The 234091-nt window shown below is 34.1% G+C and overlaps 4 protein-coding genes across 11 annotated transcripts; 2 read left to right on the top strand and 2 right to left on the bottom strand.

Annotated features, from left to right (window-relative positions):
* Positions 1 to 5263: 5263 nt before the first annotated feature.
* LOC149411486 (uncharacterized) lies at positions 5264 to 43318 on the top strand. Of its 2 annotated transcripts, XM_089646768.1 has the most exons (19): positions 5264 to 5374; positions 5501 to 5627; positions 6797 to 6972; positions 8121 to 8199; positions 8294 to 8527; positions 9449 to 9579; positions 9698 to 9824; positions 10109 to 10214; positions 10918 to 11144; positions 21760 to 21876; positions 22758 to 22883; positions 23656 to 23763; positions 26977 to 27162; positions 27838 to 27933; positions 28264 to 28370; positions 30653 to 30800; positions 40346 to 40456; positions 41372 to 41503; positions 41855 to 43318. In XM_089646768.1, coding segments are annotated over exons 1-19 (2499 nt in total). In that variant the 5' UTR covers positions 5264 to 5372; the 3' UTR covers positions 42014 to 43318. The 2 variants fall into 2 exon arrangements, with proteins under 2 accessions (XP_089502894.1, XP_089502895.1); XM_089646769.1 differs by lacking the exon at positions 23656 to 23763.
* Positions 43319 to 46402: 3084 nt separating this feature from the next.
* mino (glycerol-3-phosphate acyltransferase mino) lies at positions 46403 to 173700 on the bottom strand. 7 transcript variants are annotated; one of them, XM_089646618.1, is made up of 16 exons: positions 152508 to 152593; positions 140190 to 140506; positions 77773 to 77965; positions 74052 to 74165; positions 63485 to 63637; positions 60257 to 60498; positions 58090 to 58323; positions 56863 to 57050; positions 56123 to 56358; positions 54434 to 54671; positions 53922 to 54106; positions 53221 to 53368; positions 52043 to 52245; positions 51350 to 51492; positions 50498 to 50676; positions 46403 to 50081 (listed from the first exon to the last, which is right to left on the bottom strand). In XM_089646618.1, exons 2-16 carry the CDS (start codon positions 140249 to 140251, stop codon positions 49864 to 49866), a joined length of 2736 nt encoding a protein of 911 aa, XP_089502744.1. In that variant the 5' UTR covers positions 140252 to 140506; positions 152508 to 152593; the 3' UTR covers positions 46403 to 49863. The 7 variants fall into 7 exon arrangements, with proteins under 7 accessions (XP_089502744.1, XP_089502743.1, XP_089502745.1 ...); XM_089646617.1 differs by having other exon boundaries at positions 152408 to 152545; XM_089646619.1 differs by having other exon boundaries at positions 140190 to 140555; positions 152508 to 152537.
* Positions 173701 to 174718: 1018 nt separating this feature from the next.
* On the top strand, positions 174719 to 190376 carry Vps24 (vacuolar protein sorting 24). Its single transcript, XM_089646995.1, has 6 exons — positions 174719 to 174922; positions 175686 to 175746; positions 176422 to 176601; positions 180849 to 180889; positions 181591 to 181764; positions 184816 to 190376. The coding sequence occupies exons 1-6, from the start codon at positions 174878 to 174880 to the stop codon at positions 184981 to 184983; spliced, it is 669 nt and encodes a 222-aa protein (XP_089503121.1). The 5' UTR covers positions 174719 to 174877; the 3' UTR covers positions 184984 to 190376.
* Positions 190377 to 193801: 3425 nt separating this feature from the next.
* LOC149411483 (uncharacterized) lies at positions 193802 to 226734 on the bottom strand. Its single transcript, XM_089646685.1, has 9 exons — positions 226675 to 226734; positions 208798 to 208859; positions 205585 to 205722; positions 203726 to 204100; positions 202859 to 203219; positions 201858 to 201984; positions 201007 to 201164; positions 199389 to 199657; positions 193802 to 198557 (listed from the first exon to the last, which is right to left on the bottom strand). Exons 2-9 carry the CDS (start codon positions 208849 to 208851, stop codon positions 198411 to 198413), a joined length of 1629 nt encoding a protein of 542 aa, XP_089502811.1. The 5' UTR covers positions 208852 to 208859; positions 226675 to 226734; the 3' UTR covers positions 193802 to 198410.
* Positions 226735 to 234091: the final 7357 nt, after the last annotated feature.

Genomic DNA, 234091 nt, shown 5'->3' with positions numbered 1-234091 from the left:
TTCACTTTATCGTGTTATTATATTATGCAGTGCTGCGCTTTCTCCTTCTTTATCGAACGTCTCAGACGGCGTAAATATTTGGATGATTTGTATAGATTATTATTTTTTTTGGTAAACTAATGTTTAAGACAAGATTTTTTATGCATAGCACAAAGGGTAACAATTATTTTACAAGCAATAATTATTCGCCTGAAACACTCATCCACAGCCGTTATCTGTGCCACGGGGTGAGGGGGGAGATATGAAAAATGCTAAAACCTACTTTTTTTATTCCATTCCCTGTCTCATCAAATACCCAAAAAAATCGTATGTCGTTATAATCGCAATAAAAACGCATAAATAAAAATGAAAATAGTTCATTATATACCACTCATACAAATATGTATAATTATAGCATACGAATCATTTAAAAAATTTGTCCATCAAGATGGCTGCCAGGCAATTTCCCCTCACACTATATTAGGCTTCAATGCCTCTCATACAAAATTGCACTAATAATGCTGGCCAGGGCTTTTTATGTTCAATTGTACATCTATTTGATATTTTTAATACAGGTAATTACTTAATAATCATAAACAATATGCCAGTTGTATGACTACTAGAAAAAAACTGAAAAAGAAAAGTACCTACCTACCTAATTATCGTAAAGACGAAATATTTCAAATGCTTTATTAATAACATGTTTAAAGGATCCTAAAGTGCAAGACAAAATGACAGCATCGATTCATTTTTTTATACAGGGTGTCCGGGGGTAAAGTTAAAAGGAGTAAAAAATAAAAAAAACTTTTACGAAATTAAATTAAGTAAATTCATGGGTGTCAGCAGGGGGGCAGGGGGAATTCAATAATAATCTTGTGCGGCCCAAGTAATTCATTATTACGTGCGTTATTAAGATTGTGTTATGCCACATTGCTTATATAATTTCTATATTTATGTAATTTGATTATGTATGGGACTGGTATTTATTATGCTCGCACAAATACCTACCTACTTATTAATTATGCATAACGACTGGTGCAATGCAAAAAAAATACAGCCCCCACACTAGTGAGTACCAATCAACTTCATGTATTTAGTACAAAATTATTAAGTTACCAGAGATTCAATAGAAGATCTAAGTTATAAATCGTCAGAAAAATTCAGATCTAACACTATCCTTACAATAAAAACCTTTTTTCTGAGGGTTTTAAATTTTCGTTAAATTCCGAATAACGTCCAACCTAACTGATGGTTTCATTAGTCTTCCTCGAGAGCCGAATGAAATAAGAAAAGTATTTTTTTTTACGTCAACTCAACCCAAGAGGCACGGATAATAAAATAATTTCCCTTGTTTCCCTTACGGCCTGTCATCTTTAAATGTTTTTCATTTTCGCTAAATTCTTAATAATTGTAATAATCCAAAATCTAACAGATGGAGTTACTTTAGGCTACCTTTTAGAGCCGAATAAAATAAGACAAGCGTTTTTTTTACGTTAGCTCCACCCAGGAGGCGATGAGGAAAATATATTTCTTTATTTCCCTAGGCTCATCTCATATTTGGGGATGCTGTGTGGAGGGTCTTTTGAGAAAATTAAGGAGAGGAGGTTCTGGGAAGGAAAATAATTCTCAGTTCAGCCCTTCAACTCTCAACATACATTGAGGATGCCATAGTCCCAATGGCTCTCTCTGGATGGAACTTGTGTGCGGTATTCACACAAAAAAGAGTAAAAAATATCTCCCGTGGTATGTTTAATTTCAATGACTATATTTTTTTATTATTTTATTTTACCCTGTTTCTAACTATACACGGTGACCTAAAACTCGTGTACAAGCAGGAAATTGCAGAATCTGCATTACGTAGAGAACCCAAAAAAAATCGATGTGAGCAATATTTTTTTTTTTACTTTTCACTATTTTTCACTACCGGACACCGTGTATAATATTATAATATAACCACCTTAATTAGAACAAAAAGATCAGTAAGTAGTAAACATAATTATTACGAGTATATATACCTACCTACCGTTTAAATTTTAAATAATGTTGAAGGTGATCGTAACTCCTCAATTATTATCCTTGACTGAAATAATTATTAATATTATGTGCTAAAAACGGCCTAGTTCAGATCTAACTAAAATTTTACCGCGCCGCGACTCTCCTAGCCAATAAAAACATGTTGACTTGCAGTCCCTCCCAACAATCCCTTGAGAAAGCAAAAATATACTAAATAATTAAAATTGTTAAAAAATAATGTGTTTTTATACATTTTTTTACATTAGCTCCACACAGGAGGCTCTGAGTAAAATGATTTCCCTGAGGGCCTATATCATCTTTGGGGATGTTGTGGGGAGGGTTTTTTATGGAATGGAAGGAGAGGAATATCTAGGAAAAAGGTTTGAGTGATGGGTAGGAATCTGGAGGTCAGTAAACCCTCACACGCTAAAGATGTAAAAAGATTTTCCTCAACCAGTCTCTCCAAATCCGGCCCGCCACACAGAGGCGGGCCGACGCATCCCCCACCAAGATTTAGACAATAGTCACCCGGGTACCCCTGCTAAATTACCAAACGTAGCGAACCACTTGGTGTGACTTATGGCAGAGGTGTTGGTCATCCACTGAATGGTTCCCAGGGCGGCGGTATCCATACCCGCCTCTTAAATTCATTTACAGTAAGAAAGAATTATAATACATTGCCAGCTAGTAGCTACCTACCTACTCTAGGTACATCAAACACACAGGACGCTTTTAGCAAGAGGCAAGAAGTGGTGAATTCACGCGACATAAAAGTCTTGACGGCGACGCTCAATATTTTACCCCCTTGCGAACGAGGCTTAACAACTAATGTTAATTAGTTTTTAAAATATGACATACTTACCGCTACATTCATCCATATATTATTATTATTATTATTATCGTTGAGTAATGTGCAATTGATTCAATGAATGCATAAAAAAATCTTTTTTTTCCTGAGAAAATGAATAGTAACAGTCATAGGCATATGCTAATATTCATATGTCTATGGTAACAGTAAATTTAAAAAAAACGAAAATGAACCAATTTAAGAGGTTCCCTTTTGTATATTCGTTTTATATAGTTTAGGTAGTGTAATAAAAAAATAAAGCAACGCAATTGAAAATGACAGTCAAGTAACAAAAAAACATGGCGTCTTTATTTCCTCTCTAGGCCGCCTTCACAGATCATAATTATCATTGTCCGGCTTTATATATCGTGAGTCGGACACAGGAGAATGGCTTTATGTAAAATCACGGTTTGGTGCCGGCAGTTCAATTTATTTATTGACACTTTTTAGGTGCAAAAAATACTCAACTAAAAAACGCAGAGTGCCGAGAGCGGGTAAACTCAACGATGCGCAAAACACGTAGCAAAGAAAAAAGTTTCCGCGTGTAGCAGAATAGTGCACAATTGCACAACACCCCAACTAGTGCTTTAAATTCCGGGATCTCGAGAACCAGGATCCCGGGAATCCCGGACCTTTGCCGGCACCGTAATACTGGTGCTGCGCTTGTCTTAATCCCGGGATTATGAATTTTTTGTTGGTTTCACAATCTTGTTTTAACCGTGGGCATACATTTTTTTATTGGCCGCATGTCGTTTATTGCACAAAATTCCCAATTTTCGACGAATATTTACTCGATTATCTGGTATTGAGAAAGCAGGTAATATTACACCCTCTAAACATTTCTTTAACGGTGGTTTTAACAATTATAATAATTTTTAAAATGTTGATAAGAAAATGGCGTTACGCCGTTTTCTTGAAAAATACCAAAACGATCATTGTTGTAAATACCACCACTTTTGCTGAAAAATAATACCGCTTTCCCCAAAAAAGTAAAACTAATTTAGTCAAAATAAAATAACTCAAACATCGTCGAAAAATTACCCGAAAGTCCTTACCTATCGGTGCCAAATTTAAGTAAACAAGAGAGACGTGAAGGTAGTAGAAATATATTGTTGTAATGTTATGCTTTTGAGCATTAATACTTACTATAGTTTGACGATAAACTTTTGAAAATTAAAAGTCATATTTTTTCATCCCTATTGCAAGATCAAGTAACGCCGATTTTGGAACGAATTATGGTACCGAAATTAACAATTTGATATTTGAGAGGAAAAGCTTTTATGACGCTTTTATTTTTCAGTTCATACATACCTACAACTTGCTTACAAAGGATAAAAAATTATATTGTGTTAGAACAAACGTATTTTAAATTATCTTAAAATGTGTATCAGCTTCTTTCGGGAAGTAACACTTATTTCTGAACACCGTGTATACATAATTGGGAAGAATAATAATGCACTCGGATGAATAATATGCAATACTGCACTATGAATATGTTTATTTTACGTTACAACCTTTTCCCTACCTATGTTTTAGCAGTTTCAACTATTGCGACGCCCCCCATTTTTTTTCAGAATGTTCGTACCTTCGTTTTGTTTTTCAGATAAACTTTGCGTTCACTCAATGAAAGGTAAGTAATTATTATTGCAGAATGTAAAAAAAGTAAGTACGTACGACATTTTTTTCTGACAGATTCGCGTCGATGATAATTCAACCAAGAGCAAAAACTACGGAAAGAATAAAAACAACTTGTTGACTAAATTATTGCGGTTCGCATACAATAAATTTAGCAGTTTTTATGTGAAGGTGCCCTCTGCACTAATATTATTAAGTTTGTCAGTAAAAGGAACTTGATATGTTGAATGGAATTTTTTACAAATATAAATAACTTAAAACGGTGTGATGGTTTCCATTTTAGGTAAGACAATGCGAAGTATTGCGAAGCCAGAAGCAATATTTTGAAGATCAAATTTCGAAGAATCCCCAAATATAATTTTGCAATTATTTTATAAATCTTACAAACAGCAAAACATCTGTGTGCCATAATCAAAACCTTCGAACGATGAGTTCTGGTGTTATCTATATTATATTAATATTTGCGCAACTTTTTATTTTTGGAGTTTTTAGGTTCACTAGGTATTTTCAGTTCGTAGCGTAATTTTCATTGAGAGCTCTGGAGCTTTTTTAACCCAGTTAAATGTCAACTTAAGACACAACGTCAATAAATTATTCATCGAAACATATCTTTTAACTTTCAACATTTCAATAACGAAAATGGTTCAGAAAAATACTTTTAAAAGTTGGGCGAAACTCTAAAAAAACACAAAGAATTATTTTATTTTATTTTTTCGTTGATGGCAATATAAGTGGTACTAATATCTGTGGAAAGTGGAAATATTCTTTAATGGCTTTTTCTATGGATATAAATTTGAAAGGCAACGAATTTTTGTGAAAAGGAAAACAAAAGAATATTGTTTCAAAGTTTTGCTGGTTTATTTGGCGTTATTAAAACTCCTGTGGTTTATTACCTAAAATGTAAGCCAATCTACTTTAACAATTGCGTGAACTCTAGTTAAACGGTTAATGATACCTGTTTTTCGTTCTGATAATATTTTGCTAGAAAACTGACACTCCGAGCATTTTTTTGATTTCATGTTTTAGGATGAACATAGATAGTAACATGGAGAGTGGAAAGCTGCAAACTATGAGACAGTTTGTCTCACAAGCCAGGGAATATATTGCATTCCACAGTGACAAAATATTAAGTACCATGAGCAAAACTTTAGCGGTTAGTATAAACTTTTGTTTACCTTATATTTAATATTTTTTCTCATCTGAAAAAAAAAATTCTTTATCTATCGTATACACATTACTTTAAATCATAGTATTTTATATTATTATGTAATCTACTATATTTTAGTGACCTTAGAAAACCCATTTTTGCTCTAATTTTGTGAATCTTATTACAATATTTACATTCAAGGCTAACCTTCTATCTTTAACTCTCAAATCTGTTCTTTATTTTCCTCTAATTTGCGTTGTTTTTTTGTTTCTTGGGTAAACTTGTCGAATTCTGCTGCATGCAAAGGCTCTTTGTGCATATTTCCTAACCTTCAAATATAACTTTGATTGAGAAAAAATGGAACTTCAATGCATCTTTTTACCATCTCGGACGACATAAATAGTTATTTCTTTTAGTAATTGAGTTGAAACCAAGTGCTGTTCATATTTTTTTTGCGTGTTAAGCGTGCAGCGGAATTCGACAAAATTCATATTTCTTAATTAACTGTAACATTAGGATATAGTAAGCAATAGATTTTATGATTCACATGGCTAAATATTGTTTGACTTTTGTGGTTACCGCAATGCGCTTCCTCCTTCCTGAGCTAAAATTTCAGACAACCTTCCAGTGCCTATCATCACATCTGCCCTGACGATAGACACTCCAAAGCTGCCCGAAACCTCGTCTCAATAATGAGGAGGAAGTGCAGCACCCTAAAAGTCAAACATAATGGATAAATAAAATAAATAAACGCCCGGGCTGTCGGCAATGACATTGTACTATTATTATAAATTACTTTGTTAGTAGTTTGTTGAACCATACAAATGTGGAACTTTGTCTACAACCTGCGCAGTATGAATTTCATTTTTTTTTTTTAAATACTACACGAGTACCAACTGCTCCCAAAAGTCCAAATGAAGATTTGAAAGTATCTCTGGCTCTGCCATCTAGCATTATTTTGACATGTCTAGCCCATTGTAGTCTTTAGAACTCACAGAATGATGGTCAATATGGTCATGAATCACAGACATCTTACGATGGTCTCATGCTCAATTATATTTTTTAAGTTAATGGTTAATTCTACCTCTGTATGATCCATTTTGTAGCTTAGGGCCAAAGATTTTGGAACTAGCTTTATCAAGATATGAATTCAACAACACGTTTTGCATTTTCAGTCAATAGCCTCGTCCGACACCTCCTTCTGTCCGAGCCGGCTGGAGGTGAGCGCCTTCCTGGCGAGTCTGTGGGAGGTGATGTCGCAGGAGGTGGCCCCACTCTGGCCAGGTATCGCCGTGCTGGCCAAGGCCGCGCAAGATCCGTCCTGCAGACTGGCCCTGGTGCACAAGTACAGGTAAAAACGTTGCCCATTCATTTTTTATATTTTATCCGGCCAAATGGAATTATGAACACTAAGCTGGATGTGTTTCGAATCACGTTTGATGACCATCAAATTTTTAATTTGTAAATGTAACCAAACATAAATTAATCGGTTCCATGATAACTCGACACCTTTAAAAGTGATGAAAAAATACTAACTTATAAACTTTACCTGCTTAACCTACTTTTTATTTTAATATACTTTTTATTTTATCACTTTTTAAAGACCTAATCAAACATACTGATTTTGGTTGTTGGTGCATGAGTGCGTGATTTGTAATTGTAGTCATGAGTAATTCAAGTTCAATGAACTTTTAATTTTCGAAATTGGAACTGATAAAAATACAAATCAAAAGTGATAAATTGGTTACCTAGTTAGCTGCGCCAGTTTACACCCATCGGGCTTTTACATTAAACAAGTATAAATTAATTACATTACACAGTGCATTCAAATTAACATAATAATAATGTTTGTGTCTTATTTTTGTCATAGCAGTAGTTTTTTAATTATCCTGTTTTCGTTTTATATTATTTTATTTCTTTTTATATAACCTAATCCTTGATAATTACATATGTTAACTTCTAATAATGTTAATCTCTTTTTTGTATTAAAAAAATTAAGAATTATATTTCAATAAAAGAAAAAATCATATAAAATAATAATTATGACCGGTCAGTGGCTGAGTTGACATCGCGTTTGGGTCCCACCCAGGCGTAGTGTTCAATTCCTTGGCTGGCTAAGCCCTCCATCACAACACAATCAACATTTTCCACTTACTGTGGTGGTAGTAGATTATCAAATATTGTCAGGTTATTCGTAACCCGGTAATATTTGTCTTTCTAAAAAAAAATTATAATATTTTTATAGCATTAAAAAAATATTAAAAAATAAGATTAGAACAAAATGAATTAACGTAATACAACAATACAAAAAAAGAGAGAAGAGAGAAAAAAGGTATTAATAAGTTCCTGGGGTAAATAATAAAAATCAACATAAAAGAAAAAGTAATTTATAAGTTAAATATTTGCATTAAACAGTAAGTTACGTATTATATAATATAATAATGTTACTGAAACAAAATGTTAGAAAAGTTATATTGTATCAACTATTTTATGTTTCAGATTCCTGCCGATTCTAACCAATCTCCTGTCAGATAAATTGAGCTACGACAAAAAGATGATACTCTTAAATTTGATGGAGGTAAACCATATGCATATGTAAATAAATGTACGTACTCGCCTCAAACTATCTCCTCTAAGTTATCCTTGTCAAACTGCAATATGTAATCTTCCAGGTGCTTTCGTACGGAGTAAAGATCGATTGGGAAGAGTCCTACCTGGAGCAGCTGCTGAGAGTGCTATGCGAGTGGGTGATGCTACAGACGTCCCTGGACCCGCAGGCCAAGGCAGTGGGCGCTGTGGCCCTCGCGGTGCTGGTCAACCTCTGCTATGGCAACCCGCGGGCCGTGCACGTGCTCATGAGGAATGTGGATACCAGGGAACTCATCAAGGGACTCGTCAGTATGAAGGTGAGACTTATTAATCATTCATTCTTTGGATTTATTGTGATTAAGTTAATTTAGGCGAAGCTAGCAGTTCACAATGGAGTACTGATATGGCAGTGAAGCATTAAACTAGCTGTAAAAATGAATAACCCAGAATCCTCGACTTCTACCATTCACTTTCTTTTCCTTTCTTCGTTCATCCACTCTACATGACTAAACCATCTAAGCCTCATCACTTACGTGAGAACAATCCAGTTATAAATACTCAGTTGTCATACAAATAGGTACATAATATGTGTGTATATGAAATTACAAAATTATACAAGATGTCAGTGGTAAAGTGCACTTATTTCGGGAGATGATTGTACATGATATTAAAAGTAAAAAATAATATATGATATTAAAAGTGAAGAAGAATTCCAACATTTTATGATAAAAAAAATCATTTGTTTGTATGGCAAAATGAATATTCTTTTATTGAAAAATATTTTTATATGGGTAAAAAACATTGGAATTTAGAAAAAAGTCATTTATCTTTTTACTTCTACCATCACTTTACCCCCGGACACCTTGTATTATAAACTCATTCAAACGATAAATAGTCCAAAGCAAGAGACACGAGTGATATATAATATAATTAGCTCAACAATAATTGTTACATGAGCAATAGCAGGAAATTTTTTCTGAATCTGTATAAATTATCGACGAAAATGTCTACTTCAGCACTCTCTATCTTATTATATATCGACACAATTGAGTCATATCTACCTCAATATTGATAAATCACAGGCGTCCTGTATATCTGTATCGGAAAGTCTCCATCCAGTGCAGGACCATGAGGAGTGGAGGATCATCAAGGCTATTGGAGTGGGCGTCACAGTCTTCAGTGATGATGCAACGACTAAATAAGAAGATTAGTGATAGTTAATTGTGTTAATATTTCAGGAGGGTGACTCAGCAGGCATACAGGTGGGCCGTCTTTTGATGTCCCTCCAGGGTATTAGGGGCGCTCCCACCGCACCTAACACCCGCAACTTTCTTGCCATCGCCCTGCAGGCCTTCGTCCAGGGTATCAAGTCGGTGAAGCTATACTTTCTTATTTATTTTATAGTATAGAAAATAAAAATATAATTATGATTTTACAATGTTAAATGTGCTCTTTTTTAAATTAAATTTTGATGTTAATTGTTACAGAGATTGTAATGCCACGCAGTTAAAGCACAGTTGCGCCTTCTTCAATGACCTCGCTTCCGACATTCAAACTAAAACACATGTATTAAACTATGATCGATATGAACCACCTCTACAAGAAGCTATCAAAGTAAGAAAAATAATCAAATGTAAAGATTCTAAACAAAATTTCAGTGTGTAAAACCAACGATATGTTCATAGTAAAGGCAAAATTATGATTAAATATGATTTTTAAGAGATTGTTTTTAAAACATTAAACATACGCTTTACATACATTATTACATCTGAAACTACAAAGCGTAGCTTAAAAATCAGTGTTTAGCTCCTCCTGAACATTTATGTTTTTGACACATGGGAGGTATTCTCGCGTTGACCACGTTATGTCAATAAACAATTTTTTGATTTTGTTTTCAGTTATTCCCAATATTATTATCTAAGACAAGCAGCCAACAGAGCGAAAGCGAAGGAAACAAATGTTTGGAGAGCACCCTGAAATTTCTACTTGCCCTTGTGAAAACAGGTTAGAAACATTACAATCACTTTTTTACAAAGCTTAACACTTGGCTAATATACCGAGAGCAGTTGTTTTCTGCCGCAATTTACATTTAAAAAAAAATTTACTTTGAACAAATTTGGTACAAAAGTACAGTTTGACACCGTTGACACTGTTAAAGATTTTATGGATAATATTTTTTTATGGATTTAAGAAAAAGTTTGTTAGTATGTTAATCCCTCTTTTAGCAATTGCAAAAAACATTGTCAAATTGTAAATAAAAATTTTTTAAAAGGTGAATACTGCACATGAGTGCAACCAATTCTGGCTGTTGCAATTGGGATCTGTAATGAGACTAAAAGGAGTAGAAAAGGGAAAGAGGGATATGCGTAAGAGGCAGATTGAGAAGGACCTGGATATTCAGATCTGGTCACCAAACTCGGCTAAAGCCATTTCAAGCAACATTACGATTCTGAATGGTGGTCTTTCACCAGGGCAATACCAAGATATAAAAACTTGTTCATTTTTATGCTCGATCACCAAAAAACTGAAAGTGAATAATATTGTTATGTTATGTATTTATGTGTAATGTAATTAAATAATGTATCTATTTTAGTTGTGTCTAGTTAAATAAGTAAAAATGTAATTTTCTTTTATCTGGTATAAAAACTTTAAAATAAAAAGAGTATCTAGCACTCTAATTATTATGCATTATTTATTTATTTTCTAGAACTCTATTCCCTCCGCCCCTTCTACTGCATCATGGCAGAACTTTGCGTGAAGTCCTCCCACGTCACGTCATGCGCCGCCCCTCTCTACGCCCTGTTGGCCGCCATCATCACCCAACATCATGAGGACGGCATGATGCCAGATGATCTGATGGCTGTGCTGTCCACTAGGATGAACCAACTCCTGGCACCAAACAGTTTGGACGCAAAGACCACGGGATTGGAATGGGTAAGATGCTAGCTAGATCATTACACAAGCAAAATCTTCTACTTATATGTAATGGTAATAATTTCAGTTATTCAAAAATTGTCAGGTTAGGCGCTTCTTCCTCAGGAATACACAAGTATCCAATAATGATGGTGTGTGTACACATAGCAAACGACTTGTGGCGCACAGTCCGTACACGTCACCACTATCTCTTGAAGCACCAAAACTAGCTCTAATAACCTCACTCACAAATGCAGTAGGCGTCATTTTAGCATTGGTCAAGCATACGCTGACACAAGTGACCAATATTTGTTAGACTAACATATTTATTGATTGTTTAAAGTTTCGATGTTGTGAGCGGTAACGACTTTGACCGGCTGAAACCATGTACGAACCTCTGCACAGATGTATGGCGGTAGTCACCAACATACTTGAATCATCGAGTATCGGGTACTTGTGTATATCTGTGGAAGAAGGGCCTTTTTCGTAATAGCGATGAGTCGTTCATGAACGAGCCGCACAATTGATAAGATTTCTGGTAATCCGTACCACGCACACAGGAGTATTTTCATTAAAACTCCGGTCAAAAGTCGATTTTACGAAGTTAAATAAAAACCTATTAAAGTCGCTCTTTTTTGTAGCTTAATAACCGGGTCAATGAATGAGTGATACATTTGTTACTCAGTTAGCCGTCCTTTCTCGCGCAGGCAGTCGGAACCCAGTCGTTGTGCAGACCGCGCGTCTTTGTTCTCGGCATTCGTTATTTTCATTATTTTGTAGTCGCAGTTGTGATTTGGTGTGCTAAATTGCGGAAAAAAATTATTACGAAAATGGAAGTAGAAGGTACGTAGAATATTTTATCATGCCAATTTTCTACTTTATGTAGAATTAAAGTGTTTTAAAAAATTAACCGAAAACATTAAAAGAATTGTATAAAAATATTAAGATAATCACGTTTTTGATTATGTGTCGAGGCTTGTCAAACTTTTCTTTTATGATTAATATGTTTACTAGGATATTCTCTAATGAATACAAAAAAAAAATTCTGCTTATATTTGCACCATTTTTGTTTTCGATCATTTGAAAGTGGTAAAGTAGAATTTGGGTAAATTTTGCTTTAATGAATTTTATTTTTTATTTTCAGATAATATTGGATCAACCATTAATTTTAGTAGAAGAGCTCTACATGACATCATGTGTGCCTGCAAAGCAAATAAAATTAAAGAAATGTTAGTGTTTTTGGAAACAAAGTTAGTTGAAATAACCCAGTGCCCTGAGGATTAAAGATTTATTTTGAGTCGCAGCCTGAGATATTTGAAGACTGAATTTAAGCAAAGATGGGAAGCAGCAGGTCGGAATAAAGAGCGCTTTTTACGTAAAAATGATACATGGCTCACATCTTCTATTCAATTGGAAAAGTTCAACGAGGAAAGTAGCCCTAAAACGGTCGGCCAACAAAATCTTTTGAAAACTTAAGTGAGCGTAGTAAGCGACGAAAAACCAGTGAGATACGGAAGCAAATACCTCCTGAAGAACTTGTTTATGCAGCTGGAGTCAGTCAACGCATTATTGGAAATACTGATGCCTCAGTATTGATAAAAGAGATTGTAGCAACGCCAACAAGAGCATCAAAAATTCGCAAATCTTATTCTCTATCCCAAAATCAAATAAATGTGAAAAAGCACACACCACAAGAGGCATTGGCAATATTTGTTGAAGGCGACTTTACGAGGAGGCAATGGGAAATAATTTATAATGCTAATAAGAGTATCTACCCATGTTACTCATTAATCCAAAAAGCTAAAAAGGACAGTTACCCCAAGGAAGAAACAATACGTGTGACTGAAACCTGTATGGAAATTCAGGTTCAAGGTTTACTGGATCATACGGCATCTCGCCTATATAAGTACCTTGCGGAGGTAATAGAGTTATTAAGAAACGATGAAAAAAAAAACTTGGAACTTATATCAAAATGGGGATGTGATGGATCACAGCAGTCGCAGTTTAAGCAGAGATTTCAAAATAGCTCAGATAGTGACGCTAATATATTTCAAAGTTCCCTTGTACCTCTGCGACTGAATGTAAATGTAAATGGCGAAACGAAATTAATTTGGCAAAATCCGACGCCATCTTCAGTTCGATTCTGTAGACCGATTCGGATAAGATTTATAAGTGAATCCAAAGATATCACTAAGGAGGAGATAGCTTATGTTAATCACCAATTGTCACAAACAGAAATATATATACCTTCCAGTGGATTGGTGAAAATAAATCATAAGCTACTATTTACAATGGTTGATGGCAAGGTATGCAATGCTGCTACTGACACATCTTCAATTATGCGCTGCTATATTTGTGGACAGACTTCAAAATATTTTAATAAGCTGAAGGAAGTACAAGAAGTAAATGTCGAAGCCTTGCAGTTTGGACTATCTGTTCTCCACGCCAGAATACGATTTTTTGAGTCCCTTCTCCACCTCGCCTATAAAATCTCCCTAAAGAAATGGCAGGCGCGTACACCAGAACAAAAAAAACTGTCAAAGAGACGAAAGAAAGAGTGCAAAAAGATTTCAGAGAACGAATGGGACTGCTCGTAGACGTGCCTAAAGCAGGATTTGGAAATACTAATGATGGCAATACAGCACGAAGGTTTTTTGCTGACCCTGATACATCTTCTCAAATAACCAGTATCAATTTAGAACTCATCAAGCGATTCAGAACAATCCTTGAAGTGATTTCTAGTGGAATTAGCATAGATACCAAAAAGTTTGCTACCTATGCCAACAAAACTGCGAAATTGTATGTAGAATTATATGGATGGCACCCTATGTCACCTACAATTCACAAAGTTTTAGTTCATGGGTCCCAAGTTATAAGCCATGCAATTTTACCAATTGGTCAATTATCAGAAGAGTTTGCTGAGGCCCGAAATAAACATTTTATACAATATAGGCTTAATTTTGCAAGAAAGTTTTCTAGAGAAGCCTGTAATAGAGACATTATTAATAGATTGTTGCTAAGCTCCGATCCTTATTTAAGCTCCATTAGACCCAAGAGTCAAACCAAGAAAAAAGCATTTTCGAGTGAAGCGCTTAAACTGATGGTCGCGATTGCACCGTCATCTTTGCCTTCTACATTAAATGATGAAGAAGATGACGTTAGCCTAGAAAATATGGAGGAAGAGGATGAAGATGTAGAAGATGATGTTAGCCTAGAAAATATGGAGGAAGAGGATGAAGATGACGAGTATGATTAAATATTTTTTAATTTGAGTTTTTGAAACTGAAGAAAATAATCAAAAATTGCTTTATAGTAAATATTTGTACTTTTTTATTTAATTAAAGACTGTATTATATAATAATACGTTGTTTTATTATAAAAACGACCATAAAATAGTTTTGACCGGATTTCACATCGAAATACTCCTATGTGCCACGGTGCAATTGGACGGTAACGAATGGAAGGAACTTGTAAATGATAACACATCAGAAACTTTAAAAGGACTCTTGACTTTTATTTGCTCTATCCCCAATCACATTGTGAATATCAGGAGATCCAAAACTACCCAAGACAGACCAAGGAGTGGTGTCTTTACTATTAAAAGCGTTAGCGGAAAAAGAGGAGGTACAATGAAAATCAAATCTTTTTATAATCTGCTTGGGAGTTTGCACCTACCGACATCTATGTATGATTTCTACAACTAATTATCTTGGCTACATACAATTCAATTTTATCTACTTGGAGAGGTGTGAGTCCTAGATAAAAACTGCATTATTCAATTTTAAACATACAGATTCTAAGTCCATTTCAGCTTTTGAACAAAGTTTTATCAGCAGAAAGGGACAACTATGATGTTGTTAAGCTTGTCAGATTATTACAATTTGAAAGAAAGCTGAAACGCACCTAGAATCGGCGTTTATACTAATGGGGAACTTTCAAATGTCGCTTTCAAATGGCGCTGAGTGACCCTTTGATGACTTTCTCAAACGTAAATTTTTACGAAACAACTAAAACATTATTATGGAATTTCACCACAATTTGTTAGTATCAACTATAGAACTACCTATTAACACATTGTTTGCGGGAGACGCTTAAAAGCGTCTTTTGCGTACTGTTGGTAGAGAGCGGGAGACGCTTAAAAGCGTTTTTCGTATTTGTACACTATTGGTAAAGCGCGGGAGACGCCATGCGTTGTAGGTACACTTAGAGTAACAATATATTACGAGTAACGTATGATGTTGGTTACTCTGTGAAGTAAAAATTATGCGTCAGCTCTCGTGACACGTGTACTAGGTACCTGGCAATTTGTAAAATTGGTTCGGGTGGCCGGCCGACTGTGGTCATAAAACATGCACTTGAAATAAAATAACTGTAAGATAAATGTTTCGTTTTTTTTAAATCTTTATATTTCTTCAGTGTTAAAGCGATATTGTTTCGTTCAAGACGTTCTCTATTTTCTTTTCTGTCTACATTCCGCTTTAAAAATTTCGTACAAAGTATTTGTGTGCTCTGCTCGAAAATTTATTTGTTACATATTTGTTACAAAATAAAGGGATATTTTTTCATAAAAAATACCCTATAAAATGGACTACGGTAATGATAATCGATTACAATAAATATATGAAAGGCATTGACCTAGCACACCAATATCTTTCGTATTATTCTATTTTACGAAAAACCACCAAATGGACAAGAAGGCTAGCGATGTATATAATAAATTGTGCATTATTCAACTCATTTGTTGTGTACAACTCCGTAAAAGAAAGGAAAATAAAATATAAACAATTTTTTAAGGAAATCGCAGAGCACTGGGTGGCTGATCAGATTTCGTCAGATAATAGTCAAGACCCGGAACCAACACCATCAACATCTGGTATCCGAAGAAAATCTTCAAAATCTGATCCTCCAGGAAGACTATCTATGGATATGCGAAAACATATATTGGAAAAGATTGAAGGCCCTGGTAAAAATAAAAATCTGCGAAAGCGATGTCGTGTGTGCGCGGTACACAAAATACTTAGCGAAACCCGGTACATGTGTAAATTCTATGATATACCTTTACATGAAGGGAATTGTTTCCAACGATTTCATACTTTCAAACAATATTAGTGTTTAGTGGTGTGTATTTAAAAAAATATATATACTATGTTGAATGTGCATAAAATGACTAAATAGACAATACGACAAAAGTGCAGTTTTTTCAATTTTTTTTAAATTTAAACTTATATATCGTAATTGTTTCTTCAAAAATATAAAAATTTGTGAAAAGATCATAATAAAAAAATTCGAATAAGGTAAAATACTGAAAATTTTATTTAAATTTGATCAATAGTTCAGAAGTTATAGCTATTTTACATGAAACGGAATTTTGCGCGCGAACGAGATAAAAATTGCCCGCTTTACGGCGTAGATTGATTAACTCTTTGCACGCGGCCGTATCAACTGTTGTTACGGCAAAAAGTCTATACTCACACGCGGCTGTATCAACAGTTGATATGGCAACTTTGACGGCCGATATTCCCGCTCTCTTTCGTCATAAATGTATTTCTTGCTCACTTGGACATTTGTAGAACTATCACGATGCTGACATCTACAAGAATTTCTCAAAAATAAAATTTTATTTCATAAAAAAAGATCGATAACCAAGTGCGCCTCTTCGCGCCTTTTAGTCCTTTAGTTTACATTTTTGTCAACGGATGGCGTTAGTACTAGTTTGTCATTCACAATTTTTCATAACTAAGAATGATAAGTGATCATGGTGTCCCACTTGTGTCTATAAACACAGTGGCCTAAGTACACACACACCGAGAGTGGTTTATTTATGACGCCGAGTGAATGGCGGGACCACATTCAAAAGATACGGTACGTCTTTGTATGAAATTTTATGTTTTTGTTTTTATAAACATCTAAGAGTGTTGACACACGAGGATTTGTTTTCATATTGTGGAGAATAATCTGTTCTGTCTATATAGTCCAATAAATCATGCCAGAATGCTATAATTTGACATTTAATTGCATGCATAGGTATTTGAAAATATGTACCGCGTACGGGTATAGATAAAACGGAGCATATTAACGCGTTCAAAAGGTTAAAAAACCCCCCGCAAACATTGTGTTAAGTATCTATATTATGTTCATAATATTAAATATTTATCGGTGATTTATACTAACGAAATTTCAAGAAGCAGCTATTAGATTTGCACCTCAGATTGAGGGAATTTATCTCAATTGGAGATAAGATAAGAATGGTATTTTACTAGTATTTACTCTGATGGAATTGGAATTTGCTTTGTTCTATAAATCTGCCTCAAAATTTGGTGTTTATACAGTAGAACCCCGTTAATTCGAAAAAACGCTTAATTCGAAATTTTCGCCAAAAAAATATCCACAGAAATTTTTTTTAAATTCGAAATTCGTTAATTCGTAATTCGAAATTTATTTTTGTCCGCACACGAAAATTTGTTTGTGTAATTCGAAAAAATTCGATTTTTGCGAAAATAAATCTTAAAATTTCGTAAATCTGAATCTAAAAGACCGCCATGACGGTAAAATGCCGAAAAGTGTATTTTTACGTGTTTACACATCGCCCTAATTAGTATTATGATTTTGTAAATTGGAATCGATTTACACTGGAATGTCGTATTTTTTAAAATTTATTTCGAATATCCGAGTTTTACGAATATACTTCAAATATCTGAATTTAAAAGACCGGCCGCGACGAAAATCGGCTGCGAAAATTCGATTTACGCATAAATATATCGTATTTTTCGAATATCCGAGGACCGGCCGCAACGTTAATCGACCCCGAAAATTTGATTTACGCGGAAATGTGTGGTATTTTTATGAATTTGCTTAGAATAACTGAACTTGAAGGGCCGATCGCGACGGAAATCGGCTGCAAAAATTCTATAAACGGGGATACTTGGTATTAATACGAGTTTACTCCAAAGATACCACCCGAATTTGAAGGGGCGGCCGAGGAACTCAATTTTCGCCGTTTTTTTTTTGTTCATTAAATTTCGAATTACGTGGGAATTCTTTAATTCGATATATCGTCGACGGCAATCCATCACCGCGTAAATCATATTTGGCCACTTTTCAGGAGAGACATAAAACCACTTTTCTTAATATATTTACATCGAAATCGCGGCAAATCATTTTATTTTTCATGTTCAATTGTCTTTACAATTATGTATTTAAACACATATACGTTTTTAACCGAAAATAAAATAATAAATGACTTAAGCGGTGATGTGCAGTAAAATACGGCAAAAGTTTAGACTTACGCGGAAATTTATTCTTTTTGGGAGTTAGGTTCATAATATCATTATAGTTTTAAAAGACGGGAACGTGGAAACAAATGTTATTTTTTTTTATTTTTTTATAATAATAATATTTTACAACAAAGTAATATTATGTTACATGACATTATTTAGACAAATAAAATAGTAGATAGGTACCTTATCATAAAAATACACAAAATTATTAGTTACTCAATGACACCGACAATCATCAACGTAAAAATTTAGCTCATCAAATTTTTTTATTAAAAAAAAGTAAACTTACACTGTAGGTACCTCGTGTAATGTTAAAAATATAAAAAAAATAAAGTTATTGATATAGTAATGAATCATAATAGCTATGACAATCTTGCGGTATTACAGATTTCAGTTCCTGTAAATGTTTCCACTTGGATTCTTTTATTTTAATTCTATCTTTGTAAAGTTTTGGAATCTATATTATCTTTAACTTTTTCTTCATGTGCCTTTTTTTTACGTACGATGTGTCTTTTCCAAACCTCATCGCTAATATTCCCAACGTCGTGACCACAACATGTGTCACACCGATCTTTTTTGGGCATAAAAATACTCATGTTTTCTTTTTTAAACACATTTTCGAAAGTTCTGCAACTCATGGGACTTCCTACATTTTCCTTACAATGATCTCAATAAATATCATACAGTTGAGCCAAGCTTTTGTTAAGTAAGTACAGCTTTTTTGTAGATTTACGACAATAGTGCGATTCGAGTGTTGGAAGATCGTGAAAAAACTTCAGTAATAACATTTTTTTAGAATTTTCTCCTGTTGTTCGTCGCCTGTTCTGATTCGTCATGGATGACATCGGAATCATTGCAGATTCTGATTTTTCTGCCCAATACCTAACGGTCCATTCCTTAATCCCCAGGGTATTCAAAAACGACATTTTTTCAAACTTGGGCTGTAATATTTTCAATGGGCAAAAAATACACCAACGTGCCTTGTCTACGAGAAGAATTTTTCAAGAATTTTACTTAAGATAGGAAGTTGAGAGATAGGTCTATAGTTTGTAACGTCATGTTTATCGCCTTTTTTATAAATGGGAGTTATTACGGCAGATTTCCACTTATGAGGAAACGTTCCATCACTTAATGATTTTTTGAAAATTGCGCTGACCGGAATAGTGATATATTTACTACAGTTACGTATGAAGATACCAGGCAAACTATCTAAACCAGGTCCTTTGTTAATGTCAATGGATGAAAGATATTTGTAGGTGATGTCTTCATTGATTTTAATTGAGTTTATGGCTTTATTATTTAACGGATCAGGTTCCTTGACATCAGGTGCTAAATTTGGGGTATGATCAGTGAAGACGGTAGAGAAATAGTCAGCAAACAGGTCAGTGATCTCCTTACTGTTGTGTGCGATTTTCGAGCCGTATGTTAGGTGTTCCGGCATGTAGGGAGATTTTCTTTGCGTTTTGACAAAGCTCCATATTTTTTTTTGTATTATTTTGTATAGAATGTTCTAAGTGTGAAATATAATTGTGGTATGTGAGAGTAGCAATTTTCTTTTGTCTTTTTCGGAGCAGTGAAAAGGTTTGGTAATCTAGTGGGTTCTTGTGGCGTTTCCAGGCTCGAAAGAATTTCAGCTTTTCTTTTGTAATGTTAATAAGAGCCGATGAGTACCACGTTGGGAAATCGGTTGGTTTCACAACTTTCTTTGGAACAAAGTCATCTATTAAGGCGTCGATGATTAGGTACAAGCTGTTAACCGCCGTGTTAACGTCCTGTGCGTTTAAAACAGAAGACCAGTCAGTTTTTGCCAGAGCGTCATTGACTAGGTCATAGTTGACTTTATTGAATAACTTGATCGTCTGGGGTGAGGAAGTGGTTATGGGGGCGTAAATATTGAGTTCAACTATTAAGGATGTGTGATGTGCGTGAATATCTTGGCATATGTATTCAGGAGATACCATCGAGATCAACTCCACACTGACTAATTGTTGGTGGCTGATTTTGGGAATAATCAAGAAAATTCCAAATTATTTATATCAATGTTTTCTATATTTTCATTTGTAGAACATTCACCAACTTTTTTTCCACTGCCCTGTTTGTCAGATAATGTATTTATTCCGAGTTCTTTGCACATAGCATCAACAAATAACTCATCATCGCTAGAATCGTACATTTTGTTACTGAAATAAAAAAAAATAAAAATAATTAATATATTTGTTTCGCTATATACTATTAGTGAAGTAATAGTAAAGTATAATATATAATTATTAGTAAAGTCACAAAAATTAAAAAGGACAAATCAAAAAAGAATGAATCAGCGCGTATCTCACGTTTTCCGATACAATGAAACGAATCATTGCGAAGTGTATCAACGCGTAAGTTCATAATGATTAATAATAACGTCTACCGTGTGCACAAACCAATGTTTGCAATATATAATTACTTAGTCTCATAATACATACCTTTTGTAAGACATCCGATGAACAGAAAACACATAAATTTAAAAAAAAACTGTTGTAATCAGCGAAATAACGTGTTGCGGCAATGACGGTTGGTCAACGACTGAGATAGGCGATGATTTTACCCAAACGGAAGGCAAATGAGATGCGCGGTGATACTATTTTCGTTGTAGGACTATTTCCTTACATTGAAAAAATCCTATAATAATCCCAACGATGTAGGTTTATGACCGCCGTCGAATGGCATTTCAAGATGACTTACGCGGTGATGTTACATACGCGGTGATGGATTGCCGTTGACGATATGGTTTTTGATGTCCGCTGGATTTCGAATTAACGAGGTTCTACTGTATTGACAAAGGCGGCATTCATTTCAGATACCTTAGTTTTAACACATGTGTTATTCCGATAAATTATTTTATGGGTGAAAAGGGCATATTCAGATATAGGCGACATTCGCTGCCGCTGTGCGTTTGTCACTGTTTATTGAATTACGTGAACTGCGTTTGACAGTCCAATATATGACGTACCTACACCTACTTTACCTAGTATCGTATTTTTCTCGTGGTACTAGATGGCGTACCGGTACCACGAGTTGTATGATCATTCATACGGTTCGGGAGCTGAGAGCCGTATCGGGGGAGCTGTACTGAGAAGCCACATCAGGCGAGTCGTATCGGGCAAGCACAGTATTCTCATTGCTCTTGGCTCCTGATCGATTGAGCTGTCATTCAATTGAGTCGACTCTTTGAGTCGTATGAAAATATTGAGCTGGTACCGTGCCTCCTAATTCGTAGCCTGGGAATGTTTGCCTTTCTTTTTATTTTTTTTTCTTTCTTTGCGTTTTGATGTTTATTGTTTAGCAGCTGAAAATATTTTTGTTTTGCTGTTTGTTTTCAGCTGCAATTAGTTGGGGCGCTGTGTGAATGCAATGCCACCCAAGATGCTGTTGTGCACAATGTTAAAACTGAGCAATTTGAGGGTGTCATCTTTGAAATTGTTCAAACAGCGTTACAAGTAAGTCTGCCTTTTCTCTGTTCTCTGGCTGAGTGGATTCTGAATTTTCTAACCTGCCCAATTTTTTCCCTGGTTTTATGATATTTCTAGGTAACTAATTAACCAATTCTAATTCCACAATAATTGATTTAATGTTGCGAGTGGCCTGCTCTCTGATGACGAGTGGTGTAATTTTTGGGAATAGATTTGAGACGATTGACAATTATTAGACCTTTGAATTTTTTGTGTAGGTACTGGTTTGGGTACCAGGACAGAGGACCAAAAATCAATACTGATAAAATAAGTACAAATAGTCACCTTAATTTTACAGAAATTAAGTAATCCAAAACCATGATATATTTTAAAACACATTGAAAGCAGATTTTTTTACACAATTTAACTCAACATTAACATTTTTTTATTGAACTTGTACTTAAACATAATATTTTTTTAGTTACTGTTTCAGTTGGCAATTTTGGGTTACATTCCTTAGGTTGGGAACCCGTGATATAGATTATAAATATTTATATTTTTAAAAGTTTTTAGGTGCCTACTTGAATCATTGTAGAAACGTTTTATTGTCATTAATAATAATCATAATTGGATGACTTATAATACATTTCTACAGTGATCTATGTTATTACTAACTATTTATGGAGATAATATACAGTACAATACTTACCTGGTAGGTCACTTGTACCTAACCAGCATATTTGAAAGCTAAAATAAAATATATTCTTCATAAAAGAACAAAATTATTATTTTGAGATTAATTTTACTTTCAATAATTTTGCTCCAACTCATTTAAGTTTTAACCTTTTATAAATTGAAAGCTTCAACTTTCCAATACTTCTATTTTGAAACCTTTTCAGTAAATTTTTCTTTGTTGTTGTTCATTCTAGAAAGGCAGTCTGGATTCTGGCCCCACATATGATTCTGTAGTGATAGCCTGCAATCTCTGCCTCGACTTGGCACAAATATGCTCTCCGTGGGAGTCGGTGCTGCACATTTTGTTGAGCAATCGTTCTGTAAGTAATTCTACATTAATGCTTTGGAAATCTAGAAAGTCACAAACGTTACTTATTTCACAAGCACCCCATCTCGATCCCGTTGTGAGGTGCAACAAATACAGGACTACTACCCAATTGGTAACCCAGGGAAAGATGTTGTTTAGTACCGACGATTGATACTTGAAATGGAGTGTATTAACAAGAAGAAAAGTTCAAGCGATCTTGTTTATTTATCATGAGGAATACTAGGAGTGAGGAAAGGAAGCCTTTACCTGTTAATGGTGGTTGTTTCTGGAAGATTCCGTGGACACTTACAGTTCATAGATGTACATCTTATAAGCACCGTTAATGTTAGAGATTTCCACAACACAAACTCTCTTTACAATTCACCAAACGACAATAATGTATTAAACTTAATATGCAACGAGTACTATGACGAAAATTCAAACATATTATATAATTCGTAACAAAATGACACTCGTCGGTCTTTTTTTTTCAAATCTTCTTTCTTCCAATGAATGGAATAAAAAATAAGAGAAAGAATTTGAGAACGAACTGGAATGTGGAATAATCTTAAAACTGTTTCAATATTAAACAGATGTCACTATTCATTCCTTTTTTTAATTGATCGGTACTAAGTTCCTCCGAGTTTTTGTAGGGTGAAGATTACCCTGATAATATCTAAACACCAATAGGAGAGGGCAAAGAATAAGAAAAACTTTTTACTGAACACATTTATTTATTAACAACGCTTTTCTAATGCTACGAATGTGTTTTTGTTTATTTTCAGATACAAAAAATCCTTAGTTCATGTCTCAGTACCATGAAGGGAGAAAGAAGAAAGCAAGCTCTCAGCATTATCAAACATCCCCGTTTCCCCACCGATAGAATTAATCAGGTTGGTTATGTTTAGGGAATGCAATCCCGGTATAGCGGGATCCCGCTGGACTGGCGGGATTACAGAGAAGCGCAGCTCATACGTGTTACCATAAATGAACCACTCACTAGATCAATATCTTCGGGTTTTTCGTACTGAGCCCATGGGTCCTAAAGTTTGCCATAGATAAAAGTCTGTTCCTGAAAAATATACGTCACTACACGACATACTCACCATCGACTAGGATAGAAACTATAAAAAAGGCGTAACCATAGACAATATAATTCTCATTCGGAGCCAATCCCATTCACTAGCCTAAAATCGGCCAATGACAGCGGCCTATAAACATGCATGAAGTGCACACTGGTTTGTGGAAAATATACGTCACACGTCAGCCATAGAGATTACCGTGTCTTTTTTTCTGACCCACTTTTTTCTCGGAGTTATACCCCCCTGCGTGTTACTCTCCAGCGTGGAAGCTGAACAAGCTTTTTCAGCCGCTGGCTACCTTGTGTCCAATATCAGAAGCCGTTTATCAGATGACACAATTAATACTTTAACTTTTTTACGCAGCTATTTCCAAAATAATGTTTAATTAAACTTATGATGCTCATTGTACAAGAATATTATTTATCGTGTGAACGTTATTATTTAAATTTAAGTTTCAGTTCAGTTTCAGTGCCGGCAATCCGGGCTTTTATTTTATTTTCATTTGTGTACATAGATTTCTTTTACCCACCTCACTAGACAATGTCTGTTCCGAGGCGGGTATGTTATGTAAATTTATGTCTTATCTTATTCTTTGCCAATTTATGACTAAAACTTTACCTATGTCTAACTAAAGGTATACCTATTAATAAAGAACTTGTTTTATTATAGGTATAAATTTAAAACTCTAAAAACAAGGTTGGTAGATCGAGGTATTAGGTCTTTATTATACGATTGATTAGATATCTAAGTCCACTCTGCTGGATCCCGCAAATACCTGGATCCAGCGGGACTAAGATTGTTCAGTCCCGCAAATACCTGGATTGACATTTTCTTGCGGGATTGCATTCCCTAGTTATGTTCATTACTTTTATTATGGTTTCAAAACTGCAAGAAATATTATGTAAATTACAAAGTCAATGATAAAAGTTAATAATTTTAGTAAAAGTAGAAATGTCTTTTCTGAGGCAGCAAAAACTTTCAAACCGCCTAGTCTGGTATTGTGAAATTTGCACATATCTGGTAGTTCTAGGTCAAAAAATTTTTTTCAGCTGCTTTGTCACTTTAGACATGACAGAAAAAACTATGTTGTAAATTTCCTTTCTGTTACATGGGTCGTTTATGAGAGTAAGATTTTTTTATGTGGGTTAACTGCCCGGAGCTAGTGGGACTATGGCATGGAAAAGGAGAGTTTGAAAATAACTGACTGCTCAGATCTAGTCACTAAACACGACTAAATCCATTTATTGCAATATTTTGTTTATCAACAGGGGTTTTTCCACTTAGCCAACACCAAGAGTATCTACCACCCTGGATCATAGTACATAGAATATGTATATATATACAGTAGAACCTCGTTAATTCGAAATCCACAGGACATCAAAAATCAAATTTCGAATTATCGAATTCCCACGTAATTCGAAATTTTATGACAAAAAAAAAAAAAAAACACGCCGAAAATCGATTTTCTCGGTCGCCTCTTCAAATCCGGGTGGTATTTTAGTAGTAAATTCGTATTAATACCAATTATTTCTTTATTTTTAATTATTTTATCTTTTAGCGGCCGGCACATTAAATTTAGATTTTTGCAATAAATTCGTAAAAATGCTATATATTTCCACGTAAATCGAGAATTCGCGGCCGTATTCCGTCGCGGCCGGAACTTTAAATTCAGATATTCGAAATAAATTCGCAAAAATACGATATATTTCCGCGTAAATCGAGAATTCGCTGCCGTATTCCGTCGCGGCCGGCTGTTTAAATTCAGATATTCGAAATAAATTCGCAAAAATGCTATATATTTCCACGTAAATCGAGAATTCGCGGCCGTATTCCGTCGCGGCCGGTTCTTTAAATTCAGATATTCGAAATAAATTCGCAAAAATACTATATATTTCCGCGTAAATCGAGAATTCGCTGCCGTATTCTGTCGCGGCCGACCCTTTAAATTCAGATATTTGCAAAAAATGAATTTCTAAAAATATGCTATATTTCCACGTAAATCGAATTTTATCGGCAGTTTTTCGTCGCGGCCGGCCTTTTAAGTTCAGATATTTGAAGTAAATTTGTAAAAATATGTCATATTTCGGAGTGAATCGAAATTTTTTGGCCGATTTTCGTCGCACCGTATTTTTTAACTCGGATATTCGAAGTAAAGTTAGTAAAAATACGATATTATATATTTCCGATAAATTGAAATTTCGCGTCCGATTTCCGTTGCAGTGGGTCCTTTTAAATTCAGATATTCTAAATAAATGCGTAAAAATACAATATATTTACGCGTAAATCGAGATTTTGCGGCACATTTCCGTCGCGGCGGGTCATTTGAAATTCAAATATTCGAAATAAATTCGTAAATAAACGATACATTTACGCGTAAATCGAACATCGCGGCCGATCCTTTAAATTCAGATATTTGGTGTAAACTCATAAAACTACGACATATATCCACGTAAAACGTATTTTCTCGGCCCTTCGAACTCGGATATTCGAAATAAATTTGAAAAAATACGACATTCCAGTGTAAATCGATTCAGATTTACAAAATAATAATACTAATTAGGACGATGTATAACCACGTAAAAATCCATTTTTCGGCGTTTTACCGCCACGGCTGACTTTTAGATTCAGATTTACGAAATATTATGATTTATTTTCGCAAACATCAAATTATTTCGAATTACACAAACAAATTTTCGTGCGCGGGCAAAAATAAATTTCGAATTACGAATTAACGAATTTCAAATTAAAAACCATTTTGTATGAAAGAATTTTTCTGTGGAAATTTTTTGTCGAAAATTTCGAATTACGCGTTTTTTCGAATTATCGGGGTTCGAATTAATGGGGTTCTACTGTACTATTTTTGAAATCTGCGAAATAAACAACATCTACGCTGGGTTTCCAACCCACAACTTTTGGAATATGGAGCCAAAGAGTTTACCGCAGTTTGATGTATGTTGTGAGGTTGAAGTAAGTAAGAAAGGGGAGGAGTATTGTATTAATTATAGTTACACCTTCTTCCACCAGGTATTCTGCGCCTTTGAATCCGGTGACGCTGAGAATGGTTTCCCACCTGCCAACGGCATTTCTCTCGGCCCATCTGACATTGCTTCGGGAGGGACCACGGCATCGTTGGCTACCTTCTCGCATGCACAGGAACACTCACTGGATGATGTTATCAAACGCTTAAACCAAACACTGGAAAATAATCAAGTAACTATTGAAAAATAATATAAGGTCATGAAAGGTGATTGAATAAACTAATGTAACATAATCTTAACTATTATTTTATTATGTTCTGTTTTGTCCTGTTAACAAATAATATATTTATTTATATTATTTAAAAGCCCAAAAGGCTGCCCAAAGGGTAGCACATCTATTTATTTTATTATTTTAAATATAAATAAGTAACATAACAATAGATAATCTGCCAATATCCTTCAAATAAATATATTGTACGCATTTTTAGCTGATTAATATGCCTCTATCGAAATATAAATCTAAGTCGACAATTTTCGAAAAAAGTTCATTCGCTGTTTTTTTTTTTATGTGGCGTATTAACGTCATCGGTTCTTGTATACCGTAATATTGTATATTTTACGGAATATATCCTGAACATCCATTTTATCGCCCGATCTGAATGGGTTAATATCTAGGGAGCGCGTACAACGACATACTGAGTTGGGGGTGGAGTGATATCCCTCAGCCGAGCAGTGCTGAAGGGACCGTAGCGGGAGAGGTGGTATGCGCAATACAAAGCTAATTTCCTACTACAGCAGGTCATTCTAAACTTGGACAGAGAATAGAATTATATGTAGATTATTTCAAATACAAGGTATTTAACTTTATTTTCAAAGTCGTCTTTTATGTATGTATACGTTTTAACAGGTGACAGACTTGACCACATCCAACATTATGGAACTTCACAGCTGTAAAGTGTCTTGTCTAGAACAGAGACTGCATGCTTCAACCATCGCATTGCAGGTAACATAACATATACTAGTTATAATTATCTTTATCTCACAATATGATGTTATCTCATACATAGGAACTAGTGTAGAGAGCTAATACAATGCCATAAAGCTGCTAGCCTAACTAGTGCTAATAATACCAATGTAAGTTACACCAGATTATGTCAAAATAATATTATAAATTTAAATCATAGCGCAAGTCAGTCAGATTTCACATCAAATAATGCAGTTGTACAAACATAATTTTTAATAAAATTATATACAAAATGTTAGTACGTAGTGCAATTTATTAAATTTTCACCGTAAATGTGGCTATGTAATGTATTATGTGTTTTATTTCCAGGGTGCAAGTCACAATGTGGCTTCATTAAACCACTCCATGGCCCTCCTTCAAAGCATTAATAGAAAGCAACAAGACGTCTTGTACACAACACAATTGCACAATGAAAAGTAAGTCACCCAACATTTTATTTATTTATACTAAAATATAAACATGTTTGATAACAGAGTTATAATAATTCGTATATTGAAATTACATTTTTATAATAATGAACTCCAATGAAAAATATTATGGCATAAAAAAAATATTCATACAGAATAATTAATAACCGGTTGGTGGCTAAGTTGACATCGCGTTTAGTTCCCACCCAGGCGTAGTGTGTTCAATTCCTCGGCTGGCTAAGTCCTCCATCACAACACAAGCAATATTTTCAGCTTACTGTGGTCGTAATAGGAGATTTTCAAATATTGTCAGATTATTCGTAAAACAGGAATGTTTCCATATTTAAAAAAAAAAAAAAAAGGTACACAAACACTGATTCTAAATATACAAGTTCTATTTTATATTATAATACGTAGAATATAAATTCTAAAAAGTAATCCGTTACAAAAGTCGTGTGTTAACGGGTGTCAAATTTCTGTGATTTTCTATGGCTTGTCTATCTATGTCTGTTTGTGAATTAACGTTGAATTATTGGCTCGAAGGGCAGACCTCACGCGAAAATAACCAGCTGCTATTGTTTCTGAATACAAGAACAACGTCTGTAATATAATAATATGTACATTGTGGTTAGGTAAAAGAACACAAACATAAATTTCATTAGGTCGCCTATTCAAAGGTGTAATAAGTATTATTCAATTGAGAATTTACAAGATATTTTGCTGTGTAAAATAACTTATCAGGCGAAATACATAACAGGATTGGCATATTATAACTACTTACATATTTGATAATAAAAGCCTATTGGGTGTTCATAAATTACTATCCTTTTTGTGTATTATTTTTGATGTTTGTTAAACACAGTGACATTCACAAATTAGTCCGCGACTGACAGCTCGTAACACTGGTTGCACAGTAAACCCACCATCATCTCTTGGATTCGCATTACAGACAAACACAAACGCAATAGTTAGCGCGATACGGAAAATTGATATCTGATAATACAGTAGAACCCCTTTAATTCTAACCCCGATAATTCGAAAAAACGCGTAATTCGAAATTTTCGCCAAAAAAATATCCACAGAAATTTTTTTTCATACAAAATGGTTTTTTAATTCGAAATTCGTTAATTCGTAATTCGAAATTTATTTTTGTCCGCACACGAAAATTTGTTTGTGTAATTCGAAAAACTTCGATTTTTGCGAAAATAAAAAATCATAAAATTTCGTAAATCTGAATCTAAAAGACAGCCATAATGGTAAAATGCCGAAAAGTGTATTTTTACGTAGTTATACATCTCCCTAATTAGTATTATTATTTTGTAAATGAATCGATTTATCACACCAAATATCTGAATATCTGAAGGGTCAGCTGCGACGGAATTCGAATGATAAATTTCAATTTACGCGGAAATACGACATATTTTTACGAATATACTTAAAATATCTGAATTTAAAAGGCCGGCCGCGAAGAAAATCTGCTGAGAAAATTCGATTTACGCGGAAATATATCGTATTTTTACGAATATTATAAATATCTGAATTTAAAGGGTCGGCCGCGAAATTTCGATTTACGCGTAAACATATCGCATTTTTACGAGTTTATTTCAAGTATCTGAATTTCAAAGATCCGGCGCGACGGAAATTGGCTCCGAAATTTCAATTTACGCGGAAAATATCGTATTTTTAACTAAATTTACTTTGAATGTCTGAGTTAAAAGATTTGGCGCTACGGAAAACGCCGCAAAATTTCTATTCACGCGGAAATATGACATATTTTTACGAAATTTACTTCAAATATCTAAATTTAAAGGATCGGCCGCTACCGAAATCGGCCGCGAAATTTCGGTTTACGCATAAATATATCGTTTTTTTTTTCGAATATCCGAGTTTTAAGGACTGGCCGCAACGGAAATCGGCTGCAAAAAATTGATTTAAACGAGAATAATTGGTATTAATATGAGTTTACTCCAAAGATACCTACCGAATTTGAAGGGGCGGCCGAGGAACTCGATTTTCGCCATTTTTTTTTTTTTTTTTTTTCATAAAATTTCGAATTACGTGGGAATTCGTTAATTCGAAATTTGATTTTTTATGTCCGCTGGATTTCTAATTAACGAGGTTCTACTGTACTGCATGGAATACCAAAATGGAAAGCCTTAGTTCTATTGTATGGTATCACTTCCAAAACATAAATGTATGTTGTACCTGTATTTCTTTTGCAATCCACTATATAATATGAAATATTGAAACAAGATTTCAGAAACTATTATTATTAATTTCTTATTTGTCAGGTTAAAAGAAAATGTGACAAAGCTGTCGGACCACCTGAGTGATGCTGAGCAGAGCGTAAAAAGGTTTCAGGGGAAGCTGTCTGCGGAGCGACTGGATCGGGAACAACAGCTGGCCAACTCTAACCACAAACACACCCAGAAGATTAAGGTGGGTTCATATCCTTCACGACAGCTGGGAAGTGTATACCGCCAGGAGTCCCAACAGCTCTCAACTGCCCAGAGCCACTGGGACTGGTATGTTGTGAGGCTGAAGGGAATGGGGAATAGGAAGTTTGACAAGTCCCTGGTTATTAGCTTTAATATTAGGTTACGAGCTATTATTATGTGACACATGAGCTAGAAAGGTGCCGACAAGTATCAAGCAATAGTTGCACACTAATGCAAATGTCCAACTGTATTAATAAACATACAGGGCCGGTCCTGTCCAGGCGCAATTGGAGCAGTCTGCTCCGGGCGCCGAATGGCCAAGGCACCAAGGACGCAAGAAGCTGATACTAACCTAACACCAAACCTGTAGATGTATACATAGACACAGATTCCATACACTTTGTCCTTTTAATGACTTCATTATTTATTTGCTGGTTGGTAATGTGCTTTGTGTGACCTGTCTGGATAACCCTATCAGATCTGGTCCCCAAACACGGCTAAAGTCATTTCAACCAACACTTTGATTCTGAACGGTAGTCTTTCATTAGGATAATGTTTTTTTAAATATACAATTTTATCTTACTTCTGATTAAACATTTTCAAACATCAAAATTCTCTCTTAAACCATCAATCAATTTCATTGACCTCTCTGGGGTCTAAGAGAAAGGTATGTAATTTGGCGACATCAGTTTTATTTCAAATCTGTATGGATCACTTCTTAGGATTATTACATTTGTACAATAGCTCCTGCAAAATGAATACAGTGAAACTCTCTTAAGAAGTTTTCCAAGGGACCGGGGAAAAAAAACTTCTTAAGGGGGAAAACTTCTTAAGGCGATTTAACCAGCGGACGAGAATTCAAATTTCGTTAAAAGACGATCTCGCGATCGGACGTTTTTTTAGACCGAGACAGAAATACCGAATTCATTCCGCTGCGAGCCGTACACTCGCGCGGCAGTGAAAACTACAGCATGGTTCCGATGAAATAACAATTATTGTTGTTTAATTCTTGGTTGTAGCTTTCTTCCTTATAAGTAGTTACATAAATATTTGTAAATTATACGTCGGAGTGCGTAAACATAAATAAATACAAATGCAGTTTGTTGACATGGTAGATATAAAATATGTAGGTACAGTAGAACCCCGTTAATTCGAACCCCGATAATTCGAAAAAACGCGTAATTCGAAATTTTCGCAAAAAAAATTTCCGCTGAAAAATTTTTTCATACAAATTTTTTTTTAATTCGAAATTCGTTAATTCGTAATTCGAAATTTATTTTTGTCCGCGCACGAAAATTTGTTCGTGTAATTCGAAAAAATTTGATTTTTGCGAAAATAAATCATAATATTTCGTAAATCTGAATCTAAAAGTCAGCCGTGGCGGTAAAACGCCGAAAAATGTATTTTTACGTGGTTATACATCGTCCTAATTAGTATTATTATTTTGTAAATCTGAATCGATTTACACTGGAATGTCGTATTTTTTCAAATTTATTTCGAATATCCGAGTTTAAAGGGCCGAGAAAATACATTTTACGCGGATATATGTCGTAGTTTTACGAGTTTACGCCAAATATTTGCATGGCCGCGTAATTTCGATTTACGCGTAAATATATCGCATTTTTACTAACTTTACTTCGAATATCCGCGTTGAAAAAATACGGCGCGACGGAAATCGGCCGAAAAATTTCGATCCATGCCGAAATATGACATATTTTTACGAATTTACTTCAAATATCTGAACTTAAAAGGCCGGCCGCGACGAAAAACTGCCGACAAAATTCGATTTACGCGGAAATATATCATATTTTTACGAATTTATTTCGAATATCTGAATTTGAAGAGCCGGCCGCGACGGAATACGGCCGCGAATCCTCGTTTTACGCGGAAATATATTGTATTTTTACGAATTCAAATTCAGATATTTGAAATAAAGGGCCGGCCGCGATGGAAAATTACCGCGAAATCTCGATTTACGCGGAAATATATCGTATTTTTACGAATATCTCAATTTAAAGGGTAGGCCGCGACCGAAATCGGCAGCAAAATCTCGATTTACGCGTAAATATATAGCATTTTTACGAATTTATTGCGAATATCTGAATTTACAGGGCCGGCCGCTACGGTAATCGACCGCGAAAATAAAGAAATAATTGGTATTAATACGAATTTACAACTAAAATATCACCCGGATTTGAAGAGGCGGCCGAGAAAATCGATTTTCGGCGTATTTTTTTTTTTTTTTTTTCATAAAATTTCGAATTATGTGGGAATTCGTTAATTCGAAATTTGATTTTTGATGTCCGCTGGATTTCGAATTAACGAGGTTCTACTGTATACAGGGTGTATCGGCACTAACCCGACAAACTTTAACCAGCTATTCCTTAGCACATTTGGAGTAAAAAATGTTATGTGCACTTTGCTGTCCGGTAACGTTTTTTTTTAATAAAAAATTAATTAAACATATTTTCACCACATGTCACCACTGTTTTATCCTTTGTCAAAATTTGAAAGCAACATCGCAACTCTCGCGTGTTGCTGCGAACGAAGCCCGTATTACATAATCCAGTACCAGAAAAGAAATATTTTATTTAACAATAATGATTATTCACATTTTTCGTATGCGAATCACTGATTGTCTTCTTGTATTGTACACATCAGTTTTATTTTTGTATCTAAATTGTTTCACCTCTGGAATGCTTTGGTTTCACCTCTTACGCGTTTCACGTATTAAATAGTCTAATTTTGAAACTAAGAAACTAATTAGTAGATTTCCTGAATTTATAATCGAAGTCCAATAATTCTGAGCACTTTTAAAAACAATTTTCCTCACTTAGGTACTTATCAATAATAATAATTGGATTATTTGAACAGCGCCGTTGTTTTTTAAATCACCGTAAGTGCTCTGTCAAAATGTTACTTGCTAGGCTATCCTACAACGTATATTTTTTAATAAATTTAGTTATTTACAACTTCGCGGAATGTGATTTATGAATATTATTGCTTATGTTAAAAGCCTTCCAGAATTACCGGAATATAACGAGCAGCTTGACACACTTAAGTTTATTTCCACTAATTTGAAGGTACAAAGAATGTATAGTTTTAAAAACAATCCCGATGAATCAAAAAACGGTTCATATAAAACTGCTGCGCAACACACTGAGACAAAGGAAAGCACTCACACAAACGTCATGACTGCATTGGATTGACCACCTGCAAATGAATGCTGCCAGATTGCTAATTTATTTAAACAATAATTATTAAATTTTATTTAAAATATCGCAATTTTTTTAAAAAATCGACAATAAATTACAACTATAATTTAAAAAAAATATTCTTAACCCCACGCTTTTTCGTAATTGATTAATTAATTCAGAATTTAAACGTTGCTTGAAATGACTAGCCGTATTTGGTGACCAGATCTGAATATCCAGGTTCAGAATTTAAACGTTGCTTGAAATGACTAGCCGTATTTGGTGACCAGATCTGAATATCCAGGTTTAGAATTTAAACGTTGCTTGAAATGACTAGCCGTATTTGGTGACCAGATCTGAATATCCAGGTTCAGAATTTAAACGTTGCTTGAAATGACTAGCCGTATTTGGTGACCAGATCTGAATATCCAGGTTTAGAATTTAAACGTTGCTTGAAATGACTAGCCGTATTTGGTGACCAGATCTGAATATCCAGGTTCAGAATTTAAACGTTGCTTGAAATGACTAGCCGTATTTGGTGACCAGATCTGAATATCCAGGTTTAGAATTTAAACGTTACTTGAAATGACTAGCCGTATTTGGTGACCAGATCTGAATATCCAGGTTCAGAATTTAAACGTTGCTTGAAATGACTAGCCGTATTTGGTGACCAGATCTGAATATCCAGGTTTAGAATTTAAACGTTGCTTGAAATGACTAGCCGTATTTGGTGACCAGATCTGAATATCCAGGTACTTCCTCACCTTCCACTCCTTCCCTTAGCCATAAAACTTACCCCAATTCAACATAAAAATTGTTTAAATTATCGGATGTAATGAAATGCATAATAATTAGACCCCAAAATACTTAATTATTCAGGGAAATAAACCCCTGAGTCATCAGTTGGAAATACCAACGACATTAAGTGAAATTAACAATGCAATAATCCTATTATTGCATTGTTTAAAATTTCACTTAATTATTAGCATTAGCAAATAATATTGGGATTAGCAAATAATAATTTACGACAATTTACTCGGAAATCAATAAAGCCAGAATAATAAAAAAAGAAAGTTATCACTTACGTCGTCTGTAAGTGGCTTTACCAAAGTTTGATAATGCCGTCAGAAGGTGAAACAGCTGTCACGCGTAATAATAATTACAACTAGCAGAACTTGTTTATAAACACACTGTTTTTATAAATTTTTTAATAAGACTGTTAAAATAAAAAAAATCTCTAAATTGAAATGGAGTTCTACAAACTAAACTTAAAATCAAATAAATTTATTGCGAAGGTTCAAAGTACTGTACTGTAATATTATATTAAATAATTTTTACGTGTTTAATTATTGTTTAAAGTCAGATTAAAGCGATTAAAAAACCCACCTGGCAATTCTTATTCGAGTTTCGTTGTTTTTACGTATTGGCGCGCTTACAAGCATCAGTCGTCTCATTTTTAACCATTAATATTTAGTGTGTAGGAAAGAGAGAAGACGCTTTTCGACACACTTGTCGAAAAACTTGTTGAATGCCGACGGGCATACTCTTCTACAGATTTTATTAAATATTGATATGTAGGTAATATTGATGTGTAAATGAATGACATTGTGAGAATTTTACCAATAAATAATAAATGAAAATGCGGACATGTAGTTTATGTTAATTTTTTTATTGGAGCATTTGTTCGAAGTGACTACCATTATTTTCGATGCAAGCGTGTAGTCTTGTTATATTTTGATTATTTAAGTTTGCAGGATTTGCTTTAATTTCTGCAGCGGCTTCCATCACTCGTTCGAGCAGTTGCTCTCTTGAGGCTATTGGCTTAGCATACACTTTTTCCTTGAGAGCCCCCCACAGGTAGTAATCCAGGGGGGTCAGGTCGGGTGATCTTGGTGGCCAAGCAATGGCCGGACTTCCACGGCCTATCCAACGACCAGGAAACTCGACATCCAAGTAGTTCCGCACGGCAATCGAATAGTGTGGTGGGGCTCCATCGTGCTGGAACCACATTCTCCGTAGTAATTCGAGGTTCACATCTTCCAGAATCTCGCCCAGTTGCACTTGTAAGAACTCCAAATACATCGGTCCATTTAGTCTGGGAGGCAACTCGATTGGACCGAGTATTTGATTTCCCAGGATTCCTGCCCACATGTTGATGGAAAATCTGTCCTGGCTCGACGACTCCCGAACAAGCTTGGGGTTTTGTTCAGCCCAATGGTGCAAGTTGTGCACATTTAGCACTCCTGTTTTAGTGAACTGTGCTTCGTCGGTAAACAATATGTTTTTCATGAAGTCTGCATCTCTTATGACATTATGCAGCATTCTTCTGCAGTACACGACTCTGGAAAAGTGGTCATTCTCCATGAGGCCTTGGCAGCGCCTATAGTGAAAAGGTTTGAGCCCGTGCTTCTTCAGAACTCTCCATACCGCCATGTGTTCCCTGTGTCCTATCATCAGAGCGACCCGACGCACGGACAGCGTGGGGTCTTCGGTAATTAAGTTCAGGATTCTCTCCTCAACTGCCACAGGAACGATGTTGTGTCCTCCGCCGGCGCCTTCAATCCGTCCGATGCCACAGTCACGCAATTGTTGATACATCTGAAACAAAACAACAAATAACAACTGCTTTTATTATTCAGCTCAGTAATAATGTCAAATAAACAATCGCGGGCTTTTTCACTCATTTTATTTTTAAAGAACACTTATTTTAGGCACATATCAGAAAACTTACGTTTTCTCTTCATTTATTTCATTTTTTTATAGTAAAATGTATAACAAAGTGTTTTAAATTATAATTTTCTTAACTAGGTACGGTTGATATCTTGGATTCACAGGGGTGAAATTGAATTCAAGTAATTTAAATAATCCCATGGTGAGAAAGGGAGTGAATTCAATTGCAGTGAATGATGCATTTATTAGAGATTAAAATTAATTAACTTTTTAAAACGCCGTTTAGTGACCACTGAACACAAATCACCTAAAGTACAATTTACATTTTTAAAGTTGGTGGCCCCTTGTTATGTTTTTAATGTTCCCAGTTTAAATTTCAAAAGCGCTTTTTGGCATTATCAATGAATGTAAATAGTTTCAATAAACAATTGATAGGGTACAAACCTGGACAAAGGTAGCATGGTGTGGGACGCGTCTTCCAGGAAACCTCATGCGATACTCCCTTACGGCTGCTCGTGAATTTCCATTGCAAAATCCATAAACAAAAACAATATCTGCTTGCTCGGCAGGTGGATAATTGAGGGGCATATTTCAACAGTAAAAACTTAGATAACAAAACAAAAACGAAACTAGAAACTTGATGACATGCGAACTCCCAAAACAGCACTGACCACTGATACGAGACGGGGTGGCGGGAACCACACGGGACTTGAGACAGAATATGTGTGAAAGAGATGACAGTAGCGCGGCGTTGCCAATTATTTTACCCCTATACTGTGGGCAGTAGCGGAGTGTGGAAATTTTATTTATTTTTTGTTTTTAAAAGAAAAAAAATGTTACCGGACAGCAAAGTGTACATAACATTTTTTACTCCAAATGTGCTAAGGAATAGCTGGTTAAAGTTTGTCGGGTTAGTGCCGATACACCCTGTATAAATATACATTTAAAAAAATTTCAAATATTTGTTTAATTTGTTTTTTTTTTAAATATTTTACACGAGTTTTCCAAAGGTGAGTAAAAATCTTTTGTTTTACTTATTTATTCGTTTGTCCGAAAGGTATTACCGGTAAGTTTTATTTCTAATACTTATCTTCAAAGTATTACTTGATTTGATATGTATGACATTGAAAAGAGGGTTTATTCCTTACAACTGAAGTAGTTTATATATTAAAACTAGGTTTTATTTCCAACTATTTTCTACGGTACCTACCTACATATGTAGTTATGCGATTGCATAATATTGTATCGCTTTCATGTATTTGTTTTCATGATTAACGGAGCGACCTGACTCGTCTAATTTTCGAAATGTTATTAAATTCACGAGTAAAAATCATAGGTTTGTATGTCAAAAATAACCTTGTTTTTTTTTCCTAAAACAAGAAGCTCAATTCACAATATGACATTATGAAACTGACAAAAAGTAACACAAAAAACATTAAATATGTTGAATTATACCAATGTAATAGTGAATTGGACAATAAAATAGAAATTATGAACAAAAAAATGATTTGAATCGCACATCACGAATCGAAATTCATTTGGTTCGTGTCACTTTTTGACTACCAATCACAAACAGTTTCACGTACTTTGGCATAAGTTTTAACATTTATACATGAAAAAACGATAACAGACATAAACTCCTGTCCATAGTTGATTCTTTTCCCTGGAAATTAAACAACACAAAATTATCGCCACATGTTATAAAAATATGTGCTTATTCTGACTGATTCTTTCGAACGACCCTGTAGCATATAAGTACGAACAATGTACACGGATAATTAAATATCACTAACCTTTGTTTTTTCTGAAAATATATCTCCCACGTACGTTTTTGATGTCGTAATTTGTGCTATCTAATAAAACTTTTTTTCGAGGGTATTTTCCTCCTCATTTTTAAGCGAGGAATTTCTTTAAAATGTTATCAAGTAGACTGGCGTGGAATAGACGTCTGCTCGCCGCCCTGTCGCAGCGGGGAATGATAAAATTTCGGCTTGCGCCGGGGCAAGACACAAACAACAAACGCGAATCGAAATTAATTACTATTATATACTTTAAGAATATATTTTTTGGTCATAAATTATTTCTAATGTTTCAATTATGTCTTGGTAAATTATTTTTCTAAAAAAATCTGAACTATACCAATTTGTAAGACCATAAATAAATAGTCCAATTGAGGGATTTTCGTCACAAAACGCGTGCTCGGATTTATTTATTAGTAATTTTATTTGAAATAAAAACAAAATTCTTATACATACATATGATAGATAATTTATTGATTGTTTATACATTATTATTCAATGATTTGAAATATTTGCTGTATAATACAACTTCACCTTTGAAAATGCAACAAATCTGCGCATCGTCCAACGGTAACACTTTATTATGATATGAAAATAATATTATTTTTCAAAATTTTACATCTTACTTTACAAGATAAAATAACGATCTTTCGAAATCAATTTGTGTTTTTTTCTAGAAAAGTGTCCATACGTCTAAAAGTGGCCTCAAAAATGCCAAATTTCAGGTCAAGTCTACCTATTTCGCCTTAAGTGGGATTCAATTTTAGCCATTTAATAACTCGAGTCCGGGGCATACGTCATTCCTATGTCTACCTACGTTAAATTGTCGTGAAAACAAGCTCATATGATCCAAGCGGTCAAAAAAAAAATATATATATACATCTTCTAGTTATCATGCGTTTCAATCTACATTTTAAATTTATGCATATGTATTTCCTAACCTTCAAACTTAATTTACGACAAATGTCAGATGAAACATGATGCACGGCAATTTTTGATGTTTGAATGAAAAAAACGTAATTATAATGCATATTTTACCATCTCCCCCGCCATATAATCATGTTATGTATTTAAAGGTGAAATATTCCGTATTAACAGTAACAGTACAGCCCCTACCTTACTCCGCCTCACAACGCCGCCCAACCGGGTGGTGACATAGTTCCCCTGTCTGTGCACTGCACAGGCAGGGACACTCTTGTGAGGTGTCACATAAAAAAAAAAAAAAAAAAAAAAAAAAAACCGTGATCCGATAGATTATCAAAAGTTTTTCGTGTTTTACAAATTCGATGGAATAAAAATTTTATACAATAATATTACGAAACATCTCTATGTTCATTATCAAAGGGAAGATTATTGAAGGAGGCGTCGAATGTATGCAAATGTAGATCTAGCCCACGTTGTCATTAAGGTTGAGTTTAATATAATCTTTCATCTTATTTCGGCCTTAAAGACGCTTGCATATTTGTTACATAATTCCGCATTGTTTATTCGTTCCATTGCTATTTTACCTAGTTAGGGGATTAGGAGACGGGGTATTTGGTTTATTTATTGGTTACGGCAGGTTACGGCTTACGGCCCGGCGGCCGACAAAGGGTTTAATGGTCTCAGGTACTAGGTATGGGTTTCAGTCAACGTCTTTCAATTTATGACTTGGAAAAAGGTTCATTTTAGATATTTTGGACACAATATTTCGTTTGTGTTGATTTTACTGCCGGATTTCTAAAACCTCTTAAGCGGGAAGCAGTTTTAGCTCGAAAACTTCTTATGTGGGAAAAAATCGTGTTTTTTGTATGGAATTTTCAAGGGACCAAAAATCAAAACTTCTTAAGTGGGAACTTCTTAAGCGAGTTTTACTGTAATAATGATTATATTGGGTTTTTCAGGAATTGGAAGGCGAAATCGAAAACAGAGGAGCACAACTTGCAGCATTCAACATAAAAATTGAAGAAATGGAGACTAGCATTAATAAATGGAAAAGTAAATTTTCTGAACAAGTGAGTACTGTACAAATAATGTATTTTGTAGAAATAGAAATTAAAAAGATAAGAGTTGAACTGAAAAAATAGAAATTATGTAATAAGCCAATATGAATAATCAACTTTTTACTGTAATGATTTAGTATGAGTAATCCATAGACATTCAAATTAATTTGGGACTTTTCTGAGCAGGATCTGAATGTTCTTTCTTAAACAAATCGCGTGGCATAGTGACTCTAAAATTGAGTGAGGTGGCTAAATTAGAACACATTTGTAAAAGTGTCTAACTAAATAGTGTAATAAAATATTAAATTTTGGAAACAAGCCCGAACTTTTGTTCACCTGATTTCGGATATGTAGTTAAGATTTGTACACAGCCAGCAATTTGCGCACCAAGTAATTCGTAAGCTATTACAATACGAGTTTCCTGTATACTGTCAGATTCATTTATTGACAAATCACCGAAAGTGAGGCAGTCATGCCGCCTCTCGTGCTCTGCGCAAGTTGGTTTGTTCCCCTTCCCTAATTGACTTGTCTATTAATTTGGGTGTCTTTGGAGTATTCAGTGTTCTACTGTAATGAGTTGATATGAGTATACAGTCTTCTACTGTAATGAGTTAGTATGAGTAATCAGTCTTATACTGTAATACATATATGTAAGTCAGTATGAACAATAATATAATCTGTGTTCTACTATAAAGAGTGATCAGTCTTCTACTGTAATAAGTTAGTATGGATAATCAGTGTTCTATTGCAGTAACATATTTGGTTAATAGTATGTATTCTTCTGCAATAATTTATTGTGAATAATCACAATTCTACTAATAATAAGTTGGTATGGGTAGTCAGTGTTCTACTGTAATAAGTTAGTATGGTTCATTAATTAAGTAGCGTGTTTGTTTTATAATAATAGTAATATGTTTGATATTTCAGAGCACCAAGAACAGCGAACTGGCTGGTGTGTTGGTAAAGTTTGAAGAGAGAGTGAAGCAAAGGGAAAAGAAGTTGGAAGAAACCATTGCCCACAGTGCCAACTTGCAGGCAGACCTCTCACAGGCCCAACAGGTCAGTACAGCAGAACACATTAATTATAATTATTACTCAATTAAACTACATACATAAAGTTAACCTATACTTTAATGTATCTTGTGAATACCACACAAGAGGCTCAACCATCTTGAGCCAGTGAGACTAGGGCATCCCTGATTGGGGTATGTTATGAGGCTGAAGGTGGTGGGGAGGGATGAGGAAGGTGGAGATATTCAGATCTAGTCACCAAAGCCATTTCAAGAAAAGTTATAATTCTGAATGGTGGTCTTAACCAGGGCAATATTCCACTCTGAAATTTATATATTTTTGAGTGTATATTTTGAATGTATATTTATAAGTGTTTATTTTTTAATGTAATTTTTTCAGACAATCAAAACGTTGGAGAAGACCCTGTTGGAGCGTGAGAAGAGACTGACACAGTTAAACTCGCAGCTGGAGGAGATGAACCGCATTCAGGAGATCATTGCCAACCTCATGGGCAATAAGGCTGCCTCTACCAACAGCTCCAATAACTCTATGCACTGAATTATAATCTCCTTCAGATACCCCAATATTCCTACTAACTATGGACTCTTGTGCAGAATTCATGGGTTTGGGTTGTTTTTTTGCTGTATGGTGATTTCATAGGCCTTGAGGGAACAATCCAAAGTCTTGCATAGAAATATCTGGTTTTAATTTCCTATTGAATTAATTTTATATTTCTAATGATAAGTCATGTTGTTAATAATAATAATAAGCATTTCTGTTTTTATTTGTCATTATTTCTATTCAAATATTAAGATTAAGGGCGACTTGCACCAACTATCGCAAATTTTATCTTAAATTGTATTTAACTAAACGTATTTAAGACCCTAAATACATTTAACTTAAATGCGTTTAGTTGCGTCTTGCACCACGCAGTTCGGTGGCAATTTTAGTTAAACGCGTTTAACGCGTCGGTAAAACAGTTACCGCGTGTTTACCGCCATTTACGCGTAAATAAAACAGCTACGATGTTTCATTTTACTTGAAGTGTCAAAATATTTTGTGATTGTGTGTGTGGTTTAATAGTGTGTTCATTTATTTTATGAAGAAAAAGTTAAAGCAAATAGACATAATGATGAAATAATACAAAAAGAGCTTCTGTTGTTGGAATTAAAAATACAATTATCCGAGTAATTTTGTTTTTTTTTTTAATTTCTTTTACATATTTTATTGTTTTAAAGTATTATAAGAATGCTGTAGGTATGATTAGAAGTTTACAACCTTGCAAAGTACTCCTCGATAAGGAGTGTTAGCTCTGGTTAGCTCCAAGTGACGAGCACCTCATTTTGATGTCATTTCTTTACTGAGACGAAATATTCTTTGAAACTTCTTGGCACTGAGTGTTTCAAATAAATTTGTTCTCTTGTTTACTTTTCTGACTATATTATAATTTATTTAAGTTATTTATAATTTCAATAACATAATTTCTTCATGATCGTCAGAATACATATCCCAAATGTTCATTGTGAATACAAATTAAAATGAGATAGATTTTAAACACAATCAGAAATCGAAGAGATAACCTAAATATTTTTGACAGTACTGCTTTACGAGTAGGGCTAAACACGTTTAACTCAGTTAAACAGCCGCTTTTGGGTATTTAACTTTGACAGTTCTTTAAACGCATTTAACGAATGAAATTTTGTGGTGCAAGACGCCAAGTCGACTTAAATCAAATAATGTGTTTAAAATTATATTTAAATCAAATTTAACTTATGGTGCAAGCCGCCCTTATTGTGTTATATTATATAGGCCATTTTTATTTGAAAAATTGACATCTTTTTTTGAAACTGTAAATAATCATAATACAGGTGATATTATTATGTCTTTAACATTAAATTTTTTTAAATTATCAAATTAAAATGAATTCATTATTTATTTTGTTCAAGTCTTGGCACGGGGATGTACCGTATGATGAACCCCTAAGTCCACTTAGGAGGGCAGTTAAACCGTTGGGCCTGTGTGGCAGAACAGGAGGGGTGAGGCACCATTACCAGCAGTGGACAGTCTGCACACCCGCCACCAATAGAATGTGGCAACTCTGATGTCTGGTTGTAAATCTCCGGAATGTTGAAGACTCAATCTGCCCGAAATTCTTTATAAAACCTGTAAAAACATTCTAAATCTGAATCCATAGAAGCGGGAGAAGAAGTCGACGAATTTTGTATAGCTGATATGCATTAACTTCTCTGATCTAGTGTCCGCTGACGCCATGAACACATACCTACTCGGAGATGGAGTACGCCAGGCATATTGCCCCTGGCCGAAGACACCAAGGCGTTGGCGGACCATTTGATAAGTGAAGCTCTAAGAGTTGTTGGCGAAATAAAGGTTGCATGTGACCCCGCTCTGTGAATTGAGCTTTGCAACTCAAAAGCTCCTCTTTAATAAGGAATATATTTGTAAACCTACGAATCTGAGTACCCCCATGAACGAAGATGTGTTCGACATCCTCAGCGGAGCAAAAAAAACATTGTCAGCAATTCTACTCCATTGAGATCAACAAGAGACAGAAAAGGAAGAACTCAAATTTCAAATGGATTTGTTCTGCGAGACGAGATCATCTGAAACGTGTACCTCTTTGTGAAGTCAACGTCATCGAGGAAAGATACGCGCTGCGACAATTTGCCTTGGAATGCAGGGCCAATGGTCCGAAAGCTCACTCGGAAAAGAATCACCAAAACTGAGGATGCAAATGGCGACTAGCTCAGCAGTAGAGTCTGAACATTAATGGGCCATAATGCCAGTACCTACCGTAGATCTTACAGCCTTCTCAAAGGCACCCACTCAGTTGAGTAAAGGAAACTGTTGTTACGAGGAAAATATGGACACGGATGTCATATCCAAGCAAATAGCGGTTTTCTAGATACAAATAAAAGTCAAAATGCGAACAAAGCTGGAGTGAATCGGACTCGAGATGGGTAACAAGTACTAATACAGTACTTAGATACCTTACTTTGATTGAAATCAAAAGCACTGGGAAGGCTGGAAGGTTCAGTGGACTTTTTATTTTATTTTTTATATTTACTCCACACAGGAGGCCCTGAAGAAAATAATTTCCCTCAGGGCTTATGTCATCTTTGGGGATGCTGTGTGGAGGGTCTTACTGGACTGAAGATAAACTGTAGGAAAAAAATACTGCTCTTTCCTCATACGACTTTCTAATAGTCCAGCGAGACAGCGTTTAAAAGTACGCCCCATGATAATAATCGGCATTATATACCTATTCTTCCCTTGCACCGTGGAGTTCACATACAGAGTACTCCCATTTCACAAAAATACTACTTTTGTCCTTTTCCTCACACTACTTTCTAATAGACCAGATTCAGACGGCAGCGGTATTTATGAAGTACGATGCAACTGATCGACATTATAATATTATACCAAATACCTAGGAACCAGATGTTTTGAAGATTCGTTACAAGTACAAAGTACGATGTGAATGTACCCAGTATTTTTACTGGGTACAATAAATACCGCTCTATTCTAATCTCGACCTCAGGTACAAATAAGTAATAAAAAAGAATGGCAAAAAAATTACTTATGAACTCCCTTAATGTGTAGGCTCTAATAAAAGATTATTTAAGAACAACAAAAAACGTAAGAAAATTTATATTACAGATAAAAAAAATTAAAATTCAAAAGAATATAGTATTCAAGCCCTATATATCTTGCCGTAGGAGCAGTCCTCACTTCGGTTAGGAAAAAACTCCCTACTACAACAAGATGGTAGTTTGGTTGGGACCTCACGCCTCACTAAACAACTGTAATGTGAAAATTTCTAAATATTTTGCCTTTTTTAAATACACATTTGAATTTCATTTTCGTTTTCGGATGAATGAATGCAAATCTTGGAAACGGAAATTACTTCCCAACATACAATCGAGGTGAAACTAAGCAGATATACTTGTTGTCGATGTCAATGCATTGTATCAACTTTTGATGGCAATCACATCACATCACATATACACACGCGGACATATATGCATTTCTCTGAAATCGGATGACATTTCAGCAGTTAATATACTAAATAAATGTCAGTCCTACCCGATCGTCATTTGACAAGGTAGGTAGAGTTGTTGACTCTAGTTCTTGGGTAGGAAGGTTCTACCCTGAGACAAACCAAAAAAAAAATAACTTTAACCTCTCAGAAAAGGACTTTTATTTACTTTGTGTACCTTTGCGAACTGTCAAAACGCGAAAATTTTTGTGTTATTCACGAGTTTTGTTAAAAGCTTCATAACTCACGTTTTGGGAAACGTAGCCTCATTCTAAAAAATGTTTTGGAAAGATTATGAAATTCACTATCGTATTGTTTTGTTATACGTAAATATTTGCGTTTCTAAATATACATTTTCTGAAAACGTCAAAAATATGTAAAAATCGCTGACCATTATTTCAAAGCTGTGAAAAATGTACTATTTTCTGAGTATCATAAAGAAATAACACTTTATATATTGAAGAAATATAATTAAAAACTATTTGTCACCTCAAAATATTAACCGTCCAAACTAAAATATTTTTTATAAATTATTTAAAAACGCAATAAATTATGAACGAACAAGATGACAAGTCCAATCGACTTAGATAATGCACCTCGAAATTCCATAGATATTCTCATATGCAGACGCGTAGCGTTATTCATTATCGATACTCTGTTTTTTAAATCATGGCAATCCGTATACTAGTGATGGAAATAAATCGATTTTTGTAAAATCTCGTGCGTTTACGTGAAAAGACGTACTAATGTCTTGACCGCTATTATCATATTTACGTCTTTTGACGTTCTAATGTTCCGAGTGGTTAAAAGACATTTTGATATAGCAAAAAAACTTTGTTTATTACGGGTTGATTTTGTATTTAGATATAAATTAAATATAAAGAGGTGCATCCTTTTCACTCACTTTATTAAATAATTTCTTAAGACTACATCATTTTATCACTAATAAAATATTTATCTCTTACTAAAACAATAATTCGGATACATGTTCGTTATTAAATAATTAATTATATGTACGTACAAGATTGGTACAAAAAGTGGCCGAATATAAAATGTCAACAATGTTTGTACTAACACTATAATTCTTCCATAGCCCGAGAACCAAAAATGACCCAAAATCACTGGGACAGCTCCTCTTATGCTGACCTGCCATTTTTCTTAATGGTTCATGTATTAGCCTTAAAGACTAATATCATAACACAATCACATATGTTTGAGCTAAATGTATAGCCTCTATGGATTGGGCTAGAGCCCAATCCAAATAAACCATCTTTTGCCTTCAACGAAATTTATCATAATGTAGTGTCAACCATTCTGTGAATGTTAGATTATGCTATAAAAATATAAATATATCACTACTTCATTATGTAATGCCGTTCACCGAAGAGATAAACTTAGAGAAATGTGTTTTGGGCGTATCTGTGTGCCTGAGTAAGCTTCATTTTATCTCAGTAACTTGGATACATCAAATTTTTTTTAAATCAGTATATATAACACTTTTGTTGATTTTCTGTCCAGTGCTGTCGCTCAATATAAAAAATGAAGAGGGCAGTCTTCAATTGAAATTCAGATGAATATTTCTAAGAAAACAGTTCCCGTATTAACAAAATGATAAAAAATAAAAATCAACCTTTTTTTGTAATAAATTGTGTATTGTCTTCAGCTGCCGAATACAAAATTGAATTAAATGGCAATGTATTTTTTACAATGGTGAACAAAATTTTATTTTACGTCAAATATTTCATCATACAAAATGCTTTCACCGATTGCATAATCTTTTGAAATGTTCTCATTCTCTCATTTCAAAACTTATACGCGACAGTAAAAGTAAATGTTGAAAAACGTGTACATACTTACAATTAAATTGATTTACTACTGAAATGTGTTTGAATGGATGCCAGTTTTAACAAAATTAAATGAGTCTTAAAAAATATTATTTAAATATCCACATTTAAGGCACATTTTACTTTAAATAAGTGAACTGTTTCACATACAATAAAGATACAACTAACCCAATAAATTTTATGAGTATTCAAATAAAAATTGACAACCTCAAAAATATATTTAGTCTTTTAAATTTTTTTTTATAAAAATTAACAAAAGAAAATAAACCTGTAGGTTCTTGTCTGCAATTATACAGGGTGTCCGGGGTAAAGTGCGCTAAACTTCGGGAAGTGATCCTACATGATGGTAGAAGTAAAAAAAGATAAATAACTTTTAGAAATTCCAATGTTTATTTTCCCATACAAAACTATTTTTCCATGGAAGAATATTTATTATCCCGTACAAAAACTTTTTTTTACTTAAAAACTACCGTAAAACATTGAAATTTCGAAAAAAGTTATTTTTATTTCTTACTTCTAAAATCATGTAGAATCATCCCCCCGAAGTTAGCGCACTTTAACCCCGGACCTTGTATTTTTCCTAAATGTCTGGATAAACAAAAATATTAGACAAGAAAGTGGCTTAGCTATCAATTTATAAAGAGAAGTTACAAAAAATCTAACACATTTTTTTTGGCATCATTGTATTTTTCATTCCCAGAAAAATTCCCTTAATGGGAGGTAAACGTTCGCAGCAACGATACGGCATAATAATTATCCTTTGCGTCTGAACGAAAGGCAATTATTGTTGACGCAGCTGCTTGTCCGAGTCACGGTCGCTGTGAGTATTTTAGATTTGGTTCATATAGAAACAATATGGAAGAAATTTGTTCATCACAACGCTTCAATAATATTTTAAGAGATTTATTACATAATCATCTGTCAAAGAACGTTATCAGATTTTTTCAATATAGTGTGAAGTTTTGCTTAATCTGCAACTATTTTGAGGATAACCAATGAATTAGTATACATTTTGATGGGGAATTTCATTTTATATAATATGTATACACATTCCAAAACATTAAATATTTATCTTTAACCACATTGTTATGTACATGTGTAATATTACAACCAAAATATTTGTAATTTGGATGGATTTATATTAACATTTAACTAGGTATAATGCACATTATTTATTATATATTTAACAGTTTATTAATATATATATATATACATTAACTATTATTGCAACTAAAAAGACTTAGCTGATATTTTACCAGTATTTTCAAATGACGAAACATAAATCAATTATGTAAAATGTTGGTAGGTACATATTTGTTTGATTTTTTATTCCATTCTTTGCAGTTTGCGTCATTAACTAGTGTGCTGCAGTCATTTTGAAAAATAACTAAACAACATTATTTTTTTGAAAAATCAACAACCGGAGATGCCATACAACAAAAACTCATAATTTTTTTATAAATTGTTTTTTTTTACCAAAAATTTTATGGTTTCCTGAACGATCAATCGGAAGAATCATTATCTAATTTTACATTTCAACATTTTATAGTTAACTCGCTCAACTATTTAAAAATAAACTTTGTTTTTGGATATTATATTCAAAAGTGTTTTTGAAGTCACTGTATAAATATGATACGCAAAAGAATATAAGTATTTTCACTTTGAAATGTTTTGACGACGGTGGCATCCAAAAATTTTACATAACACTCCGCTAAACCAAAAACAACCATCATTACCAACAAATCATTCAACTCAATGTCTTTCCTTAGCACCGCAATATTTAAAGCACTCGTTCTTATAAAAACATAATGGAGATATAAAATATCATTATAAAAGCGTTAATAATAATTTACGTTAACTATCTGAGGTTACATTACATCATTGACAGTCCCTCTTGTGTCAAATCCTAAAAACAGGCAATTCCCCCATATCAGACATTGAAAAACAAACGTTTAAAAAAATGAATTAGAAAAGCTAAAATTCCATTAAACATGAAATACGTAATCACAATTTCAAAAGTAAACCTTTAAACATATGCACCTATGCACCGCAAAATTTCGATGTACATAGAAAGTAACAGGCATGCACGCACGGCACTCGTATTCACAGTCATACATTGTATTTTAAAATTAATGAATGCTTAGCACTGGTGTTCTGAAATTATTTGTGCATCGTATCTCAATGTACGTATATAATAGCGGGCATGTACGAGATTTGCCTCTCATTCACAATTATGCATTATATTTAAAAACGTATGCATTCGCTGGAAGTCTGGATCATTTGTGCATCAAGTCCATATAAATTACGGATGATGGTGATTCCTCACATTTATGCATTGAAAACTTGCAAAGTTCATTTTAAAACCAGCGGTGGTTCTTCACTACACATACGTGGTTTCTTTTATTAAATGCCTTTCTTTTGTAAAAAAAAATAGTCGGTATTTATATTCATCTATAAATTGTGTTTATTTTTTCGTGGGCCGTTGGAAGGATTGTGTTATGCGGGAATCACCGCTCGACTTGTGAGTCTGTCTGTTCCTGTTTGGGTGGGGTTTGCGTTCTGAACCTGGCAATGAGGTCGCCGATGTGTTTGAGCTTGGAGTGGCTGTGGTATTGCTTGGCGATGGAGATATGGCGCAGTCTTCCGTTGACATGCAGGTCTATGACGCCCCACATCCTCAGGAGTCGGAGACAGTTCTTTATGGCGTCGGTTGAGAGGGCTTCGCCTGTGGAAAACATTAATATTTGAGTTAAATTATCTATGGCTCCTAATGACATAATACTTAATCAATCAACACCCTAGTATCATTTTTATGGAATGTCACTTTGACAGTTCTTTGCAGACCTAGAAAATAATACCAAACTTGTTCATATTACCTTAAAATAGGCATTTTATTTAGATTTAACGAGGCTTTTATGATATTCGGTAATAATGGCTAATATGAGGTAATAATATTTTCCAACAAAGAAAACTACAATACTTGAATATTTCTTCAAACTACCAATAGAACGCACCACGGGTACTTTTTGCACAAACATACTCTCCACCTTAACGAGTCCGTTCTCTATGGCCAGTAGCTCTCTTGGAGAGGCAGGTGATTTCTTTACTTTGGGGCCCTTCATATCAAGAACATGTAGTTACCGTATTGACATGTGCCGGCATCCAGCATCGTCTTGAGCTCGTCAATGACCTCCTTGACAAAGTCTGCCTCGCTCATGTGCGTGGAGAGCCCATTCTCTGCGGCCAGCAACTTGGGTAGGCACTGCGCCGTCACGCTGTACACGTCTATCAGTGGTTGTAGGACTGTCTGTAGGTATTTCCTAAAAACACACCACAATTATAAAATAATGTTCATAACACAAACACTCCATTTGCTGAAAGCAGATATAGTGGGGTTAACAGATGGACTGGGTCTGACTATCTGTCTATATATATTCCGCAAGCACTCCGCCCATCGTGCTATATACCACATTCCTCTGACAGCGGCCCAGCTGTAAATAAACTTCACCGGGTTGTATGGAGGTCCACAATATGGCTCCCAAGGTATTTTCCAAGACAATGCAACTGTTTTCAGGTCATTTAGTCTGTTCAACAGGTTGTGGTTAAACCCTGGCATCCAAGTAAGAAGAAAAGGAGTGTTGAGACCAATAGCGGCTCGTGACATGAGTGTGCATGTGACAGAAGTTTGAAAAATTCGATATAATATTCGTATTTAATTCGTAGTTGTTTAATTCAAAACTATTTTTTTTAGAAAATTCAATTTTCACAGATCACGGATTTTCTGAATATCTTCATACAAAAATCATTTTCGAAAGAAAAAAAAAAGAAAACATTTTCGGCTACAACATCAATAATGTCATTATTTGTAATGAGCCGCCACTGGTGGGAACCTGGGTGAAGTCGGGTAGCAATCACTATCACGAGGAGTTAATTTGAGATGATCGACAAGGATTGTGCACACCTCCTGGAACAAATGGAATTGATTGAACATACTTTTCTCTCGCACACTCGTCCGTCCGGTTGACCATGTAGTACACCTTGGTCTCCACGGGGTAGTCATCGTCGACAGAGTCCATAGGCATCACCGAGTGCGACATGCGCATGCCCTGCATCTGATCATCTGAGTAATCTTCCCTCTACAGAACGTGACAAACAACAAACATTAGCATTATACAGACTATTTTACTATTTATAACTTAGACTAATCCTCCATCAAGTAGTATGGTTGCTGCAATACAATCATTAGCCTAGTTAAGGTTGTAAATATTGGAATTTGCGATGTTTGAATAAATCAAGAATTTAAGTGAAAATGGGATGTATTGTTTTTGTGGGACAATAAAGTTGTCGATTTGACTTTTGCAGTGTTAGAGTGAGACGGCAATATTTATATATATAGTAATGCGTGCTCACTCGCCCTCTTTTGAATCCATTAACTCAGACGTTATCAGCTCTCGCAATTTCCATTGTTAATTATTGTATCGCGTAAATAATAAATCTTGGACTATTTTTATAATCCTTCACTCTATCCTGTAAATAACAGTTAACTTGTTTGAATAAAAACATTTGGTTAATACTTTAGTTTATTAAAATATGAAATGTACTAAAATCTGAGTTTTGATTTGATAGAAATGAATTTTGATTGCTAATAGTATGGATGATCTACAGTCTCTCGAACATGAATCGTACCTCTAACACTCTAATCCAGTCCTTGCATGACACCTTGTGTATGGACTCCCGGACGTAGTCCTCCAGGTCTTGGCAGGGCTTGCACAGGATGAACTCCTGCGACAGGACCTCGCACAGTTCTAGGGACAGATCCATCAGCTGCTTCCAGGACACCAGGCCACTGGAGGAGGGCTGCTCAGCTATCAACACCTCGAGAGCCGTCACTGGAAACAGAACAACCTCATTTTAATGAAATAATCATTGGTTTTGGTCAGTTAGCCAATGGAAAAGAATGACGACAAGTGGAAACTGATTCTTTTTTTTTCTACATATTGAAATCTTTTTGTAAAATTTCTAACAATTATTTTATTACCTTTCTAAACCATCAAAGGCAGATTTAATAGCCGCTGTAATATTTTTTTTAAATATGAGCAAAAAAAGCTGTTAGGTCGTATGTGGGATATCTAATTTTTTTTTAATTGTTCGACCTATTTAATTTATTAACGTAAAATAAAGAATATAATTTCACATAAAATCCATTAAAATGTATGAGAGAAAAGCAAGGTGCACAATTCATGTCGCTAGGAGGCGCTAGTGTAGCAGTTTGCCATAAGAATGTATGGGAAACATCAGAAGTTGGAGGTATACGGGTAGAGTAATTTAATATTGTTGTGAAGAAGTGAAACATAATGTTTTGTTATTTTATTTAAATTTATTTATTTTTTTAAATACAATAACAAGAAGGTATAAGTTAAGGTAATGCTGTAGTGAAAAATGAAACATGAAGGTTTGCAAAGAATTCATATGAACAGTGTTTCAACATCTAAATCATTCTTAGATAGAGATTTTTACGCGGCAGACCTAACCTACGTGCATCTGTGCATTAGAGATGACAATCAACTTGTTAATAGAAGAACTGCCCTCCTGTACACAGAATCCAGCAGGTTTATCGAGGGAGTAGCTGTGACTATCAGCAGCTGCCAGCTGGTCACTATTGAAGAATCTACTATCCCTGTACAAGATGCCTAATTTCTTGGAAGCCCAGCATTTCCAGCTCCCAATCTTGCAAAAGCATACAGAGATGCAAAGGTATCTAGTATATAACCGCAAATCAAATCACAAAATACTCAATACAGATTAACTATCATTTTAATTTAATATATTAAGTTACAGTAAATTCACCAGTTGGTTGGACTTACCGACAACACTCTGTATGACGTAATGCGGCAGGAGGCAGTTTCCGTAATAGGACAGCTCGATGATATTGGGAAGTATGGAGACGGGCTTCACCATGATGCTGCCAGAGTCGTGCTCCTTTATCACCAGACCGGGGCCTAGGATGTTGATCTGAAACAAAGTCATTGTGAAATTTTCAATTTATTATCTCCCAGGATGGTTGTGTATATTGAATATTGATAGAAACTTACTGACGGAGTTAGTAGGACTGTTGACAGAACACTGTCACCTCAGGACACAACACATGCAAAGAGGATGAAGAAACTTTTAACGTTACTTATTGTATATGTGTACGGACGAATAAAAAGTGCCACGAGTGCTACGCACGTATATTTATGCGTTCGATTTTAGCAGATAAGGGATCTAAAAAATTGTTTGTATCTGACGTCTGGCATTCACCAGTTCAAATATTCTTATTTGTATATATAAAACAATTTGAAGACGACGATGGTGTAACGATATGGTAGTGTGTGTGTGAGCTAATGAACACAAAAATTGGGTCAATGTTGTATTCACCGAAGAGGACTTTTTTTTTGTTGAGGTGATTTTTTGTAACGCCTCACTGTTTATTATAATATTATAGCCTTATCCTACATCTGACTGTGTTTCAAGACAATTCAGGAGAATTAATGAACCTTTTAAGATAAGCAATTGTAAGACTTACAGCGTGATTGACAACATCCACAATGTCCCCGATATAGCCTACGTTGCGTCCGTCCATCAGCAGCTCTTGGGTGAGCCCCTCCACGGCAGCCACCAGCTCCGACAGCGTGCAGCCCGAGCGGAAGCGGGTCAGCAGAGCAAACGCCACTGCGTTCGTGGACATTATGGCCGTGGCATTGGAGCAGTCTGAAAAGTCAAAATAACATATGAATTAAGATTCTCACAGCTAATGTGTTATAAAGGTTATGTTGTTTGGCTTTTGGGATAATGCACCATGTTGAGATGCTGTCCAGATCCAACTGGTACACCAGAGGGAACACACGCTCCGAGGTTGGAGTTTAATCAGCCAATAACTTAGATGAGGCAGCTTGGACACAACAAGACTTCCACAAGTCTAGTAGACCCCCAGACATATGGTTGGGGAAAGTAAATCCAGAGTCTGGGCTTATAATGGACGGAGGCCGCTGATGTATTCTAGGTCAAGGATGCCTGTACAGTGGATAGTGAATTTACCATAGACAACGTGTCTGGCAATAGCCTCCACGAGTCCCTTCTGGTCCTCGGCCACGCAGTCAGTGCCGAAGAGGCTGGCGCAGCTCGAGTTGGTGGTCATGGTGCGCTCGTAGCTCAGCATCTTGATGGTCAGTGGTTGCGGCCCCTGACCGGCCAGCGGAGGGAAGGTGTGCTGCTCAAAGGACAGCGTGCGATACACCGTGCTCTGGTTGGGTTTGCGGAATGACTGGACTAGTTCCTACAACAGACAAAAGACCTATTAACCTTTGGAATGCCAAACTCCTGCGACCTAATACTATCCAAGTGAGGTGGGCCAGGGTAAAATGCCGAGTTGCCCACCATGAGCCGGCTGACACTATTTTCATAATAATTTTTTCATATGTATATTAAATAAAAATCATGTGTTTATGTATTTATAAAAATTGTCTATTTCTATCCTATGCAGTTCCCCAGGGTAGCTACTTATATTCAGAGAAATTGTTTTTCTCTCTAACGTTATAAAAATTATTATTTATTTATTTTATTTATTTAATACATGTTACATTGTTTTGAAATTTACATAAAGTAGATATAATGAATCACCATACTAGGCGGCTGCCTGTTTCATGGTGACCAATTGAGTGTAATTACTTTGTATGAAATATGAAATCTAGTGTAAACATATGAAATTAGTAACTATAGATGAAGCTAACATTTTGGAAAAATTGTAATAAAAAGTAGAAGATAGAAATTAGAAAGGAGAAAGAAGTAAATTAGCATTAGATCGTAAAAATGTACATAATTATATATATAATTTTTAATATGTGTGCATGCAAGCACACATGTGTATATAGCAGCAGACATACGTGACATCCAATGGTGATGCCCTTGGGAAGAATCACTAGGTTAATTAACTGCCTCGCAGGAAATGTGGATATTTTCCACATGTCCTACAACGTATTTAAACGTGAAATATTATTATTCAATACTTAAAATTGTAAATCTAAATTTGAAACTTTTTTCTTTGTCCCACTTGTAAATGTACCTATTTGTTATTCACTTTTTTGTAAATGTTAATTATCGATATTGCAATGTTCTGGTTCATACTGTTTTTGCAAATAAACAATAAATAAAATAAAATAAATAAATACCTATATACATATAACAACACATGTATACATACACCCATATGACGCATCCTCACGCATATAAACAATATATACACCTCTATCTGAGTACTTGGAATAGGCTACTAATTATATATTGAAGAAATACAAAAACTTTCTCTAGTTTTATTATATTTATTTTCCAGCTAAATAAGCATTCTTCACAATAAAAATAAGTCAGTCTAATAGTCTAACAGTCTGTAAATAAATAGGTACAGTTCTATGACTTTTGAAAATCGTTTGACACGGAATTTGCGATGTTTTATTCGCAAATAAAATAAATATGTTTTCAAGTGACGAAACGACAAACTAAAATAATATTATTATAATACTTAATTTCCTTTTAAGCGAATAAACAATATTTTAGCAGAAAATACAATAAAATCAGGGCCAGTGTGTTGAATTACTAGCAAATCCACTAAGGATTCGTCGGCACATGACGAGTACAGAAGTCAGAAATCCGCTACAGATTTCTTGGCACATTAGAGGTTAAATAAATAATCCAAAAAGTGTTGCAGAACATGAGGGAATGAAGCTGGCTTACCCTCATGGAGAAAGGCTGGTTGAAGTCGATCCTGATACTGCCGTAGTGCGAGTTGAGCACCTTGTAGATGGCCTTCATGGCCGCCCCGAAGGTCTCCATCTGCTTGGGCATGCCGAGCTGCTCGCGCACAAAGTTGCCGTCCACCAGCTTCTCGTAGTTCATGGACACCGGCACCAGCAGCGCATCCTCGATGGTGCCGTCCAGGTAGGCGTCCACTATCACCGACAGAATGCCACCTGAAATTGTTATAGATATGCTTTTAAAGAATGCTCATACTCTCTTCACATAATAGTACATATATAAACCAGTATACTAATCAATGACAGCTGTTTCAACCCAATCTATCACATCAAGCGGCACACTTTGACACAACTGTGTGTTTTAGGGAACCTTCATGGATCACATATTATTATATATATTGGAAGACAAGTCGTGGGACCAGGGCCTCGATCCTCAACGAAGCCATTCCACTCGAACAAAGAGAGGTTCAATCCACTCATTTTTCGAGTGAAATGACTTTTGACGTTTGACATATATAAGTATGTACCTTCGACGAGACTCAGGATTAAGAATGTCGACCAATGTATGTACTTTTGATGGCGATTGCAAGCGGCCTGGATTGGAGAATCGATACCCAGGAGACATGGCCAAATACAAGAGAATACCCGATGCACATTGGGCCCATGACCAGTGCTAAAGGGAGCTATGCAGACCTTTACTCATCAATACTAAATGATCACCTTTAGGCAGCTGAGGTTTGCCGGTCCGGCTGCGGCCACCCTCGATGAAGAACTCAATGTTGTGCCTTGCCCGGAGGCAGTGCATCATGTAGGTGTGGAGAGCCGCCTTGTAAATGGTGTCCTTCTCAGAGCCAGTATTCTCCATGCGCCGCTTGATGTAGAAGGCGCCAAGACCCCGAAGAAGCCATCTGGAAATGAAAATATTTATTAGTTATTATTAATTATTTTTTTGCTTTGCTTTATGCATACCCAAATACCTGGTCCAGCTTCGTTGCAACATCAAAATATCTGCCTCAGCTTCACTCCAATTAATGATACATGGTCCAGCTCCCCTCCAACATCAAAATATCTGCTAGAGCTTCACTCTGATTACCAATACATGCTCTAGCTTCACTACAACATCCAATTAACTTCTCCAGCTTCACTCCGATTAAAAATAAATTGCTCAGCTTCAGTCCAACGTTAAAATATACATTATTAACGATTGTTTAATACATATAAGTAGTTTAACTCTTTGCACGCGGCCGTATCAACTGTTGTTACGGCAAAAAGTCTATACTCACACGCGGCTGTATCAACAGTTGATACGGCAACTTTGACGGCCGATATTCCCGCTCTCTTTCGTCATAAATAAATTTCTTGCTCACTTGGACATTTGTAGAACTATCACGATGCTGACATCTACAAGAATTTCTCAAAAATAAAATTGTATTTCATAAAAAAAGATCGATAACCAAGTGCGCCTCTTCGCGCCTTTTAGTCCTTTAGTTTACATTTTTGTCAACGGATGGCGTTAGTACTAGTTTGTCATTCACAACTTTTCATAACTAAGAATGATAAGTGATCATGGTGTCCCACTTGTGTCTATAAACACAGTGGCCTAAGTACACACACACCGAGAGTGGTTTATTTATGACGCCGAGTGAATGGCGGGACCACATTCAAAAGATACGGTACGTCTTTGTATGAAATTTTATGTTTTTGTTTTTATGAACATCTAAGAGTGTTGACACACGAGGATTTGTTTTCATATTGTGGAGAATAATCTGTTCTGTCTATATAGTCCAATAAATCATGCCAGAATGCTATAATTTGACATTTAATTGCATGCATAGGTATTTGAAAATATGTACCGCGTACGGGTATAGATAAAACGGATCAAATTAACGCGTTCAAAAGGTTAAGAAGAAAGAATTTTAATATTGTTAGAATGAAGTATGAACTAACCCAAAGAGTGGTATTTTGAGATTATCCCCGGCGGCCACGAGGGGACTCTGCACGTTGTAGTTAAGCAGGATGAAGGAGACGAGGATGTAGTCCAGGTGACTCCGGTGGAGGGGCACGAAGATCAGAGGCAGCCCTGAGTCTCCGGCCTTGCGCAGTACCTCCAGCTGGTCGGGGGAGGCCACCACCGAGGTCACAAAGTACGGCAGCACTTTGTACAGGGTCCAGGATGTTATTCTGGAAGTTAATAGAATGAGGATTATGTAGTTTCAGAATATCAAGTATAGAGACACTACTAGCTTGGTATGATACAGTATAACAAACTAATCAAATTGATTTATTCTACCAAAACCAAGATTATGCCGGCCATGGAAAATGACACTATACCAGTGTGTGATTTTCAAAGCATTAACCCTTTGCAGTCCTTAATTATTATTGATTAACCTACCACCAACTCCTAATTAATTTAAAAAAACTGTTGTCTCACGTATTGTATTATATAGGATTTGGAAAAAAAATCTGATTTATTAAATTTACAAAATTATATTAATTGCCTTTTTCAAAATTGAAATTATAATATACAGTGAAACCTCTATCTATTGGTTTTAAAGGGACCTATTGAAATAAACGATGAATGCGGGAAAACAATGAATGCGGGATTAAGAGGACAAAACACAAGGAGATACGATCCAGTAAAGATACCATCCTCCCAATCTGCATAACCGTTGGTAGATTAAAATTATAAGAAGAAAATAAGTTTTAAATGTAAATAAATGTATTTATTTAAAAAAATACAAAGCTAAACAGAACCAAATTTTTTTAAAGTTTATTGCATTGTAAATACATAATTTTTCATCGACACGTTTTTTTACAGTTTTATTTCCGCAAGTCAACAGTATATTTTCAGCTTTGCAAATGATATTATTTTCGGCATCAATTATTGAGTGTGGTAGTAGAAAGTTTTCAATCTTTCAAAGAGTGTTCATGCTTCTGAAAATGAAGGTACAGGCAGCGGCTCCTCTTCATCAATATCGACCTCTTTTGTTGTCTCCGTCAATCTTGCGTCACACAAGCTTTCGATAGTTTCTATCCCACAAGTTGGAATAATGTCGTCGAAAGTAACAAAATTGTTAAAATTTGTCAAATTTGGTACCAAGAGATAAGAATTTTCTCCAGTTCGCTAAACTTTGATTCTTTACTGGTTTTTCTAGTTTTCGAAGATTTTCCGCACTTTTGAATTTGCTCCCGAATTTCGTTTTTTTTTTCAAGAAAATAGAATTTAACGTGGATGCCGCGATTCCTAAACGCTTGGCTATATCGACGCGTTTTTCAGCGGGGTTTTTTTCTACCTCTTCGATAATTTTCAATCTTTCTTGATGAGTACGTACTTTTTTCATCGAACGGCTCATTTCGAAGATAGTTTAAAAGCTCAAAAAATGGATAACTGCAAACACTCCACTAAGTTCGGGTATCTAGCGACAACTGACGACAACTGTTATTCTTTCTCTTTCTCTCTCAAAAGTTTCGCGCATCGTAACGAGTGCCGTCTGGCGCCGTTTTAACACAGACAAAATATATCAAATACACGACGTAATTCCTACGATGAATGCGGGAAAATGGTGGACATAGAAACGATCGATGCGATCTATTTTTGTATGAAATGAATTCGGACTAGAAGAAATAAATGATACATCCGGGAAAACGATTATTCGAGGAACGATAGATAGAGGTTTCACTGTACTGTGATTTTTTATGTCGAGCTAGATTGGACAAAGGGAGTTGGCGGAAGAAATACAGTGTCTAGTTATTATAGTAGATTTAGAACAGGAAAGGCTTAAAATATATTTTTGCAAACATTTGAATGTTAAATTCAAAGAGGTAAAATGTGGGGGCGGGCAGTAAATTAAAATAATGTTAATTGGATTTAACACAAAACCCTCAGCATTCTAAAGAAAAGCAGCTAACTTTGTATGCCCTATAGAAAGTTCATTAACAAAAAATATGTTCACAACAGAAATTGTGTTAGGTTATTTATTATGCAATCAGCAAACACTGGGCCCGAGTCAAGGATCTTACAGCTCGGCCACTATCTGCAAAGCAGTTATACATAAGAAAAATCAAATATTCATGAAAAAATAAATTCTTTCCCCTACATCAATTTTCTATTCACCTTAAAAGTAAATCTGATATGGTGGAGCGCATGTCCGTAAGGATGAAGCGCGCCCGCTTCTCCAGCTCCTTGTAGATGTAGGAACTGGTGCGGGGTGCGCTCCTCCTCTTCTTCTTGGAGGGAGTCACGGCCACCGCCACCCCCGCAGCATCTCCCGACTGAGCCTCTTCCGCCTCCTGCTTGTCCACGGACTCCTGCGTCAGCTGCGACAGGGCTTGCTTCAACCGCTCATCACCCATCACCTGGAAATTACGAGCACATCTAATTATTTCACAAAAAAATAGATTACTAACTTATTTTAAAATATATAATACTAGTGCAGACCCCAGTCAAATCACGAGATATTATTTGAAAAAAAAAAACAAATTGGATTTCAAAAGATAATCAGAAATTTACCATTCGAATGAAAAAAATTAAGGACGGGTTGTTTCAGAAAATTTGAACAATTCTTCAAATTTCAAAGTTAATTTTCAGGTTCTGTGATAGATTTTTTCAAGTTCTGTTTTCATTTCAGTTCTGTCAAGCAACTACCCTATGCTGATATAATAACAGAACTTGAATAGGTCTTTCACAGAACCCGGAAATCAACATTGAAATTTGATGAATTGTTCAAATCCTCCGAAACAACCCGTCCTTAGACATTTGTCAAAACATTTTACAAATGATATACACATTTCAAATGCAGAATTATTAATAAATCAAAATAAAATAATTTTGGTAAATACCTACTGGTTACGCCAACACGCATTTTACATTAATTTACACACACACATCTCATGCACACATGTGTATATACATGCGAACACTGTACTGAGATAATATTGTTGTCCCTAGTTTTACCTTTCGCTGCACATTGCAGCCAGTCTGTTACAATAACCCGCATCGCATAGCTCACTATAAATGGCTTCCGCGCGAGATCTTATCTCGCTTATCTTATTACATTTTACATCCGCGCCCGTCTCGTGCCAAACCGCTCGTGTTCAGTGCCATCGCTGTGAGGAGAATAGACAGGAAGAAAACGAGTGCCCCTTTTCCTAATGGGGAGTCCTTCCTTATCCATACAACATAATTATTGTCTTATGTACACTAACATTCAAGGTCCTCCGAATAACAGTTTTTTACATTCCTTAAAAAACATACCATAACACCTTTTACACACCATCTACTTTATGGCTTATAACCTACCATTGACCCACAATCAATTCCAATTTTGAAAAACAAAGGAAATCTTAGTTCCAGAGTTCATTGAACCCGAATTACACATAGACAAAGGACACAAAGACAGTAGTTCACAGAGTTCATTGAACCCGAGTTACACATAGACAAAGGACACATAGACAAAGGACACAAAGACACAGCACTAAAATTGTTATTATTATTTTTAGTACATAACTGACAGCTTGAATCACTTCTAAGATAAAGGTGACATTTGACAACACCATTATTTTCACAACACAACAACCAGATAAATGAAGAATAATTACAACTTCCACATATTTCTAAATAACGGTAGAACAAGGATAGTAAGAATACTGTCCATATGCCTGAGCTCTAAAGATCCGTTTTGCTAAGACAGGGCAATCTATCAAACAGATTGCCTGTTTCCGCACACATGGTATTATATCAAACTCAACATTGGGGCGCACTTATGATTTGTAGAAGGTCCGAAGTTGTATACTACCAAAGTATCCGCAGGCCCTGTACAGTGCGCCCAGCTTCTGAGAGGCTAACTTGACTCCGGCTTCGATAGAGCCCCCGTGCTCGAGCGAGTCATTTAACTGGTTGTGTGCCTTAAGCGCGCATACGCGTCCTAGGCAGAGGCGGCTCGTGACAGAATTTGCCAGCAGTGCATTTCACAAATAATGGTAACATGTAAAATAGGAAAATAAAGTGATTTAAAGGGAACTACATACCCAGTACAAATAATTCATTTGTAGAGAAAATCCATTCGTCGCTCTTTCATTTGAGAAAATTCTTCAATTACAAGATTATTAAAGTCTGGTATAGACGAGATCAAACTTTTTTCGATGCTCATCATTGATAAAGCATTGAGACGATCTTGGGACATAGTATTCCTCAGAAATGTTTTTACACGTTTCAACGTAGAAAAACACCTTTCGCACTCGACAGTTGTCATCGGAATAGTACAAATTATTTTTAACAGTTTCACTATTTCACTAAAACACTCCACCAAGTTACACTTGTAAAATAATTGTAAAATTGATATTGCTCCGTCAGCATTCGCGAAATCATCTCTAGTTTGTTGGGATTAAATGAACTTCGGTTACTTTTGATAAAATCAATGTTAACCGCAATGTTTTCATTAGCACTCATTTTTAAAAAGCTTTTTGCAGAGCAAAACTCGTAGAAACCGTTAAAACGTCGCGTCAATCGCCAATAATGAATACTGTCAAGTTTGCAGATATGTAGATCGCGCCGGTAATGCTAGAATATTATAACATTGTTAATTAGTTCGAAATCTGTCAATCCTAACTAATGCATTCCAAACGTTTTACGCATGTTTAAGGTTTTTGATATATATCAGGATGTTTCGGCGCATGCGCCGATAATGCACAGACCAGCTTCTATCTCCACTGCTCTAACACATCAACAGCCGTTATGGGTCTCTACCTGTCTCGTTCATTTCACGGTTCCGACCTCTAGAGACAGTGCCTATAGAAGGTACATGACATGTCTCGGGCAAAGCCGAAAATGCACGGGTTGATATATTACACTGTTTTTCGCATGCGCGGGAGTCTAGTACAAACTTTGATTGGTAAGAAGATTATAATGATCTGGCGTGAATTCTTGGTGAGTGGATATACGAATTTACATTTCTAACGTATATCGATGTTTGGCAGTGCAGTGCACAAATGCACTAAGGCAGGGACCGCCTCTGGTCCTAGGTAACCGAGCTCATAAGGCCTGCCATACAAAATTAGCGTGTTAACGAGCTGTTCTTTATGCCGATTTGATTTTGCGGCCTGCCGGTACACCCACACCAAATAACTTCCAGCAGAGAAAGGATTAAGCTTACACTTAGCATTTCAAAGGAAGAATTGTTTGGATAGATTGCTATCTCTTTTGGTCGTAAACAGACATAATTAGGCCGTTCAAATGGATTAAATTCGACAGCCTAATGACCTTAAATTTAATTTTAATATTTATTTTTAATCACTAAGCATTGCGCTGTAAATGAAATTGATCTGTAAAAATATATATATTTACCGTCTCTGACACCTGCTTGTAATCGAACTTCTTGGCCCGGTAGGCCTGTGAAAAGTCGCAGAAGGTTCGTCCGAAGAAGCCGCTGTCCTGGTTCAGCTTGTAGCCCAGCTTCAGTATATTGATAACATTCTGGCTTTCTGATTTGTTGGCCACCTGTTGACAAAAAAGATATTATTTTCAAGAAAAAACATATATTTTATTCACTAAATAGATGAACAAGGTACTGATAGAAACATGTTGCGGGCGCATGATTTAAAATCATACAAGGCCAAAACGCACCCGTAAATAAATAAATTCTTTATAAATTACATATATAGGGGATTTGCGCACACTAATCACATATAGTTCCTGCCCTAGATTAGTATGCGCATATTTTGAATGTATACAAGGCCAAAATGCACCCATAGTATACTAGTGCTGTAAGGTTTCAGAAGTACACATAAATAAATTCTTTAGAAATTATACACGATTTGTGCATACTAAACACATACTCCCTACCCTCGATTAGTGAGCGTGTATTTTGAATGCATACACGGCCACAAAGCACCCATAGCACGTCGGAGAGTGTACAATATTACTCTGCAATGGTAAATATATCAATTTCATTGGCCCGTCCGCAGCCTAAGAGTCGAAAGTCTTATGTAAACTGATAACATCCGCTTTCTTTGAAATAATGGTAACTCTCACACTTACTTTTAAAGAATTATTATCACTGAATGACCTATGTTTACAAAAAAACCAAATTCAATTAATTTCGAAGAAAACAGGATTCATCTTGAGAGTAAGCTTTCATTGTGTGCAGAGATTTATTACCGAGTATCCTACAGCGAGAATATATTATTTTATAAAAGAGAAGTTCCAAGAAAAGAATTCTAAAATCACATCCAAGAAAATAATTTTGATCCTGCAACTGAAAGCAGCTTTATACACAACCTATCTTTCTATTACATGCATTGTTTGTGAGAAAGAGAAATGTTACGATGGAGCTATCAATAATCCACCTGATTGTTTATTTTTTTCTTCGAAGTCTCATTTTGTTTAGTTTTTTTAAATAAACATCCCACAAGTTAGCCTGTTTTGCAAATTCTTCACTACTCTCCACATGTGTTTGGTTCAACAACATGTTATTATCAACACTGGAGATAAGGTAACTTACCTACCAGGTTTACATAAGGTTTTTTAAAATGTTTTGTGTTCTTTTTTAAACATTGCATACAGCAAATAAGTAGTCATAAATATTTTCTTTTCAAACAAATGCATAGAAATATCATTATTTGTGTAAAATGTTATGCACTTAGTGACGAATGCGTTAAATTATGCCAACATTAGTTTTATAAAGAGATAAAGTTTTGAGTTTAGACCTAATCTGAGTCAAATAAATCAGAGAAACTTTAAATTTATATTTAAATGTTTGATGATAACTTAAAATATTTTCAAGTTAATCATAACCCAGTATGTAATGTAAGTTTTTCTTTAAAAAAAAAAAAAAAGGAGAAAATCATACAAGATATCTTGTTAGATAAGTCCGTAAATCTGACAAATTATGTAATTCAAATCTCTATCTCTATTATACTAAAATAAATTTGCTATCCGCATCTATCTGTTTGTGCGCGTAGTTCTTCTAAACTAGACAACTGATTTTGATAGGGTTTTCACTATCACTTTTCTTCCAGAAGGTTTATATGTATAATACATGGATATTATATTTATAGACAGTAGATCAAATTCAAGCCACACTTGGTAAACGTCAACTAGTACGTTGGGTCTAAAAGGGAAAACGCTAGAATCTTGCGTTCAAGTATTTCAAGTAAAACAGGTATTTTCCGCACATTAGACTTGTCAACAAAAAATGTGTTAACGATGCAGTAAAAAACTTGACAATGACCCTCCTTCTAGGATGAATAATCATCAGGCTGTAATAATCAGGAATCAAACTCCACACTTTTTATAATTTAAATTGCTACATTGTTTTTAAAAAGTGATTAATATTCTGAAGGTCATGAGAAATATTAATTTATGCTGACATATTGAATATTTAAATGAAATCCACAAGTTTATAAACATAATGAATGATAAATACTAAAGACAAAGCAATTTTTATGGATATTTTTACAGAGTTCAATAAAATGATTTATTATTTGAGTAATTGTTTGTCTTCGGAAAATGACAATCAACACACAAGTAAAATACTGTTGATAGGTTGAGAATAATAATTCTGGTAGATAGAGTTTAACACTTGGACAACTTGACCGTTGCATGCGTTGGCCGCCAACGTTAGCTGGTCAACAGGATTATTGTCGGTTTTCATGCACACCTCAAAAGATCTCGGGGCCAACCCACAAAGTGCGTCCACACGTTGGCCCTGTCTTCAGTTTGCAATACGCATTCGGCATAGACGTTCGTGTTGATTATTGCGTGAATGATTTACAATTACGATTAATAATAGTTCAACGTGCTATATAAATGTATTGCCACGGCTGTGATAATTTCCACATCCTCCGTGCTCGAGGGTAAGACTCTCGACTAGCAATCCGAAGATCCCAGTGTACGTCAGTAAATTTTATTTGAAGAATTGGTGTTATTTCGCAATTTATTCACTTAAAAATAATATATAGTATATGTACTTGCAGTACAGAGTGGAAGATGCTCTCAGTATCGCCCTGATACAAGACCACTATTCAGAATTTAAAAATTGCATGAAACGGCTTTGGCCGTGTTTGGTGACTAGATCTAGCCAGGTACTCTACGACCTTCCTCTTTCACACCTCCTTCCTCTTCCACACCCTCCTCTTCCACATCTTCCCTTCTCCACTACCTTCAGCCACACAACATACCCCAATTGGGAATGCCTAATCTCACTGACTCCAAACGGTTGGAAGCAGTTGGGACTCTTGTGCGACTATTCACATTAAAAAAAGAAGATCAAATGTCCAATGCAGAATAAGGTATTTTCATTAATAAAAAATTATGATAATAAAGGTGTATGCAGTTTGTTATGAATAAATTTTAAAAATTTTATTTACAACGATTTGAAATGTGCCATTTTCGATTTGCCACCGTTTTTAACCAGCCAATGTTGGTGACTGCGTTGACACGTGGGCACCAACGTTGGGCCAATGTGTACACTCGGCATAAGACATGCTTTAAAGGTAGTGAAACAAAGACATTAAAACACAACAGGCATACTATTTTACTAACATACCCACTATCATGCTGTCTCTTTCATACTCGGTTATCTGTTTAATATATTTAATTTTATTTATTTTTTAATGCCCCTTTTAAGTCCTTTATGAATAGTCGAAATTATATAGTATTTATTATACATAACTAAACTGCCTCGGTAACAATCTTTTGTATTTGTTAAGTGATAAATTGAAATGAATGGTGGAAGAAGTCGGAGGCGCCCGAGAGAGACATTGGCAATAGCGAAGCATAGCGGGGGATCCAATACATAGTATTCTATAACTAATATTGTTTATAAATAATTGACAAATGGTTACTTTAAATTAAATTAAAAAAGAAATGTCATCCAAAGGTTTGTGTGACAGTGAATTACACAAAGAAAGGAAACCAAGCTCTTTATCTGAGATCAATGGACCAAGTTTTAAAAATAGGATATGCATCTTATTTATTCACATAAAGAAATGTCACTGAAGAGACAAAAACACAACGGAATACTAATGATAAATAATTCTACTCAAACGATAAATTCGAAAAAAATGTCACAAATTATGTTTACCTTACATGAAAAATTAAATGCATAGTGAAAAAAAGTATTAAAAAACATATTATAAAAAATACATAACAAGAACACAATATTGAATCACTAAATTTTATATTGCACTATCAATTCCAAAATTTCTGTTATTGACTAAATGAAATTAATATTATCTCTTCTTATAAAGGTAATTATTTACCTACGACTACCGTTTGAGAAAATATTCCGTACATGTTAGGTTAGGTTGGATTAGGTAGAATTAAATCACAAACCAGTCTATACAAACCTAGCGTAGCCCACAAACTACTTGAAAACTGGGATATAACTCTAAAGGGGACGCGAGCAGGCGTTATTAAAGGGGCAATTTTTTGTAGTAGTAAAAACGGTAGTCGTAGGTAAATATTTACCAAAAGGGGGTATTACTAATAATTAAATACGCAGTGTATGTAAGATAGAATAATTTACAGCCATGTTTATAGTATATATCATTCAGTCATTTTCACAAAACTTTCTGTATATTAAAATATCGTATCGCTAACAAAGTGCTAAAATTACATCGCATTTAAGACGAACCAGACAAATAAATGCAAATCAAAGACAAGACAGATGTAATATTTCTACAAAATATTAAAAGCCGAGAAAATTTTGTAGGTTAGTTTGGCACAAGTGCGTTTTGCTTCGAAGGTTGAACTTGCAGATTTCATTTTCACAAGAAGTGAAATCTAAATGAAAACGAATTATCTGACAGCTGTTCCCGAGTGGGATTTCGGCACTTGACGGCATGCAACGAATCTATGGAAAATTGCTGAAAACTCAAACCTACGTAACGGTGAAAGTCGTGGAAACCGCGCCAATGCAACATTCTAAATCTTTTAATAATTATTACTGTCTTATTCACTTGATAACGTTGTCCTAATTCACAAACTAGCAATATTGTAACTCGGTACGCGTCGGGCTCAAACGAAACGCAACCGAAAACTCGCGATTTTTCTTTTTTCCGCACCGCAATTCGCAGTACGCGACTAGCTTCGGGTGGATGGTTTAATTATGGCGAAAATGTGAACGTTGTCTCCGCGGCGTGGGATTATCGCATTTAATAATAGACGCCGTACAGGTCAAAATTGCTAGCATTAAAAACATGAACCTCATGCTCATCTTCTAGGGTTGCTACAAATGAATATTTCAAAATATTAATTAATGATATATGTATTCTAATTTGCTTTAGTGATTATTGATTATCAAATCATCACGCCGTTTCCCGAAGGGGTAAGCTGAGAGGATAGACCGCCATACAAATCTGCCTTATTTACATTCATGCATCGTCTTATTGTTTTTAGTTGGGTATTATAATTATTATTAATGAGAGTTGTTGAATTAGCATACTGGTCACTAGGTTACTGACTGCAATTAATATTATTATTATTAATAGAATTCATTCTTGATATGCGTGCAAGTCGGTGGTAATGTAATAGATTCATATTATTTTTACTGAGAAATATGCAAATTAATTACATTTATAAAGTTTACAGATAAATACATAATAATATTCATAAGATTTCTATTAACTATTGCGAGGAGTCACTTTCCGCGTAAAAAAAATAAAAATTGGATATCAGAGTTGGATTTAAATTTGGAACACGTGAAATGCCATCGAAATAATACATTACAGATTATAATTTTCTGTAAAACGTCTTTAATTTAAGTTGAATTCAAATTTGTTGGATTCATATTTGGAATGCGTAATGAAATAATAAAAAGTGGAGTTTAAATTTGTGGATTCGTATTTGGAACGCGTAAGATATCGATGAAATAATTTAATGTGTTATTAAAATGTGTGGATTCAAATTTGAAAGCGTAAGATATCAATGAAATAATAAAATGTGGAATTAAAATGTCTGGATTCAAATTTGGAACGAGTAAGATATCAATGAATTAACACAATATGGAATTAAAATTTGTGGATTCGTATTTGGAACGCGTAAGATCAAATGAAATAATAAAACACTAGGTATAATAATTTCACATTCTGGATTCTTATTTGGAACGCGTTGAATTCCAATGAAATATATATATATATATATATATATATATCGAATTCAAATTTCTGCATTATCTGGGACGCGTATACACTTGCGAAGCGTGTATACGTGATCGAACCGCCGTTTGCGGTTAGTTCGTTCCTTTCCAATGATCCGAGGTTCGGCTCGCAAGTGTTTGAGATCTCAACTGAATAACTCGTGTCAAATTCATTGAAACGCATAAAACACAATTAAAATATTACATTGATTATAGTTAAAATTTTATGAAAAATATGATCGATTCAAATTTTGAGCACGTAAAAGCAATAATTCATTAAGAAATATCAATCAAATGTATAATGTATTTGGAAGAGTGATAAGTCATCAATATGGAAGTTGGGTGTAAATTTGGAATCATTAGGACATATTAATTTGAAAGGTTCATATTTGGAGAGCGTAATAGGCAATTGAATTGCGTATTACATCGACTATAATCAATTACTGATAATAATTATTGGTAGTAATTGCAATTAAGTAGTCTAACTGCGTAAATAAACATAAATACTAAGCAATATCTATTTACAAAGATAAGAAAATATATACAGGGTTTTCCAATAAGAGGTGTTATTTTGAATAGCCCGCTATTTCGGTAGATGTTACTTTGAAGCTGTCGTTTTTTGACATTTGACAAGTAAAAACTACGCCATTAATAAAAATGGAACGGTACACGCTTCAACAACGCATTGAAATTATTAAAATTCACTTGATTGAATCAAATGCAAATCATCTTCAGTGATGAGGCCCATTTCCACCTCGGTGGTTTCGTCAACAAGCGAAATTGTCGCATCTGGGGCTCGGAAACCCAAGAGTTATTGTTGACAAGCCTCTCTATCGTCAACGTGTGACTGTTTGGTGCGGTTTATGGTCCAGCGTCATTGGACCTTACTTTTTCGAAAATGAGGCTGGAGCAACAGTTACGGTGAATGGATTGCGCTATCGAGAGATGATTAATGATTTTTTATGGCCGGAATTGGATGGTATTGATCTGGACAACGTTTACTTTCAACAAGACGGCGCTACGTGCCACACAAGCAACGAAACCATTGATCTTTTACGATTGAATATCAAAATAACACCTCTTATTGGAAAACCCTGTATAATCCGAAAAGTGCGTTAATTATCATTATCTTATATTTCACAACATATCAATAGCAAACAAAAAGTCCAATAGCCGCTGCGCATCTAAAAATCTAAATCAAAAACTATGTTTTTTTTTTATTACTGTGGCTCAGTCTGTCTGTGCAGATAAAAGAACAATAGCGCGTGTTGCTTTTGCGCCCAACAGATGGCGCTGGTTTTTTTTTTAAAACAAATTCGTCCATCATATGGCGTTGTTCAAAAAAGCATGCTTTTACCTCTCACATGTGACATCTACATATGTAATATAGATATATAAAAACATTTACATTTTTTATTTATAAAGATAGATGGATATAAATAGAATATAGACTATTGAAAAAACCTACGAGAATGATACATTAAAGCATTATTCGGAAGAAGATACGTAGATAGAAGAACACTCGGCCATTAACCAATAGTGTCATCGTGTTTTGGCATAAAATTAATTCACGTTCATATTGCCCGGTCAGTGGCTGACTTTGCGTCGCGTCGGGTTCCAGGCGTGCTTTGAGAGAGTTCAATTCCTCGTCTCAAGTCCTCCATCACGACACAAGCAACATTTCCACTAAATTTGATGGTAGCAGAAAATTTTAAAATATCATCAGGTTTTTCATAAGCCCGGGAATATTTATTTATTTAAAAAAATAATTTTAATATGCTTACTATTTTTTGATTCGATGTATGTCCGCTAGGTCACGCAAATCAGAGAAAGGACCATAGTTTAATGAATGCAGTAGAAATGAGGTCTCTGAGGGGTACGTGTGGTAAAACCATTCATTTATCAATATATAAAGAATACTGTGACGGCTTGGCTTTTTTATTCATATCTACAGATTTATTCCAATATTGATGAAATTTTGCACGTTTGACCTTCTTAACAAGAGGAAGCTCACAGTCTACAAGATATTTCGAAAAACCACCTCCCATCCCCTTTTCCCACTCCTTAAAGCAGAATTTTGATACTTCTTGATGAAATTTTGCACACGCGAGAGGAAAATTAATGTCCATCTGATTTCGAAAAACTCTGCGTAAAGCCCAGGCAACTTCAACTAGTATATAATAATTTATTACGAATGATGAGAACCGAAAATAATGTTGGGTGGAAATAAACCATAATTTATTAATAATAAGAAGAGTTTAAGCGCTTAACCCATTTATCCCCAGTGTTAATTCAAATTAACACGAACTTTGTGATTTTTTTTTACCGTAACGGTAGCGATTTATAAAAGCCATGTTTTTGTTTTCTTATAGCTTGTAATCTTTTCTGTGGCGTCTATTTTTTCCGCTCTGTTGAAATCCTTATTCCCGCCACAACAACGATAAATATTTTGACATCTGCTGATTGCGAGTTTCATCGAATTTCTGCCGTCATTGATTATTTAATTTAAGGTGAGATATCAATATTTTCTACTCGAATTACAAATATTTTAACGCATTAAGATGTGTTCTATAATAATAACATCAGTTCAATTCACTGTTCACAGTCATTTGCCAGAAAATTGTAATTGAATTTCAATGTTCATTCAAATTAACACTGGTAGTGACGGACATGTTTTCGACTAGTATGGCGAATTTTTAAAGATTTATTATCCTAGATTATTTCTTTATTTCTGAATGAATTTTAGTTAAAATGTTATACGTTTGTACCTTAGAGATTATCACTACATTGTAAATGTGCATTTTTAACATGAAACAGATATTTGTATTACTTTTGTGTTATGTTTATTTTACTTTACTATTTAAAAAATACCCTCTGCCGTCCAATGTTAATCCAAATTAACATAGAATAATTTCTAAAAAAAAAGAGAAATACCAAAAATTTACAAGCATTACATATTTTATATATTTGGAACTAATAATGCGGATGTGAAAGGGTTACATGTATTGTACACGTACAGCGGATGTGCACGCAGAAAGGGGTTTCTGGAGAATATTAAATAATAGGCGAGTGGATGGAAGGAGTCGGTGATTTTTGTGAAGATATTCATTAAATATTTGAGGTGAATCATTTTTTGAAATATTTATATTAGTGTGATATCCGCACCGTACAAGAGTTACAACAGTCCGGACCAGTGAAAGAAAATGGGGGAGGGAGGGGAAGAGAAAGGTTGAGAAGTGCCTGGCTATTCAGATATGGTCACTAAACGTAGCTGAAATCATTTCAAGTTGTGGTGTCTCACCAGTGCGATTACGATTATTATTGTAGTGTATTGATATTTGACCATGAAACGAGGTGAAAAAAAAAAACCATTACTTATTTTTCTATTATTATATTATACTTTTAATAACTTTAATAATGTAATAAATATTTCGTCAGTCCCTGGATATCGCGCGGAGGCTATTTAAGCCGAGCGCATCACAAAAATAGACCACGACAGATGAAACAAATTAATGTCTGCCGCTCCGAGGACCGACTCACAGCGCGCGTACTTGTACTCGGCGTTCATTGTCGCTCAGTCAGTCAGTTCGGTCGGTCGGTCGGTCGGTCGGTCGGTCGGTCGGTCGGTCGGTCGGTCGGTCGGTCGGTCGGTCAGTTCGGTCGGTCGATCGGGCTGTTGAATCGATCAGTCTGACGGCCGCCGTATTGTGTAAGTGATTACAATTTCCGTTTGCCTTGGAGATTCGCAAGGCTGAAGAAAGCGTAGTGTACGAAATTAAGAAAGAGACGCTTAGATGGTTTGGACATGTTGAGCCGATGAACGGAGAAAGGGATAGACTAATGTCTTATTACATCAACGGTTTAAGGAGAATATATGACGCATATGAAACTGAATGGTGGAAGAAGTTGGGGACGCCCGGGGAGCAACCAAGTGAATCAAGAGTCGAGTCACGTAATTTATTTTGTTATGAATCCCCAAGGCCTCTCTCTGTACAGCGTAAAGACAGGGGCTTTACATCCGGTTAGGAATCGTTGTGAGCCGATTTAAAGTAGGATTTGTAGGAATGGATTTATTAATGCGGGTCTTGAACAGACCCGGATTATACGAAGGAGGAAAAACAGATGCCGGTAGCCGACTTACACAGAACGAGTCGAAGAAACCACCCGTTCTCTTGTCAAAATCAACTCGTTTCGTCTAACGTCAGGTCGAATTCCCCGTACGTGCATCGGTTATCAATCGATGCAGCTAGCTCCTTAGAGCAGGCTCTATTGAAATGCCTATAGAACAAACTCGGCATGTCTACATTGCGATTGTGTATTAGAGATAGAAATTTTTCTGTTAAAAGCGGGTTGTCAATCAGACGGACTGCCCTCCTTTGCACAGAATCAAGCAGGTTAATCATGTATTTTGGGGCTCTAGCCCAGAGGTGGCTTCCAAATCCAATTTCGGGACGTACTTAAGATTCGTACAGGACAAGCAGCTGGTCACTATTGGAGAATCTGCTAACTCTAAACACGACCTATATGTGAAGAGTTTTAATAACACAGAAGATGTATGAATGTAAATGAAGTTAGAAATGTGTGTCAAAACTTTGTAGCCGTCCATCCTCTCTGTCTACCTTGGTGATGGTTAGACAGTTATATGCTGTGAGGCTGAAAGAATTGGGAGGGGATGGAGAAGAGGTAGGTTGGGAAGCACCTGGCTATTCACATCTGGTCACTAAATTCAGCTGTTTTTAAAGATTGGTTAGTTAGTTAATAGTAATCACTCACCGAGCTGCTGGGTGCGCACTTGCTGCAGGAGACCCCCACGAAAGGACGCTTGATCGTGGTCACCGCGAGCGAAGTGGGCGTTTCCAGGATCCTATACAGGCTTTTCTCCTTCAACTGCAAAATTCAACACAGGCTTGTTGAAATAATTACATATTAACACCTACGACAAACCACGAGTTGATCCACCCTTAATAAAAAAAACTCACTATTCATTTTATAAGAAAATGAGTAACAAAATGTGGGCAAGATAATAATACGACCACACGAGAAAGAAATAAAAGTTTTTTAACGCACCCTAATGAAAACTCACTATACTAGGTTTGGGAAAAAAATGTTGAAGTTATAATAACATATAACCTACCACAAAATATTTAAAGGTTTCATTTTTAATCCACCCCAATGAAAACTCACTATTGGTTTGGGAAAAATGTTGATGTTATGTTACTGTTAAAAAACTACAATACATCGACTTTAAATCGACTCCATATCTCATCTCATCCCATCCAAAACCCTCCTGGCACTAATAATAACAAACATTCAAAATTTTCAGCGATATCAGTCGATTACTACGAGCACAAATATACAGGGTGTCCGGGGGTAAAGTGTGCTAACTTCGGGGGGTGATTCTACATGATTTTAGAAGTAAAAAATATAAATGTTGTATGGTAAAATATACATTTGAATTTAGAAAAAAATTATTTATTTTTTTTACTTGTACCATCATGTAGAATCACCTCCCGAAGTTAGCGCACTTTACACGCGGACATCCTGTATATTAAGATTTCTCACGGCATGCACATTTGCAACATGTGACCGCAGTAATAGGAGGTTGACCCCACAATCACTGACCGCAGAAATTATTTCGTAAATCTAATAAATTTTATGATTCATTTCTTAACAACCATATAACATTACTAGACCATAACTTTAAAATTTACGTTACAACTTGCTTAATGTTGTACTTTAGTATTTTATTGTGTTTAAAAAGTTTATTTTTATTCTTATTTTATTAGTAATTTTGTATATTACCCACGCACAGGCAGTGCCTTTGTGGGTTCCCTGAACTTACCCTTTTTTACATTTTATACTTTTTTTAAATGTGTATTTGTATTGTGTACATAACTATGTGCAAAAAAATTTGGGAGCGATATAAAAATTATTACTGAACGAAAATCAAAAACAAAAATTGAGGTGAGGTCTTTTCTTTTTTAATTCTTATTCTCTATGTAGGTGTCTATGAAATGGCTAAGATTCCGTGATAACTCAAAACAATGACAATTCAACACACATTTAAAAAGTCATCAGGGGCGAAGAAAAAAACTAATTAAACCTAGTTTTTGTTTCTTCACTTTTCATGAGTTTACATCACTTTTTAAAGGTGTGTTGAATTGTCATTGTGTTGAATTGTCATTGTGTTGAATTGTCATTGTGTTGAGTTGTCCAGTTACCATCTAATAGAAAGTAGCAAGGCCAATTAAATAATTTCAGTCGGTTTGCGACAATGAAGGGAAACCATCGATAATTACACATCAATGCGGTATCATTGACTACACTAGTAATCAGTCATCAAGTGAGCCATTAGCTTAGTGATTAAAATACAATAGATATAGGTACACCTATTAATTTGGCAATGTCCTTTATGGGCGCTGTGAAGCGATACTAATTATTGCTCTACGATATTGATAGTTAATCATTTGATAGATCTTATAACAAACGTAGAGAATTATTAACAACTAATTATTTTTTGATTCGACAATAGTTTACTATTGAGTATTTAAAAAACAGTTAATGAAAAGAAAAGATTTTCACCGTAGACATCCAAATTGATAAGACTTGCTTTAACACAAAATCTGGTTATCATTTCGACAAGCTTGTCGTATGTTAATCGCCGAAGAGCGCACATTGAAATAATCAGACCCTGCGCAGAAAAGTAAAGTTAGCTAAAGTAAGGCAACGGTTTGTAGCGCAGTCCATTATGGAACTTTTCTGCGCAGGGTCTGAATGTTCGTTTTTAACCGAACCGAATACAAATCACAAAAAAGGGAGAAGGTCACAGTTCAGTCACCTCCCCGGTCCTCGCACTTGGTTTGTTCCCCCTTTCCTTGATGGCTGGTCTATCAATTTGGATATCTATGTTTTTCACTGATCAAACTCACGCTGAAAAGGGAGTAAGTCAGTACCTGCTACGTGTATAGAACTAAATCCGACCATCCGACTGCTAGCCGAGTATCTTACTTACGGGGTTACCGACCGCCTTGCCATTGTACGAGGTGGTTCATAGCCCAGTGTGTAGGACATGCGTTAAGGAGGAGTTCGAATCCCGCAGCGGGTGAAAATGTCTGTTAAACTAAAGTCTTAGAAAAAAATATACACATAATTGTATTTATGTCCATGAAGCTAACTAGTTATAACAATTAAAACTCCTTTAGAAATACGTTAAAATTAAATGAATATTTTATTTATTTACTCTTTTATAAGCCCGTGAGGCTTTTGTATCGTGTACATGAAATGTAAACAATTTTTTACACAAGGGTTAGTAATAAATCATCGAGTTTTTACTAGTAAAGCCGTGATCATATTACAAAATTTCTCATTATAATATAACTAGCGCTAAAGTCGTATAATACAAAACACAAACATAAATAGCATGCACATATTGAAAGGGCTAAATACGATCTAATTTACAGAAAGCAGAAAAAATATTTAATAATAATCCATTCAACAAACGATTAGAAAATAAAATTGTGTAAAACGTAGGTACATACAATTTATACATATCTTTCAAAACAGAAATTGTCACAAGAAATTTAATATTTTGAGATCGATTTTCTTACTCAGCGTGCATGATATTTGAGATATAAACTACTGTAAAAAAATAAATTTTGGAAAAGCTTACATCGAAAACACACAATAATGTGTTATTTTAAACTTCAAATACTTACAATTCTTATTCCCATACGATTTTGTAGTTCGATGGTACGGTCTTTAGACTTGAAACAAGGAAACATACGGTTGTCGAAAAACGAAGAGATTTTGTAATAACTTGTTATAAAAAATATAATACCATACCTTACTAACTAACCACCATGACGTTTCCCCGTAGGGTAGGCACAGAGGACGGCCAAACAGCTCGCTATTACTCCTTGCTTCATTCACATTCATACATCGTTTAATCATCATTCATCAATAACACCCTTGGGTTATTCTGACTAAATTACGGTGACGACTGTAATAGAATAGCTTTTTTATACAATTTTGAATGGCAGAACTGTGTTAGTATTTATTTGTTGACTGTGCGTTTAGATTTAGGTGACTCTTCATCTTATTAACTTAGAGATTACAGAATAATCTTCAGTAATAGCGTCTCTCAATCTGAAGATTGGGTTAGATTAGTTCGTAGTAAGTTATTTTCAATTCAATTTCACCAATCTCAATATGCAGGATAGGTTTGGTCATACTAGGTTAATTTCAATTCTCACCAGTCTCTCCATATGCAGATTAGGTAAGTTTAAATTCGTACCAATCTCTCAATGTGTAGATTGGGTTAGTTTCAATTCTCGCCAATCTCTCAATGTGCAGATTAGGTTAGTTTCAATTCTCGCCAATCTCTAAGTATGAAGATTAGGTTGGTTTCTATTCTCACAAGTATTTAGGTTAGTTTATACTAGGTAAGTTACAATTGTCTCTCTGAAATAAATGTTAGGTTAGTTTAAATCCTCACCAGTCTCTCGATCTGCTTGTCGTCGACGTAGAGCTTGTTTTTGTTGGCGGTGCTAAAACGCTTCAGAGCCGCTTGGCCGGGCCGGATCTCGGTGCCGGGCGGCCGCGTCTCGCCGCCCCCGAACGAGCGCTCGCGCAGCCCGGTGTATGCATTCTGCATGTGCGCGGATATCACGTCTATCATGGTGGAGGCGCTGCAACAACCACAAATCATACATTATTAAAACATATCACTAATACAAACAACAACAATGTCCTTTTCAACAGGTTACCGGTTACCAATCTATTATTGAGTATGGTATCATAGCATGGGGAGGCGGCACTTCATCTGCACTAGACCCAATCATAAAGGCTCAGAAAACAATTTTAAAAATAATTCTAAGGCTACCTATAATTACAGACTCGAATCTAATTTTTAATATTATGAATGTATTCGATGTTCGGCAGCTATATGCAAAAACCATTCTTACTCATCTATACTCAAATATAAATAATTACTACATAAAAAGTTCAAATATACGATGTACTCGAAGCAATAACAAAATCTTATTACAAATTCCGAAAACACATACTACGTTTGGTCAACGAAATTTTAAATACTTTGCGACAAGACTCTACAACATTCTTCCAGACAGCATAAAACAATGTGATTCACAAAAAAATTTCAAAGATAATGTAAAAATTTGGATTAAAAATAAGAATAGGGCCTTTACCGGTGCATTCACCCAAATTTGCAGTTATTGAAGTCACCACATTACCACCACATTATTGAGCGAATACTTCTTAATACAAGTATAGGTATGTTCAATGGTATTAGGAACTAACACAAATAATTCTGCCTCAACACAGGCTAGCCTAGTGAGACGGTATTTGAGAAACCACAACTGTGCTTTTATTTTCTATTTACCTTCAAAATATTATGTTTGTATTAATAGTTCTTCATTTTGTTTAAATTTATAACCTTAAATATAAAAGTTACAAATTAATGTACACCATAATATGTATATATAGTTGTAATGTGTAAACTTTCTTAAATAAAGATATTATTATTATTATAAAGTGACTCCTGATGTTGTCGACTAGTTGAATAACCTCAGCATCCCTTTTTGACCTCCGCGCGCCGAACGAAAAAGTACAAATAAAACATAATTAACAGCTTATGGAAGACTTTAACCAGATTTTTTTTTGAATAAATATTTATTAAATAATTAATCAATTTACAGTATTTGTATTACAGAGTATAAACAATAAGGCTAACAAAAATAATTCATACAATTAGTTTACACTGCTTTTGATTTTTTAATGTTCCTCTTTTATAGAAGCTGGCGCTTGTGTTTAGAAGAGTGGTGAGCATCAAGATTAAGAATATTTAGTGATTGTAATTATGAATATTAAAATTTATAATTAATTAAAAAGATAGTTCCATAATTTTGGTATTTTTACATTGAACTTCTCTTTAATTGCTTTTACTAGGTGTTTATCGTTTTCTATTGTTCTGATATTTTCGGGAAGGCTGTTGAAGTATGTTTTCCCTAGATATATGTAATGATGTTGAGCAAAAGTAGTGTTACATTTTTGTGTTGGAAATATATGTTTTTGACGAGTACGACTTTCAGTTAAAAAGCTGTGATTTTGTTTTTCTTTTATTATTTGAGTTATTATGTTTTTTTGGACAAGATCATTAAATTTTAATACTTTAAATTCTTCAAAAATTAGGTGTGTTTTATAATCCATAGCTTATTTGGATTCAATGTATATGTAATTTATTGACAACTTATTTCTAGCAAAAACAAAAAATATATCGTCGGCTTAGCCCGTAGAATACGTAACTACAATTTGTCAAATTTTACAGAAGACGCAAAAAAATCATAGTAAAAAAAATTTAAATGGACGGGAAAACAAAAATAATTATTTTTATTCGTGTACAGAACATACCATGTTTTTCTGTATGTATTTTCGATGAACATTTTAAGGCGATGCACTACGTCGTATAATATTTTAAATCGAGCCGCTATCAATAACACCCCTTACGTAGATGGCGATAAGGTTTAAATTCCCGCTTAACACCATCCGCCTGTTTTGATTTATGCAAGAAAAAAACATGGACAAAAAGTGCCTTTTATTTTATTTTGTGGATGTTCAAGTACAAATATTTAATTTGTTCCGATCATTTTATAAATAACTTAATTTGCCACATTATACAATCAAATTATAACCGAAAATGGGTTGGTAAGTAGGAGATTTTGAACTTTAAAGCAGTTTTAATAGGCCTTATACATTTTTTTTCTGGGCTTATAAAAAGAATTATCTAAAAAATACTCGATTATTTCAAAGGCCAAGATGTATTCTACTCGCAGTATTTAATTAAAGCATCTGAAACATTTCTAGGCGACCAAATTTTCAAACCAAAAACACATGATTTTGCATTACTACGTATGGCATCGCCTTAAAAACAAAAGTCTCCACTTTCAAAGAGCGGCGAATAGATTATGGCAAGTCATGTTTAAATTGTAAATTGTACGAGATTACGCACCGAAATCAGTTCGAACAGGTGTTATAGTTGCGGCTATAAATATACCAACACTTATTATAAACTATAAGATTGTACAAAAAAAACTATATATCTATAGGCATTTATCTTTTCTTCGGTTTGTCATTATCATTATCACGTGGCGAATTACACAAAGAGGTTCCCGATAAGATTGATATAGTTAAGAGTTCACAGCAGATAACTGACTATAGGTGACCTGAAGTGCAAATATTTATGCCCTTATCATTTGGTTGATAAAGCTTATCTTTTATATTAAACATAGTATTATAAATCGGTAATTTATCGTTCTTTGGCAGCAATTATTAGCGGTATAGAGTTATAAATCGTAGAGCTATATTATACACCAATGTTTTAAATGTCTATAAAACAAAGAGTGAACGCAGTCAAATTAAAACATTTTTAAAATCATCAAATTGCAAAATTAATTAAATGGAGCAACCGAAAATTGAACTCAAAAGTTTTTTTTATTTATTGTCAATTTTTTTGATACATACAGGTGTATATATAATTATACAAAATATAAAGAGTAACAAAAAAATGGGCATTATAAGGTGAAAATCAAAACAGCGGTGGTTATATTATCTATGGTTTAAATGAAAAAAGAGATATGAATAAAGAAAAAAAAAATCATATAGTACATTTGGTTATTTTAATAAAAAAACAGTTTAAAAGAAGTTAAACTTTTTTTTTTAAATTTAGATGGTAACATATTATCATATATAGGTATCATATTCGTATAACTTATAGAAAAAATTCTCTCACTTCCAGATACTTTTTTACCCAGCTTTTGACATTTATTTTATACGAGTTTAGGTTTTGGCACATCTTGATGGAACTCGGCAAGGAATTAAACAATTTTGGGCCAATATAGTTAATGTGTCTTTGGGCTAGCCTAGTTTTGCAGTGAGGCACTGTGTACATGCATATGTTGTGTCTCTGGCTAGAACGATTTGGATTTTTACAGAAATTATAAGGACGAGTGTATACAAATTTAAGACATTGGACACAGTAGATCTGCCTTAGTTCCATAATGTCAGTTTCCTTAAACAATTTATCGGTGGGATATGTCTTGGTCTTCTGGTGCATTATCTTAATGATAGACTTCTGAATAATTTCTAGAGGTTTCACATGGTTATTGAATGTTCCTCCCCAGGCGATTATTCCGTAGGAAATGGATGAAAGTACCAATGCATCATAAACGAGCCTCATAGTTCTTATGTTAACGATATTGCTCATGCGTTTGAATATGTAAATTAGGTGCCTCAGTTTATTGACAGTTTTTTCTATGTGATAAGTCCATTTCAGTTGACAGTCAATAGTTACACCTAGGTATTTGATATAATTTCCTAATTTTACATCTTCGCAGTTTGAGCATGTTTCAGGGTTACAATTAACATTATGGAACTTCAGGTTAGGATTATTTTTAGGGGATGCCTTTTGGGAATTATAGAAGGGAATAAAAACGGTTTTCTCATAATTTAGAGTAAGAAGATTTCTATCTAGCCAATCTTTGACTATTGCAATGCATTTGTTGGCTTTACTTATTGTATCTTCCCATGTTTTACCTTGTACTTTTATTGCAGTATCATCGGCAAAAGAGAGAATTTTACCTGGTATTACTATGTTGCATGGGTCATTGATGTAGATTAGAAAGAGTAGTGGCCCTAAGACAGTTCCTTGTGGAACACCATGTTTTACTAGATCATTGTTTTAATTGAAACCATTGTTTTTCGTGACTGGTAAGTGGCTGAGTTGGCATCTGGCTATCTCGGCTGGCTAAATCCTCCATCACAACACAAGCAACATTTTCCGCTTAATGTGGTGATATTGTAAATAATAAAATAAGATAGAGCCTAGGAACTCATAATAAATTATACAGGGTCCCTTGAGGTGATTTTTCACAAAAATCGCGCGAAACAAATTATCCAATTATTTTCAATATTTAAAACAGACTGCTTCATCCACTTCATGTACTTTTTTTACATTTTAATTTACACTTATAATACATTTCACATACTTATATATTTAATTTTACTTGAAATTGTTTAATCTGGGTACATTTTTAATTTCACTAGGAAATAAGCTATACATTTTTTTACATTAATCCCGGATTTATTTATTCATTTAAATTTACACACAGTACAATATGATACAAGATATAATTAAAATATTTTGTGATTATTGATTATTGTACCTTATCAGGTCGAAATTATTGGTTCCTAACTAGGCAAATTGCCCGTTCTAAGAAACCAAAATATCGAACTTGAGCTGTTGTGTATGTTTCAATTGTGCATGAGCAATAATTAGAATAATGGAAGATATATATAGTGTGTGATTAGTCTGTGTCTATTTATTACGTGACGTTTTTTTAACATTTTTTCAGATTCTCCTCTGCCCAGTCCAATCAACCATTTAGTTATTATTGGGCCTATGTATGAAATATTACAAGTTTTTATGTTTAATTCAGGGGGGATTTTGTTGTACAATTTAGGTCCCAAGTATGTGTGTATCTTTTGGTACTTTGCCGTATTGCTCGTTGGGATCATAAGGTCATTTCTGGTGTGGCTTCTTGTGATGTGTTTATGGTCAATTTTATTAATATTGTCTAGATTTTTATGTACATGGATAATAACCTTTTTTATATAGTTTTGACGAACATCAAGTACATAAAATTGTTTAAAGAGCTCATCAAAGATACATCATTAATACAGGAGAACTCGAGGAAAATAATTTCCTTGTGTCATCTTTGGGGATGCCGTGTGTGGAGGGTCTTTTTAAGGAAAGGAAGGGCGAGGGTGAAGGCAGAGGTGTTGATTATCCAATATATGGTTCCCGCCTCCAAAATATGGATTTTTTTAAACGTTAAAAAAAAAAGAATAAAAAAAATAATAATAATAAATCGAGTCAGAATAATAGAAGAGTATGTATGAGACGATGTATGAATGTAAATGTGGCAAGGAGAGTGTGCCAAGACCGAGTTGTTTGGCGATCCGTCCTCTCTGCCTACTCCTGCGGGGAAACGGCGTAATGGTTAGTTAGTTTTTTTTTAGTTTTTTAGTAAAAAATATGTGTTTTTGTTTTGTTTTCCAAACCTTAAAAAAAAATACAATTTATTTTATCTGATATTTTCTTTCTGTCTTGTATGTGTGTGAACTTCTTTTTTGTAATGTAGTTTGTCTCTTAGGTAAGTTTGTAGGAAAGTGTTAATAAAACTTCGTTCATTTAACTTCTCAAAAAATGCAGACTATACAATTAAAAAAATTGCAAAAAATATCATTTCTTGGTAGAATCAGAAACAAAGTAAATAAAGAAACATGCCAGATAATATACAATACAATTATATCACCACACTTTAATTACTGTTCAAGTATTCTTTTTCTCTGTAATAAAGAGAAAATGAAAAAAATGCAAATACTGCAAAATAAAGCAATGCGAATAATACTTAAGCGCAACATATACACACGGATAAGAGACATGTTAAAGGGGCTGAATATTTTGACGGTGAAGCAAACTGTGTATTTGAATGTACTTATTTTTATACATAAAATTAAATTAGGGATGATGTCTAAGGAACTGAAAAGAAAAATAAATTACAATAACGAGATACACGGACACGGGACGAGAAATTCTAAGCAAATTAGATTGCCAACAAGAAAAAAAACAAGCACCCAAAAATCTCTGATGTACCAGGCCGTTCAACTCTATAACAAAATCCCGAAGGAAATTGCTGTGATAGAAAATATTAATAAGTTCAAAAATGAATTAAGAAAATATGTCTATCTCAATTATTAATGTTTCTTTTTTTTGTGACTTTATTGAAATATTTAAAGAAAGATTATGTTTGCCAAACAATGTACATGTTTATATGTTTATAAAACTATTAGCACACACGAAGATGTGAGCTAACTTAAGATTAATAAATAAATAAAAAAATTAAAAAAATTAAAATTAAAAAGTTATTGAAAATTCAGTGTTTAACACTCATTATATCTACAGGTAACATATAAGGGTGTGTGCTACTTGTCACATTTTGGGTTAATTTTGTGAGACGTGTCTATTTGTTGTGCAATGTCATTGTGTGGCAGCCAGGCAGCCTGGCTCTGTTTTTTATACAAATCTACAGTTATTACTTTTTACACGAGGTTGGAAAAACTACCCCTGCCCTCCCCCTATTCCCTATCCCTCCCCTAGAAGCATAATTTTGATGATAAATAATTAGTTCCCACATTTGAATTCCAGTAATTATTCGCAGGAAAAACAGCTAATAAATAACAAAATAACTTATATTAATTGCTGAATCTAGAATTTCGATATTTATCCATAGGTTGATAACCTCGTGGTGTGATTAACAGTACGTCAAATACCACTAAGTATGTAATAATAATAACTGTTTAATCACGATTTAATCGTACAAATCACGTTTATTGTTGATAAAAAATAATTATTATTTATGACACAATAATAATCTACAAACCCAAATACTGATTAATATGTAGCGTGATAATTATAACAAATCGAAACAGCCGTCATTAGCCGTAAATTTATTAAAAAAAGACCAGATCTGAACAGCCAGGTGCTTCCCAACCTTCCTCTTCCCTTTCTCTTTACCCCTCTTCTAGCCATAACATTCACGCAAATGGGGATACGTTACACACAAAGTAGAGCTAAGGCCCGGTAAATAAGTCGGTCCGTATCCTCGCTATGTGCCACATTCCACACTCAAATTTAAGCAAGCTAAATCTTGGTAAGCCGCAGAATAGTTCTTATTTTAGACGCAAAGGCGCTAGCAGTAAAAAGTGTCAAATATGACATTTACGTGATTAATTACGTACTCCTCACCGAAATACACACAAATTGCCTGATTTTATCAGTGTGGACTATTATATTCATCGAACTATGAGGTATGTTGATATTGTCGATGTTATGAACAATATAAAATAGACAAATAGTCTGGTAAGGTAGATATTACAAGAAGGATTTTTCCACTTCAGAACAGTGTTTTCAGCGGTTTATTCGTCATAATTTCATGAATTTACTTATTGACCTCAGCAAAACAAATACTATTTAAAATTCAATCAGCACCATACTGATTGAAGTGGGGAACTTTATAAAAAAAACCAACTTGTAAATTAACCCGACTAAAACGTTTGACAGTAGAGCGCAGATATACCACTGACTTAGACAGAAATTAGGTTAAAGTAAATACAAATCAAAAACAATACGTGTAATATAACTGATATGTAGGATTCCGGATTATGTTATTATTTTATTTACGGATTATGTTCCAAGCCGCGCTAAGCTCCACATTCCAACCAAGCCGAGCTTTAAATCAACCGATATACCAGGCTTAAGTGCATTAGCAACAGCCTAAACAGATTTATTAAGTAAGTACGCACTAAGTAATTAATTGCAATATAATCACACAGCTCGACAATCTGTCAACGGGAGATATAAATATTGGGAAATGCACAATTGGAGAGACAACGTATGTGGGTTATTGCGCAACCAGTGTTGTGTTGGCGCGAGCAAAATATACCTGTTATAGTACAACACAGAGTGCACTCTGGTGACCGCAAGTCACAACGATAAACCGGTCGTCAAGTTACCGTGCATTGGTGGTGTGACCAAGATACCAAGATATCAATCGGAATAATAATATGGACTTCTATCACTCGTTGAATGCAGTACATACTAACACAATTGAGATATGCAAAGAATTGACATTTGCTATGTAGGTATATTTTGATATATCTATGTGTGGACATGTGAATAAATAAATACACGGAGAAAACTTTCCGATACAAAATATTGCTAATTTATTAAAAATCTGACCAAATAATTTGTATTTCTGTTAAAAACGGGACTGCACGCCTTTAACGAATGAATTGACAGATCTACTAACAAACTATCAGTAAAAAAACAAATCAGGATTGTCGTATTTCGTCATTATATTTATCAGGATATGCGCAGCTGCATGAACACGTGTTCCTATATAATCTTAATGTACTAATATTTTATTAGGAAATGGCGTGCCATCATGTTTTTAGCAGAATTTTAATATCAGCAATCAGCAATACTCATTTTTCTCCGCGCACTAGATAAACTTTCTACAGGCAGGTAGGTAAGTACCATAATACCCGCCCAAAGAGAGTTTGAAAAAAGAATTGCCATTTCGAATTGAATGGAACTTTCACAAAACTTGAAAATTGACGTAGAATTTTGATGAATTGTTCAAATTCTGTGAAACAACACATCCTAAAAGTCATTGTTCTTTTTAAAGTGTGAATATTGAACATAAGATGAAAAATACGTGAAATTAAAAAAAGGGACAACTATCAAAGGATTCTAATTAAAATCTAGGTTCTTCTAGGATGAACTTTACACAGGATCAAGCACACCCTGCTCAGCATCCCCAACGAAGACATTAGGCCCCGACAGAAACCTCAAGGCTCATAAGTGGAAAAATATATAAAAACAACATTTGCTAGTTTTTTCAATTTTCCTGAAAATGGCAGGCACTGGTCACCGGACAATCATACGATCTAAAGGGGTTATCACTTTACTGCAGTCTGCGGTCAGCCGGTGTTATATTCAACATAAATCAATAATAATTAATAATGTTCAGCAAATAGGTCGTAGAAAATTAATTTCAAATACACAACATGTTCATTTTGATTGAAATATAATAATTTTATATTTTTGTTGTTTTTCCACGTTAAGACGTAAAATGAAGTCGGAATTTAACGATGTAAGTGGTAAAGCCGAGCACAAAAATAAGCGAAGCGCGGCCCTAGTGTATTGGACAGACCTTCGGTTAAATTTTCCCAAGCAAATGTCTAAAATAAAGTGGGAATCGAAACGACGTCAGTGTAGTCGTGTAAAACAATATTCGGCGCTCGGCCTACTAGTCCAGTCAAGTTAAACATGAAAAGGGGGTTGTGCTTGCAAAAGGTCCAGTCATTCTGAATTTTTTATATGTTGTTAGGACCTAAACCAGTATTAAAAAAAAATTTTTGCAACTTCGAAAGTGCTGTGCGAGCGGCGGTGGACCTAAAAAAACAGGAAATTTTCGGATTTTTTTCAGTTTTTGCTCAATATCTCAGTAAAGGAAGGGTCTGATCGGTGTAGTCGATATACACACTTTTAAAGTAGACTGAATTTGCTGTTTGTCGGTGGCAAACGGGCGAGGTTTATGTTTGTTGAAGTGACAAACGTCTTATACCTCAGAAAATTCAAAGTATCCCTCGCGATGTCACCCCCATATAGAGCCACGAAGCACTTGATGCCTGCTTCACTCACGGCTTGTGGGGTAGAGTCTGGCCGAAGGAAGACCTCCACTTGCTCAGCAAGTGGTTCACTCTTGCTCAGAAGTGTGCTGATTTTGGTCTTTCCTTGGCCAAACGGTGCTGAGGTGGTATCGAACCCGGCAAACGCGTGGGTAAATAGTAACGTTCCTGGTAATTGTCGGGAGTCCTGGTTGTTGTAGGAGGTCGTAGAGTAGTAACAGCAACCAGCTTCACCCTTCGTGCTCTTCTGAAGATAGACAGTTGTCTCTTCAGCGCCTAAACCATTGAGAAGAACGAGCAGGTCGACATCTTCTCCCACTATGACGACCCGATCGGCATCTGCTCTTTTTGATAACGCCATCATGACGATCTCTCCATCAGCATATTCTTCGGCAACAGCCACTTCTACTCCCTCCTTCTGAAAGGCGTCACAGAGAAGAGTTATAAGGCGTCTCTTATTGTTTTCATTGCCCAAAACATGCTCTTGAGCAATTTGAATTACTGTAGATTCATCGAAAGTCAATTCGTAGCTGGAATGAGCTGCGTAGCGCCGGAGTCGTTCCGCTGTTTTGGTGTTTTTTTTGGTAGTATCTTCGGGGTAGCCGTCAAAAACGATGGAGACGTTCTTCCCAAAGTGGTTTCGGACGTAGGTGGTATAACGCGCCAAAAGTACTCGAACCGTGCTTTTCCGCTGCCACACGACCTTGTGCAAGAGGTAGCCAACATCCAAAGTGACGTGAGTGCTGGCATCTATCGGCGTGTGGCTGGAAAGAGGAGTGAAGGCAGAGTACAGAGTAGATTTTGTGCCCTTGCGCATCCCTTGTTCATTGAACAGAGACATCGGGAACGGGGCCAACTCATATTTGAAGTCATCCTGTAAATCCTGTTCAGATTTCTTTGCAATACACACTCGCTGAAAAATTGTGAGCGGATCCACAGCCACTCTTCTGTTTTTGTCCGGCAGTTTAACGGTTGAGGTGATCGATGCCAGCGTGGTAACTTTATTTTTCCGTTATATTACTACCTTGTCGTACATTTTCCCCACAATTTTCATTACTCCTTCCGATCCAACTCTCTGGGCTGTGTGGCAATTAATTTTAGGACCTGCCAGTAAACCACTACTGATAGAAATCAAACTGTCAGTTTTGGGAAATGGAGGGTGGAGAGCAAACCAGTTTTTTAGTTTTTCCACATCACTATTATCTCGGATGATTCGAGAAGGTCTCATGTCTACATGCTGCTCTCCAGTATGACATGATAAGCTGCAAAAACTTTCCAGTTCTTCACAAATGTTCAACATAAACACCATTCCTGTTGTCCACCTTGCCAGAACACTTTCGGAGATTCCTCTTTCTTGGGTCAACCCACCGTAGGTTTTCATGGATCGCATCAGCTTCTGCTCAATTGTTAGGTCTGACCACAACCCAGACCAAAACTTAACAGACCGGCAAATGGTGAAGGATCCTTTTGTGAACATGTCGTATTCACTTTTATCCATCCGATCTTATAGAGCCATCATATCCTGAAGATAGAGGTGCGCGCTCTTAGCATACAAAAAATGTCAAGCTGCGTGGAAAAAAGGGAGCATCTTGTGGACAGTGTACAAATGAAGGTTCCAATCACCAGCACACTCTGCCTGGATGAATAGTTTTATCAAAGTGGTCATACGAAAGTATTGGACCCACAACTGTGATGTTAGACCATTCGCTTTAATTTTCTCCAAGGCAGTTTTAAATTTTGCCTTTAGTATTTGGTAGGTATCAATTTCTTCTGCTGATATAGTGAGAGACCTTTCAGTGTCTCGCAGCAATTTTTCAGTCTCGTCTCGCTCCTCAGGAGTTATGTCAACCTCATAAAAACAATGCTGGCCAGTGTGAGGTTTGCCAAAATGTGGGCTCGAACAGCTCGTGAATATGCGTGCCCATTCATATGGGTAACCATGGGTATAGGTACTAATGGGTACTTGAAATTTGAAATAGTCGTAATTATATTATAACCCTAGGATAAACTCACGAAGATAAATGGATTTACTTCACATCACAATAAAACCATAAAAAGACGCGAGAACAGTTTATTTGCATTTCACCGAAAACCCACTTATGACTGTTTTTGGTTATCTGCCATTTTTGAGAGAACCGTTTAGTCTACAGATATCAATCTAGTCTCAAATAAAAGCTTATTAAATTTACAACAACTTTATTTCATACAATATTTGACAAGAGATGCGTATTTTAGAAATTATTTTACAAAATAAGTGACCATTTCGAAAAAATTTCACTTTTTGGAAAAAATTGCCTATTTTTGAAGAACTGTATCTTGAAAACCAATGGCTTTATATAGCTTGTTTTGGTCTCAAATTATAGCAAATTCAGTCTACTTTAAAAGTGTGTATATCGACTACACCGATCAGACCCTTTCTTTACTGAGATATTGAGCAAAAACTGAAAAAAATCCGAAAATTTCCTGGTTTTTTAGGTCCACCGCCGCTCGCACAGCACTTTCGAAGTTGCAAATTTTTTTTTTTAATACTGGTTTAAGTCCTAACAACATATAAAAAATTCAGAATGACTGGACCTTTTGCAAGCACGGGTGTACATCTTGACTGGACTATACGTAACGGGCGGATATACGATCGAATTTACCCTAGCAGGCCTAGAAAATTGATCTAACCATGTGGTATTTTAATTGTTACTAATGAACATATTACTAAAATCTCAGATGTTTCTAGAGGAATCCCTCGGGAAGTTACTAATTCATCGTCTAGAAAAATGAAATACGGTGTTTACCACTAATTTTATAGTTGAATAACGTTTTATAGTTTTTCCAAACCGTTTAAGGCGATGCCAAACGTCGTGTAGTATTTTAAATCGAGCTGCTATCAATAACACCCCTTACGTAGATGGCGATAAGGTTTAAATTCCCGCTTAACACCATCCGCCTGTTTTGATTTATGCAAGAAAAAACATGGCCAAAAAGTGCATTTTATTTTATTTTGTAAATGTTCAGGGATAAATATTTCATTTTTTCCGATCATTTTATAAATTACTTAATTTGAAACATTATACAATAAAATCATAACCGAAAATGGGTTCGTAACTAGGAGATTTTGAACTTTAAAGCAGTTTTCATAGGCCTTATAAATATTTTTTTATGGGCTTATAAAAAGATTTATCTAAAAAATACTCGATTATTTCAAAGGCCAAGATGTATTCTACTCGCAGTATTTAATTAAAGCATCTGAAACATTTCCAGGCGACCAAATTTTCAAACTAAAAACACATGATTTTGCATTACTACGTAGTGCATCTCCTTAACATAAATATTATAATAGTAAGGTACTGTGAATATAAATAACTTACATCAGTAAGGATAGCTCTAAAAATATACATAAATATATTAATTATCGTTAAGTTTTCGAGGAATTAATTAAAATGAGAGCCTCTAACAAAATCCCCGTTATTAGAGTCTCGTGTTGCCTTAACTCCACACAGCAGGGCCCGAGGAAAACAATTTGACAAAGACCTGAACAAATCTCACCCCATGAATCCGTCAATTATTACATATTAATTATTTAATTACTCTGAAGTTTCTTTTACATTGGAGCCACCGGATCAAAATCAAGGGTGATCATATCACTACGCGCTTTGTTCAAATATAAATTAACACAGATTTCAATTTGATTTATGAGAAAATATTTATCTTTTATAATAATAGAAAAACATCGTAATACCGTTATTGAATATGTTGTGAAACGAACAGGTGCGCTACATAAATAACAAAAACTGATTTTACAGATTTGTTTTCATAACAATGTACTTCATAATATAATGTTATTGAGGACAGGCGATGATAAAATGTAAGATTGTGTTCCCGTTTATATATATGTGGCCTCCACACTCTTATACACTATACACCCATCTCGCATCACACCGAGATTGTACTTACAAAGTATTAATTGCAAAATAATGCAATTAATTTAATAATAATATACACTGGAAAACCTTTGCTTTACCACGTTACTCGAATATAAAGTTTTCCGTTTAAGATAAAGATTAAAAACATGACAACCGATAAAGATTTAAATAAATACAATTATATTTAAAATTAAAACTAAGCTAAGGCCAAGGTAAGAATTCTACATTGTGAGAATATGGCATCTCTAATTGGGCTATGTTGTGGGGCTGAATGCAGGGGAGGGGAAGGAGATGAGAAAGAGGAATGCGGGAAAGAACCTGACACGGCTAAAGTTTCGATTGTGAATTTCTTTCACCAGGGCGGTACAGAGAGTAACTACAACTTACTTACTGAAGTAAATACAAAGACCGGTCAGTGGTTAAGTGGGCATAGCGCTTGGGTCTCACCCGAGCGTCGCGTGTTCGATTCCTCGGCTGGCTAAGTCCTCCATCACAACATAAGCAACATTTTCGGCTTTCTGTGGTGGTAGTAGAAGATTTTCAAACATTGTTGGGTTATCCGTAACCGGGAATGTTTGTTTTTCTTTTTAAAAATTAAAAAAAAAAATTAAAAATAAAAATGTAGATATTGGCTTGTGTGCAGGGAGATATTATGAAGATATTGGCTTGTATGCAGGGAGATATTATGAATATATTGGCTTGTGTGCAGGGAGATTTTTATTTAGATATTGGCTTGTGTGCACAGAGATATTATGTAGATATTGGCTTGTGTGCATGGAGATATTATGAAGATATTGGCTTGTATGCAGGGAGATATTATGATTATATTGACTTGTGTGCAGGGAGATTTTTATTTAGATATTGGCTTGTGTGCACAGAGATATTATGTAGATATTGGCTTGTGTGCATGGAGATATTATGAAGATATTGGCTTGTATGCAGGGAGATATTATGATTATATTGACTTGTGTGCAGGGAGATTTTTATTTAGATATTGGCTTGTGTGCACAGAGATATTATGTAGATATTGGCTTGTGTGCATGGAGATATTATGAAGATATTGGCTTGTATGCAGGGAGATATTATGAATATATTGGCTTGTGTGCAGGGAGATTTTTATTTAGATATTGGCTTGTGTGCATGGAGATATTATGAAGATATTGGCTTGTATGCAGGGAGATATTATGAATATATTGGCTTGTGTGCAGGGAGATTTTTATTTAGATATTCGCTTGTGTGCACAGAGATATCATGTAGATATTGGCTTGTGTGCATGGAGATTTTATTTAGATATTGGCTTGTGTGCAAGGAGATATCAATGTAGATATTGGCTTGTGTGCAGGGAGATTTTATGAAATAGTTAATTATTTTAGCGTTCGAATCGCCCTGTGAATACAAAACAACATCAAGCAAAAAAAACGACATTTTGGGTTATGACAAATTTTGGTTAGGTAGCAAAAAGAGTATTCTTGAATTCTGTAAAACAATGATACCTTAAAATTGGAAAACATCCATTTGATCATTTGAAAGAGTATTCTTGAAGCTTGTAAAACAATAATACTTTAAAATTGGGAAACATCCATTTGATCATTTGAAAGAGTATTCTTGAAGCTTGTAAAACAATAATACCTTAAAAGTTTATAAAATTGGAAAACCTCAATTAAACCATTTGAAAGAGTGCAAGACGAAGTTTATTACCTCCTCTTAGAAATAAAGAACAACCCTTTTTTATTAAAACATTTAAACTTGTATACCTACTGAAGCCACATACTCACACATTAGTGTGCAAAATTTTGTAAATTTTACTTCTTAATTACTGTTCCACTAAATTATTATCTATTTCGAATGTTTGTAAAAGCCCGTATGGGCGTGGAATATACATACAGGGTGTCCGGGGGTAAAGTGCGCTAACTTCGGGGATGAGTCTACATGATTTTAGAAGTAAAAGTAACTTTATTCTATTGATTTAAAATTCCATAATAATAAATAATTGTCCAATTCCCCTCACCCTAATGCTAACTTGTTTGTCGTTCTTGGTAGAATCTTAATTCCGTGAAAATAGCTAACACGAGGAAATGCACTTTTTCTTGACCTCTATAAATGTATTCACGAGACACATGTAACATTGAACTAAGTGATTAGCACTAACACTAGACAGTGCAAAGTAAACAAACATGATAAATATACAATATTTTTTGTGTATATCTACGGATTATGATATAAGCATATTGAAAAGTTGGTTTCCGTCGGGTCTAGTTAGAGATCCGAATTACCTAGGTGCCAAATTTTCTGATGGATGATTGATCTGCCAATTACATGGAATTACCAGAGCCTTACATTGCAGGAACCCATCGCTTTCGAGATTAATGCAATTTTCTATATACGTTTAGGCAATCTCCATCATAATCTTTGAGGTAGGAAACGCCGAAGGCATATTTACATACTTTTACTTTTTTCTCGGGGTAGAAAGCATCTGTTGGGGCTATTTACATGCTCCAATATAAATATACATAAGAATAAATAACTATAATATATATTTATATTTTGGTAGAAACTTTGTGGTTTGGCATATTGATAAAATAAAACAAAAATTACTTGGTTTGTAATTTAATGATTTTTGTGTTTGATTATCATCAATAAAAATATAAACAAAATTTTCATCAGTAATGTTTGCACTTTGAAGGGGGTAACTTTAACAAAATATTGACACATTAATTAAGTATTATCTATTTACATAAAGAAGAGTGTATGTGGTCTGATGAGGACGGTGTAGATTAGATTTTTATACAAATCTACAGTTTTATTCTGAGATTGATGATATTTTGCACACTTGCCCTTTAAACAAGAGGAAGGGCACTTTCTACGTGAGATTTTAAACCCGTATCCTAGTCCACACCTTAAAGCTGAATGTTTATATTTCTTGATGAAATTTTGCACACTTGACTTTCAAATGAGAACAAAAATTACTGTCTTCATCTGATTATTAAAACTCTGCGCAACACCAGTGACTTCAGCTAATTTACTATAAAAATAGCCATGACGCAATATAATATGTAATATTAAACAAAGTTGAGGAAGATACATCAACATCATCGACAAATAATACTTTTTGAGAGCCGTCCAATTTTTTTATGTAAAAAAAATGTGTCTTGTTTACATTTCCACAAAATTAACATTCCATTCAATGTTTGCTAAAAATAAATTAGTAGTGACGTGTTTTACAATATACCTACATATTTTACACATCAGAAATAATAATGTAGTATTTTGCCGTAGAGAGGAGAAAGTCGAAAGACATTAAATTATTTGATGCATTTTAAAGAATTCACATGCATAATTAACGAAATTCGCATTTAAAAGTTATCTTTCACTTCAATACACACAATTTTTTTATTTCATACAAAACGAAGAATATGACGCAGAAAATATTCAGCTTCACGGAAAACGTACATTTATTTAAAATATATTTGTAAGAAATAATTTAACGTAACCACGTTAGGAAAAAAATGAAAAGATCATTACGTAATGCGCGTGTGATAAAATTAAATCAACGACACGCACACTTTGTATTTAATGGAAAAAATACGTAGTATTAATTTGAAACAGGCAGCCGCCTAGTACACTTCATGAGGGCGAGAAAACGAGGGTCAAATTCTAGAAAATGAATTTTGTTTTAAACAGCTATATCTCTGAAAATAATACATATATTTCAATTAAATATTTTACTGAAATTAAAGCCTAATATTGTAATAAAAATCCATAAAGTCAGCAGTATTGGGCCATTTAGCGTTGTTTTATTTGTAAAAATGTACGTATTTTATTACATTACTAATTATTTTGTTTCATTTTCGCACAAATCAAAACAAAAACAAAAAAATCCGCATCTTCGGTCCGATAAGTTTAAGGGTGTATTACCCGTTACGGGTTTAAATAATATTTTACTTTTGATAATATATTCTTCCACACAAAAGACAATAATTTGAAGATGGAGAAGAGTTGGTTCACATTTTTAAATACATATAATTGGGACCCTTACAAAGAGATTAATATAAAAAATGTATAGAAAATTATCGGACAGCAATTACGATTCCGCCATTCAAATAGGACCAGCGTAAAAGGTAGAAATACTTTTCCCGCCGCACGGAGAAATATGAGTTTGGTTGATTTATTAAAATCCTGTTACAAACGTAGTACATATTAATGCATTCAGAATACGTGTTCATGCAGCTGCTCTTTTCTCTCAAGTATCTGATTCACTTGGTCGTGCCATGTCTTCCTCGGGCGTCCCCAACTTCTGCTACCATTCACATTTGCATCGTATATTCTCCTTACACTCCTTTCTTCGCTCATTCGCTCTACATGCCCAAACCATCTAAGCTTTCCTTTCTTGATCTTACTCATTGTCTTGCACTCTACTCTTACGAAATGAGACAATATTAGAATTTTTATGAACACGTCTTTCGACATCCTAATAACATATTCGTGTTTTACCGACAGTTTTTTAGGAACCTGTCAATTCATTCGACGAAGGCCTGTAATACCGTTTATAACAGGAATACAAATAATTTGACATTTTTATAATAAATTAGCAATATCTAACAGTTTTCATATAATATCTATTCTCCGTAAATGTCCTAATTAAATATCATGTTTTAAAAAAAAAATCGTACAATGAGAAAGTATAGCTAGCTACATAATTGAAAAACCACAAGGTATGAAATATTATGTAACATTATCGCATTCAGCACATAACACAGGTACAATGAAATAAATATAAATGTACAAGTTTTAACTTTAGAAACACAAGTAGGTATGTATCAAAGTCATGCGCGTCAAACAAGGACCACCGCTTGCCTGGAACAAATTTTCCATTTATCGTTAGAGCCTGCGCTAAATACGGGCCAATCAGAAAGTAAGATTTTTCTATAACAGCAATTAGAATTATAGCATTCAGATTCAGACCATTTCGATAGCCTCGTGGATTTTAAGAGAAATTCTAAGAATAATCTCAGAATACTTGGCCAATTCCAGATCACTTGAAAAATACAACTCTATAAAAAACGCATCGGATATTCTAAAAAAGAAATTATATGAAATCGTTGGAAGATACTATATACTCTCAATATCGCTCTGGTGTAAGATCATCGTTCAGAGATGAAACGTTGCTTGAAATTGCTTTAGCCGTGTTTGGTGACCGGATCTGAATAGCCAGGTCTTCCCCACCTTCCTCTTTCCCATCTTCTTGCCCTCCCCGCTACTTTCAGCCTAATAACATACCCCAATCGGGGATGACATAGACTCACTAACTCCAGGCGGTTGGGAGCAATTGGAACTCTTGTGCGGTACAAATCTTTTATCGTTACCATGAAGCAGAGTCTGTTCAGCAAAAGCTCTCGAACAAAGAGTTTTGGCATTATGATATTTCAACAGCTATCTCAGCCAAGGAAGGATTAAAAGTATACCATATTTCTCAACCTGAATCATCCTGAAAAAACATGATAAAAGGTGGTTCTTTTCTTCCGTCGTATAAAAGTATGAAAACGTTGCCCGAAATGGCTTTAGCCGTTTTTGGTTATCAGATATGAAGAGCCACCTTCCCGTCTCCTTCCTAGCATAATATCATATCAAAACATATCCTTAGAAATATAAACACACCCTTTCCGGCCCAGGCAAACCGGCCCAGGGCCGCAGTGAATTTTCCAATTAAAACTGCAAATTACTACTGGCACTCCTTAATTAACATCCTGCGACAAGACACGGTGAACGGACCAAAACGGCGGCTAAACCGGTCATTAGGGATGCCGGAAGTTTAATAGGCAGTGTTTACCCGTCAAATCCTACGCATTACCTACGAAAACTTTAATTGGTAGACTTTTTAAGATTTGACAAATATTCCTAAAATAATACAAAAAAAGAGGGAAACAAAAAACATTCTACAAACGAAATTAAGATATGTATTAGAAAACATAGAAGGAGATTTTACAAAAGAAAAATCGTAAGAATAAAATATATACATAATACCTACACATATTATACACAACCGTACCAATAATGACAAAGATATTGCCTATTTTTTATTACCTTATTTTATTTTATTTAATACATTCCATTTTGTTGACATACATAATTTATCTTATAAAATTGGGAAATGGGGCTTCAGCCAAAACCTCCTAGATCACAAGGCCGGGACACTCATTCAAAGAATATATTTTTTAGAGGTTCCCATACAAGTTAGGAGGCTGATTTGATTCAGTGTCCCGGCCTTGTGATCTTCGGCCTTTTGCTTCAGCCCAGTGAGGCTCACATTACCAAAAAAAAATTAACTACGCGGAATTAAGTGCTTAGTAGGAATAAATCCATATTACACACTAATATTGGCGTTGCTCGGAGACTTTTCTCTACTTCCAACAAATATAATATGCATGTATTATATATGTAATTCTGAAATTCTCAAAATCACAGGGAAAACATTATCAAAATCCGTTGCGTAGTTTAGAAGAATTAAACGCACAAACAGACAGAGGCCGATAGCGTCTTTTTTAAATACTATTTAGAGATGATTGGATAATTTCTATAGCGCCGTTTTCGTGGGAAAACCATCTCAAGGCGCTTAAAATGTGCAAGAAAAGCCAGTATAGAATGTGGAATTATCTAAGAAATCCTACATTATGTTGCATTAAGAAAATGTATAGAAATCCTTGTTTTTATCATTTGCTTTGTGTTCGTGAAATAATGTACGAGGAAATGCAATGTTTACTATTACCAACGAAAACTTTGAGGAAATAAATGAATGGTTTATAGATCTTCCAGAATGCGACTATTACATATTGCTCAATAAAATTTAGCCTTCAGGCCCATTCCCACAGTTCGTATTTTCAAAGTTAGTGTAGTTTCCCACATTTGCACATTCGACCCTACAATAAAACAATTCTTTGGCCTGGTATCTTTATAAAAATATTGCCTTGTTTGTGTATCATTTATGATTTAAGAATTCGTGACATTTTACTTCAAGCAGCGGCAGCTTTCAAATAGAGCTGTTCGCTCTCTATTTTATGATGACCCTAGTTAAACCATTATGCCTAAAAATATTTTCCAATACCTTTCCCACCCCTGTCCCATAGTCATAAAAACCCAAAATAAAGTTTCATCTCCCTTAAAATAATTCCTTTAAAATATTTGTATTGTTTAAGTCACGTTTGTATCATTTAGGATAGTTAAGTGCATTATTTTTTTATGTTTAAGAATGTTGTTTTCCGACGAGCGGGTGGAACATCTTTATTTTTGTAATATGTCCTTCAAGAATTTAGTTTAAATACAGATACCTCCCAGAAAAAGGACAGTAGTCACATAACTGGTAGGTACAGGCGTACCTACGGAGGAGATAGTGTTGATATAACTGGTAGGTACATGCGTACCTACGCAGTCAGTCGTGAGATAATTACTAGGTTTATGTAAACCTAGGGAAAACTGAAGAATAGAGGAAACTAGACCTTTATTTCTTTCAGTTTAAGTTTGAGCAGAGGAAAATAAGATCCTCTGCAATTATATTGTGAATGAATAAATTTATATGTCAAGAAGAAGAAGTGTTTTCCTGCATTCCATCTGACGGCGTGTTCTCGTACCACGATAGCAGAAACAGTTTAGTTTTAAGATTTATTAATGTAGGTACCTATCTACATTGAAAAAATATGTAAAAACTATTAAACAAAAACAAAATAAAATAGAAACCCTTATAACCGACCTTGACCAAATTTGAATGAACCCCAAGTAGGTACTTTCCCAAGTATTTTCTCATCTTTTCCATTTTATTCATTAAAAAACATAACGAAATATTTTTTGCAAACGAAAATATTAACTTCACAATCTTTGAATTTAAATAAATTATGATTGTGAAATGATTCAAGACTATGCTATTTTTAACCGGCTTTGGAAAATACGAAACAAATAAAACATGACGCAGAGGAAATTTATGCGAAACCTTTTTACTGAATTCGCATACATTTTATTATTTTTTGGGAAAATACATCGGAAGATACATTGGTAATACCAACAAAAAGCAATGGACTACGTTACTACAACGTATTCATAACCAGGTAGCTACAATGTTTATATTGCAATCAATGTAGTATGTTACTTATTTTATGGGGTCATTCCAAATGTTGAATATCTAAGATTGCATATAATTATTTTACATAAACATTTCATATAAAATATGCACCTATAAAGGGTCGGTGGCTGAGTTGACATTGCGTTTGGGTGAGTGTGATCAATTCCTCGGCTGGCTAAGTCCTCCATCACAAAACAAGCAACATTTTCCGCTTAGTGTGGTGGTAGTAGGAGATAATTTAATTTCAAATATTATCAGGTTATCCGTAACCCGGGAATGTTTGTCCTTCTTTGTGTTTGGGAAATTTATAAGAAAACTGTACCTTCACTTCACGTCCACATGATACAAAATAAGAAATAATTTAAAATGTTAAACCTATTGATACTATCGTAGCGGCGCTAAATACGAATTATTTATTTTGGCTATTTTTATGATTTTACAAATGGATTCCAGTATAAATATTTGTGGCAAACTGGAAAGAAACGTTATTTCACTTTCTAAAGCCATTTTTTTTACATATTTCCGCATGATAGAAAAAAAAGATTAAATACTTTTATAAAACATGAACGCCCGGTCACCTGTGACCCTAAAACGCTGGAGGGATCAAAAATGGAGGACAATGCTAATTCGAAATAATCGGAGTATCTTATAGCCCGACAGGTAAATTCTACCCGGAGTGATAAAGAAATGAATGAACGGAAGGATAATCATCAATCCATAATACAAAGTTCGTATTTTCATTTCCTTTGTAACATTTTGTGAAAGCGGGATTTTGATAATGCCCATGCTGCTTTGGACATGCAGCATTCCTGCGAAGAGGTTCTGTACTGAACTAAGGCCAATCCACTGCCTTAATCTTGGATCTTGAATCGCCAAGATCATTTGTCAAAGCTTGGAATAATGACTGTCGCATCACTACATGTGATTCAACGGAAGTTTCTAAGGTTTATAAACTAAAAATTGCATATTCCTATACAAAACATTGATTACAATTACCTCCTGGATAAAATGTATCTATTGAAACTTTCAGAAAGAAGAATATGCACATATTTAATACTGTTACAAAGAATACTACATTTTAAAATTGACTGTCCCGAATTACTTCAATTCATCAATATCCATGTTCCCAAAAAATCATGCCAACATTTCTTACCTTTTTACTCCAATAACACCAGGACACTAGATTACCAAAATTCTCCGATTCCCCGACTTATTCTGATCTGGGTGATATATTTCATTTTAAAACTAATCAGTATAAATGTTGTATATTCTATCACTTTTATTCTTCTAGACACAAATAGACCTATGTACCTATTTAAGTTCTTCGCTTCTACTATTTCGTTTTGTTGAATCTTTTAAATTCAACTATACGCGTGAGGATTCTTAGTTCCTGTTCAAATTTTTAACTATGAATTTTGTTATGAGTTTAATTTTTTTTGCAACCTTTTTTGTCATTATTCTGTTGTGTTTTTCATTGTTCATATGTATTTTGTTCTGTGTTTTTTTTGCTACCTTTTTTGTCATTATTTTAACATTTTTCTTTACTGTATTAATTTTAAGTGTTTACTTTGATACAAATAGCTTGTAATTTTTTTAAGAAAAGCCCACTAGGGCGTGTAATAAATAAATATAACATTCGAGAAGTAACCCGAAGTATTTACCCTCATTTGCTGCTTTTTCAAGATAGGTTGTAAGTTTTTTTGACAAGTTTTTAATAACCTTTTCGCAGTATACCTACCTATTAATAAGTTACAGTACAATTACAGCTGAAAAACGGCGGTATATAAATGATCCTATCATGATTAATATTAAATATGAACCCTTCAACCTCAAGTACGCCTTTAGGTCGGGACTATTGTTCTAGCAAATTAAGCATTACCTAGATATGACGTGATTAAATTCATAATCATAACAGCGCATAGGTAATAATATAATATTTGATATCTATCTCCATAATACTCGTATATCAGTGATAATAGAAATCTTATCAAAACGACCTCTAGGAATAATGGCACTGAATAACCTGGTACTTTGACCAAGTTGGACAATTTGAACAACATTGTAATTTATAAATAAATATTACGTATTATCAAATTCAATATTGCTCAGGGGAGTCCAAATCCAAAAGATAATAGAAATGTTATCAAAACGACCTCTAGGAATAATGGCACTGAATAACCAGGTACCTTGACCAAGTGGGATGATTTGATCATGACAGTTTCTGTTTTCTAAATTATAAATAAATATTACGTATTATTAATTAATTATTAAAAAGAACAGTGATATCCTTCATATTCGATTGGCCAGCATAGGTGTAAATACAATGCAAGTCAAGTTTTAAAAACAACCAAAACAGTAATTTCGATAGCGCTACTTTTGTGAAATATGAAATGCATAATATATAAAATGCCAACAGCGAAAAACTAACAAAATATTCGTAATAAAAACAGACAGCAAACTGAGACTATTGAATCTAACAGTAGAACCACTTCTCCTTTTGTATAGAGGGGGGTTCAGAGGGGAATTAGTCTAGGTCTGTGAGCCAGTCTAGGACCACATGCGTCGCCCTGTGGACCTCATCAATCCCGCCCGGGAATAAATAAAGCGGGCATTCGTAGACCACGTGACCGCGTTCAAACCTTATCCTATTGATTGCGGCCCTCAAATACTGTTCATTTATTAAACATCTGGTCATATTATTCGTTTTCCTGTTTATATAACGAATGAATTGAAAGAGTTCGTAACAAAGTATCAGTCAAAAGCAAATGTTTTATGAGGACGGCGGAACACGTGTTCATACGAATAGTGATATTGATACTGACTGATTCATAATTTCATCGGGAACTGTCACTTTTTTAACAGGATTATTTTTGTCCGCGCAGAGTGTTCTAGGCATCCAGAGAATCCAGGCTGACTCTCAGTGGGGCCATGCACGAGATGGGCATTTCCCATGTCGGCCAATTGCCACTCAAGTTTCCACCTTTCTTCTGGAGTGAGAGGTATTCGGAGAAGCCTCTCTCCTTCCATCCAGTTCCAAACCACAATATTTTTAATATGGAAAATATAAATAATATTGATCCCTGTATTTTAATAATATCTATGATTATTTGTAATAATATAATAAACACGTAAAATCAATATGTTCACCCATAATTTTGTAACATTATTCATGTTAGTACAATTTTTAGCCTGAAGAAGAAACTAAACAATACTAACTAAATATAAAATACCTACTGCAAATTGAGACGTTTCATTTTGCAGTCGGTGGCCTCTGTAATTAATGCGCAAAAAATTTCAAATAATTTTTTTATTTGTTTTCAATTGGTTTAGATGTCGAAATAAAATTGCGGTACTCAAAGGGTTAATAAAATCCGCGTTTTCCCCATCGCTTTTGAATTAGGTATTTAATCTTCAATCCAAATGCACAAATCTTTCACCGTCAATGAGCGCTGATGACTTGCAATATTCATCATTAAAAGCATACAACAAAAAAACAGATTATTAATAAAAAAAATCATACAATGAAATCGGGTCAGCAGCGATTTATTAATTGTTTTAAAATCGTTTAATATTATGGATTAAGATATAAAACAATAAACTTTGACCCGGAACAATAATTAGTCACATTATTTTATAAACAAAGGAGTTAATTGATTGCTGATGAAGAAACTTTTATCGTACTGAACATTGCACTGTTTTTTTTTTTTCAATGTAAAATTTAATGACAAAGCGCACGCAATTTCTTTCCGACAACTTAATGTCACCTCAACTTTGATTAATAAAACGGAATGAATCGCAAAAGACTAACTGCTGTGTGAACTTGAAATCTACTACTGTGCTACGTATAAATACGCTAGTCGAACAGCCGAACTGAACCTCAACTTATGGGAAAGGAACGAAGCAACCGCAAATAGCGCGAAACGCCGTTTACAGTTGCTTCGTTTCTTTCCCGTAATTCGTGGCTCGGTTCGCAAATTTATACGTACCATAATATACACAGTTTTCTTCTTTATTCTATGGATACACCGAATACAACACTATTGCAACAAATCATCAAGGAATACCCTTGTCCAGGTGCGGCGTGAGTGCCCGGGATATTTCTTTTCTAATTTCTGTACCACTGTATATTTCCATGCATCTTATTTCCCTATGTACATCGTATCATGATAATGAAAGGGATAGAACTATTAAATTTCGATAAATAATTAAACTGAATTTCCAAAATCAGTTCTTATTTACAAATTAAGTTCTCATACCTCTTCGGGGTTGCTAAGTAGCGAGATATACTTACAATATTTACACAAATTAAATTAATAATAATTGAATAATTAATTATAACAGAATAAAACCCCCCTTCATTTTCAAAACCTATAAAATAATTTGGATGTAAATTTTCAGATTATATTTACTTAATTTTGACTCTACTTATGTCGTCTATTGAATAACACAGTAATATAATAAGTAAGCCATTGATCCTTGGAAATTATTTGGGTAATGTTGACCATCGAATCTCAATCGCAAATACGTGAATAAAATTATATATTATGAATCTGTACATCGCTTGCATATTAAATTATGATATGGTTTGAAGTCAGCGCGAATGTGCTCTATCACAGCAGGTATTAAAAATGTTAACTAGCTTTTAAATCCAGTTAAAATAGTCAACAAGTGTATAAACAATATCCTGTACATATTTTTTTTAAATACAATTTTTCTAAAATTGATTTCACAAAATTGGTTGGTGTGATGCAGTAAAACAATCTAATGCACGATTCCTTTCAAAATTTCCCTGAAATATCTATTAACCGATCATAACGGCGCACGGAAAAAACTTACTGATATAAAATATTGATAATTTATTAAGAATCTTTTCAAATTATTCGTAATCCGGTTAAAAGGGTGATTTCAGGCCTTTAACGAATGAATCGATAGGTTTCCTAATTAACTATCAGTAAAATACGAATGTATTTTGCATTTCGTCATTGTTTATTATCAAAACAAATGCAGGTACATAAACACGTGTTCCGAGTGATGAATATGTTATGAATGTACTAAAATTTTATTAGAAAACGGCCTGCAATCCGTTTACAACGGGATTTTAATAAATAAGCAATACTTATTTTCTCCGTGTGCACTCTCGTGAAATGTGTACAGATTTTCCGACTGGAACTTCTAGCTCAAGGCAACTATTTTCAGCCCATAAATTAATTTCATTTCTGAGCTACGGAGCTTTGAAATATTATTTCTATCAATTCAAAATTTCACAGCAGGGAAAAAGATTAATAAAAAACTGTTGACAATCGGATTACGCCGGGTAGTGATTATTACATGCAAATAATAAAATAAAAACAAATTGATCGTTCTTCACGAGATATCGAACAATCCGATGAAACGAAAAGTAAAAAAGCATTGTCATTATTCATTATTATTAATATTTCAAATCTCGTTGAGCGATGTAAACGCCATACACACGACGACGCTCTGTTTAATTTAATTAATCAATTTTCATTTAATTAATGTAAAACGAATCACGAGATTCCGAACAATCCATTGAAAGGAAAGGTGATTTCAGTACCGCCATTATTAATTAATTAATTAATGCTATTTACTATTTAGAGTACGTCGGATACCGCATCATTACGAAATAACTAAATTCATTATTGTAAAAATAACTATCAACTCGATTGTGTTTCAAAGATACTTCCAGTATCGCTCTGCTTCAACATATGTGTATTTATACCATTCGATACATTGCTCGAAATGGTTTACGAATAGAGATAATATAAGTTTAGTGACCAGGTCTGAACAGTCGGGTACTTCCCAAATATTCCCATCTCTTTCCTCCAGCCTCAGAACATTTTCTAAAACCAACTGCTCCTAACTTTTCGGAGCCAGTGGAAATGGAATTCCCAATTGGTGTATCTTGTGAGGCAGAAACGAGCGGGGAGAGGAACGAGATGAGGAGAGGAAGGTTGGAAAGTATTTGAGAAAATATCGGTTAAGCCATTTCAAGCAACTTTCGATTTTGAGAGATGGTCTATCACCAGGGCGATACCAAGTTTCCTGATAAACTTTTAGGTAGGCATCATGGCTTGGCCTATTTCAGCACATCGCTCGCCATACATTGGAATGTATTGCAAGCGAAATGCTGAAATGGCCAAGCCACCAAAATATAGGGCGCTTATAGGGTGCTCTGTCACTGGCTTTAACAACAATTCCTAATATATCGGAATACGTATTCACCTGCATTTGCCTTGATAATATATAACGATGAAATATTAGGATTTTTATTAACACGTGTTCCGAAATATTGATAACACATTCATATTTTACTAAAAGTTTATAAGGAAACTTATCAATGCAGTTGTTAAGAGCCTGCAATCCCTTTTTAACCGGATTACGAATAATTTGATGAGATTCTTAATAAATTAGCAATATTCAATATTAGTAATTTTTGTCCGTGAACGTTGTGGCATGCTTTTTCTTCTCTTATTCTGACTCTTGTCATGACAAGCACACAATTCACTTGGTCGTGTGTGTTCACCTGGCGTCCCCAAATTACCTTCGCCTTTGACCCTGAATAAAGAATTATTCTCCCATTACTTTTGCAGCATATTAAATTCTCCTTAAATTCTTCTCTTCGCTCCCAAAAAAACAATAATAAACAAAAGTTAACCGTCAAAAAGCAATTCCTAGAAGAAATAATGGTGGATTCCATCATTATTTATTTACAGAATAACAAGTTTTCTTTTATGTGAGAAATTCGATATTCAGAACGATTTCTTTGAGCAATAAAATACTGAAATAGACCGAAAGAACGGTCTGACACACAATATTAAATATTCTTATCCTTTTCCAAGAATTTTAATGTTATCTCATTACAATGTTTATTTGTTTGCGCAAATTCAATTGCAGTACTGCGCTCATAAAAAAATATCTATATACCTACGGTCGGCGGATTTTGTCAATGAAATTATTGCAGGTTTTAAAAATATTATGTGCTGATAATTTGTCGATTGATAGTGACATGTGTATTTAAGCTAAAACACATGGAGAATAATATTTATAATTTATAACCAATGTTTTCAACGTCAGCCAAAATAATAATAATAACGTAACATTTATATAGCGCAGTTTAGGGTCATTTCACTTGAAGCGCACTTTAAGATATAAATATTTAAATACTACTTACATTTTTTATATGTTTAGTAAACAAATATAATATTTCATCATTTACAGAAATATGTTTCAATGTACACAGTAATCATTTCACGTAATGTTAAGATGTACCACCATAGTAAAGATAGGCTTATGTGTATGGGGGATGTGTTGTATGTTCGTTATTTCTAGAAAATCGGTAGGAATTGGATAGCTTGAGTCGATGTGAGGGGTTGAGCGGTTAATCGGCTGAGTGATCAGTGTCGACGAAATCGTTTTTGAAATCACCGGGGAGCAAAATTTCGCTTGCATTTTTTACTCCAAATAATGTCAGGAATCACTGGTTAAAGTAAGGCTTAACACTCTGTATGTATGTAAGTATTCAGTTTATATTTTCAGTGTGTTTAATTTAAAGATAAAATTGAAAATCTTTATTTTCGTTTACATTTCTGATACTTTTTGGAAATTTGTTAAAAAAACTTTACTCCGAGATATATATAGTTCAATTGCCCATTGTTTTTTTGAACATTTTGTAGTTGGGAGAGTTGATGTTTATCTAAGTATTCTATTATATTTAAATGGTGAAGTTTTGTTTGGAATATTATCTTTGTAAATTTGTAATGATGCATGGCAGAAGAATAATGCATTAAGTTCTTACGATAGAATTGTTTCAATATTAATTTTTGTGCTATATAAAGCTGTTTGTGTGTTTTTATAAGTTCCATCCCATCCTATAATGCCATATTGTATTGTTGACATATGTATTAAACAAAGATAAGGTGTTAAGTGTGCGAATGAACAAACATGTATTTGCATTCAATAATATATTATAAGTTAATTGTATATTAATTGTTTTAAAAGAAAGAAACACTCCCGGGTTACATATTTGAAAGAGGGCGTCTCTTTTCTTTGTTGATAAAATGTATTATATTTAAAATGTTATCAACGACGGTAAAATTATTTTTTCGATATCGCCAAAAATGACGTAGTGATGAGCTTTCAAATTAAACATTGGTAAAATGTATGCCGTTGCGCATGTCACGTGACGTGCGTCGCAAGCTTTTCGTCCGGTCGGAAAAATCTACATTTTGACGGTTTATATCTTCAGTACTGTTTGGTATTTTTCAAAAAAGATCTGTCCTCAGTACGCTCTATTCAATATGATAAATTTGTTAAAAAAAACATGAAATTTTAATGTAGGCGCTGATAATATCTAACAGTCCTAACACATCGCCCTTGCGATTTTTTTCATTAAAACGACACAAAAACTACAAAAAAATAAAAATTATCCGAATATTATTGACTTCAATAATCACCTACTGTGTCTATTGGTTTTGACAAGTGGCGCAAAATGACTACCGGCAAGCGCCGTTTGGATCAGAGATAGGATATTTATATAAAGAAGAATTTCTGTAGCGGGGCTAAGATTGCTAAAATTTTGCCGACTTGACCAAAGCAAGACTAAGAATACTGTCTACATTAGATTTAATAAAAATTAAATTAGATTTAATAGATAGAAAAACCACCACATCCCCTTTAACCAGAATTTTGATACTTGATGAAATTTTGCACGCTTGACGTTCAAAATAAGAAGAACATCTGATTACGAAGTCTGCTTAAAGCCAGGACTTTAGCTAGTAATTTATAAAATTCAGTGAATCTTAAAAAAAAGCTTCGAGGGGAGACAAACGGTGAACTTTTTTGAACAGTCCCTAAGCCAGACATGTCCGGGATAGGTCAATGAAATCCGACAATTGACCTTTTATTCCGCTGTCCTATTGGACATGATACTACAATGGATTAGTCCTCCAGTGATATTGCAGAACAGAGCACACCGCACCACCGCGCCGCTAGGCGAGAATAATAATATGGTGTTGGCCCTTTGTGTGTCGATAAACATTTGTATTCTACGCTTGGACCTAATAGGCCACGGCTTTGTAGCCCGATTGATGCCAATTTTGTAATTTGGCGAATGGTCGTGCTGTTACGTGAATGTTTATCGCGTATACCTAATAGTAATAATGACTCTTTTAAAATACATCTATTACATTTCACTTTTGTTTTCAGTAATGAATGAATACAAATCTTAGAAACGGAAATGAAACCACCTCCCGGCATTTGATCGACCTGAAACTAGGCAGACCAGACTCATTCTATCATATTATGTTGGTGGCAATCACGTATGACATTCGGATGACATTACAACAGTTAATATGAGAAACAAATGTCGGTCCTACGCGACCGGTATTTGGTGAGGCTGGTAGAGTTTTCGACCACAGTTCCTGCGTAGAAAAGTCAAACCCTCAGTCAAACCATTTTTGTTTTGATTTTTAACTTTTAAAGACATTAAAAATAGATGAATTATGGTAAAAATAAACCTGGAATTTTTACGGGTTAATGTTTTTTTATGTTTGTGACCATGGGCCCTTGAGGTGATTTTTCAAAAAAATTGCACTATAACATTATTATTTTTATAAAGCGTTATTTACTAACTCCATTTAATAATAATAATGTTTGGATTATTTGTATAGCGCCGTTTTCGTGGGAAAATCACCTCATGGGCGCTTAACAACTTAATTTATGAATTTTATATAATTTAATAATATAATATTCGCTAATAATAAAGATGCACGGTTACTCCTCCTCTACTGAAAGTTTTCAATGATCGTCACCATCATCCTAAAGGATCACAATCGAGTCGAATAGAGTGCAATGAATGTCTTTACTGTCTCTTTCAATCCACCCACAACAGTGCACTGGCCTTCCGTTGATAAGTTCACAAGAGAGGCATTGTGTGCTAGATTGGAGGCACTGTAAAGCTATTGGCTACAATTGGCAAATTGGCACTGCGCGAAATTCGGACAATGGAGAGGATTAACCCCTAGTGTGCCAAGAAATCCACCGTGGATTTCCAAATAGCTCATCGCAATTGCCACGGTTTTATGATATTTTAAAACATAAAAAATACTCCTAGCACACTAAAATATTTTATTCCTTTGCCAAGGAAATAACGTATATTAATAATTATTCTAGTTCGTCATTTCGTGTTTATTTTATCTGTGAAAAAGCGCGTTGCAAAACTTCACATCAAATGTCATAATTCCGAGTTTAAAAAGTTTTTTAGGGAGCGTTACAGCGGATCTATCATTTTTTGTAGGGAGCGTTACAACGGATCTATCATTTTTTTGGGGGGAGCGTTACAACGGATCTATCATTTTTTTGTAGGGAGCGTTACAACGGATCTATCATTTTTTGTAGGGAGCGTTACAACGGACCTATTATTTTTTTTTGTAGGGAGCGTTACAACGGATCTATCATTTTTTGTAGGGAGCGTTACAACGGATCTATCATTTTTTGGAGGGAGCGTTACAACGGATCTATCATTTTTTTGTAGGGAGCGTTACAACGGATCCCCCATTTTTTGGTGGTCCTTCGACATCATCTTCGTATAGTATGTAAAATGGTTAGAAGTGAAATAATAATAGATATTAATAATTACTAAGTGAACAAACGTCAAAAAAAACATTTTAGAAATAGAGCAAAAAGGAAAATGGAGACAATTATAACGAAATGTCTATTGACCATATACGACCCCTTAATAATATGTGCTGAAGTTATAATATTTTATTTTGTCTTGTAACACAAATCGATCCCTTTACAATTTCCGCTTTTCTACACAAAATTTTAAAAAAACATGAAAATATTTCACTTCCTACGAAATCGCAAATTTCGTTAATTTGTTGATTTGCGTCAATTGTTTATTAGGTTTTTTATTAATCTAAAGTAAACAATAATTTCATCAAGAATTGGGTCGATGACCTAAAATAACTGACCGTTAGGCAAAACGGTTTGTTATTTTATTATTCTTGTTTTATAAACGAATGCGAATGAAAATAAAGTCCTTGACGTCATGGAAGCGATACGCAATAGTGTATTTATTTACATTAGGGATATTATTCGTTACAAGTTCAGCGTGAAAACATTTATCTATGTTTAGGTACATTCAAAGTCACGTGATCTAAGGCTCTCTTTCTCATATCATAAACGAGATGTATGTATTATGTGACAGTAAGAGAAGTTACAGGAAAGGTATATGCTGTTACAAACAAATATTTAAAGCATAGAATGCAACAAAGTCAGTAGAGTCGGCACGAACAAAACATATATAGATACAATTCCATCGTCAAAAATACAATAAATAAGTATTATTTTATTTGTAAAGAAATGTAATTTAAAGCTAGTGCGTAGAACATAAATGAAAGCATTTTATTTTTCACATTAATTTTTAATCTGTAAACAACACTGAAGACACACGGGGTGTCCGGGGGTAAAGTGCGCTAACTTTGGGAGGTGATTCTACAAGATGAAGTAAAAAGATAAATAACTTTTTTCGAAATACCAATGTTTATTTTCCCATACAAAAATATTTTACCATGGAAGAATATTTATCTTTTTTACTTCTAAAATCATGAAGAATCACCCCCCGAAGTTAGCGCATTTTAACCCCGGACACCATGTATATTTATTATCCTATGCAAACTATTCAACTTAATCAAAAAAAAACTATCTTAAAACGTTGGAATTTCGAAAGAATTTATTTTTCGTTTTTACTTATACTATCGTGTAGATACACTCCCGGAGTTAGAGCACTTTATCCCCGGACACCCTGTACAAATAATAACACAAGAAGTGCCTTGCGGGCGAGTTTCGGTCGTGTTTCGGGCGGGTTTCGTCATCCAAATGGTAAGAGAAACAGACCGCGTGCTAAATGGTCGAAAAGGTGCTAAGTCAGTGGTCACATTAGTTTCCATTCAAATTTGTATGGCGCTTCTAGTTGTCATCTTTATTCGACGACTGAAGAGAAACAAGAAATACGAAGGAAAATTAATTATTAATACGAATAAGGAAAATTTAACTAGAGTTTAAAGTTATCTCCGTATTTTCAAAAAGCCCTCAGTGATATTAAAAAAATTGGACTGCAAAAAATAGTCGAATAGGTTATTAGAAATACCCAGTTTCGGTGCCGACAAATAGGCGTTTATTGAAATATGATTTTTATAGTTTCATTTTTTTACATTAACCCCACACAGGAGAAATAATTTCCTAAGGAAAATAATTTCCCTCAGGGCATATGTCATCTTTGGGGATGCTGTGTGGAGGCAGTGGCGGCGTAAAGGGGGGCGGGGGGGCGGTCCGCCCCGGGTACCAAGGACCAAGGGGTGACAACGACAACGCATTTGTAAAAGCGCAAGCAGATATCTTTTGAACCGCGAGCGCTTATCTTTTCTACCGTCACACGACGCTATAAAATATTTCTTCCTATGGTAGGGGAAGGAGTCAGACGAATTAGAGAGCTGCCACGAAATTCCATTTCTTTGTACTGAATTGACAGCTGTCTGACGCCCGTTTAGGCAGCTCCGTAATTAAAATGACCCCCTCCCCTGTTCACCGCGGAGTGGGGGGTGCATAACTTTTCATATATCACCTCAGGAGCTGTTACGGCGTAAGATGTGTACTGTCTATGGTTCATCTGCGCATAAAAGCGCTAGGTGTGACAGGTCTCATGGAATTGTATGGAGAGCGATATTTGGCGTGCGATCATCTTTTATATTTTATAGCTGAGTCTGACGCATACATAATGCGCACAAAAAGTGTGTAATAAAGATTAAGGCCCTTAAAATGTTTCTTCAAAGTCAACGCAATCAAATAGTGGAAAAGGCTATTTGCTACGCAACAAAAATATGTGAGGACTTTGACATTCCGATTGAAGGAAAAAGAGAAAGGAGGAGATTTCGTAAACGTATGCCCAAAGAAATGGCTCGAGATGCTGGTCTTACATTACCAGACGAGCTGCAGAGAGCAATGTTAGAATGTCACGATAGATTTTACAAAGAACTAGACCATCGTTACAGGGCAATGGATTTTATTCTGGTTACATTTAGTGTTGTTCAGACAAAAACGTTGGTAACATCACCAGAAGGAGATCTTCGTGGAATGGTTCCAAATTTATTAAAAATTTACGATGAATTTTCAGCAGCGGATATCGTGTTGGAGATATTACGATTGAAGCGCCATTTAGAAGCCGCCAACATTTCTGCACACGAAGCAGTTCAATGGACTACATTGGAGCTCCTCAGATTCATTGTAAAATGGGGTTATTCTGAGTCAGTTCCAAGTTTAGCGCTGTGTCTAAGATTTTTTTTTGACAATCTGTGTTTCGATGGCTTCATGTGAAAGAAGCAAAAGAGTTGGGTAGGAATCTTGGGTTTGTCCAGGACTGACGGACGTATGAATGTGTCTCTTCCACTGCGGCGTGAGGCGATGGGTCGAGAGGCCAGTTGGAGAGGTCAAAGTCTCTCCAGATCTGGCAAGCAATGCAACTAGTGGGCAGGCGCATCCTGAACACGCCTCACCCGATGAACCCGGACACCCTTGCTAAATCACCTAAGTTTGCGAAGCACTTGGAGTGATTTATAGCAGACGTGTTGGTTATCCAATAATTGAACAAAAAATCTACAATATAACTACTTAACATTTTCTATAACGGCCAGAGGACAACCAGCTGAGGATTATGCTCTCAAAATACATGATTGTCAAGGAAAAAACTTAACGCAATCATGTCACTGCCCCACTATAACACACTCCAGAAATATAAAATATCTCGGCGTTGAAATCGATGAAAATCTTCGATGGGACACTCACATAAATAGCATTACAAATCTCATGTACTACTTTAGAAACGTACGCAATATACTAAATAAAAATTATCTATATAAAGTCTACTATGCTCTTTGTCAATCACGCTAAGAATATGGGATTATTGGATGGGGATCTGCCTCAAACTTTCATATGAAGGAGCTCGTTAAAACACAAAAAGTAATAATAAAAATAATCCTGAAAGTACCCATAAGGACTCCATCAAAAGAAATTTTTAAAAAATATAACGGTTCATCATTAAAAAACTGTACTCAAAAAATGCACTATTCAATTTTAAAGAAAAATATGAGTACCTTGCTGAACAACACACCTACACTACAAGAACGAAATCCTCAAATCTACTAAACATTCCAAAATTAAATACATCATTCGGCCAGAAGAACCACTGTTTCCATGCTATAAAATTATATAATGCCCTTCCTATTGAAATTAAAAACACCAAGGATGGAGAAAAGTTTAAAAAAGACATCAAATTATGGCTAACTAAACATGAAGATGCGGAAATCATTAAATTTATGAAGTAACCCCAACGCAACCTACAGACAACAAACATAAATACTTTTTGCTTAGTTTATTTTATATTTTGTGGGTACCAACAAATTAGAAGATGAGGAAATCATGATCAACACAAATACAACATACTACAGTCCGCCTCGGAATAGGAATACCTAGTGAGGAGGACTGAGAACAAACTACATCACTTTATATCTTTTTTTTACTTAATATTGTATCATTTTTACTTTACCTAATATTGCCGCTAAATAATAAAAAAAAACAAACCACCATAGTATATACATGTTATTGACAGGTTAGGTAGTGTTAAATTGAACGTATCGATCTAATAACTCCCAAGCCGATAAAATTGATTGGTTATATTATTTATTATTGGTGAAACAATCTGCTATTGCCCTTGTTGGATATATAGCAAATATCGTACGAGTAGCGTCACAAGTTGCAAAACGTACACGACTGGAAAAACCACGGCATCTTATAAACATTAAACATCATAATAATAATATTGATTTACATCGGCATCGTAACACTCTCATCTTTGTTTTATAACCTTATTTTGCAAATCCCGCACCTTTTATAAAATCACGCGGGATTGCGGTATACATTTGTGCACTACAACCCAGCAGCGGAAAACGCTGTAGCTGCTTCAATAACAGTTAGTGGGACTGTCATCACAGCGTGTTTTTGGTGTAAATTTAGCATGTTTTCAATCCAGCAAATCCCGCGGCATTGCGACGATTCTAATATTTCTTATTATCATAAATCAGAAAACATATAACGTAACGTAAAATCAGTCAAGTAAATACAACCGTCAGATGGTAATAGTAATAAGGCCAAATACGCCGCAGTACTAGTTAGCTAGAAACATGAAAGGGTATTGTTATAAGCCCTAGCTAGTTAGAGGATTACGAAAGAATCCATAAAATTAAATAAAAAAGGTCTTAGTAAAAGATTACCAGCCATTTTGAAATGGGCGAAAAACTGTTGTGCGTGGAATCAATAGTTTTGTTCGAGAGCGAATAAATCTTAGTTGCGTGTTAACATAATAAAAACCGTTTTTAAGTATAAGTGGATTTTGGAAACACGGACTTGGGACATTTGTTCCGTGGGCATAAGCTAAATTTATTGACGTAGAATTATTAATTTTAAGATGTCAGTGCGAACCCGATTATTCGAGTAAACAAACCTAAAGTTTTTTTTAATTTTTATATTAACTCCACACAGGAGGCCCTGAAGAAAATAATTTCCCTCAGGGCCTATGTCATCTTTGGGGATGCTGTGTGGAGGGTCTTTTTGTGGAGAGGAAGGAGTGAAGATGGGTCTTGAAGAGTCCCATGTTGTAGGAGGGAGGAAACACAGAGGCCGGCAGTTCGTTCCACAGCCGAGCTGTTGAACTTAAGAACGAATCGTAGAAGCGACCCGTTCTCATGTGACAAGTGTCAACTGTGTACAAATGTTGGGCGCGCGTTTGGCGTGTATCCCGACTACGCACCGGTGCCGAAGGGATCAATGACGCTAGTTCCTCAGAGCATCTTCCATTTTATAACCGATAGAACAAGGACAGCATACCTACCTGACGCCTGTGCTCTAAAGATTGCAGTCCGTTTGTTAAGATTGGGGAATCTATCAAACGGACCGCCCGTTTTTGCACAGAGTCTAGGGTTTTTTTTCAGGTATTTAGGGGCTCCGGACCAGAGATGGCTGCCAAATTCGACAGTAGGGCGCACTTGCGATTTGTACAGGGTCAGCAGTTGTGTATTACAATATAAAAGTGGAAATCCTGTCTGATGCTAGCTCGGTGGAACAAAATTTGAAAGTAACCTAAATGCGTATTACTTATCCTAGCAGAACTCGATAACTTTTTTGATTTAAATCTGTAAGAATTTTTTTATGTATATGGCTTTCGCACATATAGGTTAATTTAGAACATATTCTTTTTAAGTTATGAGACGAGTGAAGACGAGTTAATATTTACATTTGATTTAAATGTGCAAATTTCAAAATTATACCCAAGATTGGGTTCAGGCTTAGAAAAAATAAATAATGTGTTGAATGAAAGGAGACAACAGCTTTTATTACAAAGATAGCAGTATACCTTAAAAACACAAATAACGCTACGGATAAATACATTGCAATACATTTCGATCATAAACCCATGCACACCACACTCTAACCACTTCACTCATAATACATGTCCCACATTCACTATTTAAGGGTAAACTTAAAAGAATATCATAAAATCATAATCTGCTCTTTCGTAGATGGCGCTAATTTAATAATTTCACTTAAATATACGGTTTGCAAGTTATGCTTTAAAATATCAAGATGAATTATTTGTTTGCGCCCGTACATACGCAAAATGAATGTGAATAAATAAATTCGTCCGTACAAAAACTCTATTCTTTCAAGAAAGGCATTCAATACAATATTTTATCGGCGATTCAATCCAATATTGTATTTGTATACGGACAAAACTATTTATTCATATTCATAGTACGTGGGTAAGGGCGCAAACAAATAATTAGTCTTAATATTTTAAATCATAACTCGCAAAAAGTGTATTTTAATAGCGTACGCCGCGTTTAACTTAATTTAATTTTCGTATAAAAATATTTTTGAACCAAACATAATAAAAATTTTTTCAAGCATATAATGCTACGTATACATCTGCGAGCCAAACTGCCGAACTGAACCTCAACTTATGGGAAAGAAACGAAGCAATCGCAAATGACGCGAAACGCCGCTTGCAATTGATTCGTTCCTTTCCCGTAATCCGTGGTACGGTTCGCGTTTCGGTTCGCAAATGTATACGTACCCTTATGAATAAATTCAATTTCTACACCTGCCATAACCATCTATACCTTAATAGAATTAATTTTATATTAATTACTATCCACTATCATAAACACCTCATACCTCGATTTGTCAGGTCTTATACAAACCTAGTATTCATTCAACTATTACTACACTAGTAGATATTTCTTTTAATTATGTATTGTCTCACTGCACTTCTATTATCAACTGTTTCACTTGCAATCATATTTTTGTGTACACATTACTTGTTCTGTAATCACTCTATGGTAAAAGCCATTTTATGGCGTTTAAATAAATAAATAACATAGGGACATCCCTAGAATGGCGGGTGAAATAATAAACAAAAAATGTATTAACTGCACAATTATTTTTGACAGAAATAAAAAAATATAAACATAGGAGGTTAAGCCAAAAAAATTCTTAAGCTAATAGAGATTTATTTTACAAAATATCAATAATAGCACCTTAAAATGAAGTTTTGCAGAAGACTTAAATTAAAAAAAAAATATTTGTTTTTGAAACTTTCATAAGAGAGAAGGATTTTCATTAATAACCTAATGATAAAAAGACTGCTACAGTCATTTTCCGTGTGAAACATTTAAAACGGGAATAGAGATATTTAATTTTTAAAATATACTGCAACAAAACAATTGTGAAGCAAGAAATATTACGTTGTAAATTGCTGAACACGTTTTTTTGCTTAACAAGAAAAAAGTGCTTGCTTAACAAGAAAAAAAAGCAAAACCGGCGATCTTGACCATACTCGAATCTCGGATGTCGAATATCCAGAAACGGGTTTGCTTTTGCATCACTATGGAAATATGTATTGTGTCATATTATTTGATAAGCTATCCACCGAGGACAACATCTTCACTTCACTTATTAATTATATTACTTACTAGTGAATACAATGATTGTACTAATTATTATATTACTTGTCAATTGTATTACTTATTGATTATATTACTTATTAATCGTATTACTTATCAATTGTATTACTTATTAATTGTATTAGGTACTTATAATTACGTTACTTATTAATTGTATTACTAATCATTTATATTACTTAGTAATTATATTACTTATTAATTTTATTACTTATTAATCGTACTACCTATTAATTGTATTACTTAATAATTGTATTACTTAATAATTGTATTACTTAATAATTGTATTACTTAATAATTGTATTACTTAATAATTGTATTACTTAATAATTGTATTACTTATTAATGAATAAAATTATTGTACTAATTTTTAATTTTATTACATATAAATTGAAGAACTAATTATTAATAATATAACTTATAAATTTTATGACTTTTCAATAATATAACTTATTAATTAGATTACTTAATCACTTATTAATTGCATCCCTTATTAAATGTACCTTTTTAATACCTAGTTAAAAATATTTTCATGAAAGTTAGAAAGTTGTTATTTATAGGATTTGCTTGAGAAATGAAAGTAAAATCACTTGGAAAATGAGGTTAATTTCATAATTGAGCGAAAAAATGAGCCCAAATGTAAAGTAAAAGCCAAAGGCTAGATTCTCTTATCTTTGTAGATTTATGTCAGAATAACATTAGCGCATGTGAAATGTCCTACACGAAATTCCAATAAACAATATGATAAGAATGAAACATAAAAATCAACCAGTAAAAACCAACCTTTTTTACTGTAATGCATCTATGTTAATTATTGAATTATGTTATTTATTGAACAAAAAACTGCTTTACACCTTCAAGGTGAGAAGTATTTGTCATCATTCAGGTGCGCCCTTAACTTGATCGTGTCAATAATGAATAATGAATGATAAAACGATATTGACACGAGTAATAAATGAATATTGACACGGGTGAATGGGCGAACGAGTGTGAATTTGAATGTCAGTACCCACACTACTCACCAGGGTCGTGCCGTACAAATAATACCAACCGAAAACTATTCAAACCAAACTAAAATCCTGGAAAGTAAAAAAAAAAACGATACATGCAGTTACATTCGACCTTGTTATGCAAACATTGAAATTAAAAATTTCGACTACGTCCAGTTATTACTATTTTTTTTACGAATATACATTAATTTTATGTAGACGTAATATATAAAGTACATTTTTTTAAATAAATATTCAACAATATTAAAATTCTATTCATAAACAAGTTCTACTACACAATTACTTGTAGACTGTGTGCATTTCTGCTTCTCAATAAATTCCAAATAAATGGGACATTTCTGAACGTAATTAATTTTGTTTTAAAAATTCTGTAACAATGGCTAAAATAAATGTATATTTTTTTAACTGTTTTTTTATTACATTGTGACCCTTTTGCATCAAATCAAACGCCACGAAAAAATATTTTTGTCTAGCTAGATCGGAATTTGGGACCACTGTGGGCCGGTGCGGCGATGGTAGTCTTCAGGGCATCTTCAGGGGAAACAGGGAGGCCCTCCAGGGCAATTGATCGGGTCATTTTTCATGACCCACTGGCGAAATGATCGGGTCGAGAGTACCCGCTCTTTGATCGGGTACTTTTAAACATGATTATTTTTTTTAACCTTATGGGGATTTTACACGATGCTTTTGTGATTAAGGGGGGAGGGGGTTAAAGTTTTAGCTATTAAAAATATAACTACTTTCATTTTTAAGTTAATTTCGAAATAATTTAATTTAAGAATCGATAATAAAATTATAAAAGCACACCTGGTTCAGTTATTTAACACGTAATAGGTAAGAAAAAAAACACAGTGTTTCTTTAAATAATATTTAACTTAGACGTGAAAAGATTTTTTCTACCTTAAATTAATCGTGATTTATTAAATATTTTCGCTTACCTATTAACTATAAAAGTTTTCAATATTAGCGCATTCACTTTATGGTACGTAGGTACTTACATTGTTAATTAAGTGTTAATCTCAAGTGACCTACCAGGTAAGTATTGTACTGTATATTATCTCCATATATAGTTAGTAATAACATAGATCATTTTGCACAAAAACGGCGCTATAAAAATCATCCAAATATTATTATTATTATTATCCGAAATAAAACTGTTTTTGAAATGTGATGAATTACGATTTCAAATTTCACTATTAGATATAAACATACAAGTTTTTTAAATATTAAAATTTTGAAATCAAACCAAAAAAAGTTTAAACAAATGGCTCACCTCATGTTTTTTCGTCTAAGCAGTGACCTAAAATTACCGATAGCTAAAAAAATAACACAACATTAGCCAAATGCATTGTGAACATTACTGCCACCTCCCTTTGAAGTCATTTCATAAAAAGATAATTTATAAAAATATCACAAAATTTTGTCTCAAATTGCGGTCGGAACCTTTGGTTTCATAGAAGTGTACATTTTAATTACTCTGTGGTTAACTTCTAGATTTGAATATAAAGGTTGGTGTTTTCTTTTTCTAACACACTTTAGTTCTAACTACCGTATGACGGTAAGAGAGACAACGATTTCCATGAGACCATATGAGCTATTCCGAAAAGTGAACAAATGGACTCTGCGGATAATTGAATAACAATTTTATAGAATATATAAAAGAAAAACTTATCAATTTAAATGGAGTTCTACAAAACAAAGTTTATAGTAAAAAAATTAAGACCTAATGCTTTATTTGCAGTTGGCTAAAGTTAGCTGCGGACCAACTGTGTCTTCTTCAACTAAATAAATAGATACCTAATTTATATGATTGTTCTCTGAATATGTCGGTTGCAAAACGCATTATTCCAGTGGAATATTATTGCTACTAGAAAGCGTTTAGTGTAGAATAAAAAATATATAATTTTACGATGTCATAATTTGGCAATTGGCTGATATAGTTTACTATTGGGATTGATTTTTTCGTGCGGAGAAATTAACCTCATTTTTATAAAAGCAAATTATGATTCTTAAGTAGGTCCCACAAATGACGACATTCCTGCCGTAAAAAACTGTAGAAATATCAAGAAAATCTTAAGGAAAATCACGGTACGTACGTCACTGTTAGGTACTCGCAAATAATGTGAAATGTTGAAATTTTTTATTTGGCTTTGTATTCCACGTGAAATGTTATTGCACTAGGCGACGAACCTTTAGAAAACTCGATAGATATAAATTATTAATGATGATACGAGTATATCCTTTCATGGTAACTGACGTTTTAATCGTAAGCAAAAAGATCGAATGCAAAAGAACGTAATTATCATTTGCTCGTATTATTTGCGGCGCACAGGTACCAGAAGACGTACGATCATTCAGAAGCTGGGAGCTGGAAGCCAGATCGGGAGGGCCGTAGCGGGGGAGCTGTATCGAGCGAGTCGTTTCGGGCTAGAACAGTATTCTCATACGTACGATTGAGCCGTCGTTAAATTGAGCCGGCTCTTTGAGCCGTACAAAAATATTGAGCTGATACCGAGGCTCCCGCTCTTACAAAATTAGTCATGTCACATTTCTAAAATAGTATTGAATTAAATTACAGAGCAGCTGTAAGGCAATTATACGAAACAGTACATAAATTACAGGGGAGAGTATTGCAAAGGAGAATTTATTCCATAAATAATAAATCGTAACAAAAATATAATTTTCCTGCATACATACTTCATAAATTACTTTCGCAGTGTTCAGTTTAAGCGGTAGGCATTGTTCGTCATCGATTTGGTCAACCACAACAAATAGACAATATTATACTAACACACAAAAAACCAAACGGCCAAAGAAAGAAGAAGAAAGTAACCTAGATTCTGTATTATTATTGTGAAGCAGTAGGGTAAGAGTAGGTGAGTCACTGTGAGCAAGTTAATTGAGAGTGAAACCTAATTGCGTTTTTTATTCATCAAGCAATATAGAAAAAAGAGTAACTTAAATGTATTAACACGGTAGCATTACTATCACATTCCAACATACAATTTATACTATTTATAGGTTGATGAACCTGTACAGGTTGTTTAGAGACGTACATATCTTACTTTAACGTTTTGGTTTCCAGTGGCATTTTGGTATCCAGTGACATTTTGGTATCCAGTGACATTTTGGTCTCCAGTGACATTTTTGTCGTTTTTTATTTATTTTTTTTCTTAAAAAATTCATCACGTGTCGTCACTGGTCACTCGTCCGACTTACCGCCTAAACCCCCACCCCGATCATAACTGTCAAATACCTACTGATTTATGTTTTTGGTTGAAAAAAGTCATTGGAGACCAAAATGTCATTATATTTTTTATTCAAAATAACGTAAAGAATTGTTGGTTAAATTAAATCAAGTCCTGTCTGCGTAGGTATCGCAGACAGCACTTGACACGAACAAAGTACTCATACAGAAGCTTTGCTTGCGTACAGCGTGTTTCTAACTTATTATTTAGAAAAAAGAATCCCGGTGAAACTTCAATTTTGAACATAATTTCAGGATTCATTTACCATTATGTTGCATATTATCTACGGTTCAATCCTTTATTTGGTCTGTGATTATACCTTATTTATTGTATAACCTAGAAAACTGCTCCTTTTCCGTCCACAGACAAAAATTACACGAAAAAATGTTGCTCGCATATTATTTAAATATAAAAATAAATACGTTTGCGCTAGTATATCATACCGGTGGGCCAATGAAAACCATTAGGCAAAACATTTAAATGAAACACCTGGAGTCTCGCTCACGTGTATTTTATTTAGTGATATTTCGGACTTCCCTCAGTTGAACCGATTAATTTGTCAATTTTATGATATAACTAGCTGTACCCCGCTACGCGTTGCTGTGACTCAGTGTGTTTGTGCAGATAGAGTAACAATAGCGCGTGTTGCTTTTACGTCCAACTGATGGCGCTGTTCTTTAAAAAAGCACGTTTGTCCAACAAATAGTGTTTTTTTTCAAAAAAATATGTTTTTACATGTCACAGTTGACATCTATATAATATAGTTATATAAAAACACACGCGTATTCTAATGCAACGTGGCGTCAAAATTTCAAAGCAATCGATGAAGAACATTCTGAGATTTAAGATTTTGAACAAACGAACATTTCCATTTATATAGATTTAGTGATATTTGAGACTCCCCTCAGTTGACCCGATTAATTAGTCAATTTTCATGATATAATTTAGTGACATTTCAGACTTCCCTCAGTTAAACCGATTAATTAGTCAATTTTCATGATATAATTTAGTGACATTTCAGATTTTAAACCGATTAATTAGTTAATTTTCATGATATAATTTAGTGACATTTCAGACTTCCCTCAGTTAAACCGATTAATTAGTCAATTTTTATGATATAATTTAGTGACATTTCAGACTTTAAACCGATTAATTAGTCAATTATCATGATATAATTTAGTGACATTTCAGAATTCCCTCAGTTAAACCGATTAATTAGTCAATTTTCGTGATATAATTTAGTGACATTTCAGACTTCCTTCAGTTAAACCGATTAATTAGTCAATTTTCATGATATAATTTAGTGACATTTCAGACTTTAAACCGATTAATTAGTTAATTTTCATGATATAATTTAGTGACATTTCAGACTTCCCTCAGTTGAATCGATTAATTAGTCAATTTTCATGATATAATTTAGTGACATTTCAGACTTTAAACCGATTAATTAGTTAATTTTCATGATATAATTTAGTGACATTTCAGACTTCCCTCAGTTAAACCGATTAATTAGTCAATTTTCATGATATAATTTAGTGACATTTCCGACTTTAAACCGATTAATTAGTCAATTTTCATGATATAATTTAGTGACATTTCAGACTTTAAACCGATTAATTAGTTAATTTTCATGATATAATTTAGTGACATTTCAGACTTCCCTCAGTTGAACCGATTAATTAGTCAATTTTCATGATATAATTTAGTGACATTTCAGACTTCCCTCAGTTAAACCGATTAATTAGTCAATTTTCATGATATAATTTAGTGACATTTCAGACTTTAAACCGATTAATTAGTTAATTTTCATGATATAATTTAGTGACATTTCAGACTTCCCTCAGTTAAACCGATTAATTAGTCAATTTTCATGATATAATTTAGTGACGTTTCAGATTTCCTTCAGTTGAACCGATTAATTAGTCAATTTTCAAAATATATTGCGAGTTGTGGAGGAAGAATGGTAAAATTTAAAGAAATTTTTTAAATAATTCAGAAATACCAGAATTTTACAAATTTATTAATTATCTTAAAGAATAGACTGGACGAAACCTTTTGGAAATTTTCTCATATCACGATGCTTATCAACACGTTGCAAACGTTTTTTGTAAATACAAATTTTATCTAAAAAAAAATTACTTTGTCTTTAGGATTCGATTTGAACACACTCCCTCCAGATCTAGGAGCTTAACACTATATGGACGTATATCATAGATAATAGAAACAAGGGATATGGGTCATAAACCAATATTAATAATCGCGTGCACAATAGTGTCTCGAAATACCCTACTTATGAATATACATATTAATAATTTGCCCAACTACGGTAAAATATTGGCAGTATTTACTTGTATTAGATGGCAAATCTGTCCGCTAGAGGCGCTAATGTGGCATGTTGCGTTCCTTCATGGCAATGGCGGCAAATGATTGAATTCACGCAGTACTTACGTAGTTGGCGGCGGTGGTGGGCTTATGACTGTTAATACAAACCTTATAGCAACATTAATATTTTATGTATGAGCAAAAAAGCAGTAAGGTCTTATATAGGTACCTTATAATTATATCTACCCAACATTTATTTAAAAAAAAAATAGTTTTTAGAATATACTAACATAAAATAAAAAATAAAAATTTCATATTGAAATATATTAAAGAAAACCATCCCGCACAAATCCCGCCGATGGAAGGCGCTAGTGTAGCTTGCTGCCAACGGAATGTATGGGAAATGCCAGAAGTTGGAGGTATTTTAACTATTCTAAAGTGTTAGGTGCAGATCGCATCTGCGCACAGCGGCACCCAAGGGCGGATCCAGCTTTGGCGCCAGGGGGGGGTCACGTAGTCGTGGAAAGTTTTTTTTTTTTTTTTAAAGAAAGACAAACATTCCGGGGTTACGAATAACCCAACAATAACTCCTACCACCACCACAGAAAGCCGAAAATGCTTGCTTGTGTTGTGATGGAGGACTTAGGTCCGGTCAGTTACAGTTACAAGAAGTTATAATTTAATTTTGATAATAATATATACAAGTAAAAAGTTGGTATTGTTGGATGTGGTAACACTAGGTATATCATTAAGATTGTCTTTTGCTCCGCAAGCCCGGGCGGCGTAGGCTCGTGTAATGTCAATTGTCAACCAATACAGTACAGATTACAATTATTAATCGTGTTCTTATTTCACCACAATATAACATGGTGTCAGGTGTGTCTTCAACATAGTATTGTGTGTAGGAATCTTGCAACTTTTTGAATTTCCTTTTCCTCGTTGTAGTTATTCGCCATCATATATAAAAGAAATGATTGCTTAAAACGTTTCCACTCGCCAACCATATCCGTAGCATTCTGCATTTGCAGAATTTGACTCGACATTATTATTGTAACACTTTGCTTGTCACGACAAAATAGACAAATAATAACAGCTTGTTGACCGTTATTTCTTTGCTTCCTGGTAAAGAATTTTAATCGTTCCACTGTAATATTCACTGTAGGTATGAAGTGTCTATCCAGTCTATCGAAGAGTAGAATAAAGGTCGAAACACATTATTAAAACCCGACGCGACCCGATGAAACGCGATGCGTGTTGAGTCGAATCAAATGTATTGTTTTCTTATGACCAGAAACACACTATGAACATCCGACGCGACGCCATGTCGGATGTTCATAGTGTGTTTCTGGTCATAAGAAAACAATACATTTGATTCGACTCAACACGCATCGCGTTTCATCGGGTCGCGTCGGGTTTTAATAATGTGTTCCCGCCTTTATGAACATCCGACGCGACGCCATGTCGGATGTTCATAGTGTGTTTCTGGTCATAAGAAAACAATACATTTGATTCGACTCAACACGCATCGCGTTTCATCGGGTCGCGTCGGGTTTTAATAATGTGTTCCCGCCTTAATGCCTTCCAGCGTGCTCTTCTCAATAGTGAGGCCGAATGAATTAAAAAATTTGAACTCCTTTAGGACCAATCGTGTGCAGCAAATGTTATTAATAAATGTAAGTACTGTACTTCCATATTTAAGAGGAATATAAACGCTGGAAATATTTCGATTCTTGTGCTTTATAAATTTTAAAACCGAGCGCCTTGCACCGTCATATTTTGGCCTGATTTGCACGAGGCAAGTAATTTGAAATAAATATTGTTGCCATAACGCGGTACTTGCAATACGGAAGCGCCCAGCGAGATCTCCGTTCGCCGATGCTTCCATACGCTTGTTAATACCTTGTTACCTGGTGGATGAATACCGTCCATTCTATTTTGCCAGCAGCGGCCGAGCCGGCAGCGTAGTCAATATTATCGATAATCCTCAAACTATGGGGAACGCTAATAAAAGTAAATATTTATAAAATTTTATTTATTTACAAACCAAACAAAAATATTCTGAAAGTGAATTATTAATAGGTACATATAAATATTAACAAAAAGAAACTTGATTAAGTTAAATAATATATGTATATATATTAACAAAATGTAACTAATACGTTCTTTTACAAAACTAGGTATATGTACTTTTATCAAATTTACATACACTTTATCAAATTTCCACATCTAAAATTTTTGTAAAATTTATTTACAAATAAATTTTTTGGAAACAAATCAACAAACCAATCTCAATATTAGAAATGATGATGGAACAACTCACAGCTAGGTTTAAATATATTCTACAATAGATGCATCAATTTATGGATTCATACACTTAAAAAAAGGTTAAAATAAATAACTTGCATCTAGCTATTCTGAATTTATCCTAAAAGAGCATAATTAAAACAAATACAATAGATATCGCGGGTTCGAACCCCGGCAAACAAATCTCAGTATTAGACATTTTCAAGGAACAGCTCACAGCTACATATATTTAAAAATTATTCTTATAAAATATTAACTCTGATCTACCAATACTGAATTTAAGCATTATATTCGTCAACCTAAAATTTCTCAAATGAAAATATTCTACATTAGATACATCAATTTATGGATACATAGACTTTAAAAAAAAACGGTGAAAATAAATAACTTGCATCTACCTATGCTGAATTTATTCCAAAAAGAGCATAATTAAAACGAATACAATATATATTATTTTAAAACAAAAAGTAAAATTTCGACGGCCTCCATGGTAGAGGGGAAAGGCTGCCAGCTAGCGATCCGGAGATCGCGGGTTCAAACCCGGCAAACAAATATCAGTATTAGACATTATCAAGGAACTGCTCCCAGCTACATATATTAATAAAAAGAAACTTGATTAAGTGAAATATAATATATATATATATATTTATATATATACAGGGTGTCCGGAAACTCGTAGTACAAGCGGGAAACTGGTGAATCTACATCACATTTGGAGTCGATTTTGTAGTATTTTTTTTTTTTATTTGAGCTTTCGTTATCGAGTAAATCGAGTTTGAAGTTGATTTTTTTTTATTTTTTTATTTTATTTTTTTAATCAAATTCTTATAAATTATTACTGAAGATCAAAGTACCCAACTAATTAAAACTATTTTAAAGTAAAACAAATGAAGAAACTCGGATTTGAAGCATTATTTTGAAATCACCCTTCATTTAACCCGGTGTAATCATAAAATATTTCTGCTCTGCAGGGTTAAAACATCTGTTATTCAACCCTAAACACCAGAAAAAACTTTAACCCTAAAATAGCCGAAAAATATTTTTTTTTGGTTTTTTTTTTTTTTTTTGAAAATGCTCAAATCAAAAAACTTTATGTTTTTTTGGGTTCCCCATGTGGTGTAGATTCTCCAGTTTCCCGCTTGTACTACGAGTTTCCGGACACCGTGTATATTAACAAAATGTAACTAATACATACTTTTTAAAAACTAGGTATATGTATTTTTATCAAATTTACATACACCATACTAAAGGTCCCCATAAGGACGTCAACAACAGAAATTTTTAAGCATTTTGACGTTCCAAGTATACAGAAAATCTATGCCAAAAACATTCAGGTACACCACCTCAAAAATAATTCAGAAGTAAACACCTCACATACTTACATAAAACCAGAGCCAAAGAAACAGAGATACAAAATATACCAAAGTGTAACTCTACCTTTGGACAAAAAAGTTCTAATTTTTTAGCAATAAAGGTATATAACAAACTCCCACTTAGTATCAAACAAATTAAAACCAAAAATCACTACATTAAGGACATTAAATCTTGGCTTAAGGAACTACCGGAAAAAGAACTCACTAGCCTATTAAAAACATCGTCGTAGAAGTTTCTGGAAAACCTTACCCAAAACATGAAGTCGAACCATAGAAGTCGCTGAAAAATTATTCAAAACCTAGTCCCCCTCAGCACAGGATCTCCTAGTGAGGAGGACTATAAAAATCTATATCAATTAATCATATAAATATATATAATTCTTATAAAAATGTTTAAAAAAATGTAATATAGTTACTAAATAAAAAAATAAAAATAAAATAAAAAAAAACGTATAGCTTCATCTTAAATAACAAAATCAATTTTTCGTTTACTTCTTCTCCCGAAACGCGTTATCACCTCATTACTTCAATTGGTACGTTTTTATGAACGTGGAGAAGTGCCAGTCCGGTTAGGCGTTCACAATTTTAATTAGTGGTCCACCTAGGTCCTGGATGGGCCCAGGACCTAGGTAGTCAAGACCCCCCCTGGGCTGGGGCCCAGGGGGGGGTCATGACCACCGTGACCCCCCCCCTGGATCCGCCACTGGCGGCACCGCGCCTTCGTTTCTGCCTACACATGAAACGCATACTTTCATTGCATAGCCACGTTGATAGTCCGTGCAATTTGGTCGTAGCTCGACCACAACCGGCACGCTTCCATGCCATTGTTTCTAGTATCTATAATATATCTAATCAATGTCTCAAATCAAACCAAAATCATCTTCATATAACGTGATAGTGGTGCGAAGTCGGCCTACAGATAGCTAATGTCATTGTCTCGAGTTAATAAAATAAATAATTAATCATTTCGCCAATCTCTCCAGTTCGAGTTTGCGACCAAAGGTTAGTTATGATGTGTATATGTCAAAGCGACAAGGTTATAATATTACCGTAATTAATTTGGTGTCTGCCAGTCTGGACGGAAGGAAGATAAGACAACCCAATTGTGGAAAAGTAATGCACAATTTATATGGTACCACCACCGCCTTAACCGGTCTGTTCATTGGGAAAATGTCACGACTCCCAATCCCGTGTATTGCATCCCATTTCACAACAATTCTGCTTGCGTTCACAAGAGTGGTAGATGGCTTCTGAATTGCCCTGATGAGAGACAACCATTCAGAATCAAAACATTGCTAGCTTTAGACGTGTTTAGTGACCAGATACCAATTTGAAGGGCGGTTTTTGCTACCGCCACCTCCGGAAACATTTATTGGATAACCAACATCCCTGTCATAGGTTACCCCAACGTTTGGTGATTTATCAGGGGTTGTATCGGTTGAGGTGTGTTCAGGATGCGTCTGCCCACCAGCTGCGTGGCGTGCCAGATCGGGAGAGGCTGGTTTGAGGAGACCCTTTGACCTCTCGGGGAGCCCTGAGGGAAAATATTTTCTTCAGGGCCTCCTGGGTGGGGTTAATGTAAAAAAAAATATTCACCTGTCCACTTCGTTTAGCCTCGCACATTTCCGCAAAATTGTGGAAATTGCGTAGATAGTTGCTCCGGGCAGCTGTTCAGAAATTACATTTTTTCCTCACTTTAAATTGCAAAAAAGCTTTAAGTGGTTTTTAAATCCTGAATTTCCTGAAACAACAAAAACTCTCAACCGGTGAGCTCTGGTGTCATGGATTAGCATGGCTTTTCTTGATGGAATTTGTAAGACAATGCAACTATTTCCAGCTTGCAAAGACATTATTTTATCACGAGAGGTTATGATTAACGTTTATTATGATTTGATCAATATTTTACAAAAAACTTTTAATAACAACAAAAATGTTGAATATCCGGCGAAGCCGGATAGGTAGTAAAAGTACCTAGTAGTTAATGGAATAAGAACTGTTTTAGTGACATTTCTAATCAGAATACTTAAGGAACCGTTTAAATTGAGCTTAACGCTAATTAATTATTCCTGATTGAAATTGGGACGAAGTTCAAATGAAAGATTTTTAATCATTATAATATTACGATATCAAAGAATATTTTAAAAAATGTATAATTTTGTTAAATTTATTCTTCTTACGGGACAGAAAAAATGAGTGGATTGACAAAGACCGCAATCTCAATTTTGATATTTTTGGACCTGCTGCCGCCGGGCAAGCGGAAGTGGTGCAATTAAACATGACAGATGCAACACAAATCTCATTGGACTGTGTCGTTGGTTCGGAAAGTTCACAGAGATCGCCCAAAAATGAGATGGAGAAGAACCCTACCTCTAGAGTTATTATGCAGAGGCATTGAAATGTTTTAATAGCGTTTGAAAACCTTTTAATAGCTCTTCATTGTTAGGCTTAGGCTCCTCAGGCTAATGTCCGCTTTTGGGAACAACCATGATTGGTGAGGAATATGATCTAAATTATGTTAGAAAGAGAAACCACCACGCTTTATATTCAAATTTCTAAGTTAACCACAGAAGAATTAAAATGTGCACCTTTATGAAACCAACGGTTTAGAAAAAAATATATGAACCTTCGCGAATTTTTTAAAATCATTTTTACATGAAACAAAATAGGTGAGGTGACTGCAGTGTTTGTAATAAATACATTTGTCTAATAACATGCGTGTTTTTTAGTTTAAAAAAAAACATAAATTAACATAATATTTTTTTTTTTGTTCGCATTCAACATTTTAATATTTTAAAAATTATGTTTATATCTTATATTAAAATTTGAAAGCGTATATCATCACTTTACAAAGGCAGTTTTTAGTTTTCGGATACGTTCAGAAATATTCCATGTATATTCCATTCGTCTGTCAGAATATGTCAGAAGCCTGAGGGTTAAAGAAAAAAATTGCACCAGCCATTTTTTTAATCTTCGATTTATGAGTAAGTATTTTATTAGGAATGGCGCGTGTAGGATTATAGTTTTATTATCATTTAACTTTAAACCGCGGATTAGCAAATTGGCATAAAATAAAAATTTACTATGATCGTTGATTTTTTTTAATTCGCTACGTACCACGCTATTACAAAGAAATATTTTTAATTTCTAGAATATTCATCATAAACCAAATTTCGTGCATTGATATCTACTGAGGCACAAAATATCAGAATTTTTAAATCTAACGGGAAATGAAATTAAAATACAGAATGAAAATGAAGATGGTAAAGTTTATGAAAATCACAAATTACGTAACTTTCGCAATCATATTAGCATAAAAAATAATTAATTCGGTAGCCTTGTGTAAATAATGCCGTTTACTTTCTTCGAGTCCGACATACGAGCCATATTTCACACGCGAGCTGCCGCCAAACTTGTTGAAAAATAGAGACTGACTTTAGATGTTATACACACATATGGCTTATTAGTGAATTAGACCTCGTAGAACTTCATATTTCTACAGCAACTCCTCAATCTGCGCGAGGAGAGGCTGGTCCTGCTATGGACGGAGAACGCTGAAGTAGCCCAGGACAGGGATGCCTGGAGGCGCCTTGTCGAAGCGATGAGTATTTATATATACTTTATTTGGTTTAAAGTAATGTAAAACTGATAAAAACTAAATATGTAACAATATTAATCAGTTGTAATCGCTCTAGAAACATGTGAGATATTAGTAACACGTTCATCAGAAATAATTAAAAAGTGAGCGTCGAGCAAACCCCGTTATTAGAATCTTCTTAGAACAATAAATTAGATACATTTAATTTGTCCCTGAAGGCTGATAATAATGACTTTAAAAATTCTAAATTAAACTATTACAAATATGAGTACCATGTTGATCAGGTTTGATATTAGACTGAAATTGTATTACCACCACAGACATAGGAATTAATAGACGAGAAGATAATGGCGAGGGGTAAAATCAACTGTTGAAGAACGAAGCTGACTGTGATTCGTCAATAAATCAATCTGACAGTAAATAGGCATCTCGCATTATAATATCACCAATTACTTCTTAAAAGTAAAATTTGCTTTTGAATGAATAGACATTTTTACATGGGAGCGCAAATTACTCGAGACATTACAGAGTCGAATATTTCGTTAAAGCATTTAGTTAAGACACTTTTATAAATGTTCATAATTTACTTCCCAGCAACCAACCAGCTTTGTGTTTCGCGTCCAAACGTTTCTCGATGTGATAGTAACAACTGATTCATATTATACGATGTGAATATGCTTAAAATAAAGTAAAATAATGCTTACATATGGAATGTAATACGACAATTGGGTTTATTCTCTTTTTCACATCTATTTTTACAAGTTTTCATAGTACAAGTCAACATTTTGCCGTGTTATTTCGTAAAATGAACCGATGATGCCTCGACCATAGTTCGCACAAGAATGATGACGTCACGTTTTCAAATTTCACTTGAGGCCATACGCGAGCACAGCCGGCTCCAATGGAACCGGTATGGGGAGTGGGGATAATACGCTTTTAATCACTTAGGGCAGGTCTACTAATATTCATATGTCTATGATTACCACGTTGAGTGAGATGGTCGTTGACGTGCGCTACATGTGTGAGAATGTTATTCGTAAACGAATCAAAGAACAATCATAGACTCTAATGATATAATTAATGCATTAATTTTTACTTTGTATTAGATTAAAAAAATATAATAAATTTCAGATATATTTTTTACCGTTCCCTATCCTGTTGTGTCTACCTCTGATAAGGTATATTCAGATAAAAGAGCGATTTTCGGAACCTATCTAACTCGTTCTGAGGTACTACTGCCATTCTTTATTATGGACCGAAGAACTTTGCACCAAAAAACATTAACCAGCAAATCATATAAAAAGATAATGTCATTTACGAGATTCAATTCAACTGTACTTTGAAAACATAAAATCAAACTGGCTGAATCTATCGATTGATGCAAAATTTATAGATTTGCGATTTTACTGTTCTTATTGTTTATTTTTTTATTTTCTATTTGTTTACATCATGGCACATACGTAGACTAAATATCGATGAGAACCTACATAATATAATGTGTTTAACAGAGTGTTAAAGGACACAATGAACTTACTTTAACAAGCAATTCCTGACTTTATTTGGAGTAAAATGTGTAAATTAAATTTTGGTTTCCGGTGACATTTTTGCCGTTTTTTTTCAACTATTGGACGGTGGGTTGATGTGGGGTTTGGGCGGTTGAGTGACCAGTGGCGAAATGTGTAAAAATTAAAAAAAAACTTTTTCAAATAAATTAAAAAAGAAAAATTTACCGGAGACAAAAATTTAATTTGATTTTTTTACTCCAAATAATGTTAGTAACCACTTGTTAGAGTAAGTCAAGTATGTCCATTGACACGCTGTATAATTAATTAATCGGAACATTATTTTTTTTATCATAATATACATATTCATTTTACAGTGTAAATCTAAACATTATTAAATAAACAATAAAAATATTTAAAAAAACATATAATTTATATATAAATATATGTATGTGTATCTATGTACAATGTATGCGCAGTGCTATATATACAACAAGAATAATACACACATAGCTTTGAAAAAAATTTAAAAACATCGTACCTACTTATAAAAACTATAAAACACACACAAGAAAGGGGCTATTAAGGGGAAGCTACAAGTCAAAAATGTGTATATTCTTGGTATACCTTATATTGTAGGTAACAGGCATTAAAATCGCTTGACAAACGGAGTCTAGAAACGTTCGATTTTAAGCACAAAACTGGTTTTTATTTATTTTGTAAATAATTTTATAAGAAAGCAAAAAAATTAATCAAGTGAAACTGTCATAGCTAAAGCTATGATACTGTATTTTGTTAAAGTTGTTTCCTTTACGCGTTCATACATTTCTATTGAAAAAAATAGTAATTTATTTTTAATTTGTATTCTACTCAAGCGAAACGATAGGAAAACCTTCAATTTATCTAAAGCATATTTTTGGTATTCGTAATGTACACCAATTCGTTATAGAGATTAATCAAAATAGTGATTGGGCATTAAGCTTCGCCTTAACGCGAGCTTTATAGTATATGAAGTCGGAGTCTTCGGTCATCCTGGCGTCTTTTCTAACGATTAACCTATCAAAACCAACTTTCTAATGAGATAATGACTAAAAATAGTAATTAGCAATAATAATTCTTAAGCGCAACACAACACGGGTAAGAGATAAGTTAGGGAAGCTGAATTTCAAGACGGTAGTTGGCATCATGACAAAGAAATCAAAAAGAAAAATACTATCACAAAATCTACCTACTTCCTACACAGTCACGCGGCTATATAGGCGAAGATTGCATACAGTGAGAAAATCACGTGTGTGTATACAGGGCCATAAAAACAAAACAAAGGAAAATTCCACTACATCGAGCGTCGTTTTCTTAATCTTACTCATTACACTTACATTAGCTTGCATTCTTTACGGATCTCCTTATTTCTCACATGATCATATATGGTTTTACCACAGATACGCCTCATTTTCCACAGTATTCAAGTCTATTTTCGTCCTTCCTTTGCCAGTTCCATGCCTCACTGCCATACATAAGGGTGGGTACCCGCACTTCATTGTGGACTTCATTGTTAGCGCCAACCAAGTGCAGTACTCCATTAATGGAAATTTCAATAATATTATTTTTTTATAGTGCAATAACTATTTTGGCAAAACCTCAAATTGTAATATTTAATCACTGAAGATAATAAACTTTAAAATACCACCCAGAACGACGAGGCTTAACGACTTAGCCGGACGCGCACAAATGCTGGTGTCAGGGATCCCAATCAGAAGAATGTGCGAATTGTATAATAAAAACCAAAACCTGAAGGATTCCGACATATTTTTTGATACATATGGTACTTTTGGTAGGAAATTGAAGTCTGTTTTCCTATAAAAAAAAATGTGTACTTACTTCATTCATTATACTCTTTAAGTACTTTTTATGATTTATCTCTAAACTTGAATAAAAAATATTTGTGCACTTTTATTTGACACTGAGCATTATCTATATACAAAATATTTTCTTGAACACTTTTTCCTTATTTACGTGTAAAAAAATATTTAAAATTGTTATCTACCAGTCCATCTGCTAGAAATAGTTAGGATGAGGGCGAATTCTCAAGTTATTGTTTTACAAAATTACCTTTTAATTACTGTCTGTATCTGTGTTTTCTCCTTAAATAAATAAATAAATATTAACATTCCAGAAAGGAAAAAAAAATAAGCAGAAAAATATTCGGTCGCATCTAGAAATTGAACACAGAACCAATATACGTTGCAAAAATGAAGATAAAAGTAGAAGTAGTTCTTAGTAGAAGTATAGTATACAGTTGAATAATACCGAAAGGTAGTGTAGGATTAGCTCAGTGATCAGAGCAAAGCCCTGCAAGGTTTCTGGGTTCAATTTCTAGATGCGACCGAATCTTTTTCTAATTTTTTTGACATTTTTCGTTTTAGATTTGTTATTATTATCTTCAATGATTAAATAAAAATAATGTACTTATCAATATAGAAGATTGTATATTATGAGAGTACACAATTATGTGATCATTTAGGATTAATAAATGTGTTCATCCAAAGAATGCGACGATACCCATTGTAAATAATTTAGACATAAGATTAATTTCCTCACCATTTTTAATATCAATATTATCACGATAGAATATTTCTTTCCCAAATCGGCAATGTAAAATCCAAAATATAAACGTCTAACAGCTTGGTATTTCATAATCACAATGTCCTTCTAGAATTAAAAATTATTTCTCTATAAAATGTATGTTTAAAGATCGGTTCGTGTGCATTGATTAATACTTTGAGTACCTACTTTCCGAAGCCCTTGAATAATATTATTTTTTAATGATAAACTAATATTTATAAGACAAGGTTTTATGCATAGCATAAAGGTTAACAAATAATTATAAGCAATAATTAGTCGCCTGAAATATCAATACAAATTGAAAATATCTCCCAAGTATAAATAAATGCCGCCAAAATGTGTCCCGTTGGCGGCATTTATTTTTACTCGGGAGATATTTTCAATTTGTATTGATATTTCAGGCGAATAATTATTGCTTATAATTATTTGTTACCCTTGAATATTGTTTTTTTAGTTTCAAATCTCACAATTTTTATTGCATTAGCTCCAAAGGGAAGAAGGTCCGACTTTTATTGCCCACTGAGGTGTAATAATTGCCACTGACCAAGGCAAAGCTATTATTGTAAACCAATAATAATTTTTTTTTATTTAACAATTTTTTATATAAGATAATGTGTCCTTACTGGGGTACCCCGTTCTAAGGTCACATTTTACATGGTTATATGTTTGAAATAGTATAAGTACATATGTTAAAATACTACATAGAAAATTAAAAAACAATATAATAATTAGCGATTGCAAATGCATGCCTAAGATACTGTTAATTCCTATTCCTAAGATATATTTCTATTGTTTATGTCACGTCCCTTTAACATTATTGAAAGAAAAATAAGAAAATTGTATTCCACGCGCCAACCAAGGCGTGGGAGAAAAGGCCTTAGTAAAGTCAACTTTTTAATGTGTTTTGTTGTATTTTAATTTAAAAGGCAGATACCGAGTACGAGGGGGCAGTCATCGAGAGTAAGGCTTGGACAGTAAGTCTGTGAGAGTAGTCGGAGAGAAGGGAAATTAATCCCTTAATCTGGCTACCAGTAAACTTCAGCTGCGTCTGGAAGTTAGTATAGGGTTTTCCAATAAGAGGTGTTATTTTGAATAGCCCGCTATTTCGGTAGATGTTACTTTTGAAGCTGTCATTTTTTGACATTTGACAAGTAGAAACTACGCCATTAATAAAAATGGAACGATACATGCTTCAACAACGCATTGAAATTATTAAAATTCACTTGAGTGAATCAAATGAAAATCATCTTGAGTGATGAGGCCCATTTCCACCTCGGTGGCTTCGTCAACAAGCAAAATTGTCCCATCTGGGGCTCGGAAAACCCAAGAGTTATTGTTGAAAAGCCTCTCTATTCTCAACGTGTTACTGTTTGGTGCGGTTTATGGTCCGGCGGAGTCATTAGACTTTACTTTTTCGAAATGAGGCTGGAGCAACAGTTACGGTGAATGGATTGCGCTATCGAGAGATGTTTAATGATTTTTTATGGCCGGAATTGGATGGTATTGATCTGGACAACGTTTACTTTCAACAAGACGGCGCTCCGTGCCACACAAGCAACGAAACCATTGATCTTTTACGATTGAATATCAAAATAACACATCTCTTTGGAAAACCCTGTATTATTTGTGTTTAAAACTGACGTGAGAAAAAAACCGAAGAATGTATTTTCCTGCCTACCATAGGGGTTTTCGTACCAAGATAGTAGAAACAAAACAAATGATCACATTCCATCTTCATGAAGAAAATAAACATAAATCAACAAAGATCGAATAACTGTGTTCACAGGGTAATAACTTCTACATTGTCATTTCGTACTGGAATTTGATTTGACTACTCTTGATATGGTAAATCTATATTTGACGCGACCACCAACCGAGATTTTTTTATCAGATCTGTCACTGGACGTTTGAGATGATTAATCGAACGAATTTCGTGTTGAATTCGGAAATTTACCGAAATAAATAAAATAGTTAGGTACATTGTTTTAATTCCAGTCCTCTATATTTAAAAAAAAATATGTGTACTCAAAACTACTGGGCCAATTTCGCTAAAAAAATCTAGAATGTTCTTATGTATTTCTAGATGTAAGGAGTATTTAGACAGTGGTTTAAATGGTAAAAAGTAGGGGGCCCCCGAAAAGACTCATTATATCTACACTGGAATGAGATACGGAATCAAATAAAAGGCGATATAGTATTGTTTTAATAGTAACAACGTGGTATACAGTAGTGAATGGTGAAAGTCGGTGACGCCCGAAGATGTGGCACGATCAGGTGAAACAAAAAAGTTAACGTTTTCAATTCAATTTCAATTTTCCAGAATAATATTATTTCCAACTTATAAATAGACCCAGTTTTCAGGTACACTAGAAATCACAACCTTAAAATTTTACTCCAAGAAAATCATAACCACGAGCTACGCCGGGTATATGTCAACCAGTACTGTTTAATAATGATAACATTTGCGCATACATAATATATTATATTAACTGAGTTTTTACAACTGGATTTTTCTCACGTAAGTGAGATCGTCTGTAAAAACCCAGTATAAATAAATAAATAATTAATTAATGTTCTTTATTTAATACTTAAGATTCGTATTAAAATAGAAAATAAAACATTTTTTAACTTATTTCCACTTGTCGCCATTAATATATCCATTGTAATTAATTTGAATAATGTTACCTTAGACTCTGAGGTAACATTTTATTCTAAGTAATTTGCGATGTATGTATTGATGATTATTGAACATTTTGTTATTCATGACTTATTTACCTTAAATAACAGTTGTGTAATTTAATTATGTAATCTTCGGATCCTTTGTTGCAAACGTTAAGAGTTTTAACATCTCTATCTTTGTGGAAATAATTTTCGTTTTCTGGTAAATGCAAAATTATGTTCAATAGATCATAAACCCCCCCCCCCACTTTTTGATTTGCCCAACTAAGGAGGTGTTCTTTTATACAGTTTGATTCTTCTCTTCCGGATTGTCCTGCGTGGTATGCAGGAAAATTCATTATTTTATTTACTAAATTATCGATTATTCTGCTATAGTAACCATTGTTATATTATTATTTCTTATTTATGACATATTAACCTTAAAGAACCATTGTAATTTAATAACCCAAAAAAAAAATGAACCTACCTTGACATTGTGTACCTAATTTTGTATAAATTCTGTAACAAAAGAATTTCAATTGCCAGCCTGAAGATGTCCATAATAGGACGAAACCGGTACTGGTAAAATAAACAAGTGGAAATAAGTTAAAAAATGTTTTATTTTCTATTTTAATACTATATAATTCCACCACGTATAACAGTGTAATAAATAAACTTAAGATTCGGATTAATTTTAAAGCCGACAACTAAACTGTCGATTTACAATAATCCAATTTTTCAATAGTCCAAAGAAATTGCAAACGAATTGGCCTTATTAATAAAACATCAATTTAAGAATGTTTCATCGATTTGCCTTGATAATATCATGAAGAATTGTCGTTGTAATGCAAAGATTTTCATGAAAATATATTCTAAATTTACTAAAAGTTTATCGGGAAACCTCTTAATTCATTCGTAAGGCCTTTAATCCTTAGAAATCTTGCCTGAACCAAAAAAATATATTTTTTTTAATTTTTTTATGTATACAATAATATTATTATTGGGTTTATAAAAACAGTTTATATTTAAACAAGTTCTGCTGTGTAATTATTATTATTAATTATTATTACATTACACTAATTGGGGAAACTTTACTAGGGTAATAACCATCAATAATTTCTAACATTTTTACACAGAAATCGATTGAGAAATCAGTAATTGAAATTAAAATACCTACATAGAAATAATATAAATGTATCGTCTGTAAGTGGGCTACCCACAGTTTGATAATGCCTTTAGAGGGCGAAACAGCTGTCACGCGTAATAATAATTACACAGCAGAACTTGTTTAAATATAAACTGTTTTTATAAACCCAATAATAATATTATTGTATATATAAAAAAATAAATAAAATGGAGTTCTACAAATTAAACTTAATAACAATAAACAAAAAAATATCATAAAATAATGTAGTAAAACTCCGAAAAAGGTAAGCTTTTGGTTTTATTGGTAAATCCTAGCTTTCATTTCTGACATTTACACATTTTTTAATAAGTATAACCGGTGTATATAAACCCAAAATATTTACTAATTTCGGACATTAGCACAACCTTTCGGTAAACGAAAAAAATTACAAGTATAAATTAAGATTTACCAATTTGGTATTGCAAAAACAATGTCGGTAAAAAATACTAGAATTCACTAGTAAAACTTAAGATTTACAGCTATATAATACAGCTGTGTTTAATGTTGAAAATTATGATAAATACACAATACGTTAAATAAATTGCGCAAAAGACATAAAATAAATTATTAGTTATCAAGAACGAACAAAGTCCACAGAAAATTATGTATACAAAATAAACATTGATAAACATAATAAATAAATTTCCAAACCTTTCATTGAAAAACCAATAGATCACGCACAGAAATATACAAAGTTCCAGATAACACGTCATCTTATAACTTGAACTTAACTATTGGCTACACTGGGGGTCAGCAAAAACGACTCTTGTCTCACAAGCTGCCTCCGCACATCACAAATTCGCACTGATGAAGAAAATAATAATTATTGTTTAAAAATCCGTTCATTTTTGACGTCGTTCTAAATCACTGTACGTCACTAGATAGTAATTTCGGATTATTTGATTATATTTTGATTTATTCACCTGGTGATTGATTATTATTTTCATTTAGCACTGGAGAGAGATAATCTGCGAGAGATTGCGAAAAAATAAATAGTAGGTACATATTCAATAGCTTCTGTGGGTTCATCAAAGAAGTACAATCATTCGAACAATATGAAAGAGAAAAAGATAGAGAAAATAAAGATAAGGTTGCGACCAAAGCACGAATATAAAGGGTGACTTGGAATGTTTTTCGTTCGGATCGACATCCGGACGTTTTTGGCTCCAGAGATGCAAAATCAGATTGGCTATAACCGCAACACATTTTTCCAGCAAGATGGAGCCTTATCCCACGCAACAAATGACTTGTTAGCTGCTCTTCACGATTTACTACCTGAAAGAGTAATTAGTCGCAGAGGAGACATCAACTGACCACCGAGGAGTCCACGTTTAACGCCTGATGACTTTTCGTATTGGGCTACCACTCAACTTGAATGTTTTAAAGCGAAGAATCACAGACGAAATCAATGCTATTCCAAGAGAAATGCGACAGCGAGTGATTTAAAAAAATTTATTCCAGACTAAATGAGTGTAAAAAAGTTGGATGGTGATCATTTAGTAATGGTTGTTTTTCATAAATAAAAAATTCGAAAACTGCTGTAATTTAACAGAAATTAAAACGCGTTTAAACCCATTATGTTGTTTTATTTTGAATTATCAAAAACCAACCACTTCTGAGGAACCCTTTACTTAATTTATGATATCTATGCACGAAATATCCGGGAGAGACGCAGATAAAAATTATTATATTGCTACCGAAACCCACTCACTTACTGCATGCAGTCTTTAGCAATCTTGTAATGGTACGTATGCATTTGAGCCATGAATGAACCGAGCCACGAATTACGAACGAAGCAACTGCAGGCGGCGCACAGTGTTTCGTTTCATACAAGCTAGACGGAAAAAACTCTTTTATAATTTTAAAGTGTTTGGAACCCTCTTGTGGGGAGTATTTAATCTGAATTTATTGAAAATTTGGGTTGAAAGTGATTAATTTAATTTTTTTCTAAAAAAAAAAAAAAATCGGTAAAAAATCTTTTAAATAATTAATAACAGTATTAATACCGTATTTGAGGTTTTTAAAGAAAACAAATTTAAAAAGTTAAGAATATGTCTAGTTTGAGAAAAATAAAAATGTAAAAGCACAGTCAAAAATATAATACAAATCACGAAACAATTGCGAAAGTATAAATAAATGATAAAAAATAGCTAAAAAATAGCCAAAACAATCATTATTACTAATCTAGGAAAACAATTTTAGTCATATTTAGCAACAGAACTTAATAAAAACAAGCATTAGTTGCAGAAAGTACAGTCAGAAAATAAAATAATAATATCAAAAGTTATGCAAGAACAGAAACGAAACAAAAAATATTACTTATCTAATAAAGTGCTATTTGAGTCATTTGCGGCGAGAGAAGTTAACTGCACATAAACATCTTTAATTTTTTTAAGACAGAGTACAGAACCAATAGATTTGTGAGAAAGTGCTTAAACATAATGCTTATTGAAACTAGATGCTATCTGAGGTATGTTCAGAGGAATCATCAGAATAATGTTCAGAGGAGTCATCAGAATATTGTTCAGAGGAGTCATCAGATCGCAAACATTGTGTTCTTGACTCGGAATTGGGTGGAACAAGTAAATTTAACACTTCAGAGGGAAGTGAGCTCGATTTTTTTCTTGGAACCTCTCTAAAACTATTTATTATTGGATCTGATGTAATTAAGCATGGTTAACATATCTCTGTTTGTTGATGTTCGGTCGATTTTTCTGGTGTGCAATTGCCTAAATCTTTTACAGTCTTTATTCCGCGCCTCTTGCGCCTCTTCTGACAGCTGCCCAGTAGGTACAATGCACGAACTAATCGCATCAAATGAATGGTATAATAGTTTATGAACAGTTGGTGGCATGGTATACTAATCATATAGGTTAAGATATAACTCCTTAGTGTCATGCACATACTATTCAAAATGTTTGATGTTAATGCTTTACCCAGAAGCTATTGTTCTCAAAATTATGCAAAACCTCTTGATGAGCCCCGCATCTACACCCGTTATCTCGGCTCTCTTTTCGTGCTCTCGAAAAAACCAGTGTTTGTGTTGCCAAACCCAGGTTTTGGCTTATCTACAATTAATCTCATTTCACTTTAAAACCGTTCCTGTAATTCTTTTTTTCTAGTACTTAAAATTAGTTTATTTGCATCCCCTCTGACTTGCCAGAGTTGTATTCGGTAAGCGATATGCAAAAAACATTCAAAAGTTTTTATCCAGGCATGCAATGTAGATAAGCCGAAGGAATAAAATTCTTGTCGTGGAACTCTATTGATAACCCTAGTATTCATTTCACTGGGTTTGGCACCACAAATATAACACGACATAGTCGACTTACAGTCATTACATTGCAAATTTTGCCATCTACCATAGTTAATAACATTTTAAATTTTACATTCAAATCTACATCTTCAATGTTAATTCTAAAATTTATCAAATCCGAGAAGCTGCGAGCCACTTTTTGGTTATATTCAAAGATATTAACTGTACTTGGCTTTTCAAATTTTTTTCACTGCTTGCACTGAGATTTTGACGTTCAAATTTACTTAAAATATGATTATATATTCCCTGAAACCTTGCTTTCTTGGGTAAACTTCTCCGCGTCCCGAACAATTCCTGCCTGGAAATCTGGTATGTGGTGCCTGTGAAATGACAAATTATGATTGGTGAGCATTAATGAGCAAAAATATCGAAACTGATTTGAATAGAAAATTAATTGTTCAATCTACAAAAAAAAAATCACGGAACCTTATTGATACTTTATCCGAAAAAAATTCTCGAGAAGTTAGAAATTGAATATTTTTAAACCACAAAAAAATACACAAGTTAAACATTAATTTTTTAAATAACCCTAATGTTTTATATTAAAATTTTACAATAATAACATACTACATACCTTTCAAAGTAGTTTCCATTTTTTTTTAGAACCAAAACACATTATTTTAAGCACATAAACAACCTTACAGATCGCGCGACAAGATGCGAATAAAAGCAACTGATAATTCATTAATTAATTTACCTAACTTTGGGGCTTTGGTATGAGTTAACCCGTGCATTAATTACCCCAATTAAAAAAGCATTTGTCACACTAACTACCTGTTAATACCCCCATGACGTCATTTTTCAAGAATTCCAAATTGACTTTTTTCCGTCTAGCTATATGAAACGAAACACAGTGCGGCGTTTCGCGCCATTTTCGGTTGCTTCTTTCCTTTCCCATAAGTTGAGGTTCAGTTCGGCAGTTCGGCTCGCGTATGTATACCTAATAATAATATTTGGCTAATTTATATAGCACCGTTTTCGTGAAAAATCGCCTCAAGGGCGGTGTACAAATACATTTATTGAATAATAAATACTAAAACTACCGACTTAGTTATAGCATAGCAACGTAGGATTATATTTGATGTCTGTGCCTACGTTCGTAGCAGTTCGTTTTCGATTGCGATCCAGAATTTTACTACTTTGTTTGCATACTCTGTGATCAGTCGAACGACTAGTGTAGTAGAAGTCGAAAGACAATTCTTTCCCAATATTACCAAATCGCGGACGGCACACAAACTTTTACAACCACTAACTGTTTGCTCAGTAGCATGTTCAACGGGAACGCGTATTATGTGATATTGTTGTCGAGGTTGTGTCTTCAAATTAACATCTACCCTTTTTCAGCCAACGTTCCGATATACAGTTTTCTTCGATACAAGATTGTCATTGTGAGTTATTAGAAAGAAGGGGTTTTGAATTTTGAAGGGAAAAAGGGATTTTGGAAAAAAAGTAAGAAATCCAGAAAATGATACATTTGTTCAGTGGCCATATTTCGACAAACTGGTCTTAGAAGTTTTCGCAACAAGGGTGCGGAGAATAGAGCTTCTTTAAAAATGGGTATTTTATTTTATTTATTGTAGACTTAATTTTGTACTCTGCTGAACCCCCACGTATTTTGATCAACGCCACTGGAAGAAACTTGAGCAGATATCCTAAATAAAAATATTACAATCACAAATCTGTTCTCAAGTAAGTCATTTTTTTAATGAATACGTGAAACATCGATCATAGATAATTTTCATAAAACAGAATGCATTATAGTGATAAAGAAAATAGATGAATTTGTATACTTCTTGTCAGTCACAGCCTCTAAAAAGCATCGTAATTATTGTCCTGGCAACGAGCGACATTGACGTTGCTAATTGGCTACAAAAGACCCCGGAGGTTTATTTTATAAAAATATGATGGGGATTTTTTTCTTTATTTGCTTGCAATCATTCTAAAAAAAAAAACAATTACTTTCTTTTGAAAATGCAAAGTAGCCAGCGGTAGGTAATTTATACGCGCTGCAATATTTTATAGGTTACCGGCGTTGTTATGGGTCAACGCAAAGGTGCATTATATTATGCTAACGTAATAATATTCACCTACTGCACTGCATGTATAGCCGGTAAACGAACCAAAGGAATTTATATGTCTTTCATAATATTCATAAAAAGGGTATAAGTATATACCTACTTAGAAACTTTGTGAATTTATGTCAACGCCAGGTAGGTTCCCAACCTTCCCTCCCTCATCTGCTACTCTTCCCCAACACCTCTAGTCTCAATATACCCCAATTGGGGATGCCAGTCTCGCTGGCTGCAGACAGTTGGGAGCAGTTGGAACTCTTGTGAGGTATTAAAAAAATATTTTTATTTTTTAATACCGCTAAAAGATTTTAACAAGATACATGTTTTTATACATTTAAAAAATACTCGTTTTTCCCATCACCTTCCATAAGAATCCATAACCTGTTTACCTATTACCTGTACTATTCTTTTGGTTTTTTTTACAAATAATAATACTAATATGACCACGTTACGAATAACCTAACTAAATTTGAATTCCTCCTAATTTTTGTTTTGCTTAAGGTTCTTCTTGGAAACGGATAATATTGTACAATAAGCACTGAAATAAATCGTTGAACAAACAGTTAACAGTTCGTCAAATATTATTGTATTGTTTAAAATTATTAGAAATCGATTGTAGTGACATCTACCGACAATCAGCAAGACGAAATTAGGCTTTGTTTAAAAAATATATTTAATTAATTACACTTATAATTAATTATTATCGTGTAGCTATTATTATAAAGAGATTTAAGATTGCAAAGCTTAATAATTCACAGCACAATTTGAAAGTAAAATACTAAGAAGTTCTTCAAAGTTAATGGGTTATTTATTTAAATTACAAGTTACGTTGTTTCACTACCCGGTGCCGTCCAATTTTAAATAAGTGTTTACTATTTCTTTGTACATCATTAAAAAGCGCGGAAAATGTAATTTTGTCTTTCAGTAAAGGTACTAACACTTTTTTAAAACATCTTTATGAATTTTACTTTTTTTTCGGTAATCTATATACATAAATAAAAAATTAAATGTTCAATGTTAAAAATGTTTTTTTTAAACAGCGCCATATGTTGGACGTAAAAGCAACACGCGCTATTTATAGATCTATCTGCACAGACAGACTGACCCACAGCAACGCGTGGCGGGGAACAGCTAGTAAATAAATACAAATCTTGAAAGCGGAAATGAATCCACTTGCCGACATCCAATCGAGCTGAAACTCGGCAAATAGACTCGTTGTCGATGACAATGCATTTTGGTGACATGGTGAAATCGGATGACAGTAAATATACGAAATAAATGTCGGTCCCACCCGATCGGTCGAGTTGTCTGTTGCTTTGTAGGAAGGTACAATCCTTATTCAAACCAAGTTTTAAAATACATTTTAAAATAGATGTATTATAGTAAAAAAAAAACTGTTTTTTTTAAGGGTTGATTTTTTGACTTATGGAACAATTAATATAAACGAAACCTATAATTTTGTAATAATTTTAGACAGCCAACTGGATATTTTAAAGCGCCATAGCTAATGATGTGGCGCGCTGAAAACATTTAGTTACTTACATTCCAGACAAAAAGCTATGCAAATTACAAAACGTTTTTATGATTTTGCCTAGAGATAAGTTTTGTTACGTATTCGAAAGAGTATTCAATTAAAATATTCGATTATTAATTCACACATTCGTTCAAACGAATCAATCATACCACATGAATATCTGGCTGATATCATAGCGAATATGTGTTAATGTTTCGTACACGCGAAGTTGCGTTGGGGTCACTTTTCCCTTGGGGTCACTAGTTACTACTTACTACTGACTCAACTTCTTGACTATAATCTTCAGATCTGGTATTTCGTCGAAGGCTTTGAAAATGTTGGGATTTATACTTAGGACGGGTTGTTTCGGAGAATCTGAACAATTCATCAAATTTCAACGTTCATTTTCAAGTTCTGTGAAAGATTTTTTCAAGTTCTGTTTTTATTTCAGTTTTGTCAAGCAACTAGCCTACAATGATATAAAAACAGAACTTGAATAAGTCTTTCACAGAACCCGAAAATGAAGGTTGAAATTTGATGAATTGTTCAAATTCTCCGAAACAACCCGTCCTTAGAGTAAGTTCAGTTTTCAAAAATCCACAAACTTTTAATATTCTTTACATATCTTACGTCAGAAGCCACCTGGAGTACGCTTCAACAGTGTGGAACCCTCATTGTTCTACTTATAAAGCACATCTAGAAAGAGTTCAGAAAAAGTTTATCAAATATGTCTCTTATCGCGTGCGAAATGATGAATACTATGTCCCTATAAACCTTAAATCTCTTGAACAACGCCGTGATATCAGAGACCTATTGATGCTCTATAACAGTGCTCCGCAACCTTTTCTCACCTACGACACACCAAATTTCTTCCTAGAATTACGCGGCACACCAAAAGCTAAAATATATACATATAAAATTGATACACAAATTTTACAATAATTTCTTTTTTTTATGAAAACTATACATACATACATATAACTATAACATATTTATTTTTACGCAATCTTAATAATTATTATAAAATAATAATAAATTAATGAGCGATTAATTGTTAAATTAACCTGCGCTTGTTTCAATGAACAAAAAAGTTTTATATTCGGCTCGATTTTTGACAGCGCAACCCGAAATTCTTGGTCAAGACCTTTTAAGCATGACCGCTTATCATTTTTAATTAATACAAGCGTTGAAAAACTTTGCTCACATAAATATGTCGTTGAAAATGGAAGTAGTGTTAAGAATGCTTTGATGGAAATGTGAGGATATTCTTTTTTAACGTAAATCCGGAAAACATCTAATTGATCTTCGGAGAAGTGAAGTTTTAATGTCATGTCATTATTTAAATCTGTAAATTCCACTCGAATTTGCAGAAGCATTGCTTCCGTAGAATTTATTGCATTGGTTGCAAAAGGATTTCGAATCCAATCGTATTGTTCCGTATTAATGGAATAAAAATATCGACCAAATTTCTGCTGAAGCATACTTAAATGTTGTTGAGCCAGATCCACAGTTAATTGTTTGTTTTTAATTGTACTATGGTTGATCCTTTGGTACATTTCCAAACATCCTTTTTGAAACACTTTCTGCCGAAGTTCGTTATTAAATTTATTCAAATGCTCGAATATATCAGCCATGTATGCAAGTTTGGCTATCCAGTAATTATCATCGAGGTACTGATATAGTTTGGGCATATTTTGATTTAATCGAAACTCACACACCTCATAACGAAGCTCATCGTGTTCAAAAGTTCCTCAGGTAAATTTTTGACCATCAATACTTCTCGATGTATGCAGCAGTGTGTAAATTGTAACGCTGGATTTTTTTTGTTTTACATAAAAGACAAAACCCTTTTTACTACCCGTCATTGCCCCAGCGCCATCCGTGCAAACGGCAATGGAATTGCTCCATTTAATATTATATATTTTGAAGAAATCATCGGTTACTTGAAAAAATTCTTCACCGGTAGTTCGCTCTGGAACCTCCTTACAAAATAAATAATGTTCTTTAATAAAATCCTCGTCAACGAAAAGTACAATAGCTATCAACTGTGCTTTATTTTTAATATCGGTTGTTTCGTTGATCTGAAGCGCAAATTTTTCAGCCAATAGCAGTTTTCTAATCAGTGTTTCTAATATATTGTGAATACGTCTTTTAACAGTATCTGCAGACAATGAAAAATAGACAATATTATGAAAAATATTTTGTCATTGTGTATTAAATACATAATGAAATATTGTAAAATGTCAAATACATTGAATTTGACCGCGGCACACCTGTGACCGGCTCACGGCACACCAGTGTGCCACGGCACACCGGTTGCGGAGCACTGCTCTATAAGATACTTCATAACCATATTGATAGCCCATACTTACTACAAAATATTCATTTCAAATGTCCAAAAAGAGTTACTCGATCTCTGGATACGTTTTATATTCCTAAAAGCAATACAAATTACCTTGAAAATGTATTTATAAGAAGAAGCTGTAGCACATTTAATAGATTATGCCCAAACATCGATGTGTTTAACACGAACCTAAACCGCTAAATTCACAGCATCCGTAAAAAAGTGATACTGCATCTTATTTCACCAAAAAACTTAATATTTCATTGATTTTTTTTTAAATATTTCAATTGATTAATACATTTTTGATAATTGATGTACTTTATCAGAATTGTTTGTATTAGGTATGTTGTTATGTATTTTTCTGTTATGGTTGGTTTTGTAGTTATTTTATTGGTCAATGACATAACTACTCTGATCACTGTTATATATGCATGTATAAAGACTGTTTATAAAGCTAATAAATAAAATAAAATAAAATTTCAACATCCTTAAAACATGGACCTGTGTAAACTGGGCCAAGGATGGACTTACAGACTTTTAATCAGACAATCATCGTATTTGCATCCATCTAAATTATTCAATAGATTGTAAATAGTATGCAATAAACAAGTTTTTTTAACTAGCCATTTCCTTGTATTAAGTTATTAAGTGTTGAGTATCTCATAAAAGATGCACTACAAAAAAGTTAAATGTCAAATCACCTCAAATATATTTGTCACAAATTATTTTTTTACAAATGTTTTAATGTGTATTTACGCTGCTTTACCCCATTTCGTACAATATGCGAAATTTGTATTAGAGCCGTATCCCAGGATGGGAAAATAAATTACTGGTGAATTTTTTCTTTGAAATAAGAAAATATTCAGAGAAAATTTTGTGTCCGAAATTCTGGAGCCGGTGAGACTATGGCATATTGCGGGGCTGAAGGTAGTGGGAAAGAGCAAGATGGGGAAGTACTAGGCTATTCAGATGTGGTCACCAAACACGGCTAAAACCATTTCAAGCAACCTTTCAATTCGGAATTGTGTTCATTCACCAGCGCGATACTAAGAGTATTGTCCACTCTGGAAAGTGCGTATAAATTATCTTCAATGACTTAATTTATATGCATTTATTGAATAAATGAATTTGTGTTGTTTCGCAATTAAGAATTAGATAATAATTTATATGGACTTTCCAGAGTGGACGATACTCTTAGTATCGCCCTTGTGATTGAACACAATGACGAATTGAAAGGTTGCTTGCAGTTAATCTCATAAAATTTACTTGCCCACTACGGATTTTCACCAGCGACTTCGGAATTCATAGTCCGGAGCCGAGAGAAAGTGATGTAAAATGATGAAATCAAAACAATGATTATGGAAAATAAAAAAATATATTTTTACGTAATGAATTTTTTAAATTAAGTAAATCTGAATAATTTAAAAAAAACACACCATTCCCCACAAAGATAAAAATACAATAATTGAAACGGTTTTCAATTATTGCAATAAAATTATACTGTTAATATTTATTTAAATTTGTACCCATCGTGGAATTGGAGAGTTCGAATCGATAAATAATCATTGTTTATGAACACAAACATTATTAATGATAGCACACAAAACATAATATCACATACATACACTGTTGTACTTAAGGTTAAACGCAACGCTCGTTGTATTCTACGTGTTCACAGATGGCGTTAATTAATTAATTTTGTTTAAATACGCTTTTGCAAGGTATTGCTTTACAGTATTAAGACAAATTATTTGTTTGCGCCCTCATATACGCAATATGAATATTTTATTAGAATAACTAATTCTAGATATCGTACTCGATGCATAAATCCTAGTTTAAATGAACGTACTAATTAACCACACACCGCTCCCCTGAAAGGTTGGCAGAGAGGATGATAGAGCGCTGCATTGGCACACAATCCTTGGTTCATTGACATTGTCAGTACGTTGCGATGTTGAAAAAATTATTTTTAAAAAAATTCTAAAAAATTTACTACAAAAAAAAGTTACTAAACTTTACAGCATTTCAAGCCGGCTTCGCCCGAGATTTGAAATTAAAAATAACGAACAGGCGATATTGTGTGTTATCTTATTATTTGAAAATTAATGGATATTCGCGAAGCTCGTGGCGGAAATGACGATACGAGTTACAAACATATTTCGTTGCTTTATAAATCCCAGAGAGAAAAACTGTGCAACTTTCATGATGTTTTCTCACCGTTCGAAAGGTATAGCTTCTTCATCAATGTGCAGCGTTATAGTTAGGCGATATCTTTAGTAAATATCGAAGCGATCGGTACCCAACCCTGGCAAACTTAAAATTATTCATAAACCACTGATTCATAGATGGCGCTAATTTAATTATTTTAGGAAAAATACTTTTGCAAGTTAAGGCGATGCCATGCGTAGTAATGCAAAATCACGTGTTTTTGGTTTGAAAATTTGGTAGCCTAGAAATGTTTCAGATGCTTTAATTAAATACTGCGAGTAGAATACATCCTGGCCTTTGAAATAATCGAGTATTTTTTAGATAAGTCTTTTTATAAGCCCAGAAAAAAATAATGTAAAAGGCATATGAAAACTGCCTTAAAGTTCAAAATCTCATACTTACGAACCCATTTTCGGTTATGATTTCATTGTGTAATGTGGCAAATTACGTTATTTATAAAATGATCTTAAAAAAATTAAATTTTTATGCCTGAACATCCACAAAATAAAATAAAAGACACGTTTTGGCCATGTTTTTTTCTTGCATAAATCAAAACAGGCGGATGGTGTTAAGCGGGAATTTAAACCTTATCGCAATCTACGTAAGGGTTGTTATTGATAGCGGCTCAATTTAAAATATTACACGACGTAGTGCATCGCCTTAAAAATATTAATATAAATTGTTTGTTCGCGTCTGTACATACGGTATATGAATATGAAAAATTGTTTCGTCCAAATAAAAACTCAATTCTTTCAAGAAAGGCATACAAATACAATATTGTATCGGTGATTCAATCCAGTATTATATTTGTATGCCTTTCTTGAAAAGACGGACAAAACTATAAAAGGAAAACTACTGTCGACATCTGATTTTAAGAAACTCTGTCCGAAGCTCGGTCAACGCCGGAAACTTCAGCTAGTATAAAAAAGTAACTAATCGGTCATACGATCAAGTAATAAAATTGATTTTTAAGTGTTTTGCGTCATAAAACATAGTTTTATATTGTTTGTTTACATATACATGGTGTCCGGAAACTCGTAGTACAAGCGGGAAACTGGTGAATCTACATCACATTTGGAGTCGATTTTGTAGAATAATTTTTTTTGATTTGAGCTTTCGTTTTCGAGTAAATCGAGTCAGAAGTTGATTTTTTTTTTTGATCAAATTCTTATAAATTATTACTGAAGATCAAAGTACCCAACTAATTAAAACTATTTAAAAATTTAAAAGTAAAACAAATAATGACGAAAAAATTTGAACCCTGAAATAGCCGAAAAATATATTTTTTTGTTTTTTATAAAAATGCTCAAATCAAAAACTTTATGTTTATTTGGGTTCCCCGTGTGGTATACATTCTCCAGTTTCCGGCTTGTACTACGAGTTTCCGGACACCATGTATATTAAATAGATTCTCACGTTGATAATCAAATATCTATAAATTTATTTTATGCACATTTTAACTCTCACATTTAAATTTACATAAAAAAATCAATTGTAAAAAAATATTTCCGCGCACTTTTCTGTGTCACTTGACATGTCGCAATATAGCACTTGTTGTAAAACACACCGCGTCGAAGGAGCGAAGTCTGCCGAGTTCAGCAGCTGACTAGTGACCGAAGCAGTGACCGGTGACCGTCGCGCGATGTGACAGTTGATAGTCCTGACGTACTGTCACTGTGTTACTGCTGTACTGTGCTATCAGAGAGTGGACTAACTACTACATACATTACTGTTAACAGCGGTTGTGCGCAAGAGGTGAGATTACCGAGTAATGGTAAGCAGTGGTTTAGGGCTAAATATTCTGCCCCTCGGGAAAAACTGTTTATGATCGGAACGGAAGGAAAGTCAATCTACATTTCTTTCTGTTTGCATAAAGAAGTCGCGCGGCGCGACATTCTTTTTTATACAAGTCTACAGTTTTATTCCGAGATTGATGATGATGATTGATTCAAACTTCAAAGAAAGGAAGGTATTATACTGTACTAGATGAAGTCACCGGAGTTTCCCGGGCTTTTCTCAGAGTTTTTAATAGGAATTTTCATCTTATTTTGAAGGTCAAGTGTGCAAAATTTATTTATTGTTTTGGTGTTTAATTCGTAGAACTCCATTTAATTTTTTAAATAAATTTAAAATAAATCAAATTTAATAATGTTATAATAATTATTAATTTCTGCAAGTATTTCTGTTGGGGATAAATAAAATCATATAAATAAGTCGTCGCCGTGTGGACATATCCACAGTTTGATAATGGCCTCAAAAGCCGAAACAGCTGTCACATTAAAAACTGTAAAAATAACAGAAATACTTGCAGAACTTAATAATTATTATAACATTATTAAATTTGATTTATTTTAAATTTATTTAAAAAAAAAAAAAAAAAGTGAAAAATTTCTTCAAGAATTATCAAAATCCTACGATAATTGAAATGGCACTAGCCGTCTTTGGTAACCAGATCTTTCCCCTCTCCACTACCTTCAGCATCACAATATACCCCATTTGGGGTTACCATCGTATCACTGGCTCGTCCTCACGGATGGGAACAGTTGAAAAGTAGATCGCTAGTCGCTACGTTTTGCGACTTAGAACAGGGAAGTTTTTATTCATGGGGCGAGGCTGGTCCAGGTTTAGTGGCGGATGCGTCTGCCTACCTGTTCTCTACAACCGGACTCACCAGCATCTCCTTGATACGATAGTGAATTCGGGACAAAACATATTAAAGGTATAACACAGCCCTGGAGCAAACAATTGTGCAAGATCGAGATGTTTTCTAAAAGAGGGGGTAATTTATTTTATAATGTCCCACATCCCATAAGAATCCAAAGATTAGTCCTAAGTATAGTAAATACAAAATGTAAAAAGAAAATTTGCCAGGGCGGAAAAGGATACTTTATACATTGGGATTGGGCCCCTAGAAGAGCCCACAGCGGTTGCCCGGGCGGTAGCTGCGCCACTGATGCAGTTAGACATAGATAAGCGATAGATAATTCACAAGTTGAGTGTTGAACTGTTGAGGTTCAATCGGAGCTGATAACCATAGAGCAGGACGCTCAACTGTAGCTATTGGTGAGGCCGTTTATGTTTTGGTTATACGAACATTACTCAGTTGGAAGTTTAATTATTAAAAATAGAATATTTAGAGTTTTAGAAAAAGTCAATAGGTATCCCATATAAATAAAAATCGGATATGTTTATCTGAAACACTTTCTAGGATACAATCCAATCAATTAGAATTTTGTAATCGTTCAAAAAGATAGCTGCCAAAAATATGGGAAAAATTAGTTGTAGATAATATTATTGAAGATAATATTGTTAATTCTAAACTAACTAACTAACCATCACGCCGTTTCCCCGCAGGGGTAGGCAGAGGACGGACCGCCAAACAATTCGGTCTTGGTACACACTCCTTGCCTCATTCACATTCACACATCGTCTCATACAAATTCAAATTAAAAAATATTTATTGCACAAAAAAACAGAGTACAAAGGGTATAGCTATACATACTCTTATATTATTCTGACTCTTGACATGGCCCGACTCAAGTATCTGTTTCACTTGGTCGTGCCATGTCTTCGTCGGGCGTCCCCGACTTCTGCTACCATTCACATTTGCATTGTATATTCTCTTTCACTCCTTTCATCGCTCATTCGCTTTACATGCCCAGAGCATCTAAGCGTCCCTTTCTTGATCTTACTCATTACGCTTACACCAGCCTTACACTCTTTGCGATTCTCCACATTTCTCACACGATCATACATGGTTTTACCACACATATGCCTCAGGGATCTCATTTCTACAGCATTCAGTCTACTTTCATCCTTTCTCTGCCAGTTCCATGCCTCACTTCCGTACATCAGGGTAGGTACCACCGCTCCATTGTGGACTGCTAGCTTCGCTTCTTTGGACAATTTTTTGTTAGTCCTCCATTAATGGAATTACCTGCATTTACCCTTACAATATCTCTGTCAGCCTTCCCATCTCTCTTAAACATACTTCCTAAATACACAAACTCATCCACCTGCTCCAAGTATTCCTCATTCACAACTATATTGCACACTGTTTTTGTACTCTCTCTTTCAAACACCATTACTTTAGACTTACTTACATTCATCATTAACTCATTTATTTATTTATTCAAAAAACAGTTTTTAACATAAAAAACATACTCTGCACATCTCACTAGGGCATTCCTGTATCAAGATATGCAGCTTTACAATTACATCATTGTAAAAAATACATATATGTAAACTTAATATAATAATAACATTAAATTTAAACCCAAAAAAGAAAAGTTAATGACACGGTTGTGTCGAGACCGGTTGACAAAAATAAACTAAATTTTAGTAAAAAAATGTACGAAAAATAAAACAAAAATGTCAACAAAAGAAGCATTGGGCAGTAGGTTTATAGTAAGTTGGCAACATTCTTCAAACATACGTCGTTCATCCTAGACACGAGAGACTGTAGATCTTCCATTGGTCTTTTTAATTATAAATTTAAAATATTAGAACGACAATAATGACTATAATAATTAGGTTCCAGTGGTCGAGTGGTTACAGACATTGTCCCGGTAAGACAAATCCTGGATTCGATTCCCAGTTGAGACCGTTATTTTTTATTTTTCTGCATCTTGTTCTGTTTCATGTTTCGTTTATATTTATTAGTATTATTTTCTTCAGTGTTTAATTATTAATTTATTTAAAAAGTTTTATATTAAATACATTACATTACAATGTAGAAAAAATGTGGGCATATTGCCAGGTGGTAAATATAGCAAGTGGAAGTAAAAACCAATGCCAAAAACCAAGTTCATATGGCAGATATTGGCCTCAACTTTAGAGCAAGAAATATAACAAAGTAGATTTTTACGTATGTTGCTAAGTTACAAGATAATTCAACATCAAAAGAAGTCATCTCAATTAGGGAGGGGTGTGTGGGTACCTGCGCCCCGGGAACCATTTATTGTATAACCAACACCTTAGCCATAGGTCATCCAAAGTGGTTCGCTGCGTTTGGTGACTGACGAGCAGGAGTGCCCGGATTCATATGGTGAGGCTTGTCCGGGTCTTGGTGGCGGATGCGTCTATCCACCAACTGCATGGCAGGCCAGATCGGTTGAGGGAGACCTTTTGACCTCTCCAGCAGAACTCTCTCAGAACATCTCCTTGCACCGCAGTGGGAGGGATGGATTCATACGCCCATCACTCCTGGGCTCACTGACCCCCAGATTCCTACCCACCCCTCTTACATGTATATGAAACCGAGAGCAGCATAAATTACGCGACTCAAAAAACGCGATTCACAACCCGCAAAATTACGCTCGCATAGCATCAGCCCCTTAAAATAGAGATGGGTCCTATGAGTACTTTCGTTACTGGGTACAATGAGTACAGGTGCAAAGAAATACCTGGTAAAAAATACCGGTGACAAAATCCTCAAAAGTATTTAATACCGACCTGAGGATTGATATTGGGTGATCTGAGTAATTTCTAAACTACACTCACATAAATTCTGCCCACATATTCCCCATAAATTTTCTACGTAAACTTGATTCCCACATTAATTATTCAAAATCTATGGGGGGGGGGGTTGTTAGAGAATTTCTGTGAAACATAATTCCTCTAATGTGTGGATCCCCAATATTTTTTTTCGAAATCCATGGGGGTGGCTACGGAATTCCCTTTTTTTAACAACATTTTTCCGATCACAAAAAATCGTCTTAAAAAGTACCCGTCAAAAATACGGAATGCCCATCAAAAATACTTATTTAAAATCCCCTCAAAAATACCTGGTAAAAGTACCTATTAAAAATATTTAGTCCCGGTATAAAACACTTGAGAGTATTTTGGAACCAGGTATTTTGGAGATTTGTCACAAGTACAAAGTATCGCATGAAAATACCCGGTACTTTTACTGGGTACGATAAATACGCCTCACCTCTACTTAAAATGCAAACTAAAATATGATTTGACAAAGCCAGAATAACAAAGTTTTTGTACCTGTAAAACTTTGCAAACCATGAATAAATTCTAGTGTTCGTTTCCAATAAATAACTAGTACCGACATTTAAAGAAACACATTATTTGTTATTGAATTAAACAGTAGAAGTGGGTACATAAGTAGTAGATACTAAAATAAATAAAAATCACATAATTATTATTACAATGCACTGTTTAAGAGTGCAACTTGCAATGCCTGTTTTTAGATTGAAGAATATCTTGCACGATTAGATTCATTACTTCATAACCCATAACAGTCATAACAAAAGGAAATAACAGGAAACTAAAGATCAAATAGATCCAGCATTAATTATTATCAAATGAATCGATGCTTCACAGTATTATTTATAAGCTTTGTGGAGCAATAAAAAAACTTCGCCGCTATTGAAGTTAAATTAATAACTAATAATATGACTGTAGTTCCTGTAGTAACTGTTGCTCCAGCCTCGTTTTCTAAAAAGTAAGGTCCAATGACTCCGCCGGACCATAAACCGCAACAAACAGTCACACGTTGAGGATAGAGAGGCTTTTCAACAATAACTCATGGGTTTTCCGAGCCCCAGATGCGACAATTTTGCTCGTTGACGAAGCCACCGAGGTGGAAATGGGCCTCATCACTCAAGATGATTTGCATTTGATTCACTCAAGTGAATCGTAATAATTTCAATGCGTTGTTGAAGCGTGTATCGTTCCATTTTTATTAATGGCGTAGTTTCTACTTGTCAAATGTCAAAAAATGACAGCTTCAAAAGCAACATCTACCGAAATAGCGGGCTATTCAAAATAACACCTGTTATTGGAAAACAAGTCTAAAATTTATAATAAGTTATACCGAAAAACACTCAATAGGATCGTTCACATATATTTTTTTAATGATAATAGGTACCTACCTACATATCATATGAAACTAATAATATAATGATAATACGCCATAAATGACAAAATATATTCAGATTTCTGGTATCTAATTATTTCGTAAATGAAGTATGGGTAGGTGCTCTCATAAATGGTGATAAACAAACTACATGTGAAATATTCCGCAAAGCTACATCATAAATGATAACACATATTTAATGGTCCCACGCTTCGCTAATTAATAATTATTATTGTTATGAGAACTAGAAATATTTATCAATATGCACCAGTGGAGGGCGGTCCATTGTAAAATAATAAAAAAATGTTGTATAAAAAATATCGCTTGGTTTTAACCACTTTTATTGTTTAGATATGACCAACATGTTTGGTGTGCAATGCTCAGACTATTGGGTTCTTAGTTATTAATATTATTTTTTAATTTAAATTTTTTTTACTAAAAATCTATTTTATATGTTGCAAGCATGACGTGAAAAAAAACAAAAGTTTTCCGTATATTAATTAAAACGAAATAATCACATAAAAGAAATCACACCAAACTCAAGAGCTAGTTCTGTTCATTGGTGTAGAAATGATTAAAAACATAAATTCCATTATTTTGTTCTTATGTATTTACTATGTATTATTGTAACAATATTAAAAATTACAATGTTTATTGTGTTATGTACTTTAAATGATTAAATTGTGAAAACACAGAATAAAAATAAAATTATTAAAAAGCATTAATTTGCTTCTCCGGAGATAAATTTAATAAAACTAATAGGTACGAAGTGCTTTTTAAATAATTTGTGCATATTAAGAATGAAGATCGTTTCTGGCGATAATTACCGCGAAGATTGTGAAATTTTAAACATTAGCAACTCGAGCGGAATACGGAAACATACGGTTTAAAGCCAATGAATCCACCTACATTTTAACGTTTATCCCATATTTTTTTTAGTTCTATAAATTTGGCACATTATAGCAAGCAATCGCTCAAGACGTTTTGCAAACTTGTCATAGTATTGCCAAAAATCGATCGAGTGGTTAATGAACATAACAAAAAACGACAAACGCAAGATTATCAGACTGGTGATAGTCCTGGAGAATATGGCTTCGAAACGGACGTCACAGTACCGCCGAGTTGTTCCGGGCTGTAAAAGCCTGCAGGATGAATGTCTCAAATCCTCTAATGATAGCCAACCTACGATAGAAGGAGAATAAGGTGACTAACGATCGGTGTGTGGCACGCCACTGATGAGTACCTATTCCATATTGCCATTGGGCGTCCTTATAAGCAGAGATGATGTCAAAAGTCATAGATAAGCACTGTCCATTAAACTGCCATGGGCACGCGTACAAAGCGAGGCTAAAATGTAAACAAACTCAACACTGCGTGATTGACGCGTTCTAGCTCTGGGTGAAAACGCCAACGTAAACCTATAATATTATGCATTACTAGCGCAGACCCGTGAAAAACATCCCGTGATTTATAGAAATTAAATACAGATTTAAAAAAATATATATTATCACGGCATTGAATCTAAGCTCGATCAACTGCTTGGAATGAAACAAAACTGACATTAACACCACCAACTATTGTAAGAACGGCGGCATAAATTCATTATACCTACGTACTGAAAATATGAGAATAATGATTTTTTTTTAAATTTTAGATGTTTAACGAGCACACTACATAAATTATATTGCTTAATTATATTACAATACATACAAACTGCGATGTCCTTGATATTAATGTACGAGCGCATAGATGACAGTCGTAGTAGTCTATTAGGCTACCCGTAGATGGCGTTAGCTTTCGAGAGTATTAGGACAATAAATAAGTTGACAACCCCAAGGTCGGTGTTCAGATTATTCCAACCGTCTACCAAATAAGATATCGTGGCTCACTGTCAATCTATCACAGTAAAAGTGTTTTATCGACTAAGAGAGATTATGAGAAATCCCCGGAGACAAGTCAAACGAACAAAAAAATGAGAGAAAAAAAAACACATTTTGCCAAAGAATGGGAAAAAACCGCCTTATTTTAATTCGGTTGAATCTCCCATAACTTGACATAGTTAACTTTGAAGGCGGTCAAAGAGGAGTTAAAGACGTAATGTTTTTTCGTTATTCGTCTGCTTTTCATAAGACATAATGTCCAAATTTTTCATTCATTAAGAATTCATACTACATAGGTACTACTCATTTTTTTTAAGAAACAATAGTGCGTTTCTTTCACGTCCAACAGATGGCAGTTTAAAAAAAACATGTTTTTACCTGTTACAGGTGACATCTATACATATAATATGGGAAATAAAAACACACACGTATTCGTATACAACGTTGTGTCAAAATTTCAAAGCAATCTGAGAAGAACTTTCGGAGATATAAGATTTCGAGCAAACGAACATTTACATTTTTATTTATATAGAAGAATATAGATTATTGAAAAAACCTATGACAATGATACATTAAAGAATTATTATAAAGATAAAAAACATAAGACAAAAATTCTGAACTTTTAAAACACAACATTGCGAGTGTTTTAACCAGTTTAGAGGGAAAAATTACTCACTTTAATAATTAAAATTTAAGTCATTTTAATATTTATAATTTACACTGATGATACGCAAAGAATAAAATTATGCATTAGAATGTTTTTCAACCGTAATAATATTTAATTATCGTCCAAATAGAACGTAAGTTAAAAGATTTATTTTGTAATAGTAATTCCTATTTAGTGACTATACCACCGTCAATCTGTAGCTGAATTTGGACAAGGAATGCCACCACAACCTCTGTTTCTAAACAATCTACAGTGGTTAATAAACTAAGTTAAAAAATATAACATTTGGATTTACCCAACCTTTTTACACCGTGAAATGCTCCCACGTCTGGAATATATTTTTAGTGTTATTATATTACACGTATTACTTATTAGAAAGGTCAACAAGGGTGAGATCAGCTCGCGAATGTGTTAATACCTTCATCTGAATGCGGCTTAAAAGCTCGGAAGACGGAACGAAAGAAGGTCAACTTGAATATTTAAAATTTCAAAGTATATATTACCTACTATACGAGTATGTACGGTCGATTATCCCCGTGGTGTGTCATTGAGCCAAGTACGAACAACTATAGACCAAAAAACAATTAGGTAATGCGCCCTTTACTCAAGTACCTACTACATGAATAGGTGGATGTTATAGAATTATTTTGTTGGGCGATATGCATAATGTATTGTATAGTGCACGAATACAGTTTAAATAATGCCTCGATTAGTCCTAACTTTCCTCCTAGCCAAGCCAAATATTAATCAGTTTATATTCCACGTTCAAGTGAAAACTTCTCATTTTACTAAATCACATCAAATATATTCATTGTTTATACCCTCAACAACTTAATTGACAGCCCTACCATCGTCGCCAATATTAACTTCCATGTACCGACTAGGAACATAAGACAAAATGTAACATTCTTCTGCAATACATTCACAACCAACTGCCAGACGCATTCACTAACCAATAGGATGCATGATCTGGGCAACAAGTTTGTTGGGGGTACTATTCATATATTTACAGACTCCATTTAGAGAATTAAGAGGAAGCTACAAGCCAAAAATGTATTTATTCTTGGTATACCTTATCTTTTGGGTAATAGGCATTAGAATCGCTTGAAAAAAGGAGTCTAAAAACGTTCGATTTCAAGCACAAAACTGGTTTTTATTTATTTTGTAAATAATTTTATAAGAAAGCAAAAAAGTTAATCAAGTGAAACTGTCACATATAATCTTAGCTATAATACTGTATTTTTTAAAAGTTGTTTCCTTTACGCGTTCATACATTTATATTGAAAAAAACATATTTTTAAGTAGTTTACATTTATATTTTTTATTGAGTAATTTATTTTTTTATTAGTTTACTACCCAAGCGAAACGATAGGAAAATCTTCAATTTATCTAAACATATTTTTTTGGTATTAATAATGTACAAAAATTCGTTATAAAGGATTAATCAAAATAGTGATTTAGCATTAAGCTTCACCTTAAGCGTAATTTATACCAGCACATTGTTGAATCCTACAAATTATAAATAGCGTCGGTAATGTAGTTTTAATGATTTGTTTTGTATACAGTATTTTTCTAGTTTGTATTTTATTATATGTTACTGTTTTACTAATATTGTTTCATATTTACAAGTACTTTAAAGTTATTTCGTGCTTCAAAAACGTTGTGTTTAATTTTCGATAGCTTACTAGGTATATTCTGCTCTTATAATCCATGTTAAAGCGCAGCTCGGCGTAAAACCAATTAAAATAACCTACAAGTGTACAAATATTTTTAATTCGCACCGACTGATTATTTATTGACCAAATAAGACGATCACATCTAAGCTGACGTGTATGAGTTATTCTAATTTTTAACATAATAATAAAATCAATTACATTATATTATTTAATTTATCTCCGTACATTATTTTAACATGTTTGATTTTTTGAGGTGATGTGCCCAATATGGAGTCAATTCCCGAAATATGGAGATTTTGGACTTCCGAAAACAAATTTGTCGCGAATCCAATTTTTAATGAATTACCGACAGATGTTAAAGAAGCCAAAGTCTTTCTGCTTTTCGTGGGTTATGCCTAAATACGATAAAGAATAAGTTTTAGATGTATTGTAATATAATGTAATAGAAATAAGTTAAAGGTTTATACTAAATATAAAAATGTAAACATAAAAAAAAAATATATATTAAACTTGATAACACCTTTGGCCGTGATAACTTTAAATTGTAGTTATAAATAATAATATTATAATGCCCATTTATTTATACGTGGACAGCATTAAGTAGGGTGCAATTAGCAGCTTGGCAGAAATATAAGACGAGCAAGGGTTTCCGGTTGCAATATCAACACTTCTTCCGCCCATGCATCGAGAAGAAAATATAATATACTACAAAATATATTAATATACCGAACTGTTTGTTACGTGAATTTGTGTTAGAGTCATCAATAAACAGTTATACAGGGTGTATCGGCACGTACCCGACAAACTTTAACCAGCTATTCCTTAGCACATTAGGAGTAAAAAATGTTATGGGCACTTTGCTGTCCGGTAACATTTTTTGTTTCAATTAAAAACAAAAAATGATTAAAAAAATCCACACTCCGTCACTGTGATTGGCATTGTTTCTCGTGTTCAACAGCTGTTATTAGCAAGTGTGTCAAAAAGCGTCTTCGCTCTTTCATACACACTAAATAATAATAGTTAAAAATGAGACGAATGGTGCCATGCCATTTCGTTGTGATTGTAAAAGCGCGCCAAGTAGGTACGTACGTATATTATTCAACGAAACTAGAATAAAATATTGCCAGATTGGTTTTCAAACAGTGACAAAGGATAAAACAGTGGTGACATGTGGTGAAAATATGAATGATAATTTTTTTATTAAAAAAAATGTTACCGGACAGCAAAGTGCCCATAACATTTTTACTCCAAATATGCTAAGGAATAGCTGGTTAAAGTTTGTCGGGTACGTGCCGATACACCCTGTATACAGAATTACAGACTATCTGTATAACTTGACATTGTTACAGGATTTATATATTATTTCAATTTGGTAAGTGGGTTTGGGTACCACCGCTCCGGGAACCATTTATTGGATTACCAACACCTCTGCCATAGGTCACCCCAAGTGGTTTGCTACGTTTGGTGAATTAGCAGGGGTGCCTGGGTTCATCGGGTGAGGTGTGTTCAGGATGCGCCTGCCCACCAGCTGCGTGGCCTGGGAAAGGCTGGTTTGGGGAGCTCCAACTGGTCTCTCGACCTATCGCCTTGCTCCTGGACACACTGATTCCCTAGATTCCTACCCATCCCTCATACCTTTTTCCTTCCCTGAATTTCCTTTCCTTAAAAATACCCTACACACAGCATTCCCAAAGATGACATAGGCCCTGAAGGAAATTATTTTCCTAAGGTTAATGTAAAAAAATAATAATAATTTGAATATGAACTTTCTTTCAGTTTGAGTTTACCCTTCATTAAAACCCATTTCTCGTTTTTTTAATCTTTGCTAAGTATTTTATGGTGACATCATGTACACATATTTCCTAGCTTCTTTTAGCATTTTCAGGTGATATATTACTAGATATAGTATCATTAAATATACCAATTTCGATTATTGGTACATGGGTAAGTAATATTACTAAGGAAGGGTTGTTTCGGAGAATTAGAACAATTCTTCGATTTTTTCAAGTTATGTTATTATTTCAGTTCTGTAAAGCCACTAGCCTATAATGATAATAACAGAACTCGAATAAGATTTTCATAGAACCCGAAAATTGTTCAAATTCTCCGGAACAACAGGTCCTTAGTGCGTAATACGTAACATTATTCAAGTTCAATGAACTTAAAATTTTCAAAATTGGAACTACTTATCATATATCAGTCAAGCGATATATTAGGTCTCAAAAATATTTTATGAATTAATAATTCTTTATTTTTTTCAAAAACGTATGCTTAAATGAATTAATAGAGTGAAGATACGTTACTGAACAACGCGCGTGGTGGACGCACTTTAGCGGCCCGTTCCTACGCATATTTTTTGAATAGCTATCCTTTTCGTAAGCGGTGCAACATTTTGTTGTTCGATTAGTATGAATACAACGTGTCTTGTATTTTTATAATATCATTGGATAAATATCGAAAAAATTTCAAGTTTACTAATATTCAATAGGAAAATTTCTTCTTTTGAAAGGCAATGATCCTGCAGCAAATATTTTTTGTAATAAATACTTTCACCTTAAAACATTCTACAATTTTTATTATAATATCCCGTGATTTTTCACGGGTGTGCGCTAGTGGTTAAATAGTTCACTACGTATTCACCTACAATCACTGCGCAATGTTGATTTTTACATTCCTTCAGTCGCTTCTCGTATGGAGACGACTACCGAAGTTGCTACTGACCGTGTCCACTGCATTCTTCTGTATATAATAAAATATAATAGTGTACCTCTACCTACACTACCTACACACTCAGGTGTCAGGTGTTGTCAAGTAGTCTTCGCGTTCACAATATTACATGCTGCAAACGTCTTCCGAGGGCGACCTTGTGCTACTTGTAGCGGCCGTGTGCCCTGCTTCGTTAATTCTCGTCTCGTACTCATCTGCGACGTTTCAATACGAATGTTGTTGTATTTATTTTTACAGGTTAATTCAATGATACTAAATGAATACACCGTGTACCACCCCAGCAAGAACTCCTGTCCCGGTGCGATCGGTACACCAAGGTGCACTGATTTGTTAGGGAACGATGGGGAGCAGGTTGAAAATGTAATCAGCGGGTAAACACAGAACCGAAAGATATCTAGAGTGGCTATTTGTGTGTGTCAATTTTCATCGCAATGTTAGTAACAAGGTTTGCGGTCCATGTTTGCGCTCCTAACATCAGTAGTGGAAACTGTAAGCAGGATTTAGTAATCCCATTCAGTGGTCATGTTATTAAAATTACTCCTGTAATGATCCTTACATAATATAATTAATCAAATAAAGTGACACGTTTTGCATTAGATTTGATTTTAAAGAAATTCTGAATGTTAGCAATATTTGGGGTAATCTATTCCAGATGGCCTACCCATTTTGAGAACTTAACCCCAATTACAATACAACGACAATGTATTAACAAGACACATCTATTTTAAACTCGGTATTCCCATTGAAAGCACGAGCTACGATTACTTGATGAAATGATTAAATTTATTAAAACTCGCAGTTAGAAGAATTATATCCGACTTAATATTATTTATGTTCAAAATTGTAAATGATAGTATAGACGGCTACGATCAAAGATATTAGAAGAACGAGATATGCTATGTTGGCCGCCAGACCGTAGGCGGAGTACTACCTAATTAGGGTACTTTGAATACTATCGGGACGTGTACGCACAGAAATCTGTTCTATGTATTAGTGCGGATACCTTAGCGTAAGCGAAGGTGTGCAGTAGTATTGGTGAACAAAACCGGCGACACTGGGCAAAACAATTCCACACAGTATGAACTGCTCATAGCACATCTCGTTCTTCTAATATCTTTGGCTACGATTTAATTGAATTCAATATACCTACGAGAGCAACCAACCAGGACTGGGCATTTCAAACACTCGACTGTACCTATAGATTACATGAATTTAATACTAAAAAGCGGCGGATCTATTTAACTGAAACGATTTCGCTGAAAATTTCAAATTTTGTTCTCATTAGTGCCAGGAGATTTTAGAGAACGGTTTGAATGGCGCTCGAGAAAGATTCAACACATTATCTCTGCACTGAAATGAGATATGAAGTTGAATTAAAGTCGAAATAATGCAGTTTTAAACGGGGAAAATGTGGATTTAATGATACAACATGAAGTGAATGGTAGAACAAGTCATGCACGCCCGAGAAAGACACTAATCAAATAATTATTTGTGGTAAAATGAGACGTAAGGGATGAACGATGTAAGGAGAATATATGACTTGGAATTGAATGGTCGAAGAGGTCGAGGACGCCCGAGGAAGACATGGCACGATCAAGTGAAATAAATACTTATTATAATCATATTATTTCCACCTTAAAATGCATCCAGTTGTTCACAATGCTCGAATTGCTGGAATTCACTACCTCAAAACTTTACATTTATAAGTCCCCGTGCAACGCCGGGTATAAGTCAGCTAGTCTTAATATAATTATAAGTAGGTATGTGGGTAGGTTAATAAAAATTATATTTTATTATTTGTGTTTTGAACGAAGCAGGGTGACCTTAAACGATTGGCGGAGTCGCAAACCGTCGCACAGTGGGCTGAAAATCGGCTTTCATAGACATAGAGACTTGAATTTTCAAGGGTATTTTTTTTGGCTAGAAATGGATTCTGCTGATCATTACTATGCTATAAAATGTCGTACGAAGCAATTGCGTGTACAAATGAAGGAGTTATAATTTTTTTAAGAAAAATTTGTATGGCGCAGACATTAAAAATGAGGCTATCTCTGGAATCATAAGGTTGGCCGTTCTATCCTTACATACAGATAATACTACTATTTATTTGTATTTTTTTGACATACTTCATATTGTGGCGCAAGGTGCGATTTTTTTTTTAAAAATCCTCAAAGTTGAAAAAACCCTTTTTAATGTTGATGATTCATTTTAATGCTTAAATGCTTTTGGGCTTGCAGTGTAAATAAAATATTGTAAACTAGACAAAGCATACTCATATATAAATCCTCAACTTTGAGGATTTAAAAAAAAAAAATCACAAGTTTCGCCACAATACGAAGTATGTCAAAAAAATACAAATAAATAGTAGTATATTTGTGTGTAAGGATATAATGGTCAACCTTATGATTCCAGAGATAGCCTCATTTTTAATGTCAGTTCCATACAAATTTTTCTTAAAAAAATGATGACTCCTTCATTTGTACACGCAATTGCTTCATACAAATTTTTATAGCATAGTAATGATCAGCAGAATCCATTTCTAGCCAAAAAAAATACACTTGAAAATTCAAGTCACTATGTCTATGAAAGGCGATTTTCAGCTCACTGTGCACAGTTTTTTGGCTTGGAGTGTAAATAAAATATTGTAAACTAGACAAAGCATACTCATATGTAAAGCATTTAAGCATTAAAATGAATCATCAACAAAAAAAAGATTTTTTTTTCCACTTTAGGATTTTAAAAAAAAAAATCGCACCTTGCGCCACAATATGAAGTATGTCAAAAAAATACAAATAAATAGTAGTATTATCTGTGTGTAAGGATAGAACGGCCAACCTTATGATTCCAGAGATAGCCTCATTTTTAATGTCAGCGCCATACAAATTTTTCTTAAAAAAATTATAACTCCTTCATTTGTACACGCAATTGCTTCGTACGACATTTTATAGCATAGTAATGATCAGCAGAATCCATTTCTAGCCAAAAAAAATACCCTTGAAGATTCAAGTTTCTATGTCTATGAGAGCCGATTTTCAGCCCACCGTGCGTCGCGAGAGTTACTGACCTACGCCACTAACGAATAAAATAGCCTTGTGGTATTTTTGCATTGATTCAATTCGTTGGCAGTTGGGTTGGTAGGTAGGGACACCTGAAAAATAATAACACCGAGAGATTCTTATAGACGTGTTACAGGGGCATTACTAATAAACGTATTTTAAATTTTACACAACTGATAATTTACTAAGTTGTGTTAAATTTAAAACTAGTTTATACTATTTTTTTAATGATAATACCCCACAAGAGTCCTAACTGCTCCCGTCTGAAGCCAGTGAGATTATAATAATAATTGGATGACTTGTATAGCGCCGTTTTTGTGCAAAATCACCTCAAGGGCGCTGTACAAACTTATAATACATTTCTACAGTGATCTATGTTATTACTTAACTATTTATGGAGAAAATATACCGTATAATACTTACCTGGTAGGTCACTTGAGATTAACACTTAATTAACATTATCTAATTGTTTATTGGCGAAATTCAGATACAGGATTTAGGACTTAATTGAAAAATTGAATATAACTGGGCTTTTTCTTAGGAATGGTATATTTAATTTAAGGGTACGACAGCTAAAAAAGGTAAGTTTTTAGTTTAGACCTATAGTTTAGTTTATCCCGGTATATCTAGTTTATCCCGGTATATCGGTAGATTTAAAGCTCGGCTTGGTTGGAATGTCTAGTTTTTGTTTCATAACTTTTAACGACACATTTTAAAGGTGTATTGAATTGTCATTTTGAAAAGTTATCATTTTTTTATCGTACAACAGAATATTTATTCCAATTAAATTACAATTTTACATAGTCTTATCAGCATTTAGCTACGTGACTCTTCAATAATTGTTTTAGGTCATTTAGAGAACAGTCACTTACATCCAAATTCTTTGCAAGTTCATTTAACAGCACCACTCCCCTCGTCATGCTATGCTTTGCCAGGACGTTGGTTTTGCCTTTTGGTACTCTGAATAAGTCATGGTATCGATTTCGGCTGTAGTGGTCTGGTACATATAAATCATAGCATCCCGAGAGGAATGGGCTATCGATAAAATTGTTCCAAATTTTGAAAGACATAATAGCTAGACTTACTTTCATCCTAGTTTCCAGACTCACAGAATTATTTTCCTCAAGTAAGTCGATATGGTGCATGAACCTAGGATAGGTTCCATGCATTGATGTATTTTTAGTCTATGGTTCCATGCGTCCGCATATAGACATACCTGAGGAATTTCGGTGGTACGGTGCCCATCATGGAACCAATCATCCGTACGAAGGTCGGAAGCCTAGATATCAGCAATATTACAAGTATTGTCTATGATTTTATTAGATGAAAGTACTTGACTTTCTATGCTGCGTGAGTTGTATATCTATGCTCCCACGTCATCGGGAGATCGAGAGCTCTCAAAATGCCAAATGTTTTAGGCGGGCTAATTAACGAGTTGATTTTTTTATAAAGTTCCCCACTTCAATCAGAATGGTGCTATACGCGAGGATACTAATTTTAAATAGTGTTTGTTTTGCTGTAGTCAATGCACTATTCGTTAAATTATGACAAACAAGCCGCTGAAAACACTGTCCTGACGTTGAAAAATTCTTCGTATAATAATACCTTACCAAACTATTTGTCTATTTTAGATTGATTATCAATAACATAAGCATCCCCAATCGCTCGATGAATGTAAGTCGATACTGATAAATGCTGAGGGAAATTATTTTCATTGGGGCCTCCTGTGTGGGGATGATGTACAAATAAAAAAAAAATACTTGAAAAGTGGGCGGTGAGCCAGGTAAGGTTTGGAACCTCTGATTTAGGGTTTAGAATCTTCGTGGACCTAAAAAGCCATGGACGGAGCAATTCGAGAATAATTTCAAGCCAGGTGCGGAGGAATATAATATATGAAAAATGCCAAAACCTACTTTCATTTTTGAATGACGAATCCCATTCCTTGTCTTATCAAATTCCCCAAAAAAATCGTAAGTCGTCGTTAATGCGTTAACACAAAAATAAAATAATAATTATTATTGAAGACAATATTAGCGATTTCTAAACGAAAATCTGAAACAGAAAAATCAGAAAAGGATACGACAAGAGCGGTGTCCCGGAAAGACAAGGGTCCTGGGTTCGAGTCCTAGATGTGACCGTATCCTTTTCTGATTTTTCTGTTTCAGATTTTCGTTTAGAAATCGCTAATATTGTCTTCAATAATTAAATATTACAATTTGAGGTTTTACTCAATATAGTTAATTTCGAAAAATAAAAATAATAATAGTTCATTATAATCATTATGAACCACTTTGCATTGAAATCAGGTCGAAAGTTGTTATTTTTTATTTGGTACAATATTTTACATTTCTTATTACAATTTAGGAATGTTGGCCTCACTGCGTGGCTTACCCGTGCTGAGGCCTTCATTTTATAACACAAAAAAATATTCATAATACATTTATAGAAATATATGTATATAATATACATTGTCGATGAAGAAAAAAAAAAGATTAAGATAAATTTAAACTAAAAATGTAGATTTAAAATTAAAGTAAAATACAATTTAAATAAAGTAAAAAATCGGTATATTTATACATATTATATGTTTTGTGTTTAATATTGGTTTTGTGTGTTACATGTAGGTTTTATTATTTTATGTTTTGAAATTTTGGCAATATTGTCTTTTTTGTTCTTTAATCCATTTTGTAATTTTGTGTCTGAATTTATTTTTGTTTTCCTCACTTTTATTTTCAAGTTTTAGTCACACAAGATGGCTGCCAGGCAATTTCTCAACACCCTAGATTTGGCTTCAATGCCTTTCATACAAAATCGCACTAATGCTCTGTCGAGTGCTTTTTAGGTTCACGAGAGCCTACAGCTTAGACTATGGCATCCCCAATATTTAGGATATGTTGTGAGTTTGAAGGGAGTGGGTATGGGAGGAGAAGGTTTATAGGAGAAGGGGTAGGGGAAGGTTGGGAAATACCTGGATGTTCAGATATGGTCACCGAACACGGCTTAAGTTTTTTTCAAGCAACATTTAGATTCTAAATGGCGGTCTTTCACCAGGGCGATACTGATAGTATAATATTATCTATTACCTTGGTCCAAAATTATTCAACCTCTTACCCGATTTATGGAAATCGAAAAGCATAAGCATTCTGCGTAAATTAGTTTATTATTGGCTTCTAGACTTAGGAAGAGTCGAAAGCGAACTTATGATGACCAACAGATAAACAAAAATGTTCTGTACTCACATTTATTCATTGTTATTGGCAGTTAAATAAAAAATTCCTACCATGTATCTGATTTATACAATGCGATTGATAATTTTTGTGATTGATAATGTTTATACAATATGTTTTCATGTACCTTGTTTATATTTTTCTTGATTATGTATATTATATTATATTATGTACCTTGATTATGTAAATTAATACACAGCACAGTAACAGCGATCAAATTAAGAAACCCACCTAATATTTTTCTTATATTGTAACTATAAATTGAATTAATCCAATATGTTATGATGTACCCTGATACAGTGTTCCTTAATTGCATATTATTACATGTACCTTGATAAAATTTATCAGGTGTTTTCATAACAAAAACTAATATTCGGGTGTACAAATATGTCTGAAAAAGTTTTTATTTTGATTACTTTGATAAATATATAATAATAATAAATAATAATACCTGGATGACTTTTATAGCGCCGTTTTTGTGCAAAAACAAAATGTTCTGTACTCACATTTATTCATTGTTATTGGCAGTTAAATAAAAAATTCCTACCATGTATCTGATTTATACAATGCGATTGATAATTTTTGTGATTGATAATGTTTATACAATATGTTTTCATGTACCTTGTTTATATTTTTCTTGATTATGTATATTATATTATATTATGTACCTTGATTATGTAAATTAATACACAGCACAGTAACAGCGATCAAATTAAGAAACCCACCTAATATTTTTCTTATATTGTAACTATAAATTGAATTAATCCAATATGTTATGATGTACCCTGATACAGTGTTCCTTAATTGCATATTATTACATGTACCTTGATAAAATTTATCAGGTGTTTTCATAACAAAAACTAATATTCGGGTGTACAAATATGTCTGAAAAAGTTTTTATTTTGATTACTTTGATAAATATATAATAATAATAAATAATAATACCTGGATGACTTTTATAGCGCCGTTTTTGTGCAAAAACACCTCAATGTATATAGACTATATTACTAGCGTAACTATTAATGTAAAGTATGGAAACATAATTCATAACAGCAGCGTGTACAAATGTTAACTAAACCAGGCAATTCGGCTGTCCTAAAACGGGAAAATTTCCTAGTTGGACATCCAAAACTTTCTTAATATGTATGTAATTATTTGTATCTAATAAATAAATAAATAAATAAAAAATATGTACCACTCTTGTAATAAATACAAATAGTAACCAGGGCCGGCCCTGAACCAAAAGGCGGCTAACGCGAGTAAAAGTACGCCTAGGTACGTGATCACTGTAATTAATATTCGGATGAGTAGTATTTTTAGGTAATCTTCAATAACACCTTTTTTTACATACTTTTTTAAAACTAAGATTACCAAATGTCCTTGAAAATAATAACTTTGCATATTATCGTACCTTACATTTTGATATCACAGTAATCATATTGACATTAAAATCAAGTTTTTCTGCATGCACACATTTCAGGAAATAATAAAGAAAATTTAATAACTTTTATGGTTGTCGCGTTCCGTTGAAGGGTGCCGTGAAAATAAAATAATTAAAAAACGATTTAAATTATTAATTTTACTGAATTTATACAAATAAAAGAACCGTTATTATAAAAAGATTAAATTTCCACACAGGTGTTAAAAATGATAAATAAAAAGTAGTAGAAGATGAGAATATTATATCGTTATTTTGTAAATTACATTTGAAACAAATTAAATGAAACTCGACATTATCTATTCAATTTAAATGTACTGCTTTCAATTTCAAGAACCTGAATAACCTATTCATTATTCTACAAGAGTTTGACATCCTAAGAAATATTTCAAATGTCATAATAATATTTTTTGATTACATGTTTAGAAAATAATTTCAGATGCGTTTAAAAAATATTCAGATACATTTACATGCTAATACGATCGTTTTATATAAAAAAATATTCTAATACTTTCCCAAGAGTCAAGATCATTGAACTCTAATGTCGGCAAATTTGCAAGCCTTCAAACTTCAAAGAAGACATTGAGCAAATTTGACAAAAAATGTAAATAGTTATGTAATTGTATTTTTTTTAAAAGACAGAATAATCCAAATCAAACACCAAAGCATAAGTTCAATGAAAAAATGAGTTTATCACTATTTTGCATGAATTCTTCTCCAAAACAACAAAATAAATACAACATAACCTTAAAAATTGTGACTCCGTTACCGCAATTTTCATCGTTCGTAAAATTGGATAAAAGGTATCATCCAAATACGAAATGTGAACGCGAAAGACAATGAAGGAGCAACTAGTAATTTTAGTGAATGTAGAACAAGCGTTGAATCATCATTATTTCATTCGTTTTTTATCGGAAGTGAAAAAAATTATTAGCGCACTCACCTTGATTCTGCAAAATGGTATCCTAATCACTAACGACAGTCCTTTTTAATGCCGGTATGGAACACATATATTAGATGAAAACACTCCGTGTGACACAATAATGGCAGGAATTACAAATTACTGTTATAAGAGCACTGCCACATACGCGAAAAGTCGACACACGAGAATAAACTATGCAAAAATCAGCACACAGAGCAGCTCTATTGCAACTTGCAACCATATATTATGACAATATAACTGAAGTTTGAGCGAACCAGCAACCAGCGAACTTGAGCGAACTAAACCAAGGACCAAGGGAAGCTATAAGAAATTCCAAACGTTACACTTTACACTGCGCCATCTATCAAATGAGTTTAAAGTTAAAACAAGTACTTTACTGCGTAACTTGATTGAAAATATTATCAGCCTGAATTTTGTTGTAGTTCTCACTCGTGCGGCGAGAAAAAGAAAATTTTTATTTTGTTATTTATATTTTTAATTTTAGGTAGAATAAAAATGACGAACGGCTGTAACAAGTAATTTATAGTGTCAGCGAACGACGCGAATATGGCGCGAACCGTCGCTTGCTTTTGGTTCGTTCCATGATCTTCCTTTCCCATAATTCCTAAATCAACTCGCGCTTCGGCTCGTAAATGCATACGCACATGATGGGCCCTATAGGCGATTCAATTTGATTGATCGGTCGTATCAATCTGGTTGAGTTGAACGACGTGATATTGAATGTTTGCACTGCCAGAGCATAAATCAACCACTCAGTCAGAGCACCCAACCACCATTCCATCACCATCACCATACCAACCACCCAGTGGCGTTCACACGGGGGGAGGAGGAATTCGAAAATGGTTGTGGGAAAGGGAATGAAAAATTTATTAGAAAGTTTTTTGGGACCTACTTACCACAACTTATTATTCATATCACATTTATAAAAGATAGGGTGCAATCATGTTAGACTGTCTGTATAGCGGTTGAGCGGTTTGATTAACTTTTTTGTCTGCCTGAGAAGCCGTCGCACGACGCGTCGTGCGTAGTTGTGTGTAAACGAATAAAAATAAATAATATGCCAGGCATGAGTAATGAATGAAAGGAGAGCTACAGTAATGAACAGTTACAGTAAGGTTTTTACCTTACATAATTCTTTTATAATCGCATTAATATTTAACAGAATAATAATGGTGATGAAAAATCATTTTAGTTTGGAAATAAGTAGGTACTAATAAGTAGCTAATAATAAATAATTTTATATTTTTTGTATGGCAGCATGGTGAGTGGTTTATTTATGGCAACACGGCAACTCGCTGTCAAACCTGAACTGTCGTGGAGATTAGAAATAACAATTTTACATTATTGTTATATATTATTTTGTCTAGTGTTTTGAAGTGTATTTATAGGAAAAAAATCAAAATGGGACTGTTTGGAAAAACACCTGAGAAGAATCCCAAAGATTTGGTAAATAACATTTGAATATACAGGGTGCGGCAGAGAGGACGGACGTTTTTGAGATGGGTAGTACTCTCCCGCTGGGGTGCCGCTTGACTCGTTAGTTCCTAGCATTGTTTTACCAGTTGTCGTCATGGAGCCGTGGACGGTGGAGCACCGCGTTTTCGCCTATGATTGTTTCGTCCGAAATAATGAGTCAGTCACCGTCGTACAGCGTGAGTTTCGTCGCCACTTCAACATTCATAGGAATAGAGCTGTTCCCTCTTGAAACACCATCCTTCGTTGGGTTGAATCACTTCGCAGACGTGGTGAACTGATCAACAGAAGACCAAGAGGAGCTCCGCGTACAGTTCGAACTCCTGAAAATGTTGAACGCGTTCGACAAGCCTTTCTTCGCAGTCCGACTCGATCTGCCCGCAAGCATGCTGCTGCACTTCGCCTCAGTGATCGTTTGGTAAGGCGAATTTTGCATATGGATCTCCGCTTTCACCCCTATGATATAGAGCGATGTTGGAGAGAGTCTACGCGAACTTCCAAGAACGCCTCCAGCATCAACGATTTCGGCCACCACATGCCTGATGTGATTTTCCGCACTTGACTGTCTCAAATGCTATTTCTTCGCGAACCTGATTCCATCAATAAATTTGTTTTCGAGTAGAAATTAACTATTTTATGATTTTTTTAAAACCGTCCGTCCTCTCTGCCGCACCCTGTAGTTGCGTTGTTATCTTGTTGTTTTAATTTCGCCATTTAACAAACCCCACCTTTGCAGGTGAACGAGTGGACACACAAGTTGAGGAAAGAAGGCAACCAACTCGACCGCCAAATAAGAGGTGACTCATAATACGTTTGGATTAATTTGTTTACTTACTTAACCTTGATTTTCTGAAGCGACGCTCTTAATTTTTACTACTGTCAGTCAAATAAACTACCTACATAATAAGCTGATTTGTAATGAATGTTTAAAAATCGGTAAAGTTTTAATCGGACCCGCTTAGTAGGATTATTTTTTTGAAAGAAATCTTCGATTCAACTTAATTAAAAAATAACTTTTATAAGAATCCTTCAAAACAACCTACATTTTAAATAAGCAAATAAAATAAACAGTCCTCCACAGTACCAACCAAATTATTTTAAGAAATTCAAGATGCAATCGAAGATCTAGGCTGTAAAATGCTGTTGCAGCTCTACTTTCAACTACCCTAACATCAGTACGTTTTTTCTATCGATTTCCATGTTTTAATTTCTAAATATGGAGGTAGCCGGGAAATGTTCATTTAACCGCCTAATGGCTGAGCTGATAAATGTGTCTGGTAGCCACCCAGGCGTCATGGGTTCAATTATTCCTCTCATGGCTAATTCCTCCACCATTGCACAAGCAACATCTTCTGCTCATAATGATAGTAGTAGTAGTTTTTCAAATATTATCTGGTTATTTGTAACCTGGGTATGTTGGCCTTTCGTAAAATGAAAAAAAATAAAATAAAATTTGTTTCAATTTATTTTAGCCATCCAAAGAGAAGAGGACAAAATCAAAAAATCCTTAAAGGAAGCCGCCACAAAGAATGACAAGCAAGTTTGCACAATTCTGGCTAAGGAGATTCTTCGGTCGCGCAAGGCTATCACCAAAATATACATCAGCAAAGCTCATCTTAATTCAGTTCAACTGCAGATGAAAAATCAACTTGGTAAGTCTTTTATGAACTCTTTTGAAAGGTATCTTTTTACACGCAAAACCAATATAAAACACACATCACTCACAAACACACAACAAATAATATAAATATTCCGATTTTAGCTTTATTTCATTTTATTTTAATTTTATTTTACTTTAATTTTAAATCTACATTTCTTTAAATGTATTATGTATATTTTTTTGTATTATAAAATGGAGGCCTCAGCACGGGTAAGCCAGCCCACGGGTAAGCCAGCAGCACGGGTAACCCAGTGAGGCCAACATTACTGGATTGTACTATGAAATGTAAAATATTGTACCAAAATAAAATAAATAAATATATTTGTAGGTATACTGTGAAAAAGTAATAAGTCAAAGAAATACTATTTTTGAGATGATCGCAACTGAAAGTTTTTGTAATTGTTACTTTTTAAATATTCAAATGTTATAAAGTTATAGCTATCAATTTTTGGTTAAATTTCCTTACCCCGCTTACTTCTTTACTTAACCCTAGAAGCCTTATCTACGCCTGCGAGGCGTACACACAATCTTAAATTCTATTTCTCTTTCTAACGGTTAAAGTTAGCGCCCCGTGCTCTTTAACCACCCTAGTGGCCGACAGGAGCTCGCCGATGGTACCTGCATCACTAAGGTAAGTCCAGCCATTTTTGAGTTTTTGAGGTATAGTACGCCTGCGAGACGTATGTTTAGGCTTTGTGTAACTTTTCACTAAGATTATATGTTTTTACTTTCGTTAATTTTTCATCAATTTTATGTTAATTTTGGCATTGTTTCAGATACCAATATGTCGTGGTCTAATATATTAAACAGTAACGATATTTTGAAAATCTTAGACTAAGAAGATAGTCTTTCTTTGGGAGAATCAGCTCCTGAAGACGAGGACAGCCAGTTTGGACGACATTCAAAGCGAAGATGAGAATAACTATGTAACTGAAGAGGCTTTCCCTTTACAAGAATTTGCTCCCACTGAAGAAGTCTCCCACTCAAAATTTCAAAAGCTGACCTAGCATTTGATGCTGCTCATGCTTTGCAATCTGCCAACTCAGGGCGAAATTATCGTGTTCCTGGAAATACTCTTCGCGGTAAGAATGGACGCGGGATACTTGGTCAACAAATAGGGGTCAATCATCTCACAGAACTTCAGCTATGAATGAAGTCCGCACCTCTCGAGGACCAGCTCAAATTACAAATTAAATCTACTGGGCACTATTCGATCAAATAAGTGGGAAATTCACGAACAATTGAAGAACTCGAGATCTCGACCTGTTGGCAATTCTAAGTTTTGTTTTGATGGCCCTCTGACACTTCTATCGTACAAACCACCTGCAAATATGGTTTACCTTTTATCTTGTGATGAAAGTGCAATAATTAATAATTCAAGTGGCAAACCAGACACGATTCATTTCTAGAACCAAACAAAAGGAGGAGTAGATAAATTTGATCAAATGTGCTCCTCAATGTGGTGCAGCCGCAAAACTAATAGATGGTCAATGACTGTATTCTATGGCATCTCGAACATGGCTTTTGTCAATTTTGCTATTATTTATGGCCACAAAATGATCAAATAAACCATCAAACAAAAGAGAATTCATTAAAAAACTCAGCACAGATTCGGTTAAGCCTTGGATGGAGATGAGACTTGAAATTCCGACTTATATAGACAAAAAGACAAAATATAAGCCAAATTCTCGCAAAACCTACTGATTCAGATAATAAACTTCAGGCACGAGAACCAGAGCCCAAACAAACATAAATACTGAGCTTTTTGCTGCTAAAAAAATAGAATGTCGAAATGAGTGGGCTGTAAGTGCAAAAAGTCAGTATTTTCTGAGCACAAAGTTGATGTCTATGTAGATTGCTCTAAAATTAAAGCTAGTAATTAAAAGCATGATTACTTTTAATGTTTGCTCTATGAATAAGAAATTAATGTTAAAAAAATATAAGTTTATTTAAAAAAAACATATGTTAAAGTTGATTTTTAAGAAGATGATTTTTTTGTTTGAATATAGGCATAATGATTTGATTCGTTGTATTAAATACCTGTGATAGAAGTTTTCATTGATAAAACTGGGTTTTATTATTAGTTTATATACCAACCTTAACTTTCCTTCAAAGAATAGGACAGAAGTAGGTATATTTTGGCCTACAGGCTGTCATTTACAAGTGCACGCCTCTGAGACGTATGTTAAGGCTTTATGTACCTATAAAATAGATTAGGCTTCTAGGGTTAAATTATGTATAAATTATGTATATTCATAAAGATAACCAATAAAAATATGCATTGAAAATGATGATAATGTTGGTAGTTCCTAATCAAAGTATGATACCGTTAAATATGACTGGAAAGGAAAGAGGGTCGAATTAGCTTAGTGGTTAGAGCAGAGCCCCTACAAGGCTAAGGTCCCGGGTTCAATTCCCAGATGCGACCTTTTCTTTTTTAAATTTGCATTTGAGAGTCGCTAATATGTCTTCAATGTTATTGTTTTTTTTTTTTTTTTTTTTTTTTTTTTCATATTTTGCATTAACAGATTTTGCAGTGTAAAATTTTTTTTATTATTATATTCTTTCCTAATATAAGCTGGTGCTTGGGTTTAGGAAAGGAGTTGTTTATTTTACTAGTATCGTATTGTCTGTGTTTTATGTTTTTTTGCCTTATTACAGAAAATGTAGTGAAAAAATAGTGCATTTTTGCAAACTATAGATTGTCCGCTGATGAATATTATCGCTTCTTGTGAGGGGACTGTGGGAAATTAAATTGACAAACCAATGTGCATATAATAAAGACCACAATTTTATTTTATATTCATACATTTTCTTTTCAAATAAATGCTTCAAAAATCAACTCGTAAGAAAAAAAGAGTTTTTTTACTGTAATACATCTCTAATCTCCAAATAGTATAAAATAAAGTCGCTATCCGTGTCTGCCTGTTTGTGAGCTTAGTTCTTCTAAACTACGCAATGGAATTTATAGAGTTTTCACTATCATTTAGAAAATTTCTTCCAGAAGGTTTATATATATGTATAATTTATGCGTATTATATTTATAGAAAGTAGAGAAAAGTTGTTGTTTTGTAATCAAGTCGAAAACAAAATTTTTTTGTATGCTTACATTGCTAACTCTGGCTTAACCTTATGAGATTCCTTAACCTTTCCGGGAGTAAGTTACGTAATGCTGGCCGTGCTCTGGGGAGTGAGTTTTTTTTACATAAATAATTTTTTTTTGTTTGATTATATGTATGCTTTATGCAAAATAAATAACAGCCGATATGTCTGTCGATAATGATGTAAAATGTTTAAAATTAGTGTAAAGTTACAGGAATATGCCCATTGATGGCAATAAGATGCATATTTACAGAATATGCATCGAATATGAATATGCGACCCCTGTCGTCCATAGCCGTCCATACTCCTTTGGCGAAAGTGTGTACCGTCGTTCATTAGCGTCCATACTCCCGGAAAGGTTAATATAATGAACTACAGCATTGTAAATCTTAAAAAGGTCTACAGAAAAGTCCACGGTGGTATATTTCTATCTCCTATGGATAAACCCCATCAACGCCGGGTACACGTCAGCAGTATACAGGGTGTATCGGCACTAACCCGACAAACTTTAACCAGCTATTCCTTAGCACATTTGGAGTAAAAAATGTTATGGGCACTTTGCTGTCCGGTAGCATTTTTTTTTCAATTAAAAACAAAAAAATTTAAATTTTCCACACTACATCACTGTCATTGGCATTGCGTTTCGTGTTCAACAGCTGTTATAAGCAAGTATGTCAAAAATGGTCTTCGCTCTTTCGCACCCACTAAATAATAATGGTTAAAAATGAGACGAATGGTGCCGTGCCATTTCGTTGTGATTGTAAAAGAGTGCCAATATAGGTACACACGTGCATTATTCATCGGAATTCGAATAAAATATTTGCCAGATGGGTTTTCAAACTTTTACAAAGGATAAAACAGTGGTGACATGTGGTGAAAATATGAATAATAAATTTTTTATTAAAAAAAAAACGTTACCGGACAGCAAAGTGCACATAAGATTTTTTACTCCAAATATGCTAAGGAATAGCTGGTTAAAGTTTGTCGGGTACGTGCCGATACACCCTGTATAATAAAACTTAAAAAAAAAAAGATTTTTTTTAGAAGCTAACTACTGGGAACGACCTTGTCAATTGTCACAACCTCTTATAGCTAAATATGTGTGCCTGATTCTAATGATTTATGTATTATTTTCAGCCACACTGAGAGTAGCCGGCTCGTTACAAAAATCAACAGAGGTAAGGATCATTTGTTTATACATAACTAGCTCAAGTCCCCACTTTGCCGAGTTTTCGAAATCAGATTTAGACAGTAATTTTCCTCTTATTTTCAATGTCAAATGTCCAAAATTTCATCAAGAAGTGTCAAAATTATGCTTTAAGGGGTGGAAAAAGGGGATAGTGTGGTTTTTTTAAAATCTACTGTAAATAGTCACCTTCTTGTTTGATGGCCAAGTGTGCCAAATTTCGTCAGATTTGCATAAAAAAAGAAAGCCACGCCACCACAAAGGATCTTCTTTATGTAGATTATTATTGCCTGTTCAAATGAATTTCCTATAACGGGAATCCTCCTAGTTGGGCAGTCAAAACATTTCTTAAATAATGTATATAAATGTATAATCTTTTACTAAATAAAAAAAATATATATATATATTGCAATAAGGAATTCCAATAATTTTTTAAATCGGATGACTCTGTTTAACAACATTTTTCTAATGTGGAAGATGTGAATCAAAAAACGCCGGCAAGTCTGAAAAGCATCAAGATTTGTTGTTTTGAATAGTGCAAAAAATGTCTCATTAAGCGCATTGCATCAAACAAAGTGTATTTTGATAGCGATTAGCTTGAACATGTAAAAATAAATACATACAGTGTCGCCAGAGTAATGAAAATATTAGTTCTATTTTAATAAATCCCTATGTTGTATTGTGTGTCCGCAGGTAATGCAAGCTATGCAGTCGCTGGTGCGCCTGCCAGAAGTGGCGCACACCATGCGAGAGATGTCCAAGGAGATGATGCGGGCGGGCATCATTGAGGAGATGCTGGACGAGACAATGGAGGGGCTCGAGGACCAGGACGAGCTGGAGGAGGAGGCCCAGACTGAAGTTGACAAGGTAAGGAGTCAGGCCACATAGTTAGAAAAACCTTACCCCAACAAAACTGTTCTTAATCCTGGGTACTGATCCATGTAGTGTCATGCCACTTACTTGGATTTCAATATTCGAAGAGCTAACTTTCAATAAAGTCCGGATCTCGGACAGAATCCTCAGAACCAATGATTATTGTCAAAGTTGAGTCTCCTACTGGCCGCATTTAACCCTCCATCTGTTGCCATTTTGGTGTTGACACTGTTTTCTTCCAAAATATTTTCAAATAAATCTACGGAGAAAACAATGAAATAAATTAAATAAAAATGAATTAAATAAATTACCCTTCAGCATCCAGAAATGCAGTGTAGTTACATTTACAAGATCCAAAGATACATTTCTATTCCCATATCACATTAATAAAAATATATTAACACGCAAAAACGAGATTCGTGACCTTGGAGTGATCTTCGAAGCAAATCTCTCTTTCAAATCCCACATATCTGACATTGCTTGGATTTGTTCTTCGTAATGCGAGATCATTTACTAATGGAATTGCAATACGGAGAACATATGAAGCACTTGTCCGCAGCATCCTGGAATACAGCTCCATTATTTGGGCCCCTTCTGAACAAAACCATATCTTAAAAATAGAAAAAGTACAAAAAAGGTATATGCGTTACCTGTATATGAGGGAATATACATACTATCCATTCCTGTATCCATCCTTGTTCTTAACAGGAATGCTCGATTTCAATACATTAGAAGCCCGCAGAAAAATATTTTTAGGCAAACACTTTTTTAAGTTAATCTCTGGTACAATACACAATCCGCCTATGTTGAAAGAGGTTAACTTTTATGTCCCTAACAATTATACTCGAGGGAGATCCCATGCACTCTTATATGATCCGAAAGCGAGGACTTCTGCCTATCAGAACGCGCCAATAAACAGAGCGACTCAACTGCTTAACGATTCTGCATTAGCCATCGACATTTTCAATGTCACCTACAGACAATTCAGTAACTACCTTTAACACATGTCACAAAATAGTAAAACTGCCTCTGTAAACTTTTTTATTTGTAATCTTCTCCATGATATCGTCGCTGTGAAATCAAACCGGCATATCTGCAAAATGCTAGTTTTTCACCAGAGCGCTTTAAAGATTTCGCATATGATATTTTCCTTTTATCGTCCGTTTGGTTCACCTCAAAGCCACCTTATGAATGAATAAAATTTAGACGAATACTGCTTATTGAAGTAGTAGTTGCAAATAATTCGAAAATTGCTTAAATTAAGAGTAAAATGCAGATATGCCAGTATGGCTTTAAAATCAGTGTAATATTTGCTTTTGTGTCATAGTGGCTTCTTCTTTTGGAACCTGTTTTAGGTATAAAAAAAAGATAATGTTGTCAATGAAAAAATAATTTATTGCTTCACAATTTTTTTATAAACAATTAACATAAAACTGCTCTTCCCTTTGCTGGTAACTTCAAAGTTTCCCAATCGTTTATGGAAATCTGAATAAATTGACGGTATTATCCCGGCGGTAACTAACTTTAGGATACCATTTTTCTTCTTCTCATCAATGGTCTCTTTGAATAAGCTTGCATCACAACAGGATTCACGCTCCCACTGACCCGTTTATTCCTTTTCTTCACCTCCTCCCAGGCATGTGATCCGTAGGATGTTTTGAAGTAAAAGTTGCCGTCGTTTTTAATTACTTTAAACATTCGAATGGCCAAAAAGGGTAAAATTACCTGGGGGTCCTTCAGAGCTTTTATATCAAAAAGTCCTCATGACTCAACTCATGAACCAGGTAAGGCTTGCCACTTTTCTTTGCCGTTTTCATGGCCATGACGTATTGGGAAGGTAAGTATATAGGTCCGCTTCGGAGTGCTCTTTTAACTTATTTTTCAATGGTTGAGTGAGCCGAATCCACCTTATTTTGGTTGTGGCCCTTTACTAAAAAATTGTGAGTGATATATTTTATGTTTTTTAATGTTGTAACAGCATATTTGTACATTGCCATCATAAAGTTATTTTTTTGTTGGCCACAACAATTATCGTTGTAAAAGACAACGTCTATTGGACAGTCAGCTCTGTCATTTAAATGTTACAGTCATTTCAGCAGTCATTTCAGCACACAGCTCCCAATCTCAATAACGCTTCTTTTTCCCTGTGTTGGTTCACTCTTTCACGGGTTTTAGACTCGTATTCCTCACCGCAGTTTCGCATCTTTCAGTTTGGTAAAGTTTTTTTTATTAAATTTGCCTATTTTAATTTATTTTTTTAACCGGGAGAAATTTTACCCGGGTCAGACATTTTGGCATATATGCCGGTTTGTTTTAGTTGAGGCTGCTATAAACGCTTTTGTTAAGTGCAAACCGGATTATCTGCCAATAAGTCATACAATAAGTCATATCTGGGTAATAATAAAAATGTACTATTGTGAGATAATTCAGTTTTACTTACATGATGGACGCATTTCCCCCTTGAAAGTTTTGAAGCAACTGGCGTATTGCGAAATAGGTCAGTCTTCTGCTAAAAAAAGTGGCGATTCCCGCGTAAATGCATACCGGCCCAACGCCATCTGACAGATTTTTATTCAACTATACGACATGCCGGTTCGACATAAGAATAGAAGGGAAAAAGAGAAATTTTTTGACACCAATAACTCAAAAGCTCCATTTTTGCACATATGCCGGTTTGATTTAACAGCGACGAAATGTTGGTGTATAACCGTTTTATGGAGAACATGAAAAAATAAATAAATAAATGAAATATGTTTTTTTGTTATTTGTTTTTGTGGTGTTATGCCGTGTTGCAACAGCAAAAATACGGTTGCGCAACACGGCATAACACCCCAAAAACAAATAACAAAAATTCTTTTGGCCGTGAAAATCTTAAATCATATTAAACGAAATATGGCTTGGGATCTAACTGTTCGACCAAATGCGATGGCTGTTAGATAGATAGCTTATATTTTGTTGCCATAGATGGCATACTCAACTCAATTTTGACAAAAAAAGGTTTACACTATCGAAAGTCACCGTATTCACAATGCATGTCTTGTTTAGGTCCTTTGGGAGCTCACGCAGGGCAAGCTGGGCGAGGCCCCCGCGCCCCCGCAGGCCGAGGCAGAGGCCCCTGGGGCCTCCACCAGCCGCGAGGAAGAAGCAGAGACCCCAGACGCTGACGGAGAGCTGCAGGACATGCAGTCGCGTCTGCAGGCCCTCAGGTCCTAGACGGGCACTGAAGTTCTACACTGCAAGCCTGGGGCCCTAGCATGAACGCCAGCATCAGCAAGATAAAAGAATTTAATAAACAATATTGGTGATGAGCAAGCATGACAATTACATTTGACAGTTCGAATACAATATTGTTAGTGTTTTGAGATTTTCAGTCAAAAGTATATGCCGCAGTGGAAGCGCCCTTTTAGCCAACATTTCAGACAGCCTTAGGTTGTTCTTCCGCAGGGATAGGCAAGAATCCGATACTTATTGATTTTAGTATCTTGGCGACTACCGCCATACATCTGCACGGAGGTTCTTACATCGGCACTCGATGCAGACATTTTATTATTGAGACTTTGTGTCAGACATTTTGTAACAATGCGTGTGATTTAGATCAATGCTAGGAAAAATGCAGTAAAATTTTTTTATAAATTGACAGCATATAAAAATGACAGCTTCAGCAACTGTTTGGTTGTGAGTGAACTTTTGAAAGCATTTTAGCTTTGACGTTTTGAGAATTCAACAATGAGTGGTAGAGACACGGGTCTCGTGAATTCAGTAGCGACGTGAGTGATTACACAATGTGACTATCGAATACTTGCATATCCCTGTGAATAAAGGGGCCATGTGTATGATGAATACTGTATGGCTGTCCGAAACGTTGGCTAAAGGGGGAGGAAGCGCGATCCACAAGCACATTAATGCTCGATGCTGACAAATTTAAAATTGGGGAAACCGAGTTTCAATAGTTATTCAGAATATTAATGGATAATGGCAAATGACCATTGGTAAAAGTATAAATTAGGTATCATTTTGGCATCTAAGATGTAGATGGAATGCATCAGTGTTGCCATCTTGGGCTCTTTTTTTCTGACGTTGGTTCATTTATCAATCGCGGTTCATGCTTGAGACATCAATAAACAAACTTCGACAACTAAATTTAACTGGTATTGCTTCTTATCGATATGGCCATGCTAGGCCCTAGAGGTTGCAGACTGCGGGCCCTGGAGTCCTAAAGTGCTTCGTAATTTCCAGGGCCTACCTTTGTCAATGAAACTATTTTTAAATATATTGTTTTTATTTCGTCCGACAGCTATGAATGGTAACAGAGTATATAATTATATATTTTAATGCACCCGAGTTGTGATTTAATCACCTTAAACGCTGAATTCACTGAAGAGATGTACCGATAGAAGTGTGATATAGGCGTGTCAGTGTGCCTGAAATAAGGTCAACTTTTCCTTACTTCTGGTGAAATTGACCAAACATTTTCAAATATCAAAATCACAATGGAAAATGTTAGCGCAGTATCTCTTTATGTACATAAAACTGTTAAAATGTCAATGTGTAAGACTGAGTTGTTTGAACACCTGTCACATCTAAATAAAGCTTCAAAAATAAACAAAACAAACATTTGACATTTTCATAAAATGTTTTAATGTTCACGGGCCAAGAATCGGTGACTAATGGAACCATTCATAGAATAAAGAAGAATACAAGAAATGTCTTGTTGGCGTGTTTCGTGATCAAAATATTGGCAAATTGGGCCTAAAATTTACAATAAAAAATTGTGTTTCAACGTGATTACGAAATTCAAATGGGATGGAAATCTATGGTGTCAGATGAAACGAAGTAAGTGAGACGGAGCACATGCTAAATGGAACATTTATTTCCATTCAAATTTGTATGGATGCAACTTTTCTTCTTTAGACTATGGAACCATTTGAAAGATGTCAAAAATTCAAAATGGCGCTAATTGGTGATTTGATGACAACTTCAAATGTAACGGCGATTCAAACAATCAAGTCTAATAAATTATTCTCCATATATGTATGAAATGATGTGTGAATATACATTTTATTTTTTCAAGGTTGTGTCCAGTAAAACACAGCGAATCACATATTATGTCAATATTAGCTGGAATATAATAATGTACATAGATTAATTATTTAACCATCACATATGTACGTACATACGTTCTCGTGAAATGTTTTATTTTTTTACTTTATTATTAATTTTCAAATACCTAATTATGTATTATCCAAGAAAAGTGTTTATTTTGTACAAAATATACAAATAACCCTTTAGAATTACTCAACATTCATCAGCGATTGATAAGATTTACGTTAGCTACATATTTGGTCAAACACAAAACATTTTTGGGGAAATTATGTACTTAGTAATCAAACAGTATGCCTACTATTTCAAGTTTCTATAAAACAACAAAATCTAGTTCACTTTGTTTAATTTAAATGAAATACTGGTTCAATCCTTTAAAATAATATCTTTAGTCCAGAGGTTCCCAATAATATGTGAAAATGAAAATTTTTGAAAATATTTTTTTTTCCAACAATATTTTTATATATATAAAAATAATCATAAATTTTAACTGACCGTGGTATTTAAAATAAATTAATCACGGTGCTACGGTGTAAGCTTGGGGAACCATGATTTAGTATATTATTGATGTTGCCTTATTTTAAAATTATAATAATATTACATAATTTGTCTGTAACAATGTAACATAATTGATTAGAATTACATTTTTGACTGCACATTTTTTTGAGTAACGTAGTGTCAGCATTTTTTGTTATTTTTCTTCAATTAACGTAAATAACAATATTTTATTTTGCAAAAGAAAGTTTTAGCTCCCCGATCCAATGAATTTTATTGTTATAATAAATTGTAAATAATTCAACTTAAGAAATGTTCAACCGACTTTTAAAGTCAATTTATATCTAGATAATAAGTTTGTTTATTATTTTAGTGGTATAGAAATAAACGTTCATTTCAAGCAAAATGAGTTAAATACATATTTATGTATCTACAAAAAATTATAACACAAATTTGGTTTGAAGTTGTTAAATCACACATTTTGAACTGTACAGGGTGTCCGGGGGTAAAGTGCACAAACTTCCGGAGGTGGTTCTACGCAACAGTTCAAGTAATAAAGAAAAATTACTTTTTCGAAATTTCAATGTTTTAAAGTACAAAAGTTGAATTGTTTGTAGGTAGAAAATAATATATTTTTGTATGGGAAAAAAACAACAAAATTTCGAATAAAGTCATTCATTTTTTTTATTTCTACCAACGTGTAAAATCACCTCTCGAAAGTTGTGCGCCTTACACCTGGACACCCTGTATAAAATGAGATTTTTAAATTGCAGTGTTTTTATTGTTTTGAAACCCAATTGGACCAATCAGAAACCACAAAAATGTACGTTTCAAGATGGCGTCCACAAACAAATATATATTTTTTAAATGTGTTTGTAATGAAAACGGCATGTATTGTATTTCTAACAAAACCGGTAATGTCATGTTGCCATCTCTTACAATTTTGAAAATGTTTCAAAATTGAATCAAAGTTTTCAAAATCAAGTGTTGATAAAAAAGTGTTAATTTTAAAACTATTTTATTTTAATTTCATTCAAATTTTTTATTATTTTGCAACAATCTGACATCACCATGTTTGTTTCTAAATACCTCACTTTTATTATATTTTGCTTTAAAAGTTTTATTTGAAAGCAGTGGCGGCTTGTACTCACGTAAATAGTCCATTTACTCTGACCTGCTGGAATTATCAGTACGCAAACTGTGAACTAAAGTGGCGCCATCTCACCGAAGAGTTTAAGAGGCATTGGTGAGCACCTTTCATGTTTGGAGTTAATTTCAATACTATGGTCAACATCCACGCTCTGCGCCTATATATAGTTGATGTTCCAATGAGCGAAACGAAATTCGCCCGCACCACGTGACTTATGACACGTGATACAAAGAACGAAAATTTGAGCCGGTTGAATTTAACTTAATACTTTTATTTGCTTTGATTTTTGGTGGTATTATTATCGGTTGATAATTAATATTATTAGATTGACTGAAATTTTGGGAGTGCGTTGCTCCAACGCTCCTTAGAGCTAGCCGCCACTATTTGAGAGTACACATTATTAAGAGTTAAGGCTTTGCCTGTGATCATTTAAAGTATTTTTAAACAAAACTAATATATTATTCTTACTTAACATAGATGTAAAAGGTTTGCAAATAAATTTTTTAGGGTATAAAAGCCTTTAATGAGGTTTAGAATACCTACTTTTAGCCTTGTACCCTACTGCACTGCACTAATATTATAATATTTTACTAATGTGCAACCCCAGTGGGTGGGTTATTGATAATTAATAAATTCATATGAAAATGAAATACTTTGTATACGTCACTTTTAATTAACAATAATCTACATGCTTCAAAGCTAATGACTTCTTCGTCAGAATCATGAAAATTAACAAAATTAATTTATTTCAAGTAAATTATTAATTAACCTTTTGAACGCGTTAATTTGCTCCGTTTTATCTATACCAGTACGCGGTACATATTTTCAAGTACCTATGCACGCAATTAAATGTCAAATTATAACATTCTGGCATGATTTATTGGACTATATAGACAGAACAGATTATTCTCCACAATATGAAAACAAATCCTCGTGTGTCTTAGATGTTTATAAAAACAAAAACATAAAATTTCATACAAAGACGTATCGTATCTTTTGAATGTGGTCCCGCCATTCACTCGGCGTGTGTGTACTTAGGCCACTGCGTTGATAGACACAAGTGGGACACCATGATCACTTATCATTTTTAGTTATGAATGACATACTAGTACTAACGCCATCCGTTGACAAAAATGTAAACTAAAGGACTAAAAGGCGCGAAGAGGCGCACTTGATTCTCGATCTTTTTTTATGAAATACAATATACAATTTTATTTTTGAGAAATTCTTGTAGATGTCAGCATCGTGATAGTTCTACAAATGTCCAAGTGAGCTAGAAATACATTTATGACGAAAGAGCGCTGGAATATTGGCCGTCAAAGTTTCCGTATCAACTGTTGATACAGCCGCGTGTGAGTATAGATTTTTTGCCGTAACAAGAGTTGATACGGCCGCGTGCAAAGAGTTAAAAGTGGTGTATACAAAGTATTTCATTTTCATATAATTAAAATGACGCTACAAAGTAATTTTGCAACTTTTGAAGAAAAAATCAATAAATTTTCTGTCAAACTTGGCTGTAACTTGACTGTATTTAATCATTTTCTTACCAACACTGAACACAACTGCGTGTACCATTACACCTCAGAGGCCCTCAATGACATCAAATTAACCAAATAAAAATTACAAAAAACTAGTGACGGGTGCAGTCACTTCAAAATTCCATTGTTACCGTGGGAAAATGTTGCTTGTGCAATGATGGAGGACTTGGCTAATAGGGGAATTGAACCCACACACAAATTCAATGAAACTGGATTTTCGTGTATTATGCCCATCACGCAAGAGAACCCACTTCATGTAATCATTATTACTAATGTTAAGTTGTGACAAAAGTTGAATGTTATAATAAATTTATTGCTTTGTATATTCTGATCACTATTTATTTACTACCGGTCATTGAAAAAAAAATACAAACACATCACGAAGCGATAATTTCCTTTTAACTTGTGTTCCTCATTCTGCTGAAATAAGTCTTTTCATGTGTTTCTACTGTCTTTATTGCAGCCCAAGTGTGTTATGTATGCATTTTACTTACAATTCAATGATTTATTGGACACATCCATGATCAGCTCAGGCACGGGGGCTCCATTGAAGATAAGAATCAAGTTAGTCTCAGAAGATGGGCGTACTGTACAAGGCACGCAGATACATAGTAGAAAACCCTGTAAAAATCACTAGTTTACACTGTTGAGTTTTGCAGTCACCTCTGGTCTGGAGCCCCGAGGTACCCAAAGAAAACCCTTGAATCAAAAAGTGCAATCTATTTAATTATAATCTTTAGAACACAAAAGTCTACCAGTATTTCAATGCTGCGAATAACTGTTTTTTCCAGAGGAGGGCAATCGCAGATGTTGGTGTTTAAACATTTGTGTATTTTTATGGTGTTTGTGTTGTTTTTTGGCTGTCCCGTGATATTTATATTGTATGTTGTGAATTTTGTCTTTGATATGTTAAGTGTAAGTATGTTTGAGTCTAGCTATGTTTTCACTTGCGAGATTCCCAAATTCGCTATGTTATATACATTATTCCAATCCTTAGATTTGAAAAGTAAAACTGTGTCATCAGCATAGCTAACTATTTCACCGTCTATTTTCATGCTGCAAAGTTCATTTATGTAAATAGTAAAAAGAACGGGCCGTAGTATGCTTCCTTGTGGAACTCCATATGTAATCGGCAGTGGTTTACTAGTATGGTTGTTAATTTTGACTTGTTGAGTTCTGTTACTCATATAACTTTTTAATAGTTGAAGTTCCTTGCCTTTGATACCCATGTTTTGTTATTTTGCTCAACAGCTCAATTGTGGAATGACTTTTGTGTTTCCTCCTTCATATATACAAAATGGGTCTCTCGAAGGAGCAGGTTTGGAGTTTTTAAAGTATGCTTGAAAATCAGCTAACGCAAAATAAAACATCTTCCACATTTCTCTAATGAAAGAGAAAACAACACTTTTGAGTACCGAAGTCATCTTCTTTTTTCTAATCTCCTAAAATCTATCATTTACAGGGTGTCCGGGGGTAAAGTGCACTAACTTCGGGAGGTGGTTCTACATGACAGTAGAAGTAAAAAAAAAAATCTTTTTTCAAAATTCTAATGTTTTTTTACCATTCTACTAAACACCTGAATTTCGAAAATGTTATTTATATTTTTCACTTGGACAGTCATGTAGAACCACCTCAGGAAGTTAGTGTTCTTTACCCTAGACACTTTGTATAAAAATGTTTCCCGGTGTGTTTGTTCTTTAAACACATCTATGTAGCTTTATTCCAAGGTTGATGCAATTTTGCACACTTGACCTTCAAAACAGGAGGAAGGTCACTGCCTACATGACATTTTGAAAAACAATCCCCATCGCTTAAAGCTGAATTTTGATACTTGATGAAATTTTGCACACTAAATGTTAAATAAAATTAGTGTTTACATCTGATTTCGAATAACTCTGTGAAAGCTTAGGCAATGCAGTCATTAATTACAATTGATAAAATAATCATACAATCTATATGGTGACCGGGTATCTCATCAAAATCTCATTCAACACACCTAAAAAAAGTGATATACACGGTGTCCGGAAACTCGTAGTACAAGCGGGAAACTGGAGAATCTACACCACATGGGGAACCCAAATAAACATAAAGTTTTTTGATTTGAGCATTTTCACAAAAAAAAAAAAAAACCAAAAAAAAAATTTTTCGGCTATTTTAGGGTTAAAGTTTTTTCTGGTGTTTAGGGTTGAACAACAGATGTTTTAACCCTGCAGAGCAGAAACATTTTATGATTACACCGGATTAAATGAAGGGTGATTTCAAAATAATGCTTCAAATCCGAGTTTCTTCATTTGTTTTACTTCCAAATAGTTTTAATTAGTTGGGTACTTTGATCTTCAGTAATAATTTATAAGAATTTGATTAAAAAAAAAAAAAAAAATCAACTTCTAACTCGATTTACTAGATAACGAAAGCTCAAATCAAAAAAAAATATACTACAAAATCGACTCCAAATGTGATGTAGATTCACCAGTTTCCCGCTTGTACTACGAGTTTCCGGACACCCTGTATAGTCATGAAAAGTGATGAAACAAAAACTAGGTTACATAGGTAACTATTTAACCTATTTGTTTCATCGCTTTTCATGACTTTATATCACTTTTTAAAGGTGTCTTAATTTGTCATTTTGATGAAATATCATGGAACCAATCTATATATATATATACAGGGTGTCCGGAAACTCGTAGTACAAGCGGGAAACTGGTGAATCTACATCACATTTGGAGTCGATTTTGTAGTATATTTTTTTTTTTATTTGAGCTTTCGTTATCGAGTAAATCGAGTTTGAAGTTGATTTTTTTTTTTTTTAATCAAATTCTTATAAATTATTACTGAAGATCAAAGTACCCAACTAATTAAAACTATTTGAAAGTAAAACAAATGAAGAAACTCGGATTTGAAGCATTATTTTGAAATCACCCTTCATTTAACCCGGTGTAGTCATAAAATATTTCTGCTCTGCAGGGTTAAAACATCTGTTATTCAACCCTAAACACCAGAAAAAACTTTAACCCTAAAATAGCCGAAAAATATTTTTTTTTGGTTTTTTTTTTTTTTTTTTGAAAATGCTCAAATCAAAAAACTTTATGTTTTTTTGGGTTCCCCATGTGGTGTAGATTCTCCAGTTTCCCGCTTGTACTACGAGTTTCCGGACACCGTGTATATATATACATATAAAAATGAAGGTTTTTTTGTTTGTCCTGTACACATTCCTAAACCATTCATCCAATTTCGCTGAAAATATCAAAGTTTGTTCTTATTAGTGCCAGGAGTGTTTAGAGAGTGCTTTGAATGGTAGAAGAAGACGGGGAAGCTCGAGAAAGACTTGATGCATTATCTCTGCACTCGAATGAGATACAGAGTCGAATTAAAGTTAACGTAATGTAGTTTTTTAACAGTAACAATGTGAATTTCATGATACTATGTGAAGTGAATGGTAGAAAAAGTTAGGGACACCCGAGAAAGACATGAGTCAAATAATTATTTGTGGTAAAATGAGACGTATGTGATTAATGAAGAAAAAGATGTAAGGAAAATGTATGACATGGCACGATCAAGTGAAACGAATACCTATTTCAATACAATAATATTATTTCCACCTTAAAAATGCACCCAGTTTTTAGGACCTCTAGAACTTTAGAATACACAACCTTAAAACTTTACCCCAAATCATTTGTAAGTCTCCGAGCAACGAATAGATAATGCAACAACGCCGTGTACACGTAAGCTAGTAAAAAATAAAAACCAATTAAGAATGATAATTTTATTGTAATAATCCATAACACTTTTAATCGAATGATTAAAAATAATATCATTAAATGTTTCATTTACACAAATATATATGTGTAGGAAAGTTAAATCTACATCAAGATCTCAAAATGTATTCATAAATTTAACAGTTTCTCTTAATTTATCCGTAGTAGTCGCCCACGTAACTCTTGTCAATCAATAACAAACAAAAATGAGTAATTTATGTAAAATACTTTTCCTATATAATTGACACTTATTCTATATAAAGAATAAAAAAATAATTCATTTTACAGATCAGATATAAAAATTTATTCATCAAAAAAAAAAATTATACATACCTACAATGGTTTTTTATAGAAAAATTATTTGCATTCACATGGAAATTATATTGTTAGTCTGAAGAAAAATTATTTTGGACGGAACATAAAAAAAAAATATACAAATTTGCAGATCAAAAATTATTTCAATTTAACATGGAATAGGATTGAATATATGGAAACAAATAATATTTTGTATTTCTGATTCTATTTAAAATAAATAATGTTAACATATTTATCTTAAACGATTAGGACAGTTGTTATCATAGATGATAGAAACAAGGGAGATCGGCAATAAAACATTATTTATCAGTGTGATACTGCACAAACCGCAAGTTTCGCCGATATTCTTCACCAGTATTATCGTAAATCGTATTTGCACCTTAGTTTCTACCTACACACCAAATGCATAAATTTTATTCATAGAATAAAGGAGAACAAAAGAAATGCGATGTGGGTGTGCTTCGTGATCCAAAAGTCAGATCATTCTTTGCTTAAATTTTAAATACAAAGCTGTGTTTCATCATCATGTATATGTCAGGCAAGTGTAAGAGAGACAGAGTGCGTCCTATTTGGGCTAGAACCGAAGGTGCTAATGGATTGGAGACATTGGTTTCCATTCAAATGCAAGAAATTTTCTAGTGCTTATTATCTATTCAGCGCTCTCATTGGCTCCATCGCTTTGATATTCCATGCAGTTTGGTCATATATCGGCGACAGTCAGCACACTTCCGTGCCATATCTCCCTTTGATTCTACTATCTATGGTTACTTTAAACATTTTTTGTCCTTGTCAGTTTGCTTAAAAAAAAATAAAAATGGTATTCTAGAAAGCTGAAATAATAAACAGAAATTTATGAGATAAAGAATATTCAGTGGGTAAAACGAAATAATGATGAACACATTCTATGAGTTTAGTTAGGAAGGGGCAAGTCATTTTTTAATGCAGATAAAAAAAAATAAGCACTTAACTCTAAGTACATCACTTTTATTTCATAATGATATGCTAACTGGTTTCAGCACAACCGTGACTTTGTCAGGGCAGATAAATCTAAATATAATAAGAACAGTGAAACTCGCTTAAACCCCGGTGTGCCGCCGTTGCCAATAGGTATCAAAAAAATCATTTCTCTGAGCTGTTCTGGGGAAACTGCTTACGGTAGATTATAAAAATATGTACTATTTTTATAAGTACAATTTACAAAAACATCATTGTGCAAAAAAAAAACATGTTATTACAAAAATAAAATCAGCTGGCGAACTGCGAAAATTTTGCATCGGCACATCACGAATTTCAAGCGCAGTTTGGTTTTTAGGTCCCTTGAAGACTCTTTGAAAATATGATTTAATTTATCCCACTTATTGTAAGGTTTTTACTAAGAAGTTATTTTATCGGTCCTTTGGAAAACTTAACCTTTGAAATGCCAAGCTCCCGCAACCTCTGTAGTGTGCCGAGGGTAAAAATTCCACAAACAGAAAGCATTGTTGCTCAACGGATACAAATTTTTTGTATCTAATGTATACTTTTGGCGCGGTAAGAGGAAGAGGTAAGAGAATTTCATTGCATGCGTTATATTACAAGAAAACCTTGCCCATTGTCTTAATCACTTTTTATAAAAATTATAATAATACATACTGTTAGTTCTTTTTTAAAACAACAGAGGGCGCCACTTCCGTTTACAGCGATTCTAAACTGTACAGTCGTTACGATAATATAATACTCAGATTACAGTGAAATCCACATATAAGGTTCCCAATTATAAAGTTTTTATGCTGCCAAGACCATATTAACTAAGGCCGCAAATCCATGCCTCAACTCCCAAGCCTATGTTCACCTGAGGCAACTTTCAAAGGATTTAAATAGTTTGACTTTGGAAGGACAATCATCATTCAGCACCATATGGGTTAAGAAGTTTCAGTCCCTTGGAAAACTTATAAGAGAATTTCACTGTATATTATGGGCTGAAACCGGTTGGCACGTTTGCATATTATTTAAAGTGATGTGTACAAAGTTAGTGGTTCATTCAATAATGTTTTGTCACGAAAACGGCGCTATATAAATTAGCCAAATATTAATTTCCAAAGTACAAAAATGCCTGTGAAGTTTAATTTTTGAGCAAATAGAATTTCAGTATTTACATTATTCCTTAACATTAATCTTTGCGATGTGAAATCGTGAATGTAAAATTTACAGATTTTGAAAATTTTTCACAATTCTTTTGGCAGAAATAGTATAGTAAAAACCACTATAAAATATGTAAATACCGTCAACTAATTTTGTAAAATTTCATAAACGTCTTTTGACATTTCAGCTAAAACGCTTACTGATATGATAACAACTACATAATATTCTATCAAATCGACTTGTTTAAAAAGGGTCAATATATATATTTTTTTAATCTTGACAATTTTTATTGAAATTTGTACTAAAAATATGGATACTGAGTAATATCATATTGTCGATTAGTTGTCAAATGACTCTTTGCTACAATTCGATTGGGGAATAGTTGAAATTACAGGTTATGCACTTCATAAATTTTAATCAATAACATCCATTTTTTTTTTCAGTAAAGTTTAATTTTTGGGATAATAACTTTCATGAAAAATTTCACAAGAAATAAGATTGGAAATCTGTTAACCCTTCAGGCCTCTGGCATATTAACCGTTACATTTCTTAAACTAGAAAGTTGTAGAATTTGTGTATATCTCCACTTCTCAATAAAATCCAAATAAACGGGCTGTTTCTGAACAAATCCAAAAACTAAAAAAATGTTTTTAAAAGGTGGTAAAATACGCTTACAAATTTTATTATTAAAAATAAACCTATAATTTTTTAAATCAAACATAAAGTTTTAAAAATGGCCCACCTTAGTTTTGAAAATTACGGAAAACCAAAAAAAAATACACTTTTACAAATGTATTACAAACACAACTGTTACCTTTCATCTAAAAATAATGAATAAAAAATCACAAATTTTTACAAATTGTTTTCGGAACTTTTGGTTTCATAGAGGTGTACATTTTAATTCTTTTGTGGTTAACATCTATTTTTGATTATAAAGCTTGATGTTTTCTCTTTCTAACACTGTTTAGTCCATATTTCTAACTATGACGGTAAGGGAGAAAGAATGATTTCCATGAGACCATATGAGCTGTTCTGAAAAGCAAACAAATTGACTCTACGGGTAACAGCGGTTTGTTCCCAAAACCGAACAAATTAGTCTGAGGAGGCTATAATATAAATTGCTTTTAATGATTTTCTGAAAAATGACTGAACCATCCCAAGAGATAAACCAACATAAGTGTGTAATGATTGTGTCCGAGTGCACAAAGTAAGGTCAATTTTATCTTACTTCGTGTGAAAATGATCAAATATTGAAATTCTTTCATGAACAAAAAGTCAATTTCATTGGCGTATCTGGAGCCTAGGAGTCAAAAGGTCTTATATAAATTGCCGACAACAGTTTTCATCCAAATTATTATCTAAAGATCACATTTCTAGGTTTTTTTTCTGTTCAATGGACTGAATGTCATTTTGTAAATTGTATTAAAAATTACAAATAACAATATGGTGTTTTATATAACAATATGTCGTTATAGATAAATCTAACAAACTTGGTTGGTTCCATATTCTGCTTACTTCTTATTACTACATGCAAGAAATAACTATTTACATCGGGAGAGATGGTAAAAACTGCATCGAATTTTTTTCAAAGTTCAAATTTTTGATGCAATGTTTGATGCAAAGGTCCGCTTCAATCTATTTAGATATGCACAAATTATTTAAGTAACCCAAACAAAGAACCTAATAACCTATTTTGTGTATGTTTTTCCATCTCCCCTGATGTAAATAGTTGTACTAATCAAATTATCATTTAGTTATTTCAATAATTTTAGTGTAATTATGCAGAAGTAAGCTTTTTAATTCTATTTTAAACAATGATTGTATTTATTTTAGTATAGTTTTTAAACATGATGACCAAAACTTTTTCTCTTACCCTATAACCAAAATTGCAGTTTACAATGCGTTTTACTTTTACGAGGGCGAAGTCGATGCGAACGAAATGCAAATGGTCAGTCACTCGGGAGTGTAATAATAACACACTGCGAGCGTTGCGTAAAATGCGATACTTTATTGGCCTGATCATTTTGACGCGAAGTTGGTGCGGCAGTTAAAAGTTATTATTTAAACATTTCAAATGAAAGATCCACAGACATCAGAATGTAAATGAGTGTTGGATTTTTAAGATGAAGTGTTTCCAAAATATTTAGTCCATGATGTATTTTTGTTTTACATGATCGAGCACCATTTGTGTTCTGGTCCCCCCTCTTTGGCCAGGGGGACGATATCTGCAACCATCGGTTCATCTGTTGTTATGGTTTCATCTGCGGAAGGAGCCAGCATGGGGTCTGCCTTGTGTGATATGCGGGATGAAAACTGTTAAAATAAAAAATAAGATTATTAAAATACTCACAATATGTATTTGAATTCCTTTTACCAACATCGTTAGAGTGGGAAAATATTGCTTTCAATGATGGAGGACTTAGCAGAGGATTAAACCGGCGATTCCTGAGTGGGAACCTGACACATTTGTCCATTTAGCTACTAACCATTCAAATATGTAATTATAACAAATGCAGATTGAGAAAAAGAAAAGTAATTGGTGACCAAATCGTCATCCACAATTTTTACTCCAAATAAACTCTAGAATCACTAACAAACAATTATAAGCATTAATTAGTTGCCTGAAATATCAATACAAATTGAAAATATCTCCTGAGTAAAAATAAATGCCGCCAACGGGAATCGAACTCGTGCCTTTTGATGTCCGGTCAGGTGCTCTGAAACCACTGAGCTATGTCGGCTTATTTTCAAGCTGCCAAATAATTCAATATGAACTAGTACCTTAATCAACAATTGCTGCTTATTATATTTTTTCCACCTGTAAACCAAATTCATTTTTGTAGGAAAGGCTTTGTTAGTGCTAAATTTCTCACAAGATGGCGTCGAGACGTTATATCTTCATTTGTTGGTGAAATATTTTTGACTTGTCAAATATTATTATTATTTTCAATTTGTATTGATATTTCAGGCGACTAATTATTGCTTATAATTATTTGTTATCCTTTTTGCTATGCATAAAACCTTGTCTTATAAACTCTAGAATGACTGGTTAAAGTAAGTCGGGTACGTATTTAACACCCTGTATAAGCTCTATACTATAAATCCCTAAAGTGGGTGAGTTAAGATTTAAAGAGGTAATGCTACCTGAATAGGCGTACTGCTGGCCATCTTCTCCCTGAGCTGCCTGAGCGGGGTGGACACGTACCCCAGCAGGCGCTGTCTCTTGCTGGGCCTCTCCCCAACCAGCAGGGCTTCCCCTGGAGGAGCCGCCTCGCCCAGCAGGAGGGCTGGGGAGGGAGGGTGCGGGGGCAGGGGGTGCTCCTCGCGTTCAGAGCTCTCGTTGCGTCGCTTGCGCCCCACCACGTGGCCCACGGGCGTCCACTTTGCTGAGGATTCTGATGATACCGTGTCGCCTGTCAGAGAGAATTATATTATGAGAAAATAGAAAAATTAAAACTGTGAATTTTTTATAGAAACAAATAATATTCCCAGGTTACGAATAATCTAACAATTTTCGACTACCATCATTATCAGCGGATGATGTTGCTTGTGCAATGACGGAGGCCAGCAGTGGAATGCGAATCCATGTCACACGAGTGGAAACTCAAAGCATTTGTCAACTCAGCCAGTGGGCTATTATTAATTTGAATGTATCCGAAAACGAAAAAACATTTGTGAAGGGTGATGAAATGCGCTTTCAAATTTTATTATTAGAAATACAAATACAATTTTCGAAATATTTAAGTTTTTAGTGCAAACATAAAAAAATTATAAAACATATAGGTTTCGTCTAAACTTTGAACTAAAATTACTGTAAATGAAAAAAAAAAAACACTAATTTTACCGTCACCTCACTTTTTTGTAGTATCAACAATAATTGAGTGTACATTTGAATTTGCAGCGAAGACGAGCAGTAGCTGACTCTATATATATATAAACACAGAATTTTAAACAATGACACTGACGTACACGACATACAGTGCTAGATCACACGATTAATTATAAAACAAATGCAGCATCTAATTCGACAATTAACCGAGCTCTTCATACTCTAAATAATATTTTTCTTAACTCTAACATTGACATTTTTTCGGATTCACTGCCCAAATTCAAATATGGCATCATGTCAATAATTTAAAGTATTCAATGCGCATACATACAGACACACACACATACATTACACATGTCACACTCACACCTATACACTACACAAGTCACCTGGTAATTAAGGAATAAACATACCACTTAGCAGACATTACTAGGAAACATGTCATAGGTACACAACATGAAGTATCTTATTCCTGTATATTGTTTCATCTCTGTAAATCATGTACTGTTTGTTTCTATAATATAAAATAAAATAAAATAAAAAAATAAATAAATAAAATCATATAAGTAAAAATAATTTTAAAAAAAATTCAATTTTTTTTCTCAAATTGCGGTCAGAACCTTTGGTTTCATAGAGGTGTATATTTGAATTATTCTGTAGTTATCTTCTAGATTTGAATATAATACGCAGTAAACAAACTAACACAGTCAAGTTTGTATTTCTCACCATACCAGTAAGGGAGAAAAAGATTTCTGTGTGACCATATGAGCTGTTCCTACAAGAGAACAAATTAGGGTTAGTGAAAGAAAAAAGATAGACCCACAGCTCCTTGTATTTCAGAATAATTTTTAGAGACTAAGAGAAGATATTGTGTCATTTTAAATTACATAAAATCTTATTTAAATAAGGAAACATTGAATAATAAAGACTTACATGTGGAGCCGCCATTGGTGGCATTGACACTGCTGATGGACACATCCTTGCTTTCCGTATTATCTTCCTCCGGGCGGTGGTGGTGCAATCTCTGCGCGGACAGGTTACGCAGGCTGATCTCACGCAGATGGCGGTAGCTACGACGTCCCTTTATGCTCCTAAAGACAAAAGGCTGCGTTAGAATGATGTATTAATAGAAAACTATTATACAGTCTTTTAGAAGGTAAATCCATGAAGACCATAAACGTAATAGCTAACGCAGGATGAATTAAAGATGTCACAGAATATACCCCACAGATAAGTATATCAGTATCATTTATTTGGATTTACAGTTATTTTTGTACGTAAACCTGAATAAATCATATATTATAGGCATTAAAATCTGAATAGTGACTGATGAGAGTGCATAAATTTGAGCACTTTTCAGTGTGAGAAAACTTGTTGAAAAAATGGTGGGCTACAAAACTTATCAGATTCCATACAAAACCAAATTGGTCACTTAGGGCCGATGAAAGGAAACAGACATCTTCGCTGAAGAATGCTCAGGATTCATGGACAGCCAAGCGTACTAATCTATCCATTCTGCAAAGAGTTAATCATCTAAAATATGTTATAACTGTCTGTCTGTCATGAACATGGAGCAACTCTTGATATCTGGCAAAGTGGAAGGCAGGAGTAGCATGGGATCAAGTATCACAGGCATCCCAAATGTCAGCATCTATGGTTCTCCATGCAGCACAGGACCGGGGGGAGTGGAGAAGCCTTGTTCATCAGGGTTAATGGAGTGGGGTCACCATCCTAAGCAATGAGGCAATGACTGTTTAATATGGTTAGTATGTAAAAGGACGTACTTGAAGCTATCAGAGAAGCTCCGTTCCCCTACTGAGCAGTCTCCAGATTGTTCTCCATTCTCTGACGGCTCCCGGCTGGATGAGGAGATGTCTCCAATCACTTCGGTCTGCTGGGTGCTGTTGTTACCTATAAAGTAAAATAAACAATTATGGTTAACCTTTTAAGTCGTTTGGCATGCTGTACCCGTTTATTACTCACAGGTCGTAATTGGCATGAGATTTTGACAGGTCTAATCGTGTCTGCGCAAACTTAGTCTTTTCTTAACTTGTGAAATCAGTTTAATAAGTTTAGAAGCTTACCCATAAAAATTAAATGGCAGCTTGTCACAGGTTTTCTTTTACCAAAACCATTAATTTTATTATTTGAACTATAATCTGAGATAGACTACTCAAAAAGGGTAAAGAATACGTAATTTTCTCCTGAAAACAATACAAAAAATAACACTGGATAATACACAAATAAGTACTATCAAAACTAATGTAAATGGAAAGAAACTTATGTGATGCCAAAAATCGTAGTATAATTTATTTTTCAGGTGGTAAAAAAAGCTTTCCGAAAATGATCATCCTTATTTTTGATCATGTTTTAACATATTCGAAATTCATTGCTATCATTGGGCTGTCATTCTGATAAAAAGTTTGGTCCTCCATTTTTAATTCTGCCGTTAACAAAGTGATAGCGTCTCGAGATTTTTTTTTATCTCAAGCCAACTTCTGATCCAAAACACTGTATTTGATCCATTTCGACTTTTTGTCAAAATTACACGGCTGGAACTCATCGTTGACAGGAAGCGAAATTACTGTGAAGAAACTTACAAGTGTATCTGTTATTGTGAGCACTTACATAAGTTAAACTTTCAAATAACTAACATCAGCATTAATTACCGTAAGTTGGACAAATATATAAACGTACTTGTGAGAAACTTTTCAAAAGTAAGCCGTAAATTTAAGTACAAGAGTAAAGCTAGCCTAATAATTTATAAGTGTAATTTAATAATAACCTGAATAGTTAGCCATGATGGAGTACTGCTCAGAGATCCTGGAGCTGCGTCTGTACGGAGACACCTTTATCCTGGACTTGGAAAAGTTGGTGTCGGTCTTGGCGGACCCCACCTCCTCAGTGGGAGTGGCCCTGCCCTTGGGGTCCTCCTCTGTCTCTGAGTCCTGGCCGAGGCGCTCCTGGACGGGGGCCGGAGACATGCTGATGGGCGTGTAGGCCTCCTGCATCTTGAAAACCTTCTCGCGCAGTGGGGTGGCGGTGTCAGGGGTGCCGCGGGAGGGGGAGGGGCAGACCCCTGACTCGGGAGTGTCAGATTTGGCGGTTGGGAGTTGGGGCGTCTCAGGGGTCGGGATCTTCTTGGCCTGCAAAGAAATCAGACCATGCTGAAATTAATGTCTGCGTCTAGTCAATATGATAGTACCTACTCGACACACTAGGCATATTTCAATGTCACCGTACATAAACAAATTATGAAGAAAACTCGCCAATTTCACATAGTTTAATAAACAAATATACAAAAAATGACATCAACATTTTTCATTCACACCTAAACTATTTTTTCATGTCCAAATATTATTTCTAATAATTTCAGATATGTTAATATTTTTTTTAACCAATTGTAATAAAAATAATGATTATTTTAGGCAAACAATTCGGTGTAAAAAATTGTAACCATTTTGTGTACCCAATTTAAAAGCCCCAAAGGCGAATAAAAGAGAAAATAAATAAATAAAATAAAAACAATTCAATTCTCAACTTTTTTTGGATTATTTTGACAAAATATTTGCCACATTTATGACGTATTGTTTTAAGGCAAAATATTGCCATTATTGTAGCAACATAAACTGTTTAATTTTGGACTAATTACCTGTGACCGTCTTGTTGCGCTGCGTCCAACAGGCGAGAAGTTTGGAGACGCTGTGTCGAACTGGCACTCATTATCACTGGTCTCATCGTAGTTCAGTTCAGGGAACAGCTCATCGTTATCTTGCTCAGTGGTCTGCACCATGGCGTCATCTTCAATGATGTCCGGGTTCAGTTCGGCTGTTGTGGGTGCCACGACGGACACAGCAGATGCAGCAGGTTCGGCGACAACATTTAATGCCACATCCGACACGCCGTTTGTTACCGGAGCGGTTTTGTCGAGGTTCTTGTCTTTGTTAGGTTCTTTCTTTTCTTTCTTATCTTTTTTAGACTTGCCGTTGACAGCTACGACGGCGGTTTCTTGTTGGGGTTCTGCTTCCTAAAAAAAAAAAGCATTTTTTGTAATTTTTCTTTGACGACGTACTTGTATTATTTTTTAATACACATGAACGAACAGGCAAGAACAGAACAAAACGGGCCCATAACGGTGAGGGGAACAAACCAAGTTGTGTGAAGCGTGTGCATTTCCCTTTCATTGATTTGAGAATAAATGAATCCGAGTCTACAGGCAACTCACATTGTACATATGAATTACTAGTCCTTTTGACAGTAGATAAATAAACATACTTGAGTCAGAATAAAACTGTTGTGGATTATTCGAGAAATGCTGGAGCCCTTCTGGCGCCAAGATGATTAGTCTTGTCGTGATACCCAGATTTAGCATTATGGCATGTCTATCTCTTTCTTGGTATGTGACTTACAAAATATAATTGTATTTCGTCACTCCATGGTGCATAATGGAAATGAATGAAGGGAAGGAGAGAAGGGGAAGGTTTTGTAATATTAGTTCCTGGCTGTCTAAACTCGGTTCAGATTTGGTCACCAAACATGGTTAAAGCCATTTCAAGCAGGGATAGGCAAAGAGGATAGACCGTCACATAGCTTTGTCTTGGCACAATCTCCCTATTCATTCACATTCATACACAATCATATATTATTCTAACCTTTTATTTATGTGAATACCCCATCAGAGTCCCAAATATTCCCAACTGTATGGAGCCAGTGAGACTATGGCATCCCTAATGAGGGTATGTTGTAAGGCTGAAGTTAGAAGGGAGGGAAAGGAGGTGAGAAAAGGAAGGTGGGAAGTACCTTGCTATTCAGATCTAGTCAACAAACACGGCTAAAGCCATTTCAAGCAATTTTTCAATTCTGAATGGTGGTCTTATACCAGGACGATACTGAGTGTCTTCCACTCTGGAATGTACTATACATACATTATTTTAAATTAATAAATAGTAGAATAACAAATTAATCAAATAAAGTTTACTTGAACACGCCATCCCGAATCAAGTACTTCATCTACCATTCAGGTTGTAAGTTAATTGTGTTGTCTGATTTTATATTTCATTTGATGTTTTCTTATTTATCATTTCAAAATTAACTTTAATTAAATTATTAGATTCACGTCTGTGTGTCACCTTTCCTTTCATCTTTTCTATGTATTGTATGTTTATGCTACGTTTTGTCTATGGGTTTTTATGTCAAAACAACGGGATTGGGTTAAAATATGCAAATCACTGTCATATTCTTGTATCCTTACCTTTTACAAAATTAAATTTCTTTCGACACCTTAAAGCCTCTGAGCTAACAACTCGAATCATTGCAAATTTATCTGAATTAAAATGCAATAAATCAATCTATTAAGACACAACTGTTTTTAATAACAACTTCTCTCTGTGTACGTATCCCTGCGCAAAGAAACGTAGAACTTCAAGAAAAGCAGCTCGCCTTACAACCGAAGGCAGAAGTCCTGGAGACGAACGCAGGGAGCGTCCAAATTGAACTAGATATTTGGCATACCTTGGCAGGTGGTGCAACACCATTGGTAGCAGTGCTGGTGGACTCGATCGGGGTGTCTTTAGCCGCAGCGGCAGCTTTCTTGTCCTCTTTTGCGGAGCGCTTCTTTGATACTTCTTTGGTTGGGTTCTCCATCTTCTCCTGGAAAATAGAATTTATTTGTGAAAAACAGTGATTCCAATAACATTTCACAAACATTTACAATTTTTTTTTTTTTTTTTTTTTTTTTTTTCTTTTTTTTTTTTAATCACTCTCCTAATAAAGCAGCTGCTTGTGTTTAGGAGTATACCTATGAGTATGTTAATCCCCCTTATAAATTTATTAAATCAATTGCGATGCATCATCGTGTAAAATAAGAAACACCTATTCTATCTAATCATGAATTCATTGAGGTTTTACTGAAACATGTCTATATCTGAAGGAAGTTGGTTTAAGAGCGTAGTCATTCTCCCCAGAGGCATGAATATTGGTAGGTTGGTTCTGCCTCTTGGAAAAATAAAAACCTGTGCTGCCTAGTTCTGGTGAAGTTATCGGGGACATAAAACGTAATACGCTCCAGAACATCCAGATTGCAAATGTGTCCGTTGAGCAGCTTATGTGTTACTACCACCATTGCAATTTTTCTCCTAACGTCTAGACAATCTAGTCCGAGCATTCCAGCGAGAAATCAGAGTGACATAAAAGGGGTAGTACCCAAACTTTCACATGTAAAGGTATTGCATAAACTATTTTTGCACCTTTTCTATATTATTTGAGTGTATGTGGCATTGTTGGGTCCCCAAATTACAGAGCCACTCTCGAGAATGCTACGAACCAGAGTAAAATAAAGCATATATACGACTGCCGTATTAGAAAAAGATTTTGTCTTGCAGATTACAAAACCTAGCATTCACATGGCAGTGTTGCACACCGAATCGATTAGAGAGTAAAAAGTAAGGGGCGTATCAAAAGTGATTCCTAAATCCTACGTTAAAGAAATATATAAACTGCTATAATATATAAACATATAAACGAGGTACCAGACATTTCATAGTTAAAGTATAGAGTATGCTTTGCCATTGGGAAGCACATAATTGCACACTTTCCTCTGTTAAAGTAAAGTTTATTTCGATTACTCCACTCACTCTACTATGCCGTTGATTTCGAATGGTGTCCTCTTTTGTGTTTATTCCGGTATACAGTTTAATATTGAATAATAAATTTTATAAACATGTCATTAATAAACCTAGAAAACAATAGAGGTCCTAAATTAGACCCTTGAGGGACCCCATAACTTGTGAGGTATGGTTTAGAAGCGACCTGCCCGTAAACTATGTATTGTTTTCTATCAAAAAAATAATTATGGAAGAACAGAAGCAGTCCACTGACGGGCGAGCACGTGCGTGTTCAAAATGTTATTATTATTTCAGTAAATACAATTATTCACAAGTTTATTATTATTATTTTAGTATTATTTGTTTCCCGAAGTAGGGGGAAAGCTGTCCACTGATAGGCGAGCATGTCCGCGGTGAGCAGTTTGAGCACAACGTATACTAATTTATCTGGCGGACATCCAATGCTCGTCACTCGCCTGTGACGTCATCCTTACCACGGACATGCTCGCTTGTCAGTGGGACGCTTAAGCACGCAAGTGGTGTCAAGAAGCACGCATACAGAAACGAGGGGCGTTCATAATAATATAGCTGTTTCACCCGTACACATATTTGAATGGATATTTCTTTGTAATGGGTTCCGTTCCATTTAGCAATGAAGAATGTTATTTGTAGCCATTTCATTCATTTACACTCATTCGTTGTGGTTATTCTTTCTTATGCGTTTCGTTATTTGCTTTCAATCGAGAAACAGGAATGTGATATAAATTTTTTGTTTGATTATTTATTGATGTTGTATATTTTGTTGCAGACTCTAGTACGGTCAAAAGATTCAGAATTGTGGGATAAATTGCCTACGGTGAAAGAAATTTTCAGCGGGTTTTGCATCTCTGAGACTCATTTGTATGGAGATAAAATAACAGAAGATAGTGAAATAAGAGCAGCAACATAATACAGAAGAGAGTTTATACTAATTATTTTGTAATATAATAATACAGGTACCAAGAAAGAATAATGAAGACCAATAAAGGAATGCTGAACATATGAAACTCTATGTTATACTTAGTTTTGACCATTCAGGCAAAATATTTTCGCTTTTGGGAATAACTCATGTGGTCCCACAGAAATCATTGCATCTCCCTTACTGTCATGGTGAGAAATATGATCTAAACGGTGTTAGAAAAAAAATACCACAACTATATAGCTGTACAATGCAAATGTTGAAGCATTATTCATTTAATTTTTACTTTTTTCTATTTTGTTTCTGTATAGTTATTATTATTTTATTTTGTGTTCTTTTAATTCATATATATTATTTTACAATCTTTATTTTTACTTTGATTTATTTTTAATATATGCACCTCTTGCACAATTTTTTAGACTAACTTTAATTATAATCCTACCGTTTTTCTTTATTATGCTTACTGTTTTTATTTTTATTTTTACTGTTATACATTTTTAGGTACAAAAATCTAATGTATTAACTTATATTACCCACGCACAGGCTGCGCCTTAGTGGGTTCCCTTTCCTATTATTATAAAACTTGTAATGTGAAATATATAAATTGGGAAAAAATAAAGGAAATAAAATAAATGGCATATTTATATTCAAATCTAGAAATTAACTACAAAGGAACTAAGTGCTGAACTATTTTTTTTAAGCAGTGCTAACAATATCGATAACTTAACAACGAAAACTTAGTTAGTCTTATTCTGCTTGGTCTCTAAATAGTATAAAACGAAGTGGCTATCCGCGTCTGTCTGTTTGTGCGCATAGTTCTTCTAAACTACTCAACGGATTTTGATAATGGGTTTATACTTTTATTTAGGTCATTTCTTCCGGAAGGTTTACATATATAAAACTTGCATATCATATTTATAGAAACTAGAGAAAAATCAATGTCATAAAAGAAATATTTTGGGCATTTACATTGCTAACGCTGGATAAACCTTATGAGATATATCAAAATAAAATACAATATAATATAAAATATAAATATAGAAAAGTCCGGTATGGTATATGTCTATTTCTAAGAATAACCCTTAGCAACTCCAGGTACACATCAGCTAGTTCTTGATATGACCATGCTAGACACCATAGAAAAAATTAATATTAAGAACTTACTTCTTGTACTTTCGGCAGTGCTTCCACCGTAACACGCAGGTTTTTCTGACTCATGATTTGATCTGAAAAGATAGAAAAATTATATTAATTCTTATTTTTACATTACAAAAAATTTAGAAAACAAAAAAAAATTAGAACATGAAATATATATTTTGTTGTATAATCAGTTAGTTTCTCGTGTTTTGAGTATAAAGTATTATTTGTATACTAAACAATCAACTCTCAATGCAATGGAGAATGTCCTTGGAAAACATATTAATTTACATAAAGCTGCTGACATATCAGATTACTTTACCTCTACTTGGAAGATAAGGCTGACATTGGATTCATGATTTAATTATTCATTTTATTATAAAATAAAGTACATTTTGAATGGTCAACTCTGGCATGACAGAATTTACACAACTTCTGTAATTGCAACTATTTTGAGCCACTATCCCATCCATGTTTCATAATTAATTTTCTGCAGTTTACTATGTAAAAGAGTGTTAAAACCGGTGGCGATTCGTGACTTTTGGGTGTACTAGAGTGATAATATTACAAAAATGGCATTATTGATGTTGTTGTATCCGAAAATAATTTTTATTTTTTTTCGAAAATTTGGTTTTTTGTTTGAAGAATTTCAGGAAATCTAGAATTTTGGAATTTTTTTGACTATACAACACCAATAATGTCGAATTTGTCAAACTTAGCACTCTATCACACCCTAAAAGTCACGAGCCGCCACTGGTTGAAACTATTAATAAAACTATAAATAATATAGATTGAACGATAATGTATTTGGACACTGTTGAAATCACGCTAACAACGGTCAGAATAGTTTAAACTTTGATTGAAATGGCTTTAGGTATGTTCAGTCACCACGTGAGAACAACCAGGACCCCGAATAATTTCGCCACTTAACATTCTTCACTGGCAGTGTAATAGCCTGATGGTTTCTGTGCAACAATGACTCTTGTAGTATAATAATAAATAAAAATAAATGTTTCATGTCAGTAAGAAGATATCAAAATTCAGAGAAAAAAATCTACGTAAACAAGCTAAAAATGAAATATCTTAATTGACCTACATCCAGAACTAGAGCGCATATAAAATATTTAGAATAATTTTTGCACAAAAAATATGGCAAACTTACTTGAAATTTTACAAATGCGATATTTGACATTGGGAAAAATCGCAGATCAATAAAATTAATTATTCTGAATGCACTTGATCAAATATTAAAAAATACCGGTGTTAGGAAATAATCGATGATCTCAAACGAGAAAAACGGCAAATAAATATTTCCTCACTTGTACATAATAATAATATACTGAAACGCGTATTTAAATATTTCCTCACTTTCATATACATCATTATAATATATTGACGCGTATTTAAATAATATTACATGTGATAACCACATTGCCCGGCCTGCAGCAACAGCCTACAGGCAGTGGGGTGATAATGGCACCCCACTTGTATAATTGTGAGGAAGAGTCAAGTTTGGGAGAGGAAGAGAACAGTTGAAAATTATCTGGCTACTCACAAATCAGGTAACAAAACATAGCTAAAGGGATTTCAAACAACTGAAATTAACTGGTTTTAAACCCATGATATTTTCGATTGTTTTATTTATACTAGCTGAAGTCCCGGCGTTGTCCGATTTTTACGCAGAGTTTTCCTAAATCTAATATAGACAGTGACCTTCTTATTGTTTGAAGATCAAGTGTGTAAAATTTCATTAATCTCGGAATAAAACTGTTTAAAAATCAAATAAATGCCACCCGCCCGTCACAGACATTCTTCTTCATATAAATATATATACTAGGTAAATTCCCCGGCGTTGCCCGGGCTTCACGCAGAGTTTTTCGTAATTCATGTAGACAGTATCCTCCTTGCTTTGAAGGCCAAGTATCCAAATTTTCATAAGTTTCGGAATAAAACTGTAGATTGCACTGCAGGGTTAAGGGTTTTGCTTTCTTATCTTTTTTGTTTGCTTCCATTTTTGTTTTTATGTTGTGTTCTTTATTTTCTAATAAAAAATTTAGATACTATTTGGAGTTTTTCTGACAACTATTTGGAGTTTCTGGGGGGGGGGGGGGCGTCGCAAAAATATGGCAACTTCCCAAGGGCGTCACAGTTGAAAAAAGTTTGGGAAGCCCTGTATTAGAAGATATTATAGAAGATCGATAGATTACGAAAACGGCGCGATATAAATCTTTTTTTTTTTTTTTTTTTTTTTTTTTTCACTACAGTTCCGTTCTTCGTTGCGGACGTGTTTTAACCGCTCCGGTTTGTTTGATCCTTTCAGAAGGTTTCCCTTGCTAAGAGATCGCTGAAAATTGTTCAGCATCCGTGTTTTATATAGTGCTTACCTTCTTATTTCACGAAATGTGCGTAACTTCTACCGTTTAGCCGGAATTTGCAATTATTATAGCATTTTAAACCGATTAATTTTTAAAAGTGAAGCTAGAACGAAGATTTCTCAATGCAGTCGAAGATTTTATACCTGACTCAAGTGTCAAGTGGTGTTGGGAATTACGGGACCTTTTCAACCGAGGATGTCTGCATGGAGGACAGATAAGCCATATTTTGTTTAAAGTTTTTGTCTTTGTTTTTATTTTCTGTTTTTGTTTATGTATTTTGTTACAGATGACACTCATAAACTTCACTTTGACTTTGGTTCAAGATTTTGCTTATGATAGCCTGCGATAAGCGAGCCCTAAGGGTCTGAGACAGAGGTGTGAAATCGTCGGATCACGACAATAGAAAGAATGTATTGGAGCCAGGAAGGAGTCTGAAAGGGTCGAGAGGATGCACTAGGTGGCATGAAAGGCTGGGAGGTGACTGGAGAGACTAAGGTAAACTAGGATGAGGTGATTTTGCACAGCGGTGCTGCCAAGGTCTGTTATCTATGTGAGGATATTGTGTCGGCGCTCTTTATTGGCAGCAGACACATGTCAGCGCTATATTAGCGGCGGACACATGCCTGAACGGATGACGAGCCTCGTGCTGGCACAGTTGGTGGACGGGGTAGTCTCTCTCCCTGCAGCAGCTGGTACAGTTCCTTCGCTACCTAGGACTCTTGCAGCAGAGTCTCCATCTTCTGTCTTCGTCGAGCGTCACAGCGGTGCTGCCAAGGTTTGTTGTCTATGTGAGGATGTTGTGTCAGCGCTCTTTATTGGCAGCAGATACATGTCAGCGCTATATTGGCGGCAGACACATGCCTGAACGGATGACGAACCTCGTGCTGGCACAGTTGGTCTAAATAACAAATGTAGATCATAGGAAATAAATTGTACAGCGCCCTTGAGGTGATTTTTCACAAAAACGGCGCTATACAAATTATCCAATTATTTTTTTTTTTTAAACTTCCGATTTAGTTGTCCGGGTTAAGTCTTCCCCAAAGGAAAAACTTAACCCTTCCACTCACTTTTCCACAAATGATCAGCTAGTCAATCAACACTATGTAAGTGCATTATATAAGTAAAATAAATACAAAACAATACAAGAACAACAATTATTATTATTAAATCATATTATTATTATTATTATTAAATCATCGAAATATTATTATTATTATTCATAGGTATTATGATGCTATGAATGTATAGGTACAGAAAGTAAAATTTGTGTCATTCTATCCGTTCTGCCTATTCTTGCTGAGATCAGGTGGGTTCTGGTAATAATATTATTTGCATAATAATTTGTACAGCACATTTTCTGGTTACACCTACGGAAATGCTGCGTGATATTGCATAGATTACGCGTGTCGTTAATATCAACTGGCTGATAAGGCTGAACAAGTTTTTATTACAAGTAAAACATTAATACACGGTGTCCGGAAACTCGTAGTACAAGCGGGAAACTGGAGAATCTACACCACATGGGGAACCCAAAAAAACATAAAGTTTTTTGATTTGAGCATTTTCAAAAAAAAAAAAAAACCAAAAAAAATATTTTTCGGCTATTTTAGGGTTAAAGTTTTTTCTGGTGTTTAGGGTTGAACAACAGATGTTTTAACCCTGCAGAGCGGAAATATTTTATGATTACACCGGGTTAAATGAAGGGTGATTTCAAAATAATGCTTCAAATCCGAGTTTCTTCATTTGTTTTACTTTCAAATAGTTTTAATTAGTTGGGTACTTTGATCTTCAGTAATAATTTATAAGAATTTGATTTTAAAAAAAAATAAAAAAATAAAAATCAACTTCAAACTCGATTTACTCGATAACGAAAGCTCAAATCAAAAAAAAAAAATACTACAAAACCGACTCCAAATGTGATGTAGATTCACCAGTTTCCCGCTTGTACTACGAGTTTCCGGACACCCTGTATAAGCAGATGATTTTAAACTCTAAAAAATGTATTATACGTTATTTGAATGTCGGGAGTTTCGTAATTCGAACAAGTTGTCTTAAATTATAATGGCAAGTAGGCATAAAACACGTCGAAATAGAAACATTATTCGAAATTTAAAAAAAAATGCATCACGAATTTGAATGTCGCAATTTCGTAATTCGAAAAATACCTACAATTATTCGTATGAAATGTGCACACTTTATTTATTTGTTAAACGTTGGGGTGGGATACACATGTTGAAATAGAAGGAAAAACTAATTTGAATGTCGAAGTTTCGTAATTCGAAAATATATTTGTAATGTTTTTTTTACATTTGTTGAAAAGAATATGACCTTACTGGGGCACCCCGTTCTAAGGTCACATTGTACTTGGTGATTTGTGTGAATTATAAATTGTAAATTTGGTCAAGTTTTATAAGTACGTTAAGTAATTTTGGTAAACATTCAAAATATACAAGATGTAAATTATACAGCGAAATAATCGAAGAAAAATATAACATTATACAAGAAAAATGTATAGTGGTAAAACATACAGAATAAAAACATAATATAACGTTAATCTTTGTTAAGTTGCAACATTTTATCTATATTCTTCCTTCCCGTGTCCATAATCCATATCTTCTAATACTTCTTTTGAATCCGGTTATTTTTTCAATGGTTTTGTGTAAACACAGCTATCAGTTATATTTTTCGATACAATAACATTATTTTTGATAATGTGGGAACCACTCGTACTTTACCTGTGTTTGTAAATAGAAGCGGGCTGTAAACTATACAAATACAATAAATATCTTGGATTTGAATGATGCACTTTAATAAATTCGAATAAGAATTCTTAATGTTTAACGGCAAGTAGTTATAAAACAAGTAGAACAACAAAATGTATTACGAATTTCAATATTGCAAATTCTCAATTATTCGTAAATCGAAGCAGACAGGTGCAATTTCGTAATTCGAAAAAAATAAAAATAAATCGTAACGTAAAGCTGTAAGTAGATATAGAACAGGTTGATTCGTTCTTTGAGCGAATTCTAAATTTTAACAAAAAAAAAAGAATAATGAATTTATATGTACGACTAGTGGTATGTTTTATTTTCGTAATTCAAACTAAATAATGGGCGTGGCTCGGTAGGTGACTTTACACTTTTACACCAAAGCCCAGCCCTTCAAACCTGGTGAACCGATGATTTCTATCTGGATCGTGAATAGATAATGAAGCCAGCAACCTACTTAGTTATCAGTGGCGTAACATAATGTTATTTTTCCCATATTACGAAAAAAAGATTTCTTCAAATTACAAAATTTTAATAAGGAATCGTAGAACTGAGTGGAGATTGAAAAGTAATCAAGTTTAAAATAAATAAAAAATATATAAAAAAATAACATTATCGAATCTAAATTTAAACGAAATTGACATACGTCGCTACGCACCCAGTATATTTGGGCATTGGTGGGAAAGAGGGAACTGCGGGGGGGGGGTTTAATTTTTTTTCTTTCGGTACTATCGGAGTCAAAGATCATACAAAGATCTATGATTGGTGTGCACAAATACAAACGTGTCAAGAGGAAGCTACAAGCCAATAATGTGTATATTCTTGGTATACATTATATTGTAGGTAATAGGCATTAAAATCACTTGACAAACGGAGTCTAGAAACGTTCGATTTCAAGCACAAAAATTGTTTATTTATTTTGTAAATAATTTTATAAGAAAGCAAAAAAGTTAATCAACGGTCACAGATAATCTTAGCATAAACTTTATTTTTTAAAACTGGTTTCCTTTACGCATTCATACATTTCTATTGAAAAAAAAATTGTAGTATTTGTATTTTTTATTGACTAATTTATTTTTTATTTGTATTCTACTCAAGCGAAACGATAGGAAAACCTTCAATTTATCTAAAGCATATTTTTTGGTATTCATAATGTACATCATTTCGTTATAAATATTAAACAAAATAGTGATTTAGCATTAAGCTTCGCCTTACAATGATTTGCCCGTTATTTGTCAATCGAAAAGCGTTGCCGATGTCACAGATCTATAAAAATATATACATACCAGCAGATAAAAAGGCCACTAACTACCGAGGTTTGAAAACTTCAACGGCATTTTTTGAAAAATAGCAGAGGACGCCACATCGGTTTACAGCAATCCTAAACTATACAGTCATTAACACTCCCGTACCGGACGGGGGGAACACACTTACACTAACGAGAGTTTTATGCTATATCTAAGTTGTTTTTTACACCACATACTCTGTAATTTAGTTAATCCTAAAAAAACTATTTGGTTATCGATCTGCATTTAAAAAATATATATTTTATTTCTAGTTTCTTAGATATTAAATAATTTGTACAAAATTCCGGCAAAATTCCTGTCCCCTGCCCCGCACCTCAGCTTCGTAGCATCGGCTAAAATTCCCCCGTCCCCATCCCCACTATCCGCTCACCACCGAGAACGATCCAGCGAGCTACGAACTGAACCGTAAAAGTTGCATTTTATGGAAAGGGCTAACTCCCGGTCGCGTACACTGCACTACTGGAATTTCCTTTTGCGATGCTAAAATGTTCACTTGCCGGACAAAGATCGGCCTGTCTAGCTTGCATCCGGTAAATGTTTCATGTTTAGAGACAACATTAAAATTATATCTGTCTCTGTTTCTCACATGGAAAAGAAATCGGTCAGAAAGAGACACATATTTTGTATACATTTTTAAGTAATTTGAAGGAACTTGAATAAAAACAGAGTACTATATGGTTAAAAAGTCTATCGCAAACGTCTGTTAAATTTTATATTGGGTTATAGTTGCTAATTCTCTTAATTTTCGTGGTAAATAATTCTCTGCAAAACCGGACTAGTTTCGCCCTGCTATGGGCATCTTCAGACTGGTAAGTAGTTCATTCACACCTACTTATGAAATGGTGTTTATAAATTAATATCTATTTCAGGATTGTAAAATATTTATTCTGTACTTTTAATATTAGAATTTATGTAATCAGTCGGCATGTATTTATTGCAGTTTCTTACGGCATATTTACCAATGTTTTAAATTAGATCATAAAATTCTATGGTTTTAATTAATTTGTGTGAAAGCCGCACAAGAGCCCCAACAGTCCTATCTAGTGGAACTATGGCATCCCCAATTGGAGTATTTTGTGAGGCTGAAGATAGTGGGGATGGCAAGGGGGAGGATATGGGTAAGACAAAGGTGGAAGTACATGCATATTCACATCTAGTTACCATATAGGCTTAAGTCATTTCAAGCAACGTTTGGATTCTACATGGTGGTCTTTCACTAGGGCGATACTGAAAGCATCTACCGCCCTGCAACTTGATATTATATATTTTTTTCTTTCATAAATATTACAGCATCCGTTGTCGAAGGGTAAGGCTCTAGACTAGTAAACCGGAGGTCGCGGGTTCAAATCCCGGTGTGCGCAAGTAAATTTTAATCTTTGTGATATTTCACAATTTACTGACTAGAATTCATTTAGGTTGTTGCTTGAAATAACTTTGACCTTGTTTGGTGACCAGTACTGAATAGCCAGCTATTTCCCCAACTTCCTCTTCTCCATCTTCTTCCCCTCCCCACTACCTTTAGCCTTACAAAATACCAGTAACGGCTCGTGACTTTTGGGTCTACTATTAATTGTAATATTATCACTCTTTCAAATTTTATTTGATTGATTTGTGTTATTTCACAATTAATTAATTAAAATAATATATAGTCTATTTGCGGCACGTTCCGTGGAAGATACTATCAGTATCGCCCTGGTGTAAGACTACCATTCAGAATTGAAACGTTGCTCCAAATGGCTTTAGCCGTGTTTAGTGACTAGATCTGAATAGCCAGGTACTTCCTCACCTTCCTCTTTCCCTTCCCCACTTACCTTCAGCCTCACAACATCCCCCAATTGGGGATGCCATAGTCTCACTGGCTCCAGACGGGAGCAGTTGGGACTCTTGTGAGGTATTCACTATAAAAAATAAATAAAAAAAAGTATCGCCCTGGTGTAAGACCACCATTCAGAATTGAAACGTTGCTCCAAATGGCTTTAGCCGTGTTTAGTGACTAGATCTGAATAGCCAGGTACTTCCCCACCTTCCTCTTTCCCTTCCCCACTTACCTTCAGCCTCACAACATCCCCCAATTGGGGATGCCATAGTCTCACTGGCTCCAGACGGGAGCAGTTGGGACTCTTGTGAGGTATTCACTATAAAAAAAATTAAAAAAAACTCTAGTACACCTAAAAGTTCCGAGCCGCCACTCCAACATACCCCATTTGGGAATGCCATAGTCTCACTGGTTCCAGAGGATTGGATAGGAGCAGTTGGAACTGTTGTGGTGTTTTATATAGAAAAATCAAAAACAGGAATATCTGAGGTTACAGTAAAATATAATTTACTCCACGTTTAAGTTCTAAAAATACATTTTTTTTCACTATATTCGAAAAATTCGTTGTATTTCGAACCCCTCGACATACAAACGAACCCATTATTTATGGTAAGGCAAACACTACGATTTGACCCTAAATGTAAATATACTACATAATATCATAAATTAGGAATTATAACCTTCACTAACATCTAAATATTCCATAATATTCGAAATAACATCCGTACCTAGTTTAGTAGTGGTAGGTTTTTAAAACTTAAAAATATGTATTTATAAATAGATCCATCATTTACGGACCACCCTGTGCAACACACTAGCTACGCTGTAATCGCCAATCGCCAGTCGAGATTCAGAATCGAGGAGTTATGCTCGTTATCGGCCCGCCTTCCCTGTTTTGTATGGAAAAAGGCGCATTATTATCTAAATTCATTAGAATATTAACTACGACTTTATTTATGAAAATATTTTGATAATGACTTCTGAAACACTTCGAATATACTCCCCCCTAATTATTACTAAAACAAATTACACAATATTATGCCATTAACATCCTTTAATAAGCAAAACAAATTGGGGTCTCTAGTGACCCCCCTTCGGATCTTATGTGATTTTTTTCTCTCCGGGACGAAAAGGTTAAGATAATAATACTATCAGATTCTGAAACTATCATTTTAGTAATATTACATATCATTTGAAAATATGCAGGCCCTTTTACCTAGGTCCCTTTTCAACTCGTTGGAAAAGCAAAACGTTTTAACTAAAAATTTGACGTGTGTTCGATGTGTTACCGAAATTTTGTAAATTGTTGTGAAAAAAATATTCGAGACGTAAAAAAGCCGCCATCACAGTTTGCCGAGTCAAGGTTCATTGAATATGGCGGGAAACGAGTTGTAAAACCATTCAATCGGAAATGCGTGATAATTATTATGAAGTTTTACCTCCATGAACACATCGCTGAAATAAACACGGAAATGTCTATGTATCTGTGAGAATTTTAGATAAAACATGATGTATTAATAGTCAATAATGATGCAGAAAATAAATAAATTTACACAATGCTTATTACGAGACAGTTCAGTAATCTCTCACGCTGCAAATATTATATTAAAACTAAATTCAAAACTTGGTATCTTTAGATTCCCACCGCTACTGCTGTGTTTGAATGCCACCACAAAAAATATAACAAAAGTTTGGCAGAAATTAATACTTTTATTGAATCGTCGCCGTGGTGAATGCACCTCAAAGTGCACGGAAACTAAAGATAAAGAGGTCATCTCAAGTTCGTTTTGATATGAACAAGAAACATACGTATTCACGAAAATAACAAACATACCATGAAAATTGTATGTTTTTTATTCTGAAGAAGGAATAGTGTTTGCATTGTTCATATTTGAAGTAAAGACTCCCAGCATATTTTTTTAGCCAATGACGGACCTTAAAAAGTATCGCCGGGTTTTTTTTAACCATTCAGGCCTCTGGCATATTGAACGTTATATTCCTTAAAGATGCTGTCAGAAAGACAAAAAAGTATGTAATTCCGCTTCTCAATAAAATCCTAATAAAAGGGATATTTCTACACGTGCCAAGATCTAGTTGTTTGCGGTCCGTCCTCTCTGCCTACCCCTGCGGGGAAACGGCGTGATGGTTAGTTAGTTGGTTAGTATTCCAAAACTAAAAACGGTTTTTGCAAGGAGATGAAATACGCTTTAAAATTTTATTATTAAAAATATATATAAAATTTTTTGAAATATTAAAATTTTGAAATCAAACAAAGTTTAAAAATGGCTCACCTTACACTGAACTTAACTTACTGATAACGAAAAAAGAAATCAACATACAAATGTATTATACACATTATTGCCACCTCACTTTTTTGTCGTTTCATATAAAATAATTAATTTAAAAAATTCACCAAGTTTCATAAATTTTTCACAAATTGCGGTCGGTATCTTTGGTTTCGTAGAAGTATTCATTTTAATTACTCTGTGGTTAACTTCTAGATTTGAATATAAAGCGTGATGTTTTCTCTTTCTAACACCGTTTAAATCATATTTCTAACCATGACATTAAGGGTGACACAACGATTTCTATGACATCATATGAGCTGTTCCAAAAAGCGAACAAATTGATTCTACGGGTAATAGCTGTATGTTCGCAGAACCGAACAAATTAGCCTGAGATGTTAACTTCCAATACGAAAAGGGCATTATTGGCATATCTTTGATACTCAAATACTTGAGCGAACATTAAGTTCGAGAGAAAGCTGAGTGTTCTATTATGTACTTCGTTAGTAGTACTTATGTAATCGTTAGAGCTATGATAAGAAGCCTCCACTTGTCAACTCAGTGTTCTTGCCACTGACCTTTAGTGGCTACTGTCTAGTCTAGTGCAATCACTATAGTATCACGATAAATGCTTGGCTTTGTACCGAAAGGAACTCTTCATACAATCAGCAATTAACCGGTTCGGTAATATTATTATTTTTATATTCATATTTAAAACAGATCCAGTCCGTTTTACATATATAAATCTAAAAATTCATAGAGTTCAAGCATAACATTAAAAAGGCGTACCGCTGATATCTCCGTTGTAACGAAACATATTACTGAAACAGAGGTTGCAACGGAGCTCTCAGCTGCAGAAACAGAGCCGAGGAAATTTATTGAAAAATATGTAGAACCAACTAACGAATCCACTGCCAATTTTACCAAAATAAACTGAGCGCCAAGACAAGTCAAAATTTACCCGTAGCGGAAGATCTGATAAAGGATTACTGAAACCCATTTCATCAACGACATTATAAAAAATTCCATTTCACTAACATTTTTTACTCAATGTCAATACTAAGTTTTCCATTTCCATTAAAATTAGCGATCCCTGGGCCCAGAGCCAGGGAGCTTACCGCTATGCCACGGAAATAAATTGAATTTAAGATCATTAACAGTTCATCATTTAAGTTCTTCGTACCTTTCTACATGACGCCGACCAGTCATAATTAACAAACAACTACTACTATTAACGTTGACTCAGCATGTGTTTGAAAGTTAGCCAGACTATCCTAATTGCTTTTCTTGGATAATAATTAGGGTTGAAGATTAAGGAAATGACCTACGAAAGAATGTACCTGGATCTTTGTATTTTATGGCTCATTGGTCGTAATATACTATGTATGACTTTCACCCATCTAGTCAGAGCTATCATTTCACAGATCAGGTCAAATTGATTTTAAATATAGATTTCGTTTTCGAAATCGATACATTCGAATGAATAACCGATTTCTAAAAGGATAAAACAATGAACCGAATGACGAATGATTCGAGGAAAAATATAATGGTAAGGCGTTGTAGGGACGCTGTTTTTTTTTTTTAAAAAAAAGTTGCAGTTTTTTCCAGGAAGTCAACATAAACAGAGAACGGGTGTTCCGCTCGTGTCAGTCTAGTTTCATTTATGTATTTAAGGCGATGCACTACGTCGTGTAATATTTTAAATTGAGTCGCTATCAATAACAACCCTTACATAGATGGCGAAAGGTTTAAATTCCCGCCATCCGCCTGTTTTCATTTATGCAAGAAAAAAACATGGCCAAAAAGTGTCTTTTATTTTATTATGTGGATGTTCAGGCATAAATATATGTTTTTTTTCGATCATTTTATAAATAACTTAATTTGCCACATTATACAATAAAATCATAACCGAAAATGGGTTAGTAAGTAGGAGATTTTGAGCTTTAAAGGAGTTTTCATAGGCCTTTACATTTATTTTTTTCTAGGCTTATAAAAAGACTTATCTAAAAAATACTCGATTATTTCAAAGGCCAAGATGTATTCTACTCGCAGTATTTAATTAAAGCATCTGATCCATTTCTAGGCGACCAAATTTTCAAATCAAAAACACATGATTTTGCATTACTACGTATGGCATCGCCTTAACAAAATTGATGTTGCCATTTCTTGACACATAATTTACTTATTTTATAAAGGGTGTTCGAGGTAAAGTGGGCAAACTTCAGTAAGTGATTCTAAATGACGGTAGAAGTAAAAAAGACAATTGATTTTTTTCCATACAAATAATTAAACTCATTTACCTGAAAATTACCTTAAAAGGTCGGAATTTTGAAAAAGGTATAATCGCCTCCCGAAGTTAGTGCACTTTATCCGCCGGACACCTTGTGTATGCAAAGTTGAGGGGAGGAAAAACGGATGTACCAGTAATTTATATCATGAGCTATAGAGCTTTGAAATATCTATAGAACTGTAAAAAAATAAAACAAGACCAATCACATCTACAACACTTAATCTGCAGACGTGCTCCGAGCTTGGCAACGATTAAAAGTTACCAACATTATCGATTTAATCTTTATGGATGGACTTGTACTGGGGGCTTACTCGTTTGTATTTTTAAACAGAAATCTCGAGCGTAGCCGGGTAGTGAAGAGAAAATACGAAGTAAAAAGCTAATATAATCAAAGAGGCAGGTACTGTCAAGTTCAGTACCTTCACCTCATTGAAATTCCAGCGCGAGAAATCGACAAACATTAGTATGAGTGCGATGTACATCCGTAGGTATCTTTAGACATATCTACTGTCTGTATTACACTACGTATGCACCTGCGTTCATGTCAAACATGTTCCCGACAGGCAGACAGCCAGGTACTTTCGGTTCATACCTGGTTCGTGGTTTTAAGATGGGCATATCCCATCGGTATGAGTTATTATTGTAGAACTGAGACTCGTGTCAAGATTAAATCATTTATTTTACAGCTAGAAGTTCAACATTCCGATCTTCAGTGATTCTCTAAGTGCGATTTTGTACACCTGAGATATACAAGTAATCAACTGATTGGTTTTGCTTAGGTACTATCATTAAAGCGATGTCCACCACGTGTAAAAATCCCATTGAAGCCAAATCTAGTTTGAGTGAAATTGCTATGCAAAGCGGTGTATTATAATGATAAATTTTATTTTAGTATTGTTAATGCAATTACAATAGCTGAGGATTTTTTGGGTATTCGATGGGTAAAGGTGTCAGAAAAAAAATTTAAGTAGGTATTCTCATTTTTCATATATCTTCCCCTCAACCAGCAGCTTGAAATCGTTCTCAAATAGCTCCGAACAGATTGATTTTATGGTAGGTAATCTATATAAATAAAAATGTTACTGTTCGTTTGTTAAATGTCCTTCACCGATTGGTTTGAAATTTTGTCGAAACGTTGCATTCGATTATGCGTGTGTTTTTATATACCTACATTATATATATATGACACCTGTGACAGGTAAAAAATGCTTTTATGTGTCATGACGTAAAGGCAACACTCGCTATCGTTTCTCTATCAGTACAGAAAGACTGAGACACAGCAACGCGTGGCGGGGTACAGCTAGTAATAATATAGTTGCATCATTTATAGTCAATTGTTATTTTAACAAGAATATTTGTGACAAATTTCACAGTTGTAAATACTCTCAGCATCGTCCCGGCAAAAGACGACCCTTGTGAAAGTTAGAAAAAAATGCCATTTATGTAGTAATGCCGTTTCTTTGGTCAAATTGAATAATTCCATATATTTTTATATAAAATATTATATTTCAGAGGAAATTTTGGTTTTGATTTTGTAAATTAGAAAATTTAAAAAAAAAACATACCTTTTGCCGATAGGTCCACTGTTCGCAAAACTAGTCTTATGCTACGTATAAACAGGAGAAAAAACTGGGGTTTGCGGTTGCTTCGTTCCTCTCCCATAATTCGAGGTTCAGTTCGCGCATTTTTCTCCTATTTATACGCAGCTACATGATTATTCGGATAGCAAAGTAGGTACTCATTGAAAATCCATAAATCGAAGGTAGTACCTACGATAGTAATATTTTTTTGAGTCATCGATTAGTCAAACAATCAATGTTCGAATCATAAATAACACTTATTTGAATACACACTAGTCAATTCAGATATCCGCTACCTACCACGAAAAGATAAATAAAGAAATTGCATTCATTAGACTTGATTAGCTTTGTTTACATCGCGTATCAAATATTTGTATCACGCGAATTAATTAATTTATAATATTATTTGTTTGTTTTTTCTATGATTACCGCACACTATCTGCCTGAAGCCAGTGGAACAATCTAATCATCAAATGGGGTGTATTATGTATGAGGCTGCAGGTAGCGGAAGAAGATGAATATTGGTTATATTGAAGAAACATTGGTAAATATTTTTTAATATCGCACAAGAGACCCAACTGTTCCGAACCGTCTGTAGCCAGTGAGACTATGGCATCCCCAATTGGGTATGTGTGAGGCTGGAGATAGTGGGGAAGAGGAAGTACCTGGCTTTTCAGATATGGTCACCAAACACGGATAAAACCATTTAAGCAACGTTTAAATTCTGAATGATGGTCTTACATGATATCTTCCACTCTGGAACGTGCCACAAACCATATACGTTTTTAAATTAGTAAATTGTAACACTAATCCGTCAAATAAAATTTTTACTTGCGCATGCCGGGATTTGAACCGCGACCTTCGTATCGCTAGCCGAGAGCCCTACGGAGGCTGAAGACTGTTTCCAGACTATTAAGATCTAAAGCCATTTCAAATTTAAAGCAACGTTTTGATTCTGAGTGTTGGTTTCACCAGGGCAATACTGATAGTACCTACCACCCTTGAATGAAACAATCACTCTGAACCGATAATACCCAGAAATGTAATAACCGATTTGAAAGAAACTTGATATTTACACAAAACATTTCGACTCCTAGCCCCCAGACACACCAGTGAAATTGATCATCTGTTCAAGAAAATGTGTATCTCAAAATTTGATTTTTTTGGTCAATTTCACTATAAGTAAGGAAAAATTGACCTCACTTCTGGAACACGTAAAAGCTCACAGTTTTATCTATTTTGTGCACTAATATAATTAATTTGAATAAAATATTTACATTTGAATTCTAAATATAAAGTTAATAAAACTTACTGTTGTAATTATGTTTAGCTGCTCACTTCCTCAATAAAGATTTATATATAATTTTCTCACAATTAATATTCATTCACAAACTACACAGAACACTTAAACAGGAATTTAAAACTTGTCAGGTAAATTATATTTCACAACACACGACTTGATCCGGAGACGTTTCGAAATAAACTGAAGTTCTCATTCATCAACCATCTTGAAAAACGACGATGAACAATCGAAGAGCAGGATAGAAATACAGTACCATAATAATCAAAACAATGTTTTCGAATACTACCATTAGTTAAATTACAAATAATTAGTTAATAAATTATGGAATGAATCCTGACTCATTCTACTAGAAAGCTAAATAGGGTTTTGTTTCACAGAATTTGAAAAATTCATCAAGTTTCAAATGAATATTAACATTCAAGTTCTGTTACTATAATTTATTCAGTGATAATGTACAGGTTTTCCAATAAGAAGTGTTATTTTGAATAGCTTGCTATTTCGGTAGATGTTACTTTTGAAGCTGTCATTTTTTGACATTTGCCAAGTAGAAACTACGCCATTAATAAAAATGGAACGATACACGCTTCAACAACGCATTTAAATTATTAAAATTCACTTGAGTGAATTAAATTCAAATCATCTTGAGTGATGAGGACCATTTCCACCTCGGTGGCTTCGTCAACAAGCAAAATTGTCGCATCTGGGGCTCGGAAAACCCAAGAGTTATTATTGAAAAGCCTCTCTATCCTCAACGTGTGACTGTTTGGTGCGGTTTATGGTCCGGCGGAGTCATTGGACCTTACTTTTTCGAAAATGAGGCTGGAGAAACAGTTACGGTGAATGGATTGCGCTATCGAGCGATGATTAATGATTTTTTTATGGCAGGAATTGGATGGTATTGATCTGGACAACGTTTACTTTCAACAAGACGGCGCTATGTGCCACACAAGCAACGAAACCATTGATCTTTTACGATTGAATTTCAAAATAACACCTCTTATTGGAAAACCCTGTATTACAAAATATTAAAAATACAATTTATAATATATTACTCCTAGTAAGTTAAAAAAAACTCATTTCGGCAAAGACTTCACTACACCGGCATATGATGAAATAATTATTTAACAGAACGAATAGAACTTTTTTACACTAGCTCCACACAGGAGGCTCAGGTTCTATGAAAAAAAGTTCGCTCAGGGCCTATGTCATCTTTAGGGATGCCTTGTGGGGTGAATTTTTAGGGAAAGGAAGGAGGGGTGAGAGTAGAGGGTTTTGGGAAGGAAAAGGTATGAGGGGTGGATAGGAATCTGGGGGACAATGGGTCATCCCTCCCACTACGGTGCGGTGGGTCGAGAGAGTCCAACTGGAAAAGTCAAAAGGTTTCCCTCAACCAGTCTCTTTAGATCCGGCCCGTCACGCAGTATGTGCCAAAAGCATCCACCGCCAAGACCTAGACAAACCTCACCCCATGAACCCGGGCACCCCTGCTAAGTCACAAAACCACTTGGGGTGACAAAATTCTCAAATTCAAAGCTTTCAAACTTTTTTTTCACATTTTGTGAAACAACCCGTCCTAAAACTAACAAAAATCATAAATCGATTTGTTCAAATATTTGTAGGACTCCGAGGTTTACCTCGTCATACATTTCACTGTCATCTTTAGGGTTGTTGTGTGGAGGTTTTTAAAAAGAAATAATTTAAGACGTTAATACCACAACTTCACGAAACGACTGGGACTATAACATATGACATCCCCAATTCGGGTGTGTTGTGAGACTCAAGAGGTGTGGGGAGCTAAAGAGATGAGACGAGGAAGGTTGGGAAGTACTTGGCTAATCTGGTTAGTGTCATGTCAAGCAACGTTTCAATTTTGGATGGTGGCCTTTCACCAGGGTCTTGAAGATACTAATATTGTAGGACGGAGAGAACACAAAAGCGTGCAAATTATTTCAAAGGAACATGAAATCGACCTTTTCTCATGCGAAAAATTTACTGTGTAAAAACGTAGCACACGCGTTTTTTTCACTATGCAAAAAACACAGAATTTCCGTCTAAACAGTCTATCAAAATTATGCGACGAACAAATAACAATAACTAATTACTAGGTAATGTGTTCTAGGTAAATGGTACAGTTTTCCGTGAGATAATAACCAGTAATAGTAATGAATGAAATCTGGTACCTTCTGCGCGATATGAGTATTGAACGTGCTCGCATTCAAGGATTGCGCGTATAACTGAATTACCTATTGTCGCGTAACGATGCGATGTATGATGATTGTACGAGGCCAGAGTCGAAATTACAAAACGATATCAAACTTTGATATGGTTTTGTAACACGAGATAAAATACATAAATTAATGAACAACATAAGTAGTAGGTACCTAATTTCATTGAATGCAATGGTCACAAACGAGAAAACACAATTCAAAAATACCGAATATTTCAGAAACATTTAGGACGGGTTGTTTCACGGAATTTGAACAATTCATCAAATTTCAAAGTTAATTTACAAGTTCTGTGAAGGTTCTATTCAAGTTCTATTATTATATAATTACTGGCCAGTTTCTTCAAAAAACTGAAATCACAACAGAACTTCAAAATAACCTTTACAGAACTTCAAAATCAACTTCGATATTTGACGAATTATTCAAATTTCAACGTTGATTTTCAAGTACTGTGAAAGTGTGAAAGTCCCATTCAAGTTCTGTTATTATGTCATGATGGGCCAGTAGCTTCACAGAACTGAAATAATAACATAATTTGAATATTACTTTCACAGAACTTGAATTTTAACTTCGATTAATTGTTAAAATTCTGTGAAACTGGTATAAAAGAATAAATTATTTGAGAAACATTTTGATTGGTAAAATAATAGAATAAATTACTTTAGAAAAATTTAGATTGATATAATAAAATAATAAATCATTTGAGAAACATTTAGATTTGTATAATAAATCATTTGAGAAACATTTAGATTGGTATAATAAATCATTTGAGAAACATTTAGATTGGTATAATAAATCATTTGAGAAACATTTAGATTGGTATAATAAATCATTTGAGAAACATTTAGATTGGTATAATAAATCATTTGTGAAACATTTAGATAATAACTATAATGAATTATTTTAGAAACATTAACCCCACAGGAGACCCTGAGGAAAATAATTCCCCTCAGGAATGTCATCTTTGGGGATGCTGTGTGGAGATGTGGTAAAATAGTAAAACAAATTATTTAAGAAGTGACGGGGGGTATCACTGAACATATACTCCAAAGAAAATTATAAAAAGGAAAGAAAACTAATTCAATATAGATTGGCCTCTTGACTCCTAGGTTCCGTGAAATTGAACTGATCAAGAATGAATTTCGAAATTCGGGTACACGGACAAACAGACAACAGACTTATATACGTTTTATAACTTCAGTGGTGGGTGATAAATGATTTAATAACGTTTTTCTTTTAATTGGAATTAATTAATCTGCTTTAGATCAGAAGACTTTCGGAATATCGCGCACTTTATAACACAAGAACTCCAACACGTGGTCATCTTCAATTGAGACAATAAAACAAACGCTTCAAACATTCAACACACTTGAGATTGATAAGATAACAGAGTTTCCCAAACTTATATGAATTAGCGCCCCTTTTCAGTATAAAAATACTCATATTTTATAATATATTATCAGTGATAGAATTATTGGTATAACTGTAAAACATAAAACAACGGCATTGAAATTTTAAAGCTATTTATTAAAATTAACGAAACATTTGAAATATCATTTTTTTGTTAAAAACCTGGCTTTTGACTTTGAGAATCGGACGGTCAAAACGTCCCTCAATTCCAAAACAGAAACAATAGAATTTTTTTTATCAGTTTAATTTTGTACCCCGACGATGCTCGAGTGTAGCGAAACTGGTCGGTCTTAAAATTAATAAAAATTCGTGGTTTTAAACAAAAAATATTGTTTCCATTAAACATAACTAACCACTCTGTGAAAAACTATGTGTTAGGTAAAATGAAACCAACTGCGTGTAATTTAGCAAAATAATACATACAAAAATACCCAAACAACGGAATGTTTTTTTTAATCAAAATATATATAGCTAGTAAGCTTTTCAATACAGACCAGAAAAGATTTTAATTTTTTAATAAAAATTGAATTTTTTGACCAATTGAAAAAAAATCTTGCTCTACTTAATTTGTAAATAATACGTTGAAATATAAAAGAATAAATGAAACATTAAAAAAATAGGTGGGAATTTTGAATTGAATAATCTGTATTATTAGTGAAGTAAATAAATAACTCAACAATTTTGTTTAGTATTTTTTTTCATTTCCATTAATAATAATGATTGGATTATTTGTATAGCGCCGTTTTCGTAAGAAAATCACCTCAAGGGCGCTTAACAACTTAGTTTATACTTATGTATTCCTATGACTTAGACTTATTACTCGTGGCTTATAACCAAGATTAATGTCGAGTGATTTACAACTAAGACTTCTAGTAACTAACTAGTAACTTAAAACTATACATATTTTTATGACCGGGTGGGTATTTACAAAATACCGCTATAATATGACTTACAACTACGGCTTAAACTGGAGATTTACGACTAACATACAAATTTACGTTTACAAATACAGATTGTCATGATTTCTGCCTGTAGAGTGGTAAAGGTATACAATATTATAAAAATAATTTACGCGTAATAAATGGTTATTATATGAAAGTGGGTAGTCAAGGAGAAAAATCCCCTGGACTGAGTAATGAAATACTACTGAAAAAAAAGCGGTTATTATTCTGGATAAGACAAGGTGAAAAGGTGAGTATTTAGATTTGCTCTGTACTCAGATGAGGTTCCGCAGATGTTTTGAGATTTGTGGGAATATTTTGAAACACCGGTCATCAGCCTTGCTACAGAATTGAAAACTGACCGAAATCTGTCAGGGTATATTTTAGGGAAGACTTGCATATATGCAATTGCCGACTGTCCTTGATTACCGCCTTTTGCCACCACCGACCCCGGCACTGAAAAAAATGAGTTAGCTAAAGTGTTAAGCTAATTGAAGTTGTGTAACCATCGCCTAAAGTTCAGCTACTTTACCTAAAATACTTTATGTGCAGATACCGTCGTTGTTTAGTAAAATGTGCTTGAGCTATTACAACTAAACTTTAATAATAGCACACTAAAAGCATACTTACCTAAACAAAATAATCGGTTTGGTTAATCAAGCTAAAGTAATTTACTAAACCTATTTCACTTTAGTAACTTAAGTTTATGTGTTACTTCCCAAAGTATTTAGCTAAATTTAACTAAACATCTAGTTTGGTTAAATGTTTTGTTCATATAGCAAAACTGAGGTTGGAATATCTAAATTGGTATTTTTACATAACAATTAGTTGCTTTGCACAAACTTAGGCAAAGTGCAACAAAACTTTAGTTAACCCTTTCGTCCCGGAAAGAAAAAAATCACATTGGATCCGAAGCGGGGTCACTCAGTCCCCCAATTTGTTTTGCTTATTAAAAGGTGTTAATGACATAATTCGATGAAATTTGTTTTGGTTATAATTAGAGGGAAGTATATATTACATATTTCAGTAGTCATTATCAAAATCGTTTCATAAATAAAGTCATAATTAATGTTCTAATGAATTTAGACCATAACGCATATGTTTTCAAAGAAAACGGAGAAGGCGGGTACGTAGCAAGCATCGCGCCTCGTTTCCGAATCTCGACTGCCGATTGGCGATTAAGCGTCGACGTGGGTGGCTAGTTTCTTGCATAGGGTGGTCTGTAAATGATGGATATGTATTTTTTACTTTTATAGTTTATGAAAACTACTACGTACTACTAAACTAGGTACGGATGTTAAATATTTTGAAACAAATGTTGTATGTTGATATTTAATGTAGGTATTAAATTATTTTATTTCTACAATTATTCTTATTATTATTATGTATCTTTTCTCGGGAGATTTTTCAATGTGGATGAGTGTTTCAAGCTAATAATTATTGCTTATAAATAAATGTTACCCTTTGTGCTATGAAAAAAAATTCTTGTCTTAAACATTAGTTTACAAAAAAAAAAAAAATTAATATCTTATTTCTGATTGTTTTTATTATAATTTCATTTAGAGTATCATCTAGCATCGTGCCGCAGTTAACCTGTAATCATAAATGATGCGTTTGCTTGAATAGGTATATATTGAGTTTATAGTTTTTCACTGATCCATTTATGTAGGTATGTTTTACATTTTTAACGGTGAATGGTTTTGTTTTGTAATGTTTTATCAAATAAAATTGTAAAAAATAAGGTATTTTTAATAACTTCAAATTGTTAAAAATAAGGTATTTTTAAAGTATTGAAATCCAATCTTGAAATAAATATTTTTTTATTGTAGCCTGAGAATTCCCCGTTTTTGATAAACAATATTTATGAGAGATCTGGAAACGGTATTTATAAACTCGTAATAGGATACATATGAGAAACCGGAGAATTTCTCTCTTTTTCTTAGTAATGACGGCCCCCATGGTCAAATGGTTGAGATTCTGGGTCGCGGGTTCAAAATCCCAGCAAGCGCAAATTAATTCAATAATTATGTGATATTTCATAAATAATTCATAAAATATAATGCATTTAATATAATATATTTTCCGCACGGCCAAGGATGGGAAATGCGTTCAGTATTGCCCTGAACAAAAACCACCATTTAGAATAGAAACGTCATCATACTAGGAGGCTATCTCTTTTATGGTGACCATTTATAGGGATTGATTAAATAAACTGAAAATTGCAAAATTATAATAGAAAATAGAAAAAGACATTCGTAATATAAAACATAATTTTAATATAATTTTAAAATATCTTACACACATAATATCGTAGTAAAATGAAGAAATTTACAAAAAGACAAAAAACACACCTCAAAATATTATATTTTTACAAAAATACACCTCAACATTTTGGAAACACATAAGGTAGGTACCTACTTTATAATAAATGAGTTTTATGAAACAAACATTAGATATTAGCAAAAATTATTACACATATAGTATAATGAACATACCTATTACTGGTAAACAAGACATGTCGATCATCCAGTTGATTAGTCAGACATCTCTAAATACAAAGTTTTGAGATAATGAGGAAAGCAATGTTCGAATGCTCGCCATAAACCAAATATTATTTACATGTGTCTGTATTTTATAAATTAAATATGCTATAAAAAAATAACACCGGGAAGTATAACGGTTCGGTACATTAGTACGACATTTTTAAATTTTCTACAAATAACCCAGAAAACATATATTTTGTTTGTTTTTTCATTTTACATATAACTGTATACTCAACTCAAATTCCGATTCTTCGGAGATGTCTGACTAATCAACTGGACGATCGTTATATTTACATATTATACACAAATCGCGTGATGAAAATCACAACTTGAAATGTAAGATATTTACTCTTTATCGTATTATTACAAAGAATTTTTTTTCTTGAGCAAGTGGAATGTAACATATACACACGGCACGAGTTCCCAAAATTGAAGATGAAATAAACGAAAATTATAACCTAGCTAGAAGACAATAACTTTTTAAATAAAAATTCACAATTTAGAAAAACACACACAACACGATGAAAGTTAAACCCAAACAACATGGAATAAAATCAGCATTATTAAATAGCGAATAATTCTGTCAGCTATTAATTTTGGTACATACATATCCCAAACTTTAATTTATTGGTAAATCGAATAAATATACTCCAGAATAAATTGTATGAAAAAATGAAATGCAAAGTGATTACCAAGAAATAATCTAATCTAAAATTGGGATCATATTTATAAAAGAAGACAAAACAAAAACAAGCTGACGTTAACAACACAATTTTTGCGTAATTTGATGGAAAAACATAAAATATAATGTTATAAGAAGGTACAGTAACTATTGGATATTATGTCCGGTTTTTGACAACATTTCACTTGTAAGATATTATAGCGTAATGACTCCTGGATATATACTTATTGCACAAGACTGCAAAAGTGAACTAGATGTTCTGGAAAACATTGTAAAATTGATATCAAGTTATCAATAAACAATCGCATAAATTAACAATTTCCAAATGACCACTATGCTTTGAGCAATTGAAACCTTTATACATAAATTTAAATGGAAAATGAGAAAAGTGCACCACGTCTAAAACAGTAGAGGGACTTCTTATAAAAAAGTGATAAACAGAGAAATGATTAAAAGCACAAAAGATATGGTCGAAAAATGTTTGTTTTCTTATAGAAAAATATGTTGTTCATTTACCAAATGTTAGTAAGTGACTACATGCACTATCATGAATGCTTTAATTATTTAAAATACACGTAATTTATTATTAAAAACTATAATATTAATATGAAATAAACAAAACGGATTTTTATGCAAAATATTTTCCAACGTGATCATTTTAAAAATGAAACAATTCGACTGAGAATACACCAAGATAACACAAACAACCAGTACACTAATTGAGTTTGTGTAATCAAATGAACGTGAACAAATTCTAAAATACTAGACAAACCTAAAATTGCAGATCATGGCACCATTAGTATAGTGATGACTTGAAAAGAAACAGCAAAAATACTAGAAAAAGTGAATAATAGAAGAAATTTCTAAAGGTCGGATATGCTTATTACAAAAATGACAGATTGTTTGTTAATTTTAAAGTTCTATGAAATTTCTATTCAAGTTCTGTTATGATATCAGTATAGGCCAGGTACTTCACAGAACTGAAATAATATCGGAACTTGAATAGAACTTTCGCAGAACCTGAAAATTAACATCAAAATTTGATGAATTGTTTAAAATCTGTCAAAAGATCCGTCCTAAGCAACTTTTATTATTTTAACAACATTCATTATTGGCATTGTCCTTGATAGTTTTACAGTTAGTACAAAAATTTTCTTGGACCCTGTGCAGAACACAAATAGATTTCCTGCAAGTATAACAACACAGCTTAGTTTTTCTATCAATGTTGCGCGGGCAAAGATAACACCGTCTTCGTATTGCCTTGGTAGGTAAAACTTGTACTTCATTTAATACAATATCGTCGCTTGTGCTCGGCATAACTTTTTCAAATAATTCGAAGCCGTATTGCTGCGCTTTGTGAAATTTTACACCGCTTTCTTTTCTACTTTTAATGTTGTTTTTCACTAAGTCCATGGCCAACTCCCTGATAAAGATTTTTCGTCTGCTTCGGTCATTTGAATGCCATTCTGGATATTTAGTGATCCAAATAACATAAGCATTCAAGGCAGCCATATCTAAAATCTCCATGAAAATACGAAATGGCCACCTTCTTGTCGACCTAACGCAGGAATATTCCCTTGTCATTTTGTCCCCGGTGTCTACAGCCCCCTTTGTTGAGTTGTAATGTAATATTATATCTGGCTTTTTTGACTCTGACGCTGATGAAATTTTGTCGTCGTGGAATTCGGTTGAAAGAAGAGCCACTGCACTCTTCTTTTTCGGCACATAAGAAACAATTGTAAGTGCATCGGTAAAACCAAAAAGGCTTGTATGTAATTCCCTTTGCGGAGAAGGTA

Source organism: Hesperophylax consimilis, chromosome 25, assembly GCF_061612785.1.
Source record: "Hesperophylax consimilis isolate HC1 chromosome 25, BYU_Hcon_1.0, whole genome shotgun sequence".
NCBI classification, from domain to species: domain Eukaryota; kingdom Metazoa; phylum Arthropoda; class Insecta; order Trichoptera; family Limnephilidae; genus Hesperophylax; species Hesperophylax consimilis.
The sequence above is the reverse complement of the archived record's forward strand: the minus strand, read 5'-3'. Positions and strand labels throughout refer to the sequence as shown.

Coding starts and splice junctions, on each gene's coding strand:
- LOC149411483 (XM_089646685.1), bottom strand. CDS start 208,851: ATGAGTCAGAAAAACCTGCGTGTTACGGTGGAAGCACTGCCGAAAGTA. Junction 201,165..201,857: donor AGCTTCTCTGATAGCTTCAA/GTACGTCCTTTT, acceptor TTTTGTCTTTAG/GAGCATAAAGGGACGTCGTA. Junction 199,658..201,006: donor CACCAATGGCGGCTCCACAT/GTAAGTCTTTAT, acceptor TCTCTCTGACAG/GCGACACGGTATCATCAGAA.
- LOC149411486 (XM_089646768.1), top strand. Junction 27,163..27,837: donor AAACACTGGAAAATAATCAA/GTAACTATTGAA, acceptor ACGTTTTAACAG/GTGACAGACTTGACCACATC. Junction 28,371..30,652: donor ACACAATTGCACAATGAAAA/GTAAGTCACCCA, acceptor CTTATTTGTCAG/GTTAAAAGAAAATGTGACAA.
- mino (XM_089646618.1), bottom strand. CDS start 140,251: ATGACGTGTTATCTGGAACTTTGTATATTTCTGTGCGTGATCTATTGG. Junction 58,324..60,256: donor ATATCAGATTTACTTTTAAG/GTGAATAGAAAA, acceptor ATTAACTTCCAG/AATAACATCCTGGACCCTGT. Junction 50,677..51,349: donor GACGAGTGTGCGAGAGAAAA/GTATGTTCAATC, acceptor GTGTGTTTTTAG/GAAATACCTACAGACAGTCC.
- Vps24 (XM_089646995.1), top strand. CDS start 174,878: ATGGGACTGTTTGGAAAAACACCTGAGAAGAATCCCAAAGATTTG. Junction 175,747..176,421: donor ACTCGACCGCCAAATAAGAG/GTGACTCATAAT, acceptor AATTTATTTTAG/CCATCCAAAGAGAAGAGGAC. Junction 176,602..180,848: donor GCAGATGAAAAATCAACTTG/GTAAGTCTTTTA, acceptor TATTATTTTCAG/CCACACTGAGAGTAGCCGGC.